The sequence below is a fragment of the Ovis canadensis genome, chromosome 21, assembly GCF_042477335.2.
Source record: "Ovis canadensis isolate MfBH-ARS-UI-01 breed Bighorn chromosome 21, ARS-UI_OviCan_v2, whole genome shotgun sequence".
Lineage (NCBI taxonomy): Eukaryota > Metazoa > Chordata > Mammalia > Artiodactyla > Bovidae > Ovis > Ovis canadensis.
The window spans coordinates 34,246,117-34,489,909 of NC_091265.1; the positions used below are offsets into that span (position 1 = coordinate 34,246,117).

The following is a 243,793-nucleotide window of genomic DNA, read 5'->3' on the forward strand; positions in this document are numbered from 1 at the left end:
CATTGCAAGGCAGATTCTTAACCTCTGAACCACCAGGGAAGTCAGTCTTATGATTTTAAATGAACCTAAGCTCCTAATGAAATCATGCATATAAGAGAAAAAAAATCATCGATGGCTGCTGAAGCTATTAGGTAAAAATTTGATGAGGAACTTGATAATGTATATACCAGGTTGGCAACTACTGAACCTTAGCATTTACTAAAAGTGGGACAGACATCTATTGCCTCCTGATAAGGTGCAATAGGAAGTATATATTACCACTTAAGAAACAATCTTGCCAAAAAAATTGAACCTGAATTTAACAAGTCTCTCACCATCATCTTGTGAGAAATATAAAGGAAAGTTGTGGTTGTGTGGTTTAGTTGCTAAGCCGTGTCCGACTCTTGCAACCCCATGGATTGTAGCCTGCCAGGTCCTTCAGTCCATGGGATTCTCCAAGCAAGAATACTGGAGTGGGTTGCCATTTCCTTCTCCAGGGGATAAAGGAAAGAGGAGCATGTTAAATGACCCCACTGATATATGAGAAATTGAATCAAGAAGATGGGAAATTCTATAAGGCAAATGATTCAATTTCTTCAAAAATTAGTTGTATAAAATAAAAAGGAGGGGAAAAATTAGAATTCAAGGAGACAGACAAATTTTGAACAAACCTAAAAATATATTTTTGAGACAATTTAGAAAACTTTACATGGATTGGATATTGATATTATTAAGGAATTATTGTGAACTTTATTATTGGTGAAAACAATATCTATCACACCCTTATTCTTTTTTCTAAAGTTTATTTTTTATTTTATTGAAGTATAGAGGATTTACAACATACTATTATGTTTTTTATGTTCTTATATTCAGAGATTGAAATATTAATGATGAAATGGCATGGTGTCTTGAATTTGCATTGAAATGCTTTCTAAAAAGTGTGTGTTGGAATAGAAGAAACAGTGACACAGAATATTAATAATTGTAGACTCTGGATGATGGCAGGCACATGGATTCATTTTTACTATTCCTTCCCTTTTTGTGTATGTTTGAAAATTTCCATTAAAAAAAGTTTTCAAGAATAAACCTAATATTCAGCAATCTTGTGGCAATGGCCCATCTACTGAGTCAAGACTATGTTACAGAAGATGCCATTGTTGGACCATTGGGAAGATCTTGGGTCTTGGAGTCAGAAAGTCCTGGGTTTGAATTCCAACTCCACTACTTACTAACCCTGTTAGGCTGGGCAAGTTACTGACTTCTCTGAACTTATTTTCTTATCTGTAAACAGGGATGATTATTACCTACTTCAGATGGCTTGCAGAATAAGTGAGATGATATACAAAGTGTCCACCACATGCCCAACATAGAATAAAGACTCTGTAAATGTTAGCCACCTTACACAATCTAGTTATTTATTTTCTTTATCTAAAAAATAAATAATACCAAAGTATATGAAGTAAAAAATGAAACTCCCCCAGTTATACTCTCGGAGGAAGGAACCACTGTTAACAGTTTGATTCTGGTATCTTTCTAGGCTTTTTCTTTACATCTATAAATATATATAGGTATATGCATCTACATAAATAAAATGTGGGTTTTTAAACAAAAGTGGAATCATATTATTTATGTATTATTTTGCAATTTGCTTTTATCACATTACAATATATAGTCTCTCTTTTTGTCAGTTCATGTGGCACTTACATGTGATTCAATCAGTAATGCCATTCATATGTCTTTACTCCCAGGTATGAACATTTCTGTGAGATAGAATGCTGTGAAATTGTTAGGAGGAAGAGGGTGTGTAGTGTGTATCTTGATGGCGGTCCATAATGGTCCTACTGCCCCTCCACAAATTACTGTCACATGAAGACCTCAGTATTATCTATTTTCTACACATTTCTAAGTTGTGTTCTGGAAGGTATATCCTTTCTTATTTCTCAGCAGGTGTGAAAGTGTTTCAGAAGATAAATGTGTTTGATTAGCAAAAATCAGCCTCATGGGAAATAGTGAGGTTCCATTCTGCTCTTTGTTCCTGTAGAGGATAATTCACTGCATGCTGTTTTCAAGGTTGAATGTAGGGGAATATTGGATAAAGTAAATGGAGTCCTACTTTGCTTCATTGAAAGCCAGTGAGGATTATTTGAGGCAGAATCTTGAAAGAAAGCAGGGAAATAAAACCTCTCAAATGAGGTCCCAGTGGCTGGCAGCCATGGAAAGATGGATGAGTAAAGAAAGGGGAAGGAAAGTCTGCCTTGATTCCCTGGGGAATTCAATATCTCACTTTTCCCTCCTGTTGCTCTAGTGACTTTTACAGAGGACAGTTCTAGATAAGGATGGTTTCAAAAAGAAAATAAATCCAAATGGAAACCAATTTGGCCTTACTTATGTCAGAGCACCTGCCATGTGGTGTACAATAGTCCCAAGCAGAGCTCCTAAGAAAGATCATTTTGTAAACCATTCTTCTGCTGTGGGAGGCCAACAATTGTCCTTTGTCCATGCAGCCCTCCCATCATCCTGCTATGGAGTTGCTGGTCCAAACCACTATAGTAAGGTTTGGGCAAGAAGAAATTATTCTATTGTTTTTGTTTTTTTTTTTTAAAGTTAGATCAGTAAGGCTGATGTCATTTACGATGGATGGCTTTGGGTCCCGGCTGTCCCAGATGTAGGAGATCATGTGCTACTCCAGTGCTGGATATATTTCCCCAGATCCATAGGCTGTATGGCCACAGAGAAAAGTGACCTATGTCAGATGAGAATCTATGTAAGTCCCCCAAATACTGACTTTCTTTTTTAGGTGAAGTAAAATGAACGTCTTGCTTAGTGTCTTCTAAAACAATACATGTAAAAACAAATAAATAGACGCCCTCGTCTTTCTTGACTGAAGAGATAGGTTTTTTTTTTTCTTAACTTATTTTTGGCTGCTCTGGGTCTTTGCTGCTGCACGTGGACTTTCTCTACTTGCAGTGAATGGGGCTACTGTAGCTGTGGTGTGTGGGCTTCTCATTGCCGTGGCTTCTCTTGTTTCAGAGCATGGGCTCTAGGTGCTCAGGCTTCAGTAGTTGTGGCATGCAGGCTCAGTAGTTTTGTGAATGGGCTTAGTTGCCCCGAGGCACGTGGGATCTTCCTAGACCAGTGATCCAACCCATGTCCCCTCCATTGGCAGGTGGATTCTCAACTGGACCACAAGGGAAGTCCCAGAGATAGATTTTAAATCCAGGTTACTAACTCAATAACGTATGGACAACATTTCATTGCATTTGATCTCCAAAACACCTTTTGCCTCTAATTCCTTTTTTAGTCGTGGATCAGTCTTTTGCTATGACAGGTTGACTACAGCAAATGGGAAATTTGCATAAAAGCCTTAATGTAATCTCATTTGTTTTTCTTTGACAGGCAACTTTAATTATTTTGACAAATATTTAATGTGCCAAGTATTGTCTCAGATGCTAAGGATAAAGCAGAACAAAACAACAAAAATCATTGCGTTTGTGGGTTTACATGCTAGTTGGGAAGTTTCATTCATTCATTCACTCATTTATTCCATAAGCATTTACTTATCTTCTCATATGACTCAGGCCTTAAACCATATACTATGCCTAAATAGGATTTTATCCTTGACCTCGAAGTCTGGTGGGAGAAATACATGTCCCCTCTCCTTCTCTGCTGCCCTCCATATATCCTTATATATAGAAAGCACAGAGGAAGGGCACCTTGTTCAGTTTGAGTGGTTTGAAGAATGTTTCTTGGGGAAACATGTAAACAAACAAGTCGAGGCTGGAAGAATGAACTGATGCGGGAGAAAGGCAATCCTGGTGGTGATGAGACAGAGCATGGCCTAGGGCCTGGGCCAGATGAGACCAATGAATGCTGTTGAATGAATGAAGGGAACTTCCTCAGGAGAACATAAACTCCAAGAGGTATGTTCTGGGAACTTCAGGTCCTTTACCATAGCTGAAGTTTAAAGTGTGTCCGGATGAGGAGCAGAAGATGGAGCTAGGGGAGAGGCTGGGTTGGGGCATGAGGTAGACCTGGCTAAGGAGCTTTATCCTAATGACAATTAGATTTGTGGATCATTTTAAATAGCAATGTGACCTGGTCTGATTGTTTTATTCTTTTCTTAATAAAAATGTATTTTAGGGACTTCCCTGGTGATCCGGTGGTTAAGACTCTGAGCTTCCAATGCAGGAGGTGCGGCTTTGAACCCTAGTCAGGGAAATAAGATCCCACATGCTGAGTAGTGTGGCCAGAAGACTTTTTTAAAACATATTTTTAAAATTCCACAAATGACAGATGTTTATTTTAGATGACTCTTCAGGGACTTTTTGTGGGAGCAATGATTTCATTGTGCTACTTTTGTAAATGGTACTTTGTCCACCTCTTTCTGCTTCACAGTGGAAGGACCTTTCTCTTTCATTGGGCCTGACATCCAGAAAGCTCTCTGTAAAGATTTGCTGTTTTTGAAATTCCATGGACCTTGGTGAGGAGCAGTCACCTTAGGTGAGGCCATGATCTGGCCCAGTTGTGTCACTCTGAGAAACTGGAGCTTTATTACCTAACTGGGAATATTTAGCAATTCCCCCTGCCATTATATACTTTTAATCTCTATTTTTTTCACCTTTTATTATGGAAAAATCCAAATATTAATGTATGTGAAAATAGAAAGGATAGTGTAATAAACTCTCAGGCACCCATGAGCCAACTTCAACAATTAACAACTGAGAGCCAATCTTGTCCCATTTATATTCTTTTCTTTTCCCAATCACTACATTATTTTGAAGGAAATCCAAGACATCAGATCTTTTTGTATGTATCCCTAAAAGATAAGAACTTGGTTAAAAACATATCCACGATTATTACAACTAACAAAGAGGTATTTTTTTTTACTGCCATCAATGTATAGTTAGAGCTCAAATTCTAGTTGTCTCATTTAAAAAAAAATTTTGCCTTATTTAAATCATGCTTTAAACAAGGTTCACATTTGTATTGGTTTGTATAAATTTCTTTTAATTAATAGGTTCCCTCTCTTTTTGTTCTTACCTTGCTTGCTATGTAACTATAGGCTCTTAACAGAATGGGTAAGTTGAAAACAGCACTTTTAGGGTGCCATTTCCTTCATGCTTACCTTCACGAAGTTTTTTTTTCTTAACGGTTGATAATTTTTAAGGTACAAAATGGTATCTCGTTATTGCACAACATTCTTTTAATTTGCAAAGCATGTCTAATGTTGCCTTGTTTTTAGCCTGTCAGCTTTATTCATTAAGCCCATTAAGACACATGGTGATCACACCATATATCAAAATAAGCTCTAGATAGAATAAAGGGTTATATATGAATAAATAAAACAATAAAAAACTAAAAGGGAATATAATATTGAACATATTCTTGGAAAGGGATGATGTTACCTAAACAGAAAAGGAATGGAAAATATGACCAAAAAAAGTATCAATAACATCAAGTATATGCTGTTAAAACTTTTTGGTCAGCAAATACAAAATGAAAAGACAAATGATTAACTTGGTGGGGGAAATAGTTGCCATCTATGAGAGATAATAGTAGCTTTAACATATAGCCTTGTGTAGATTGTCACTGGATCCAGATGGGTCCACTCACAAGATGACTGTAAGTCATTATCTTCTTTTCTAAAAAAATTTTATTGGAGTGTAGCTGATATACAACATTACATTAGTTTCATGTGTACAGTGAAGTGAATCAGCTATATGTATGCATACAGCCACTCTTTTTTAGATTCTTTTCCCATATAGGTCACTACAGGGAGTATTGAGTAGAATTCCTTGCAGTATACAGTAAGTCCTTATTAGTTATCTATTTTATGTATAGTAGTGTATATATGTCAATCTCAGTCTCCTAATTTATTCCCCCTCCCCTCCTTGGAATATTGTCACTTTGCTAATTTAACTTCTATGCAAGAGTACATCATGTGAAATGCTGGGCTGGATGTATCACAAGTTTCAATCAAGATTGCCAGGAGAAATATCAGCAGCCTCAGATATGCAGATGATACCACTCTAATGGCGTGAAATCAAAATAAGTGGTCCCATCACTTTATGGGAAATAGATGGGGAAAAAGTGGAAAGATTTTATTTTCTTGGGCTCCAAACTCTCTGTGGATGGTGACTGCAGCCATGAAATTAAAAGATGCTTGTTCCTTGGGAGGAAAGCTATGACAAACCTAGACAGTGTATTAAAAAGCAGAGATGTCATTTTGATGACAATAGCCTGTATAGTCAAAGCTATGATTTTTCTAGTAGTCATGTATGGATGTGAGAATTGGACCATAAAGAAGGCTGAGCATCAAAGAATTGATGCTTTTGAATCATGGTGCTGGAGAAGACTCTTGAGAGCCCCTTGGACTGCAAGATCAAACCAGTCAATCCTAAAGGAAATCAACTCTGAATATTCATTGGAAGGACTGATGCTGAAGCTCAAAAACTTTGGCCACCTGATGCAAAGAGTCGACTCATTGGAAAAGACCCTGATGCTGAGAAAGACTGAGGGCAAACAGAGAAGGGAGCAGCAGAGGATGAGATGGTTGGATGGCATCACCGACTCAATGGACATGAGTTTGAACAAACTCTGGGAGATAGTGAAGCACAGGGAAGCCTGGTGTGCTGCAGTCCATGGGGTCACAGAGTCAGATATGACTTAGCAACTGAAGAACAGCAACAATCCCCTCTGGTAACCATAAGTTTGTTTTCTACATCTGTGATTCTATTTCTGTTTTGTAAATAAATTCATTTGTACCATTTTTTAGATTCCACATATAATGATATCATATATCATATGATCTAGAAATTGTATTTTTTTCAAGATCTCCTGCCCTAGTTATTCACCTGAGAAGCCTAGGAATTGAGGGCAAGATTCTTAACATTTAGTCCCTCTGTTCTGTCTGTTGGTCTCACCATCCTTCTGCTCTGTTGACCTCAGGAATTCTGCTGGGCCACTGCTGACCTCCTCCCCACCACTGACGTCTGTCTTTCTTCTTCTCCTCTAACGTACAGGAAAACACTCTGTGCTGGGTCTTAGTTGTGGCATACAAACTCTTAGTTGTGGAATGTGGGATCTAGTTCCCTGACCAGGGAGTTAACCTGGGACCCCTGCATTGTAAGTGCAGAGTCTCAGCCACTAGACCACCAGGGAAGTCCCTCTACTTCTTATGACTTTCAAGTCATAAGATTTTCAAAGGGATTTCATGCAAAAAAGCTCTGGGCTCCTGATGACCCAGTTAATTTTGTTAGACCACAGACCTTCTATCCCTGAACTCACAAGCATTCTTAGGAGGAAGGAGGAAGGGCCAAAGTGCAAATCAGGCCCCTGTGGTACTAAAGCTTAACTCCCAGGATTTGTTGCATAAATTATTTCCTGGCCACAAGTAACAGAAGCAGATGTTGGCAGATTGAACAGAAAAGAGTTTTATTCAGAGGATAATGGGTAGCTCATAGAATTGGTGGGAAGACTGGAAGAAACAATTGTGAGGCTAAGATTCCAAGAGAATCCCCCCAAATTAGTAGCATAGCTAGCCTAATGAGCGGACTGAGGCCACTTCCCTGTCACCATTCAGCCACTATATGCTGCCAAGAACTCAATTTGACTGCAGGTACAGCCGTTGTTGCTAAACGGGTTTCCCAAGTGACGCAGTGGTAAAGAATATGCCTGCCAATGCAGAAGACATGGGTTCAATCCCTGGATCGAGACGATCCCCTCGAGAAGGAAATGGCAAGCCACTGCAGTATTCTTGCCTGGGAAATCCCATGGACAGAGGAGTCTGGCGGGCTACAGTCCATAGGATCGCAAAGAATTGGACTTGACTTAGGAACTGAACAACAGCTGCTGCCAAAAGCATCAGTACAACTTCTGCACCAGAACCTCAACCTTACAGACCATCCCAGTTCCCCTAAACCACTTGGCTCTGCCACCCACCCTCCACCAGAAAAAGAGTGCACTGTGCAGCCTTTCCCCTCTCACTGCCCCTTTCTTCACCAGGGTCTTACACAAATGCCTTTGATTAGAGGGAAACAAGTCACATGCCCTTGCCCTAACTGCAAAGGAGGGGGAAGGGGATTGAGTACCTTGCATTCTAACTTTGTGGAACTCAGAAAGGGAAAATTCTCCTAACATCAGAAAGCTGTTCAAAGGCATTGGGTACCCAAGAGAAAGTCGCTCAGTCATATCAAGCTCTTTGCGACCCCATGGCCTATACAGTCCATGGAATTCTCCAGGCCAGAATACTGGAATGGGTAACCTTTCCCTTCTCCAGGGGATCTTCCCAACCCAGGGATCAAACCCAGGTCTCCTGCATTGCAGGCAGATTCTTTACGAGCTGAGCCACAAGGGGAGACCTTGGATACCCAAAGACCAGGACAATTGTTTACCAGAATGAATGACTTAGGCTGGGTGTGGTAGAGGGTGGTCTCTTACAGATAGGGTGGATTTATATCTGTTAATTAAAATATGGACCAAGTTAAAATATGAAATGACATTCTTACAAGGTTATTCATAGAGGAGTTTTAAAATTTTTTATTTAGTTTTTAATTGAAGGATAATTGCTTTACAGAATTTTGTTTTTTTCTGTCAGTCCTCAACATGAATCAGCCATAGGTATACATTTATCCCCTCCCTTCAGAACCTCCCTCCCATCTTCCTCTGCATCCCACCCCTCTAGGTTGATACAGAACCCCTGTGTGAGTTTCCTGAGCGATACAGCAAATTCCTGTTGGCTATCTATTTTACAAATGGTAATGTAAGTTTCCATGTTACTCTTTCCATACATCTCACCCTCTCCTCCCCACTCCCCATGTCCATAAGTCTATTCTCTATGTCTGTTTCCCATGGAGGCATTATTTTTAATAGCAAAAGATTGGAAACGAAATGCTTTGTAATAGAGATTTGGTTGAATAAAAATCATGGTACATCAATACACACCTGAATGAAGGAGGAGAAATGATCTCTAGAATATATAGGTGAAAAAAAACAAAGTGGATAATAACACATATAGTAGCTATCTTTTCTGTACAAAGTGTGGGGATTTATATATGGCTCAATCACAGAAATTGCATTTTTGCTGATAAAATAATTAATCTTTGGCAGTTTTGCACAATTCAACATAATACAGGGCAGAGGAAACAAGCACGGAAAAGAGACTTTTCTGAATGTATTTGTTATGAACTTTTGACATTGGAATCACATAAATGTGTTTTACAAATTCAAATTTTAATTTAATTTTAAATAATTCCTAAGATCGTAAAACAGACCCAAAACAATGATCTTAACTGTATATGAAGTTAATTAAGTAGCTGCAGAGAGAAAACATTTAAAGAGATTCTAAAATATGGTACATTTGCTATACATACATAGTGGAGTACATTTTAAGGGCAAAGAGAGCTGTAAAGAAATCTAACACTTCTTTCAATAGTTATATTGCTAATCAGTTCAGTTCAGTTGCTCAGTTGTGTCTGACTCTTTGCGACCCCATGAATCACAGCACGCCAGGCCTCCCTGTCCATCACCATCTCCTGGAGTTCACTCAGATTCACGTCTATTGAGTCAGTGGTGCCATCCAGCCATCTCATCCTCTGTCGTCCCCTTCTCCTCCTGCCCCCAATCCCTCCCAGCAACAAAGTATTTTCCAATAAGTCAACTCTTCGCATGAGGTGGCCAAAGTACTGGAGTTTCAGCTTTAGCATCATTCCTTCCAAAGAAATCCCAGGGTTGATCTCCTTCAGAATGGACTGGTTGGATCTTCTTGCAGTCCAAGGGACTCTCAAGAGTCTTCTCCAACACCACAGTTAATAGAAGTCTTTTTTTAAAAATTAATTTATTTTTTAATTGAAGGATAATTGCTTTACAGAATTTTGTTGTTTTCTGCCAAACCTTAACATGAATCAGCCATAGGTATAATAGAAGTCTTTATATTAGTGTTTTAAGTAGTAAATAATTATGTTAATGTTTTTAGGAACCAAGGTTTTTAGTGTAAGAGAAGAGAAATATAAAATCAAAGGCATTACTAAAAATAAATTTGAGTATTACATTTGAATTAGACATATCAGTATTTGCTTATGATAGTTTCTACTATTTCTATACTTTTCAGAAAGGCTTAGAAGTATTAAAACTCCACAAACAATGGGCAATGTCTAGTGCCCAGATTGTGGTCCCCAAATGGCATTCCTTGTTTAAAAGAATCAGAATCTTGGATCACTGATTCCAAGTTTGGGGCAGTACATATACAAGATAAAGTTTACACATCTTCATGAGCCAAAACTATGAAGTTATCAAAGATTCTTTTTATCAAAAGGACTCAAGAGCTAACATGAAGAGGCTCCAATTGGTCAAAGATGGAATAACTGAAGTATGCAAAAAAAGTAATGATTACATTTGATTGAAATACATAGAATATGTAAAACCTAATGAGTTCATGAGTGGGTGGGGTGGTGGAGTATCTTAAATAGATTAACAAACTCTTTGGGTAACATTGGTGTAACTAGGTCATGGACGTTACCCTGAAAATTGGCAATTTAAGAGAAATAAGTAAGCATTTTCCTGCTTTTCCAATTCAGTCGGTATTTCAGGATAACCAAATAGCCCTAATTACTGAAGAAAAGTTCTTCTATACAGACTGTTCCCAGCTGATAAATGTGAAAGGATTTACAGAATTAGAAAAATCACCATTTTGTTAGCTTAATGATAGAACCGATTAAGGCAAAGATCAATAAAGGGTGAAAGCATTAGATGAAAGGCTTAAAGGGAACTTTAGTGCATTTCATGATACTGAATTCTTTTAGCTTTTTCTGGTCTGTAAATCTCTTGATCTCTCCTTCAAATCTGAATGATAGCTTTGCAGAGTATTTTTGCTTATAGGTTTCCCCCTCTCGTCACATTTTGGGGATCTTATTCTATCACGAGGACACTGGTGTTGGCAAGTGCCATGTTGGAGTCCTTCCTATAGTTTATCAGTCCCAGGACCTGGATGGGCCCACCAGTTGGTGGGCACCGGTTCTGGAATTTCCCAGGCTACGCAGCTAACCATGCAGCTGGCCTGCTGGTGGGTAGAGCTGTGTCCCTGTGTTTTGGAGCCTGAGAGATTTTGTGTGTGCCCTTTAAGAGTGGAGTTTCCATTTCCCACAGCCTTCTTACTCTCCTGAAAGTAAGCTGTGATGGCCTTCAAAGTCACATGGTCTAGGGGCCCTATCTTCTTGTTGCAGGACCCTTGGTTGGAGGCTCAGAATACTTCCTCCTTGGGAAGAAACTCTGCCATTGTAACTAACCTCCCATTTGTGGGTTATGGGTCTTGAGTATAATGCAGCTCCACCCCTCCTACCTAATTGTGGTTTCTTCTTTATATCTTTAGTTGTAGAAGATCTTTTCTGCTACTCTTCAAGTAGTTTTCATAGTTGCTCTGGGAAATAGTTGTAATTTGGGAGGAGGTGAGCTCAGGGTCTTCCTGACGTCTTGGCCCTTCCCTAGAAAAAACAGCTTATGGAGAAGTTTACAATGGAGAGATCTAGCTGACACCACCTGAATCTGCTGATCAATCTTAACTTCCCTAAGAGTGAGACCACCAGACGATATGTGCTTCTTGAGATTCCCCCATATGGAAAATAGAAACTGAATCTAACAAGCCTTTTAGAACTAACCTCCAGTTTACATGAACTACAGGTGGTAGAGCCTCAAGTTTAAGTGATACCACAAGGACATAAATGGATAAACTCAGAATATATCCATAGGATAGTCTATAGAACAATAGAACTAATTTAATCAGGAAATCCGGAGAAGGCAATGGCACCCCACTCCAGTACTCTTGCCTGGCAAATCCCATGGACGGAGGAGCCTGGTGGGCTGCTGTCTGTGGGGTCGCGAAGAGTCGGACATGAATAAGCGACTTCACTTTCACGTTTCACTTTCATGCATTGGGGAAGGAAATGGCAACCCACTCCAGTGTTCTTGCCTGGAGAATCTCAGGGATAGGGGAGCCTGGTGAGCTGCCATCTATGGGGTCGCACAGAGTCAGATACAACTGAAGCGAAATCAGGAAATCAATGGCATAAAGAAAAATTAAAAGTTGGGGCAAGGTGGGGAGAGACTGTTCTAGATTTAGAAAGACTCAAAAGATATAACCATCAAACACAAAATATAGAACTCACCTGGATCCTGATTCTAAAGAGCCAACTATAAAAAATATATATTTCTTTAGATATATAGTCTAAGAATAAGATGATATCAAAGAATTACTGCTCCTGTTAGGTGTGTTTCTGGCAGAGTGGTTTTATAAGAAAATATTCATATAATTTAGAGATGTGAAATGAAGTATCTAGAGAAGAAATAATGAGGGAAAAAGAAGAAAAAGAAGGATAGACAAGGCAAGTGTGGCAAAATCCTAATTATTGTTGAATTGGATGATGGGTATATTTTGTACTATTCTCTCCAATTTTATTTATTTGAATTTTTTTGTATTAAAAAAGATAGTGGAGGGAATTCCCTTGCTGTCCAGTGTCTAGAATCTGACACTTTCATTGCTGTAGCCTAGGGTTCAGTCCCTGGTTGGGAAACTAAGATCCTGTAAACCTCACAGCATGGCCAAAAAGAAAAAATCTTCGGGATGATAATTCAGTCTGACCCTTGAAAGTCAATGGAGCAAATAAATAGAAAAACTTGTTTGCAAAACTGCCTATCTTGCTGTTCTTTAGTTGTCAATTCACACTATTCGGTAAAAGCACACCTGATGTCCGTGATCACACCTTGGATGATGTGATCATGGTGAAAGGAAGGGCTGTTGCCGGGTGTAACAATTCTTTCTCTCTCACATCTTTTTTTTTTGCTAACACCTGAGATGGCACCTCAACACATCCAAGCAGGGTGCAGAGCAGTTTGCAATGTTCTTTTGCATCCGAAAACTGCTAATCACACTCAATGTCTTTGCTGATTCACTGAGGAATAACTTTTGACCCTGTAAGTAGATCTCAAGATTTAAACGGGGACTTTGAAGAAGTTAACAAGCATGTTGTCTGTATCCCACTTTTCCTGACAGTTCCTCAGTGCTTGCCCTGTTTGAGTAAGGGTGCTGGATAAAGGAAGAAGACTTTTTTTTTTTCCAGATGGATTATAAAAATCAAGGCCTTTCCCTAGTGGCTCAGAGGGTAGTGTCTGCCTCCAATGCAGGAGACCTGGGTTCAATCCCTGGGTCAGGAATGATCCCCTGGAGAAGGAAATGGCAAACCACTCCAGTACTCTTGCCTGGAAAATCCCATGGACACAGAAGCTTGGTAGACTACAGTCCATGGGATCACAAAGAGTCGGACATGACTGAGCAACTTCACTCACTCCTATAAAAATCAGGGAGGCAAATGCAGCCAAGTGTGTGGCCCCTCTCCATTCCAGAACCTGGAGCAGGCAGACATCACAAAATGATCACAGTTTTCTTTCTCTGGACTCTTCTTGCCATACTACTTCAGGTAGCACAATATTGATGAAATTGTTACCAAATCAAATTCAGGGCTGCTCAACTGCACTTAGTAAGGCCAATCTACTGACACCAGGTTGCCATGAAGCAAAATGTACTATTTATTGCAGGGGCCAAGCAAGGAGTCCAGGCAGTTAGTGTTTATAAAACCTGGCTTCCTCAGTAGTGTTCAGGGGAAGATTTTTAAAGACAGGATGAAGGAGGGGGAGCTATGGGGTATATGATCAGGTCCTGGGCATTCTTCTTACTGATTGGCAGTAAGGTAATTGGGAATCAACATGATCAATCTTTTGGTTCCATCCCACAAGGTCTACATGCTTGTGGACCACACACAGATAACTTCTTCCACCTGATGGGGGTTTCAGTATCTGCAAAACAGCTCTAAGGGTAGGGCTCAGAATATTACTTATAGCCCTTTAGGAAGAATTAAATGTGCTTGACTTTTTAGCCATACTTAATGGCTAATGTATTATTTTGTCTTACTTGCGGTTTTCTTTTCTTTCTGCATTTTCTCACTTCTTTGATTAAATGTATTCTTTGACACTTGGGGAAGGAGGTTAAAATTTTCCTATAGACAAGAGGCACAGAAAGGACATTGGGTGACTGGATGTCCTGTTCTGGGAAGGTCCTATAGGGTCTTACTCGGCTACAAAATGATTCCTACTCAAAAACATCTTCAGACTAGATAATAGAGTAAAGCATTTATGTAACTATTTTTTTTTTAAACTTTTACAAACAAGGAGAAAAATACCTTTAATAGGAACTCAAGGAATTTAGATTAGATTGGATTTGAGAAAGAGCCTCATGTGAGGAGACTGAAATCTGTGAATAAGTATTAGAAATATTAAGTTAATTTTCTTAAAAGGCCTTTTAAAACTGGGCAGATTCTTATTGTCTGAAATGGTCTAGGACTAAAGAGGTTGACAACCATCTTTCAGCCTGTGTTAAGGGATCTGGCGCTTCTGCCTGCTTATCCTCCTTATAATAGAATATTCTTTAAGAAAATATGTCTGTTTGCATAGGTCTGCCCCTTGTCTTCTATATGGGGTGCAGGCCCAGCCAATCACATTACTCCCCATTTCCTTGAACGCAGAAGTTAACACGTGGATGGGCACATGACTTTAGCTGGGCGCATTAAATTCTAGCTATAATTTTTCAGCGAGATGTGGCATGGCTAGTATGCGTATGACCGGCTGCCAGTAACTGGGAAATGGAGCCAACAGTGGGAGCCCTTCAGTGCCAGAGAGTGTAGCATTTTTTGTTCACAGTGGTGCTCTTGGAATTTGTGTATACCTTGCAGCCTGATGGCCCTGAGACTGTATTTGCTGTAGAGAGATACAGAGAGATTAAGAAACTCATTGGAAGTGTCTCTTTGAGAGAATAAAGCGGACGTAGTTTGTTTATTTTTGTGGCAGCCATTCAAGCATTGAAGGAGCAACTTGCTTTTGTTCTGTTTCCTGCCTTCAGACAAAACCTGTGAATAAGCAGTCTCTTGGATAAGGTATGTGTTAGGTATACTGAGGACAAACTACACGTTTAATTAGAAAACCAGGGAGCAGAAGACAGTATTTGGAGGAGGGGGCAGATTTTCTATGATCCCTAACAGGCATAGTTATCTAATAAAACTCCATGTAATCAACTCATGAAAGTAACTGTTGCTCTCCATTCCTTCTGGAAAATGTATCAGTGAAGGTATACCTGTGTGCTTCTGCGTCCAATGTTTACTGAACACTCACGAAGTTTTTAAATACAGATTAACTCGTTAAATGCTTAGAACAACACCATTTTGCAAGTGAGAATAATATGGCATAAGGAAGTTAAATAACAGCACCAACTTAGTTAGATGCTTACCAGGATTCAGTGATGTTTGCTAACAAATTGATTTTTGCCAGGCACACACGGTATAATTTAACTAAATAAAGTGTAAATCTGTGAAGTCTGAATATAAAGAGAGATTGAGCTATTATTTCTATGAAAACAAAATTGAATGTTTTGGAAAGGTTTGATAAAGGTGAATTTCAAAAAAGTTTGCTATTGTATTAGGTCTGAGCAAGACCAACCACTGTTTCCTGTGTCTATGACTTGGCCTAGTGCTGCTGTTTAGAAACCCTTGTCTCTTGTTTTTCTCCTTCAAATGCTTTCCTCCAGATTGATCTCTGAGAAGACTTCTCAGGTAGACTGAGTTTTACTAGTTCTGTGACTCAGCAGCAAGTTGCTTAATCTCTCTAAGCCTTAGAGTCTATATCTGTGAGATGGAGATAATAATATTTACCTTTCAAGATAGTTGTAGAAATTAAGCCGGTTTATCTGGCCCATAGTGAGTACTCAACAAATGGCAAATATATATATATATATATATATGGTGTGCTTGTTCTTGTGCTGCGGGCTATGGAAACAGATGGACAAGATAGTCCCTGCCTCCAGAAGACCGAGACTAGCACAGGACTGTTTGCTTTCGGCTCCACTTGCCCTGTAGTGAGTTGAAGCAGATTTTCACAAAAGTAATTGGAAACTCTTCTAGATGTTTTCAGTTGCTGACACCAACATGTCATCCAGCTTCTCAGCATTTGAATAACTCATCCTGAAGGCCTGGAATGCATCGGCACAAAGGCTTTCTTTTCTTTCTTAAAAAAAAAAAAATTTGACTGCATCTGGTTGGGTCTTAGTTGCAGTGCCCAGGCTTAGTTTTCCCAAGGCATGTGGTCTTCCTGGATCAAGGGATGCAGACCAGGCATGAACCCGTGTCCCCTGTATTGTAAGGCAGATTCTTTACCGCTGGGCCGCCAGGGAAGTCCCCAAAGGCTTTCTTATATTTTGTCACTAAATGATCTGTCCTGAAACCTAAAGAGGCCATTGAAATGGCTTCAAGAGGCACAGGTTCCAAATCATGGAGGCTACATGCAGCAGGCTCTGGAATTTCCCCAAGTTGGGTTCAAAGCATGGCTCTTTGACTTCAGGAAACTTACACAATAACTCTGAGTATCAATTTCTTTCTCAGAAAAATGGGGGTAATGATTCTCACTTTATAGAAGGCAATAGAAGCAGATGAGATGAAGTGTCAACTGTTCAGCACAGTATTGGCATATAGTCCATACCTAATAAATGTTAGCTTCTAATCAGTCAGTTCAGTCGCTCAGTCATGTCTACTCAAATGTAATCAGTTAAGTTCAGTTCAGTCGCTCAGTCGTGTCTGACTCTTTGCGACCCCATGAATCACAGCACGCCAGGCCTCCCTGTCCATCACCATCTCCCGGAGTTCACTCAGACTCACGTCCATCGAGTCTGTGATGCCATCCAGCCATCTCATCCTGGGTTGTCCCCTTCTCCTCCTGCCCCCAATCCCTCCCAGCATCAGAGTCTTTTCCAATGAGTCAACTCTTCGCATGACATAGCCAAAGTATTGGAGCTTCAGCTTTAGCATCATTCCTTCCAAAGAAATCCCAGGGTTGATCTCCTTCAGGATGGACTGGTTGGATCTCCTTGCAGTCCAAGGGACTTTCAAGAGTCTTCTCCAACACCACAGTTCAAAAGCATCAATTCTTTGGCGCTCAGCCTTCTTCATAGTCCAACTCTCACATTCATAGATGACCACTGGGAAAACCATAGCCTTGACTAGACGGACCTTAGTCGGCAAAGTAATGTCTCTGCTTTTGAATATACTATCTAGGTTGCTCATAACTTTTCTTCCAAGGAGTAAGCATCTTTTAATTTCATGGCTGCAGTCACCATCTGCAGTGATTTTGGAGCCCCCAAAAATAAAGTCTGACACTGTTTCCACTGTTTCCCCATCTATTTCCCATGAAGTGATGGGACCAGATGCCATGATCTTCGTTTTCTGAATGTTGAGCTCTAAGCCAACTTTTTCGCTCTCCTCTTTCACTTTCATCAAGAGGCTTTTTAGCTCCTCTTCACTTTCTGCCATAAGGGTGGTGTCATCTGCATATCTGAGGTTATTGATATTTCTCCTGGCAATCTTGATTCCAGCTTGTGCTTCCAGTCCAGCGTTTCTCATGCTGTACTCTGCATATAAGTTAAATAAGCAGGGTGACAATATACAGCCTTGACATACTCCTTGTCCTATTTGGAACCAGTCTGTTATTCCATGTCCAGTTCTAACTGTTGCTTTCTGACCTGCATATAAGTTTCTCAGGAGGCAGGTCAGGGGGTCTGGTATTCCCATCTCTTTCAGAATTGTCCAGAGTTTATTGTGATCCACACAGTCAAAGGCTTTGGCCTGGTCAATAAAGCAGAACTCTGGAACTCTCTTGCTTTTTCCTTGATCCAGTGGATGTTGGCAATTTGATCTCTGGTTCCTCTGCCTTTTCTAAAACCAGGTTGAACATCAGGGAGTTCACGGTTCACGTATTGCTGAAGCCTGGCTTGGAGAATTTTGAGCATTACTTTACTAGCATGTGAGATGACTGCAATTGTGTGGTAGTTTGAGCATTATTTGGCATTGCCTTTCTTTGGGATTGGAATGAAAACTGACCTTTTCCAGTCCTGTGGCCACTGCTGAGTTTTCCAAATTTGCTGGCATACTGAGTGCAGCACTTTCACAGCATCATCTTTCAGGATTTGAAATCGCTAAACTGGAATTCCATTACCTCCACTAGCTTTGTTCGTAGTGATGCTTTCTAAGGCCCACTTGACTTCACATTCCAGGATGTCTGGCCCTAGGTGAGTGATCACACCATCATGATTATCTGGGTCATGAAGATGTTTTTTGTACAGTTCTTCTGTGTATTCTATTCTGTGTATTCTCTTCTTAATATCTTCTGCTTCTGTTAGGTCCATACAATTTCTGTCCTTTATCGAGCCCATCTTTGCATGAAATGTTCCCTTGGTGTCTCTCATTTTCTTGAAGAGATCTCTAGTCTTTCCCATTCTGTTCTTTTCCTCGATTTCTTTGCATTGACCGCTGAAGAAGGCTTTCTTATCTCTTCTTGCTATTCTTTGGAACTCTGCATTCCGATGCTTATATCTTTCCTTTTCTCCTTTGCTTTTCACATCTCTTCTTTTCCCAGCTCTTTGTAAGGCCTCCCCAGACAGCCGTTCTGCTTTTTTGCATTTCTTTTCCATGGGGATAGTCTTGATCCCTGTCTCTTGTACAATGTCACGAACCTCATTCCATAGTTCATCAGGCACTCTATCTATCAGATCTAGGCCCTTAAATCTATTTAAATCTATTTCTCACTTCCACTGTATAATGGATTTGATTTAGGTCATACCTGAATGGTCTAGTGGTTTTCCCAACTTTCCTCAATTTAAGTCTGAATTTGGTAATAAGGAGTTCATGATCTGAGCCACAGTCAGCTCCTGGTCTTGTTTTTGTTGACTGTATAGAACTTCTCCATCTTTGGCTGTAGAGAATATAAAAATCTGATTTCGGTGTTGACCATCTGGTGATGTCCATGTGTAGAGTCTTCTCTTGTGTTGTTGGAAGAGGGTGTTTGCTATGACCAGTGCATTTTCTTGGCAAAACTCTATTAGTCTTTGCCCTGCTTCATTCCGCATTCCAAGGCCAAGTTTGCCTGTTATTCCAGGTGTTTCTTGACTTCCTACTTTTGCATTCCAGTCCCCTATAATGAAAAGGACATCTTTTTTGGGTGTTAGTTGTAAAAGGTCTTGTAGGTCCTCATAGAACTGTTCAACTTCAGCATCTTCAGCGTTACTGGTTGGGGCATAGACTTGGATTACTATGATATTGAATGGTTTGCCTTGGAGATGAACAGAGATCATTCTGTCATTTTTGAGGTTGCATCCAAGTACTGCACTTTGGACTCTTGTTGACCATGATGGCTACTCCATTTCTTCTGAGGGATTCCTGCCTACAGTAGTAGATATAATGGTCATGTGAGTTAAATTCACCCATTCCAGTCCATTTTAGTTCGCTGATTCCTAGAATGTTGACATTCACCCTTGCCATCTCCTGTTTGATTGCTTCCAATTTGCCTTGATTCATGGACCTGACTTTCCAGGTTCCTATGCAATATTGCTCTTTACAGCATCGTACCTTGCTTGTATCACCAGTCACATCCTCAACTGGGTATTGTTTTTGCTTTGGTTCCATCCCTTCATTCTTTCTGGAGTTATTTCTCCACTGACCTCCAGTAGCATATTGGGCACCTAATGACCTAGGGAGTTCCTCTTTTGGTATCCTATCATTTTGCCTTTTCATACTGTTCATGGGGTTCTCAAGGCAAGAATACTGAAGTGGCTTGCCATTCCCTTCTACAGTGGACCATATTCTGTCAGACCTCTCCACCATGACCCGCTCGTCTTGGGTTGCCCCGTGGGCATGGCTTAGTTTCATTGAGTTAGACAAGGCTGTGGTTCTAGTGTGATTAGGTTGACTAGTTTTCTGTGAGTATGGTTTCAGCATGTCTGCCCTCTGATGCCCTCTTGCAACACCTACCATCTTACTTGGGTTTCTCTTACCTTGGGCGTGGGGTATCTCTTCGCGACTGCTCCAGCAAAGCACAGCCGCTGCTCCTTACCTTGGTCAAGGGGTATCTCCTTACCGCCGCCGTTCCTGACCTTCAACGTGGGATAGCTCCTCTCGGCCCTCTAGGTGAATGTAAATAGATAGGAATGTGGTGGGCACACAGCTGGCCTATGAGCTAAGGAATTGCGCGTAAGCCTTTCTTCAACACTTTCTTCTTGCACTCATCACAAAGACTCTAGTCTGGATAGCCCATTGGTCTGACCCTGCACACAGTCTTCTCTTAGTGTTCCAGTGGAAATGACTAATACTCAAATTCTTATTCCATTATTTAACTTGCAGGATTGTCCTGAGTGAGATAATCAGCCTCTAGCAGACTCAGTTTATTTATAACATGCAGATACGACTGCCAACATTGTAAGAATTATGAAAAGAATTGAAATAATGAAAAACACGTAAGACAGTGCTGACCCTCGCAGATATTTGATGAATTGTGGCTAGAAATGTCAACCCACTGCAGTGTTCTAGCCTGGAGAATCCCAGGGACGGGGGAGCCTGGTGGGCTGCCATCTATGGGGTCGCACAGAGTCGGACATGACTGAGGCGACTTAGCAGTAGCAGCACAGTAGGAGGCCTCTATCTAAACTAGAAGTTGGTCAAGTGATCAAAAAAGTTGATTAAAGCAGGAAAGCTTTAAAAAAAATCTTTTGGCCATGCCACACATGATGTAGGATCTTAGTTCCCCAGCCTGGGATCGAAACTGTGCCTCCTGCACTGGCAGCACAGAATCGTACCCACGGGACCACCAGGGAAGTCTCGAAGGCAGGAAATCTTTAAAAAGAAAAAAAGATACAATCTTCCTTCCCTCACCATACCTTCCCAGTACCACTGAGCTCATCAGACCTGTTAACCTCATCCCTAATGGCTGCTCCCATCCCCATTCCTGGCCTGTATGATAGACATGAGTCACCTACCTATAAAGTCCACAAATTCTGCTCCATACATAAAGTTTGGTTTGCAGCCTTGCAGATTTTTCTGCTCAGAGACCAGATAAATGACCGCAGGCCAGAGTAGCATGAGAAGAGAGTGGGGGTGGCATTCACCACAGATCACAGAAGGGGAAGATGTGGCAAAGTCTGAAATGGGGGGGAGGTAGAGATGGGAAGCCATGAAGCGGAAACTGCTTCAGTGACCAGCTGTCCCTCATGCTGCTCTCTGGAGTGAACCCTGCACAGCCTGCAGAATTAGGCTGCCCCTGAACATCTGATTTGGAATGAGTTCTTTTGCCCTGGAGGTCTTGGCAAGCTCTCCTTTCCCATCTGACCTTTCACGTATTACAGCATTGAATCTTGTCAGCCTCAGAACACAAGGAGAGGAGATGTGGCTTCCTGGAGGAGTTATAATGTCCTGAAGGGAAATCCTTACCCCCTTGTCAAAGTGGGACGGGACAGAACCAGTTTGACCAGGACTCTGTGTTGGAATGATGGTGGAATATCCTTCCCCCTTTTTATGTATATTGCAAATTGCAAACGGTATGGATTTAGGGCTCTGTGTTTCTAAGTCAAATTGGAAGCTACTCTGATTCTGAACTGGGAGTTATATAGTGCAATGCAAAATTCACCTACCAAAGATGACACTCATATTATAATCAACACTTCGGTTTTAGTTGTTCTTACAACTTATAATTAGATCTTGTTGTCAGGGGGAAAGAAAAATTTGAAGAAAGCAGCTGTGTTTTGGTGTTATTCAGGTCTGTGGCTGACCCAGTTTTTATTAAAAATGTGGGACTGGTATTTGTCACATCTTTGTGCCTTGCTCACACTCTTGTAAGATGAGCGTTGAGAAGTGTTTTCTGATCTGTGAGCATATGGAGGAGGAAGGGCATTGTTGCTGAAAGCATTGATCAGCTCTCAAGCAAAATTCCAGAGGCATAGCTGTTCCTGAGATTTACCTTCACATCCTGAAAGGAAGATGGTAAAATAGACCTCTATAAATAGATGAGTTTTAGAGGCAAATAAGAGAGGATGTTCTTTATGCTGTGTTCTCAATGTTTTCGCCGCCATTACCCTCATGATAGAAATGAGCTATAGAGCCAAAACAATCATCAATCCTCCCATCCCATCCCTGGGTACAGAGAATCTGGTTGCCAGGATATTACTCCAAAGCTTGCAAAGAAGTTGATGGTTTATTCTAAAGAAAGAGAGTGAATTAGGACTATTCTCTGGTGTTTGGATTTTAGACTCTCCAAGTATAGTGGCTGATTTTCTACCTGCTCTTTTTGAAACAAAGCTTTCAGCCTCCCAACCACCCTCCCACACAGAAGTCACAGGCAACTCTCCTCTCTCCTCATTCTCAAGCACGTATAGACAATCAAAGATGACTAGGACAAGATAAACTAACAGATAAAATAATAATACTGTAGGAAGCAGAGATAACTCACGAGAACAAACCAAAATAAGAAATAAACATTTAAAAGAATAATCTAATTAGTATCCTCATAAAAGATGGTACATCCACAAAATAAGAACAGATTGCTATGAAAAAGGAAAATATCAGAGTGCAAAATTGAGGCTTTCCTAAAGTTGACAGTAATCCTGACAATTTGTAGGACCTTACAGATAATGATATGTGAAACAGAAAGAAACTTTTTCTAAACTATCAGCTACAGAGAGTGAATTTTGATCACCATAAAGACAAGACTGACTTATCTTTCTATTCTCTCTATTGAAAATGATATTATAAGATAATTTTCCTATGAAGAGGTTGTCGAGAAATAGTTGTATGCATAAAAGTATGAAGAAGTGTGTCAGCATTTAACATCTGTGACTTGTAATTTTTTTCCCACTCTAAATAAAAATTTTCTGTCAGATATAATTTTATATTCACAATAAAATATTCTTAAAGAGGCCTTCCCTTCCCCTCACCACCAATTGTCTAACTTTCAGGGCCCACAAAGCCTGGATGTGCCCCTGGCAGTGACCTACATTGCCTGCAGATAGAACAGAGAAGATGCCAAACAAACTGCAGAAGGGCATATACCACAAGATTTCAATTCAAATACCTTTCAAATACACAGCTCTCATGGTGGCTGTGTTCAGTTGCTCAGTCGTGTCTGACTCTTTGCAACCCCATGGACTGTAGCCCACAAGGCTCCTCTGTCCATGGAATTTTCCAGGCAAGAATTTTGGAGTCAGTTGCCATTTCCTACTCCAGCGGATCTTCCTGACCCAAAGGTCGAACTTGCATCTCTTGCGTCTCCTGCATTGGCAGGTAGATTCCTTACCACTTTGACACCTAGGAAGCCCAGAGCTCTCACTATTGATTATAGCTACACATACAGGTTGTAAAAGTGTGAAAATATAGACTAGGAGATACACATCCAATTTGTGAGAATAGTTGAAGTATGGAGTGCTCTATTTTTTACTTATTTTCTGAAGCAAAAATGAAAAAAATGTTAGCATGTACTTACTTTGAATGGGGGGCATATGGATATTATTTCATTCTCAGTGATTTTATCTTCTCCATAAATTGTACAGTAGTCAGATTCCCTCAGAACTTGGAAGGCATTGTTGATAGTCTTCTGGTATTCAGGTCATCCTTTGCAGGTGACCTGATTTTCCCTTCTTTTTCTTTGTGGTTCTACTATTTCAGAACAATCTGTCTGAGCATGGACTTTGAGTCCCTCCTTATACTAGACTTTCATGCACTTTCCAACTTGAAGACTCATGTCCTTCAGCTCCAAATATTTCATTACTGTTAGTTCTCTGTCAATTTTGTCCTTGCCATTTCTGCTGTCTTTCTTGATCTCTTGTTAGTCAAATGTTAAACTTTGTATTTTTGTCTTACATTTTATGCAGATTCCACCCCCCATCTTATGGGAGGTTTGTTTTTCACCTTACAACACTTTTGTTAAAAATTTTGGCACTTATATTTTTGTTTTCCGACATTATTTTCCTTTTTCAAACTTCCTGTTTTTATTTTGTAGATGCTCTGTCTTCTGTGAGGATACTAATTAAATTGTTTGAATTATAACAGTTGTTTCTATTTTGCATTATTTTGTGGGTGTGGTAGTTTAAACACACATACTAACATGGGTTTTTCTTTAGAGTCAAAGTATAGTTAGAGAGCCTACCCATTATAAAGTTGTTTGAATTTTACCATATAGATACAGAAACACTTCAGGATTCTAAAATATATTTTCAAAACTTGGTTGAGAAACCTGAACACAAACAAAATGAAGAAAGTTTATTCAAAAAATTGATGAAACTTTAATATGTTATTTCCCCCTAATGTATCATTTTAAACTGAAATTTGAAAAGATATTTTTAAAGGTTTTAATTAAAAAATGAGAAATGAGTCCTAATTTGGATGTGTATATAATTTCATACAGATTATGGTATAATAGGGAGAAGGCAATGGCAACCCACTCCAGTACTTTTGTCTGGAAAATCCCATGGATGGAGGAGCCTGGTAGGCTGCACTCCATGGGGTCGCTAGGAGTTGGACAGGACCTAGCGACTTCTCTTTCACTTTTCACTTTCTTGCATTGGAGAAGGAAATGGCAACCCACTCCAGTGTTCTTGCCTGGAGAGTCCCAGGGACAGGGGTGCCTGGTGGGCTGCCATCTCTGGGGCTGCACAGAGTTGGACACGACTAAAGCGACTTAGCAGCAGCAGCAGCATAGTATAATAAATATATACTTGGTCTTTGTCATCAGTTCCTGACACGGATTTCCTAAAAACCATCAGAATTTCCTGAGTGATAGGATTATCTTTTGTTGTTCATTGGAGCCCCTTTCAACCACATTGAGTTTATACTAAAGAGATGACTCAAAATGGGCTCTCTCAGTGACTTTGGAATAGAGGCTGGTCAGCAAAAGAACAATCAATTTTATTTCCCCTTTCATCCCCAGTCCCTGACTTCCTGGAAAGTGATAGGGACCAGAGATTGGGTTGTAAAACTCTTGAACCACAAGACTAAGAGAACGTCTGAGGTGGTGAATATATCCTTGTTTTCAAGAATGGCAAAGCCTGACTCCCTGGGAGCAGAGGTTCCTAGGTACCAGACTTCAATCTATGTACCTCCTCATCTGGCTGTTCATTTGTATCCTTTATAAAAGAGTGTAAGAGTAAGCTACCCCATGCCCGTGGTCAGGGGCGGTGGCAGAGAGGAGCAACCCCACATCCAAGGAGCGGTGGCTGTGCAGGCCCAAGAGGGCTGAAAGGAGCTACTCCATGTTCAAGGTCAGGAGAGGGGCCCATGAGGAGATACACCTTGTCCAAAGTAAGAGAAACCCAAGTAAGATGGTAGGTGTTGTGAGAGGGCATCAGAGGGCAGTTACACTGAAACCATAACCGCAGAAAACTAGCCACTCTGATCACATGGACCACAGCCTTGTCTAACTCAATGAAACCAAGCCATGCCTTCTGGGGCCACCCAAGATGGGCAGGTCATTGTGGAGAGGTCTGACAGAATGTGGTCCACTGAAGAAGGGAATGGCAAACCACTTCAGTATTCTTGCCTTGAGAACACCAATTAATAGTATGAAAAGACAAAATGATAGGATACTGAAAGAGGAACTCCCCAGGTCAGTAGGTACAATATGCTACTGGAGATTAGTGGAGAAATAACTCCAGAAATAATGAAGGGATGGAACCAAAGCAAAAACAATACCCAGTTGTGGATGTGACTGGGGATACAAGCAAGGTAAGATGCTGTAAAGAGCAATATTGCATAGGAACCTGGAATGTTAGATCCATGAATCAAGGCAAATTGGAAATGGTCAGACAGGAGATGGCAAGAGTGAATGTCAACATTCTAGGAATCAGCGAACTAAAATGGACTGGAATGGGTGAATTTAAATCAGATGTCCATTATATCTACTACTGCAGGCAGGAATCCTTAGAAGAAATGGAGTAGCCATCATAGTCAACAAAAGAGTCTGAAGTGCAGTACTTGGATGCAATCTCAAAAACGACAGAACGATTTCTGCTCATTTCCAAGGCAAACCATTCAATATCATAGTAATCCAAGCCTATGCCCCAACCAGTAATGCTGAAGACGCTGAAGTTGAACAGTTCTATGAAGACCTACAAGACCTTTTAGAACTAACAGCCAAAAAGATGTCCTTTTCATTATAGGGGACTAGAATGCAAAAGTAGGAAGTCAAGAAACACCTGGAATAACAGGCAAATTTGGCCTTGGAGTGCGGAATGAAGCAGGGCAAAGGCTAATAGAGTTTTGCCAAGAAAATGCACTGGTCATAGCAAACACCCTCTTCCAACAACACAAGAGAAGACTCTACACATGGACATCACCAGATGGTCAACACCGAAATCAGACTGATTATATTCTTTGCAGCCAAAGATGGAGAAGCTCTATACAGTCAGCAAAAACAAGACCAGGAGCTGACTGTGGCTCAGAACTCCTTATTGCCAAATTCAGACTTAAATTAAAGAGAGTGGGGAAACCACTAGACCATCCAGATATGACCTAAATCAAATTCCTTATGATTATACAGTGGAAGTGAGAAATAGATTTAAGGGCCTAGATCTGATAGATAGAGTGCCTGATGAACTATGGATGGAGGTTCGTGACATTGTACAGGAGACAGCGATCAAGACCATCCCCATGGGAAAAAAATACAAAAAAGCAGAACGGCTGTCTGGGGAGGCCTTAAAATAGCTGTGAAAAGAAGAGAAGCAAAAAGCAAAGGAGAAAAAGAAAGATATAAGCATCTGAATGCAGAGTTCCAAAGAATAGCAAGGAGAGATAAGAAAGCCTTCTTCAGCGATCAATGCAAAGAAATAGAGAAACAGAACAGAATGGGAAAGACCAGAGATCTCTTCAAGAAAATTAGACATACCAAGAGAACATTTCATGCAAAGATGGGCTCGATAAAGGACAGAAATGGTATGGACCTAACAGAAACAGAAGATATTAAGAAGAGGTGGCAAGAATACACAGAAGAACTACAAAAAAGATCTTTATGACCAAGATAATCACGATAGTGTGATCACTCACCTAGAGCCAGACATCCTGGAATGTGAAGTCAAGTGGGCCATACGAATTATGCTAGTGGAGGTGATGGAATTCCAGTTTAGCGATTTCAAATCCTGAAAGATGATGCTGTGAAAGTGCTGCCCTCAATATGCCAGCAAATTTGGAAAACTCAGCAGCGGCCACAGGACTGAAAAAGGTCACTTTTCATTCCAATCCCAAAGAAAGGCAATGCCAAAGAATAGTCAAACTACTGCACAATTGCACTCATCTCTCACGCTAGCAAAGTAATGCTCAAAATTCTCCAAGCCAGGCTTCAGCAATACATGAGCCATGAACTTCCTGAGGTTCAAGCTGGTTTCAGAAAAGGCAGAGGAACCAGAGATCAAATTGCCAACATCCGCTGGATTGTGGAAAAAGCAAAAGAGTTCCAGAAAAACATCTATTTCTGCTTTATTAACCAGGCCAAAGCCTTTGACTGTGTGGGTCACAATCAACTGTGGAAAATTCTTCAAGAGATGGGAATACAAGACCACCTGACCTGCCTCCTGAGAAACCTATATGCAGGTCAGGAAGCAGCAGTTAGAACTGGACATGGAACAACAGACTGGTTCCAAATAAGAAAAAGAGTACGTCAAGGCTGTATATTGTCACCCTGCTTATTTAACTTATATGCAGAGTACATCATGAGAAACGCTGGGCTGGAAGAAACACAAGCTGGAATCAAGATTGCCAGGAGAAATATCAATAACCTCAGAGATGCAGATGACACCACCCTTATGGCAGAAAGTGAAGAGGAACTCAAAAGCCTCTTAATGAAAGTGAAAGAGGAGAGCGAACAAGTTGTCTTAAAGCTCAACATTCAGAAAACGAAGATCATGGAATCTGGTCCCATCACTTCATGGGAAATAGATGGGGAAACAGTGGAAACAGTGTTAGACTTTATTTTGGGGGTGCTCCAAGATCACTGCAGATGGTGATTGTAGCCATGAAATTAAAAGACGCTTGCTCCTTGGAAGGAAAGTTATGACCAACCTAGACAGCATATTCAAAAGCAGAGACATTACTTTGTCAACAAAGATCCATCTAGTCAAGGCTATGGTTTTTCCAGTGGTCATGTATGGATGTGAGAGTTGGACTGTGAAGAAAGCTGAGCACTGAAGAATTGATGCTTTTGAACTGTGGTGCTGGAGAAGACTCTTCAGACTCCATTGGACTGCAAGGAGATCCAACCAGTCCATTCTAAAGGAGATCAGTCCTGAGTGCTCATTGGAAGGAGTGATGTTGAAGCTGCAACTCCGATACTTTGGCCACCTCATGAGAAGAGTTTACTCACTGGAAAAGACTCTGATGCTGGTAGGGACTGGGGGCAGGAGGAGAAGGGGACAACAAAGGATGAGATGGCTGGATGGCATCACTGACTTAATGAATATGAGTTTGAGTGAACTCTGGGAGTTGGTGATGGACAGGGAGGCGAGGCATGCTGCAATTCATGGGGTCACAAAGAGTTAGACACGAGTGAGCAACTGAACTGAACTGAAGAGTAAGTTTAGCACTTTTCTGAGATATGTAAGTCATTCTGGTGAATTATCAAAACTGAGCAAGTGTTTTATGGGAACCTCTGAATTTATAATCTGCTGGGGAAAAGTGTAGATAACCTGGGTATACTATTGGAAGCCAGAAGACAAGAAAACTTATTGATGTGGTCTCATAGTCAGTTCTGGAGGCACAGAGCAGAGAGGAAAAGTATGGAAAGAAGATCTGGAGTACTAACAAGAAATTTGGCACACCCCTTGTTCTGGGAGTTATGCTCTTTCATGCAATAACCTTGTCTATCTTATACTTCATTGTGCCCTAGTGCCTAGAACAAACCTGATGCATAGTAGTAATAGCTAACATTCACTGGCTGTTTATCATATCTTGGGTACTTCTATTGGCCTTTCAGTTTAGTTCAGTAGCTCAGTTGCGTCTGACTCTTTGCAACCCCATGGACTACAGCATGCCAGGCTTCCCTGTCCATCACCGATTCCCGGAGTTTACTCAAACTCACGTCCATTGAGTCAGTGATGCCACCCAACCATCTCATCCTCTGTTGTTCCCTTCTCCTCCTGCCTTCAATCTTTCCCAGCATCAGGGCCTTTTCCAATGAGTCAGCTCTTCACATCAAGTGGCCAAAGTATGGGAGTTTCAGCTTCAGCATCAGTCCTTCCAGTGAATATTCAGGACTGATTTCCTTTAGGATGGACTGGTTGGATCTTCTTGCAGTCCAAGGGACTCTCAAGAGTCTTCTCCAATACCACATTTCAAAAGCATCAATTCTTCAGTGCTGAGCTTTCTTTATAGTCCAACTCTCACATCCATACATGACTACTGGAAAAACCACAGCTTTGACTAGATGGACCTTTGTTGACAAAGTGATGTCTCTGCTTTTTAATATGCTGTCTAGGTTGGTCATAACTTTTCTTCCAAGGAGCAAGCATCCTTTAATTTCATGGCTGCAGTAACCATCTGCAGTGATTTTAGACTTTACATGTATTAAATTGTTTGGTCTTCATGTCAACTGTATTAAGTATTACCATTAGGTATTATCATCCCCAGTTTCTTGATGATGAAACAGGCAGAGAAGGCTAGATTTTACAGATCTGGACTCCAACCTTGGTCACTTGCCTTCGTGACCGTCAACCTCAAAACAAAAAACAAAAAACAAAAAACAAACTTTTTCAGCTTTATTGAGGTGTAGTTGACATATAACATTGTGTAAATTTAAGGTGTAAAAACATGTTGACTTGATACATTTATAAATTGCAAAATGATTACCATCATAGTATTAGTTACCACCTTCATCCACTGATATCGTTACTATTTGTTTTTGTAGTAAGAACATTTGAGATACACTCTGTATCAAGTATGTGATACAGCATTATTAGCTATAATCACAATACTGCACATTAGATCCCCAAACTTGTTAATATTATCACTAAAAGTTTGTACCTTTGAACAATATTTCCCCTGTACTTCCACCTGCAACTCCTGGTAACAACCACTCTACTCTCCATGACGCTCACCCTGAATCACCATATTATAGTGCTCAACAGAGTTATTCTCTTCTTATGCAACATCACTTCTTATATCCAGTACCTACCCATCTGTTTTCTTTCCTCAAACTATGACTTTCTCTTAAAAACATGGTCTTTCAGAGAGTTAACACTCTGCCAATTATTTCTAGCATATAGTGCATCTTCAAATTGAAAAAGAGGACTGTTAAGTTCTGGATTTGGGGTAAGAAAATAAATCCACAGGAGTGACCAGTTATTACAATAGAGTGAGTTTTCTCAGATTTTCTAGGATAGATATATTTTGACTGCTTGACAGATTGTATTATCAACCTGCCACAATAACGTTTGTGTATCTGGTGAAATCTTGGAGAAGCAATAGGGAAAATTAGTTCATGATTTTACTTGATAGGAGGCCACACAAAGAAAATAATAATAGACATCATTTAGTTTAGTTTGGGTGTATGATTATCTCATTTAATTAAAAAAATTCTTATTGGAGTATAGTTGCTTTTTAATGTTGTATTAATTTCTGCTGTGCAGCAAAGTGAATCAGTTACATGTACACATACATCCCCTCCCTTTAGGATTTCCTTCCCGTTTAGGTCACCCCAGAACACTGAGTAGAGTTCCCTGTGTTGTACAATAATAAAGTTCATATATGTCAATCCCAATCTCCTTATCTCATTTAATTTAAAAAATTTTAGTTTTAACCTTGACCAACACCTCTTCTTACTCCTCACTCTAAGCCATGGCCACCATCACTCTATACTCTGTTTCTATGAGTTTGACCTTTTTTTTTTTTTTTAAGATTCCACATATAAGTGAGATCATGTAATATTTGTCTTTCAATCTGACTTATTTCACTTAGAGTAATACCATCAAGGTCCCTCTATGTTGCAAGTAGAAGGATTTCCTTCTTTTTACAGCTGAATTAAAAACTCTCGGTCTCTCTCTCTCTCTCTCTCTCTCTCTCTCTCTCTCTATATATATATATATATATATATATATATATATATATATATATATATATATAATATATCACATTTTCTGCATCCATTCGTCTATTGACAGACACTCAGGTTTTTCCACATCTTGGCTATTGTAAATAATGTTGCAAAGAACATTAGGATGCGAATATCTCTTCAGGATAGTGATTTCATTTCTTTGGGATATATCACCAAAAGTAGAAGTGCTGAATGATATAATAGTTCTATTTTTAAGTTTTTGAAGAACCTCCGTGTTGTTTTTCATAGTGAGTGTACCAATTTACATTTCCACTGAATTTAAGGTTCCCTTTTCCACAATGCTCTCTATCATTGTTGTTTCTTGTCTTTTTGATAATAACCATTCTAAGAGGTGTAAGGTGATATCTCATTGTAGTTTTGATTTGCATTTCCCTGATGATTAGTGTGTTGAGCATATTTTCATATACCTGTTGGACGTCTCTGCATCTTCTTTGGAAAAATGTTCATATTTCTGCCCACTTAAAAATCAAATTATTAGTCTTTTTTACTGTTAAGGTGTGTAAGTTTTGGATAGATAGCCCCTTATCTGATATGTGTTTGGCAAATATTTTCTCCCATGCCACTGGTTGCCTTTCCATTTTGTTGATCATTTCTTTTTGCTGTAGAAGCTTTTTTTAGTTTTATGTAGTCCCACTTTGTTTTTGTCAACTGCTTTGGTGTCACTCCAAAAAATTGTTGCAAAATCAAGGCCAGTTAGCTTAGCCCACATGTTCGTTTTTTTCTAGGAGTTTCATGATTTAAGGCCTCACATTTAACTTTTTAAACTGTTTCTAGTTGATTTTTGTGAATGGTTCAAAGATAGGGTCCAATTTCATTCTTTTACATGTGAACATCCAGTTTTCCATTTATCGAAAAAAGCTATCCTTTTCCTGTTGAGTGTTCTTGACTCTCTTGTTAAATATTAGTTGACCAAATATGCATGGGTTTATTTCTGTGCTCTTGATTCTGTGACTGTTTTTATGCATTTACTCCTTAAGGTATCTTTCTGTGGTAGCTGGCATTTACTGCATTTAAATGCAAGGAAACTGAGACAGGAATGTTCTGTTCTAGGTCACACAGCTGGAATGTACTCAAGTCATTTTGATTCCAAAGTTTGTGTCTTCAACTGTATTATATTACCTCCTGGTATAGTGTGTGGAAATTGTTCCTAAGCCTCAATAAACTTCCCTGTTTTTCTTGTTCCCACATGTAAGAATACAGGCATAAGTATAATTAGATTCATAGTTATTATTTCCATGTACTTTCATATAATTTTGTATTATAAACAATACCTTGTAAATTAATAATAACCCTGTAATTTAATTGTGTTTATATTGAGAGTGTATTGCAAGTTGTTTAAACAGCACCATTTCAGAGGCAACCACACATATCACCACAGAAGGGTGAGTGCAAAAATGAAATTTAGAGAGATAACATTTACACCAGCTTCAGCCGTATGGGTATTGGATGAGTCATGATTGAACCATGATTATATATATATCTTAAAGTCTAGTTATTAGAAAATTATAGCACAAAAATGCTGCTGGTGCAAATATGTGTCACTGCATGTTCTGTAACACTTAGCAACCTTAACAAACAAAAAAGGGGGAGGTAACAGCAATTTTAAATTAAAGAGAAAGAATATCAGCAATTGAAATATCACAACAAACCAAAGATAATACTACTGATTTAATACTCTGATCACAGGGAGTCTATTCCCCAAATTAAGAGTCTTCCAGCTATCTGAGTGAGAAAATAATAAGCAGCAGGATGCAAACTGTGGCTACGAAGATTGGCCTCTGACTTCTTATGGAATCTTGAATTTAGACTCTTTAATAAATTCTAGTAGCAGCCCAATTTCAGTTTAAACATATCACATTTTATTAATGGATAATTCACTTAGGTAACTAATGAAAATGAAAGTTCATAAAATTATGAATTTAGGCATCATTTTGAGGCCCCTCAGTATGTTTTAAATCCATCAGTAGATGCCAACTCATTTTTAAAGAATCTAGGGGAAAAAAGCATAAAGAATTAGGATCAGAAAAGACTGGTTTTAAAAGGCTGATCTTTCCAAGTGTGAGACCTTGAGCAAGAATCTTAGCTGGACTGTTTCAGAGTCTGTGAATCACTCTGTGGTGTGCTCACAACTGACTCATGTCACTGCTGGAAAGCTGATGGTTTAATTTCCAAAATTTTTTGGAGGTCAGTTGTTAAACCATTAATTGTTTGATATCTGGCACAATGGGAGTATTATACTACAAAAATCAGCAAACACTATAGATCAGGAATTTTTTTCAGATGGCTTAAATTTTTATTGTAGTATAATTGGTATACAATATATAAGTTTCAGACGTACAATGTTATAATTTAATGTTTATATACATTAAAAAGTGATCACCACAATAACTCCAGTTACCATCTGTCACCATACAGTTTACCCCCGCAACCATTTTTCCAATTTCTCAACCCCCAACACCGCTGTTAACCACAATCTGTTCTCTGTATCTATGAGGAGTTTTTGTTGTTGTTGTTGTTTGTACATTTTGGTCTTTAGATTTAACATAAGAATAGAATCATATAGTATTTGTCTTTCTCTGCCTGGCTTACCTTCAAGGTCCATCCATATTGTCAAAAATGGCAAGATTTCATTATTTGTTATGGCTGAGTAGTATTATATATATATATTTGTGTGTGTGCGTTAGTTGCTCAGTTGTGTCCGACTCTTTGCAACCCCATGGTCTGTAGGGTGCCAGGCTCCACTTGGTCCATGGAATTCTCCAGGCAAGAACACTGGAGTGGGGTTGCTATTTCCTTCTCCATGTATATAAATACACCATCAACAATGCACAAGTATTCCCTTTTCTCCACGTCCTCTTACCACTTGTTATTTCCTGTCTTTTTGATAACAGCCGTTCTAAGAAGTATGAGGTGATATCTCATTGTGGTTTTGATTTACATTTCCCTGTTAATTAGTGGTGTTGAACACCTTTCTGTGTGCCTGTTGGCCCTCTGTCTGTTTTTTCTGTAAGAGTGTCTATTTAGATCTCCAGTCAGGAAGTTTTTACCCCTAGAAAACTGGTTTTCCAGCAAAACATTGTTTCATTCTTCCCTCCTCTCCAAAATATTACTAAATTCTGCTAGAAGGGAATAATGATTCCTCTCTAAGAATTAAATTGTTTTGATACTGAGCCAAAGCTACATAATCAATAAACATCCATTTTGTAGAGTGGCTACTCGGCACGATCCTGTTTAATTCCTTTAGAGGTAGATGTTACACTTTTGGAAATACCTGAGAACAAATTACTGATGCTCAAAATATTACAAATGACTCTCATAGATATTATATTGAGTGGAAGAAGCCAGATATAAAATAATATATACTATATTATTTAATTTATATGAAATTTAAGAATTGATTGAAGTTCAAGAACTGATAGAAGATTATAGAAGCCAGAAGAATGCTCATCTCCAGTGGGAAGAAGAGTGGTGACTGAGAAGGGATGCGAAGGAAGCATCTGAGTGCTGGAGTGTCCCTACTGTGATCCAGATGGGGGTTACACAGATGCAAAAATTCATCACATAATACACTTAAGATCGTTGCACCTTATAATAAAAAGTACTTTTTACTCAATAAAAATTTAACAAAAAGTAAATTCTTAAAGAGATGGAAATGCCAGATCACCTTACCTGCCTCCTGTGAAACCTGTATGCAGGTCAAGCAGCAACAGTTAAAACCAGACGTTGAACAACAGACTGGTTCCAAATTGGGAAAGGAGTACGTCAAGGCTATATATTGTCACCCTGTTTATTTAACTTATATGCAGAGTACGTCATGCGAAATGCCAGGCTGGATGAAGCACAAGCTATAATCTAGATTGCTGGGAGAAATATCAATAACCTCAGATACGCAGATGACACCACCCTGATGGCAGAAAGCGAAGAAGAACTAAAGAGCCTACTGATGAAAGTGAAAGAGGAGAGTGAAAAAGTTGACTTAAAACTCAACATTCAAAAAACTAAGATCACAGCATCCAGTCCCATCACTTCATGGCAAATAGATGGGGAAACAATGGAAACAGTGAGAGACTTTATTTTCTTGGGCTCCAAAATCACTGCAGATGGTGACTGCAGCCATGAAATTAAAAGATGCTTGCCCCTTGGAAGAGATTCTGTGACCAACCTAGATAGCATATTAAAAAGCAGAGACATCACTTTGCTGACAAATGTCCATCTAGTCAAAGCTATTTTTTTTCCAGTAGTCATGTGTGGATGGAGAGTTGGACTATAAAGAAAGCTGAGCGCCTGAGAATGGATGCTTTTGAATTGTGGTGTTGGAGAAGACTCTTGAGAATGCCTTGGACTGCAAGGAGATCCAATCAGTCTATCCTAAAGGAAATCAGTCCTGAATATTCATTGGAAGGACTGATGCTGAAGCCAAAGCTCCAATACTTTGGCCACCTGATGTGAAAAACTGACTCCTTAGAAAAGATCCTGATGCTGAGAAAGATTGAAGGCAGGAGAAGGGGGCAACAGAGGATGAGATGTTTGGATGGCATCACTGACTGGATGGACATGAGTTTGAGCAAGCTCTAGGAGGTGGTGATGGACAGGGAAGCCTGGTGGGCAGCAGTCCATGGGGTGGCAAAGAGTCGGACACCACTGAGTGACTGAACTGAACAGAACTGATACTGTACCAAAAGTAAAAGAAAAAGAAGTATCTGAGAAAGTATGTCTTATAAACTAGGAAGCAGTGCAAATTCTCCTCTATCTTAAAAATCTGAGATGCCTTTGGCAACCCTCTTCTCCTAGATTCTCCCTCTCTGGCTACTCCTCCGTCTATCTAGGGTACCACTAGTTTCTTTCTGCCTGTCTTGTTAGTGTTGTGTCCCCAGAGTTCTGTCCTTGTACTTCTCCTCACTTTACATTCTATTGATAATCTCTGTAGCTCCAACTCCCAACACAATTTCCTAACCTCTAGATCACACCCTTTTCTCCTCTAAACCCATATTCATTCCTTCAGCAACTACAAACTGGTTTATCTTACTGGGTGTTTTCTTATGCCAAGTACTGTTCTTGGCACTAGCCCATGTTAATTAACGAAACAGACAGAGATCTTTGCCTTCATGGAGCTTACCTGCCCAGATCTCTCTCCCTGGGCATACAAAGATTCAGGATGTCGCAAATGATCTCATCATCTTCACCCCTAGATTCTCCCTAAATTGTTTTTACCACGCATCCCCCATCTCCATGATTCCATTGTCATCTTCTCAGAAACTTGAGAGTCATCCCTGACCCCTTTTCAGTAAATCACGATAGGCTGGCTACTCTGTGACCTGCGTATTTCTTAGAACCTTCCATTTGTCTGTATTTGCACTGGAGAAGGCAATGGCACTCCACTCCAGTACTCCTGCCTGGAAAATCCCATGGACGGAGGAGCCTGGTAGGCTGCAATCCATGGGGTCGCTGAGGGTAGGACATGACTGAGCGACTTCACTTTCACTTTTCACTTTCATGCATTAGAGAAGGAAATGGCAACTCACTCCAGTGTTCTTGCCTGGAGAATCCCAGGGATGGGGGAGCCTGATGGGCTGCCGTCTGTGGGGTTGCACAGAGTTGGACACGACTGAAGCGGCTTAGCAGCAGCAGCCCTGTTCTCATTCTTGTTCGTTTGGCTTACTAACTGGCCTCTGCCTCCAGTTTCTTTCCTGCCTATCACTCTCCATATAGCTGCTAGAATGACTATAAAATGCGAATCAGAACAAGTTGCATTCTGCCTGAACCTGTCCAGTGGCCCTGCCAGATGAAAGTCTAAATTCCTTACCTTGTTTGCATGTTTGCTGCTGTCAAATTATGAGTGTGGCTGCTTAAATCTGGGTTCACATGCCTGGTTATCAGCATAACCTTGGGTAAAACTGTTTTGTCCTTTCTGTGCCTTACTTTTTCATCTATAAAATGGCAATGATAATAGTACCGACTTCAAGAGTTGTCATGGGAATTAGATTTATTATTGCACACAAGGCACTAAGAGTAGTGCCTTGTTGTTGTTCAGTTGCTCAGTCGTGTCTGACTCTTTGCAATCCCATAGATTCCAGCCCACCAGGCTTCCTTGTCCTCTACCATCTCCTGGAGCTTGCTCAAACTGATGTCCGTTGAGTTGGTGATGCCATCCAACCATCTCATCCTCTGTCATTTCCTTCTCCTCCTGCCTTCAATCTTTCCCAGCATCAGGGTCTTTTCCAATGAGTCAGCTTTTCGCATGAGGTGGCCAGAGTATTGGAGTTTCAGCTTCAGCATCAGTCCTTCCAATGAATACTCAGGATTGATTTCCCTTAGGATTGACTGGTTTGATCTCCTTGCAGCCCAAGGGACTCTCAAGAGTCTTCTCTAACACAGTTCAAAAGAATCAGTTTGTTGGCATTCTGTCTTCTTTATGATCCAACTCTCACATGTGTACATGACCATTGGAAAAGCCATACCTTTGACTATACAGACTTTTGTTGGCAAAATAATGTCTCTGCTTTTAAATATGCTGTCTAGGTTGGTCATAGAATCTCTTCCAAGGAGCAAGCGTCTTTTAATTTCATGGCTGCAGTCACCATCTGCAGTGATTTTGGAGCCCAAGAAAATAAAGTCACTATTTCTATTGCTTCCCCATCTATTTGCCATGAAGTGATGGGACTGGATGCCGTGATCTTAGTTTCTTGAATGTTGAGCTTTAAGTCAACTTTTTCACTCTCCTCTTTCACCTTCATCAAGACGCTCCTTAGTTCCTCTTCATTTTATGCCATAATTGTGGTGTCATCTGCATATCTGAGGTTATTGATATTTTTCCCGACAACCTAGATTATAGCTTGTGCTTCATCCAGTCTGGCATTTCGCATGACGTACTCTGCATATAAGTTAAATAAACAGGGTGACAATATATTGCCTTGACATATTCCTTTCCCAATTTGGAACCAATCTCTCATTCCATGTCCGGTTCTAACTGTTGCTTCTTGACCTGCATACAGGTTTCACGGGAGGCAGGTAAGTTGATCTGGCATTTCCATCTCTTTAAGAATTTACCACAGTTTGTTGTGATCCACACAGTCAAAGGCTTTAGCATAGTCATTGAAGCAGAAGTAGATGTTTTTCTGGAATTTGCTTGCTTTTTCTATGATCCAGTTGGATGTTGGTAATTTGATCTCTGGTTCTGCCTTTTCCAAACCCAACTTGAACATCTGGAAGTTCTCTGTTCGTGTACTGTTGATGCCTCGCTTGGAGAATTTTGAGCATTACTTTGCTAGCACGTGAAATGTGTGCAATTGTGTGGTAGTTTGAACATTCTTTAGCATTGCACTTTTTTTGGAATTGGAATGAAAAGATCAGTTTTCATTCCAGAATGAAGGAAAAGTGCCTGGTCGTCAGAATATACACAAGAAGTGCTTTTTTTTTTTTTGTAAAAGAGGATTGCTGTAATGTTTAAATAAGTTAAAACATCTAAAAGGCTTTGCACAGTACCCAGCCTGTCTTAAATGCTCTGTAACATCCATGGTTCATATAGTCAAAACTATAGTTTTTCCTGTAGTCAGGTACAGATGTTACAGTTGGACCATAAAGAAGGCTGAGCATCAAAGAATTGGTGCTTTCAAATTGTAGTGCTGAAGACTCTTGAGCATCATTTGGACAGCAAGGAGATCAAACCATTCAACCCTGAATATTTATCGGAAGGACTGAGGCCGAAGCTGAAGTTCTAGTACTTTGGCCACCTGATGTGAAGAACCGACTCATTGGAAAAGACCCTGATGCTGAGAAAGATTGAGGGAGAAAGAAGTGGAGGGTGGCAGAGGATGAGATGGTTAGATAGCATCACCAACCCAATGGGCATGAATCTGAGCACACTTCAGGAGATAGTGGAGGACAGAGGACTTTGACATGCCACAGTCCATGGGACTACAGAGTTGAACACAACTTAGTAGCTGAACAACAGCAACAACAAACATCAGTGTTGTTGCCTCTCTAGCCTTACTTCTTGTCCCTCTTCCATACTAACCTGACTCAGCCCAGAGGGACTGGCTGTGGTTCTTTCACACCTCCAAGCCATGATTCCTCCCTTTTCCTGTCTTTTTCCTGGATGTCTCCCATCAACCCTTCAAGTCACTGCTCAGGCACCAGCGCTTGATTGCTCCAGCCCAAGCTGGATCAGTGGCTCCTCCTCTGTTACTTCCCTCTAAGAACCTGTGCTTGCTTCCATCACAGAACTTAGTAATTGTTTATTTAAAATGTACCATGATTCATCCATCAACAGATGACTGGATAAGCAAAGTGTGGTATATATGTATAAATGGGATATTTATTATTCAATCTTAAGAATGAATGAAGTACATCATGGATGAATGTCAAAAACACTATGTTAGTTAAAATAAGCCAAGATTAGAACAATTAGGCTAGAATTGCTCTAAATCCTGCCTTTGCCAGGCTGTATGACCTGGTGTAAGGTATATAACTTCTCCAAGTTTTAGTTTCTTCATATACAAAGATAGGTAGATTTTCTTTATAGATGTTGTTTGAAGTAATGTGTGTAGAATACTTGACACATAACTGGATAATGGTAAGCACTGTGTTTTCTCTTATTATTGTTTGGTTGTGACCTCTTTGGGCATAGGGTTTGCATCCTGTCATAGCTGTGTCCCAGGTTCAGTGATATGCTTTCAGATTCCACATTGCAACCAACCTTGAAGAACCTATTGCAGAAGATTGAGTATAGAAATAGATAAAATAATCCAGCTGTGTTTTATTGAATTAGATAGTGACAAGATTTAAAAAGAAAATAGGCAATGCTGCTCTTCTTCCTAGATTTTTTTTTAGTAAATATACTTTCCATAAAATATTTTATGTTAATGTATTAATAAAAAATCAATAACATTATTTTATTTTAAATATTTATTTATTTTTATTAATCACTGGAGGATGATTGCTTTGTAATGTTGTGTTGGTTTCTGCCATACAACAACATGAGTCATCCATTAGGATACACATGTTCCTCCCTTCAGAACCTCCCTCCCTCTGCTCCCCGCCACATCTCACCCCTCTAGGTCATCACAGGGCTCCAGGCTGAGCTCCCTGTGTCATAGAGCAACTTCCCGCTAGTTATCTGTTTTGTACATGGTAACGTATATATTTCAATGCTACTCTCAATTCTTCCTGTTCTCTCCTTCCTCCACTATTGGCTGTGCTGGGTCTTAGTTGGGGCTTTCAGGGTCTTCCATCTTTGCTGTGAGGGCATGTAGGATCTTCACTTGCAACATGGGAACTCAGCTGTGGCATGTGAACTCTTAGTTGCAGCATGCGCGAGCAGGGATTGAACCCAGGCCCTGTGCATTGGGAGCACAGAATCTTAGCCACTGGACCACCAAGGAAGTCCCACTAATGCTATTTTAAAATAAGTAAATAAGTATTTAAAATGTTCCATTTTAATTTCTAATATGGTAAATGTTGATAGATAGAACCTTTTAAACCATGTTCTTTGGGATCCTCAGTAATTAAGAGCATAAAGGAGTCCTGAGACCAGAAAGATCAAGAACCATTGTTCTGCCTTGCAGCTGAATCCCTGCCGTCCCACCCAGGACAGCTGGCCTCCAGTGTGGGCCTTAACACTTCACAGGATGGGGAGGTCATCACCTCCTGGAACAGCTGGCTTTATCTTTGGTCTACTCTGGCTCTGAGAAAGTTGTGGCAAGGAATCAAAAATCCTTGTTTTGGAGGCCCCATTGACAGGTCTTAGACTCACCTCTTATTTTCACACTTTGCAGTTTGGAACCCTCTTCCAAGTCTGGAAGACTGTGATCAATTCCCCTTTGTGGTAGCCCCAGAGGGAATTATCCTGTTCTTCTGGTGACTAACGTGCATATGTATTTTTCTGAGTCAGCTAGTGATTTGCAGGAAGCATTGCCAACCCAGAGAGCTCACAGCTGCTTTTCCAGGAGCCAGATTATCTCCAGTCCCACACTGGATTTGAGAAATTCATTTTGTTTTTATTTTTGCCAATAAATTAAAAATTTCCATTATAAACCACACATGCTTAAGGAAAATAAAGAGAAGTAGGGAAGAAAGAGACTTAAAAATGAAAATAGGGTCATGATTAGCCTTGACTTTCTTGTCTTGGCATCTGGCTCCTTTTCAGGCTTACCCTGAATGACATTCTTTTCAAACAATTTCTACAAGCAGTTATGTGAACTATGCCTCCAGAGGTCTCTCGGGTTGACAGGCTGCCTGCTGCCTGGTCAGTCCCCAGCCCTTTAAGAACAGCTGAGAAGGGGAACTCAGAGGAAACAGGAAGCTGTCAAGGAACGTGATTCTTGTGCTATCTGGAGGCACTTAGGCCAGATCTCTCCAGGCTACATGGGGTCAGAAGGGATAGCTGCTGTTTCACAGAAGCAACTAGTAATTTTTTCCTGCATTTTGGGGGGATAAAAATGAAGTTCTTATAAAAATTCTACTTCTAGGAATCTATCCTAAGAAAATCATGAGAGATGTAGATGGCATTAGGTATCTATCATTACTCATAAAACTTAAATTTGGAAATAAGCTTAATGTTCTACTATACAGGTTTAGTTTAAAAACTATCTCTAAGGGAACAGGGTTATATGGGAACAGGGGTTCACAACTTTGCTGTGAACCTAAAACTACTCTAAAAAATGAAAATCTTAAAAAAAAACACCTGTCTATATGCTTGTATATTCTTTGTCAGTTAGTAATAAACGACATTTACAAAAATCTTTTGAATGATGTGGGAAAATTCTCAACACAGAGTGTTAGTTGCTTACTATATGACTAAGGTAGTTTTTATATAAATATTTGTTGAATGAAAATAACAGATAAGAAATTGTATATACAGTACTGCTGCTGCTGCTAAGTCGCTTCAGTCGTGTCCAACTCTGTGTGACCCTATAGACGGCAGCCCATCAGGCTCCTCCATCCCTGGGATTCTCCAGGCAAGAACACTGGAGTGGGTTGCCATTTCCTTCTCCAATGCATGAAAGTGAAAAGTGAAAGTGAAGTCGCTCAGTCGTGCCTGACTCTTAGCAACCCCATGGATTGCAGACTTCCAGGCTCCTCTGTCCATGGGATTTTCCAGGCAAGAGTACTGGAGTGGGATGCCATTTCATTCTCCGATATACAGTACAGTCTTGACTATATAAATATTTTAGTTACAAAGTGAAAAAAAAAATTATCTTAATGGTTGGCACCAACATATCTCATACAGAGTAAACTGTGAAAATTCTGAAATGCCCTTCGGGTACAGGTGTCAGCATATACCCAGTTTAGACATGGGGGAGCTGCTTTGCATGAAACAAAGAAAGTAATATGGTTTATTGCTTATAAAAAGGAAGGGGATGAAAGAAGGTGTTGGTCAATGCTCTTGCAATTGTAATGACAGAAATTTAACCCAGCCTGCCCTAAGGGGAAAACCCTGATATCTAGTTAGACATGGCTGGATTTAGGGACCAAGCTTTGTCATTCATATTTGTGAATGAGCTCTTGATTTTCTTTTCCTTAGTCTTGATTCACCCTCTAGCAGGCTCTTTACATGTGGTGGCAAAAATGGACACTGGTGAAGTTAGACTGACTTTTCTACCAGCTCAGTGACCCCAGGGATGAGTCCTTCACTCACAGAAGTTTCCACAAGCTTATACCTGAATGGCAGTCTGGCCGTGGATATGGGATGTGCCAATTATCTGTGTTTAGTGACTTGTTTGGATCACTGGAGTAGGATGGGGGTCAGCCCTGCTCAAGCCATTTAGAAGTTCCAGAAAATAATTTGCACAATTCCTGGCATGCAGCTTCTAAAACCCTTGCAATTTCCTGAGTGATTAAAGTGTCTCTATTATTCATGAGTCCCTTGGATCACTGCTGAGTTTATGTTAATGAGGGGACTCCTGGTGGGACCTTCCAGTAGCTTCAGAATAGAGACTGGTCACCAGAAAGACCAACCACTGGTTAGAAGGTTGGGACTTTGAGCCAGCCCAACATCCAGGGAGGGAGAAGGATTGGAGATTGAGTTCAAGCATGTGGCCCATGATTTAACCAGTGAAAATCCCATAAAACTTTGGACAGCAAAGCTCAGTGGATGCTTCTGATTGATGAACTCATGTTGGGAAGATGAGGTACCCTCATCCTATGAGGAGAGATCACACAGAAGCTGTGTGTTCAGGACCCTTCCAGACCTTTCCCTATGTGTCTCTTTATTTGGCTGATCTGATTTGAATCTTTCATAATAAAACTCTAACTGTAAGTATAGTGCTATCCTCAGTTTTGTGTCATTTTACTGAATTATAGAACCTGAGGGACATTTAGGAACCATCTGGATTTGTAGCCAAGTTGGTCAGAAGTATGGGTGGGCTGGGACCTCATTTGTTCCTGGTGTCTGAAGGGGAGGGGGTCTTGTTGGGGACTGTGTGCTGTGGAGTCTGACAATAACTTTGGGTACTTAGTGTCAGAACTGAATTGCAGCACGACAGATGATGTCACAACAACTGAAACAGAATAGGATTGAGTCTGGATCCGTGCCCTGCAGAACAGAGGAAGAGGTGTGGAGCCAGGAGCCCGGAGGCCAGGTGGTTATGGTAACAGACCACTGGGAAGAAACTGAAATCTTGAAGAGGGCTTTGGAATTTCACAAGATAGGTTGTTGAAATAGGGACTTCTCTCCTTGAGAGGAGTCCAAGCCAATTTTATCTCAGCCTTTCAGAAAAGGCAGTCTCTAGTTGAGTTGAGTTACATACATTCATCTTTGCTATTTGAATCTGTTTTTACTTTTATGAACTGATTACAAGTAGTTTTTCCAACTGAACAGACTTCTTTCACTCACTTATGGACAGAGCTTGCTTATCTTGCACATGTGTATTCAAAGGCCTTCCAATTACTTTCAGAACCAGATGTAGAAGTGGAGAATGGAAGTGTTGGCTGACATAGGAAGGTAGATTTGCAAGGTGAGTGCAAGAAAAAGTCAAGGGGACAAGATATATCAACCAGAATGTGTCTGTTCTGTCTGTGGAAGCCTCAAAATGCCAGAAGATTCAGTAGTGTGGTGGGGGGCTGCTGCTGCTGCTGCTAAGTCGCTTCAGTCGTGTCCGACTTTGTGCGACCCCAGAGATGGCAGCCCACCAGGCTCCCCCGTCCCTGGGATTCTCCAGGCAAGAACACTGGAGTGGGTTGCCGTTTCCTTCTCCAATGCATGAAAGTGAAAAGTGAAAGTGAAGTCGCTCAGTTGTGTCCGACCCTCAGCTACCCCATATCAACTCTATGTTTGAGGGAGCAGCATGAGCTCAGGACCATATCAGCTCACATAAATTAACATTCCCACTGGGACTAGCTTTGATGAATACTTCTGGTTCATAAGTCTATGTTTGAGTTGTCCCATAGAGCAGCTCCTCCACAAAAACATGTAAAGCACATTATTGTATTTTCCTCACAAATAAGTACTGAGAGTGGTTGAGCTCTTATTCCCTTTTTCTTTTTGTTTTAAACCAGTTAATAATAAAATAAACTTCAGTTTAGTTTAAATAAACATATTTAATATTTTATTATATTTATTATTATATTTTATTTATATAGTGATATTGATATAATATATGCAATAAATATGATACATAACAACATATTTTATAATTTTGTTCATGAATAGTTTTTTCTTTAAATGTATTTAAAGTATACAATTTGATAAGTGTTGGCATATAGGTATATTTGTGAAGTCATTGTCAGTCAGGATCATAACCATATCCATCACCCCCCAAAATACCCTTTGTGATTACTACCTCCTGCTCTTTCTCCCAAATCTAGAAAACACCTGATCTCCTTTTTGCTACTATAGATTAGTTCACATTTCCTGTAATTTTTTATCAATGAAATCATATGCTGTATATTCTTTTTTGTCTGGCTTCTTTTACTCAGCATAATTTGTTGAGATTCATAAGTTGTTATTCCTTTTTATGTCTGAGTAGTATTCCATTGTAAGGATATACCTCAGTTTGTTTATCTATTCACTTGTTGATGAACTTTGGTACAATTTGGTAAGTTTTGACATACATATACACACACAGAGTCATTCCTCCAACCAATATACCCATCACTGTCAAAAGTTTATCTCCAATGTGTGGTTATTACATATAAAACTACTATGAGTATTCATATATGAAACTTGCTATGGCTATAGCTTTTACGTTTTCTCTTTAGAAAATATCTAGGGTTAAAATTACTAGATCATTTAGTAGGTATATATTAACTTTTTAAGACATTGCCAAATTGTTTTTTTAAGAAATGATTTCCCAATCTTGTATACATTACCACTCTTTCTAATTCTTGCCCAACACATGGTTTGGTAAGTCCTTTTAATATTTTACATTGTGAAAAGTAAACAGTAGTATTTCATCACAGTTTTAACTTGCATTTCCATAATGGCTAATGATATTGAGCAACTTTTCATATATTGTTAACATTTTGATGCGTTTCCTTCCTGTCTTCTCTCTGTTCTTTTTATTAATCCTTTACTACATGGAGAGAAATGCTTTCACAAATTTTTGTTCATTGTTGAAATTTCATATTGGTGGTCAATATTTCTGTTATAATTAATGTAATAACTATGGTGTTTTTCTAATGGAAAAGTAGCTTCAAGCTTGATATAACATTGATACTGAATTCCAACCTTTAGATAGCTCTAAACTGTATCATTTTATGAATAAAAAATGAAAAGTTCTGAAGCAACTGAAAATTTAGTAGCAGTTGTAGTCTTGATATTAACTATTATTTTGTTTGCAGCTCTAAAATTCAGTGTGAGCTGGTAGTTGCTGTTGCAATGAGTTTGGGAACTGCTTTGCTCCAAATCAGAGTGATTTTTGTAAAAGCAAAAACATTTCAGCTCAACATGGTGGCTTCTGAGAATAAACTGAGCAGAGAACATCAACAAAGGGAATCTTATTTTAGTCTCAGAAATGCTGAATGTTTATCTTTAAATGAAATATTTTCTTTGTATTAGGGGGCTTCCAAAAATTGCATTTTGCAAGTTTGGTCTTGGAGTACAAAATAAAGCAGTGCAAAGGCTAACAGAGTTATGTCAAGAGTACACTTTGGTCATAGCAAACACCCTCTTCCAACAACATAAGAGACAACTCTACGTATGGACATCACAATGGTGGTCAATACCAAAATCAGACTGATTATATTCTTTGCAGCTGAAGATGGAGAAGCTCTGTGAGTGAATGAGTGAGTGATAGTTGCTCAGTTGTGTCCGACTCTTTGCGACCCCATGGACTGCCGCACACCAGGCTCCTCTGTCTGTGGAATTCTCCAAGCAAGAATACTGGAGTGGGTTGCCATTTCCTTCTCCAGAAGCTCTATACAGTCAGCAAACACAAGACCAGGAGCTGACTGTGGCTCAGATCATGAATTCCTTATTGCAAAATTCAGACTTAAATTGAAGAAAGTAGGGAAAACCACTAGATCATTCAGGTATGACCTCAATCAAATCCCTTACCATTATACAGTGGAATTGACAAATAGATTCAAGGGATTAGATTTGATAAACAGAGTGCCTGAAGAACTATGGATGGAAGTTCGTGACGTTGTTCAGGAGGCAGTGATCAAGACCATTCCCAAGAAAAAGAAATACAAAAAGGCAAAATGGTTGTATGAGGAGGCTTTACAAATAGCTAAGAAAAGAAGAGAAAGTGAAAGCGAAAGTTGCTCAGTCATGTCTGACTCTCTATGCAACCCCATGGTCTATACAGTCCCTGGAATTCTCCAGGCCAGAATACTGGAGTGGGTAGCCTTTCCCTTCTCCTGGGGAATCTTACCAACCTAGGGATCAAGCCCAGGTTTCCCAAATTGCAGGTGGATTGTTTACCAGCTGAGCTACAAAGAAGACCAAGAATACTGGAGTGGGCAGCCTATCCCTTTTCCAGCAGATCTTTCTGACCCAGGAATCGAACTGAAGTATCCTGCATTGCAGGCAGATTCTTTACCAACTGAGCTATCAAGGAAAAGGAAAGATACCCATCTGAATGCAGAGTTCCAAAGAATAGCAAGGAGAAATAAGAAACCCTTCCTCAGTGATCTGTGCAAAGAAATAGAGGAAAACAATAGAATGAGAAAGACTAGAGATCTCGTCAAGAAAATTAAAGATACCAAGGGAACATTTCATGCAATGATGGTCACAATAAAGGACAGAAATTGTACGGACCTAATAGAAGCAGAAGATATTAAGAAGAGGTGGCAAGAATACACAGAAAAACTATACAAAAAAGATCTTAACAACCCAGATAACCATGATAGTGTGATCCCTCAGCTAGACCCAGACAGCCTGGAGTGCAAAGTCAAGTGGGCCATAAGAAGCATTACTACGAACAAAGCTACTGGAGGTGATTGAATTCCAGTTGAGCTATTTCCAATCCTAAAAGATGATGATGTGAAAGTGCTGCACTCAATATGCCAGTAAATTTGGAAAACTCAGCAGTGGCCACAGGACTGGAGAAGTCAGTTTTCATTGCACTGCCAAAGAATGTTCACACTACCACACAATTGCATACATTTCACATGCTAGCAAGGCAATGCTCAAAATGCTCAAAGGAGGAACTGAAGAGCCTCTTGATGAGAGTGAAAGAGGAGAGTGAAAACAGCTGTTTTAAAACTCAACATTCAAAAAACTAAAATTATTGCATCTGGTCCCATCACTTCATGGCAAATAGATGGGGAAACAGTGGAAACGGTGACAGACTTTTATTTTCTTGGGCTCTAAAATTACTGCAGATGGTGACTGCAGCCATGAAATTAAAAGATGCTTGCTCCTTGGAAGAGATGCTATGACCAACCTAGACAACACATTAAAAAGCAGAGACATTACTTTGCTGACAAAAGTCTGTCTAGCCAAAGCTATGGTTTTTCCAGTAGTCATGTATGGATATGAGAGTTGGGCCATAAAGAAGGTTGAGTGCTGAAGAACTGATGCTTTTGAACTGTGATATTGGAGAAGACTATTGAGAGTCCCTCAGACTGCACAGAGATCAAATCAGTCAATCCTAAAAGAAATCAATCTGGAATATTCATTGGAAGGACTGATGCTGAACCTGAAGCTCCAATACTTTTATCACCTGATGTGAAGAGTTGACTCATTGGAAATGAGTCCTAATGCTGGGAAAGATTGAAGGCAGGAGGAGAAGGGGATGACAGAAGATCCGATGGTTGGATGGCATCACTGACTGGATGGACATGAGTTTGAGCAAGCTCCGGGAGATGCTGAAGGACAGGGAAGCCTGGTTTATGCAGTCCATGAGGTCGCAAAGAATTGACACAACTGAGGGACTGAACAACAACAACAATTAAGTTGCATTTATAGTCACCCTAGAGCTTACATTCAGTGTATAGAAGCTGATCTAATCTTCCCATTCCAGATGAAGAAACTGAGGCCCTGGGAAGTAAAGAGATTTTTCCCAAGGGCACCTGGTGCAGTAGTGGCAGTGAGCACAGCTTAGTCAAGGTGGGCAATGGCCTCTATCCTGTTTCTTCTCTGAATGGGATCAGTTGTGAGTAAATCACAAGATCACAGAAAGTGAGTGTTGCAAGGAGAATTAGAGACCATCTAGTCTACTCCTCTTGTTGTCAAGTGAGAAAACTGAGGCTTTTGGCAAGGGGAACAGCGTATCCAAGGCCATGCATAGCGATTTTATCATGTAACTGAGACTGAAAGTTGGTCCCTGGATGCTTAATTTACAGGATGGCTAAGCTGGTCTGTTGCCTCTCCAGTGAATGAGAGGCCAAGTCCAGGACTTTGCTCAAAGCTTTGATGGGATTTGGAAAATTTCCTTGTGGAAGCACTCAACGCAAGCATTTGAGTTGTCTTTGTAGCCCCAGTAATAAGGTGATTGCATCATCCATATTCTCTTTACCAATGACCCTTCCATGGCAATGTAGCTGAGGCTGAGACCACAGGGCCAAAAAGCTAAGGACGGTCTCCATAGCAGATGAATAGTCATGTGTCTCTTTCCATCCATCATTCATTCAGCTGTCCATTCCTCTATTCCTTCATCCATCCATACACTATTCCACAAAACCTGTAATCGCCATTATACCTGCCTTTGAGGAGCTCCCTGACTCTTGGGACAGTGAGACATGTAAAAACTAATTAAGATACATAATGTAATAAAGAGGTAACTTAAGGTCTGTTGGAAAACTTGAGAGGTATCACCTAATCTATCTAGGGTAGAGAAAAGCAGGGAGGATAGAAAAGGCTTCCCACTGTTGTGATCATGTGTTGACTCTAGAAAGATGAGCAGGAGATATTCAGATGGAAAACAAAAAGGAGGGAATGCATTCCAGGATGAGGGAACAACCTGAGGAAAGATACCTCTAAAATTTTATGAAAAATAGGACTATTTATTTTTAAAGTATTTGTATTTGTTTATACATATGCATATACAAAAGAGTTATATATTAAAATGTTAGTAATACTTATTTATGGTGGGTTATAGGTGACCTTCCCTGGTGGTGCAGAGGTTAAAGCATCTGCCTGCAATGTGGGAGACCTGGGTTCGATCCCTGGGTTGGGAAGATCCCCTGGAGAAGGAAATGGCAACCCACTCCAGTATTCTTGCCTGGAGAATCCCATGGACGAAGGATCTTGGTGGGCTACAGTCCACTGGTTGCAAAGAGTTGGACACGACTGAGCGACTTCACTTTCACTTTCATAGGTGAACTTATAGGATTTCATTTTTTATTTTCATCCTTTTTTATCTTTTTTTCAGTAGTGAATGAGTGTCACTTGTGAAATAAAATAGTAATAAAAGTTAAAAAACAGTTTAAACCTTTTTCAGAGGAGCTTTGTTATTGAAAGTCTTACTTTCTTATTGAAAGTCCTAAAGATAGTCATGAAGGTTTTTTGTCAGGAAAGACTTACTGCCAAGTTTGAAAATTTTTATTTCATATAAGGCTTTCAGAAAAGATTTTATAGTAGATTTCTATGTATACACAAAGATTTCCTACAATTTGAAGAGGCAGAAAAACTCAAATAAGAATGTTGAAACACAGCTATTCCTTCAAACATTTATTTAACAAATATACATCATGTATCCCTTTTAAGGTCTACAGAGAATTCAGGCAAAGAGATCCCTTCAAGGACAGGTCATACAGATGAACATGAGCGTAAGACAAGGCAGAGAAGGCCAAGGGCTGGGAGAGAGGTTGGCTGTGGCACTCTGGGAGTGATGAGAGTCAGAGAATGAGCAACCGTGGACTTTCATGGATCACCACAGCTATTCCCACCAGCACTATCTAAAATGATAACAAATACCTACAACATTCAAAGTGAATTGCAGCCCGTTAGTGGGTCATTTGCACTCATCTCACACGTGAGCAGGAGAAGGCAATGGCATCCCACTCTTGCCTGGAAAATCCCATGGACGGAGGAGCCTGGTAGGCTGCAGTCCATGGGGTAGCTAAGAGTCGGGCACGACTGAGCGACTTCACTTTCACTTGTCACTTTCATGTATTGGAGAAGGAAATGGCAACCCACTCCAGCATTCTTGCCTGGAGAATCCCAGGGACAGAGGAACCTAGTGGGCTGCTGTCTCTGGGGTCACACAGAGTCGGACACGACTGAAGTGACTTAGCAGCAGCAGCAGCACATGCTAGCAAAGTAATGCTCAAAATTCGCCAAGCCAGGCTTCAGCAATATGTGAACCGTGAACTTCCAGATGTTCAAGTTGGTTTTAGAAAAGGCAGAGGAACCAGAGATCAAATTGCCAGCATCTGCTGGATCATGGAAAAAGCAAAAAAGTTCCAGAAAAACATCTATTTCTGCTTTATTGACCATGCCAAAGCCTTTGACTGTGTGGATCACAATAAACTCTGGACAATTCTGAAAGAGATAGGAATACCAGACCATCTGACCTGTCTCTTGAGAAACTTATATGCAGGTCAGAAAGCAACAGTTAGAACTGGACCTGGAACAACAGACTGGTTCCAAATAGGAAAAGGAGTATGTCAAGGCTGTATATGGTCACCCTGCTTATTTAACTTATATGCAGAGTACATCATGAGAAACGCTGGGCTGGAAGGACAAGCTGGAATCAAGATTGCTGGAAGAAATATCAATAACCTCAGATATGCAGATGACACCACCCATACGGCAGAAAGTGAAGAGGAACTAAAAAGCCTCTTGATGAAGGTGAAAGAGGAGAGTGAAAAAGTTGGCATAAAGCTCAACATTCAGAAAACGAAGATCATGGCATCCGGTCCCATCACTTCATGGGAAATAGATGGGGAAACAGTGGAAACAGTGTTAGACTTTATTTTTTTGGGCCCCAAAATCACTGCAGATGGTGACTGCAGTCATGAAATTAAAAGACGCTTGTCCTTGGAAGGAAAGTTATGACCAATCTAGATAGCATATTAAAAAGCAGAGACATTATTTTGCCAACAAAGGTCCGTCTAGTCAAGGCTGTGGTTTTTCCAGTGGTCATGTATGGAAGTGAGAGTTGGACTGTGAAGAAAGCTGAGCGCCGAAGAATTGATGCTTTTGAACTGTGGTGTTGGAGAAGACTCTTGAGAGTCCCTTGGACTGCAAGGAGATCCACCCAGTCCATTCTGAAGGAGATCAGTCCTCAGTGTTCATTGGAAGGACTGATACTGAAGCTATGGACTGTAGCCTGTCCAGGTTCCTCTGTCCACGGGATTATCCTGGCAAGAATACTAGAGTGGGTTGCCATTTCCTCCTCCAGGAAACCTTCCAGACTCAGGGATTGAACTTGTGTCTCCTGGGCCTCCTGCATTGGAAGGTGAATTCTTTACTGCTTGAGCCATCTAGGAAGCCCTGGTTTCAGGTATGTAACACAGTTATTTAGTATTTGATATATGTTGTGAAATACATCAGGTTAATTTCCACCCCCATACATAGTTACACACTTTTTTATCTTGTATTGAGGACTTCTAAGATTTACTCTCTTAGCAACTTTCAAATATACAATACAGTGTTATTAACCACATTTGTCATGCTGTATTTACATCCCCATGATTTATGTTATAATTTGAAGTTTGTAGCTTTTAACCCCTTTCACCTATTTTAATACCTCCTACTCCTCACATCTGTTTTCTTTTTTAAATAAACTTTTTCTTTTGGAATAACTTCAGATCTACGGATAAATTGCAAAGATACTTCAGAAAGTTTTTGCATATTTTTACCCAGCTTTCCCTAATATGTTAACACCTTTCATAACCATGGTACATTTATCAAAACTAAGAGATTAACATTGGTCCAATATTATTAATGAAACTATAGATTTTATTTGGCTTCCATGTGTTCTTTCACTGATGTTTATTTCTGTTTTAGCATCCAACCCTGGATTATATTTGGGAGTCGAGTAAAAAGTGAAATTGTATAAACAATACAAAATATCAGGGTACGTTGCTCAGATTAAGAATAAGTATTGTTGTGTGGAACTTGTTTCTATTACATATACTATGGGTTGCAGTTTTATTGAAAGTGGCTGTTGAAAAAAGTAAGAGACATAGTGCTAAAAGACGCCAAATAATTAAGCATTCTTGTCATTACAGAGATTAACATTCTAGTTAAAAGTAAAACAAAACATCTGAATACAATAACATGAACACTGGTGCAAAGTCAGAAAATGCAAAGTAACACAGGACTGTAGAACTAAGAGAGGACAGAGCAGAGTAGAGCGATCCTTTCATTCTGCCTACACTGATGTACTGAACAGCCTTCTCCTTTGGAATAGAATGTAACTGGCCCCGTACATGTTGTTGAGTTGGATGGTGTTCTTGGATCAAGCAGGTGAATGGGATGCATCATAGGAACACACTATAAACAGTAGCTAAACCTAGTACCACTCTCCCCAGGCCCTTCTCTTAGGCCTGGCTTTGTCCTTAGTGAATTAACTAATGGTTATAAAAGCAGTTGGTAAAATGCAGTTGATATACTTACTTTGAATAAGTCACTATCTCTTCTGGGCCTCAGCTTCCTCATCTGTACGATGGGGACATGACTCTTGCCCTGGCTCCCTCTCAGGGCTGTTGGGAGAATCAAGTGAGAAGAAAAGTGTTTTATAAATTAGTAAGTAGTTATATAGATCTATATAAAAATTATGATTTCTGATATGAATTTTTATTTGTATTATTCTTTTTTGTATGGTAAACATTTTGAGAACAAGGATCATTTTACATATCTTCATAACTGTAGGTCCTATAACCATGCCTAGGCCCTTATGGCAGACTCATCTTTATGCAGACATAAGGACCTCAGCACATCTTCCCCTCTATGGACTTGCAGATGTTCATGCAGTTCCCAAAAGTGTACCTCCCCCATCTTGTTCCTCCACCTAGCAGGGCAGAGTCAAGCTAGATTAGCTCTTACTGATGCTGCACATTTGGATCTCAGCATGGACCTACCTACTTACTGGAGAACTACCCAGTTTCGGTTTTTCTTATTTCTGGGAAGTAATGTAAATGTCCATTGATAGATGAATGGATAAAGAGGATGCCGTGTATACATACAATGAAATGTGAGTCAGCCATAAAAAGAATGAACTCTTGCCATTGGCAGCAACAGGAGTGGCCCTGCTGCTGCTGCTGCTGCTAAGTCGCTTCAGTCGTGTCCAACTCTGTGCGACCCCATCCTAGGGGGTCTTAAACTAAGTGAAATAAGTCAGAGAGAAGAAGACAAATACCATTTAATCTCACATGTGGAGTCTCAAAAAAGAAAAGCAAAACAAAACAGATTTACAGATCATTTTGTAATGCATTTGACTGTCAGATTACTATGTAGTATACCTGAAACTAACAGGATATTATGTCAAGTATATGCCAATAAAAAAATATGAAAATAGTTTAATTTTTCAAAAAGGTTTCTAAGATACATACATACACCCCATCCATATATATGAAAAATACTGAAAATCTCACCCAATAAAGGCAAATCTTACCTATAATTGCATTTAAAAAATTATATGGAGTAAAATGTGTAAAAGTCCAGTTCCTTTACCTCTCCCCTTTCAATTCCCAAGAGTAAGCACTGTTAGCAATTTTTCCCTATATTTATACTGACATTTACCTCCGTTTTGAAAAACAAAAAATAAGATCATATTATACAAAGTTCTCTCAACTTGTTTTTTTGCACTCAGCATCAATAAAGGGCATCTTTTTTAGCATAGTATATAGTTGTTGCTGTTGCTAAGTCACTTCAGTCATGTCTGACTCTGTGCGGCCCCAAGATGGCAGCCCACCAGGTTCCCCTGTCCCTGGGATCCTCCAGGCAAGAACACTGGAGGGGGTTGCCATTTCCTTCTCCAATGCATGAAAGTGAAAAGTGAAAGGAAAGTCCCTCAGTCGTGTTTGACTCTTCATGACCCCATGGACTGCAGCCCACCAGGCTCCTCCGTCAGTGGGATTAGAGAGCCATCTAATTTTAATGTTGTATAGTATTCTGCTGTGTGGATATATCATTCAATTATTTAATTAGTCACCTATTGATGGGTATTAGGTTGTTTCCAGATTTATGTAGCCACAGTACTGTAATAAGTGTTCTTGAACTTTATGTATTTATGCTATTTTTTTTTTCTTGGTAGATTGGACTCCTACAAGAGTGCTGTTTTTTTTTTTTTTTGAAGATAAAAGATACATGTTTCAAAAAAAAAAGATACATGTTTCTAATATTATTAGATGTTGTCAAAGTACTTTCCAATAAGTTTTTGTCAGTTTACACTTCCACCAATAGTGTACAAGTGTCCACATGATTGGCATTATCAATCTTTGCAGTGACTTTTTTTTGGCCAAGCCACACCAGATCTCAGCTCCCTGACCAGGGACTGAACCCAAGCCATGGCAGTGAAAACCCAGAATCCTAACCACCAGGCTACCAGGGAACTCACTTAGTATTTTTTTAATCAATATTCTTTTTTTTTTTTAGCTTTGTCTTTTATAGTGGAGTATAATTGGTTAATAATTTGTATTAGTTTCAGGTGTACAGCAAAGTGATTCAGTTATAGTATATATGTATCTATTCTTTTACTTTTTTACTTAAAATTTTTATTTATTTATGGCTCTGCTGGGTCTTTGCTGCTGCCTGAGGGCCTTCTCTCTCTGTTACTGTGAGTGGGGACTACTCTAGTTGCGCTGAGCAGGCTTCTCATTGCGGTGACTTCTCTCTAGGGTGTTGGGCTTCAGTAGCTGCAGCACACAGGAGCATGGGACTGGTAATGGTGGCTCATGGGCTTGGCTGCCCCCTGGTATGTGGGATCTTCCTGGATCAGGAATCGGACTGTGTCCCCTGCGTTGGCAGGTGGACTCTCAACCACTGAACCACCAGGGAAGTCTCACTTGTGTCTATTCTTGAGGAAAAGAGTTGGAGAGGGGAAGGGATAGTTAGGGAGTTTGGAATTAACATGTACATTTTGCTGTATTTAAAATGGTCTGTTGCTCTGTGACAACCTACAGGAGGGGGATGGGGAGGGAGGTTCCAGAGGGAGGGGACATATGTATACCTATGGCTGATTCCTGTTGATATATGGCAGAAAACAACAGAATATTGTAAAGCAATTATCCTCCAACTAAAAATAAATAAATCCAGGAGCCACAACTACTGAGCCCGCGTGCTGAGCGTGTGGTCCGCGACGAGAGAAGCCAATGTGAAGAGCAGCCTGTGCACCACAACTAGACAGCAGCCCCTGCTCTCTGCAACTAGAGAAAAGCCCGCATAGCAACGAAGACCCAGCACAGCCAAAAGACAGATAGATAAGTAAGTCATAAAAGGGATACCCAACAAGGACCTACTGTGTAGCACAGGGAGCTCTGCTCAATATTATAAATGGGAGAAGAATGAATCAATATTCTTAATCCTATCAGACTGAATGTGGCAGAAATGATTGATTGGCTCACTCAACATCCCATATAACTGCTTTCTGGTATGTCTTCCTGAATCGGACACTGAAAACACAAATCATATTTCCCAGACTGTTTCCAGCTAAGACCACAAATCAGATATACTTTGGTAAGACCTGAGTTTGGAACTGAGTTAAGTAGGGAGAGAGGCAGAGCATAAGGTAACCATTTGTGCTGAGATGAAGTGCAGGAGATGGCATGGCTCTGGAGTTAGCAGCTCTAAGAGAGGCTTTCTGATTGTGGGAGGGCTACAGCTCCCTGGGTGGCTCCCACCAGTAGGACCTGGGAGTCACTCCTGAAAGCTCGGCCTGGAGTCTTTAGCATTCCCAGTGATTCTTCAGATGATTTCATACCCTGAAATAAATATTCTTATGCTTTCTTTTTATCCATTATCTACAGTAGATCCTATATATTTTTTCCTATTATATTCAGTTATGTGACACTGTCAAATTATTAAACTCTTGGGACCCAGCCTCCTTTTTTATATATGTAAAAAAGAGATAGATAATAATGCCTATCTATGGGAATGTTGTGAGGGTTAAAAGTCAGTAAGTGACTAAGTTACTCTGGGTTCACCAAGACTTGTAGATAGTGGGTCTGTTTTCTCTTCCTTCTGTTTAGACTTACTCATGTTGTAAAAGCCAGCTCAAATGCCATCTCTTACTACCCCTGGGGAGGCAAAATTATTGTTGTCTTCTCCAGGCTTTCACTACATTTAACTAATTCCTTTACATGTCATAACATGTTTTACTATGACTTATTCATATATGTGTTTGTCTCTTCAAGTAGCTTTTTGAGCTCTTTGAGGGCAGGGATGCTCATGATCTAGCTTTTTGTTTTCAGGCCCTGACACAGAGCAGGGAATGAGTGAACTGTGTTGGTTGAATGAATTAACCCTAGCCTTGCCTCACTGACCTTCTCAGTATCCCACCCCTTGTTGCAACCATCAACTCTTAATGACCCCGTTGGTATCTTAGACTAGGATCACTTGGCTACAAGGAACTGGAAGCCTTTTAAATGAGCCCAAGCAAAGATGGGTATATGGGTAAGCTTTAGGTGCAGGAAACAAAAATCAACATAGCTATTGTAAGTAGAAAATTATGTAAGGAAAAATGAGGTACTTATAAAAGTTGTTGTAAATTAGGAGGAGTAAGTTGTAGGCTGGACCTTCAGGAATAATTCTCAGAATAACACTGCCAAACTGACTTGCCAGTGGAGCTGCCACTTTTTGTATAATTAGGGAGCAAGGGGATCAGGAGCCCACCAATGGAGCTACAGATTTTCAATAATATACAACATAGCTGCAACTGAGGGATCGGGATGCTATCGCTGCTACTGTGACAATAACTACCTCTAGATAATCACAAAGTTAGTGATTAGCCACTGAGATACTGTTACAGAAAAACCCAGTCTCTATAACTGTTCTTTCCAGCAGCTGTAGCCAAAGCATCAGGAAGATGATCTGCCTCACTTCTGCCTTCTCAAATTTTCATGAGTGCCTTTAACCTGTGGACATTTCTTTCCTGCCCCTCCTGTATTAGTTTTCTCTTGCTCAGTAAATTATCACAAACTTTGTGGCTTATAACAACACATATTTATCATCTTAGTTTCTGTGGGTCAGAAGTCTGTGGATGACTTAGGTAGGTCCTTTCCTCAGGGTCTCTCAGAAAGCTATAATCATGGTGTTGGCAGTTTGCATTATCATCAGAGGCTTCCAAGCTCCCTCAAGTTGTTGGCAGAATTAATTTCCTTGTGGCTATAGAATTCCTGGTGGCATGTTTTTTAAACAACAGAAGGAGAGTGAGAATGAGTCTGCCTGGAATCAGATATCCTGAGAGCACCTGGGGATAGTGACTCTATAGAAATGAGCTCAGTTAGTGCTTAGCTCTTGACTTCTAAATTCTATTCTTAATGAAAAGAGTAAGAACTCTTTGGAGACATGACTTGTTTGAGGACTGGTTCAAAGAAAGTACAAGAGCCTAGAACATCTTGGGGCAAAAAGCAAGGAAGTGCTCAGAGAATGATAGAGACATGTCAAAAGGATGAGTGGTATAACCATTTTGGAAAACAGTTTAGTGATTCTTATTAAGTATGCATTTAACCCTACAACCCACCCATTTCACATCCAAGAGAACTGAAAATATATATCCCTATAAAGACTTGTACATGAACGATCACAGTGGCTTTATTCATAACAGCCAAAATCTTACAATGACAATCAATAGTTAAATGGATAAACTAGTGGTAGTATTGGGTTGGCCAAAAAGTTCATGTGGGTTTTGGGGGGATGTTACAGAAAATCCAAATGAGCTTTTTGGCAACCCAATACATCCATACAATGGAATACTACTCAGCAATAAAAAGGAAGTACTGACTTACGCATGAACAACATGGATGATCTCAAAATATTATGCTGAATGAAAGAAACTAGACACAAAGGAGTACCTATTTACTGAAATTTTATTTACATGAAATGTTAGAAAGGCAAAATTAAGTTACAGTGATAGTAAGCAGACTATCGGTTGCCATGGTGGGGGAAAAGTAAGGGATTGACAGTAAAGGGGCACAAGGGAACTTTCTGGGTCAGGATGGGTGTAGAAGTGGTTACAAGGGATATACACGTGTCATAAATCATCAAGCTAAACACTTAGAACAGGTGTATTTTTACTATATGTAATGTATTCCCTGATAGCTCACTTGGTAAAGAATCCAATGCAGGAGACCCTGGTTCAATTCCTGGGTTGGGAAGATCTGGTGGAGAAGGGATAGGCTACCCACTCCAGTATTCTTGGGCTTCCCTGGTGACTAAGCTGGTAAAGAATCCGCCTGCAAGGAGGGAGACCTGGGTTCAATCCCTGGGTTGGGAAGATCCCCTGGAGAAGGGAAAGGCTACTCACTCCAGTACTCTGTCCTGGAGAATTCCATGGACTATACAGTCCAAGGAGTCTACAAAGAGTTGGATATGACTGAGCGACTTTCACTTTCACTTTTATACCTCAATAAAGTTGATTTTAAAACTTGGGCAGAAGATCTGGACACTTCAAAAAACAGGATATCCAAATGACCAACAAACTTCTGAACAAGTTCTCAGCCTCATTAGTAATCATAGGAATGCAGATAAACATAATAACCTGAAATCACTACATGCCCCCTGAATAATTAAAATAATAAAGACATAATACCAAGTATTGGTGGGGATGTGAAACAGCTGGAACTCTCATACACTGCTGGTGGGTGTGTAAATTGGTTCAACTATTTTGGAAGATAGGTTTGGCATTATCTTCTAAACTGGTTTTATAATGTGAACCTTTAAAAGAAACCCACTTAGTCTGTGGCAGATGTCTCACACTTGTCACATTCCTTTAACCCACATCTGATTTCAGCTGAAAACTGGAAAACAGTTCCAGCTCTCCTCATGGTGCTAGTGCGTCACCTCACATCTTTCCTTATTTTGCCTCAGGACCTTCTCTGATACCTGTAGACCTACAAGCAAAGTCACAAGGCCTTTGGGAGTCAGCTTCTCTGGGGATAATGTCATTCAATGAGGGATGGAAGCCAGTGGATAAAAGCTCTTATCTTTCAGTGGTTCTAATCTGAGAGACATTCTGTATGTTTCTCTGAGGTTATGGTGGAAGTGAGACTCTCCATAACACACTCTCCATTGGCTTTCCCTTCCCTGGTGGCTCAGAGGGTAAAGCGTCTGCCTGCAGTGCGGGAGACCTGGGTTCAATCCCTGAGTCGGGAAGATCCCCTGGAGAAGGAAATGGCAACCCACTCCAGTACTCTTGCCTGGAAAATTCCATGGACAGAGGAGCCTGGTAGGATATGGTCCATGGGGTTTCGAAGAGTCGGACACGACTGAGTGACTTCACTTTCCCTTTGTCTCATTTCTGTTTTCTAGCATCACCTCCTAAATAAACTGAACCCAAATATTTATCTCAGGCTCTGTTTTTTTTTTTTTTTTTTTTAATCTAAACTTAGGTAGTTGATACCAGAAGTGACCTCAGGGTGAACACCCTCAGGATAGTTTCTGGAACTGAATCACTCACTGATCAGATGACAACAAGGACTCTGTTGATGATAAGTTGAGCAATGATAGCCCCTGATATGTTGTGCTGTCACAATGACTAAGCTCTTAACCAGTTGGAGACTAGAAGTACAAGTGGAAGGAGTATGTCAGAATATGTAGTAGCTTTAGCATAGGGATTCTCAGCTATTAAAAAATTTTTTTTCTTCCCTAAGGAGAAAAATTAATTTGAAGAATTCTTGGTGGGAGGTAGGCAAAAGAGGTGATGGTGATCAAAAGATACAGACTTCTAGTTGTTCAGTCGCTAAATTGTGTTTGACTCTTTGTGACTCCATGGACTGCAGCAGACCAGGCTTCCCTGTCCTCTGCCCTTGCCAGGTGGCTCAGTGGTAAAGAATCCACCTGCCAATGCAGGAGACACAGGAGTTTCAGGTTTGATCCCTGCGTCGGAAGATCCCTTGGAGTAGGAAATGGCAACACACTCTTGTATTCTTGCCTAGAAAATTCCATGAACAGAGGAGCCTGGTGGGCTGCAGTCCATGGGATTACAAAAAGTTAGACACGACTAACTTTTGGTCCAACTCTCACATCCATACATGACTACTTGAAAAAAACATAGCTTTGACTATATGGTCCTTTGTCAGCAAAGTGATGTCTCTGCTTTTTAATAAACTGTCTAGTTTGAAAAGGCAAAAAGACTTCTAGTTACAAGACAAATAAGTCTAGGGAATGTAATGTATAGTATGATGGCTATAGTTAAGCATACTGTTTTGTATATATGAAAGTGGCTGAGAGTAGGTCTTAAAAGTTCTCATCATAAGAGACAAAAATTATAACTATATATGGTGATGGATGTTAACTGAACTTATGGTGGCAATTATTTCATAACATATACATGTATCAAATCATTATGCTGCATACCTAAAATGCTGAAACTCCAGTACTTTGGCCACCTCATGCGAAGAGTTGACTCATTGGAAAAGACTCTGATGCTGGGAGGGATTGGGGGCAGGAGGAGAAGGGGACGACAGAGGATGAGATGGCTGGATGGCATCACTGACTGGATGGACATGAGTCTGAGTGAACTCTGGGAGTTGGTGATGGACAGGGAGGCCTGGCGTGCTGCGATTCATAGGGTCTCAAAGAACTGGATATGACTGAGCGACTGAACTGAACTGAATACCTAAAATGAATATAATGTTGTATATCAACCATAACCCAATAAATTATCTCTAGCTAAGGAAATGAAATACTAAAAACCAAGATTTTATCAAATAGGGTTGAACTTTGGAGGATACAAACCATTATAAAATCTTAGGTGTTTTTTTGCCCACATAAGAACAAGTTTTTACTTCCTTGGGGAAGATATCATCAACATTAAGATTGTGTGCCCTAGAACTTGAATGATATTATAATTCGTGGAATTGGCTGGATTTTTTTAGATAGCATAAAAGACAATTTCAGATTCAGGTCATCCACCTATCAACTCAGGGCATGTATGAGATCCAGAAAACCTCCATGAAAGAGTTTTTAAAAATCCTTTTTTCCTGCAGCTAGAGAGGACAGTATGCTGAAAATCAGGCCTGGAATGTAATAGTTGGTGTGTCAGAGACCCCTTGACTGTTAGTTCCCATAGGTAGGGGGTGGAACCCTGAGGCCTGAGACATTTGGGAGGATGCAGCTGAGAATCTTGCACCTCTGACAAGGAGTCCCTCTCACTTGTTAGCATAGAGCAGCCACCCTTAATTTGAGACTCGTAGTTTCCCATTGCTGCTGTAAGAAACTATCACAATTGTAGTGGCTTCACACAACAAGCATTCATTATTTCATAGTTCTGTGGTCCAGAAGTCCAAAATAAGTGTCACTGGGCTAAAATCAAGGTGTTGGCAGGGCTCTGTTAGTTTCTGGAGGCTCCACGGAATAATCTGTTTTCTTGCCTTTTCTAGTTTTTGGAGTTGTTTTTATTCCTTAGCTGGTAGCTCTCTTCCTGTCTTCAAAAGGTGAGTGGAGTGCTCCTCATACTGAATCACATCTCACATCTGGCCTCTTATGTAGTCTAATCTACTGCTTCCTCACTCTTCTGCCTATTTTTCCCATTTTTATGGATCCTTGTGATTACACTAAATCGACCTGGACATTCCAGAATAACCTCATCTCAAGACCTTTATTTAATCACACATGCAAAATCCCTTTTGTGAAAGGAAGCAACATATTCATAGGTTCTGGGGATTAGGATGTGAACATTTTTAGGGAGCCATTTTGTGGTGTTGGAGAAGACTCTTGAGAGTCCCTTGGACTGCAAGGAGATCCAACCAGTCCATTCTGAAGGAGATCAGCCCTGGGATTTCTTTGGAAGGAATGATGCTAAAGCTGAAGCTCCAGTACTTTGGCCACCTCATGCGAAGAGTTGACTCATTGGAAAAGACTCTGATGCTGGGAGGGATTGAGGGCAGGAGGAGAAGGGGACGACCGAGGATGAGATGGGTGGATGGCATCACGGACTCGATGGACGTGAGTCTGAGTGAACTCCGGGAGATGGTGATGGACAGGGAGGCCTGGCGTGCTGCGATTCATGGGGTTGCAAATAGTCGGACACGACTGAGCGACTGAACTGAACTGAACTGATTATTCTGCCCACCATTGAGACTATCCAAAAATAGTTTAGAATTAATTTACTGGGTTATGATCTTGGGTTAAGTTACTTAACCCCTCTGCACCTCGGTTTCCTCACCAATAAAATGGGGGGGGGGGGGTGGAGGATAACAGTAGACTATCTCAGAGGGTTGTTAGAGGTTTAAAAGAGATGGTGCTTAGAACAGTTACCTGGCACATGGTAAGTACTATGTGATCATTTATTAAGTACATTTTCATAACATATTATGTGTCAGGCATATTCTAGATACTGGGGATATGGATAGTATGGGTAGGAATATAACTCGCTCTAAAGGAGCTCAGGGAGTCACATACACAAATACAGTTACTACACTGTCTGTTACATGCCATAAACGGCATGAAGTACTATAAGATGACAGCATTGTGAAGGCTCAGAGAAACTTAAGAAATATTAATTGAAAGAACAAAGGAACAGGACGTTTGAACTGGGCTTTGTAGAATGAATAGGCTTTGGCCAGTGAGATAAAAGAGAAGGGCTATAGACATGAAGAAATGTAAGTTCAAAGAACATTAAGTAGCATTTCAGTGTGGCTGGAACAAAGTATATACCATGTGAGATGAAGCTAGACAAGCTGGTGTAAGCACCAAGGTTGTACAGTGCTAAATTAAGGAGTTTAGATTTTATCCTGAAAGCAACAAAACCCTTTCAGAGTATTTAAACAGGGGAAGGCATCAGATTTGTGTTTTTAAAAGGACACTCTGGTTTGGGAGAGAATGGATACATGTATACATATGGGTGAGTCCCTTTGCTGTTCACCTGTAAGTATCACAACACTGCTAATTTGCTATACCCCAAGACAAAAAAAAAAAAGAAAAAAAGAAAAAAAAAAGAATAATCTGGTCATTAAGAATGGATTGAATCTGGAGACTCTGAAAGCTGCTCCAGTTGTCTAGGTGATGGTGATGAGTGAACAGAAGGGCAAGAACTTGAGAAATATGTAGGATACTCTACAAAGACGGTGACCAATCTGATGAGTGCTCAGCGAGGAAGAATGGGGGCTAAGTTCAGGTTTCTGGGTCAGTGAACTGCTGAATGACGGTCCATTCTCTATGATCAAGAAGTAATGTGAGTCACAATTTTGAGGGGAAATGGTGGTAGGAATAGCCAGCATTCCAAACGACTTAATACGTGTTAAACTGCACTTAACTATTATTACAGAAAGGATACAGGTACTACTTACAGAGAAACTATGGCTTAGAAATGTTAAGTCGTATCACTAACATTTGTATAGCTGAAATTTGAAACAAAGCAATCTGATTCCAAACCCTTCCTCGCTAATGTTGAACGTTTCAGTTTTGGTCGTATGGAATCTGACTTACAGAGCGGGTATGCAAACACTACACTGGAAAACGGAGGAGGCACTGGGAAACAGAATCCGAGCTCAGGCAAAAGGTTTGCGTTGAATGTAGCCTCCTTTATAGGGAAAAACTAGGAAAAGAAGCCCATTCTTTTTCTGTCAGTAACAACAATTGAAACCTCCATTACCATTTCTTTGCCTCCTTCCCACCGCGCCCCTCCCCCGCCCCAAATCCAGTATAATAAACGTCTGGCTCTGAGGTCATAGGAGATAGGGAAGTTTCCAAATTCAGCGCTTGGCATCGAGCTAGCGGATGCGGAGAGGACCATAAGATAGGGGGTGAGCCGTATTCTTTGACCATGACTATACCACTAACAACCCTGAAACCAGCCCAAAGCCTTCTGCCTCGAAGGAGCCCGAAGCAGTAGACCTTGCGCAGTCAGAGGAGAGAGGCGAGCGCAATGACGTCACGGGCAGCCGGGTGCCTTCCCCAGTCTCTGGCGTCATGCGCCGATGACGTCATTCCAGGAGTGGCCCTTCCCCGCCCCCACGCCTGGCTGGGCCTCGCTCACGTGGGTCCGTCCTGTCCTCCCCGCCCCCTCCCACCTGCCGGAGGTGGGGCGGGCCGGGGCTCCGCCGGCGCCTGTGCCTCAAGGGGAGGGGCGGGGGCCGGTGGGCGAGGCGGTCCGCCCGGCCAGCGGCGTACAATAGCTCGGCTGAGGTGGGGGAGGCGGCTCAGCGGCCGCTGCAGCTGGAGTCCAAGGTGTGGGCAGCACCGTAGACGGCCCCTCACGGTTTCGCCCCCACACCCCTTTCCCTCTCTGCTCGTCTGTAGCGTCTTCCTCATCGACTCTGCCGTCCTGCCCCAGACGCTTTTTTCCCTCAGACTTTTTACCCCCTCTTTCACGGAGCCCCGCGCTCTCGAGAGCCCCTCAAAGAACTCTCTGTCTCTCCACCTCCTCCCCCAGAGGCCACCCGAGCTCCTCATATCTCCGAGCAAGCGCCCCCCGCAGCCGCGTCGCCTAGGTCCCTCCGCCTCCCCGACTCCAGCCACGGTCGCTGACCCCGTCCCCCCCACCCTCGCCCTGTCCTGAGGGGACTTCCCGGCACGAGCGGGTCGGGAGGCGCCGGGCGAGCGGCGGCGGCGGCGGCGGGCGGGAGAAAGTGAAGCGGCCCCTTGCGCACACTCGAGCGCTCACTCCGCGGCTCGGCCGCGGACACCGGGGTGGAGAAGGAGGAGGAGCCGAGTCGAGCCGAACAAGCGCGGACGGTGAGAGCCGACCTCCCGCCCTGTACCCCTGGCGTCGCGGGCTGCCGGGCTGCGGCGCCGGGCTGGGGGAGGCGCGGGGTGGGGGTTCCGGGACCCATTCATTCCCCGCCGCGGCCGGGCGGATGCGGGCGCCAGGTGAGGGAAGGCGGGCGCGTCTCTTTCGAGGCTGGCCATTTCTGTCGGACCAACAAAGGCCCCCTGTGTAGTAACCTGCGTGGCCGCGGGTCTCTGACGCCTGGGGACCCAGAGAGCCAGGGCAAGTCAGCGGAGGGGAGACCTCGCAGGTCCGGCGCCGGGAGCGACTGCCTCCTGAACTTTGTGGTCCTCGGATCCTAACTCTGGACCGCGTAGGGGGACCTAGCAAGGCGGCGACAGGTTCATTGTGCACAAGAAAAGTCACCTTTGTCCTGGCCGTGGGGATCACCTATAGAGTTGAACTCCTTGAAAAATACGAGTGGACAGTGCTTGACTTATGCCGCCCCTCCCCCACATCGGCAATACTCTAAACCTGTGGCGTTAAAACACGGGGAGACGAGATTTGGAGTTATTTTATGTTTCTTATTCCACTTCAAAAGACGTGATTATTATAACCTTTACTGTCTTGAATATTTTCACAGCAAACATTGCTGGGAGTGTTTTGGAAGAATACTTGAGAAGTTTTGCGTGTTGAGAGCAAAGTGCTTTTTGTTTGTTTAGCCCTTTGGATAACTATCTTGCGCTTTTCCTCCCAGGACTGTGAAAGGTGATGAGAAGGGTTAGTAGTTTGGTTACCAATAAAAATTTGAAGTCACTAGTCTAACCTTTAAGAGTTGTTCCTAGAAAAATCTTTAATCTTGCCTACTGTGTCTTTGTGCCCTGTCTAAACTTTGTCAGGGGAAAAGAGGAGTCGACAGTACACAAATACCTCCTTAGTCTTACCTTATGACTTCTACTTCCTGTGTGACCTTGAGCAGGTCACTTCCAGTTTTAAAGGCCCAGGAGTTTGCTTGTTTGCTTTTGTGCTACTTAGTTTTCAAGACTTTACTGAAGCACCCACTCCCCACCCCCCCAACTCTGGCCAAACCTCCCATGAAGTCTTTGCTGGCACCCACCCCCATAATCCTTTCAGGCAAAACTTTTTCACTGAGTCCCTCAGAGGTTTGGTAGGATTTATGATACAGCACTTGTTAACACTTTGTTGTTGTTACTATTTGGAAAATCCTGAATCAGGTGCATATGAAATCCACCTCATCTTAACTAGAAACTCTACTTCTCAAAAAAGAGGGTGAGATGTATGGAGAGAGTAACATGGAAATTTACAATACCATGTGTATTGTAACTGAACAAGGGAAACTGGAACAGAGAACTGAAACAGGGGCTCTGTGACAGTCTAGAAGGGTGGGATGGGGAGGGAGATGGAGGGAGGTCCAGGAGGGAGGGGGCATGGGTGTACCTCTGGCTGATTCTTGTTGATGTATGAGAGAAAACCACAAAATTCTGTAAAGCAATTATCCTTCAATTATAATAAATAAAGTGGCAAAAAGAAAAAAAGGATTTTTGAATGATAGATCATGAAACATTCCATGAAGCTTATCCAGTTAACTTATGGGTCTGTCTCGTAAATTTGCTTATTCAGTCATTCATTTACCCAGTATTACTGGAGTCTGGAGAGCTACTGTGTTTCAGGTCTCCTGCTAGGGCTGTGGGGATTCAGAAACTGTTAAGACATTCCCTGTCTGTCAAAGAGCTCAAAGTCTAGTGGGTGAGGTAGGCTTGTAAACAATGAAGGCCTTCCCTAGTCTCTACAACAGCTGTACAGGGAGTAGTGTGCAATAATTGAGGCTGCTGGACCTGTTTTACAAGTCTTGTCCTGGTCAAAGTGAGTCCCGAAAGGAAGGTAGTGACCTGCCTCTCTTCTGTGAGATAGCACTTGACAAAGAGCTTTTTTGAACGTATATTCAATTCAGTATACATTTACTAAGCACATGGTATGAAGCCCTGTGTTAAATTTGGAGGAAGGACTGCTTTCTAAAAGGAGGTGGTTGTTCAGTCACTAATGTGTCTGACTCTTCGCAACTCCCAGGGACTGCAGCAAGCTAGGCTAGGTTCCTCTGTTCTCTACTGTATCCCGGAGTTGGCTCAAATTCATGTCCATTGAGTCAGTGATGCTATCTAACCATCTCATCCTCTGTGGTCCCCTTCTCTTTTTGCCTTCAGTTATTTTCAGCATCAAGGTCTTTTCCAGTGAGTTGGCTCTTCACATCAGGTAGTCCAAGTGTTTCTAAAAGGAAGGCACTATATATCCAGCCCCACTCCTGACTAGTCATTGCCTAAAGATAAAATTTTAAACTTTTTGATACGAATAAGAAGCTCTCAGAAATTAGAGTACTGCCTGCCTTTGCAGCCTCACTTTCTACAACTTCCTTGCCACCCTCTTCTCATCTCTTGCTTTTGCATGTGCTGTTCTGTCTAAAATGCCATCCTGCACCTGCCTATGGAGAAGCACTTATACTTCTGGGAGAAAAATGAAAGTGTCCCTTAGTTTTTCCTCCTATTACCTCCGTATAATGAGTTGCTTTTCTGTTCCCGGGCTTCTATAGAGACCACTCTTATAGATCTCTATAGCACTTTGTTGCAAATTTTTTTGAATTTATCACATTGTTGCAAATATTAACCTGTGAATTTTTTGAGGGCAAGATCTCTTTAGTCTTAGTGCCTTGCAAAGTTTCTGGCACTGAATAAGAGTTTGAAATGAATGTATGAGTGAAGAAAGCAAATCAAGGCCCTTGAGTTTGAGATTACCTAATTCTTTGGGGTAGAATAATTTTAGCTCCAAGTGTAGTCCCTGTACCAGGATCATCAATAGAATCTGAGAATTTGTTGGACTTGCAAATTACTTGTCCCATTCCAGACATACAGATGAAAAACTCTGGGGTTGGGAACCCCAGATATTTAACAATCCTCCACGTGATTGTGATACTCGCTAAAGTTTGAGAACCACTGTGTTAAATGATCTGCCTTTAATAAGACCATTACCTTGCCACCTCCCTCCCTGCTTCCTTTCTCCCTGCCTCTTTCTTCCATAGCACAAAGTGCCCGACCTTCCATTCCATTTCCTTCCATTCTGTTCCATTCCATCCCATCTGTTCCATTCTGTTCAGTTTCATCCCATTCCATCCTATTCTATTCCATTCCATTTCATATCATCTGTTTTTCTCACTTAACTGAAAGCTTCCTGAAAGCAGAGAATTTTGTTTTATTTACTTCTGTAATCCCAGGGGCTAAACTAGTGACTGCATATAGCAGCCATTCAAATATTTGTTGAATGAATAATATAAAAATGATTTAACTCTATTTACTGCCAGCTGCTACATTGGGGTTTATTGAAGAACAGTTTTCAGTAGGAAGAGGAACCTCACTCCAGTATGCAAATCCAAATGGATTCCAACATTTTGGGGGATTTAGTTTATCAATAGATTGAGCTCCCCCCGCCCCCCCGCCCCTTTTACTTCTGTCTTTCTCCGTCAGAATCTGCATGATTTTTTCTTCTTTTGTTCTTTTTTTTTCAGGATCTGAAAACTGCAGCTGAAATACCCTAGGCCAGGATTGCACTTAGTTTTGCAAGTTTAAGTAAGCACCCTAACTTTTGAACCTTTTAACTTGAAACTGTCTCTTCCGGATCTCCTGTGGTTTTTGTCTTTCTCTAGTGATAACTTAAAGCCATACAAGGACCTGTTTGACTCCACACAAAGGTTTCTCTTCCTTGTGAAGCTCTTAAAGTGTTTTGTTTCTTTCACTTTCTTATTAGCCCTAAGATACCATATCCAGTTTTCTCTTTTTCTAACTTCCCTCTGGGAGATTGGCTTCATTTATAAACAGTTGTTGAGTCTTTCTCTACCATGTGCTGGGTCCCATGGTGGGACAGATGTACGGAGGATGTGGTTCAAGTCCTTAAGGAATTAAAGATATTACAACATTATATAATAAGTATGGAAATGAAGGAGTTAAATGGAGGGATAAAGTGATGTATACTCGTAAAGGTGGGAGAAAGCTGTCTTTCTAAATTATAAGTTGATCAAACAAGCATCATTTTGATAAGTAGACCTTAAACATTTTTTAGTTAAGAGGTTGGCAGTTTTATTGGGGGAAACTAAAACAAAAATCAAGGTAGAATCAGCAATTGCTAATTTGAGATACTTCTCAATTCTATTGTTGCTGGTTTTAATGAAATTTCCTTCCCCCCTTTTTGTTTTTCTAAATCATGACTAGGAAGTCGGGGAATAAAACTTTTTTAATAATAAAGAGAAAAGTTTATCAAAAAGAACGTGCTGTTTCATTTTAATTCCTAAGGACTAATGTTATTATTTTGGGTGGGTGGTTAATGAAACCCAAAGAAAGTCAGGAGACCTTAATTTAGTCTTGATATTACTGCATGACTTTACGGAAATTATTTTATCTCTGTGCCTTTGGTTGTAACTTTAAAATCAGGATAGTAACAGTTGCTATGACTGGCTTACAGGTTTATGAAGCAACTAAAAAAATATTGAATATAAAAACACTTTTGAAAAGTATAATTTGTTACCTAAGTTGTTAGGTTGTGGTAAACTTATTAACAGCAGTTTACATTATTGAACAACAAGCAGGGATCCCCAACCCAGGGGTCTATATCTGGGATCTAATGTCTGATGATCTGAGGTGGAGCTTAGGTAATAATAATAATAGAAATAGGGTCCACAATAAATGTAATGCACTTGAATCATCCTGAACAACCCCCTTCTGTGGAAAAATTGTCTTCCATGAAACCAGTCCTTGGTGCCAAAAAAGGTTACAGACCACACTGTACCAGATACCATGCGAGATATTTTTTCCAGTCTTCAAAATGAACCTGTAAGATGATTGCTAGTATCTCCATTTCAATGATAAAGAGGCTAGGCTTAGACTGGTGAAGGGATCTTGTTCAAGGTTTTGCTGAAAGTGACAGACCTCAGTTCCAGTCCATATCCATCTGATACAAGCAATTATGTGTTGTGTTCGTTATTCCAGCTGCTTTAATTTTTCTGTATGGCAGAGTTTAGAAATGTTTTGTAAGTTTATTGCTGTGAAAGTTAAGTTTTTTCATTTAGCTTTCTTTCTTTGTACATAGAACGACGGGTGAAGAAACATTTACTTGCGTTTATGTTTATCATGATTAGGTAAAAGAATAACATCCTTCCCTGGTACTTTTTATTCAGCTTCACAACAGCCATCTATGAGACAGATATTTATTTTATAAGTTAGTATCATAGAGATGTTGTCTTACTCAAAGGCATATCATTAGGAAATGACTAAATATTGATTTAAAACTATGTTTTAAAAATCTAAGTGGGTTACTTTATAACCCACTAAGTGGGCCACTATATCATAAAAGGCAATAACCTTTTAAACTCTATGAGGCTAAACTTTGGGGCACTAGAAATGTCCTTTTAGATTGCTCTCTAAACTCTCTAACCTCTTCTCACTAAGAAAATCCTGACTGAAGTCCATGGTTTGAACCACAAAAAAATAATTGCTGATAAAACTCTGCCATATGGTCATGATATTGCAGACTTACAGGATAACACTTTTTCATTGAAGTTGAGAGAGAAGACTTTATCTGTATTCTGAGTCACTTGTGCCTGAATATTTGTTTTTCCTTTGCCAATGTAAATTTATTAACATAGTGCAATACATTTCTCTGCTTTAGTGTTAAGCTTTATCTCTTACAAATAACTTCCTCCACTCTCTCATCTAGTCTTTGAGATGGGAGAAATCTGTGTGTCAGGATCCTCTAGATTATCCCCTCTCTAGGAGTAGTGTAGTAATAAGTCAAAAAAGAACCAGAGCTTCATTGATCCCTCATAAATAGGATTTTATTCGGTATTGATTAATTCTCTAAAATTGATCTAAGTCTTATTAAAGAACTCCATTATGTTTTGGCTCTTATTCATGGAGATGGTGTGTGGTAATTTGCTTGCAGCATTGGGAAATTCATTCTTGTTTATGGGGCTTTCTTCCTCCACTTTTCCACTTCCAGTCCTCTGCAATGTCCCTTTCCCTTTCACTTTGTGTAAGTACTGAAGCTGACAAGAGCATTCTTCTCCTTTATAGAATCTGCCTTTTGAATCTTTGGAGATGATAAATGACAGTATATGTGTAGCTTCTACCTTTGTCTGCCTGCCTGTATTTTCATGGTTTAGGTTTTCTTATTTTCTCTCTCTCTGATTTGCACAAAGGGATTGATGGCTTCCTCATCAAAACTCTTGTCTCATAGTACTTTGTATATTATGGCAATATTATTGTAGTTTTTCTGGGGAAGGAGAAGATGTAGAAAGAAAAGTTAGACAAAGACCTACTTGGACACTTATTTAGGCCTCTATTTCTTCATTTGGAAAATAAAAATAATACCTAACTTACGGGGTTGTTGTGAAGATTAAATGAATAATATGTGAAAATGAATTGTAAGATGTTAAGTTATATAGATGTTAGGTACAACTGTTGTAATTTTGTGACTACTATTTATGTCTATTATGTATAGCAATGGTTTTTAGTTTTGGCGATGTGCTTGAACTACTTGTGAAGATGTGAAAAAAAAAAATACAGTTGCTTGGACTGTATCTCAGGTCTACTTAAGCAAAGTCTTATGGAATCCTTATTCTTGAAAAGTTACAGATGATTCTGATATGCAGCCAAGTTTGAAAGTACTGCCTTATAATATTTTGCATAAATGTCTTTTGTACTTCTGCTGCTAAGTCACTTCAGTCATGTCCGACTCTGCAAAACCCCAAAGACGGCAGCCCACCAGGCTCCTCTGTCTGCAGGATTCTCTAGGCAAAAATACTGGAGTGGGTTCCCATTTCCTTCTCCAGTTGTCATCTAAAGTCCATTTATTTGCTAAACACATGTTATTCATCAGGCATTGTCACGGGCTCTGAAGAAAAAGATTGTAACCTGGTGCCTACCTTTAAATTTATAGTTGAGAACCAAACATGACTGTAGACAATTGTATTATATTGAGAAAAAAATGACACATGGATATGTATACTGGTGGTATGTGAAGACAGGAAAGGCATCTACTTCACCTGAAGTAGGGATGGCTTGGCAAGCCTTCTCAATGGAAGTGGAACCTAAATTGGATTTGGAGAGAGAAGCAGGAGTTAACCAAGGCAGCGGGGGAGAGGTAGAAAGAGAAGGGAAAGGAGAACCTTCCTGAAAGAGAGCAGTATGAAGATTAGAAGGCTTGAGAGCATAATTTGGGGAACCCTGAGTAATGTAGTACACTTAGAGGATGGGGTGCAGAGTGGGGAGTGGTAAGAAAGGACAGGAAGGCAAGGCCCAGATGATGAACGACCTTTTGGATAGTGTACAAAGTACTTTTACTAATGTTATCTCACTTTATTCTTTCAACAGCTCCTTGGGTTAGCTTAAACAGGTATTATTTCATGTCCATTTTATAGAAATGAAAACAGGTTAATTGAAACACCTGCGGCTATACAGCACAGCTGTGGTTTGAGGACTGGTCCTTCTGACTCGAGCGCATATTTTTCCCAATACACTTTTCCCAATAAGACTAGCTGTCTTATACTTTTATGGGAGATCAAGTGAGCTCCGTAGATAAGTGAATAGCAATTTGTAAGCTGTAAAGTGCTTGACTCATGTTGGCTATTAGTCCGGAGTTTGGACTAAGTGACCTATTCAAGTGCTTTTAGCTCTTAAGATTCTGTGGGCATTTTCTGGGATTTTCCTTTATCATGAGAAAAAAAAAAATATATATATATATATATATATATTTTTTTTTTTTCCACCAGGAGTTGGTAACTAGGGTCCAGCAAGCTAAAATAGTATCAGATAGTTACTCTTCCAATTTGATTGTCTTTACTCAGATCCCCTTGTTTTTAAGATACATTTATGTTTCTTTTATTATGAAAGTAATACATGATTCTTGCAGAAAATATGGAGAATACAGAAGAATAAAAGATAAAGACAACAACAAATGTCAGAGTTTTATTGTACAAGATAATCAGTGTAGCATTTCATCTACTCCCTTCTGATCTTTTTAAAAAAAGTGAGTTTGGGATGGTGAACTCCCTGTTTCTCAGCCACCTTCTACCCCTAGTCTCATCGTATACTGAGGATAAATGACATCAGAAACAAATCATCACCCTCAGCCTTGTTATAACTGACCTTTTACTGGGGATAGTGCTAAGTACTTTACATTTGATTTTTCATTTACTCCTCAGAATAATCCTACAAGAGTGATACTGTTCTATACTCATTTTACAGATGAGGAAATTTAGAAGCAGAGAGATCAAGGTGGGATTTGAAGACATGTTTATAATTACTACTGTGTAACTATGGCAAGTCACTTAACCACCCTGAGCCTCTGTTTTCCTTAGCTGTGATATAGATGTATTTGATGTCAGCTTCTTAGTTCAATTATTTTATGACTAGTAGTTTTTTTTTTTAAAATTTGTTTGTTGTTTGCTTTTACCTTCTTTCCTCCTTTTCCCCCCCGCCCTCACTTTTACTACTTAGTAACATAGTCCCTGACCCCCATAGTCTATTAGTAATAGTGTTTCAGTGTGGAAACAATTCTCCATGGGCTAGCAGAGCAAAATTTTAATTTCCAGGCTGTGGCATGGGTAGAAAGGGACTTGGTATAGTTGGGAGGACTCTTAGTTCCCCTATAACAGTTTCTTATATTTAAAATTATTTTCCCATCTGGAGTTATCTGGCCAGTTCAGATTCTGGGATTTTTATTTGGTATCTGGGTAGATTTTGCTTGATCAGTTCAAGACGTTATCTATATGTAATCTGCAAAATAACTGAAAACAAAACAAGAAAGTGGGTGAGCAAAGGGTAAAATTTCATTATGATAGACCTTTGAAAGTCCAAGTTTCCTAAGTGGCCTAGAGACAGTTAGTATATATTTAGGTTTGTGTGTGTGTGCTTAGTTGCTCAGTCATGTCCAACTGTTCGCAACCCCATGGACTATAGCCTGCTAGGCTCCTCTGTCCATGGAATTTTTCAGGCAAGAATACCTGAGTGGGTTGCCATTTCCTACTCCAGGGGATCTTCCGAACCCAGGGATTGAAGCCACGTCTCCTGTGTCTCCTGCATTGGCAGGAGGATTCTTTACCACTGAACTATCTGGGAAGCATTCATACTCTTATGTGTTATTCTGTGGCATTATTTGATTAATATCTGTCTACTAGACCCTACTCTCCAGAGAATCATTTTTCTGAAGAGAAAGAATTCTAACATAGTACCTATTTCCTTAAAAAGTATCTTTTTTTTTTTTTTTTGCTGTCTGTTGTAGATGCAGTTCCTAATATATAGTAGCTATTCTGTAAATGTTTTTAACTGAATGAGTAAGAGTAGAGCCAGCATTCAAACTGAGGTGCATAGACTCTTTAATCACGTTTAGCAAATATGCAAGAATCCTTTCATTGTCCGGTGTTGGGAGAGGCCAGGAGAGAGGAAACCTCACTATGTTAAATATTTAGCTGCCCAGTACAAACACCTTTGACCTGAGTCAAAGTTAAAGGTATGCCCTGATGCTCAGTAAGGATGTGGAAAATTCTTAAGGGAATCTCCAGCTACTTTGCCATTCTGGGTCTTTCTTCCTTTTATTTGAGTTAAGGAATTATGTTACCGAAAAATGGTATTGGATTAAGGCCCTTTTAGGCGTATTTGCGTTCCAGAATATTCTTTGTTTTCTTTTTTAGTGTTATCCCAGGCAGTGGTTTTGTATCAGTTTCTTTATAGTGCCAAGTAATCCTAATAAGGCTTAACATATACATTACTTTCATCAATTAAAAATAACAGAGCCCCATTTAACCAACTTTTGTAAGACTGTTAATAAATTTAAAATTCAGATACAATTCCATCAGTCAAATAAATGAACTCTTCTGTTTTCTTTTTTCTTGTATGTAAACATACTTACTTACATAATTATAATCAAAATATAAACCTACATTTGTTGTTTGCCTTTTTTTCTTGACTTATAGTAAACATTCCCCCATGTTACTCCTTAGTATCCATTATAAAATTTAAGGTGATATTTCATAATTTGCCTAAAACCATTGTGTTGGTCAGTGTTGTACCTGAGAAACAGAACTGGTAGAATTCCTTAGCATGGAAACCCCAGTTCTGCTCTTAAGGCCTTTCAATTGACTGCGTGAAGCCCACCTATATTATGAAGAATAATCTCCTTTATTTAAAGTCAGCTGAATGTAGACGTTTACTGTATCTATAAAATACCTATTAAATACTTTACAGCAGCACCTAGATTAGTGTTTAATTGAATTACTGGATACTGTAAGCTAGTTAAGTTGACACATAAAACTAACCATCAAAATCATTTAGTTTTCTCCTTGTTATAAATTACACTAATTTTATCGATAACATTACATATAGCTTTCTACTTTCAGAGTTTATTTCTTTAGAATAAATTCTGATCAGTGGAATTGTTGAATCAGTGATATGTATACCTAATAAGCTCTTGATAGCATTTAATATTTGGAAACTAAAAATACCACCAGTTTTTCTTTTATTGATTTCTTCAGAAGTTGGTCTGTTCAACTGACTTATTACCCATTTCCAAAAGCCTGTTTTCCCCCTCGCGTTTTCTAAATCTGGAAATAGCCACTTTTCTTCAGGGTTATCTTCAGTTCTCCCTTCAGTTTCTACCTGTCACTTTCTCTTTGTGCTTTCATTTCTCCCCCCTCCCCCCCCCCAACTTTGTCTCATTTATCACAAAACAGAATAAATTAAAAAAGAATAGATAAAATAGAAGCTTTATATTCCTACTTCTGAATTTGAGAATCTACTTGAACTTGAACCCATTCCTTTTTTTATGAAGGAAGTGATTCTCTTTCAAGGAGAGGCCTGATCCTTTGTATGCTTTTAGATTCCTGGGGTCCTGTCTTAGAAATCTCACTTCACTATCTTCTTACATTTTGCTTTTTAGAGTTACCATAAGCAGTATTCAAATGCTTTATTTAAAGGAAAACAGTTTTCTTCTCTACCACACAGTAGTGCTCCTGAGATCCCATGTCAGCCTTCAAGCTAAGCACTATCTTTGCGCTCTTTCAAAGGTAGTCTTCTTTATATAGCTGTTTACAACTTCTGCTTCTAATTCCTTACCTCCTATTTACTTGGCAGCCTACTCCACTCTCTTTCTGTCCCCACCACCTTATCATAATTGCTTGTGCTAAAGTCCATAATGACCCGTATGGTGCCAAATTTACTTAAGAAAGAAAAAAGCAAATCACTCCAAAATCATAGCCACACATATACCACCTCCCTTCCCATAATCCTTTAATGTCGTCAAAATGTTCTGTTGTGGTGCAGAAGTCAGTTTTTTTCCTTTAGTAGTTTGAAACAAAGGCTACACAGAGAGATTGGCTGATATTTCATTTATGTCTTCTTTGATTTCTAAATTCCCTCTCAGTCTCTCCGCCCCCATCCTTTCAGATTATTTGTTGAAGAAACCAATTGTCCTATTGAGTTTCTCACTCTGCATTTTGCATCACCCTGTTACAGTTTAAGAAGTTCCTTGGTCCTATATATTACTTATAAGTTAGAATCTAGAGGCTTGATAAAATTCAGGTTTTTTTGTTTTGTTTTGCATGACCATTTTATATATGTTAATGTGTTCTTTCATCAAGAGGCTCATAGTGCCTGCATAGCCCTCTTTTGTGTTGTTAGCAGCCATGGAATTTCCTTTTTATTCTTGTCTTTCTGGACCTCTCCATATATTTATTTTATTGATTACTCCCACTTTAAAAATATTCTTTTCCCTTCTGTGATATCACTTTCCTTGTTTGTCTCCTACCTCTGACCATTCCTCCATTTATTTTGTTGCCTTTTTCTACAATGTTGACTTTAAATGTTGCAATTCCTCAAGGGAGAGATCCTTTTCTCTTACACTGTGCTCTTTCTACTTGATTTCATTCATTGTCCTACCTTTGAATACTGTATGTATGAGCACAGCTTCCCTATTTCCCCAGATACTTCTAGCTTAAACTTTTCTCCTTAACTCTAGATCCTTATATTCAATTGCCTGCTTGATATTTATACTTTGGAGTCTTATAACATCTACTACTTACTATGCTCTAAACTACATTCTTGGTCATTTTTCATAAACCTGGTCCTCTTCCAGTTATCACTGTCTTACTAAGTGAGATTTTTGATTTTTGGTTGCTCAAACCTGAAATTTAAGATTCAACTCTGACACCAACCTTCTCTCCTTTCCTTCATATGGAAAACTGTACTCCCAACCTTGTTAATTTTACTTCTGTATATTTCTTGAATTCATCTACCTCTCTCCATTTCTGCTGTCACCTCCCTAATCCAGACTACTATCCTCTCTACCTTGGACTATCTTTTAACTGAGTTATGTGCTTGAAACGTGTAAAAGCTTTTTATTTTATTTAGGAAAAAATATAAATTATTTTCTTTTGGGCCACATTGCATTTCTTGTGGGATCTTAGTTTCCCCACCAAGGATTGAATCTGGGCCCTGGTGAAAGCAGTGAAAGTGCCGAGTCTTAACCACTGGACCGCCAGGGAATTCCCAAATATCAAATCTTAAACATGATTTTAAGGTTTTGAGTGACTTGGCCTTGTTTTTTGTTTGTCTAACTTCATCTTGTGCAACTCTCCACCTCAGTGGTTATGATTCAGAGATATTGGCATCCCCCTAAAGTTTGAGAAAGTCTCTCTTGCTTCAGGGCCTTCACACCTGTTCTCCCCTGGTATGCTTCCCCTAACCGCTGTTTCTGGTTTCCTTCAGAAGTCTAGCTTCTTTCTCCCACCTCTTTTTCTTCTTTAAGAAAATTGAGTATTTTCTTCTTTTTAAATATTGGTTATCTACTGTGAACCAGGACCTATTTGATCTAAAGATCGCCTTCATTATCCTCTTACTGTATTTTGTCTTTTTCTGTAATAGCTTTAATATATTTGCTTATTTTTGGCTGTACTAGGTCTTCATTGCTGCATGTGGGCTTTCTCTATTTGTGCCGAGTGGGGGCTCCTCTCAGGTTGCAGTGTTTGGGCTTCTCATTGCAGTAGCTTCTTTTGTTGCAGAGCACAGGCTCTAGGGTGTGCAGGCTTCGGTAGTTGTGGCCCAGGGGCTTAGTTGCCCTGTAGCATGTGGAATCTTGCGACACCAGGAATCGAACCAATGTCCCCTGCTGTGGCAGGCAAATTCTTAACCACTGGACCACCAGGGCAGCCCCTGTAATGGCTTTTATAATGACCTGTAATTCTGTCCTTACTGACTGTTTTATGTCGAGCCTTTCAGCTCCTTGGGGTCAAAGATCATATCTCTTTTGTTCACCTTTGTTCCCCATAACCTTAATGTGGTGCCAGAATATAGTGAGTGTTGTAATATTTGCTAAATGAATGAGCTCACATTATCAAGGATTATCAAGCCTTGTCAGTTTTATCCCTGAAGTTTTTTCCAAATTTGTTTTTATCTTTCTATCTTCTGTGCTCTGGTTTAGACCATAATAGTCTTTTCTCTAGGTTTGTAATTAGCTCTTAACTAGTGTCCTGGCGACCAGTCTTTCTGTCCTCTTATTCACCCATTAGTCTGTCTGAAATAATTTTCCTGATCCTGTTAACTATTCTTCTCAAAACCGATCAGTGTGTCCCCATTGCTGGTGGAATAATATGCTAATTAGTTTGTTACTCAGGGAACTTTGCAATATGATCCCATCTACTTCTTCAGCCTCATCTGACTTGACCCTAATCCATCCCTAAAAGACTGAATTTTATTCACTTTCATATATCACTTTGTTCCTTCAGCCTGGAATTCCTTTTTTCTTTATGCTATTAAAGCTCTTTGCTCTTTAAGATTCAACTTAAATCAACTGAGCTGTCATTTTTTCCCTGTAGGCTTTTAGCCCTCATATACCCATTCATGACTATAAATTCCCTGATGGTATGCTATAGACTGAATGTTTATGTCTCCCCCAGATTCATGTTAAATCCAAATACCAAATGTGATATTTGGAGGTGGGACCTTTAAGAGGAGTTGAGGTCTTGAGGACACAATAGGATTAGTGTCCTTATTCTCCCCTTCTGCTATGTGAGAGAGAATGACTATCTATGAATCACATAAAGAGTTCTTACCACTGAATCTTCTGGTCCTTCGAACTTCTCAGTCTCCAGAACTGTGAGAAATAAATTTCTGTTGTTTGTAAACCACATAATCTATGGTATTCTGCTATTGTTATTTAGTTGCTAAGTCATGTCCAGTTCTCTTATGACCCCATGGACTGTAGTCCTCCAGGCTTATCTGTCCATGGGATTTCCCAGGCAAGAATACTGGAGTGGGTTGCCATTTCTTTCTCCAGGGCATCTTCTTGACCCAGGGATCAAAGTCGGATCTTCTGCATTGCAGGTGGATTCTTCGCCACCAAGCCACCCATGGTATTCTGTTGTTCAGTCACTTAGTTGTGTCCAACTCTGCAGCCCCATGAACTGCAGCATGCCAGGTTTCCCTGTCCTTCACTATCTCCTGGAGTTTGCTCAAACTCATGTCCATTGAGTCAGTGATGTCATCCAATCATCTTTCCCAGCATCAGGTACTCTGTTATAGCAGCCCAAAAGGTCTAAGACAGGTAATACTTTGTTTTGTTCCTTGCTGTATACTCAGTATCTTAAACAGTGTCCGGGATGTAGTAGGCTCTCAATAAACTTCTCAATAAACTTACTGAATTTTTGAATAAAATAATTTATCCACTGTCAACAAATATTAAACTTTTTTGAATTTTCATAGCACTCATTCTATCCTTTGGACTATGATTACATGTATGGATGGTCATTTGTTATCCATGGCAACCAATCACTTATAAAATCAGTCCCCACTCAAATATCCCCTTCCTAGCTCACACCTGGGCTTTGTTCTCCTCACCCTCTTTGTCAGTAGTTACATTTCTAATGGTAGTATAATTAACATCTAAGAGTGTGATGCAGGTATGTTCTAAAACAAAAGCTGAAATTTCTGCAAAACATGAAGAATTTTATGAATTTGAAATAAAGTTATGCTGGAGAATGGCTTGAACCACACACAGCCATGTCATTGACAAATGAGAATTAGGTAAAGTTAGACCAGTTTAAAATTGAAGGAAAAACTAGTGTGAATAAAGACATAATCGCAGACTCAGAGGAGAATGATTTGAGTAACAAAGGATTCAGAGAGACCCTTGGGAAAAATTGGTGAAGCTCTTGAATATTTTTACAAAATTGATCCTCTCATCAGTGTGTTCTGAAAGCCAAATGTGAAATGACCCAGTGAGTGATCTTTGGTTTAAGAATTACCTTGGTGGTGATTACAGGTTAAATTTTATTAAATTACAGATTACAAAATTTTGTTTTATACTTATCTTGATAAAAGCCTCATCTACTTTTTATCTTTTTATTTACTAGGAAATTTTTGTCTCTCATCAGTTAACTTAATTGGCAGTTTTAGGTATTAGCTATCCTCAGATAACAGGAATTCCTTTGTATGTTTTTGTTCCTGTTGGGTTTAGTTCCCTGATGTTGGGGACTGTGCATTATTCATTATATTCCTTTGGGGCCTAGCTCAGAGTCTGGTATATAGGAGCTACCTAATAAAGCAAAGTGCTAGGAAGAAGTGAACAGTAATAGAAGAGATTTGGAAAAGCACTTTGAAAAGATGCTGTTTGGGGAGGAGAACTAAGATCCCACAAGCCGCATGGTGTGGCTGAAGATGGGGAAAAGGGTACTGTTTGGTGCAGAGTTTACATGGCAAGTAAATGAGTAGAGTTTGACTGCTGTGCTTTGTTATGTCCTAATGGAGAACCTCCTCTCTTATTATTCCTTGCTAGCTCCTGCCTCACATGTACTTTAATATTCAAAGTCTGTTCTCTGCCTCAATAGCTCTTGTTATCATTGTAATTTTTCCTGGAGATTGAGATGGAAATGAGGAGGGCTGCAGCCTGGGCATCCACATTCATGAGAACTTAGAAATGCAGAGGGACCAAATGCCATGCCTGACCTAGATGGATCCAGGTCAGCCAATCATTGCTTTCCTGCCTTTCCCTTTGTTCTGTGTGCCGCCAGGCTTCTATCCTGCAGGAGGTTTATGCTACAGCTGTTTGTGCCAATTAATACAATGCTAATATACCCCTTAATGAAAGCATGGAAACACAGGGTCCCAGCCCATGGCTAATAGTGTCAGCTTTCAAAGTACCTTTTCACTAGGCACCTAGAAACCTTTTGACATTGTTTTTGAAACCATAGAAACAGATGCTGAAAGTGACCCTTGCTTAGGGAATCCCTTCATGTTATGGGATAAGGAAAAAGAAAACCTGAGAGATGGTCAATCTTGTGCCACAGTAACAGTTCCATGCCCCCATTTTAACAATTCTCTTATCTCATGTAAAGATAATTTTGTCCTCTATATTGTGTAGCAGCTAAAAACCCTTGCTACAGACCTAACCATGAATCCTGTGGCCCTACCAATTCTGGACTCTGTGATCTGGGCATAGTTACTTAACCTCTGTAGTTTTAGTTTCCTTATCCTTAAAATGGTACTAACAGTAGTACTTGCTTCATAGGTTTGTTACCAGGATTACAAGACATAATAATTGTAATGCACTTAACAGATTCTGGCACTTAATAATTGTTCTGTAAATGCTGACTGCCATTATTATTGCAGAGGAGGGGAGTGAAAATGAGCCTAATGACCAGGGCTTTAATTTATAGCCCTGTCCTCGAAACCTTTGTTCCCAGTTCTCCTTCAGTTAGAATTTAAGCCTTATAAAAGCAAGGACCTTGTCTACTTGCTTCTCTGTATCCTCAAGTACCTAAAATAATTTTTAGCATATAGTAGTTGCTTAGTAAATATTTGGTGAGTTAATGAATTCTTTTAGGAAATTTTTCTCTGAATATTTTTAGATATGTTTTTTATATATCTGTACATCTACTTTTAGATATTCCAGTGACTGGAATCTTTTTTATTTACAGTTTATGTGAATTTGCACTTGTCTTTTTAGTTTTTGTGTTGTGTCCTGGATCTTCTCAGATGTCTTTGTTTCCCCCTACGCTATAAATCTTTAAGAGTGGAAGACTGTGATCTCTGCTTTGGGGAGTTAGCTCCTATAGCCCCTAATATTGGAGAAGGCAATGGCACCCCACTCCAGTACTCTTGCCTGGAAAATCCCATGGATGGAGGAGCCGGATAGGCTGCAGTCCATGGGGTTGCTAAGAGTCGGACATGGCTGAGTGACTTCACTTTCACTTTTCACTTTCCACTTTCATGCATTGGAAAAGGAAATGGCAACCCACTCCAGTACTCTTGCCTGGAGAATCCCAGGGACGGGGGAGCCTGGTGGGCTGCCGTCTATGGGATCGCACAGAGTTGGACACGACTGAAGCGACTTAGCAGCAGTAGCAGCAGCACCTCCTAATATAATAGTTTTTTGTGCATAGTTATTATGCTTTGTAATTACTGACAAGTGACTCTAAAAATCACTTATATCCATATTAATTTTCAAGCAACCTCAGTATGTGGGACAGCATCACTCCCAGCTCTAGCAAGTTGTGAATTTGTAGGGTCAGTCCTTGGTTGCAAGAGATACTTTATTGCCTTTGTGAATGTTACTCTATGCTTGAAACACTCTCTCCTTCACCTTGCCCCTTCTCTGCCAGATGTCATACTGCTCTTTCTTCAGGGCTGTTTCCTCTGTCAGGTTGGTTTTCTTCCTTTCTTCTGTAGTTAATTCCTTGTTATGTAAATCTCTTCATGGAGGAAGTGGGCAACTTTTGCAAATGGGATGATTGTGTAGGAGGACCTTATACACTGAGGGAAGATTTGATGCAAAGACAAGGAAGGAAACGGTCAGCTGTGGGAATATGACGGTAAATATTATATGTTATCTTTAGTGTAGGGCAGTTTATTGGTCAGGTTCTTATTGATGGGGGCAAGTAACAGAATATACTCTAACAAGTTCAAGGAAAATGGATTTATTAATGGGTACCAGCGAGATTAATGAGTCTTTGGGAGAATGGAAGAAATGAACCCAGGCTGAACTTCCAGGAATAAACTTTCTAAACTGCACCAGAGAACAGAGCTCTTAAGGATGCCACTGTCTTTGCAGCTTTAGAATGCAGAATCAGGAGGCTGTTGCTGCACCTGCTAGATCTAGAACTATGCTGTCTTGGTTGCAGTTTGTTTCAGCAAAAGGGATGTCCTATGCCCAGTCTCTCTCCATTCATCTAATATTGTTCCAAATCATTATCTAGTGTGAGAGCATCTGATTAGCAGAAACAAAAATGACTTGTAGAGGGGAGTCTGGGAGTACTTATTATTTGTCAGATAAAAGTTAGCTGGATTGATAGTTAATAAATATTAAGTGCTTTCGGAGATAAGAAGTGGGATTCTGAGTGTTATGGAATATAATAGAATGGAAGTAAAGAGTGAAAAAAAAGGGAATCTGGGAAATAAAGGGTTTGTTTTTTTCAATCTCTGTAGTACTCAAAGCTTGAAAGGGGTTAGAATAGGTGTTGAGCAAACTGATTTACATATTCTGCTGTAGAGAGTATTCAAGTGGGTTGTACCCTCTTCCAGTTGTTGTTGTTTAGTCACTAAGTCATGTCTGACTGAGTACCAGATTCTGTATCATTTGGAATTCTGTAAGCAGCAATTCCACTCAAATTTGGCATAAATCATAGTGAAATTTATGTCAATTTACAATTGTAACAAGATAAAAGTAAAAGCTTGTGTTACTTTTATCACCAAGTTGCCTTCCATCATGGTGGTAAATTGATGGAAACGGAGGAGCTAAATTTCTTTGTTAACCAGTGGATGAGAGAGATACATAGACAGAAGGGTCAGGGGAAAGGGAGGGAGACAGGGAGAGAGGCAGAAAGAGGCAGAGAGACAGACAGACACTGACCTCATCTCCCAAAATGGACAAAATTTCTTCTCTTTAGTCCAGTTGGACCACCTTAGACCACGTATCCATCCTTGAACAGAGATTCCAGGGATGTGCCAGATGCCAGTTGGTTAAGCCTACGTTCTTGGACTATTCATTGGCAAGAAGAATGGAATTAATGTGTTTGGTTTGGATGTAGAGTGAAGACCTACGCCTGGATCTGGTTTTGGGGCCAGCTTTCCCTTCAGACAGTGGTTTTCAAAAAATGGTCACAAGGAAGAAGGAAAGAAAGAAAGAAAGAAAGAAAGAAAAGTCGCTCAGTTGTGTCCAACTCTTTGCGACCCCATGGACTGTAGCCTACTAGGGTCCTCTGTCCATGGGATTTTCCAGGCAAGAATACTGGAGTGGGTTGCCAGTTCCTTCTGCAGGAGATCTTCCTGACCCAGGGATTGAACCCAGGTTTCCTGCATTGTGGGCAGACGCTTTACCATCTGAGCCACCAGGGAAGCCCATAGTCACTTGGGAGCTTGTTAAAAATGCAAATTCTCAGGGCACGTATCAAAAACTCTGGGTCTAAGAATGTGTGTTTTAACAAGCTCTCCAGGTGATTTTGACTCTGGCAATATACTAAAATTTGAGAACTGCCTTAGTTACATTGGTTACTGAGGAGTGAATACCTGAGAAAAATCAGGGCTCTAATAAGAGAGAGGAAAAGGGGAATGGATGCTGAGCAGCCAGTAGCATCCATTTCAGACCTGTAAAGGTGAGTAGGGATCAATCAGTTCATGATGAATCTTGAACACTTGCCTCTCAAGGCTGTTGTGAGATTTCAGACTAGATAAGGGATGTGTGAGGGACCAGTGAAGGAGATAGATTGTAATAGAGATGCAGTAGAAAGTACATTGAACTTGGAGTCAGAGATTAGGCTCTCATCCTGGTCAGTTTTACCTCTCTGAGCTTCAAATTCCTTTTCTGTAAAATAGGGACTATATAACTACTGAAGTGTTGGGAGAATTAAATGAACAAAGGAATGCAGAAGTGCTTAGTTCATCATTTAGCATATTAATAAGTAAATATTAACTGAAAATAATGATGCTTGGCTAAAGCAGGATGATTTTTATTCTGAGGTCAAGGAGATGTGTGCTCCCTTAGGATTGCCTTTCCTCCTGAGACAGTTCCCTTATTCTCAGTGATTGTTTTAGATCTAATCGTATTCAGATCATATTCATATTCAGGTCAGCTCTAGTTTAGCTGCATGAGCAATGGTTTTCTGCCTCTGCAGTCTTATCCTGAGGGAATTATGTGAATTATTTACTTCAGCTGTCACAGGACTATAGAGGTTTCTTTTTTCTTTTATAACTACCATGTATTGGAGGTCATGTGACCATACATATTTTATGTTCTGCCTTGGCATTTCTTTTTATTTTCTTCTCTGAGGTCTTTTTAATTTGTAAAACTATGCCCTCTTCCTCTTTTGTTTTTTATACATTTCACGTTTTCTAAATATAAAATATTTATAAATTATATTAGATTACAGTGGGAAAGGCGTTTAGGATTGGCTTGGACTCTCTTCCTTACTTTACATATAAAGAAACTAAGACAGGAAAGTGGTTTATCCAGTAATTTATCTTGGGTCCTGCTCCTTAGCCTATTCTGTTTTCTTGGCAAGGAGGAATTACATCTGGGGTTACATTTCATTTTTTGTTCTGTGATATTAATTAGTCAAAAGTCACTTGTAGGTGCATCCCTGGTGGCTCAGTGGTAGAGAATCAGCCTGCCAATGCAGGAGACATGGGTTTGGTCCCTGGTCTGGAAAGCTCCTACATGATACAGAGCAACTAAGCCTGTGCGCCGCAACTATTGAGCCTGTGCTCTAGAGCCAGGAACTGCAACTACTGAGCCCACGCACCCTAGAGCCCGAGCTCTGCAACCAGAGGAGCCACTGCCACGAGAAGCCCGAGTCCTGCAACTAGAGGAAAGCCGCCGGAGCGATGACGACCCAGCGCGGCCCAAAATAAATAAGAAAAAAGCCACTTGTGAATTGTTTTTATCTGATAGTCTACTGTAAACGAAGCAGAACTGATGTCCCAACCTAGGAAGATTACCAAGTGAATAGAAGTGTTGTGAATCCAGCAGTGGGAGGAAGGGCCCTGACATACACACATTCTTCCCTCCTAGACACATTTGACATGTTATCAGATGTGCCACTTATTGGAGATGCCAGCATTGTGTTATTAGGTGGCTTGTGGCCTTTTCTATGTTTACGTCTGGAGTATCTGAGGAAGGAAGGAATGAAATTGAATGGATAATTTCTACTCTGTGGCATAGAGTAGAAATTACCTTATCTGTACTATAAATAACAGTTAATTTTTTTTTTCTTTTAAAGAGTTACTGTTGGGTGGCAAGGAAACCAGAGGAACCGCGTTTCATAGTTTTGTTGGTAGTAATTAAAGTCTATATTTCCAGCTGAAGGGGAGCCTAATGATTATCCAATCTAATACCCTTATTTTATGAATGAGAAAACTAAGGCCAAAAGAAGACAAATTACTCAGTATTATACAATAAGCAAGTTCCAGAGTTAGGACCACATCTCAGCCCTTCTGACTCTGTTAAATATATTTCTGCTACACTGTTCTGCAAGGCAGTGAGTATTAGAGGAAACTTGGAGTAGTGAGAAGAGCACAGATTTGAGGGCAAAAGATCTAAGTAAAATCCACGACTCTGCCACTTACTGGCTTGTTTCTGAGAAAAGTAATACCACTTCTGTAAGTACCAGTTTCTTCCTTTGTAAAACAGGATAATGCTGATACTTTCTTACCTGCTTCATAGGGTTATTACTAGAATAACACGTAAGATGCACTGGAAAAAAGGGATCTTAAGACAGATGTGGCCAATTTGCTTATGGATTTCAGCTGTATCACCTATAAACAGTGATTTTTTGGCAAGTCACTTAATTGCTGTGAACACAGTTTTTCCTTTGTAACACTGGAACAATAGTATTTCTATTGCAGAGTTGTTTTGAGGGCTTTAGTGTATGTAAAACATTCAGAATGGTGCCTGGCACATAATAGATGTTCAGTGAGTGAGTGAGCTCTTCTCAGATGACTTAGTTCTGCCTTCTCAGAACTGTTCCTCTAAAGGCTTAATATGGATATAGCAGAACTTATTCTGTGGCTTTGAAACTATTTTGTAGAGTCTGAATCAGGAACTATAGGTGGGGTAGGGTATGGGCTTTGCTGTTAGTCAGGTTTCCATTCTAAACTGCAGTGGTCTGTAGTCAGACTTTTCAACCCAGGGAAGAGCCTCTGGAGATGGCAGGCATGGGAGCATCAGGTTTCCATTCTAAACTGCAGTGGTCTATAGTCAGACTTTTCAACCCAGGGAAGAGCATCTGGAGATGGCAGGCATGGTGAACTGTTTGAAGAAGAGGTGGAAGAAGCTTGGTGACTGGGAAACTTGGGAGGAAGAATGGAAATGGGACAAATATTGCTCTTCTTGGTCACTACTGCCTGCAGTCCACAGAATATCAGTATGTCAGTACCTCAATTAAAAGTGAAAACTTTTTTTTCATTATGATCTAAGTTTCTGACACTGTAAGTACCTCAAACTTCTGGGACAATATCTAAATCCTCTGTTACTCCAAACACCTGACTTAAAGAGTAGATATGCAATATACTTTTTATTGAAAGAATGAATATCTGAAATGGAGAAGTGCTGTGACCCGTAGGGGTCCATAAATCCCTGGTGGCCACTAATCTCTCACCAGCTCTACCTGGCAGAGATACTTGTATTTAACCAGGTGTTTCTAGTTTTTAACCCTAGCAATTTGAAGGATTTCAGGTCTTGGGATTTTTAAGTTTTGCTCTACTGCTGACTTCCCTTTGCAGTCTTTGTTAGGCCAGACAACTATTTTCTTCAACCCTAGTCTTTCTGTGGCACCTACCAGGTTCCTCTTTCTGGTTTTTAATGCTGGGATGGGGTTTGTGGTTATAATGCATGGGAGCTGGGGCACTTGAGATCTTCATGGTCAGGGAAACTGTATTTCCTCAGACATTCCAGGATTATGGGAAAGTGTAATGCTGAGGAGTTCTCTCCCCCTCCCCTCACAAAAAGGATATTCTCATATAAGTCATTAATTAATTAATGCATACTAAACGTATATACTGGAGACCAGGCATTCTTTTGGGTGCTTTAAATACATCATCTTGCCAAATGCTAATGAGTAACTCTTTGAGGTAAGCTGATAATATTGCCCTCAGTTACACAGATAAGAAATAAGGAATTTAGATAAAGGAAATGACTTCCCTTAGCTAGCAAAAGGTAGACCTAAGATTTGTATCCATGTCTTTATGACTCAAAGATAATCACTGATTGCTGTGTCTGTCTTCTTCACTAAATGGGAGCTTCCCTGGTGGCTCAGACGGTAAAGCGTCTGCCTGCAATGCGGGAGACTGGGGTTCGATTCCTGGGTCGGGAAGATCCCCTGGAGAAGGAAATGGCAATCCACTCCAGCACTCTTGCCTGGAAAATCCCATGGACAGAGGAGCCTGATAGGCTACAGTCAGTGGGGTTGCAAAGAGTTGGACACGACTGAGCGACTTCATTTTCACTTTCACTTTCTTGAAAGCCAGGGTCTTAATCTGATTCAAATCTGTGTTTCCTATTCTCAGCACAGGAATCGAAACAGAATAGATTTTACTGAACATTTTCTACCCTGGAAAGTCATCAGTTCAGTTGCTCAGTCATGTCTGACTCTTTGCGACCCCATGAACTGCAGCATGCCAGGCCTCCCTGTCCATCACCAGCTCCTGGAGTTTACCCAAACTCATGTCCATTGAGTCGGTGATGCTATCTAACCATCTCATGCTCTGTTGTCTCCTTCTCCTCTTGCCTTCAGTCTTATCCAACATCAGGGTCTTTTCAAATGAGTCAGCTCTTCCCATCAGGTGGCCAAAGTATTGGAGTTTCAGCTTCAACATCAGTCCTTCCAGTGAATACCCAGGACTGATTTTCTTTAGGATGGACTGGTTGGATCTCGTTTCAGTCCAAGGGACTCTAAAGAGTCTTCTCCAACACCACAGTTCAAAAGCATCAATTCTTCTGCACTCAGCTTTCTTTATAGTCCAACTTTCACATCCATACATGACCACTGGAAAAACCATAGCCTTGACTAGACAGACCTTTGTTGGCAAAGTAATGTCTCTGCTTTTGAATATGCTGTCTAGGTTGGTAATAACTTTCCTTCCAGGGAGCAAGCATCTTTTAATTTCATGGCTGCAGTCACCATCTGCAGTGATTTTGGAGCTCCAAAAAATAAAGTCAGCCACTCTTTCCACTGTTTCCCCATCTATATGCCATGAAGTGATGTGACCAGATGCCATGATCTGGAAAGTCATAGATTCAGACATTAGAGCAATCAGGATGAGGTATTAAGAAACTATCTTCTAGTCTATCTTATTTGCCTGGAGATAACCCAGTCCTCAAGGTGAATTTTTTGTAACCTGTGGGATCAAAAAGGAAAGCATTATATACTCTAGAAATCCATAAGAGTAATGCAAACTTTATAATGCTCTAAAGAACTTAGTGTCTCATTGGGAAAATAACACATCCTTTACTGTTCTGTCTTGAGATAAGTAAAAGAGCCTGCCTGAAGTGTAAGGTGTATGCTAAATTGTTTTCAGGCCAAGCTCTCTTTGCCTGTACAGTGAGGTATGGGACTGGATGACCTCTGTGGCTCCCACAGCTCAGACATTTAGATAATGGTCTTAGCAGCTGTTCTACTGCTGCTTCCTCCATTAATGTGATAACAGATCATTGGATGCACTGGATAAGCCTCTCATGTTCTGTCGTCTCACTGTCCCTCTAAGTCTTCTGCCTAGTTTCCCTTAAAGTCTATTGCCTGCTTTAGCTTTCTTTTTTAGACTGTTACTCTGCAGGCTTGTGTTCCCTTTTGAGGCTGAACTGAGTTGTGTAAAGCTTCAGGAAGTGGCAGCAGCACCTTCCTCAAACCTGGTTGCACCAAACACCCATCAAGTCTTGTCTTGTCCTCAAAGAGGAAGAAGCAGCCTGGGTTCCTTAGCCAGTAGATATCAGTTTCTACCTTGAGCTCTCTGTGTTATTTTCACCCCTTAAAGAAAGGCCATTTCTTTTTAAATTCCAAATGCCTCACTTTTTATATTATTAATATTCCTAGGCCATTTTCATTTCCGTTCTCTGGTGAATACTTTCCTCAAGAGTTTCTCAAATGACTACCTCTCTTTGCCTCTCATACCACTTTTCTCTCGACAAAATATTCCTGTGGGTTGGCCCTTCTTTATGCTAATCTTCTGGTCCTGTGTAACCCATTCATTTCTGCTCTCCTCTGAGTTTTCTCACTGTTGCTTAAATAAGCCGTGTGTTCTCTGTCATGTTTCCCTAGCTTGTTTTTCATGGTTTCTTTTGTTTAAGATGTTTTCCTTTGCTTACTGTTCTTTCACTCAACAATCTTCAAGGCCCATTTCAGATATCTCTGTCTCTGGTACCTTCCCTGATACTCTCCTCCTGTTCCAGAGAGAATTAATATCCCCCCCTTTTTAGTGTTTATGTGATAACTTTGTTCCAATGACTGTAAAAAGCATTTACTGTTTTGTATTGTACCTATTTGCATTATATTGTATTGGAATTATTTGTTCACCTGTCCTGTTTCACCCTAAACACTTCTTCAAAGCAATCAGCCCTTTGAATGTGGAAAGTACCTGGTATTTACCAGGTGGTCAATAAAAAAAGAAACTAACATTTATCGAGTGACTTATTGTTGTGCAAGCTGTCTTATATACATAATCTCTATCCTTATACTAGGTCTCTCATGTAGGTATTATGTCCATTTTACATATGAAGAAATTGAGACCCAGAGAGATTGGATTCCGAAGACTAGGATTCAAACCTGTGTGCTGACTCCAAAGCTTGAGCTGTATTTAGAACTATTCTGACTCCTAATTCAGCATTCTTTCTGTGCATATCAAAAAAACACAAATTGAATATGTAGACGTTTAATGCATTGATGGATGAGAGTTCAAATGGGAGTAGGGTTCGAATAGCTGTGGCACTCAATGTTATTGCTGTGTATTAAGAAATGGCCTAAGACTCATTAATGCCTTAATTGGCTCTGTAGGCAATACTATAACTAGGCATTTAAAAATAAATCTGTTTTAGCTGGTTGGCAGATGTAACAACACCTACCTTTGGGCATGTTCTGTTCTAAAAAGGGATGAAAAGCTGCCTCTCTCACACTTTCATAGGCAAGGGGGATGAGCTCAGCTTTGACCTGAAACAGTGTTAGTGCTTTTGAAATCTTTCATTTTCAAGCTTTGTCATATTTTTGTCAGGTGCTGGTAACCTACATCTTCTGCACTGTAGAATCAGACAGTTGGAGCATGAATTGGGATATGGGTTCTTACCCCAGCTGTTTGAAAAGCCTAAGCTCTAACCAGGGAGAGCCTAAACACAAAGTATTTTTTGTAGTTGGTAAAGGAAGACAAAAGGTAGACCTTGGGAAACACCTCTGTCGTCTTCTTTTGTGACATGGGCTATTGAAGTCTGACTAATAGCAAATGAGTTACAGAAAGGTAAAAAAATTAAGACTGGGTTTCAAGCTCTTGTTAGCTCACTGTGAGTTTGAGCAAGTAATTTCTACTTCCTAGGCCTATTCCTTTATGTGTTCTAACCCAGTGATTCTTTCTGGGGAATGTGATCCTGCTGCCCAAGTACCACATATCTCTGTGGCCTAGGGACCATGCAAGGTTTTGGGTTACAGCTTTTTTGCCCTTCTTTTTTGATTACGAATACCCCATTCACTATGGATAGTCTAAAATTTTGTTGAAATATCTCCTCTTCTGACGTCCCCCTCACCCATTCTCTTTGTTTAGGTTTATTCCCCCCGCCCTTTAAAAAAAAATACCTTTACTGTCATTTTAGTGTGATTTTGGGGAAGAACACAGGTAAATGTATTTTTAATCTGCCAAATTTAACTAGAAGCAAACTTTAAAAGAAGTTAAAGAAACAGAAAGTAAAGTTGCATTTATATAATGGAGTTGTGAAAACTTCACCATGAAAATTAATGAGAGGATAAATCTTCTGTCCTAGGTTCAAATCTTGGCTTTGCCATCTACTGGGTATATGGCCTTGGACAAATTACCTCCCTATGTCTCATTTTTGAGATTATTATCATTTTTTTTTAAGTGAAAAGATCTATCAGAAGTTATACTGAGCTAGGAATCAAAATATGATTTTTCTTGTAGCAGACCATGAGACCGTGACCAAATCCTTACCCCTTTTTGGGCCTTAGATTCTCTCTCTGTAGAATGAGGAGATTGACTGCATGTCCTCTGAGTTCTTTTTTCCCTTACTGTTTTAAGGAGTCTGGGATTCTCCTGATTCTTGAAGAGCACTGATCCTTTAATGCTAACTTCCAGTCCCTTTGTACCCTCATTAAGGCCTACATCTTGGGAAAACAGGATTGGTTGTTCTAAAGTCTGTCTGTACCTGCCTACCATACTGACCAGAGCTTGATACTTGAAAAAGAAAAAGAAGGATCACAGTGTACAGATCCATGGCTCTTAGACAACACACAGTAAACAGGCAGCTAGTTGAAAATATTTCAGTTTTTCCCCCTTTTCTTTCTGGTATTAGGACAAGCCAGGGTAATGAGGTCTTAGCATGAGAAAGAGCAGGTTAAAGCTTTTTAAAAAACTTTATTTTGTTTTTTAGTTTTAATTGGAGGACAGTTGCTTTACAGTGAGGTTTTTGCAGCCATAGATTATTGTGTGTCTGCTTTTAGAGGAGAGAGAGGCACTAGAATTGCTGTAACATTCAATGATGAATGTATAATAGAGATGTACAAAGCATTATTTAAGGGAGAAGGAAGAAGGGAGAAGAGACAATAAAGACTCCATAGAGGAGGAGACACTTGAGTGAGAATGAACAAGAGTTTATCAATTTTAAAATATATTGATGTCTTTTAGTGCTTCTTTGCCTTGTCTCTGGATTTTGCACAACCTAGAAGACTCCTCCTTTGGGAATTCACTGGAGCCTATTGGGAACAGAGAAGTTCTTTGGAAATCTGAGTTAGTGTTTTTCTGGTGCTGGCTTAGACTTTTCTTTAACTAGTGGTGACATGGGACAGCAGGATACTTGGCCACACTGTTGTTCTTGGTCTGTTTGAGGTTTGGGTCTGCTAATTCATTTATGTCAGTTAAGCAGAAAGCTGTGTTTGCCGCTTTGAGAGCTACCAAAGTGAATTTCTGAGAGCTGTTTGGAGTCTCCACTTCCTGTCATCACAGGCAGTTGTGGGGTCTTTAGGACCTAATCTATTAGGGTACCTCAGTGATTAATTCTCTTAATGTATCTCACCAGTATATTTTTGCTTTTGGACTAAAAATTGATTCTGTTTTGACTTTGCTACTTTTTTTTCTCAACCTTTGGTGTATTTACAGCCTAATGGTGGGTGGGGGTGGGAAGGAGCCCTGTAAATCAGTAACAAATACAATGGACAAGAGAGAAATGATATTGTATACTTTGAAGAAGATATTACTTCACGATTGCACTAGATGGTCTATAAGCTCTCTCCCAGTCCCAAATAGTACATGGTTCTTTGATTTTGTGAAATTTTTATTTATGAGTACTAGAGAGAATGTGGTATTATCTATATAATAGATACATAAAAATCTCATAAAATTTTTTTGATTTTAAAATAGCTAATTCCAGTGTGACAAAATGATAGAAGTAGGAAAAGTGATTTCCTGGTTATCAAATTCTGAGACAACCAGCAGTGGTGGTTGAGCATTTTCCAGAAAGTAATCAAGTGAGAAAATGTTTCCTGAATACCTTTTCGAAGGTCAGTTTTTCCCTGAAAGTGGTAGATAATACAAAAGATATATGAAATGTTGTTCCTCTCCTTGAGAGGCTTTGATTTCATTAGGAATATAGGATGCATATGCTAAAAAAATTAAATAGTCCCAGCTAATAAACTGGGTACAAACTTTGAGAATTTAGTGAAAGGTAGATGATTAGTTCCCTAGGGCTGCTATAATAAAGTACCACAAACTCGCTGGCTTAGAACAACAGAAAATTACAACCTTACAGTTTTGGAAACCAGAAATCTGAAATCAGAGGTGAGGGCAGGGCTACGCTCCCCTTGAATGTGCAAGAAGAGCAGGATCTGTTCTAGGCTGCTCCCTAGCTTCCGGAAGTCTCAGGCATTCCTTGGCTTGTAGCTGAACATCTTCTCCCTGTGTCTCTTCAGTCTTTTCTCAAAGTGTATCTGTCTGTTGTGTCAAAACTTCCCCTTCTTATAAGGACACAAGTTGTATTAGGTTAGAGCTGACCTTCATGATCTCATTTTAGTTTGATTGCCTCTGTAAAGACCCTATTTCCCACATTCTGATGTACCACAGGTTAGGACTTTAACACATCTTTTTTTTTTTTTTTTGGCAGATACCATTTAAACCCATAACAATGGGGTTTATGGTTAAGGAAAGAACTTGGTCAGGTAAGATTTGAATTAGCAGAGAGAAGTAGAAATGTTATGAGGCAAGTCTTTGCACTATCCAAACAACCCTAATTAGAGAACGCTCCAGGAAATTCATCTTAGTGGAACCAAGTAGTTCTGAGATCCCCAAGCAGGGACATTTGGAGACAAAAGATTACTTGAATTTTTTTCAGTTGTCTTATTCACAGCATACTATTGTGGGCAGCTTTTCTTTTTCTATAAGCAATTTTATTGCTGCATACCACATAACCAGTCTTGACCGTTAGGATGCTGATTGAATGGCCCATAAAAAATTTTCTAGGTAACAGAAATTAAGTTATTTTAACTTAGATGTCATTTATAATAATAGAAAATATTTTGCTTTGTAAATGTAATGAATTTACAAAAAAGTAGATAACTTCACTCAAAGAATTTCACATTAGAAACTGAGGGTGGATCATGACATTTCTTAACCTGTGGCTCTAGGGGTTAGGGCAGTAGTTCTCAAGTGTGGGTACTTCTAGAAGGCTTAAAAGCATATTGATGCTCAGATCCTTCTTCCTCTCCCAATATATATATTTTTGCAGGTGTAGGGGGTGTAGAAGTAGTTATGGGGTTCAGGAATTAGTGTTTTTAAAAAGCATTCCAGGTTTGCATATCTGGTTGTAGCTCACTGGATTGGGGGAATAAGAAGTAAATTGGATTCTTGTCTTTGCTGTGACTTCTGTGCATTCCCTAAAACCTTTGCATCTCAGGTACTTCTGAGAATAAGAAATCTAGATATGTATCTCTGGCATGTACCGGCTGTCTAGTAGCCACAGGCGAATTACTGGAATTCTTTTTGAGTCTCAGTTTTCTCATTTATAGAATAGAGATTTTAAAGAAAATTATTTATTTTGCTGGGCCTTCATTGCTGCGTGGGCTTTTCTCTACTTGTGGGTAGCAGGGACTACTCTCTAGTTGCTGTGCAGGCTTTCCATTGTGGTGGCTTCCCTTGTTGTGGAGCACAGGCTCTAGGGTGCCTGGGTGTCAGTAGTTGCAGCGCTTGGCCTCTAGAAGTGAAGTGAAGTGAAGTTGCTCAGTTGTGTCCAACTCTTTGTGACTCCGTGGACTGTAGCCTACCAGGCTCCTCTGTCCATGGGATTCTCCAGGCAAGAATACTGGAGTGGGTTGCCTTCTCTAGGGGATCTTCCTGACCCAGGGATCGAACCTGGGTCTCCTGCATTGCAGGCAGATGCTTTAACCCTTGAGCCACCAGGGCTCTAGAGTACAGCCTTAATAGTTGCCCTGCAAGGGCTTGGTTGCTCCAAGGCATATGGGATCATCCTGGATCAGGGATCGAACCCTTGTCTCTGGGATTGGCAGGTGGATTCTTTATCAATGAGCCAACAAAGAAGCCTTAGAATGAAGATTATTAAACTACCTTCCAGGGTTGCTGTGGCAGTCAAATATTTCTAGGTACTCAGAATGGTTTGTAGAATCCAAAGTACTCTGTAAATGTGAGGGTTTAGAAAATTTTCAATGGCTGATAACTTGCCCAAGGTGTTGAAATTGCTTGGTGCCCTAGACAGGACTAGATTCCACATTTCCTGAACCTTTCAATTTTCTCATTAACTTGGAAGGTGATTTTTTTCTTCCTGTCTCTTTAATTTATTTAGCTCTTTTGTTAAGTGGGGCCTGTATGCCTTCTGTATTGGATATTTTCAGTTTCCTTGTTGTAGTGAACAGCATATTGGTTTAGTGGAAAGAACATGGTCTTTGGAGTTGTGTGGATATGAAGTTCAATTCTGCCTATCTTACTAACCAAATCAGTTTAACCTCTTTTAGGTTTCAGTTTCTCTATAGGTTAAATACAGCATTAAATGAGAAAATGATGTGATAACACTTAGCACTATGCTTGACTGGTAATTTTTTCTTGTTATTATGAGCAGCAGTGATAGAGGAGGATACTTTTATTTATTTATTTTTAAAATTAATTAATTTATTTTTAAACTACAATTTTATTTTTTTATTTTTATTTTTTTTAATTTTAAAATCTTTAATTCTTACATGCATTCGCAGTTGGATAAGTGGCAGAGAAGTGGCCTTTCCATTTGACTACACTGAGCAGCGTCATCTCCTTTTGGTTACTGTTGGAAGTGGGCTTTGTTGGGTTATCTTCTAGTCTTTGTAACAACTTTAATTTGTATAGTTCCAACTATTTTAAAGATACTTTTACAAATTATTCTCATTTAATCCTCACAGTACTCTGCAAGGAAAATGTCCGTATATATTCACAGAAATCTCAGCTGAGAGAAATTAAGTGACTTGGTCACCCTATGAATAAGCCATGGATACAGTTATTGTTTAAGGGGAAGCTCCAACCCTTGAGGCCTTGGGTTTTGTTTTAGCTGGACTTTTGGTTTCATAACAGGGGCTTTCTGATGTAAACCCAGGAAACCTTAGTTTTGTGGTTGCATTAGTTATCTATTGCTCTCTAAATAAATTACCTCTGAAAATCAACAGCCTTAAAAAATAAACATTTATTATCTCACACAGTCTCTAAGGGTGAGGAATCTTAGAGTGACTAGGCTGAGTGGTTCTGGCTCAGTGTCTCTAATGAGGTTACAGTCAAGCTGTTGCCCAGGACTGCAATTATCTGGAGGCTCAACTGAACCTAGAGAATCCTTTAACATGCTCACTCATCTGGTTGTTGGCCAGCCTCAGTTTCTTGCTGGCTGTTAACAGGCTGACATCTTCAATTCCTTGCCACATGGCCTCTCCATAGGGCAGCTTACAGCCCTTGAGTTAGCCTCCCCACAGTGAGTGATCGGAGGGAGGAGAGAGCCACCAGAACAGAAGGTACAATGTCTTTTATAGTTTGATTTCAGAAATGACACACCTTAACTTCTGCTATATTCTTTTGATCATACATACTGACTCTTCTACCTAATGGGAAACGATACACAGGGTGCAAATATCAGAAGGCAGGGTATTTGTCTTGGAGGCTGGTTATCACAGTTGCAGAGAATCTTTGAAGCCTGGTTAACCATAATATACAGGTGCAGATTCTGTTCCATGTTTCATGCGTGGTAGATGCCAGGAGAATTCCCATATGTCTTTAAGGGATGGTTTCTCAAGATGCAGGGAGCAGAGAATCCTTCAGAAGCCTCCAGAGTCTTAATTATCTACTCTCAGTCTAAGTTGGTAACATAATTATGCCTATTTTTACAGATAGACACTTTACTGAGGGGTTGAGAACATGAGAGGCTTTCTTTGTCGTTGGGTTCTGTGTGGTGAAATTTTCCTTGGAAGTCTGAGCATTATGATTATTTTACCCTTAGAGAAATTTTGCAGAGGGAACTATACAGGTCAGTTCACTTAGTGCTTTTAAAAATACTTTCATATTGATTTGCATGTGATTATTCCAAGGGAGTAGTGTGATGATAAGGGAAATCGGCTGCCCTATAAGTCAGCACCTCTGATTTTTGAGTTCCACTGTTGGCACTGACTGTGTGATCTTGATAAAGACATGTTCTCTCTGAACCCTAGTTTTCTTAAGCATGGAGGTGTTACACTAGAGTCTCAGGGTTTTGAAGTGCAGCCCCACAGAATATGGGGGTGAGAATGGGAAGTGGAAAAGAGGCTGAGGAAGTGGAACTTCCCCATCTCCTTTTCAGGCAGTGCAGCACTACATTTTTATCTGTTTAAGTATTGGTGTTTCTGTAAGATTTGATTGGAAGAAAGGTTGAAAGCCTTCAGAAAAAGTTGGGACCTGAGTGGATTGAGTGATCTTAAAAGACTTCTTTGGGTAAAGAAAGGGGATGGTTTTTCTGATGCCATTGGATAAGCAGTTGTCTCGGGGTGCTGGAGTACCCTCCTTTCTACATTTCTACAATGAAACAGCGGACCTGGAGAAGGAGGGAAGGGGAATGGAAAAGAAAACTCCTTGGGTAATTTTTCCCCTCCAGGATCTGCTAATCTTTCTGTTGTTGTGTAAGGAGAGAACTGTAGAATTTTAAGACTGAATGTTCCCTTTTAGGACATCTAACACAACCTTTACTCCACGTTTAACTTTCTTCTGCAAAGTTCCTGTCAAGCGTCTCTCCAGTATCTGCTTGCATACTTCCATGATGGAGACCTCTCTATCGCTGGAGGCAGATCTTTTCATGGTTTGACACGTTGACTCTTAAAACTAAAATCTGCTGCTCTGTGGGCTTCTAATCACTGGCCTCTCACATGAGGAAGTTTAGGCTCAGGCAGATGAAATGGTATGTCAGGCCATTGTGTGTACATCTTCCCTTCCGCCTCCACCAAGGGGATCAGACAAGAAAGAGACCTATTAGCGTGTTATTGGAGCCCAGATTCATCCTTGTGTCTTTGTAGGTGAGTGGTTTTTATTAAAACTATTTTTTCTTTTTCATGAATTTGCTGAGTTTATTAGGACTAGAATAATTAGAATGTATTAGTCTTCAAATTTACTAGTGTGTGTGTGCATGTGTGTGTGTGTGCCAAGTTGCTTCAGTCGTGTCTGACTCTTTGCGACCCTGTGGACTGTCGACCACCAGGCTCCTCTGTCCATGGGATTCTCCAGGCAAGAATAGTGGAGTGGGTTGCCATGCCCTCCTCCAGATCTTTCCCACCTGGGGATTGAACCCACATCTGTTATGTCTCCTGCATTGGCAGGCAGGTTCTTCACCACTAGTGCCACCTGGGAAGCCCCCAAATATATTAGTACTAGAAAGAAACTTGGTGATCATATGGTCTGTTTTGATTATCATTTTATAGATTAACAACTGAATTCCAGAGAGGAAAACACATCTGCTTAAAGTAATATACAGAAATTCTTATGACAGAACTGAGATTAGGACCTTGGTGTCCTTATCAGGAGCACCTAGTCCTGGATGTCTTTTCATAGACACTCTTATAGAGAAGTTGTACCAAATGCTGGAACTTTTCTTTTTTTTTTTTTTAGTGCCATATGGCTGTGTCCCTTGAGATTTCTATGAGGAGAGACATAGAATCAGTTAAAAATTACATAGATTTTCATCTAAAAATACCATGCTGTTTTTCTACATCACAAGACAAGGTAGATGAATTCCATTCACAAATATTTATAGAGCACCTATAGAAGCTCATTTGCTACATTCTTGAAAATGTCTATGTCAGGTCACAATTCAGAATCTTCATTTTGTGAAGCTTCCAAACTCTTCCCTTCCTCCCCTGACCTCTGTGCTTCGTGGAAATGTTTTTTACAATAGAACTTTTCATGCTGCGTGGGCAGTGTGGTGTGGTGAAAAGAATATGATTGTTGGATTCAAACCAACAGACCTGGGTTGGATCTTGGCTCTAGTAATTCATGTAAAGTGCTTATCAGCATGCTAGACACATAATAAGAGTTCCTGAAATGTTGGCTACTGTTATTGTAATTATTTTTTATCGTTACCCATGTCTTATTTCTCCCTTTAACCTGGGGGCTCTGAAGGGAATTTTTTTTTTTTTTTAAGCTGTACGTCATAACCCATGAGTTGTGAATTTAACATAGTACTCTGGACCAGCATTTTTAAAAAGTGAAAAAACAAAATGTCAAGTATAATATACCAGAGAAAATGTCAGGATATATTATATATTCAAAGAACATGGATTGTCTTTTGAAACTTTTGTCTCAGTTTTATATTTATAGGTGTGTGTATGTGTGTGTGTACTGGTCTCCATCTGAATTGTAGTATTGTAGGTTGTAGTCAAAACAGTTTGATAAATTCTGCTTTATTGAAGAGACTGCTATTTATATCTTTTATTCATAAGGCCTAGCACAGGGTGTGGAACACATCTGATGTGCATGAAATTAAGAAAAGGCAGTCTGAAATTAATTGCTTAATATGCAATACAGACAGTAAATGAGATATAGGATCAAAGAAAGGGGAAATTGTCTTGAGAAACAACTTAGTAAAATAGTTGTGAGCTTAGATTTTTTGTGTCTGAAAGATCTAGGAGTAAATTGCAGCTCTGCTACTCATTGGCCAAGGCAATAGGCAAGTTAACCTCTGCTGGCCTCATTTTCTTCATCTCTAAAATGGAGATAAATAATTACCTCAGGTTGTGAGGATTAAATAAGATAAAGTTGCTACAGTGGCTGACACATAATGAACACTTGCTTAATATTTTCGTGAATGAAAGTGGTCATGGGAGACTTTTTTGAGGCGGCAGGCACTTGTCCTTGAAGTACTGATAAGAATTAGACATGGGAAATGTTTGAAAAGTCCTGCATGTAGACTCTGTTAAAGGTATGTATTACATGTTTTACTCTGTTAAAGGCCTCAGTATTTTTCTCTTACGTGTCCTTTTCCCATGTTTTCTTCACCAAGATACCCACAATCTTTTTTTTCTCTTCAAAACCACTTCCTGCGAAGAAAGTCCAATGTAAGCTGTAACAACTTGCCTTTGGCCCCTCCCTGAGACCGGTTCATTCCCATAGACAGGGAAAAGGAGATTAACCCAAGTTGTCTGACCCAAGTTATACTTTTAGGCAGAACATCTGCCTAACCTCGGGAGACAGTAATAACCCAAGGAGTTTCAGCTTGGCCTCTGCAAGAAGGGACCCAGGGCAGGTAAATGGGAATAAATCTTGGTTTCTTGTCCAAAGCCTAGCCTGAAGTTCTAGAGGCAGGTCCTTGCGAAGGTAGGCAATGGAAGGGTGGGGAGAAAGGTCTGCTCTTCTCAGACTTCTGATGATGCTAGGAAAGAAACAGATCTTGTTTTCAAACCTGAGGATGAGGGAGGGAGAGTTGAAGAGGGGAGAGGGCTAGAGAGAGTGGGGAAGAGAAAAAGGAAGTGCTTGTTAGGTATCTGAATTAGCTGTGGAAGGAGCACCAGTATGCACTCCAGTGCTGGCTTTCCTACTGAGTTTCTGTTCTTTTGTAAACTGCTTGCCTGTTTTAGCTCTGTAAGGAGCTCTCTAAAGTCTGTTTCAGGTCTAAAACTTTTCTATCTATTTAATAGCATCTAGAAGAAAAATTCAGATAAAATACTCTAGGAGTCTGGAGGAGAGAGAGAACTTCTGTTTGATTTGTTTGGTCTGTATTGGAATTTCTCAGTGTTGAGACTAATGATATTTTAGATCATACATTTTTATGTTGGGGGCTCAGGCCTATATATTATAGGATGTTTAGCTGCATCCTTGTCCTCTACCCCATAGTATCTACCCCCACTCCAGTTGTGATAATTAGGAATGTCTCTGCTGCTGCTGCTGCTGCTGCTAAGTCACTTTAGTCGTGTCTGACTATATGCGACCCCGTAGACGGCAGCCCACCAGGCTCCCCTATCCCTGGGATTCTCCAGGCAAGAACACTGGAGTGGGCTGCCATTTCCTTCTCTAATGCGTGAGAGTGAAAAGTGAAAGTGAAGTCGCTCCATCATGTCCGACTCTTCGCGACCCCATGGACTTCAGCCTACCAGGCTCCTCTGTCCATGGGATTTTCCAGGCCAGAGTACTGGAGTAGGGTGCCATTGCCTTCTCTGAGGAATGTCTCTAGACATTGCCAGATATCCCCTAGGGAATAAGATCGCCCCCTGATTGAAAACCAGTGGTCTGTATACATACAAATTGTGGGGACAGCTAAAAGTTAAAATTAATGATGATGATGTTGTTGTTCTTTGTCACTAAGTTGTATCCAACTCTTTGTGACCCCATGGACTGCACCTTGCCAGGCTCCCTTGTCCTTCACTACTTCTTGGAGTTTGCTGAAATTCATGTGCATTGAGTCAGTGATGCTGTCTAACCATCTCATCTTCTGCCGCTGTCTTCTTTTGCCCTCGGTCTTTCCCAGCATCAGGATCTTTTCCAGTGAGTCAGTTCTTTGCATCAGGTGGCCAAAGTATTGGAGCATTAGCTTCAGCATCTGTCCTTCCAATGAATATTCAGGGTTGATTTCCTTTAGGATTGACTGGTTTGATCTTGAAATTGAGGGAGTCTCAAGAGTCTTCTCTAGCACCACAATTCGAAAGCATCAGTTCTTCAGTGCTCAGCCTTCTTTATGGCCCACCTCTTACATCCATATGTGACTACTGGGAAAACCATAGCTTTGACTATATGGGCCTTTAAGATGAATTTGATGATGATGATGATGATGATAAAAAAAATCTCATGGCAAGTACTATGTGCCAGACACTATTCTAAGGCTTTAAATATATTAACCCACTTAATCTCCATAATAATCCTATGAGTTAGGTACTGTTATTGTCCCTGTTTTACAAATGAATAAACTGAGGGAATAAGGTTAAGTGAATTAATAACTGCTAATATTTTTTATGAAATGCTGTGTCAAGGACTCCACTAAGCACCTTATCTATGTTATCTCATTTAATCCTCACAATCACTCTGTGAGCTGAGTACAGGTGTTATTGCAATTTTACAAATGGGAAAGCTGCACTATCTAATCCGGTACTGAGCACTGCAACACACGGGAATAGATTGGTTCCAGAGTACTTTTTTCTATTTTATCTTCAGAATAGTATTGTGAAGTAGATAGAATTATCTCCATGTTATAGTTGTAGACACTGAAGTTAAGAGAAAGGGGAAGAAACTGGTGAATGGAGCTGGCATTTATTTTGTGTATATATATATATTTTTTTGTGGTTGACCATGATGCTTCTAGCCACACAAATCAGCAGGCAGTTAAGTGAAAACATGCAGCCAAGGAATACCGAGCCCCTATTTATGATGGAGAGCTGAGAGCCACTCCTGATTTGTAATCTAAAGTTTGTTGGTGAGGTTTTCGTCTGCTCTCCTAGGCACTTCCTGATTGACACTGGCTGTGTATCACAAGTTGTAATTATGTTAAAATTGACTTGCTTATTTCTTTTTTAATATCTGAGTTCTGTAGCATTCTATCCTGTAAACTCCTAAATACAGACTTACTTGTAAACAGACTGTTCACCACACTATCTCAGCACAGTGCCTTGTGTGTAGTAGTTACTTTGTGAACTTTCTGAATCAGTAGGCACAGGGGAAGGGAATAAAGTCAGAGAGAATGATTTATTCAAGGTCAAACAGCAATTTGGTAGCAGTTTGGGGACTAGATCTTATTTTTCCTATCTTTAGAACAGGAATTCTTTGTAAAACATTGTACTGCCTGCCATGTACCTGTCGTACAGTTGAGATTATATGGACTTACTTTGTGGCCTTAGGCAAATCCATTGATTTTCCCTTCTATAAACAAAAGTATTAAACAGCTGCTCATTTCTCCTTTCCATCTTTGGTTGCCCACCAGTAGTATCCTGGTGTGGCCTGCAACCACAGGATAAGTGTCTACTGAGAACCAGGGACACTCCATTCTCCTTGCCAACCAGATAGAAATCATGTTACCTCTCCTGAACAGTGACTTCATAGTTCAGTGATGATGTGGTGGTGAGGGTATAAGGGTTGAAACAAAGTAGGTTTTGGCTCTAGGGGAAGAAGGCAGTTAGGTATCTACTTACATCTCTTCTTTTTTCAGTATCGCAACTAAGTTTCTATGTTCATAACTTTAGAGTTTTCTTACTTTTCATTGTACATTTTGTGGTCTGCTCATTTTCTCTTTAGCTTGTAGGAAAAAACCACAAAGCTACCTAAATTAGTTGAGAAAAATGTTCTCTCTATTTCAACTGTTTTGGTCAGTAAAACCAGTGACAAGAAATGTCTATCAAGAGAAAATAACTGTCTTAGGAAATTAGCTGTATGCAGGGCACTTTTCATGTCTGTTTTCTTGCTTCATTTTCCAGTCATTTTGCAAAGGTAGTGATTACTATTATTACCTTAGTTTTACAAATAAAGTAAGGTTCAGGGAGAAGTCATGGTTGATGCAAGTAGAGAGTAGTAGAACTGGGATTTGAACCTAGGTCTGACTCTTAAGATTGGGTGGCGATGAGTGCTCATGTCACTCCATCATAATGTGTTTGTGTTTATCAGCTTTACTGAGACATGATTCACATACCAAAACATTCACTTACTTAAAGTGTACAGTTGAATTTTTTTTTTTTTTTTTAGTATATTCACAGAGTTGTATAGCCATCATCACATACTTCAGTTTTAGAACATTTTGTCCTCCTAAAAGAAACCCTGTATCCATTAGTAGACATTCACCATTCTCCCCCATCCTCATCACTCTGGCCCTGGGCACTTATTAATCTACTTTTTGTTTCTTTAGATTTGATTTGCCTATTTTGGACATTTCATATGAATAGAATCATACAATATGTGGCCTTTTGTACCCTGTTTCTTTCGCTTAGTGTGTTTTCAAGCTTCATCCATGTTGTAACTTGTATCATTTCTTTTTATTGCTGAATAGTATTTGGTGACTTTTTTTTGCTGAATAATGTTTCATTGTATGGATATATCATGTTTTATTAATCTTTTTATCAGTTGATGGGCATTTGGATTGTTTCCACTTTTCTGCTGTTATGAATAATGCTGCTCTGAACTTTTTTGTGTGTGGATGTATATTTTTATTGATCTTAGGTATATATCTAGCAGTGGAATTGTTAGATCATACACTAACCCTATGTTTAACTCATTGAGGAACAGCCTGACTTTCTCCTAAAGGAACTACAGCATTTTATATTCCCATAGCATTGTATGAGGGTTCTAATTTCTCCACATGCTTATAGACACTTACTATTCTCTCTCTCTCTCTTTTTTTAAAATTATCTGTTGGGTATGAAATGGTATCTGTTTTGTGATTTTGATTTGAATTTCCTTAATGACTAATGATGTTGAGCAACTTCTCATGTGCTTATTGACTACTTGTATATCTTTAGATGGGACAGGTGTCTATTTAGATCATTTGTCCATTTTAAAATTGGGTTGTACTCTTACTGTTTTTGTTAAATTCTTTATTTATTCTGGTTACAAGTCCCTCATCAGATACATGGTTTACAAATGTTTTTTCCTATCCCATGGATTGTCTCTTCACTTTCTTGATGCTATTTCTTATAGCACAAAATTTTAAATTTTTATTTAGTTCAATTTATTTAGTTTTTTTTTTTTTTTTTTTGCTTTTGGTACCATATCTAAAAAAACTATTATCTAGTCCAGGATCATGAATATTTACAGCTATGTTTGCTGCTAAAGATTTTGTAGTTTTAGCTTTAATATTTAGAGCTGGGATCCATTTTTAATTACTTGGATATGATGTAGAGGTTCAACTTCATGTCCTGTTGTCCTGGTACCACTTGTTGAAGAATATTCTTTACCCATTGAATTTGTCTTGGCATTTTTGTCATAATCATTTTACTCTTTACCTAAGCATTAATTCTGGAACTCTCAATTCTGTTTTGTTGATCTGTGTATGTTTATCTTTATGCCATTACCACATTGCAGCTTGGTAGTAGGTTTTGAAATTGGGGAGTGTGACTCCTCCACTTCTTTTCTTATTTTTCAAGGTGTACAGATTTTTTACTTCATTCTTTTTGATGCTGTTATAAATGAAATTTTTAAAAATTTCAATGTTTGGCTTATTGAAATTATCTTTATCATACAATTATCTATATAACTGTATAGAAATACATTGCATTTCTATACAATTATATATAATAGATGTATATTATATAGCTATGTAATTGATTTTCATATTGATATTATATCCTGAAACCTAGTCAAACTTGTTTATAATTCTCATACTTTTGTGTGTATGTGTGTTTGTATGTGTATATGTGTGTGCCTGTGTGGGTTCCTCAGAATTTTCTGTGCTGAAGATCATATCATCCCAAATAGAAAACATTTTACTTCTTCCTTTCCAATATGGATGCTTTTACTTCTTTGTCTTGCCTCATTGCTCTGGCTGGAACCATCAGTTCAGTCAGTTCAGTTTAGTCGCTTAGTTGTGTCCGACTCTTTGTGACCCCATGGACTGCAGCACGTCAGGCTTCCCTGTCCATCACCAATTCCCGGAGCTTGCTCAAACTCGTGTCCATTGAGTTGGTGATACCATCCTACCGCCTCTTCTGATGTCATCCCCTTCTCCTCCTGCCTTCAATCTTTCCCAGCATCAGGGTGTTTTCCAGTGAGTCAGTTCTTAGCGTCAGGTGGCCAAGATACTGGAGCTTCAGCTTCAGCATCAGTCTTTCCAATGAATATTCAGGATTGATTTTCTTTAGAATTGACTGGTTTGATCTCCTTGCAGTCCAAGGGACTCTCAAGAATCTTCTCCAACACCACAGTTCAAAAACATCAATTCTTTGGCGCTGAGCTTTCTTTGTATTCCAACTCTCACATCTATACATGACTACTGGAAAAACCATAGCTTTGACCAGATGGACCTTTGTCGGCAAAGTAACGTTTCTGCTTTTTAATATGCTGTCTAGGTTGGTCATAGTTTTTCTTCCAAGGAGCAAGCATCCTTTAATTTCATGACTGCAGTCACCATCTGCAGTGATTTTGGAGCCCAAGAAAATAAAGTCTCTCACTGTTTCCATTGTTTCCCCATCTATTTGCCATGAAGTGATGAGACTGGATGCCCTGATCTTCATTTTTTGAATATTGAGTTTTAAGCCAACTTTTTATATCTCCTCTCTTACTTTCATCAAGAGGCTCTTTAGTTCTTTGCTTTCTTCCATAAGCGTGGTGTCATCTGTGTATCTGAGGTTATTGATATTTCTTCCAGCAGTCTTGATTCCAGCTTGTACTTCATCCAGCCCGGCATTTCACATGATGTATTCTGTGTATAAGTTAAATAAACAGGGTGACAATAAACAGACTTGTACTCCTTTACCAATTTGAAACCAGTCCATTGTTCCATGTCCAGTTCTAACTATGGCTTCTTGACCTGCATACAGATTTCTCAGGAGGCAGGGCAGGTGGTCTAGTATTCCCATCTCTTTAAGAATTTTCCGCAGTTTGTTGTGATCTACATAGTGAAGGGCTTTGGTGTAGTCAGTAAAGCAGAAGTAGATGTTTTTCTGAAATTCTGTTGCTTTTTCTGTGATCCAAAGGATGTTGGCAGTTTGATCTCTGGTCCCTCTGGCTTTTCTAAATCCAGCTTGAACATCTAGATGTTCATGGTTCATGTACTGTTGAAGCCTGGGTTGGAGAATTTTGAGCATTATTTTGCTAGTGTGTGAGATGAGTGCAATTGTGTGGTAGTTTGAACATTCTTTGGCATTGCCTTTCTTTGGGATTGGAATAAAAACTGACCTTTTCCAGTCCTATGGTCTCTACTGAGTTTTCCAAATTTGCTGGCATATTGAGGGCAGCACTTTCACAGCATCATCTTTTAGGATTGGAAATAATAGCTCAACTGGGATTCCAACACCTCCACTAGCTTTGTTCGTAGGGATGCTTCCTAAGGCCTACTTAACTTCACCTTCCAGAATGTCTGGCTCTAGGTGAGTGATCACACCATCATGGTTATCTGGGTCATGAAGATCTTTTTTGTATAGTTCTTCTGTGTGTTCTTGTCACCTCTTCTTAATTACTTCTGCTGTTGTTAGGTCCATACCATTTCTGTCCTTTCTTGTGCCCATCTTTGCATGAAATTTTCCCTTGGTATCTTTAATTTTCTTGAAGAGATCTCTAGTCTTTCTCAGTCTATTGTTTTCCTGTATTTCTTCGCAGTGATTATTGCGGAAGGGTTTCTTATCTCTCCTTGCTATTCTTTGGAACTCTGCATTCAGATGGATATATCTTTCCTTTTCTCCTTTGCCTTTTGCTTCTCTTTTTTTCTGAGCTATTTGTAAGGCCTCCTCAGACAACCGTTTTGTCCTTTTGCATTTCTTTTTCTGAGGAATGGTCTCGATCACTACTCCTGTACAATGTCACTAACCTCCACCCATAGTTCTTCAGGCACTCTGTCTATCAGATCTAATCCCTTGAATCTATTTGTCACTTCCACTATATAATCATAAGGGATTTGATTTAGGTCATTCCTGAATTGTCCAGTGGTTTTCCCTACTTTCTTCAATTTAAGTCTGAATTTTAAAGGCAAATTTTTATGAACAAAGCTAGTGGAGGTGATGGAATCCCAGTTGAGCTATTTCAAATCCTAAAGGATGATGCTGTTAAGTGCTGCACTCAATGCAATGTTAAATAAAAGTGGCAAGAGCAGATGTCCTTGTTTTGTTTCTGATCTTAGGGAGAAAGCATTCAGTTTTTTACCAGTTATGTATGATATTAGCTGTGGGTTTTTCATGCATACCTTTTATCAGATATAAGGAAATTTCCATCTCTTCTTGATTTCTTGAGTGTTTTTATCATGAAAGGGTGTTGAGTTTTGTCAGATGCTTTTTCTTTATCAATAAGATGATTTTAATAGTTTTGTCATTTATTTTATTAATATGGTATATTGATTGATTGAAATTTGGACATTAAACAAACCTTGCTACCTAGGATCATACTGTGTTTTATGACAAGGACTTATTGGGCACCAACTACTTCCCAAGCCTATAGAAATACATGGATTACTAAGATGTTGGAGCCATCCACTATATTTGAGGAGACAGAAAAACACACAGGCTTAAAGTTGAGAATGCAAGAGTGAGATAAAGACAGTACCTTGTGTTGATATGTGATAAAGTGAAAGTGAAGTTGCTCAGTCGTGTCCTACTCTTTGCAGCCTCATGGGCTGTAGCCTACCAGGCTTCTCTCTGTCCATGGGGTTTTCCAGGCAAGAGTTCTGGAGTGTTTTGCCATTTTCTTCTCCAGGGGAATCTTCCCATCCCAGGGATTGAGCCCAGGTCTCCCGCATTGTAGGCAGACGCTTTACCATCTGAGCCACCAGGGAAGATCCCAGAAGAATATAAAATAAAGTAGCTTGAAAGTGAAAATGAAGTCACTCAATTGTGTCTGACTCTTTGTGTCCCCATGGACTGTAGCCTACCAGGCTCCTCTGTTCATGGGATTTTCCAGGCAAGAGTACTGGAGTGGGCTCCCATTTCCTTCTCCATGATATGTGATAAGTACTTACCAAATGAACTCCATGGTGACCTTATTTTCAGGCCAGTGATTATAGGGTTGGTTTTTTCTTTTTGGCCTCACTGCATGGCTTGTGGAATCTTTGTTCCCCAACTAGGGATTGAAACTGGGTCCTTGGCATTGGAAGCACAGAATCCTAACTACTGGATCACCAGGGAATTCCTGAGGGTTGGCATATTGTAACTTTTTTTGAGATACATCCTTTTCCTTCTTCAGGTCTGAGCTTTATCACCTGTACATGGGTAAGTTGGACTTGGTGGTATTTAAGATCCCTTTTAGTTTTAGCATAGTGTGAAATTACTTGCTTTTTATAGGGCTTCCTTCACTTAAGTCTGTCTGAAGAGTTTGTTTTTTTGATGTTTCAAGTGGCTAAGTAGTTAGGTGACTATTCTAGTTCTGAATGGTAAAAAGATTCTTTACTCCTTGTTAGTTGGCCTTAATCACACTCGCATCTCGGAGAGGTTATTTCCTTTCATATTTCAAATTCTGGTGAAAAGGGATGACCCTTGTGAAAGGCTGTGTTCCTAGGTAACATGTAAGTTTTATGAGAGGGAAAGTATGCTCCTGGGAGTATGTTTCAGGGCTCAGCTGTGTGTGTAAGTTAAACATTGGGCACATCAATGTGTTCTATTTAGGTTTCAGTTTCTCATCTGTCAAATTGGAAAGAGAATATCACTTATTGTGTAATCTCACAGACATCATACTAGTTGTAAATGCTATCCTAGATGCATATAGAATTGTGTATAAATGTGAGTTATTTGCAGAAGTTCAGTTGCAAATAATGTAAATAATGTATGAAATAATGTGAATATAAACAAGAATGCAGATGATTCTCAGTTGCAAATGATAATGCAAATAATAGCAAAACATTATAAAAATGTAGCAAAATATGCCTAAATAATAGACACATTTTAAACCCCTACTGTTCATGGCCCTTTTGATATGTGCTTTAAGCCTTATCTCTCTTAACACTTCACAAAAACATTATTTCTCCAACACTTCACAAAAACTTTATCTCATTTGGTAGGTGTGGAAATTCCAGTTGAGAAGGATTAAATAATCAGCCCAAAGTGGCAAAGTATGGAATTGAAACTAGACCTAACTCTACATTTCATGGCTATCTCATTACTGTTGATGTTGAGTTTGCTAATTTGGTCAAGATGGTGTCTGCCAGGCTTCTCCACTGTGAAGTTATAATTAATAAATATTTTATATGAAGGTACTATGAAACTATATGAGTATATTTTTCTTTGCCAAACAATATATTTAATTATTTTAATCTGTTTGGACTCATAACTTCCTACTTTATTCAGTGGGTAACAATGTATTGCTGTATCATTATTCTGATGCTCAAATTCTGCCTGATTTGGCCAGTAGGAACATCATTTAGGTTTACTTCTATCTACTTCTGACATGTCCTGTTTTGACCACTCCCTTTGTTTCTGATCCAACAAGATATTCTAGACTCATTTGTGCTCTCTATGCACCAGCCCTGTTGTAGTCCGTTTCATCAAGGAGCCATAGTTTGTTTTATTGTTAAGTAGTGTTTAGAAGCCAGGGTCTGGCTGCTGGTATGCTTATTGTTATTGGGTTGGTGCTGCTCCCAGTCCCTGTCTGTGGACACAATGAGGAAATGAGATTCCAGTTCCCTATGACAGACTCTTCACACTGTGTGGGTGCCCTGCTCATTCTGTATAAGTTCCAACACGCTAAACCAGGCTGCTTCACCGCTGGACTCCTTCACTTCTTTCCTCTGGACTCTGACACACTGTATCAGGCGCCCATGCCCACGCCCAGTATGCATGCCCTCCTTGCTGCACTCAGTCTACCACCCTGTGCCGTGTGCAGATGCCCTTCTCTCCTCCTTGAGCTCCGATTCTCCTTACTAGTCTTCCTCTCCCTTCTCCACTGCCCATTGTAGGCCCTTTTCACTCTGCTAAGACTCTGGTCACAGTGTGGGGTTGCCCTCATCATTTCTTAACTAGGCTGTCGTAACACAGTAGATTCCTAACAGTCTTACTGCTGCTATCTTCCCTTACCTTACATACTTCTGCTAGAGTGATATTTCTAAAAAATGTCAAATGCCACAGCTCTGCTTAATAATAGTTCCCTTTGCTTGTAGAATAAATTTCAAGTTCCTTAGGCTGATATTAAAGACTTCCTAAGATCTGACCCAAATGTACCTTTCCTGCCTCATTTCTTATTAATTCTTCTGTGTACACTGCACTCCAGTCATGGTCCCTGGCCATTCCTTAGATAAACCTCAGTACAGTTACTCTTTCATTTTGCCTTTGCCTTCTCTATCTGGTCTGCTGCTGCAGCTGCTACTAAGTTGCTTCAGTCGTGTCCAACTCTGTGCCACCCCATACACAGCAGCCCGCCAGGCTCCCCCGTCCCAGGGATTCTCCAGGCAAGAACACTGGAGTGGGTTGCCATTTCCTTCTCCAATGCATGAAAGTGAAAAGTGAAAGTGAAGTTGCTCAGTCATGTCCAACTCTTAGTGACCGCATGGACTGCAGCCTACCAGGCTCCTCCGTCCATGGGATTTTCCAGGCAAGAGTACTGAAGTGGGGTGCCATTGCCTTCTCCGCTATCTGGTCTAGCCAACTCCTTTTTTCACTATTTGACAAAATCCCTTGGGGTCCTATTTCAGAGATCTGGTGTGGCATGTCAGAGTCTGACTACAGTGTGGAAGGGATTTCCAAGGGGAGGGATTACCTGGTGAAGCCTCTCTGACCTTCATAGTAAAAATTAATCCCTTTTGTTCTTCTGATGTAGTGCTTCACTTGTTCTTTCTATTTTCATGATTAACTTTTATCTGTTATCTGGTTCATTGGCTGGTCCTTGAAAGCACCTGATGGAACTTGTTGAAGTAATGAATTCTGAGTTGTGAGCCTTAAAAAAAAATTTTTTTTATTGAAGTATAGTTGATTTACAACATTGTAAATCAAATTTTCTGTTTGAAAGCAAGTCACTCAGTTATACATATATGTATATATTCTTTTTCATATTCTTTTCCAGTATGGTTTATCATAGGGTGTTGACTATAGCTTCTTGTTCTGTACAGTGGGATCTTGTTGTTTAGCCATGCTGTAATAGTAGCTTTCATCTGCTGATCCCAGACTCCCACTGCTTCCCTCTGCCTCCCCCCAGCATCCACAAGTCTGTTCGCTATACTTGTGAGTCTGTTTTTCTTTTGTACATATGTTTGTATTGTATTTTAGATTCCACACATAAGTGATATCCTGTGGTGATTGTTTTTCTCTTTCTGACTTCACTTAGCATGATAATCTCTAGGTCCGTCCACGTTGCTGAAAATGGCATGATTTCCTTCTAATGGCTGAGTAATATTTCATTGTAGACACCCACACATACACACCCGTCACATTTTCTTTATCCATTCATCTGTCAGGGTACATTTAGATTGTCTCCATGTTTGACTATTATAAATAATGGTGCTGTACATATAGGGGTGCATGTATCTTTTTAAATTATAGTTTTGTCTGGTTATATTTCCAGGAGTGGGATTGCTGGATCATATGGCAGCAGTGAATCTGTTGTTTTTATTTAAAATCTGTTTATAGACATTGTGAGGTCCGGAAGGCTGGCTAAAGGAAGGAGTTTGGACAGTGGCATAGCTGGGTCAGATACCTGCCGTATACCAGGGGTCTTTCTGATAAAAATTATGTATTTATACTATTTTCCTCTTTTGTTAATTCAAAATATATTCTTTAAAATGATTTTTTTTAATGCTGTCATTCCAAGTAAAAGAATTTGCTGGCTATACATATATGGGTATTTAAAACTGCAAGTAATAGCAGCTACTTCACAACCAAAAAATCTCTACCCTAAACTGTATGAAGGACAATATAATGACACTCTGTGTCTACTGACAGCCTGTTTGCCATTCAGTCTGTCTGCAGAGAGGCATTTAGGAGGAAGTATCAGCAAAGGAGAGTTTTAGACTTTTCAATGACTTGGCTTTTCTTTTCTGTTCTAAGTTTTAATTGTCTCATTTCAAAGCCTAGGCTCTTTCCATGCTTCATAATCATAGCAATGAATGGTAAAAATAAATATTTTTATTTATTTTTATTTATTTATTTTATGAACCAACTAATTGGTTCATAGATGGTCAATTTTATACACAGACTAAACAGTGCAGCATTTTGCCAAAAATAAGTGTAGCTGCATAAACATTGTGTATCAGCAGCAGTTCTTTGTAATTGGGTTCAGTGGTGTATTTTGTGCTACCTGGAATTACAGTTTTTAATCTGTCAGTAAATAAAATGTGCTTTACCTTCCAAAAAATAGATAGTTCACTTTTGAGATTTTCAGTCTAAAATAATCTCAAAATTGATGTCAGAACATTTTCTAATACTACACATATTCAATATTTAGCTCATCCTACTGAGGTGTGGCACCACAGAAATTGCTATCAAGCTGTACTTACAAGGCTAACTTAGTTTGATTTGGCCTGAGAGATGGTGAAATGTTCTCAACTCAAGATTTTCACTGTTCTGTCTGTCTAGAGGTAACGGAGATTAAAGAAACATAAAAGCTTTTATTCTGTAGTGTTGGGGAAGTGGAATGGGAAGATCTTTAGGATGTGATGGACTGATATTTACTAATATTTAGTAGGTTTGTAGTCTTTGTCAAGTGTTAAGCTCTCTGTGCCTTATTTTTCTGATCTATAAGATGAGGATGGTAAAGCCAGGTTTTTAGAGCTGTTATAATAAATATGTCTCTTCTAGGGTAGACTGATTTTGACTTTGTCAGTGACAAGTGGGATCTAGTCATCAATCTGAGAATTGTCTCTGGCCAAGTGTATCATTTCACACTTCCCAAGTCACTTTTACTCATATTATCTTATATAATCTTCACAGTGTGTTCTGAGAGAAAAGACTGTGCGGTTGTTTCCATTTGAAAAAAATGAGGAAACTGATGCTCAGAGAAATTAAGTAGATTGTCTGGGGACCACGATTTCCAAGTCCCAGTTTAGGACATCTTCTTTTGTGCATTGACTGGTCCTTAGAAAGGGCAGTGTGGTGAAAGAGGCCTGAATTGAAAGTCAAGAACATCCTGATTATAGTCTTAGCTAGGAGGATTTGGGGAAGTCATCTCAATTTCTGCCTTAGGGAGACAAAAATGCTGACTGTTGTGCTTAATTCACTTTGATTTGTTTATTCAACAGACAATTATCAAACATTTACCATGCTTTACACTGTGGTATGCCTGGTTCCTTCCCTTAGGCTCCTTACACTTCACTATGGATAGTACACTGTCTGTATGAATAAGAGCTATAACAAGTGTGTGTGTGTGTGTGTGTGTGTGTGTGTGTTTGGTGGCATTGAGGGGTGGCCCTGGTGGTGGTTAGCAGTGCAGTTAGCAGTGCAGGAGAGATGGCTTTGGGACTGGGCTTTGCTTGTGAGGAGAAATCTCTCAGGGTTGTGTGCAAGAATTAAATTGGATGATCGGTATGATTGTGCTTTGTTGATTGTAGAGAACTGCATAAATATTAGAAATTGTCATATCTTATAGAACAGAGAGGGACTCCCCAACCCCTGGGCCACAGATTGGTGCCAGTCTGTGGGCTATTAGGAACCAGGACACATAGCAGGAAGTGAGTGGCATGTGAATGAGCAAAGCTTCATCTGTATTTACAGTCGTTCCCCATTGCTCACATTACTGCTGAGCTTCCCCTTCTGTCAGATCGGGCATTAGATTCTCATAGGAGCCCAGACCATACCGCCGGGGTCCAGCCCCTGCAGAATCCAGGAAAACCCGAAGGAGAAACGGCATCGGCGATTGCGATTGATTTAGATAGAGATAGATAAGAATGTTGTAGATAAGAAAATAGAGGAGAGAAAGAGGCTGATATTCCTTGGTTTACATAGAGAACCAATAAAACTTCAAGACAAGAAGTTTTCCCTGTTCACGGAGGCCACAGGTGCCCTCCCAGTGTCCTGAGGGAGTGAAGACGCAGAACGTCTTCCTGTTCAGGTCTTAGAAACCCGGGCAGATAAGTGAACGCAGGGAGCCCCCATGCTCCAAGGGATCAGCCTGAAAAAGAGAGGGAGAGGGAGAGAGAGAGAGAGAGAGAAAGATAGAAGAAAAAACACGGGGTGACCAAGCTTCTGCGAGGCCCAAAAGCTTTATTTTTCAAAAGGTACTTTTATACCTTGCCTTATACATAGAGGGAAATGAAAGATGCAAGGTCATACAGAGTCAGCCCAAACATTCCAGCAGTTTTGCCTTTATCAAAACCAGGATTTTTCTGCATACCTTTTCCACAAAAGATGTTGTGTACAGTATCTTCTGGCCTTGGAGGCCTGTGAACATTTTATGACCCTCTTTTGATAAAGGCTACTCAACCAGAAAACTTATTTTCCCTCAAAGAGTTTTTTCTTTATATTTCTAATCTATGTCAGCCTCAGAAAATGCCAAACAGAGTTACGTTTTTCACAGAGCAAAGGTGCAGTGAGTTACAAGAAAGAACCAATTAGCTCAAAAGTCTGATATGGTTAAATTCAAGGCTACACTTGTTTTTCTACCATTCTCACTATGTTAACTAATGCATTCCCAGGTGCACAGTGGATAAGAGATATGGGAACTTAGCAACAAGCATTGGCCCAATAATGAAATCCTACATCAGCACTAGCACTACTCTAATAACTTTTAACTCTATCAAAGGCTCTATGTTTTAGGCTTTCTGTGCCTCTCACAGCTGGGAGGCTGTAAATAATTGTATGCATAGCTGTAAGAATCTGGATATACCTGCTGAGCAAGCTAGAATGCTAACAGAAGGGGTTTGATTTGAAATATTCCTCTCATGTCCAAGAGACTTATTAGCTATAGCCCTAATTTGATTTTCTCCAGAGAAAAGTGGACAGGGTTAGCCCCCTGTTAATGTCAGAGGAGTTGGTGAAAGTCATGAAACAGTAAAACAGACAGATTCTGGTTTTGGGGTAGATGCTCGAGAAAGCCTAGGGAGCCCCTTGAGTTCTGAAACCTTGCTTAACAGTTCTCTTCCACATGACCTTTGTCATGGGTGGGATCTCCCATGGTGGCCTCCAGCACCGTACTATACTTGAAGCATCCTGAAACCATATCCTCCCTTTCCCCACCCCCCATCTGTGGAAAAATTCTCTTCCACAAAAGTGGTCACTAGTGCCAAAAGGACTTTCCTGGTGGCTCAGATGGTAAAGAATCTGCCTGCAATGTGGGAGAAAGATCCCCTGGAGGATTCCCTGTGTTGGGAAGATCCCCTGGAGGAGGACATGGCAACCCACTCCAGTATTCTTGACTGGAGAATCCCCATGGACAGAGGAGTCTGGCGGGCTACAGTCCATGGGGTCACAAAGAGTCGGATATGACTGAACAGCTAAGCACAGCACACAGTGCCAAAAAGGTGAAAGACGGCTGTTACAGAGGGTATTTCTTTTCTAAAGCCTTGACTGACCAACACTATGGTTGGAGTCTAAGCTTAATTAAGAAGAAAATTTTCAGTGGCAAGAAGGATTGGGAGGTCACTAAAGAAAAATCCATGTTTTAAAGTGTTTGGAGTCTAGGAGTCCTTCAGTTGGAACATACCATTATCTTTTGCTTTGAACTGCTTTGGGGTTATAAAGAACTTATTTATAATCATCTTTTTAAAGAAGCACTTGTGCTCCTGCAGCATTTTAAATATTTAGGAGAGATATTTAAGGCAGCCTTGGAAACAAGAATATATCCTGGGATATAAGAGGAGTCAGAGCAAGACAAAGAGAAATTGGATGGCTGTGCCAGAAGATACATTATATTTTTACTTTTTAGTTTTGCTTGGATTTAGTTGATATAATTGTTGAGAACCTTTTATGTATGAAGCTTTAAGTACTGAGGGAACAGAAATGAGTGAATGAAGCATTTCCTTACCAATGAGACTTATATTCTGGCTGGATATACACAATGCCTGTGGTAAATAAGTGAGAGGAGTTTCCATAAAGTGCTCTAATGTCCTAAAGGAGGAGGACCTACTGAAACTTTTGGGCAGGACTGCCTCAGAGAGGGCCAGTTAGAGGACACCTGAAGATTAAGAGTTTTCCAGGAAACAAAGGGAGATAAGGCCATTCCAGTCAGAAATAACAGCATGAACAAAAGCATAAAGGCTTAGGGTACTATCTGGAACTTAAAGCATTCAGTAAATACACATAAATCCGAGACTGTGGATTCAAGATGGTGGAGTAGAAGGACATGTGCTTATCTCTTACTACGAGAGCAGAAGAGAATCACAACTAGCTGTTGAACACTAGAACCCACCAAAAAAAGATACCTCACATCCAAAGTCAAAGAAGAAGCTGCAGCAAGACGGTAGGAGGGGCGCAATCATGATAAAATCAAATCGCATACTGCCGGGTGGGTAACCCACAAACTGAAGAACAGTAATACCAAAGAAGTTCTCCCACTGTTGTGAATATTCTGAACCCCATGTCAGGCTTCTCAGCCTGGGGATCTGACAAAGGGCCTGGGAATCCCTAGGGTATCCTGCCTAGAAAGTCAGCAGGATTTGATTACAGGACTTCCACAGGACTGGGGGAAGCAGAGACTCCATTCTTGGAGGGCACAAACAAATCTTGTGCATGCCAAGAACCAGAGGAAAGGAGCAGTGATCCCACAGGAGACTGAACCAAAACTACCTGCTGCTGTTGGAGGGTCTCCTGTGGAGGCGTGGCTTGGCGGGGGCTCACCACAGGGTTAGGGCTTCAGCCTATCAGTTTTGGAGGTGGGGGAGGGAGCACAATTCAGTCATAATAATATATTAACAAACACTTTTAGTAAATTGGGATAAGTGGGCAGATTGCTCTGAGGACCATAAGTAGAGTGACTAACTGTTTGAGGGATTCTGGAAAACCTTTCTAGAGGTGGGGACAATTTGAACAGAGTTCAAAAGGATAAGCCAGAGGGCGAAATAATGGGAGAGTACTTTGTTACTGCATCCTCCCTGCTGAGAGGTTGATTGGAGGTATTAATACCTTAAATGTTATCCATTTCATTCTTGGGTACCTCTGATTATTATAATGTTCTTATACTGATACAAAATAGACTCTCTACTTGGTAGAGAAGACAAGGTAATTTTTATGACAAATGACAAGATAATCACTCTTGGGCAATCACTTCTTTAGGCCAATCCTAAGATTACATCCACATTTCTTTTCTGGCCTTCATTGTTCTTTCTAGTTTCTTCCTGACTGGTCTCTCCAGTTTCATTTATTCATTCAGTCATTACTTATTCAGTCATTACTATTCCTTGCATCCTACTGTGTGCAAGGAATAGTTATTAGGTCTGAAGATAAAAGTTTTTGCTTGTGGGGCATTTATTCTATTGGTGGGAGTCAACCAATAAGCAAATAAATATGTCAGTTGATGTTAAGTGCTGTGCATACAAATAAAGAGGGGTAAGAGGGAATAAAGAGTGCAGAGATGGAGTGAAGAGAGGTTTTTGTTGTTTTATAAAGAATAGTCAGGGAAGACCTCTGATGAAGTGATATTTGAGTAGAGACTTGAAGGGGCTGAGAAAACAAGTCATATGGATATCCGGGGAGAAATATTTTTAGGCAGGTGACCAAAGGTACCAAGATCCAAAGGTGGGAGTGTATTATCCTGTTGGTAGAAGCCATTATACCTGGAGCAGAGTGAGTGAAGGAGGGGGAAGGAGACCAGGTCAGAGATACAGCAGAGTAAGATGAGGGGTGGAGGAGGAGGATAGAAGTAGGATCATGTATGGCCTTGTAGGTCTTCATAAGGACTTTAGCTTTTACACTGAATGATTCGGGAAGCCACTGGAAGATTTTGAGCAGAAGAGAGTGATGTGGTCTGAGACATTGTAAAAGGATCATTTGGAAGGCAAGAGTGGATCTGTTAAGAGTCTACTGCAATACTCTAAGCCAGAGTTTCTCCACAGTGGCACTATTAACATTTTGGGTCAGATAATTTTTTGTTATGAGGGGCTTTCCTATGCATTATAGTGTAATTAGTAGCATTCTTAACCTCTACCCATTACATGCCAGTAGTACCTCCCCAGTTGTTTCAGCACAAATTTCTGTAGACATGGCCAAATTTCTCCTTTGGAGAAAAATTTCTCCTCCTAGCCTTGAAATACTGAGTACCACTATCTCTGAGTCAGGAAGATCCTCTGGAATAGGAAATGGAACCCCATTCCAGTATTCTAGCCTGGAAAATTCTATTGGCAGAGGAGCCAGCTACAGTCCATGGGACTACAAAGAGTTGGTTGTGACTGAGCATCTGAGCACACACACATACATGCTTATACACTATTCTAGGTAAAAGTTGCTGATGGTGTGGACCAAGGTGGTAACAGTGAAGTAAAGGTGATGAGAAGTGATTGAATTATAGATCTATATTGAAGGTAGAGTTGTTGGAATTTGCTGGTGGCCTTGATGTGAAGGTGATAGGAAAAGTGGAGTCAAAGATGAATCAGATTTTTTGGCTTGAGTCACTGGAAGAGTAGAATTACCATTTATTGAAAGGGGGACAAGTGAAGAAACAACAGATTTTTGGATCTTTTAAGTCTGACTGTCAGTGACACATTTGTCTTCTGTTGTCTTTATAAATGCTCTGTCTTTGAAGGTAGAAAATAGGTCTTCTCATGTTTTCATCCTTTGTGACTGCACAAAATATAGCATATAGAATAGATTCAGAAAATGATGAATGAATAATGAGATTATTTACTATTTCCTTGAATGTCTAGATTATTTACTGTTCCTAAATAGAGCTCATGTTTTTTCATTCTTTGGGCCTTTGCTTTTGTGGTTCCCTCAAGATGACTCTCTATCCTTACCCCTATTCTCAGTACCTTTATCTGTGAAGATTCTACTCCTAAAACCCAGCCCAGATACTCTCTCCTTTACAAAACTTCGAGCTCTACAGATGTAATTGATGTCTTCCTTCTCTGTACTTTTTTGCCTTGTTTGAACTTCAAGTACATTTTGATTTAGTTAGTTGCTTTGGAACTGACTGCCACCGAATAGATTTTTGCCTTTCCCTGCTCTTTCCATCCCTCCATTGCTTATTTCTTTTCTTGAAATATTTTGGTAAGCTATTATTGTTTGCTTATTTATTTTATACTCTGCCTCACTTCATGGTCCTTAATAGACAGTTGACTCTGTCATCTAAATACAAGAAAGCATGGTATATTAGTTGACTCTTTTAAGAGAACCAAAATCATCATCATTGACTGGCATCCTCTTATGTTTAGCTGGTAATATCAGAGGTTGGAGGAGGTCTGGGAGGAGGTCGCCATTAACTCCACCATAGAGCTGCCAGAACTTACACAGGACTGGGGAAACAGACTCTTGGAGGGCACAAACAAAACCTGGTATGCACCAGGACCTAGGAGAAAGGAGCAGTAATCCCACAAAAGACTGACCCAGACTTGTCCCCCAGTGTCCAGGAGTCTCCAACAAGGTGTGGGTTGGCGGTGGCCTGCTGCAGGGTTAGAGGCATTGAGTGCAGCAGGGCATGCATGGGACCTTTTTAAGGAGGTTGCCATTATTTTCATTACCTCCATCATAGTTTGGCCTCAGATCAAATAATAGGGAGGTAACACAGCCCTGCCCATCAATGGAAAATTAAAGTTTTACTGAGCATGGGCCCACCCATCAGAACAAGACCCAGTTTTCCCCTCAGTCTGTCTCTCCTATCAGGAAGCTTCCATTAGCCTCTTATCCTTATCCCTCAGAGGGCAGACAGAATGAAAACCACAATCACAGAAAACTAACCAAACTGATCACATGGATCACAGCCTTGTCTAACTCAATGAAACTATGAGCCATGCCGTGTAGGGCCACCCAAGACGGACAGGTCATGATGGAGAGTTCTGACAAAATGTGGTCCATGGGAGAAGGGAATGGCAAACCACTTCAGTATTGTTGCCTTGAGAACCCCATGAACCATATGAAAAGGCAACAAGATAGGACACTGAAAGATGAACTCCCCAGGTCGGTAGGTGCCCAATATGCTACTGGAGAAGACAGGAGAAATAACTCCAGAAAGAATGAGGAGATGGAGCCAAAGCAAAAATAACACCCAGTTGTGGATGTGACTGGTGATGGAAGTAAAGTCTGATGCTGTAAAGAGCAATATTGCATAGGAACCTGGAATGTTAGGCCCATGAATCAAGGCAAATTGGAAGTGGCCAAACAGGAGATGGCAAGACTGAACATTGACATTTTAGGAATCAGTGAACTAAAATGGACTGGAATGGGTGAATTTAACTCAGATGACCATTATATCTACTACTGTGGGCAAGAATCCCTTAGAATACATGGAGTAGCCCTTGTAGTCAACAAAAGAGTCCAAAATGCAGTCAGTACTTGGATGCAATCTTATAAACGACAGAATGACCTCTGTTTCCAAAGCAAACCATTCAGTGTCACAGCAATCTAAGTCTATGCCCCGACCAGTAATACTGAAGAAGCTGAACGGGTCTATGAAGACCTACATGACCTTCTAGAACTAACAACACCCTCAAAAGATGTCCTTTTCAATATAGGGGACTGGAATGCAAAGGTAAGAAATCAAGAGATACCTAAAGCAACAGGCAAATTTGGCTGTGGGATACAAAACAAAGCAGGTCAAAGGCTAACAGAGTTTTGCCGAGAACGCACTGGTCATAGCAAACACCCGCTTTCAACAACACAAGAGAAGACTCTACACATGGACATCACCAGATGGTCAACACCAAAATCAGGTTGATTATATTCTTTGCAGCCAAAGATGGAGAAACTGTATACAGTCAACAAAAACAAGACGAGGAGCTGACTGTGGCTCAGATCATGAACTCCTTATTGCCAAATTCAGAGTTAAATTGAAGAAAGTAGGGAAAACCACTAGACCATTCAGATGTGACCTAAATCAAATCCCTTCTGATTATACAATGAAAGTGAGAAGTAGATTTAAGGGCCTAGATCTGATAGATAGAGTGCCTGATGAACTATGGATGGAGGTTTGTGACATTGTACAGGAGGCAGTGATCAAGAGCGTTCCCAAGAAAAAGAAATGCCAAAAGGGAAAATGGCTGTCTGAGGAAGCCTGACAAATAGTTGAGAAAAGAAGAGAAGGAAAAGGCAACAGAGAAAAGGAAACATATACCCATTTGAATGCAGAGTTCCAAAGAATAACAAGGAGAGATAAGAAAGCCTTCCTTAGTGATTAATGCAAAGAAATAGAGGAAAACAATAGAATGGGAAAGACTGGAGATCTCTCCAAGAAAATTAGATATACCAAGGGAACATTTCATGCAAAGATGGGCACAAGAAATGACAGAAATGGTATGGACCTAACTGAAGCAGAAGATATTAAGAAAATGTGGCAAGAATATACAGAAGAACTATACAAAAAAGATCTTCATGACCCAGATAACCATGATGGTGTGATCACTCACCTAGAGCCAGACATCCTGGAATGTGAAGTCAAGTGGGCCTTAGGAAGCATCCCTATGAACAAAGCTAGTGGAGGTGATGGAATTCCAGTTGAGCTCTTTTAAATCCTGAAAGATGATGCTGTGAAAGTGTTGCACTCAATATGCCAGCAAATTGGGAAAACTCAGCAGTGGCCACAGGACTGGAAAAGGTCAGTTTTCATTCCAATCCCAAAGAAAGGCAATGCCAAAGAGTGTTCAAACGACTGCACAGTTGCACTCATCTCACATGCTAGCAAAGTAATGCTCAAAATTCTCCAAGCCAGGCTTCAACAGTACATCAACTATGAACGTCCAGATGTTCAAGCTGGATTTAGAAAAGCCAGAGGAACCAGAGATCAAATTACTAATATCTATTGGATCATCGAAAAAGCAAGAGAATTCCAGAAAAACATCTACTTCTGCTTTAGTGACTATGCCAAAGCCTTTGACTGTGTAGATGACAACAGACTGTGGAAAATTTTTCAAGAGATGGGAATACTAGATTACCTTTCCTGCCTCCTGAGAAATCTGTATGCAGGTCAAGAAGCCACAGTTAGAACTGGACATGGAACAGCAGACTGGTTCCAAATTGGAAAAGGAGTACATTGAGGCTGTATATTGTCACCCTGCTTATTTAACTGAGATGCAGAGTACATCATGTGAAATGCCAGGCTGGATGAAGCACAAGCTGTTATCAAGATTGCCAGGAGAAATACCAATAACCTCAGATACACAGATGACACCACCCTTATGGAAGAAAGCAAAGAAGAACTAAAGAGCCTCTTGATGAAAGTGAAAGAGGAGAATGAAAAACTTGACTTAAAACTCAACATTCAAAAAATGAAGATCATGGTATTCAGTCTCATTACTTCATGTCAAATAGATGGGAAACAATGGAAACAGTGAGAGACTTTATTTTTGGGGGCTCCAAAATTACTGCAGATGGTGACTGCAGCCATGAAATTAAAAGATGCTTGTTCCTTGGAAGGAACGTTATTACCAACCTAGATAGCATATTAAAAAGCAGAGACATTACTTTGCCAATAAAAGTCCATCTAGTCAAAGCTGTGTTTTTTCCAATAGTCATTTATGGATGTAAGAGTTGGACTATAAAGAAAGCTGAGTGCCGAAGAATTGGTGCTTTTGAACTGTGGTGTTGGAGAAGACTCTTGAGAGTCCCTTGGACTGCAAGGAGATCCAACTAGTCCATCCTAAAGGAAATCAGTCCTGAATATTTATCGGAAGGACTGATGCTGAAGCTGAAACTCCAATACTGTGGCCACCTGATGTGAAGAACTGAGTCATTGGGAAAGACCCCGATGCTAGGAAAGATTGAAGGCAGGAGGAGAAGGGGATGACAGAGGATGAGTTGGTTGGATGACATCACCAAGTCAATGGATTTGTGTTTGAATAAACTCTGGGAATTGATGATGGACAGGGAAGCCTGGCATGCTGCAGTCCGTGGGGTGGCAAAAAGTCAGACATGACAGCACCTGAACTGAACCAAACATTGCTTGCATCTAAATGACCTGAAAGGTCCTGATTAGGCTAAGATGACTTCATAAACAAAACATCACTGGTCAAGGTCTTTGGATTGAAAGAATAATTTGTGATTTTTTTTTTACTTTGTAAAAACAAGAGACTGTATAAATGCAAGGAGTAATTGGACTTAAAAGAAGTCAACTGCCATCTTCTGTAAACTTGGGCATGTTATTATATATCTTAGATTTAATTTCTTTCTTTGACTATATAGTTTAGTCTTTTAAAGTCCCTTCTACTTCATCTGATTCTGCTTTTTCATGTATTTAGCCAATAGTTTCTTTCTTGGTTATAATCTATTAGCCTTTAGTAATAAATAAAATGCTGGCTTCTGATTAATATACCTAAATTTCACGTGTCTTTCATTTCATCAGAGGTACCAAGCTTAGCTAAGCTTCCTGTAGCTCACCTCTGAAAGAGACAGCATGTGAATTGGCTGGTCTGCCTTCTGTCACCAAAACAGCATCTGGTTTTTGAGAACTGAGGTCTAAAAACAGAAGGTGCCTGAATCTGCTCTTTCTTGCTGAAGACATCAGTGATCCTCCCTTATACTGTATGATTCATGTTTTGTAGTTTCTTCCACCATATCCTATTTATTTTGTTTATTCAGCTTTCTAGTGCAATACCTTTTACATTTTTCTGTATGCTAGCCTCCCTTCTTAGTTATGATTCTTGGAGTCATAGGCCATTTCTAGGTCATATTTAATCCTGATGACCAAGTCCAGGCAAGACCATATGGTATGTGTTTGTTAAATGTTTGAAGAGATAGAGTACTTATTAAATTTGCAGGTGATAAAGAAAAGCTACTGTGCTAGATGGCATGAGAGAGAGGAGAGTGAATGAGAGAGCAAGGGAGCTTGACAAGGTGGATTGAAGCCAAAAAGATGAAATTTAAGGAAGATGACAGTGAAGTTCTACATTTTAAGTTTCAAAGAAATGGCGACATATGGGGACCCTAGAGGAGACCTAGCATGATGCTATACTTAAGAAAATTGTGGTTTTGGCTGCCTAAGCCCAATGTCAGCCAAAGGTACTACTGTGACTTTAAAGCTAGTGCAGCTTCAGACAGAATTATTGGAAGTATTAAGTATAGTTAATGGAGGTGATAGTCCAGCTACAGTCTATAGAGGATGGACTGTACTTAGACTGTCATATTCCCCATGGGGAACCAAGCAATAAGAGGTTTATTGCAGACAGAACTGTATTTAGTGGAAAGTGCCCTAAAGCATCGCTACTCAAAGTGGAGTTTGAACTCTTCACAGTCTGGAATGAGGTAAGCATAGAAATTGAGAATGTATAGGAAATGGCAACCCACTCCAGTGTTCTTGCCTGGAGAATCCCAGGGACGGGGGAGCCTCGGGGGCTGCCGTCTATGGGGTCGCACAGAGTCGGACGCGACTGAAGTGACTTAGCAGCAGCAGCAGCAGCAGAAACTTGTACAACAGTTTGACAGAGTAATTTTATGCCTAATGAATCTAATAAAAAGATAATGAAGTTTATCTTATATGTCTTCTTTTGTTTGATACTTTCCCTTTATTTTTTATTTTAATAGATTTTATTTTTAGAGCTGTTTTAGGCTTGTAGAAAAATTGACGAAAAAGTGCAAAGACCATACTCCACATCTGTCCCACTGCTCCCAGCACTTCCTCTGGAAGTGCTTAACATCTTGCATTAGTAGGTACAATTGATGAATTAGTATTGGTATATTATTATTAACTAAAGCCTATAGTTTATATTAGGGTTCACTCTTTGTGTTGTACAGTTTTGTGGATTTTGACAAATACATAGTATCAGGTATCTACTATTATAGTATCACACAGGATAGTTTTCCTATGTAAAAAATGTCCTGTGTTTCACTTACTCATCCTTGCCATGACTTTCTTCGTGTGTGGCAACCACTGATCTTTTTGTTGCATCTCTAGTTTTTCCTTTTCCTGAATATTCTATAATTGGAGTCAGCCTTTTCAGACTAATGTTTTTCGTTTAGCAGTATATATTTGGGGTTTTCTAAGTCTTTTAATGGGCTTTCCTGGTGGCTGAACTGGTAAAGATCTTTTAATGTTTTAATAGTTCATTTCTGTTTATTGCTGAATTTAATACACATTCTATGGATGTTTGTCTATCCATTCATCTATTTGAAGCATATCTTGGTTACTTCTGAATTTTGACAATTATAAATAAGGCTGCAATAAATATTTGTGGATAGATTTTTCAACTCATTTAGATAAATATCTAGGAGTGCAATTGTTAGATTGTTTGGTAAGCCTGTATTTAGCTTTATAACTGCCAAACTGTTTCTCAAAGTGGCTGTACTATTTTACATTCCCTTAGCAGTGAATGAGAATTCTTGTCGCTCCATATCCTCAGCAATATTTGGTGGTGTCACTGTTTTGGGTTTTAGCCATTTTAATAGATATCTAGTGGTGTTTTAATTTGCAAGTCCTTAATGACACATGGCAGATGATCTTTTCATGTGTTTATTTGCCATCTCTATATCTTCTTTGATGAGGTGTCTGTTTAGATTTTTTGTCCATTTTTTGGTTGGGTTGTGTGTTTTCTTATTGTTGAGTTTTAAGAGTTCTTTGTATATTTGGAATATAAATCCTTTATCATATGTGTATTTTGCAATGTTTTCCCAAGTCTATGGCTTGTCATTTCATTTTCTTAAAGGGTCTTTGCAGAACAAAAGTTTTAATTTTTAAATAAGCCCAAGTTTTCAGCTTTTTCTTTTATGGATTGTGATTTTGTTGTATAAAAAGCCATCACCCTGTCTGAAGTCATCTAGATTTTTCTCTGTGTTATCTTCTAGACTTTTTTTTTTTATAGTTTTGCATTTTACATTTAGGTCTGTGATACATTTTGAGTTAATTTCTGTGAAAAGTGTAAAGTCTGTGTCTAAATTCTTTTGCAGGTGGAGGTCAAGTTGTTCTCACACCATTTATTGAAAAGACTGTTTTCTCCATTGAATTTCCTCTGCTCATTTGTCAAGTATCAGTTGACTGTATTTGTGTGTATATATTTAGGGTCTCTATTCTGTTCCATTGATATATTTGTCTATTCTTTCACCAGTAACATGCTGCCTTTATCTCTGTAGCTGTAGTATTAGTCCTCTGATAGATACCTATATATAGCTAGAGTTACATTCATAAGATATGTTGCCTAGGCTATATCCCAGACCACTTTAGTAAACCTCTGTGCTAGGACTTAAGTATATATACTTAAACCTTCCCAGATAATTTTGATACATAGGGAGAGTTAAAAACCAGCATACCAAAATGATAAACTCCTTGAAGGTGTGGTCGTCTTTGATGATATGTGTGTCTCTGGTGGCTTGTACAATTTGCTTAAATAGTTGTTGAATGAGCAGATGATTAAAAGAACTGAATGTGTTTATTTTGGAGAAGAGAAAAAGTGCATGGCCTTGATACATCATCATATACACATATCTGAAAGCATTTAATATGACTTGGCACTGAAGGATGCTTTCTGAGTGCTCTTGGAGGTAGAATTAGAAGTTTACAGAGAGACACTTGGCTGAATATTAGTTAGGAAGCACTGTCTCATAGTGCTCATTGCTCCTGAGCTTTCTGTTCTTTCACATTTCAGCAGAGCCCATATATAAGAGCAGATGCTTGGGAAATTAGGTAAGGTCAGATGTTATGCTTACTGATGATTACTTTGAAAACTATGTTCAAGACTGAGAACTCTTTTCGGTTCTCCTCTCATTCATAAATTGAAGGACATGTGTATGGGAGTTAAAAGAATATTCTAAAACTACTTTGAATCTGAGTTCTCATAGTGCAGCAGACCCCTCTAGTCTGTATTATTGATTGATTATCTCCATGCTGGAAGAAATTTTCAAGAAATTCCATCTCCTCCACTAAAATTGAGATTTTGGTAGTTGTAATAGCACAGGAGGTCTGGGAAGGGTGAAAGATACCTAACAGAAGAGCTCTTTTCTGTGCTCCTGGAGTTCTTCCCCTGTATCCTCTTGTAAGCAGATTATTGGCATATTGAATGGACGTGTAGACATCTCTCAGGGAAAATGGGTAAATTCCATAAAATTTCCCTCTAGTACACTTAAATTCTGATCAGACATAATACTGGTTATCTGCTCTTTGCCAGGCTGTAGGAAGAGGGATATGGCAGTTGCTATAAAGATAATGGACATGGCAGAGAGAAATAAAACATAGGCTTGGGAGTCAAACCAAAGTTGGAATGAGTCAGTCCTTTGGGTGTGTGGTCTTGGGGAAGTCACTGCTGTCTTTCACTCATCACATCCTGTCTTTTACCAACTTGTGCTGCTGCTTCCAAGCCATATATCTCTAGTATATGTTTATTTCTCCTTATCTCTTCTCCAGTATATTAGTCTAAATCATTACCTTTTTCTTTTGGCTAAAGTTCTGAAAGAATTTACTGACTTCTCATTTTCATAACTGTCTCCTCTGTTTTCCATTCAACAGTTGGTGATTTTTAAAAAATATAGATTAGACCTTGTCATTATGCTTGAAACTTTCCAAATCTTTCCCATTGCTAAAACCTACAACAAAACCCAAACTCCTAGTTATGACCCCCAAGAGGTCCTACATTCTCTTGACTCCTGATATCTCTCAAGAGCAGTTTATAGAGGTAATTGACAAGGTAAATTACCCTTAGGAAGCACTTGGAAATGTGTGAAAGTTTTTTTTTTTTAATGTTTCAATTTTGGGGAGTCAATTTAGAGGGTCTGGGCCAGTGTTGGTAAATATTCTGTAATGTGTTGTTCTGCTCCGGGCCCTTTACAATGCCTGATTCACAGTATGTGTTTAAGAAATACTTATTGTACAAAACCATATTTTCTTGGAACTCATGGTGTTTTGGTTTTGGTGAGGAGGGGCTACTCTCTAGTTGCAGTGATGGCTTCTCTTGTTGTGGAGCCCAGGCTCTAGGGTGCATGGACTTTAGTAGTTGCTGTGCGTGGGCTCAGGAGTTGCAGCTTATAGGCTCTAGAACAGAAGCTTAATGGTTGTGACACCCTGGCTTAGTTGCTCTGTGGCATGTGAGATCCTCCCAGACCGGAGACTGAACCCATGTCTCTTGCACTGGCAAGCAGACTTCACCACTGAGCCACCAGGGAAGCCCAGAACTCAGTTTTGACACATGTGAATTGGTGGGGTTTCCCTGATGGCTCGGTGGGGAAGAATCTGCCTGCCAGTGCAGGAGAGGTGGGTTGGATCCCTGGGTTGGGAAGATTCTGCTAGAGAAGGAAATGGCAACCCAGTGCAGTATTCTTGCCTGGGAAATCCCATGGACCAAGGAGCCTGCAGGGCTATAGTTCATAGGGTTGCAAAAGAGTTGGACCCGACTTAGCAACTAAACAACAAACAACTACATCCTAAGGTTGTGGTGAGATAGCCATAACATTTTGTGAGGTACCTGGTACAGAATAGCACTTAATAAATGGTAGCTGCTACAGAGATTTCTTTGCTTAGAAGCAGCTATAAGCACCCGCCCAGTGTTTTCCCTGAGGCATTCGAATTAGAACCTGACACCTTTGTTTGGGGCGTGGGTGGGTTAGTTTCTTTGCTTGAAGCCTAATAGAGAATGATAGGTTTGATTTGACTTGTCCTGGGTCCAGACCCAGCTGGAGAAGCAAAGGCACAGAAGAGCTCTGGTTCTCTTTCTTGACTCGGGCCCACCTAGGAAGCTCACACAGTCCCGGGAAAGCCTGGATTCACTGAGAAGTACCCCCTGCTGAAGACTAGGTGGAGGAGAATAGCGGAGGGGATGGGAAGGGAGTAGTCTCTCCGCTTTCCCTCAGAGCTTCTTTACTGAAAGGAGAAGCGGGTTTTCTCCCGCCTCCTTCCCTCCCTTGTTTCCCCGCCCCTTCTGCTTCGCCAACCCGGGAGCGGAGCCTCTGCTGCGCCCTGTGAGGGCGGGAGTGTGCTGCACCCCGGAGCCAGAGCTCCGGCGGCTGAGCTGCTGCGAGCCGGGCCCTAGCCAAGTATAGCTGCCCGGGTGGAGCCTGGGTGTCGCGCGGCCGACCAGGCGTGGGAGAGGTGCGGCTCTGCGACAGAAACCGCAGGCAGAGATGCCGGGGCCGGCTCCCCCGACCAGGTAATGCTGGCCCACCCTAGGGCATGCTTAGCTGGGCGGTGCTGGGGAGGGGGGACGGCTCTGCTGGTTTCCGGGGAGTGGTGACGCGGGTCCGGAGACCCTAAGTAATAGAACGGGTTTATGGTGGAATGCTCAGATGAGCCCACCCAGGGCTAGGCCAGGGCTGGAACCAGAGCCCTGGGTAGGGAAGGCTCTGAAGGGGAAGCTGGTTTTGGGGAACTTGCTCTGCCTGAGGATCCTTGCTCCTTTGCAAGCACCCTTCTGCTTGGCGGCTGGGGTGATGCTTCCGCCTGCTTTGGATTAGCTGCTGTCCTGCCGGACCGAGGGGGCTTTTCTCTCTGGTGCTGAGGAGGGGCACTGTATTATAAATGACTTGTTAAGAGGTGGAGTGAACTGAGAGATGAGAGACCTGGGGTGAAGGGGAATTAGTCCTGTTTAGGCAGCCTTTAAGGACTTCTCTGGTGGCTCAGATGGTAAAGCATCAGCCTACAATCCAGGAGACCCGAGTTTGTGGGCCTCAGTTTCCTTATCTGTGCAGCGAAGGGCTTGACATTTTGTTTGTGACTGGCATTTTCAGACTGCCAAACTGCCTTTTGGGCAGGCAAGTTGGTAAAAGCCCTAGAGTAGACGGCAGAAATGTCCCCCTCAACACTGTAGAAGATAGGCAATCTTGGGAAACACATCTTGGTACCTTTTCTTCCATCCAGTCTTTTGAATGGCATCTTACTGGGCTGCTCAGGACTCTGTGACTTCATGGACAAGGCAGAGGTTAAGAATGGTGATTTTTAAAGTATTGAGTGTAGGTATATTGGTCGTAGGGAGACAGAGCTGGGAAGAAGCAGGTCAAGGTATATGAATAGTTTTTTTCCAAATTGGCCAATTCTTTGATACTTGGGCATAAAGCTGCTTTAAACGTAGCTGTCTTCTCTGGAACTTCCTCCTTAGAATGTCGAGCTAATGACAGACCTTGAGATTGTGTAATGTCTTAATCATGATCATCTGGCACCAAGAAACACATGTCAGGCTGATACTAACCTGCCTTGATGATTTTGGACTGCCTTCTTCCCTCAGTTTTTCTATGACTCTACCACCTTATCTTCTCACCACTTGCCTTTCTACTTCCTACTCCTGATCATTTTTCCTGTCCTGTGCCCTACCCATTTTTTCTCCCATTCCCATTTTCTTTTTCCTGCTCGCCTTTCCTCTCGTACTTTCCCTTTTTAGTTCTTTCCCCTCCATAGCCAGTTTTTCTCTTGCGTCCTTCTCTTCTTGGTTAGGCTTTCTTCTCTTTTCCTTTCGGTCCAGCTTTCTCATTCTTGGCAGGTTACTGGTTTGCAGGGACTTTTGCTATGGTGTTAGTGAAATCCAAACACTATTCCCTCCCTTACTTTTGCCTTTCACCACGAATCTATCTTCCCCAAGCTCCAGTCTCTCCTTACTGCCTCTTTGCCTTGCTTTGGGCCCAACAGTAAGTAGTCTTTCTTGGATTTGTCCCCCACCTCATTTCCCAGAGGCAGAATGAGTAAGCCAGATGGGACGGGGAGGACTTAGGAACTGGGGTGGGAGAAGGGCAAGAGTTTTCTGGAGGCTCTAACTTTGTTTAGTGAGATGAGCAACTAAAGTGAAGTTGCTCAGTCATGTCCCACTCTTTGTGACTCCATGGACTGTAGCCTACCAGGCTCCTCCGTCCATGGGATTTTCCAGGCAAGAGTACTGGAGTGGGTTGCTATTTCCTTCTCTAGGGGATCTTCCTGACCCAGGGATCGAACTCCCAGTCTCCCTCATTGTAGGCAGATGCTTTACCATCTGAGCCACCAGGGAAATGGTGAGCAACTAGGAGACACACAAAGACTCTTTGGCAGCTTAGAAGCTTTGCTGACCTGAAGGAAGCGAGGCAGACCTGTGAACCTAGGGAAGAAGAGGAGCATAGCAGGAGTGGGTTGGAGGGAGAGAAGGAGGAATCCTGAGGGAGAAGAACAGTGGTCTTTTGAAGAAGAGAGTGGCCTGGATAAGGTAGGGGTTGTTTAGGGCTAGAGATTGCTGTATTGGGAAACACTGTAGTCTGGGAAAGAGGATCATATACATTAATTTTCTTTCTCTCTGAAAACTAGCTTTTTGGGCTTATTTGTTTTCTCCTCAGTAAACTTTTTTTCAGGAGTGTCCTCAGTCTGGGACAGTGAGAGGGAAAGCAGAGATAACAAGGCAAGATTGCTATTATACATATACTTACTGTCTAGACAGTGTGCTTATGTACAAAAAGCTTTGAATATGATATCTGTTCATCCTTAAACCTTCTCTGAACCATCTATGTTAGTTTTGGTACCAGGTGTTGGGGATGCAAAAATGGAAATTGAACTAAGTTGCTGACTTCCAGTGCAAGTCTAAGAGGGGGTATCTGAAACCTCATGTGATAATGATATGTGATGTAAGAGAAACACAAGGAACTATAATAATGCAGAGGAGGGGACTTTTGATTCAGTAAGTGGCAGAGCTAGACCCTAAACTCAGGTCTTCTCTAAAGGTGATACCTGTGCTTTTATACCACATTATCTTCTGACTCTGTGTGTACATACAGTGTACAGAGGGTTTTCTTATGTTTTCCTTTCTGCCTATCTGTGAGGCTAGACTCTAGGTGCTGCTGATATGAAAAAAGAACAGACTCCTGTGATAGGTCACTGTGCCATGGCCAAACGCTCATTATTTTGGAAGAGAAATACACTTTTTCCTTGTTAACTTCTCCTGCCTCTGGGCTACTTGGGGGACTTGATGCTGAGCTCCCTGTATGAGTCATTTGTACTCCCCTCCCCTTCTGCACCCCTCCAATTTCTTAATTCAATTTCTGGCAGACTGTAGAGCCGAGAGACCAAATGGAGCTAGGTGAAGCATTTTATTTCCATTGGCCTCTGTAAAATAGGTATTTAATAACTCATAGGGTTGGTAAGGATCAAATGAAATAATAAATGTGTGAAAAGACTTTGTAAACTGTGAAGTGCTGCATAGATGTTACTGTGATTGTTCCTAAGTGTATTTTCAGCCATGAAAAATGCTCAGATGTTGCAGCCTGGAGAAAATGCCAAGGGTTGTTCACTGACTAGTTTAAAACTGAGCCTCAATCCTTAATAATGAAAGAAAGGGGCTAGGAAGAGGATGCTTTGCTTTAGAGACTGGTAATTGAGCCCTGTACTGAAAACTGAGGTTGAGAGGTTTAGTGTTTTCTTTGTGTGCGTGTGTGCTAAGTTGCTTCAGTCGTGTCTGACTCTTTGTAACCCTGGAGACGGTAGCTGGCCAGGCTCCTCTGTCCATGGGATTCTCCAGGCAGAAATACTGGAGTGGGGTGCCAGGTCTTCCACCAGGGGATCCTCTTGATTCAAGGATTGAAGCCACGTCTCTTATGTCTCCTGCGTTGGCAGGCAGGTCCTTTATCGCTAGCACCACCTGAGAAACACAGTGTTTTCTTTAAGGTCAAACAAATGGTAGGTGGCAAGCATGAGAAGTATTTTTAGTGATACCTTGTGCTATAGCAAAAAAACAAAACAAAAGAAGGAAGGGGGAAAGGGATTGAAACTAAACTGACCTCAGTTCACCTAAGTAGTTGGTTTTTAATCTTTCTAGTATTCATATATAAAATAGAAGATATTTTTAAATATCTTGAGTTATAAAGTTTAAAATAATTATATATAAAAAAGGAAAGTATATAGTAGGTACTTTATAGCTATACTTACTTTTATCCTGCAGAAATACCTTTGAAGTTACCTTCTTAAGAAAGTCTTCCCTGACTCCTAGGCTGTTAAGAGCTTCTATTTTTATTTTTTTTCATTGAAGTGTGGTTGATTTACAATGTTGTGTTAGTTTCAGGTGTACAGTGAAGTGATGTAATTATATATATATATATTTCAGCTTCTTTTCCCTTATCAGTATTACAAAATATTGAGTATAGTTCTAACAGCCCCTTGTTTGGATTCATGTGCATCCTCTTGTCACTCATAGTGGCACTTACCATGTTGTACTGTCATTGGGGTTTATGTATCTGTCTCTCCTGTTAGCATGTGAATTATTACTAGACAGAGAAGGTCTAGTAAATCTTGGTGTTTACTGTTATTAAGCCCTGTTTAATTTCTATGTATACATTGATAAATACGACAGAGTTGCTCCTTTGTGAAGCTTACTGTTTAGTGAGAGAGATGTATAATAAGTAAGCAAATATAATTAAGATTTATGATAGATGTTGTAAAAACCCAGAATTCCATTTGTTGAAATTAGCTTTAGGGTACTTATGAAGAAAGCTGAGTGCTGAAGAATTGATGCTTTTGAACTGTGGTGTTGGAGAAGACTCTTGAGAGTCCCTTAGACTGCAAGGAGATCCAACCAGTCCATCCTAAAGGAAATCAGTCCTGGATGTTCATTGGAAGGACTGATGCTAAAGCTGAAACTCCAGTACTTTGGCCACCTGATGTGAAGAGTTGACTCACTGGAAAAGACTGTGATGCTGGGAGGGATTGGGGGCAGGAGGAGAAGGGGATGACAGAGGATGAGATGGCTGGATGGCATCACCGACTCAATGAAGGTGAGTTTAATTGAACTCTGGGAGATGGTGATGGACAAGAGGCCTGGCATGCTGTGATTCATGGGGTCGCAAAGAGTTGGACATGACTGAGCGACTGAACTGAACTGAGACATGCAGGCAAAATATTTAAAAGAGTGGCGCCCAACTCTTGGGCCCAAGTTAGTAACTGTGCCACACAGCGGGAGGCAAGCAAGTGAGACTTCGTCTGCCCCTCTCCATCACTTACATTGCCTGAATCATCACTTGCATTAGCACCTGAACTGAACCTCCCCATCCCCGCTCTGCACCCCCACCCTGTCTGTGGAAAAATAGTCTTCTGTGAAACCCGTCTCTGGCACCAAAAAGGTTGGAGACTGCTGATCTAACAGATAGTTATTGGTCTGAAAAAGCTTTGGGACTAAAGATAAAAACTTGGGTTTCATCAACATATAGATGATATGTTAAGTCATGGGAATGGATGAACATCTAGGACAGAGTGTAGTGTGAGGAAAGGAGCTTCTTAGCCTGGGACATGTGTAGGATAGCTAGTGAAGGAAGAGTCTACAAAGGAGATAGGAATGGACAGAAATATAGAGGGAAAGTTAGGTGAACGTGCTTTCCCAGAAGCCAAAAAAGTAGAGCATTTGAAAGAGAAGGGAGGTCAGTTACACTGAATACTGCTGGGAGGTTGAGCAAGATGAGGACAGAGTACCGACCGTTTGATTGGCAACGTGGAGATGATTGACAAGGAGGCTTGACAAGACTACTTTTGGCCGAATAGTAGGGTGTTAGTTGACAAACAGAAGGGGAGGAAGTGGAGATAGTATAAGTAGACAGTTCTTTTGAGAAGCTCTGTTATGAAGGGGAACAAAGAAATAAATAGTGTTTGGAGGAGTATGTGAATGTTAAGGGATGTGTGTGTGTGTGTGTGTGTCTTTGAATAGGAGATGCATAGCATGTTTATATTCATCCAGTATTCTAGCTCAGGCCAAAAGTTTAGAGATCTTGGTTTTTCCTTTTTTTCTTACACTGTATATTTAGTCTCTAAATAAGTCATTTGGCTCTACCTTCAAAGTACTCTCTGCCTACTGTGATCCATTTAAGCCACCATCAGTTCTCATATGAATTATTGTGATAACTTAATTGTTTCTCTGCTTTTCCTTTGCTCCTCTGCAGTCAGTACTCTGCAGCCATAGTGGTTTATTCAAAACATAAATCAATTCTTGAGTGTCTTCTCACACTTGCTACAAAATCCGAATTTATTGTGGCCTGTAAGGTCCAGCATATTCTGACCTCTGGCTACATCTCTACTCTTAAACTGTTAACCACATTTCTCCTTGTTCACTCAACTTCTGTATTGCTGGCCTTTTTGCTATTCTGTATGCCCCAAATTTTCTTATCTAGGACATTTGTGCTTACTGCTCTCTTTGCTTAAAATGCTTCCATATATTACTGTGATTTGCTGTTGCATTTCATCCATGTCTTGTGTCTTTTCCTCAGAGAATCCTGTCCTGATCATTATTGTATGTACCACCCCCATCGCTGTCCGTTTATATTCACGTGAACTACTGTTTAATTTTCATTATGGACTTGACATTGTATATTTATTTATTTATTTCTTCGCTTCTCTTACTAATCAATTCATAAAGTCCACGGACACAGTGACTTTGTTCTATTCAGCTAGATTAGAATTGGTACATTATAGATGCTAAATGAGTATTAATATTTGCTGAATGACTGAATATGTTTGTGTGTGTGAGAGAGAGAGGGAGATTAATGTAGCTGCTGAAGGAGAAGAACATTCCAGGTGAGAGGGAGTACAAGTGAAGGAGTAGAGGGAGAAGAGAGAAGGGGAGGATAACTTCTGATAAGAGAAGAGACACCTCCTTCATTGTATGGTACAGTGGGTGGTACCGGTGCAGGGAAACATACAGATTTAGGAGTAAGAAGATAGAGTTCTCCTGAGCAGATTTCGGTTTTCTCATTGAAAGTTGGATCATTGCCTGAGGGAAGGGGTGGATGAGCATCCCAACTGATTTAGCAGCAGCAGCAGCAATCTTAAGTAGGAAGAGCATCATAATTTTCAAGCTAAAGCAGTCAACCAGGTAGTGTTCTCTAGGATACTCAGCTGTTTTAGTATAGAGGCAGTTTGGAGAGAGTTTAGCTCAACTGTCCTGAAGTTGGGATTTTGCCACTTGAATTTTAAAAAGGAAGAGGAGGCAAGGGGGTAGATTGTTCTTGTTTTTTGATCAGGGTGGTTTAGTATATACATGTGCAGAGAAATTCTATTATAAGCCATCTTATTATCCTACAAATTTTACTGAGAGTCAGTTATCCAGTGTCCACAGTTAATATCTTAAGTCTCATTTTACTGATCTTTACCCTGGATTAATGGGATAATATAACTGTTGATACCACTGTGCACTTCTGGCAAATTGTAATGTATTTATGAGATGAAAATTCTAATTCTCCTTACTTTTTTATTTTTTATTGTGGTAAATGCACATAATATAAAGTTTACCATCTTAATAACTTTAAAGTGTACCATTCAGTGGTGTAAAAATACATTATTGTACAACCATCACCACCATGGAACTTTCCTGGTAGCTCAGCCAGTAAAGAATCTGCCTGCAATTCAGGAGACCCAGGTTTGATTCCTGGGTCAGGAAGATGCCCTGGACAAGGGATAGACTACCCATTCCAGTATTCTTGGGTTTCCCTGGTAGCTCAGACTATAAAGAATCCGGCTGCAATGAGGGAGACCTGGGTTTGATCCCTGGGTTGGAAAGGTTCCCTGGAGGAGGGCATGGCAACCCACTCCAGTATCCTTGCCTGGAGAATCCCCATGGACTGAGGAATCCTGGTGGGCTACAGTCCATGAGGTTGAAAAGAGTCAGACACAACTGAGTGACTAAGCACAGCACAGCACAGCGTCACTACCATCCATCCCCGTAGCTCTTTTTATCTTGTAAGACTGAAACTCTATCCTGTTAAACAACAACTTCTCATTCTTTCCTTTCCCCAGTCCCTAGTCAACACCATTATACTTTCTGTCTTTATAATTTTGAGTACTCTAAGTACCTCATGTAAATGGAATTATACAATATTTGTCTTTTTGTGATTGACTTATTTTATTGAGCATAAAATCCTCGAGGTTCATCAATGTTGTAGCATGTTGTAGAATTTCCTTCATTTTCTGAATAATATTCCATTCCATACCACATTTTTCTTATCCATTATCTGTCGCTGAACACTTGAGTTGCTTCCACATTTTAACTATTGTAAATAATTCTATTATGAACATGAGTGTACACATAGCTTTTCCAGACTTAGCTTTCAATATTTTTGGATATATACCCAAGAATTAAAATTGCTGAATCATATGGTAATTCTATAATATTTTAATTTTTTTAGGAACTGTTTACTATTTTCCATAGTGGCTATACCATCTTATATTTCTACCAGCAATGCATAAAGGTTCCAGTTTCTCCACATCCTCATCAACACTTGTTATTTTCTGTTTTGTTTTGTTTTTTTGATAGTAGCCATCCTAATGGATGTAAGGTGGTATCTCATTGTGGTTTTGGCTTGCATTTGCCTAAATATTAGTGATATTAAGCACCTTTTTATGTGCTTATTGGCTTATGTGCATTTATCTTCTTTGGAGAAATGTCTGTCCAAATCCTTAGCCCATATTTGAATTGGGTTGTTCATGTTTTTGTTTTTGAGTTTTAGAGAGTTGATGTTTTTTGATGTTTAAGTGATTTATGTTTAGAGAAAAAAGGAAGTGATGGCAGTAGGGACTAACTGATAGTGGATTGAAGCTCAAAATAAAGTCTAGGAATGCTTTTGGAAGTTCTTGAACAGGTGAGCTACATGAATAGGAGGTTTTGTTTGGATGATTCACTCTAGATATCAGTCAGTGAACATTTTGGGGTAAAGTCTAGGGTGTGATCATGAGAATAATGGTTAACTTGGGCTGTGTGCATGGTAAGTCGCTTCAGTTGTGTCTGACTCTTTATGACCCTGTGGACTGTAGGCCTCCAGGCTCCCTCTCCATGGGATTCTCCAAGCAAGGATACTGGAGTGGGTTGCCATCCTCTGCTCCAGGGGATCTTCCTGACCCAGGGATTGAACCCACGTCTCTTCTGTCTCCTGCATTGGAGATGCAGGTCAGGGATTGTCCAAGATGATAGAAGAGGATTATAAGACCTTTGATGTTGATTTCTGCAAGTCATCTGCAGGGGTGATAGGAGTGAGGAAGATGTGTGGTATTATTGGTAGGGTGAGGGGCGGGTGAAGGTATAGGTCAGCGTAAGTTAAATCTTTGACTCCGTATCTCTCTGCTTTTTCATTTTGCTTTACAGGTACAATTTTTTCCACGTTTTCCAGATACAGCTCTTTGTTCATTCTGTCTTAAGTTATAATTAGTGGAAAAAGTATTTTTAAGAGAATCTGAATAATCAGCCTAGTCATGTCCTTTGCACTGTTTCATTGAATGATCTTAGGTAAGTTGCATACCCCATGGGTTTCATAATAGAACTATAAAATAAAAATTTTAAATTAGCTGACTTTATAAGATACTTCCAGCCCCTGTGTTTTTCTTCTCTAAACCAGGCTACCTTAGTCAGTGAACCATTACTAGTTACCTAATTGTGCCAGGTCTGTGCTGTCTTGGGGACATAGACATTAATCGTACTTAGTTTTGTTCCAGGGCTTGTTCATGGACTGGTGAGATTAATATCATGAAATATGGAACCTGCTGCACAGAATTATGTATAAAATGCTATCAAATTTGGGGCAAGGTAGAAATAGGAGGGCTGTGTGAAGGTTTCGTAGAGGAAGTAAGTCAAGCTGGGTGTTGAAGAATGAGTAGGAATTTTCTTGGCAGACAAGTTGGGACATTTTAGGCAGAGAGAACAGTGTGGGCAAAGGCAAGAGCATGAAATCACATTGGGCTGGAATGAGAAGTTTAGCCATAAAAGAGATGAAACTGGTTCGGTAATTGGAGATAAAAGGTATTTATTGAATATCTATTTTGTGTCAGACAGCATGCTGGGGACTTTATATATGCTTTTAAATTCTCATAATGAGTCTGTGATAAAGACAATCTTACTTGTATTTTACCGAAGAGGAAACTGGGGGTCAGAAATTAAAGTAGTTTTTCTATGCCCAGAACCAGCTTCCAGTTTTCCTCCCTCCCTGCTATCTCAGCACTTGCTTTCTTGTTGCTAAACCAGTGCAAGTGACTGGAGGCTGCATAGCGGGAATGTCTTTGACTTGTCAGAAGGACATCCCTCAGCAAATTCAAGACTGCAACATTCCAGGCTCCTGCCAAAGAAAACCTCCTGGCACGATATAATTAAAGATCAGATTCTCATAACCAGGTGTCAAGGGCATGCACTCCCCAGTCTTGGGTGGAGTGCTGGTCAAGCAAGTCTCAGCAGCTCTAAGTTATTGGAACTGAAAAATGTGATTAATATATGAGATAGGTTTTATTTCTTTTTTCCTTTCCCATCTTCATTTAAATAATGGCCTGAGGTATTATTAGAGGTTATGTAGTCCATTCCTTTGCCTCTTGAGTGAACAGTAAGGTATGGTACCGTGGAAAGAGAGGTGACTCTATAGTCACACAGATTTCATTTCAGGTCCCTGGCTCTGTTGCCCACTAGCTGTGTGACCCTGGGTGACTGGCAGCATCTCTGAGATTTTTCTTCTGAGTTATTCACTATTTTATCCCCCAGCACCTAACACAGCTTGATGAATAAATGTTTGCATGACTGAATGAGGAAAAGAATACCAACCAGATTCCAAGTTTTCTTGTAAATTCCACTAATGTTAGTAATTAAAATATCAGACCTAAGTGATGTCTGAAACCCTGTTTGTAAAGACAGTTAGTCCAGGAGCTTCTATGGGGATACTTTTAAAGAATTTTGGCAACTTTGTTTAGGCATTTAGAGGCCTCTCCTAAGCTCCAAGTCCCATTGTGTGAGCTCAAGGCACCACAGAGTCCTCAGTACAGACAAATAGCAGCTGGTCCCCTCCTCCAGACCATATCTCCTTTCTCATTGTCATCTCTCAGTCTTTTCTTAATCAACCATGTCATCTTTTATTTTTAACATGGAGCTTCATTGTACATATCTAGAACTGCTTAGAAGGGACCGTTTTTCTGACTATAGCTGTATGCGTTACAGAAAATAAAAGGCCCTCTCTGCTGTATCCTATTTTTTTCACTTTCATGTTACATTCTACAACGCCATACTCTCACACTTATGTTATTCCTATGGTCTGGAGTGTACTTGCCATCATTGTTCTCTATCAAAATCATTCTATTTATTTATTGTCTGTTTTCCTTGGTCAAGGTAATATTTCAGTGTCTGGGCCTATCCCAGACCAATTAAAATCAGAGTTCAAGCAGTGGTATCCACCCCTCCCTCCCTTTTTAAGGAAAATCTGAAACATGCAGCAAAGTTGAAAGAATTTTATAGTGAATGCCTATATAATCACCATATAGATTCTTATGTCATTAATATTTTCATGTTAACTTGCTTTATCACTTCCATTATATATTAACATGTATATTATATCACATCCCTATGGTCAGCCATTAATGTATCTTATTTTTAAAAAATGCATTTCAAAGTAAATTGCGGGCATTAGCATACTTCCTCTCTTAAGTGCTTCATCTGGTATTTTAAAAAGCCCCAAGCGAATTCTTATAGTCTAGAGTCAAAGACTACTATCTGACCCATTTATTCTTTAAGCCCCTACTCTTTTTTTTTTGGTTGTGCTGCATAGCATGCAAGATCGTAGTTCCCTGACCAGGGTTCTAACCTGGGCTCCCTGCAGTGGAAGCACAGGGTCCTAACCACTGGACCACCAGGGAATTTCCCTAAGCCCCTACTCGTTTATATAATCTCTATATCCCTGGTTTCTGGCATAGAACCTTATAAGTAAGTATGCATTAAAAATTATTTGTTTGAATTATACTTGAATGAAGAACCTACAGCTGCAGTAAAAGGTGTACTTAACTTTCACTTGACTTATTTGAGGAACAGGAAATTATTTTATCTTTTTTGTTGCTTACCTCATGGCAGACATTTAGTAAATATCAATCCCAAGTCCAGCCTAAATGTGTTTATATATTTCTATATTTGCCACTGGCTAGATTTGACTGATCTAAATGTAAATCAGAAGTAGCATAGTTCAGGTCAGTGAAGGTACAGAGGGGCTAGAATTACCTCAAGTATAGTTGGAAAATTCTTTGGCAGCGTGTCTGAAGACTTGGGTTCCAGTCCTCACCTTTAAATTTCTGTGTAGTCTTAGGCAATTTCTCTGCGCTTTTTGGACTTCTGTATTCTTACCTGTTGTGTAAGGGGATCAGATTAGATGACCTTTAAGATTTTTTCTGGCTTTGATGTTATGGGTATCTTAAAATCTTTGATTATCTTGACTGTGTATTATACTAGTGGCTGTGGAATCCAGATGTGATAAAGTAGAAAGAAGTGGTTGTTGGTGAGCACGTTTGTCTGAATCCCTTTCTGGTTTTATTTAGTATGTAAATGTCTGTCTAGTCAAGGCTATAGTTTTTCCAGTAGTCATGTATGGATGTGAGAGTTGGACTGTGAAGAAAGCTGAGCACTGAAGAATTGACACTTTTGAATTGTGGTGTTGGAGAAGACTCTTGAGAGTCCCTTGAACTGCAAGGAGATCCAACCAGTCCATTCTAAAGGAGATCAGTCCTGGGTGTTCTTTGGAAGGACTGATGCTAAAGCTGAAACTCCAGTACTTTGGCTACCTCATGCGAAGAGTTGACTCATTGGAAAAGACTGTGATGCTGGGAGGGATTGAGGGCAGGAGGAGAAGGGGATGACAGAAAGATGGCTGGATGGCATCACCGACTTGATGAACTTGAGTCTGAGTGAACTCTGGGAGTTGGTGATGGACAGGGAGGCCTGGCATGCTGCGATTCATGGGGTCGCAAAGAGTCAGACACGATTGAGCGACTGAACTGACTGAAAGTATACTTGCACATAGTGGCTACTTGAAAAGTGTTTTCTTTCCCTTTTGTCTACTTCAGCACTATATCTTCATGCTTTTTATAGCATGCTTGATTGAGCTTCCCAGGTCTTGCAGTGGTAAAGAATCTGCCTGCCAATGCAAGAGATGCAGGAGATGCAGGTTCGATCCCTGGGATGGGAAGATCCCCTGGAGTAGAAGATGACAACCCACTTCAGTATTCTTGCCTGGGAAATTCCATGGGCAGCAGAGCCTGGTGGGCTACAGTCCCTGGGGTCATAAAGTCAGACACAACTGAGCATGCATGAATATGTTTTTATATGCTTTTTACAGAAAAACAGACATAAATCATTCCTTCTCCTTGGTTGCCTCTTGACCCATATCTGTCGTGAGACTGCTCAAGGGAAACAACAGTTTGCAGCTCATAGGTATAGAGACTTCTGTTAGAACTATAGCTAGTGAAAAGCAGAGCCAGGACTTAAATTTCATCTGATTTTAACTCCAGTCATCTTTTTACTCTATCACCCTGCCAGTGGCCCTTTTGAAACCTTACAGTGAACCTGCATTTATTATAGAGTCATTCAGTTGATTAATAATTAATACTTCAGTATAATTATTTGCTTATAAATTATTAGACTCTCAGGCTCTGGAGCATTGGTAAAACATGGTCGTTCTTTCTCTCTGTCTGTCATCTATGATAGATAAGTGATGCTATCTGAACTCTCATTCTTAATGTTGGCCTTGGGCTTAGCTTTATCTTGCAGCTTGTCAGAAGGCATTGGTTTGTCATCTTCCCAAATCTTTGACCTGCAGAGATTGCTAGAAGATTTATGATATATTTGGTCATGATATTCAAGAGTCAAGTGTAATTCTTTTTCTCTCAGGATTGAAATTTTGGACTTGTTTTCCTATAAACAAAGTTTACGATAGTGTAGGTTATGATTACTATGCTAGGTTCTGATGGTCTGATTATTAAAATGTTCTGATTATTGTGCTAGGTATAGATGAACAAAATGACCTGTGAATGGATCTATGAAGTGTAAAGAGAGTAAAGACTTGTGGAGAAGCCACAGGAAAGGACTGTTTGGAGGGCTTCAGAGAAACTGAAAAGTAGTACAGAAATACTTAGTCCAAGTAAGTGCAAAGGGAAGGTTCAAAAAAGCACAAACTTGTGTTCTGTGAGTGTTGTTGAAAGTACTGGCAATGTTTAGCATTGAGAAAATAGATTTTGGGGGAGTCTTGAGAGATGATTTCAGGTACCTAAATTTCTGTCTGAGTAAGAGGCAGTAGGCCTTTCTGACTTGCCCTGAGATAGGATTTAGGAATAATAGGTGCAAGTAGTGTTTATTTGTTCATTTGTTATTATTTTATTTGGTCACTTGTTTGTTCATTTGTTCACCAAGTCTTTACTGATTACCTGTTCTGTGCCTGGACTGGTATTGGGGATTGTGAAATGACTGAAGTTTGTTCTTGAGTTTATAATCTTAAGTCTGTCAGAGATGAGAATTGTAGGGAGAGGTGAATGTATAAACAAATAATTGCAATTCAGTGTGAGAAGATAAAAACTTAATATAAGTGAAAACTCTCTAAATGAGATCACTGATGATAGAATAGGCTGACTTGTGAGACTATAGATTTCTTATCACTGGAGGTTTTCAAGTATGGGCTAGATGACATGGGCTAAAATACTGTACAAAGGATTCAAAGGTTGTATTCCAACAATAGATTTTAGGTTTTAATAATTGAGAATACTTTGGAAAGTAGAGATCTACCACCAGGAGTTTTCCAAACACAGTCACTTTACTTCACTTCAGTCGCTCAGTCGTGTTTGACTCTTTGCGACCCCATGAGCTGCAGCATGCCAGGCCTCCCTGTCCATCACCAGTTCCTGGAGTCCACCCAAACCCATGTCCATTGAGTTGATGATGCCATCCAACCATCACATCCTCTGTCATGCTCTTCTCCTCCTGCCCTCAATCTTTCCCAGCATCAGGGTCTTTTCAAATGAGTCAGCTCTTCGCATCAGGTGGCTAAAGTATTGGAGTTTCAGCTTCAGCAAACACAGCGGAAGAACTGAAAAATGAAGAATAGCGTTATCAGAAAGACTGAAGCCTTTCTTGGCATTTTCCTGGGCTGTGATCCGGAAAAAGAGTTATATTCAATGAAGCTTTTGGCTGAAGGACTTAAGAGGCAAAGAAGGGCCTGCTGAGGGTATCAGGTGGCTGCAGGGAGTGTAATTTTGGAACTGGCAGTCTGGAGTGGGAAGGTACACTTGAGAACTGAGCCGGTAGAAATTCTCTTTGGAGGAGCTGAGGGACTTGCATTGGAGTTTGGGAGGGAAAATGAAGGCAGATCTGCAAAATAAAACTGGAAGAAATGGGTAAAAAGTGCACCACCCAGAGAGTTGCTCTTGATTAACAAGATTGTCCTTGCTACTTGATTTCTTTTGTTCAAAAAGAGAAGTAAGGAGCAGTTAGTTTGTCAGAGGTAGGTCAGGATGAATTATATAAATAGACGAAGTTTGAATTTGGCCTTAAAAGATGAGTAAAGTTTTCCATCAGTCAGAAGAGAGAGAAATCATTGATAAGAAGCATTAGGTGGTGGGAAGTGGGATGGGGCAAGAGGAGGGTAAGAGACTACTTGACAAATTCAAGAGAACAGAGATTTCTGAAGTGTAATTTGACTGTAAGCTGTGTTCAGGTATGGTGGCTTAGTTTGTGAGGCAGTTCATTATCAGACTGTGAAGGACCTGAAAATGTCATCTGTACTGAACTCCTTAAGGCAAGGTATGTATCACTGTCAAACTTTTGATTAATAAAAATATTTATTGAATCCACTGTAAGTCAGATATTATACTAGACTCTTCTGGATTACAAAGGTGACAAAATTGTGCCTGACCTCTGGGTATCATTCTGGCTCCTGGTGAAGATAATTATAATAGTAAAAATAAATATGATAACCTGGAAATATACCTATTGCCTTGGGAGTCCAGAGGAGGGGACCTTAACTTCTTGAAGATGAGAACATTTCAAAAGGGCCTCTTAGAAGAAATAGCAGTTGAAGGATGAGTGAATTTGAGGATAGGAAAGTTGGCATTCTAAGCAGAGGGAACAGCATGTGCAAAGGAATGAAAGTGTGAAAGCTGCAGTATATTTAAAGAAGTTAGGGAAGTAGGATATGGCTAGAATGTAAGGGGAATTAGAGGGAGGGGTGGTGGTGGGGAATGAAGCTGATGGGTAGAACTGGTAAATAATGGAAGGGCCTTCAAAAGCAAGCTAAGGAACTTTAGCTTTTATTTCGGAATGTTACTGAAGAGTTTTGAGTAGAGTGTGAGTGTTTTAAGGTCATTGATGACATGTGGAGAAAGGATTGGGGAAAAAATGGATGTGAGGGATCATTTAGCTCTGCATTTATTAGAAAATGTTAAAAAGACTACTATAGATTTGTCCATTTGTTGTTGTTGTTCAGTCGCTAAGTTGTGTCCGATCTTTGTGACCCCATGGAGTGCAGCACACCAGGATTCCCTGTCCTTCACTGTCTCCTGAAGTTTGCTCAGGTTTGTGTCCATCGAGTTGGTTATCTAACCATTTCATCCTTTATCGCCCCCTTCTCCTCCTGCCCTTAATCTTTCCCAGCATCAGGGTCTTTTCCAGTGAGTTGGCTCTTCTCATCAGGTGGCCAGAGTATTGGAGATTCAGCTTCTGCATCAGTCCTTCTGATAAATATTCAGGGTTGATTTCCTCCAGGATTGACTGGTTTGATCTCTTTGCAGTCCAAAGTACTCTCAAGAGTCTTCTCCAGTACCACAATTCATCAATTTTGTCCATAGTATTAAAGTAATTGACTTCTAAAGCAGTGGTATTCAATTCTGGCAGTTACTGGGATCACTAAGTTTAAAAATTATAAAATTTTGGCCTTAATTATGGCCAGCCATACTAAATCAGAATTTATGGGGGTCAAACAAATACATTTGTATTTCTGAAAAGTTCTTGGTGATTATTATGCTTTTTTTTTTTTTAATTAGAAACTGTAGTTTCTAAAGCACTGTTGTATTTGACTCCAAGGAGCATACATTCTAAATAGTCATGGTTAAAGATATAATTTCCATTGTAGTATGGAAGAATAATGAAAAACTTTATTAACTCTGGATATATTTATATCTATTGTCAAGCCTGTTTGTTTAAGGTAATAACATCTATCTTCATTAAAACTATTGATCCTATGTGATGGGGATTTTTCCCGCTTTCTTTTAGATTTTATTCCTTCTATTTCTCAGAAGCATTAGAAATTGCCTGTAAATTCAGGGCTGTATAGGATAAGATGGTTATGCGTTGATCATCATATATTTAGAACAAGGTCAAATTTTAGTGGAAGGAGATCCTGGAGAGATGATGATAAAGGTCACAGGTCAGCAAACTTTTCCTGTAAAGGACCAAATAGCACATATTTTAGATTTGTGAACAACCTAAATATTTTAGGTCTGTTACAGCTACTCACCTTTGCCATTGGAACATGAAAGAAGCCATAGAAAATACGTAAATGAATGTATGGGACAGTGTTTCAGTAAGACCATTTACAAAGCCAGCAGTATTACTGACCTTTGATATAGTGATACAGTTCCTACCAGAGAAGGAATGATTTTTCTAAGACAACGAAATTAAGACTTGGCAGAGAACTCACTATGTGGAATGCTGTTGGCACTTTTATTTAATCTTCATGTGAATGTATAAATGGAAACCAAGTGATTAAGGAATTTCTCTAAAGCCTGTACATAGCACATGGATTCATACTCAGTTTAGCTAGGCCACATTTTTGTCTTTTAAGCCACATTATTGTGGTTTTTTTGTACTTTTGAATGCCTTAGATAGGAGAATGAAGAGAAAAGCAAGAACCTTGTGAATTTTCAGCAGTGCTTAGGACTGAGTACGTATTCCATCTTTGAATATGGTGAACTAAATAAGACAGCAGTAGTCATGGAATGTAGTAGAAGGGCTTGAGGTGAGTCCTGGAGGAAGGGTTGTAAATTTGCATTTTTCTAAAATTTCTAAAATGTATTTCCATTTGCTCAAAAATAATTAAGAGGTATGTTCTTTCTGATTCCAGTAGCTGCTGCTGGTGGTGACGATGTCAAATAACGGCCTAGACATTCAAGACAAACCTCCAGCCCCTCCGATGAGAAATACCAGCACTATGATTGGAGCTGGCAGCAAAGACGCTGGAACCCTAAACCACGGTTCCAAACCTCTGCCACCAAACCCAGAGGAGAAGAAAAAAAAGGACCGATTTTACCGAGCCATCTTACCTGGAGATAAAAGTACAGTATTTCATTTCTTTCTCATCATTTGTATACTTAAATTTTTTTTTGTAACCTGAATAAAATATTTGTTGCTTCTTTCACTGAATGTTCTTTTAATCCCCTTTTTTTCTCATTAAATAGTTTCTTTGTCTTTTTTCCTGAAATGACTAAAGTCGAATAGAAAATAGACCCATTCTTATACTCTATTAATTATATCTGAGCAAAACTTGAGGAAAATAATTATGCTATTGATATATTAGATCTTAGTCAATCTGAATTTGCTTACTTTTTAAGTTTATAACTGTTTATGACCTCACAAAATATAAGAAATATTGAAATGTCTTCATTTGGAAATTTTTTCTCCCCAGACTAGTTTCATTTGGAAGGTCTTCTTCCCAGATTTTTTGATTGCCCTTTCTTTAGTCATATGTCCTAGACTTAAACCCAGATTTAAGGATTAAACATCAGTAAGAAAGATAAGTAATAGCTGAGATAAAAAATGTAGGACTTAGCATGACTTCACTAAGAAGAAGTAATGCTAGGGAATTCCCTGATTCCTTGGCAGTCCAGTGGTTAAGGCTTGACACTTTCAGTTAAGGCTTGACACTTTCATTGGAGGCCTGGGTTCAATCCCAGGTAGGGAAAATAAGTTCCCTCAAACCAGGTAGTGCAGCCAGGGCTCATTTCCTCTTCATGAATAAATCTTTTAGAATAATCAGGACTTTAACAGTGTATCTAATGAAGTCACTGATATCCTATGAATAAGATAGTGAAATAGAGGGTTGGATGTCCACGTGAATAAATGACTTTGGTTTGACTACCCAAATATTTAAGTGGCTGCTGAAATGAAGTTCTCAGCCATGTTTGTAGGGCTTTGTTTTTATGGCATGCTGAAAAAATTGCCCTTTTGTCTGCAAATAGTTATCATGAACTTCTCACTTAGGTAGCCCTGGTTCAAATCCTGGATTTATCACTTAATAGCTCTCTAACCTTAAGTATATTAGTTAACTCCTTTGACTTTTAGTTTCCTGTGTCTAGGAAAGGTTGGGATTTAACATTTTTGTGCTTCTTCAAGAAAGTGAAAAGATAACCCACAGAGTGGGAGAAAAATTCCCAAATCATATATCTGATAAGGAACTTATATAAAAAATACATAAAGAGTTACCCGTATGAGCTAGAAATGAAAAATTATGTCAACACAAAAACTTGTACATGAATGTTTATAGCGGCATTATTAATAATAGCCAAAAAGCGGGAGCAGCTCAAATATTCATTGAGGATGAATGGGTAAATAAAATGTTATATATCTATACAAAGAAATAATATTTGGTAACAAAGAAATGAAGCCCTGATTCATACTACAAGATGGGTGAACCTTGAAAACTGGTGAAAGAAACCAGTCCCAAAGGACCACATATTATATAATTCTGTTTATATGAATTATTCAGGCAAACTCATAGATAAAAAGTAAAAGAGTGTTGCCTAGGGTTGTAGGAGTCAGTGAATGGGATTAGGGAATGATGGCTAAGAGGTGTGGAGTTTCTTTTTTACTTTTTATTGGTGTATAGTTGCTTTACAATGTTGTGTTAGTTTCTGTTGTACACAAAGTGAATCAGCTAAAGATGCACATATATGCCCTCTTTCTTGATTTCCTTCTCATATGGCCACCACAGAGCAGTGAGTAGAGTTCTCTGTGCCATACAGTAGTTTCTCAGGGATTTCCTTTTGGGTAATGAGAATGTTCTAAAATTGATTGTGGGGATGGTTCTCCAGCTCTGCAAACATATTGACCGATTGAATTTTACACTCTGAGTGAATTTTATAGTATGTGAATATTATCTCAGTAAAACTCTGTTTGAAAAAGAAACAGCTGATGGAGCCATTTAGACATCATTGGAAACTGAGGGGATGACCTTATGTATTGAATGGGGAGGTAGAGATCTAGATATTGTTATAGCCTTGGTTCTGTCATAAATTGGCTGCCTGGTTTGGGTCAGGTATTGTCTGTGAACTTAAGTACCTTCATCTAAAATATTACAGCCACACAGATATGGGGACCACACTAGTGATACCGTAGCAGGGAGAAGGAAGAGGGAAGAGGGTTGTTATGGGATTATATGAAATCATGTATGTGAAACATTTGAAAATCATAAAGTACTATAGAATTTAAATAATCTTTCATTCAATAAAAAGTAATCAAAAAATAAAAAATCAGTCAAGTTGAAATACAGTCTCTTACAGTTTTGAAATCCTGTAATTATATAAATGAGGTATAAATATGAAGTTAGATCAGGTTGTATATTATGGGAAACAAAACTAGGCCATTGTGAAGTATTTTGATCAGCAATAAAGCTGTAGATGCAGAGGTTCTTCTAGAAATCCTTGTTGAGTAACCCTAGGCCAAGTCTGGTCTGAAAATAAAACTCGTAGCTCAAGATCAAAGCATATAAGTTTTCCAGAAGTTCAAAGCATAGAGGCAGAAAGCATATAGTTATGAGAAGTTCTTGTGAAATGATATAGTGGCCTCTTTTTCACTCCCTAGTTTTGGATTTTCTATACATACCCTGAACACATAGATTTTACTCCTTTGCGTTAATACTTTGCTGTGCTCTGCTTAGTCACTCAGTCATGTTCAACTCTTTGTGACCCTTTGGACTGTAGCCCACGAGGCTCCTCTGTCCATCGGGATTCTCCAGGCCAGAATACTGGAGTGGGCTGTCATGCCCTCCTCCAAGGGATCTTCCCAGCCCAGGGATCGAACCCAGGTCCCTTGCATTACAGGCAGATTCTTTACCATCTGAGCCACCGGGAAGCCCTATTAGATGGCTGTAATTAATGCATACATCAAAATGAAATAAATGAATTTTTTTTTCTTTGTTTGGAAATTTTATTCAGCTTGATTTCATTCAACCAATAGGCATTTGTTGACCTGCTCTTTGTGCTTAACTTAATCCTAGAAGGATCCATAGCAGTGTTGGCAGTCTTTGCAGTAGTATGCTTTTCATAAATTATTTGAAACTTTATACCTGTTACACAGAGTAATGAGCTATAATTGAATTTAGAGAACCTGAATTGAGTCCTACCTCTAACATTTATTAAATCTGTGATTTTTTTTTAAGTCCTTTTACCTGTTTATTTTAATCCCTGTATCCTTAACTGTAATGTGGGAATAATTATAATTCCCAGTCATCCCATATTATGAGTAGGCTATTGTCATTTCATGGATGTAAAAGCATTTTTTAAACTGTAAAACACTACAGAAATATGATTTTTTTAAAAGGGAAACCTCATTTCCTGTTTGATCTGGTATCTATAACAACTCATTTTCAGTTGGAGAGGCTAAAGCTTAGAGAAAAGTAAATTGATCAAAGTCTTACAGCTGGAAGGTGGAAGGAATGAGTGTGAAACTAAATCTTTGTAAAGTATCTACCACGTCACAGAATACTATCTGTTAACTGTTCCCAACCCAGATTACACATCTGACTCATTCATGGTTCTTTTTTGAAATACTGATGCTTGGGTCCTACCCATACTTTTGGAGCCAAAATTTCCATAGAGGAGCCTGGCAGGCTATAGTCCATAGGGTTGCAAAAAGTTGGACACAACTGAAGCGACTGAGCAGGCACACAGTCTTGGGGTCTAACGGGATTTGGAAAAGAGAAAGAAGAGTTCTCGGTGGGCTGCCTTAGTGGTTGAGACTTGAGCTGGCAATGGGTAAAATGTCTATAGTCATTACCTAATGCTGACCTCCAACATAGCTTTAGTGTGTGCCTGGAGGGATGCATAAATGATTGTGAGAAGCTGTAATTGAGGGCCTGTGATAGGTGGTGCTGAGTTGTAGAATTCCATGTGGGAAAGTCTGGTTCCTGTGGTTAGGATCTGGAGCCTTTGGTTTATTCTAAGAAGTTCTTCAGCATTTAGTTTGGAATTTTTTTCTGGCTGCATTTTCACAACCAAAGTGGAATTCTCCAAGCTTGGGAAGAGTTTAGCTAAGTTAATTTTAAAACTGGACTACATCAGTGTTTATCTCTCCAAGTTTGGAGTGTTTTACTGCCTTGAGCTCAGATTGGCTCAGCTGAACCCAAGAGAGGGGCTTCTTAAAAATAAATCTTAAAAAAAAAAAGTCAATGCTTTGTACTGGAACTTGGATAGCTGTACTGCAACTTGGGATTTTGCAGTGTCAGCCTTATTTCCCATGCTACCGGGAAGTCAAATGGAATTAGCCAAAGATAGGCTTAATATTAATATTAGGATGGATGGGGTTGCAGACTTATTTTTCCACTTTATTTCTTTAAGTCTGTAATCTCTGGTTTCATGAAATCAGGTGATTCTTTTTCCTCAGTCACAATTTCTCTGTCTTAATGAGTGGGTGGGTAAATCCTACTCTGACACTTTCCTTTATTAATAATAATTCATGTTTGTAAAGCTCTTTAGCTTTTATAAAGCACATGCATTCTCTTTATCTTAGTTGATCCTTAAAATAATAATAGTAATAAATGTAGAAATAACAAAGAGTACTAATACAATAGTAATAAGCATAACATTTGTTGTTATTCAGTCGGTCAGTTGTGTCTGACTCTTTGCGACCCCACGGATTACAGCACACCAGGCTCCTCTGTCCTCTACTGTCTTCCAGAGTGTGCTCAGATTCATGTCCATTAAGTTGGTGATGCTATCTAACATCTCATCTTCTGCTGCCCTCTTCTTTTGCCTTCAATCTTTTCCATCATTGGGATCTTTTCCATTGAGTCAGCTCTTTGCATCAGGTGACCAAAGTATTGGAGCTTCAGTATCAGTCCATTCAATGAATATTTGGGGTTGATTTCCTTTAGGATTGATTGGTTTGATCTCCTTGCTGTCCAGGGGACTCTCAAGAGTCTTTTCCAGCACTGCAATTTTAGACCATCAGTTCTTTGGCTCACTTATTATATTAGGAGCTTTGATGGTTGGAAATATACCAGTTTTTCATGGAGATAAGTGTTACACTTCGTAGACAGCAAACTGAGGTAGTTCAATTTAAATAACTTAACCAAGGTCTAGTTAGGAGTGGCTGATGTGAGATTGTAGCTCTTCTCTATGATTCCAGGGACCTTTCCACTCTACAGCTGTGATAACTTTTGTGCTCAGAGAGTCGACTTGCCCAAGTTCATATGACATATAGTTGCATGGAGTTTGGCATTTGACATATTGTCTCGACTTCTGGACTGGCTCTTTAGTTGTTCTAAGTCCTCAGACACCAATGTACTGTTTGAAGGCTCCCATCCTATAGATGTTTAGACTAATGCCTTTGGTAGAACTGATTTGGTTAGTTCTTTTAACTCATTTTAAAACAAATTTGCATTTAATGACATCCATTCATATTAACTTAGTCTGCAATATAGGGAAGGCACAGTGCATGTAGAAGAAGCTATGTTGGAGTTTGGGCCCTTGAGGTTATTACCATTGACCATCCCTGACTTTGTGACCTTTGGCTCTACCTTTCTTCCTCTCGATTATCTAACCTGTGAATGTGAAATCGCTCAGTCGTGTCTGACTTTTTGTGACCCAATGGACTGTGGCCTACCAGGCTCCTCCATCCATGGAATTTTCCAGGCAAATGTGCTGAAGTGGGTTGTCATTTCCTTCTCCAGCGGATCTTCCTGACCCAGGGATCAAACCTGGGTCTCCTGCATTGCAGGTAGGCACTTTGTCATCTGAGCCACGTGGGAAATCAACCTGTAGTACGGGTACATAATAATATTTATCCCTTAGAGTTGTTGAATGGATTATTATTATTTTTAAAATATTTATTTATTTATTTGTCTGCATTGGATCTTAGTTGTGGCATGTAGGATCTAGTTCCCTGACCAGGGATGGGACCCGGGGCCTCTGCATTGGGAGCAGAGAGTCTTAGACACTGGACCACCAGGGAAGTCCCTGATTGGGTTATTAATACTAAAGATTCAAACTGAAGCTTTATTAACAGTTGGTAGTAATTTTGTGGCTATTATTGCTTGCTGTCATGGTTTTCTGTTGAAATCTGTGATTAACACCTAAAAGTTGTTTGAGATGTACAAAATAACAACTCTTAATGAGGTTCCTCCAAGAATGAATTGAAGAGTGGTCCTGGAAAATACCTTTCTCTTTTTGTATGTAGGCTATATTTCCAGTTGGTTTAGACAGGGCTGTTGGAGGGGGCCACATTAAAAAATTTTGTGTACTAGGACTAAGCAGACCCAAGGAAAGGTTTCCCAAGAAGTTCTCAAGAGTTCTCTGTAATGTCAGAAGCAGAACTCTAAGCTCTGGACATGGGCCTAGATCTCTGGAACAAGTACTCAATATTTGAAGCTGAGGCCAAAATGATAAGCCTCTTGAAACTAATCTCAGATATTCTTTATATGTTCAAGTGTTAAGTGATTTCATTTCCCAGGGGTTCTTTTCTATAGACTATTCATCGTGTGAACCACTCTCTTTGTTTCCATTACCAAGGTTCCTTTTGACATTCTCTGCCTGTGATGGATATATTATATGGCATATTAATAACATATCATAGAAATAGTATATAAAAATATTAGATCTGGAAAACCTAAGTAAAACATAAAAATAATGTAAAAGTGTTCTTCCCTACAATCTTTTAACTGACTAGATCAGGAGAAATTTAGGAACAGAAAGCAATTCTAAAGCCTTGCAACCTGTCCAGTGCATTCTAGCTATGAGTAAGACAGATGGACTTATGTCATAAATGAATGCTTAATTTGGGCCATAGCAAGCCCTTCCCTTTCACAAAGCATCTGCTTCTGGAAGGAAAATTGCCAAATGTAAAAATAGCTTAAACCCTAGCAGTTGGAATGTAGACAAATGGTTCTCTTAAGATACTAAGGGAAGAACCCGTGGAATCAGACCTGGGTTCAAATTCATCTCTTACTAGCTGTATAAGCTTGAGCAAATTATTTAACTGCTTTTAAGTTTCCTCATCTGTAAAATGACAGTAGTAATAATATATCCCATAGGATTATGACAATTAAGGAAAATCTTCTAGTATCTTATATGTGGTTAACTCTTTAATGTTATTTCTCCTCTTCATAAGAGAGGAAGTTTTCTTGATGCAGCTTGAAATTGTTTAGAGGGGGTAAAGTAGTAGAAAAGGGCCTTGGCTCTGAAGCCACATTTTTTAAAATTTAAATTACTTCCATAACTGTAGACAAGTCCGTATTTCAATTTCATAGTCTCCAAGTAAAAATTGATTCTCAGGATTGTGGTGATTATATGAGATGATATATATAAAGTACCTATTAAAACTGTGGGATACTGTGTCAGGAAGAGATGTAGTTACAGGGCTTTGAGCGTGCTGATCTTTCTGTTTTCATAGACATTTGGAATGTAGGAGCTGGAAGGGCACTTAAGATCATCTAGTTTATTGTCTACATTTTTCAGATGAGAAAGATGACAACCTGGACTACGTGATGTAGTAGAGGCAAAACTGGCCTGGATTTTTTAGACCTTTTTGTCCTCTCCTTCCCTAGCTCCCACCTCGGCCAAAAGCTGCCTTTCTTTAGGGTTGTATTGGGTCTATTGGAGGCATTAGGACTTCATAATATCTTTTGGCCAGTGTGTTGAGCTACCACAGAACAGCATTTTAAAACAGGATTGTGTACTTCAGGTCAGAGCTGGTCAAAATGAAACATATAATCCTGCCCTGGAGAGAATTTGCATGTCTTAGGCAGATTCCTTAGATTCCTTGCCAGGTTGAGTTAGGTGTCTGATCATTTGTTCCTTTCTTCACTTAGTGTCTGAGCACCTGTTTTATGCCTGGCTTTTAGCTGATGGGGATTCATGATAAGTTGGACATGATCCCTGCACTTAGAACTGAGTCTGCTTAGAAAAATAAACTCTGAAAGTAGGCAATAACTATCATGGATGTGGGAACAGAGGGGAAGGTGAACACCCCAGTGCAGAGATGAGAAAAGACTTCACAGAAGAGATGACCTTTAAGCTGAGACCTGACAAGGATAAAGGAAAGGGTTTGTGTGGTGGTGTGGCAAGGGAAGGGAAAAGGAAAGACAGGATTTAAAGGCAAAGAGAGTGATTAGAGAAAAAGTGAAGAGGTGTGGAAGAGCACATTATGTGCTAATGGTGGACCATTACTACTGGTATTTGGTGTAGACTGTATGAAACCTAAGTACAAGCATGCCTTGGAGATGCTGTGGGTTTAGTTCTGACTACCCCAGTAGAGTGAGCATCACGTGAATTTTTCTGATTTCCAAGTGAATATAAAAGTTATGTTTACACTATACTGTGGTGTATTAAGTAGATATCTATTTTAAAATAAACAGGGTTGCTGCTGCTGCTGCTAAGTCACTTCAGTCATGTCCAACTCTGTGTGACCCCAGAGACGGCAGCCCACCAGGGTCCCTCATCCCTGGGATTCTCCAGGCAAGAACACTGGAGTGGGTTGCCATTTCCTTCTCCAATACATGAAAGTGAAAAGTGAAAGTGAAGTTGCTCAGTCGTGTCCGACTCTTTGTGACCCCATGGACTGCAGCCTACCAGGCTCTTCTGTCCATGGGGTTTGCCAGGCAAGAGTACTGGAGTGGGGTGCCATTGCCTTCTCCAAATAAACAGTGTACATACCTTAATTGAAAAATACTTTAATCACTAAAATATGTTAACCATCATCTGGTAATGCAAAGTTGCCACAAATTGTCAGTTTGTGAAGTATAGTAACTCCAAGCATAGTAAAAGAAGGTTTTCCTGTAGTGGGAGATAAAGTAGAGGATATAAGTCTGTAGAGCAGAGTTCTCAAAATCTTTATTTAAAAGTTTATTTTTTATAGAAGTTTTAGTTTCACAGCAATATTGAGTGGAAAGTACACAGATTTCCTGTAAACACTCTGCCCCCACATATGCACATCTAACCTCACTACTAACATCTCGTCCTTGAGTGGTACATTTGTTACAATAGATGAACCTACATCAGCACATCATATTCACTTTACATCCATATTTTACATTAGACTTCACTGTTGGTATTGTGAATGTGAGTTGAATAAATATATATATGCATATGTATCAGTTCAGTTCAGTTCAGTCGCTCAGTCGTGTCCAACTCTTTGCAACCCCATGAATCACAGCACGCCAGGCCTCCATGTCCATCACCAATTCCTGGAGTTCACTCGGATTCACGTCCATCGAGTCCGTGATGCCATCCAGCCGTCTCATCCTCTGTCGTCTCCTTCTCCTCCTGCCCCCAATCCCTCCCAGCATCAAAGTCTTTTCCAATGAGTCAACTCTTTGCATGAGGTGGCCTACACACTCACAAATATCCACTATTATGCTGCTGCTGCTGCTGCTAGGTCGCTTCGGTTGTATCCGACTCTGTGCGACCCCACGGACGGCTTCCTACTAGGCTCCTCTGTCCCTGGGATTCTCCAGGCAAGAACATTGGAGTGGGTTGCCATTTCCTTCTCCAATGCGTGAAAGTGAAGTCGCTCAGTTGTGTGTGAATCTTAGCAATCCCATGGACTGCAGCCTACCAGGCTCCTCCATCCATGGGATTTTCCAAGCAAGAGTACTGGAGTGGGGTGCCATTGCCTTCTCCGTATCCACTATTATAGATCATGCAAAATATTTTCATCACCCTAAAATTTCTCTGTGCTCTGGTTATTCATCCTTCTTCCACTCTCATCTCTGGCGACCACTGATCTTTATACTGTCTCCATAGTTTTGCCTTTTCAGATGTCAGATAGTTGGAATCATGTAGTATGTAGTCTTTTCAGATTGGTTTCTTTCACCTAGTAGTGTGTATTTAAGGTTCCTCATTATCTTTTCATGGCTTGATAGCTCATTTCTTCTTAGTGCTGAAAAATATTCCATTTTCTGGATGTGTCACAGTTTATCCATTCACCTACTGAAGGACATCTTGGTTGTTTCCAAGTTTTGGCAATTATGAATAAAGCTGCTGCAGACATCCATGTGCAAGTTTTTGTGTGAATAAGTTATCATTTCCTTTGGGTAAATAATGGAGGAGCACGAATGCTGGATTAAGAATATGTTTAATTTTTTGAAAAACTGCCAACCTTTCTTCCAAAGTGACTGAACCATTTTGCATTCCCAGTTCTAATGAATGAAAATTCTTGTTATTCCATATTCTTGTTAACATTTGTTGTTGTCAGTTTTGGATTTTGGCATTCTAGTAGGTGTGTAGGGGTTTTTATTGTTTTAATTTCAGTTCCCTAATGAAATATGATGCTGAGTATCTTTTCTGTCTGTATATCTTCTTTGGTGAGGTGTCTCTTCATGTCTTTTGCCTATGTCCTTAATCGGTTTGTTTTCTTATTATTGAATTGTGTGTGTGTGTGAAATTATAGTTTTTATTGGGTTGGCCAAAAATTCATTTGCATTTTTCTGTAAGATGGTGAGGAAAGCCTGAATGAAAATTTTTTCCAACTCAGTATTTTATTAAAAAGTTTTTTTTTGAGGTTGGTTAACAATGCTGTGCTAGTTTTAGGTATATAGCAAAGTGAATCTGACTTGCATATACCCACTCTTTTTTGAATTCTTTTCCCATGTGGGCCATTATTGATTATTGAGTAGGTGCTATACTGTAGGTCCTCATTATCTATTTTATATATAGTAGGAGTGACAGAATACAAAGGCTTTGGGGCTGGAAGCCTGAAGACCTCAATCTGAAGGCCCCAGATCTGCTGCTAACTTGCTCTGTACCTTGGAAAGGCTGCTTAACTTCTTGAAACTTCTGGTTTCTTCTGTCAGATGGGCACTAGTATCACTATCCTACTTGTTACACAGTTGCATTGAGGCTCCAATGGACTAGGCCTAGCTAATACCAAGACCGGAAATTCTTTTTAGTTGGGAGAGGGCTATATTAATTTGCTAGTGCTGCTGCAACAAATTACCCCAAACAAGGAGCTTAAACAAGAAATTTATTGTTTCAGTTTTGGAGGCTGGAAGTCTAAGATGAAGGTGTTTGTAGGGTTGGTTCCTTCTGAGAGCTGTGAGGAAAAATTTGTTGGGCTTGAAGAAGTACTGCTCTGATCTCTGCATTTATCTCCTCCTGTGTGCATTTGTCTCCAAATATCGCCTTTTTATAAGGACATGGTCAGGATTAGGGATTGAACCTACTTCAGTATGAACTAATCATATTTTAAATAATTATATCTGCAATGGTTCTGTTTGCAAATAAGATCATACTATGAGGTACTGGGAGTTAGAATATATGAATTTGGGGGGAACACAAGAGTATGACAAGGGCACAATAACTCTGTAAATATTGAAGCTTTTTGTGCCAGATCAGCAGAACACCTGCTTGATGCAGCACCCTTGATGATTACGAATATTTGGACTTAATGATTCTTTGAGGCCCTGGCCTAGGGAGGCAGCATAGAATAGTGGTTTAGAACTTAGGGTCTGGGCCAGACTGCCTGGATCTGAGTCTGACTGCTGCTGTTACTAACCATTTGATCTTGGGCAAATAACTTACTCTCTATGCTTCAGCATCTTTATCTGTAAAGTAAGGATGATAGTACCTAACTAATAAGTTTGCTGTGAGGCCACAGTGAATATTAATACATATGAAGAACTTGAATTAATACATAAGATACAGAGATATATTTTACAGTGCAGGGCATATAGCCAATATTTTATAACAACTTTAAATGGAGGATAGTTTATAGCAATATTGAATTACAGTGTTGGTCACCTGAAACTAATATTGTAAGTCAATTATAATAGAGAAAAGTAACTTGAGTCATTGCACTTAATTAATTATTAGATACTCATTTTAAGAAGCAATTTCTAAATCTAAAATTCCATAATGTGGAGAACCCTAAAGTGATCCGTAATCAAGAATCAAAAGGTAGAAGCAGGTTCTAGAAGCTCATAGAATGTAAGATGTCTGGGTTGGAAGGCTCTTTAGAGACCATTTACTTGAGTCTTCTCATTTTGCAGATGGGGAAACCAGGGTTCAGAAAAAGGAAGTTACTTGCCCTGGATCAACAGACTCATTAGTGGTAAAACCAGGACATTCTGATAAATGTTCTTTCTGCTCCTGCCTTACTTTAGTTCAATGAAAAATTAAACCTTTAATCATGAATTGAGCATCTGCTTCAATCTAGGTCTGGTTTTGGGCTTTGTAAATACACAGGTGAATTTGTATCATAGTCCTTGGCCTTTAAAAGAGCTTAGAGCTCAACAAAAGAGCTAAATAAATAAAGATATTTATAAATAAATAAAGAGCTAAATAAATAAATAAAGTCATATCCTTGTTTTTATCTCCTTTTTCCTGTTTCTCTTGCAGCAAATAAAAAGAAGGAGAAGGAACGGCCAGAGATTTCTCTTCCTTCAGATTTTGAGCACACGATTCACGTTGGTTTTGATGCTGTCACAGGCGAGTTTACAGTAAGTTTTGGGTCACAGAAAGATGTTTGGTCTTTGCACCTGCTTGATGCAGCACCCTTGATGATTACAAATATTTGGACTTAATGATTCTTTGAGGCCCTAGCCTAGGGAGGCAGCATAGAATAGTGGTTTAGAACTTAGGGCCTGGATTTGAGTCTGACTGCTGCTGTTACTAACCATTTGATCTTGGGTGAATAACAGTCTCTATGCTTCAGCATCTTTATCTGTAAAGTAAGGATGATAGTACCTAACTGATAAGTTTGCTGTGAGGCAAACTTGAATATTAATGAATATTAATACATATGAAGAACTTGAATTAATACATAAGATACAGAGATATATTTTCAGAGTTCTGGCTATGCACTGTTAGATTTAATCTTTTCCAGACTTCCTGATGCCTCTATCTTTGCCTGAGACCCTTATTACTATCTTCTCATGTTCTTGAGAGGGACTGTTTGTGCACCTCCAGAATTGTACCAGAGAAGCCTCTGCATCTCCGTTCCTTAAATAGACCTTGGCTAAGTGGCCTTTTGGCAGGGACTCTGTGCTGGGCATTGATGATCCAGAAACAAATCAGACAAGGTTCATGCTTTAAAGGAGTAATAGCCTGGTGAGGAGCAAACATCTCAAGAAGTTAACTGATACAGTAAGATGTCTTGTAAGAGAGGCCTGTGAGAAGCTCTGAGGGCAGAGAAGGGAATGACTAAACTCATCTTTAGCTGCTATCAGTTTTCAAAGTTAGTTCTTTTAAAAAAATTTTAAAAAATTGTTTTTATTTTATATTGGAGTTTTGCTCCTTAGAAGGAAAGCTGTGACAAACCTAGATAGCATATTAAAAAGCAGAGACATTACTTTGCCAACAAAGGTCTGTGTAGTCAAAGCTATGCTTTTTCCAGTAGTCATGTATAGATGTGAGAGCTGGACTGTAAACAATGCTGAACACCGAAGAATTGATGCTCTTGAATTGTGGTTTTGGAGAAGATTCTTGAGAGTCCCTTGGACTGCAGGGAGATCAAACCAGTCAATCCCAAAGGAAATCAATCCTGAATATTCATTGGAAGGACTGATGCTGAAGCACCAATACTTTGGCCACCTGATGCGAAGGACTGACTCATTAGAAAATATGCTGATGCTGGGAAAGATTGAAGGCAGGAGGAAAAGGGGATGACAGATGATGAGATGGTTGGATGGCATCACCAACTGGATGGACATGAGTTTGAGCAAGCTCCGGGAATTGATGATGGACAGGGAAGCCTGGTGTGATACAGTCCATGGGGTTGCAAAGAGTCAGACATGACTGAGCGACTGAAATGACTGATAGCCAGTTAACAATGTTGTGAATTTCTGGTGGACAGCAGGGGTACTGAGTCATACATATACAGGTATCCATTCTCCCCCAAACTCCTTTTCCATCCAGACTGCCACGTAATGTTGAGCAGACCTCCCTGTGCTATACAGTAGGACCTTGTTGGTTATCTGTTTTAAATATAGCAGTGTGTAGGTGGTGATCCCAAACTCCCTAACTATCCCTAACCCCCCTATCCTTTCCCTCGGTAACCATAAGTTTGTTCTCTAAGGTTGTGGGGCTGTTTCTGTTTTGTAAGTAGGTTTAATTGTATTGTTTCTTTTCAGGTTCTGCATATAAGGGGTATCATATGATATTTCTCTGAGTTACTTCACTCAGTATAACAATCTGTAGGTCCATCCATGTTGCTGCAAATGACATTCTTTCATTCTTTCTTATGGCCGAGTAATATTCCATTGTCTGTCTATACCACATTTTCTTTATCCATTCCTCTGTCAGACATTTAGGTTGCTTCTGTTGGCTATTTCTTGACTATTGTAAACAGTGCAACAGTGAACATTGGGATACACGTATCCTTTCAGATCATATTTTTCTTTGGATATATGCCCAGGAGTGGGGTTGCAGGGTCATATGGTAGCTCTATTTTTAGTTTTTTAAACTAAACCTCAATACTGCTCTCCTTAGTGGCTGTACCAATTTACATTCTCACCAACAGTGTAGGAGGGTTCCCTTCTCTCCACACCATCTCCAGCATTTATTGTTTGGGGATTTTTTGATGATGGCCATTCTGACTGGTGTGAGGTAATATTCATTGTGGTTTTGATTTGCATTCTCTAATATTAGTGATGCCGAATTTCCACTACTACTGCATTACTATTGATTTCCCCTTTTACAATTGTTAAAATTTACCTTATATATTGAGGTGCTCCTATGTTGGGTGCATATATGTTTACAGTTTTTATATCTTCTTGTATTGATCCCTTGATCATTATGTAGTGTCCTTCTTTGTCTCTTATAGCAGTCTTTGTTTTAAAGTCTGTTCTGTCTGGTGTGAGTATTGCTACTCTAGTTTTCTTTTAATTTTGATTTCCATGGAATACCTTCTTCCAACCCCTCACTTGCAGTCTGTATGTATCCCTAGGTCTAAAGTGAGTCTCTTGTAGACAGCATATATATGAGTCTTGTTTTTGTATCCACCCAGCTGGTCTTTGTGTTTTGGTTGGCACATATAATCTATTTGCATTTAAGGTAATTATCAATATGTATATTTCTTTTGCCATTTTGTTAATTATTCTGAGTTTGTTTTCATAGGTCTTTTTTCTTCCCTTCCTCCTCTGTTCTCTTGTGGTTTGATTACCATCTTTAGTGTTGTGTTTGAGTTGCTCTTTCTTATGTGTATCTATGGAATCTACCTGCAATGCAGAAGACCCTGGTTGAAGCCCTGGCTTAGGAAGATCTGGAGAAGGAAATGGCAATCCACTCCAGTATTCTTGCTTGGAGAATCCCATGGACATAGGAACCTGGCAGGTTATAGTCCTTGTCATTGCAAAGAGTCAGATATGACTGAGTGACTAACACACAATGTAGTTTTTGGGTTTGCTGCACCCATGAGGTTTTGATATAACAATACATACACACACACACACACACACACACACACAAGTTTTCTTCTTTAAAGTTGCTAAAAGATCCCCTGGAGAAGGAAATGGCAATCCACTCCAGTATCCTTGCCTGGAAAATCTCATGGACAGAGGAACCTGGTGGACTGCAGTCCATGGGGTCGCAAAGTGTCGGGCACGACTGAGTGACTCACACACACAGTCTCTTTCCCACCCAGAGGAGTTCCTTTAGCATTTGTTGCAAAGCAGGTCTGCTGATGCTGAATTCTCTTAGTTTTTGCTTGTCTTTAAATCTTTTGATTTCCATGTCAAATCTAAATGAGAGCCTCACTGGGTATAGTATTCTTGATTTTGCTCTGGTGGGCAGGGACTTTAATCCACTTGTCTGCTGATGAGTGGAACTGTGTTCCCTCCCTGTTTGTTGTTTGGCCTGAGGTGACCCAACCCTGGAGGCTAAAGGCTCTATGATAGGGCTGATGGCACCCTCCAGGAGCGCTCATGCCAATGGGTAGTGCTGCTGGCAGTGCCCTTGCCACCCAGAGCTGCAGCCGTGAGCTGCAGCCACCCCTTGCCTCTTCAGGAGACTCTGCAGCACTAGCAGATAGGTTTGGTTCATTATCCTATGGGGTCTCTGCTCCTTTTCCCTGGGTCCTGTTGGGCTCAACATTTTGTGTGTGCTGTCCAAAAGTGGAGTGTGTTTCCCCTAGTCCTGCGGAAATTCTGTAGTCAAATCTCACTGGCTTTCAAAGTTAGATTCTCTGGGGATTCCTAGTGCCATTGCCAGACTCCTAGTCTGGGAAGCCTGACATAGGGCTCAGAACCTTCACAACAGTGGCAGAACTTCTGTGTAGGTCTCCCACCTGGCAGATATTGGATTTGGTTTTACAGTGATTGTGCCTGTCCTACGGTCTCATTGCGGCTACACCTTTGTCTTTGGATTTTTTTTTTTTTTTTTTTTATGGTGGGTTCCAGCAAACTAGCTAACTGTTCAGCAGTTAGTTGTGAGTTTTGGAGGAGGAGGTGAACACATGTCCTTTGCTTCCCCATCTTGAACCAATCTTCCACTCCACAGTGAGTTCTGAATTTGCTTCAGGGTCCCTGTGACTGTTCCTTGCTGACAGCCTTGCATATCTCTCTTATAGGGGATGCCAGAGCAATGGGCCCGCTTGCTTCAGACATCAAATATCACTAAGTCGGAGCAGAAGAAAAACCCTCAGGCTGTTCTGGATGTGTTGGAATTTTATAACTCAAAGAAGACCTCCAACAGCCAGAAGTATATGAGCTTTACAGGTATGGAGATTGTGTCTAGGACAGTCTAGGGGGGAAAAAATGTTTTTATATTGGATGCCCATTGATGTGAAGGAAGAACATTATGGGAAGAGTAGAGATGGCACTTTTACTAAGATGGAATTTTGAAATTTGAGAGCTACAATATTGGGTTTTTGCATTGAACTTGAGTCTTTACTCTAAAACTCCATGTTTCTAAAAAATACTGTCATATTATGTATAAAAACATAGAGTTTGTGCTTGAAAATCTGGATTCTGATACTGACTAGGTTTTAGTAATTACTTCATTTCTTTGAGCTTCAAAATGGGGATATTATTTCCTATCTCAAGAGGTTGTAATGAGAATAAATGAGCTCATTGATGTGAAAATTCTTTGTAGGTTATAAAACAGCACCATGGAAATGTAGCCATTGTTATCATTGTTTTCAATATCAGTAAGTTATGTGATAACACATTTAAGTAGGCAAGCCCAATTTCTTCCTCAAAAAACTAATTTTTATCAGTCAAATGAAAAAAGGCCAAATAATAATAAATGTTTTTTAGATGTATTCGTTGTCTCTGTATAAAAGGCTGTGTTTTTCAGAATGTTTTTCATACCAGAATTGGGATTAGAATCCGGGTCTCCTAATTCCTGGACTAGGAATTACCACTTGCTTCTAGTAACTCTTACTCGAAACACCTCCTTCCATGGCAGAGAGATTTTTCTTTTCTTAAGCAAGCCCTAAGAAGGCCTACATTTCTGGAAACTTGCCCTTTATATAGCATCTTAGAATTTTAGGGCAAGTAGTATCTTTAGTATATACCACTTCCAGTTTCCTCTTGTTTTGCAAACATTAGTGCCCCAAATGCCTTTCTATTGTGCCTAAATTAGTAGTCTCCTAACCACTATTCTTAATTCTGAGTTCAGTGCTTAATGCTGGTGTTACTGTTGTCTCTTTTAAAGGTCAGTGTTGTTGGGGATAATGAGAACCAGGATGAACTAACTGATTTTGAAGGATGCTTTTCCCAGCAAGTATCTGGCTTGTAGCAAAGGGCACAGATGGTGAGGATGACAAACTGCAGCTTTGCTCATTCTGCATAGTGGTGCCCAGCAGAGCATTATACATGTCCCTAGCATATTCCCTTCCTGATATCTGTCCCCTCTGGATCTATCTCACTTCTTCCATTGAGGGAGTGAGTTATTCCAAAGCAGTATTGGGTTTGAGGGATCATGGGTTGGAAAGTTTTCTAGGTTAGAGTTTGTGTTTTTAAGAGTTTGTCATGGAGATGTCAGATTAGGAGCTGGTTTTGAAAGCCTCAGTGGCAGAGTCTTTGAAATAATCTCTTTTTATGTGTATGTGTGTAGATATGTACAAATACTGTGTATGTTTATGGAAGCAGCTCTGTGGGTTTCTGTATGTTTGGAATATAAAAAGTCCACTTTAAGTATATATGAGTGAATATGAGCATATGATATACACATTCAGGTAATTGTGTGTATGTTCCTGCGTGTATGCATAAATGAATAACATTGAAGGATTTTTTGTTTTCTGTAAGTTGAAGACCAAAGCAGCTCCAGGCAAAACTGTTTATTTGTCACAGTTATTATTATTTTTTTAATTTTATTTTTATTTTACTTTACAATACTGTATTGGTTTTGCCATACATTGACATGAATCTACCAGTTATTTTTTTATTGAAGTATAATTGATTTACAGTGTTGTGTTAGTTACTGCTATACAGCAAAGTGATTCAGTTATATAGACACTCTATTTTAAAATATTCTTTTCCAGTATGGTTTATCATGTGATATTTTTTCCTTTAAAAAAATTTATTAAAAATTTAAATTGGAGGATAATTGCTTTACAGTATATCATAGAATATTGAATATAGTTCTCTGTATTATACAGTAGATCTCATTTTTTATGGCACAGTTATTTTAAATGTCCTATCTCTCATTTTCCTATTTCCTTTCTTCTCATACTATTCTTATATTAATTATGACAACACTACTTCAATTTATAGATGCTTGCACATAAATTATCTCATTTGATTCTCATGATGACACTGAGAGACTGGCAGCACAAGTACTGTTACCCACATTTTGCATACTCAGAGAAATTATTTAGGCTCAGGGGAAGTAAGTGATTTATTCATAAAGCCTTAACATATCAATTGAGTGATACACCAGTGATGTAAGTGTGTTTTCAACTTGGGTCTTTAAATCCTTTGCTGTCTAAAACCAAAGCGCAATTTTTCATGCCAATTTTTTTTGTTTCCTGTTTTTTTAGCACTTTATTTTCTGTACCAACTCATAGGTAATGTGATAAGCAAAATTTAGACTAGATCGACAACCTCAGTCTGGTTTTAGAAAAGGCAGAGGAACCAGAGATCAAATTGCCAACATCCACTGGATCATGGAAAAAGCAAGAGAGTTCCAGAAAAACATCTATTTCTGCTTTGTTGACTATGCCAAAGCCTCTGACTGTGTGGATCACAATAAACTGTGGAAAATTCTGAAAGAGATGGGAATACCAGACCACCTGACCTGCCTCTTGAGAAATCTGTATGTGGGTCAAGAAGCAACAGTTAGAACCGGATATGGAACAACAGACCGGTTCCAAGTAGGAAAAGGAGTACGTGAAGTCTGTATATTGTTACCGTGCTTATTTAAATTGAAGAGTACACCGTGAGAAACGCTGGGCTGGATGAAGCACAAGCTGGAATCAAGATTGCAGGGAGAAATAGCAATAACCTCAGGTATACAGATGATACCGCCCTTATGGCAGAAAGTGAAGAACTAAAAAACCTCTTGATGAAAGTGAAAGAGGAGAGTGAAAAAGTTGGCTGAAAGCTCAACATTCAGAAAACAAAGATCATGGCATCCGATCTCATCACTTCATGGCAAATAGATGGAGAAAAAGTGGAAACAGTGGCAGACTTTTATTTTTTTTAGCTCCAAAATCACTGCAGATGGTGATTGCTGCCATGGAATTAAAAGACACTTACTCCTTGGAAGAAAAGTTATGAGCAATATAGACAGCATATTAAAAACCAGAGACATTACTTTGCCAACAAAGGTCTGTCTAGTCAAGGCTATGGTTTTTTCAGTGGTCATGTATGGATGTGGGAGTTGGACTAAAAAGAAAGCTGAGCACCAAAGAATTGGTGCTTTTGAACTGTGGTGTTGGAGAGGACTCTTGAGAGTCCCTTGGACTGGAACGGGATCCACCCTGTCCATCCTAAAGGAAATAAGTCCTGAATATTCATTGGAAGGACTGATGTTGAAGTTGGAAGGACTGAATATTCATTGGAAGGACTGATGGACAGGGAGGCCTGGCGTGCTGCAGTCCATGGGGTTGCAAAAAGTCGAACACAACTGAGTGACTGAACTGAACTGAACTGACAATCTCAGGTTCTGGGTTTTAGCCCTCTTTGCCATGGATTTGTAGCATTTGATTTATGTAATCTTAAACCGGTTTCTTTTCCTCTGAACCTTAGTTTATTTATTTGTACAGTGAAGGGATTAGAAGTGCTTTCTGCTGTGTCATCCTGTGCTATAAAATTTAATTTTTATATGTAGAAATTGTACATCTCATTTAGAAGGTGCAAACTTACTCTTCTTTTATACGATTGAGATATGTTTATTACCAGAATACCCAGTCCTCACAAACAGTAGTAGTACAGAATGTTGGAGGTGGTGCAGTGAGGGCATAGTATTCTACTTGGTATGGAATATGCTTTTGGAGAAGAAAAACAAGGTAATTAGGTTTAAGCTATATCCTGATTTGATTTCTCTGGGGTACAGCTTGCCATTCAGGGGTTGCTTTAAGAACATATTATCACAGTTTGTGGGTTCATAATTTGTCATAGGATCACAGGAGCTATACCTGACACTTTCATGTATGTGAGATCTTGGACATTATCTGGGCTTGTTTCTTGGTGAGGTGGATGTAGGATTTGATATAATATTTCTTCTCCTTAATTCCATTGGTGGTGAACTGATGAAATCAATTTCTTCTTGGACTTCTAGGAATTAAAGAATAAATCCAAACATAATACTTGGTGTTTAAACTTATTTTCTTGCTGGATCTCCATTGGGTTTGTGTTTCATACTTTATCAAGTTTAAGATATCATTGATTGTGAGATGCATTGTTATTTTACATACATGAAGAAAAAAGAAGCTGCCAATTAAATCATGAAATACCTTTGACTGTAGGACACATCTTTGTTTCGGAGATGTTAATGTGAAAAAATATATATCTCAGAGTTAATAAAATTTGGTGATATTGAGGGAGTTTAGATCTAGTGTCGGAAATAAGACCATACTTTTAATTATACTTGACATGACTATGTTGTGCTAAGATGCTTAGTCATGTCTGACTCTTTACGACCCCATGGACTGTAGCCCACCAGGATCCTCTATCTATGGGGATTCTCCAGGTGAGAATATTGGAGTGGGTAGCCTATCTCTTCTCCAGAGGAACTTCTCTACCCAGGAATCAAACCAGGGTCTTCTGCATTGCAGACAGATTCTTTACCAGCTGAGATACCCAGAAAGCTCTTTTCCTAAGGCTTAGTGTTTCTTTCCTTGTGGGGAATAGACATGGATATAGAAGGATCCTTTCTAAAAGCTGAAGCTGCATGCTGGTCATGATTTGTTATAGACATCTCGGGGTGATACCAGTTATGAACTCTTTCCTTTTCTCTTAGAATGGAGGTAATTTCCTTAATCACTGAGGCTTGATAATATAGATATAGTTCTAGCATAGTATTTAGAATTAGACCAGAATTCAAATCTTGACTCCAAATAACCTGTGTGTTAAATGATTTGTAGACAAATCACTTCACTGAATGTCAGTTTCCAAATTTATAAAAGTAGACATAATAATAGTACCCAGCTGTAGCAAGGATTAGAGGTGGTAATGTGTATAAAGTATTTAGCATGGTATTGGGACTGTAGTATCAGTAACACTGTTATTCTAAGCTTGGCAAGTATTTTACTGAATAGGCTTCCTAAGTCTCAAGAAAGGATTCACTGTAATTGTTTACTGACTGAATCACTTGTCTTTTTTCTTTTGCAGATAAATCAGCTGAAGATTATAATTCTTCTAACACTTTGGTAAGCCTTTATTTCCTCTATTCTGATATGGGCAGGTATGATTTTTAGGGATCAGATCAGTATGGTAGATGCAGAGTCTGGGCTGGTGGGCACTCATCTTGGTCACTCTCCCACCCTGGGCCTCAGAGTAAAGGACTTGAACTTAATAACCAGTAGATATCCCTTCCAGCTTTCATTTATTAATGCTCTAGAAATCCTAACCCTGGAACCAGAACTGGCTGCTAGACTCAGTTTTCAGTTTTAGCTTTGAACCTTAGAAAAGCCAATTTGCCTTTCTGAGCTTCAGTTTTTTCCTCAGTAGACTGAGGACTATACACTTTGCCTTACCTGGAAATGTCCTCAAATAGCTGCATTTAAAAGAGAATTCCTTCTTTTGGGTTAATTGAGTTTATAAAACCAGGATTAGGATTAATTGCTGAAGGGAGCAGATTCTGTTAATTTAAGGTGATTCATTCTGTCCTCTGAAGTTGTAGTGAATGTCCTGTCACTTGAAGGAATATGTAGAAGTCATTGATGACCTCATGGGTCCCTCTGACCTTCACAATTTACCAATTCCTTTTTCTAAAGCAGATTATGAGATGAGGTATTGATGTATTTGAAAGGGTCTTATAATGAGTAAGCTGTGGCTTATTATACTAGATTACTGCTATTCTTTTTATCTAGTGCTGTCTCTGTGCAGAGTTGGTTATTTTATGTTGATTTACTAAACATTTGCAAAGCTGCTATTCTATGCCAGGTCTTCTGTGGAGAAGTGACAGTATAGGGATGAATCAGACATTATCAAACCCCTGATCTCCCAGTCTTGTGAGTGTCACGAAGGCACAAACACTTACAGTACAGGATGCTAAAACTTCATGAGGCCAGGAACTATGTCTCACCTGTCAGTTGCAGGTTCCTTGGCATGTGGCACATAACGATATAATACTAAATAAAATTATACTATGGCATATACCGAATAAAAGATTGGATGTTTAAGGAAAGCTTCCTGATGGTGAAGTCTGAACTGAATGAGTTAGTTTTCTTGGGGAAGAATAATAAAGAGACAAATGTATTCCAGGCAGAGGATAAATAGCATGTGGTAAGGCAAGGAGGTTCGTGAGGTTGGCTTGTACAGAGAACTGCGAGTGGTTTGTTATGATTGGAATGTGAAGTGTAGGCAGGTCAGATCATGTAAGGAATTTTAACTTTTAAAGGTAATAACAAGCTATTGAAGGATCTTAAGTGGAGGAGTCATACATTCTAACACAATACTGAGTCACAATCCAAAAACGTTGAATCATGCTTCCAGCATTGGAAATTCGTTTATTCTGAGTCATTTTATACTGTAATCAGTAATTAAAAAAAAAAGTTCACATGTCCATTGCCAGTAGCATTCTGGCTCCTTTCATATTCATGGTTCTCTTTTAATCTTTACAGGAGTTTAATGAGACAGGTTATTATCCTTATATAATAGATGATAAAACTGAAATTGAGAAGGGTTATTGGCAATATGTAACTGATTCCCAGTTTGTTTTGCTTTCCACTGATTCATTTTTCATCAAATGGAAGAGATACAGTTAAAAGGTGGTGAAGAACTTGCTGATGTTAAGATCCTTGAAAATTTCTCTCCATTATTGAGTTGTAAATTGTTGAAGAAGGGATGTTAACCAAAGCTGAACTGTACCTTGTGGCTCAAATGTCTTTATGTTTTTCAAGGCGAAATAGCAGCTATTATTTATTGAGTAGCTAAGATGTGCCAGGCACTGTATTAGTAACTTATATGGTGGTGGTTTAGTGACAGTCATTTACGACTCTCATGACCCCATGGACTGTAGCCTGCCAGGCTCCTCTGTCCATGAGATTCTCCAGGCAAGAACACTGGAATGGGTTGCCATTTCCTTCTCCAGGGGATCTTCCCAACCCAGGAATCAAACCTGGGTCTCCTGCATTGCAGGCAAATTCTTTATCGACTGGGCTATGAGGGAAGCCCAGTAACTTATCTATGTTAGCATAATTAGTCCTCACAAATTAACCTTGTGAAGAAATTATCATCCCCACTTAACAGGTAGGAAACAGACTTTCCTAGAGACTCATAATTGCTATTGTGATACAACCAGATTAGAACTAGGGTCTTCTCAGTCTCTGTCCTGGGTTTTTTTCCCCACTGTGGCAGGGAACTGAGAAAGATGTCAGAGAGGTCTTATAAAGGAGATTGCAGTAAAGCCTTCAGTCTGTTTTTCCTTAGTGAGGAGGAGGAGCCCTGGGGCTCATGCCATATGGCAGAGAGGATAACACCTGATTTGTAAAAACCTGTACTGATTTTAGTATCTACAATTAAAACCACCAGATTGTCAAGGACATTTTCTCCCCAATTCAGAACATTATCCCTGTGGCTCAGTCCTTTTTATTTCCTTACTAGTTATATGTGGGAATATGGTTTGTCCTGTGATAGCATGGCATCGTTTTCCATATTGGTTTCACACAGATCATTCCATTTGATGTTGGAAATATTTGAATGATACTGTAATCTCCATGACACAAGAAATTGGGACTCAGAGGTTACATGACATGCTTCCTATCCTTGAATGAATTAGTAGTAGAAACCAGTACAATATTAAGTTCTCCGCAACATTCATTTATACATTTAACCATTGATATTTATTTAGCACTTTCTTTGTGCCCAGGTATTGGTGATACAGAGATAAAATTTTTGCATTATCTTAGTCCTTGAGAAAAAACATAAGGATGAGGGCTGCAAGAGATGTTCATGAATAACATACAATGAGGGTCATATTTGATGGAGTGATTTATTCTGCTTGGTAGTACAGGATAGTTGGCACAAGGTTCTTGGGCCCTCACAGTTTATTCATTTAATAAACATAACCTTTAATGTTTCTTCTAGTTCTAAAATTCTTTTTATTTGTGGCTCATTGGTCTGAGATCCATCTCTCAGATTATTTAGCATTTTAGTGCCTGAGCTCTCATTTATAAAATGATCACCTACTATGTTATAGGCTCCGTGAGTGCCCAAGAGTCAAGGATGGGTAAGGTCTTTGCTCTTGATCTCCCAGCTTAGTGAGGAATCAGAACACATAAACAAGGATTAATAACACAGTGTCAGGTAAGTAACACAGTGTCAGGTAAATGTAGGCAATGATACCAGCCAGAGAAAAGGGCAATCAATGCTTTCTTGTGTGAAGTAGCATGAACAAAAGCCACATTGTTAAGGATGTGTCATGTCAGGTGAAAGAACTGGGACTCTCCGCTTGAGCTAAGGAAGTATTTTAAATAGGAAGTATTTTAAATAATGTAGTTGGATATTTATTTTAGTCTAAACTACCATCTTAGAAAGGGCTTCCCTGGTGGCCCAGTGGTAAAGAATCTGCTTGCCAGTGCAGGAGATGTGGGTTCAGTCCTTGGGTCAGCAAGATCCACTGGAGAAGGAAATGGCAACCCACTCCAGTATTCTTGCTGGGAAAATCCCATGGATAGAGGAGCCTGGCAGGCTACACTCCATGGGGTCAGAAAGAGTTGGATATGATTGAACTACTGAATAACAACCACCATTTTAGAAAGATACCTCTGGAATTTAGATCTGTGTAGTGGGATGAATTCATATCTCTATCTCTCTTGCTATGCTTAATTTCTTAAATTCAGAAAAGATACATAAAAAGTAAATTCAATACAATGCTTATTAATGAACCACTATTGGAAATTTATGGAAGATAGAAAGCAGATAAGATCAGATTGACTGGAACAGCAGAAAGTACAGCTCCTCTGTGTATGTGGAAGAGAAAAATCCTAGGAAAGTAAGAGTAGCTCCAGAGAAAATGGTGTGAGAGAATATATATAAAAAACAGGAAAGAGTCCTGGGTCATCTTCAAGAGTAAATTAATTTAAATTCTGTAATTGAAAAAGCTGGATCAGCCTCCGTGTTAAGTGAGCAAGAGGTTTCAGAAGGTTGATCCTAAGCTTAAAAGACACTTTTCTAAAGAAAGTACACTGCCTCTTTGTAAATTATCCATATCAGGAGAATGCCTGATATGGGTACAGGGGCCTGAGAGAGAAACAGCAGAACTGGAGTTAACTACAAATCTCTACAGCAGGTATAAAGTAGAGGAAAAGGAAAAGTAGTTCTGCAGTGGAAAAAAATACATTAAATTTCTGCATCCCAAGGATAAATTTCTTATGCTTTTGATAACTGGGAGAAGAGGAATCTCTACCATACATACTCTTCCGTGCTGACACACTCTGAAATGATACTTGTCAGTTACCTCATCTGTATAACTCATATATAGACTGCATCAGATTGCCCCTTCAGAGGAAGAGACAGCAGAGAAGCACACTCACATGACTACAGAGGAAGCACATGCTAGGTGTATACACTGATTAGTCTGATTTTTCACTGATAAATATGAGTGGAGAGCCTAGACACTTGATCTCTAGACACTTGAGAGGAACAAAGCATTAAAGAGAAGGACCATGATAAAGAAATAAAACTGATGCCAGAGGAAATTGATAACTCAGGAAAGAAAATTAAAAAGAATTCTAATATTGGGTTGGCCAAAAAGTTCATTTGGGCTTTTCTATAAGACGTTTTGAAAACTGGAATGAACATCTTGGCCAACCCAGTATATTCAAAGGTTTTATAGATATTGCATCTCCCAAAACACGCTACAATCAGAGCGGTGGTTCCCAGCCTTTTGGCTCCAGGGACCAGTTTTGTGGAAGACTATTTTTCCATGGATTAGGGGCTAGGGAGTGAGGACGGTTTGGGGATGATTCAAGTGTATTACATTTACTGTGCAAATGATAATCTATATTAGCAGTTACTCCCCAGCACTGGCATCACTGCCTTGACTCTACCTCCGATCAGGTATTAGATTCTCATAAGGAGCACACATCCTAGATCCCTCATGTGTGCAGTTCATAAGAGTGTTTGTGCTTCTGTGAGAATCTAGTGCCGCTGCTGATCTGACAAGAGGTGGAGCTCAGGCAGTAATGCAAACATGGAGAGCGGCTGTAAATACAGATGAAGCTTTGCTCACTGGCTGGCTTGCTTGCTTGTCTGCTGCTCACTTCTTGTGGTGTGGCCTGGTTCCTAACAAACCATTGACTGGTACTGGGCTGTGGCCCTGGTGTTGGGGACCCATGGATTAGAGCAATCAGAGGATAAAAAAATAATTCTTAGAAATTAAAAATATGATTAAAGAAATAAATTTCTAAGGATTAAAAAATGCACATAAAGGTGGATTAATGATATAAAACATAAAGACATATGGAAAATTAAAGCATAAGTGATATAGGACATTATTCAGTGAAATTCAGGAAAAACTAGAGGATTAAGACATTAGAGTAGAAAAAATGAAGGAATAATGGAAGAAAAATCTCTCAGCTAAAGAATGGTATGAGTCTTCAGATGGAAGAGCCTACCAGTTACCACGTCAGATAACTGTAAAGAGACCCAAGAATAAAGAGAAATATTTTCAAAGCTTTCAAAATAAAAACACAGCTAATGTGGCTCATTAGCAGTAGTATTCAAAGGAGCAGTATTTTCAGAGGTAAGAGGAAAATTATTTAGAACCAAGAATTCTGTACCTAATCAAACTAGCTTTCAAGCATGAGGTCAACATATAGGTATGTTTGAACATGTGATGATCTAGTTTACCACCCTTGAAAAGGCTAAACACTAAATATTAACAGTATTTACCTGTTGGGTAAATCAAATCCTTTACGATTATATAGTGAAAGTGACAAATAGATTCAAGGGATTAGATCTAATAGAGTGCCTGAAGAACTATGGATGGAGGTTCATGACATTGTACAGGAGGCAGTGATCAAGACCATCTCTAAGAAAAAGAAATGCAAAAAGGCAAAATGGTTGTCTGAAGAGGCCTTACAAATAGCTGAGAAAAGAAGAGAAGCTAAGGCAAAGGAGAAAGGGAAAGCTATACCCATTTGAATGCAGAATTCCAAAGAATAGCAAGGAGAGATAAGAAAGCCTTCTTCAGTGATCAGTGCAAAGAAATAGAGGAAAACAGTAGAATGTAAAAGACTAGAGATCTCTTCAAGAAAATTGGAGATACCAAGGGAACATATCACGCAAAGATGGGCACAATAAAGGACAGAAATGATATGGACCTAACAGAAGCAGAAGATATTAAGAAGAGGTGGCAAGAATACACAGAACTATACAAAAAAGATCTTCATGACCCAGATAATCACAATGGTATGATCACTCACACTCACCTAGAGCCAGACATGCTGGAATGCAAAGTCAAATGGGCCTTGGAAGCATCACTATGATCAAAGTTAGTGGAGGTGATACAATTCCAGTTGAGCTATTTCAAATCCTAAAAGATGATGTTGTGAAAGTGCTGCACTCAATATGCCAGCAAATTTGGAAAACTCAGCAGTGGCCATAGGACTGGGAAAGGTCAGTTTTTATTCCAATCCCAAGAAAGGCAATGCCAAAGAATGCTCAAACTACCGCACAATTGCACTCATCTCACATGCTGCTGCTGCTGCTGCTGCTAAGTCGCTTCAGTCGTGTCTGACTCTGTGCGACCCCATAGACGGCAACCTGCCAGGCTCCCCCGTCCCTGGGATTCTCCAGGCAAGAACACTGGAGCGGGTTGCCATTTCCTTCTTCAATGCATGAAAGTGAAAAGTGAAAGTGAAGTCGCTTGGTCATGTCCAACTCTTCACAACCCCATGGACTGCAGCCTACCAGGCTCCTCCGTCCGTGGGATTTTCCAGGCAAGAGTACTGGAGTGGGGTGCCATTAGTGAAGTAATACTCAAAATTCTCCAAGCCAGGCTTCAATAGTATGTGAGCTGTGAACTTCCAGATGTTCAAGCTGGATTTAGAAAAGGCAGAGGAACCAGAGATCAAATTGCCAACATCCATTGGATCATTGAAAAAGCAAGAGAATTCCAGAAAAAACATCTACTTCTGCTTTATGGACTAGACCAGAACTTTTGAATGTGTAGATCACAGGAAACTGTGGAAAATTCTTCAAGAGATGGGAATACCAAACCACCTTACCCGCCTCCTGAGAAATCGGTATGCAGGTCAAGAAGCAACAGTTATAACTGGACATGGAACTACAGACTGGTTCCAGATTGGGAAAGGAGTACATCAAGGCTATATATTGTCACCCTGCTTATTTAACTTACATGCAGAGTGCATCCTGCAAAATGCCGGGCTGGATGATGCACAAGCTGGAATCAAGATTGCCGGGAGAAATATCAATAACTTCAGATATGCAGATGACACCACCCTTATGGCAGAAAGCGAAGAACTAAAGAGCCTCTTGATGAAAGTGAAAAAGGAGAGTGAAAAAGTTGGCTTAAAGCTCAACATTCAGAAAACGAAGATCATGGTATCCAGTCCCATCACTTCATGGGAAATAGATGGGGAAACAGTGGAAACAGTGTCAGACTTTATTTTTTTGGGCTCCAAAATCACTGCAGGTGGTGACTGCAGCCATGAAACTAAAAGACGTTTACTCCTTGGAAGAAAAGTTATGACCAACCTAGAGAGCATATTCAAAAGCAGAGATATTACTTTGCCGACTAAGGTCCGTCTAGTCAAGGCTATGGTTTTTCCTGTGGTCGTGTATGGATGTGAGAGTTGGACCGTGAAGAAAGCTGAGCACCGAAGAACTGATGCGTTTGAACTGTGGTGTTGGAGAAGACTCTTGAAAGTCCCTTGGACTGCAAGGAGATCGAACCAGTCCATTCTGAAGGAGATCAGCCCTGGGATTTCTTTGGAAGGAATGATGCTAAAGCTGAAACTCCAGTACTTTGGCCACCTCATGCAAAGAGTTGACTCATTGGAAAAGACTTTGATGCTGGGAGGGATTGGAGGCAGGAGGAGAAGGGGACGACAGAGGATGAGATGGCTGGATGGCATCACTGACTGGATGGACGTGAGTCTGAGTGAACTCTGGGAGTTGGTGATGGACAGGGAGGCCTGGCGTGCTGCGATTTATGGGGTCGCAAAGAGTTAGACATGACTGAGCGACTGAACTGAAGTGAACTGAATGAAATTTTAAGAAATAGATGCCTATGTTCAATCTGCCATCTTTATCAGGCATTCCTGAGGAATTTTTATTTTAACTCCTTAAATATCTGTATTATATAAAATGTAAGATAAGAACCTGCTGGTTTTACATATAACTTAAAATTTTTACTTTTAAAAGGTAGCATTATTGACTGTTATTTATATATTGTAAAATTCATCCATACTAGTTGAATTGTACAATTCAATGATTGTATTAAATTTATAGACTTGTGCAGCTGTCTCTACAATCTATTTTTGGAATATTCCCATCACCCCAAAGAGTTCCCTAGTATTCTTTTACAGTTCATTCAAACTCCCATGCCCAGCCCTACCTAGTAAACCACTGATATTCTGTCTATATAAACTTACATTTTCCAGACATTTTATATAAATGGACTCATAGACCATGTAGTCTTCTGTGTCTAGCTTCTTTCACTTAGTATAATACCTGTGAGTTTCATCCATGTTCTAGCATGTATCAGGACATCATTCCTTTTTATAAAAGTCTGAATAATATTTTATAGTATTGATTGTTCATCAGTTGATGGGCATTTGGCTTTTTTCTTCTTTTTGATTATTATAAATAATGCTCATACTAACATTCATGTACAAACTTTGGTGTGGATCTGTGTTTTCATTTCTCTTTGGTATATACCTAGGAGTAGAATTTCTAAGCCACATGGTGACTCTATGTTTAACCATTTGAGGAACTGCTAGACTGTTTTCTACAGTGGCTGCACCTTTTTACATTCCCACCAACATTAGGATGCTTCTAATTTCTACATATCTTCTCCCACATTTGTTATTGTCTGTCCTTTGATTATAGCCATCTTAGTGGATATGAAGTGGTATCTCACTGTGGTTTTGATTTGTATTTCCTAATAATGATGTTGAGTATTGGCCATGTGCTTATTGGCCATTTGTTTATCTTCTTTGGAGAAATTTTTTGTTGTTGTTTATCTCTAATTCTACTGTGGTTAAATAAGACATTTTGTGTGTTTTCAGTCATTGAAAATTTATTGAGATATGTTTTATGGCCCAGCATATATTCTATCCTGAAGAATTATCCATAAGTGGTTAAAAGTAATGTGTGTTCTTCAGAACTTGGGTGGAATGTTTTGTATATGTCAGTTAGGGTGCATTGATTGACAGTGTTGTTAAAATCTATATCATTGCTCATTATTGAGATCTCTTTGAGGGCTGTCGAGAAACTTTAACTTTCTGCTTGTCCCTTTTGAAGCTTTTATGTATGTGCACAGAGTCAGGCATGTATAACTAGTGTGGGACCTCTCTCTAATGTCTGCTGTATCTTTGAGCAGTCTTGGCCAGAATTCATTTGCCCTATCCAGGATTGCAGTCTCAGGCTAGCAGCGGTTGACCCTCTCCTGCTGCCATCTCTGGGAGGTTACTTCCACTGATGGCCCCACTGGGCCTGGGCACTGCTTACTCCTCCAGATGAAAGTGAGACCTCTTGGACCACATAGTTGCAGCCTGCCTTCCCTGGAAGAAACCCTGCTCTAATGAAGCTAGGGTGGGATGGATGGGAGAAATCCTGGGCCAGAACATCAGAGATCGCTATGTTTTTACACAAAATTCAGCAATTTTAAAATGATAAGCACTTCTCAGTAGTATATGTAGGCACCTGGAGGTTTCGGGAACATTCCAAGCATGTTCCCTTCTCAGAGTCTTTGTATCTCTTCCATCTGCCAGGAATATTCTTCTCCCAGAGGGTCTGATGGCTTGTTTTCTCATTTTGTTCTGGCCATTAAAGAGGCCTTTCCATGACTACTTATATCTAAGGTAATAATTCCTTACTTTCAATCAATCTCTACTCTCACATGTTTCTTACTACTACCTGGCAATTTAGTGATGAATTTTAAATATATCTTCTTCTAAAATGTAAGACATAGGACCAGGCACTTTATCTACAGTGAATCAGTGGATGAGTTGGAGTCACTTTTTAAAAAGAAGTTTGTGGTTATTAGCCATAATGATAATTTAATTGATTCCTTACATCTTCTTAACTGAGTGTTTTTATACCCACATCACGTCATTTCTTTCTCCATGTGGTCCCTTAAGGTAGGCAGAGAGCTTCTTGCCATCATTTCCATTTTATGGATGAGAACTTTGGCTTAAAGTGGGATACCCTTGGCAAAGGACACAGGGATAAGAAATAAAATTCTGCGAAAGAAACCTTTATCTCTTGATTCTGATAGTCGTTAATACAACCACCCAAAGCCATCACATGTGGAAACCAGAATGTGTTGCTACGGAAGGTGATGAAATCCCCTCCTCCACAGTTTTAGGAAGCAACACACTTGGTGTTTATAGTTTACAGTGGGTAGCCCTAGGGCCCCAAGAAGATGGAGAGGCTGCTGAGTTAACTTCATTCTCATTTTGGGTTCCTAGTTAAATTTTGTTGAGTGGAATATTAGGGGGAAAACAAATTAGAGTAGAAAAGTATCAAAATATGTGCTTTCACAGGGAAGGAGCTACTATTGGATTTTAGAACTGAAAGTGACTTAAGGGCACCCCTCTAATTATACCAGTCCTCACCTCCATATTCCTCAAGTAAATGAAACTTGAAGCTGAGAGGATGGATTCACTGCCTGTAGTCACTAAAACTAGTTGCTTATAAACGCCTGTCACTGGCAGTTTTTAAGTTACGTCCTGCACTGGAGCTCCTGTTAGAATCTATGAGGATGCCAGCTTTCCTTACTTAGTATGTCAAATGTGGTAAAGGCCACTCTCCCACACATAACTCTAGTATAATATTCAGCTAAATAAGTTCCTTCACTTATCCCACGTTGTTCTGACATTCCTCTCTCCAGCGGCCTCAAATGGCAGCAGAAGGGGAATTGTCTGTCCGTCTGTCTCCTGCATCAGATGGTGAGCTACTTTTAGGACTTGGACCATCTTTTTCATCTTTGTACATTTATATCAAAAACATCCATCACAGTATCTTACTGAGCACAAAGTAGATGGTCTGAAAATATCTGAAACTGTTGAATTATATCAATATCTACTAAAAGATCTCTATTGCTTCTCTGGTCCTATACTATAATCATTTAATCTCTATCAAAAATCTCATATTTTGGAGCTATTTTATCTCTTGAACATGTTTTATAAACAGTAATGGTATGATCTTTTTGCCTGGTCTTGCCCTGAAACCTGCCAGTCTTGGCCCAGCTTTGTTATAGTTTGCGTGGGAAAATCAAGTTTGTCAGATTATAGCAGATTCAATTAGTGGTGCTGGTAAGGGTCATTCCAAGACAGGGCAGAAGCTTAAGGATATAGGTAGCATCTGATCTGGGGAAAATCTCATTGCTTCTTGTGATGTTCGGTATCTGCAGGTTGAGGTGAGCGTACCTGATAGCATAAGGGATGCAGTATATTTTGGTAAAGAAGGAAAAGGAGAGGTAAAGACCTTTCAGAACTTCTATTTACCATATCAGAAAGGACTACAGAATTATAATGATAAACTTTGTAAAATTCTGAACTCTTGATCCCTTTCCTATATATTGTACTTTATCCTCTATTCAGCACAGAGTAAAATTCATAGAGAAGAAAGAAATATGAGCTTGTCCTCAGGGTTTGGTTTGGGGTAGGCAGGTAGAGAAGCTGTCAGTTGGTTTTCCCATCCACAGTTAGGCTTTGGGTAGGAGAAGGAAGCCCTCCAGGGACTGAAGAGGGAGTGGTAGCTAAAAGAAGGGGAGATGGCTGAGTTCCTGAGGCCAGCTCCAAAGGTGGAGAGATTGGAGGCTGATGTGTGTTTCAGAAAGAGTGTCAGGAGAAGGTTTCTTCTGGGAGATAGGTGGTCCTGGTAGTTTAAGTTCCGTGTTGGCTTAACCTAACGAACCTGGCTTTTGTCACTGTGCAGAATGTGAAGGCGGTGTCTGAGACCCCTGCAGTGCCACCAGTTTCAGAAGATGAAGATGATGATGATGATGCTACCCCACCTCCAGTGATTGCTCCACGCCCAGAGCACACAAAATCTGTGAGTCTTTGTGATTTATTAGAGTTTGGAGGTGGGGAGTAAGGGATGGGTGCCAAGGTCTAGAAGTTTAATACTCTGGTAGGGGTCCTGAGATTTTGGAGGTGGTGAAATAACCAAATTACCTTGATTGAAAGGTACTTTCTGCATGATTAAAGACAGGAAGTGGTGTATTTATTTTTATCATTGGTTTGCAGATAGTCCCAAGGTGTCCTGAATAGTTGGTCTTTGTACCAACTTAGCCCTACTTTCTTTACAGACAGGAAGATATACAGAATTAGTGTTACTTAGTGCAGAAGTAACATAAATTGTTCCTGTCTCCTAGGTAGCAACAAATTAGCCTGCTATAGATCTTTCTTCTCTGTTAAAGTCCAGTGTTCAGGCTCTTAAGACATTATTGATGATACTGAAAGACTCAAGAGAATTTGTAAAAACATTAGTGTTATTAATATCCTGGACATCAGGAGTGCATTTTGATGCTGGATATTGGCAGTAATTTTTATTTAACTTCCTTTGAGGTTGTTGCATTTCATAATAGCCATGGTCCCTTTGCCCTTACTTTGCATAATCTGCATTTTACATGTTTTAGCATCACTGAGCACTGATCTATCATTAGATGATACTACTAGTGTTTCTTTGTTTGGATTTTTTATTATGACAAAAACTTCAGAATGAAAAAATGATTTAGGGCTTAAACTCTGTGGTAATACAAAAAAGATTCTCTGAACTAGAGAATTCATGGAAGTATTCAAGCAGATGTTGGTTGACTGAGTATGGGAGATGCTGTGGAGACAATTCAAGGGGATTAGATGACCTTTTAGAATTATAATTTATAAGCAGAATCTGTGGAATCACCGCTTCTATAGGTTACAAACTCACTTTAAGGAAAATGAGCTTCAGAATCAGAGTTGTCCAGAGATGTCACATTGGAAAGGTTTTTTCGATTTGCAAGCATGTTCATTTAAAAAAATTTTTCCATTAAACCATGAATTCCTTACAAGTAGAGGAAATATATCTATATATTGTGTGTGTGTGTTTGCAGTGCTTAACATAGTTTTTAAAAGGTTTTAGAAAGGCAGTATTGAATGAACTGATAAATTTGATCTTCATAGCATTCCCCCCAAAAAGATACTGTTAATTCCTAATATATAGAAGAAGAAGAAGATTTGGAGAGGTAAATTGATCTATCCAAAGTCTCTAAGCAAAATAGCCAGAACTGAAAGCAGGTAATTTACCCCAGGTCCAGGTTATATTCCAGCATAGTACACTGGCCTTTTTTATATGAGCAGACCTGTGTTGGGAGCCAGAAAAAGAGAATGTTAGAGAAGGAAAAGGCAGGGTTCTTCCCCTCAAGGAGCCATGTCAGAACTAAAGGTGAAGGACAAGGCATGAAATTCATGTTTAGGTGCCAGGGATATAGTTTGTCTACATGTGCAAGAATAGAAAATTAAAAAATCACTATGCAGGAGTAGTCAGTAAAGAAACAATAGTGTCTGCTCTCAATGTTTCAACTTATTGCTATTTCCACTAGCAATAAGTTAGTGGAAAGTTCTCTGCCATTTCTGCCTATTATAACCATGCCCATCCTTCAAAATCCGGCTGAAGAACCCCATTTATTTGTTTAGTGATTCATGAAACTTTTACCTGAATGCTTACTTTTTGTTAGATGACTGGTTAGATATAGAAGTGCAGTGATGAACGACTCGGATTCTCTGTCTTCATAGAGCTTTTAGACTAACCCAAAAATTGTTGTGATGTTTTTATGAAAAAAGTGATAAATGCCTTGAAGCATCTCTTGGGGCGGACGGTAGAACATGTGATCACTTCTTCTGAACCTCAGTAGTGTATAGATTGTTCTTTTTTTCTGATATTTGTCTTTTTCTGCCTTGTAGTTAGGACTTTCTCCAAGACTTCCTTCACAGAAGTAGTGGATGGGGCAGCATTTTGTACAGCAAGGCAAAGAACAGATTCTCAGTAAATGCTAATTAAGGAAATGAATGAATAGGCAGTATAATAATATTAGCTGAAATTTGAAAGCTTAATATCTCCTGAATGTGATGCTGCTTATTTCACATGTTAATTAATTTATGGTTTATTAGCAACTCTATGGAGAAGGCAATGGCACCCCACTCTAGTACTCTTGCCTGGAAAATCCCACGGACAGAGGAGCCTGGTGGGCTGCAGTCCATGGGGTTGCTAAGAGTTGGACACGACTGAGCGACTTCATTTTCACTTTTCACTTTCATGCATTGGAGAAGGAAATGGCAACCCACTCCGGTCCTGGAAAATCCCAGGGATGGGGGAGCCTGGTGGGCTGCCATCAATGGGGTCGCACAGAGTCGGACACGACTGAAGTAACTTAGCAGTAGCAGCAGCAGCAGCAACTACTCTATAAGATATAAAGTATCACTAGCATCACTATTTTACAGACAAGGAAACTAAAGCATAGAAAAGTTAAGTAGTCTGCCCAAAGTCATACAAATGGTAAGAATAAGATTTGGAATTTAAGTCCGGGCAGGCAGGTTCCAGAGTCTATAATCTAAATAACTCTATCTTATGGCCTCTTAAAGAAGAACAATTGCAGTTTTTTACTCTGTGAGTGTTCAGGATTTAAAGAGGGAGTAACTCAAATGAAGGTAATGCTCAGTGAAAAGTACTGTAGGAATACAGGATATTCATTTCAGCTTGGGAAAGAACAGAATTTTGCAGATGAAGGGGATTCCCATCTAATGATAGGATGTCCTTTGAACTCTTTATAGTGAGAGTTGTGTAGCTTATATTGATTATCTTAAGTGCTCAGACTCTCACTAACCCTTGTTGTAAAAAGTGAGAGCAAGGAAGATCATTCCATTCTCACAGCCTGGGCATAGAGGAAGAGTATCTAGGATACTCTTCATTAGCAACTCTATGGAGAAGGCAATGGCACCCCAAAGAAGTAGGAGAAGAGATGAGTTTACTGAGATTTGTTCTTTGGATGTTCTAACATAAATCTAAGAGAGGCTGGCCTCACCAAATGTTTGCACCAATAATGCAGGTATACACACGGTCTGTGATTGAACCACTTCCTATTACTCCAACTCGGGATGTGGCTACATCTCCCATTTCACCTACTGAGAATAATACCACTCCACCTGATGCTCTGACCCGGAATACTGAGAAGCAGAAGAAGAAGCCTAAGATGTCTGATGAGGAGATCTTGGAGAAATTACGTAAGCACTTTGTAGGTTTTTTAATTTCCCTCTGGTATGTGACTGGTTGAGCACAAAGAGAATTCTGTTGCTATAAAGATCTAGGTTCTCTGCTAGGTATATGTCAGTGACCGCTGTGCTTTATATCTTGCCAGACTGTGCCTCTTCTCACCCGTCCCTATACCCACCTCCTCTGTCTCACCAGCCCTGATTAGATGCTATGTTAGGATGGGAATATGATAAGAGTATGTGAATAGCCCACTTCAAAGGCTGGGAATCACTTACCACAGGCATGGCTTATGGAGATATGAAATAGCTTTTACTTACAATATAATCTGAAAGGTTGTGTTGAGAAAGACTGAGGCCATGTGTAAACCTGGTGAGGAAGAGTGCTGTGTTGATTATTGATGTTTCTGTTGGCAGAAGATGGATCTGCCATTTGGTTGTAGAAAAAGAAGGAAGGGAAACTAACATTTTGTGAGCCTGTAATATGTACCAAATGAACATTTATTCCTCATTTTAGCCCTGTGAAGACAGACATTATAATCCTTATTTTTTGCAGTTAAGTTATTTGAGGCTAGGAATGATAAATACTCTGCAAAAAGCCAAAAAGCGACAGATCTGGGATTAGCATGCAGCTTGTGCTCCTGTAATCAGAGCATGCTATTTCTTGCAGTCAGGTGGGAACTCCCGTTTTGCTTTCTTTAGTGATGAGAAATATTAGGGCAGGTTGCTTCTCTTTTTCAGTAATCTGCAGGAGAATTCATATGAGAAGAAAGGAATGGGTTGGCCTGTAGGCTTGAAAAAAAACATCTGACAAGGCTTTTGATTTATTCTTTGAACTTATCTACTTCTAAAGAGGATTTGATGTGACTGATCTGGTGAAGTCTGCCCCTTGGCATTGCTTTCTAAAGCTGAGGTTTCTGGTTCCTCAGCTTAGTGGCTTTTAATTTCATCCTGATAATTCTTATTTGACTTTTAAAAAAAATTTCATTCTCTCCAAAGTTGCCCTTGCCCAGTGTTAGCTGCTCAGTCATGTCCAACTTTTTGCAATCCCATGGACTGTAGCCCAGCAGGCTCTTCTGTCCATGAAATTCTCCAGGGAAGAGTATGGAGTGAATAGCCATTCCCTTCTCCATGGGATCTTCCTGTCCCCAGGATGCGACCTGAGTCTTCTGCATTGCAGGTAGATTTCTTTACTGTCTGAGCCACCAGGGAAGCCTCGCCCTTACCCAGAGCCCTTATGAAATGATGAAATAAGAAAAGCCACTTACCTTGGCATCTGTTTGCTCTTGTATATATTCTTTTTCTCTGAATCAGATTTTTTTTCAGAAACAGTAATACTTAGAACATAGGATTATGCAAAAACAGATTGGCCTGAGAGTTAAGGATCCTTGGGTTGAAGCCCTAGCACAGATGAGATCATTAACTTGGGTCTTGGGCAATTTTCTACTGTTTTTCCTGGCCGTCCTTTTTCTCATCTTTTAAATAGGAATGTTAATCCCTGTCTCATTTGTAGATCAAATGGGATAATGTATTTGAAAAGTATCAAATCCTAGTAATTGATATTATTGGAAAGCACTTTGGACTGGGAGACCAAACCTGAACTCCTTCTTAACTCTGACACCAGTTTGCTGTGTGACCTTGAGGGGAAGTATCTTCCCTTTGGTGGGGCTGAGTTTTACCATCTTCAGAAGACTTTTTTTTGAAACTGTGAACTTTCTCATACCTCTGTGTTTTTGCACTTGAAATACTTTTTTTTGTAACCCCTTCTTGACTTTCTCTCCCTGGCAAAATCCTTCTAACCCGGTAAAAATTAGTACAGGTTCATTTCCCTTCTGAGGCCTTTCTGGTCTATATTTTTGCTTTTTTCTGTATCACAGCAATTATTATATGTTCATGGAACTTTATACATGGTATCTGTTTCCTGTATGAGATTACAGCTTCTTGAGAGCAGAGACTGTCTTAACTGGGTCTCATCTGTTGGGTCCATTGACTGGGTCTTCATTTGTTGCACTCAACCTAGGGCTTAGTGCATAATAAATGAGCATATTAAAATTAGTAAATGTTTATTGAATTGATGAATTTAAAAATGAATGAAATAACTTTTAGCAGATTAGAAGTAGATTAGGGTACTATTAATAAAGGTGGTAAGGAGGTGAAACTTTTGGTTGAAACTTAAGAGGGAAAGCTAAGCGCCTTAGTGTGGTTTTAGGGTATTGGAGATAGTTCTTTAAACTTTGCTGGCTCAGAGTTGGGGGAACATGGAGCTTGTTTTTTATTGTTGATCTGGGAAAAACTGATTTATGTTCTCTGTTTCTTTCAAAGGGAGCATAGTGAGTGTGGGCGATCCTAAGAAGAAATACACACGGTTTGAGAAGATTGGACAAGGGTTAGTAGGCGCCTTATATTTCCTAGAAAAATGACTTAAAATGTGCTGATATATATGCTTTTGCTTTTGTTTTGCCTCTTATAAACCTTTTTCTTCATTCTCCACCTCACCCCTCGCCCATCTGAAGGTGTTTTATTAGGCTGATCTCAGGCTTCCAGGTTATGTTTTAATATGTAAGATGTGCCATTAGCTGACATTGTTGCTAAAAATATCCCTGCATTGAGAGTGCGAAAACCATTTATTTTCTTAGCACAAAAACCTTCTTCCCAAATTATAGCTCTGCTTTTCCATATTAACCTTGTTTACCTGGTGCTGAGACTTACCAGCACTAATATGAAATGAAAGAACTTTCAGACTCTTCTGCTACTATATGGGACCTGTTTTTCTAGTGGATGACAGAAATCATATCTCTTACTCTGGTTCCTTTTATGGATCATGTATTCTGACCTCAGTGTACTGATTCAGCAAATCTTAGCTGAATCTCTGTTAGATACTAGGTGCCATGAGTACAGCTATGAATCGGACTGTATCTGCTTTCAGAGAGACCCTCATATCTACAGAAGGAGATAGACAGACAAACAAAAAATTATACTGTGATAAGTCTTAAAAGTGTTTTTGAGCAAGAGAAGCCAGATATAAAAGAGCAAATACTGTGTGATTTTTTTTTTATATGGAATTAAAGAACAGGCAGAAATAATACATGCTAATGTAAGTCAGAATAATGGTTGTGTTTGGGAGGATTAGGAAGTAGCATGAGGGAACCTTGAGGGGTTGATGGTGAACATGTAGGTGTGTACATACTGAAAAATCATCAAGTTCTATACTTAAGATTTGTGCAGATTAGTTTAGGTAAGTTATGCCTTTATATAAAAAAGAAAATGAATGAGATTTCTATAGAGATACCCAATTAGCTAAAATTAAAAAGAAACTGAAAAAACTATCTGGCTTGTAGAAAGCTCTCAGTGTTACATGAATGAAAGCATTGTTGTTAATGAAGTCATTGAAGTTTTCTGTTTTTTCTTTCTTTTTAAATTTTTGATGCATCAGGGCATCAAAAATTGTGGCACTGTAGTTGTGGCACATGGGATCTTCCTTGCAGCATGTGGGATTTTTAGGTGCGGAATGGTGGCTTCTCTCGTGTTGTGTTGTGCAGTCTCCAGAGTGTGTGGGCTCTATAGTTGTGGTGCATGGGCTTTGTAGTTTTCAGTACATGGACTCTCTAGTTGAGGCATGTGGGCTTAGTTACCCTGAGACATGTGGGATCTCAATTCCCCAGCCAGGGCTCGAACCTGAATCCCCTGCATTGGAGGGTGGATTCTTAACCACTGGAATGCGAGCGAATTCCTCAGGTTTCTTTCTTATATATCTGAGAACTTCTGAAATAAGATAAAGTAATGCATAGTATACTGATGTTGTATCTGTACAGTATTCTATAGCTTGCAACTGTTATTTGCATCTGTTGTTCAATTTAATCCTCAAAGTAGCCCTGGACTTGAGTGGATCTCCTTTTTCCCTGGTCCAGTGCTTCTGCTATTAGAGATGCTTTTCTGAGTCTGACCTAGTGTAAGATAGTTAACACAATGAGAAGAGATTATTTTCCTTGCCTCTGAGTAATCTGGGATGGTATTTTCTTTAGCTAATTACATTGATATACTAAGAATGTAGAAGAAAGGTACACAGACAAGTGTGGATAAGTCAGGTCCTATCTCTGGACATCAGTTTCTTCATTTAAGGCAGAGGGATTGTGGATTCAGGGTCTTTCACCTCCCAAACTGTTGATTATATATTATATATATATGCATATGCAGATGTATGTGGCCCATAAATAGGCACTATCTGCAAAAATTTTGTCCTTGCTTATTTGCCAGATATGTTAGTGATGAGAGGATTGCAATACTTATTAAGCATCTATGCTGATGTTTCCACATTCCATTATTTTAAAACTATACATGGAGTACTTCCCTGGTGGTCCAGTTGTTAACACTTTGCCTTCCAATGGAGGGGTGCAGGTTTGATATTGCACCCCTGGTTGCAGTCAGGGAGCTAAGATCTCACATTCCTCAGGGCCAAAAAACAAAACAAAACAGAAACAATATTGTAACAAATTCAATAAAGACTTTAAAGATGGTCCACCTAAAAAAATCTTAGAAGAAACAAGATGGCAGAGTAGGTGAATGTAGATTACATCTCTCTCCATGGATATGTCAGGAATACACCTTCAGACACAGATGTGCATGCAGAATTCCAGCTGAGAGTGGACAGGAGTGCCTGACCAGTGGAAGGAATATATAGAACCATGCAAAACTCAGAAGGATGAAGCAACTAGGGGGAGAAACAGGAGTATTAGTAGGACTGGACCCTCAGCCAGTGGGGGAACTGAAGCAAGGGTCCAGTTCCCACATCGGGGCAGTTATCTGAGCCAGAGGAGAAACATTTAAGGCTGAGAGTGAAACAGCTGATCTGTGGCAGCCTAAATGAAATGAGAATCAGATAGTCCTTGCTACAGCCATACATACCCCGGACAAGAATGCAGGTCCCCTGGAAGGCGTAGTGGCTGGGAGTTGGAGTTTAGAGATTGTGGAGCAATCCCAGGGCGAGGGCTGCTGTTGACTGCAGAGAGACAAATGGAGGGGATGTGAGGGAAGAGATTGTGGTGGGAAATGCTGGTGGAGGAAAGCCAGGGAGCCATGGAAGCAAGATGATACTGCTGAGTCACGCATAGAGGGGTGGAGCCATCACCATAGCTTCTCTCTCTGCACATGCCAACATCAGCTGCTGAACAGTAGAAAGGCTGGCCCATCAAATGCCTGACACACTGAACTACAGAGTAGGACCCCACCCAGGGTACCCTTTTAAGTGCCTGATGTGCTGGTCTACAGAATAGGACCCCAGCCAGGGGGGCCCCTCTATGTGCCTGATGCACACTGAACAACAGGGTAGGATCCCCGGCAAGGGAGCCTTCTAAGTGCCTGAATGGGCGGAGTTACGGAGAAAAACTGGCCAAAGAGGTCTCCTGATAGCCAGCTATAAGAGGCTCGCAAAAAGACTCTGATAGGGCCATAACTCCTGCTGCAAAGGCAGTCCGTGTCCCCACACACTTGGCACCGCCAGGGTCCCCGTAAGCCAAGCGACTGCGTCACCTTCATGCTCAACTCTCAATGGGGCAGAGCTGCCACAGGCAAAAAATGTCTTGCATCTATGCTGGCAGGATTGCTTCGGTAGTGTTTGACTCTTTGTGACTCTGTAATCTGTGGCCTGCCAGGCTTCTCTGTTAGGGAGGGGGGTTCTTACAGGCAAGAATATTGGAGCATATTGGCCAATACTGGTTGTCATACCCTTCGAGAGCACTATATTTCCTGCTGCCCTAGCCTCCAACTCCCCTAAGTACTTGGTGCTGCCAGAACCCCTGTGATCCAAGCAGCTGCACCACCTCCACACCTGGCCCTCACAGGGGCAAACCCAAGTCCTCCAGAGCAGCCTCAGGAGCAAACCCCAGTGGACGACCCACATGTAGAGGTGGAAATAAAACCACAATTGAAACCCAGGGGCAATGTGGCTAAGGAAGAAGACCCCAAACCTTCCCACCAGCTGTTCAAGCTGTAGATTAAATACACATGGTCAACTAGGCAGACTCTGTGTCTATGGAATGTATAAAAGGACATTGAGAGCTGGTACAAAAGAAAATGCACTAGTTCTGATAGCTGTGGACATTGGAGGCAAGAACACACAGGAGTAGGACCAGATTAGAATCTGAGCTGCCCCCACAGCAGGTACAGAGACCAGTACAGTGTTGGAGGGAATCCTAGGGAGGTGAGGTAGACTGTGACTCCTAGTGAGAGAAAGGACTCTGACAGCAATGATTCAAGAAAAACATTTATTATTATTATCTTTCGACTTGTTCTGTAGATTCTTTTGGATTCCCCCCCCCCCCCCCCGTCGTTGTTGATTTTATTGGCACTATGAAATCTAATTAAGCTTTTGAGCTTCTTTTTTTTTTCCTCAGTGACATTTTTTATTGTTGTTATAAACCTCTGTCTCTACATTGGGCTTTTGCAGTTCTGTGGAGTTTTCCCTTTTTTTCTTTTTTCTTTTCTCTTTCTTTAATTTTGATTTTTTAAAAATATTATTTTTTCTACATTTATTCCTTTGTTTGCTTTTCCTACTGTTCTTTTCCCCTTGCAGTTAATCTTTAATGTATATAAATCTTCTTTATTAACCTCTATTTAACTTTACATATCAATTCTTTCCTTTCTTTCCTTTCCTCTCAATATATTTGTTAATTTTATTTTCATTGCTTTATTCCCCAATTGGCACCTTGCTTTGGTTTTGTTTTCCAGTTTGTGCTTTAGTTAGTTTTGTTCTGGTAAATGTAATTTTGGGTTTCCTTTGTTTGCCGGGTTAATTTATTGTACTTTATTTTTGTTGGACTGTTTTGATTTTGCTTATGGGTGTATATGTATATGTATATTCTGTCACTTTTTAAAAAATTCTTAAATTTTTATTGGAATATAGGTGGTTTACAATGTTGTAATTACAGTGTTCTGCTGTACAGCACAGTGAATCAGTTATACATATATTCACTTTTCTTTATGTTTCTTTTTTTAAATTGAAGGATAATTGCTTTACAGAATTTTGTGGTTTTCTGTCATACATCACCAAGAATCAGCCATAGGTATATCCATGTCCCTTCCTTCCCAGATGTCCTCCCATGTCCCTCCCCACCCCACCCTTCAGCCTGTTGCAGAACTCCTGTTTGAGTTCTCTGAGTCATACAGCAAATTCCCATTGGCTATCTGTTTTACACATGGTATTGTAAATTTCTATGTTACTCTCTCCATACATCTCCCCTTCTCCCTCCTCTCCTCCCACCTTGTCCATAGGTCTGTTCTCCATCTGTTTCTCCATTGCTACCCTGAAAATCATTCATCAGTGTTGTTGCTTCAGATTCTATATATATGTGTCAGTATGCTGACGTCTATGGGGTTGCACAGAGTCGGACACGACTAAAGCAACTTAGCAGCAGCAGCAGCATATGATATTTATATTTATCTTTCTGACTTACTTCACTATGTACTGGGCTGTAGTTTCATCCACCTCAGAACAGGTTCAAATGTGTCCCTTTTTATGGCTGAGTAATATTCCATTGTGTATATATATATATATATATATATATATATATATACCACAACTTATTTGTCCATTCACCTGTCGATGGACATCTAAGTTGCTTCCATGTTCTAGCTATTGTAAATAGAGCTGCAGTGAACAGTGGGGTACATGTGTCTTTTTCAGTTTTGATTTCCTCAGGGTATATGCCTAGGAGTGGGATTGCTGGGTCATATGGTGGTTTTATTCCTGGCTTTTAAAGGAGTCTCCATACCATCTTCCATAGTGGCTATATCAGTTTACATTCCCACCAGCAATGCAAGAGTGTTCCCTTTTCTCCATACCCTCTCCAGCATTTATTTTTTGTAGACTTTTTGATGATGGTCATTCTGACAGTCACATTTTTTATTACTGTTATAAACCTCTGCTTCTACACTGGACTTTTGCAGTTCTGTGGAATTTTCCTTTTTTTTCTCTTTTTCTTCTGATTTTTTTTCTTCTTTTCTCTTTTTTATAATTTTTAAAAAAATCTATTATATTTTTTCTATATTTATTCCTTTGTTTGCCTTTGCTACTGTTCTTTTCCCCTTGCAGTTAATCTTTGATGTATATAAATCTTCTTCATCTATCTCTATTTAACTTTGCATATCTATTATTTCTTTTTTCTTTCCTTTCCTCACAACATATTTGTTATTTTTGTTTTCATTGCTTTATTCCCCACTTGGCACTTTGCTTTAGTTTTGTTTTCCAGTTTGCACTTTAGTTAATTTTGTTCTTAACTGGTAAATATAATTTTTGATTTCCTTTGTTTTCTGGGTCAATCTACTGGACTTTATTTTTGTTGGACTGTTTTGATTTTGCTCCTGGGTATATATGTATATGTGTATATTCCATTTATTTTAATTATTATTTGCCTGATTTTGTAACTGCCATTTGTCTGGGGTTCATCTTTGATTTCTCATTTTTGGATATTTGTTTTCATCTTACTTAATGCCATAACAGACCACTTGTAGAATCTTTGTTCCTGACCAGAGATCAAGCCCTGAGCCTTTGGAGTGGGAGCACTGACTCCAAGACCCTAGACTACCAGAGAACTAACCATAGGGAGCATTAAATAGTGAGAACTCACACAAAGGAAACCACTTGAATACAAGACCTGGCATCACCCAACCACCAGTGGCACCCTGTGCAGGACGCCTCATCTAAACACAAACAAAACAAAAATACAAACCCAGTCATTAGTAGACAGGATTTACCACCTCACTCAGCCTTGCTGATCAGAGGAAAAACAAACAAAAAACTCAGCACAAATCTCACCTATACAAAGCTTACACAAACGACTGGACTAACCTTAGGAGGGCAGAAACCAAAAGGAAGAAAGAATTCAGCCTTGAAGCCTGGGAAAAGGAGACCTCAAACACAATAAGTTAAAAGAAAAATAATGAAAAGGCAGATAAATACTACACAAATGAAGGAACAAACTAGAAACACAGAAGTCCAAGTAAATGAAGAGGAAATAGGCAAACTACCTGAAAAAGAATTCAGAATAATGATAGTAAAGATGATCAGAAACTTTGAAAACAAAATGGGGAAAATGCAAGAATCAATTGACAAAGATCTAGAAGAATTAAAGAATAAACATACAGAGACAAACATAACAATTACTGAAATTAAAAATACTCTAGAATGAATCACTAGCAGAATATCTGAAGCAGAACGAATCAGTAAACTGGAAGATAAAATGGTGGAAATAACTTCTGAAGAGCAGAATAAAGTAAAAAGAATGAAAAGAACTGACGATAGTCTCAGGGATGTCTGGGACCATATCAAATGCACCAACATTCAAATTACAGGGGTCCCAAAAGAAGAAGAGAAAAAGAAAGGGTATGAGAAAATTTTTGAACCGATTATAGTTGAAAATTTCCCCAACACGGAAGAGGAAGTCGTAGTCAATCATAGTCAATCAGTCCAAGAAGAACAGAGTCCCATACAGGATAAACCCAAGGAGAAACACCCCAAGACACATACTAATCAAACTAACAAAGACTAAACACAAAGAAAGAATATTAAAAGCAGCAAGGGAGAAGCAACAAGTAACATACAAGGGAAACCCCATATGCTTAACAGCTGATCTTTCAGCAGAAACTCTGCAGACCAGAAGGGAATGCTGCTGCTGCTGCTGCTAAGTCACTTCAGTTGTGTCCAACTCTGTGTGATCCCATAGACGGCAGTCCACCAGGCTCCTCTGTCCCTGGGATTCTCCAGGCAAGAATACTGGAATGGGTTGCCATTTCCTTCTCCAGTGGATGAAAGTGAAAAGTAAAAGTGAAGTCGCTCAGTTGTGTTGGACTCTTAGCGGCCACATGGACTGTAGCCTATCAGGCTCTTCCGTCCATGGGATTCTCCAGGCAAGAGTGTTGGAGTGGCTTTCCATTTCCTTCTCCAGACGGGAATGGCAGGATATATTTAAAGTATTGAAATGGAAAAATCTACAACCAAGATTGCTATACCTGGCAAGGATCTCATTCAAAATTGATGGAGAAATAAAAAGCTTTTCAGACAAGCAGAAGTTAAGAGAATTCAGTACACCAAACCAGCTTTACAACAAATGTTAAAGGGACTTATATAGTCAAGAAATACAAGTGAAGAAAAAAGAGCTATAAAATTAACCCCAAACTATTAAGAAAATGGCAATAGGAACATATATATCAATAATTACTTTAAATGTAAATGTATTAAGTGCTCCAACCAAAAGACACAGACTGGCTGAATGGATACAAAAACAAGACCCATGTTTGTGCTATCTACAAGAAACCCACATCAGAACTAAAGACACATATATACTGAGAGTGAAAGGATGAGAAAATATACTCCATGCAAATGGGAAACAAAAGAAAGCTAGAGTAGCAATCCTCATATCAGACAAAATAGACCTTAAAATAAAGAATATTACAAGAGATAGGGAAGGACACTACATAATGATCAAGGGATCAGTCCAACACAACAATTGTAAATATCTATGCACCCAACATAGCAGCACCTCAATACATAAGACAAACACTAAAAGACATAAAAGGAAAAATTGAGAGTAACACAATAATAGTAGGAGACTTTAACATCCCACTCACACCAATGGACATATCATCAAAACAGAAAATTAATAAGGAAATACAAATCTTAAGTGATATATTAGATGAGATGAATCTCATTGATGTTTTTAGGACAGTCTATCCAAATGCAGAAGAATACACCTTCTTGTCAAGTGCACATGGAACATTCTCCAGGATAGACCTGTACACAGAAAATTATAAGACACTAATGAAAGAAATCAAAGATGACATAAACAGATGGAGAGATATTCCATTCCTGGGTAGGAAGAGTCAATATTGTGAAAATGACTATACTACCAAACACAATCTACAAATTCAATGCGATCCCTATCAAATTACCAATGGCATTTTTCACAGAACTAGAACAAAAAATTTCACAATTCATATGGAAACATGAAAGACCCTAAATAGCCAAAGCAGTCTGGAGAAAGAAAACTGGAGCTGGAGGACTCGACCTTCCTGACTTCAGATTATACTACAAAGCTACAGTCATCAAGACAGTATGGTACTGGCACAAAAACAGAAATAAAGACCAGTGGAACAAGGTAGAAAGCCTAGAAATAAACCCATGCACCAATGGGTACCTTATTTTTGACAAAGAAGGTAAGAATATGCAATGGGGCAAAGACAGCCTCTTCAGTAAATGGTGCTGGGAAAACTGGACAGCTACATTTAAAAGAATGAAATTAGAGCACTTCCTAACACTGTATAAAAAGATAAACTAAAAATGGATTAAAGACCTAAATGTAAGACCAGAAACTATAAAACTCTTAGAGGAAAACATGGGCAGAACACTCAGTACATAAATCTAAGCAAGATCCTCTATGACCTGCCTCATAGAGTAATGGAAATAAAAACAAAAGTTAACAAGTGGGACTTGATTAAACTTAAAAGCTTCTGCATAGAAAAGGAAACTATAAGCAAGGTGAAAAGACAACCTTCAGAATGGGAGAAAATAATAGCAAATGAAACAAGTGACAAAGGATTAATTTCCAAAATGTACAAGCAGCTCATACAACTCAATGCCAGAAAAAGCAAACAACCCAATCAAAAAGTGGGAAAAAGACCTAAACAGACATTTCTCCAAAGAAGACACACAGATGGCTAACAACACATAAAAAGGTGTTCAACATTGCTCATTATTAGAGAAATGGAAATCAAAACCACAATGAGATATCACCTCATACTGGTCAGAATGACCATCATCAAAAAGTCTTCAAACAATAAATGCTGGAGAGAGCATGGAGAAAAGGTAATGCTCTCACTCTGTTGGTGGGATTGTAAATTGATACAGCTACTATGGAAGATGGTATGGATATTCCTTAAAAAACTAGGAATAAAACCACCATATGATCCAGCAATCCCACTCTTAGGCATGTACCCTGAGGAAAGTAAAGTTGAAAAAGACACATGTATCCCATTGTTCATTACAGCACTATTTACAATAGCTAGAACATGATAGCAACCTAGATGTCCATCAATAGATGTATGGATAAAGAAGCTGTGGTACATATATACAATGGAATATTACTGAGCCATAAAAAGGAACACATTTGAATCAGTTCTGATGAGGTGGATGAACCTAGAAACTATTATACAGAGTGAAGTGAGTCAGAAAGAGAAAGACAAATGTCATATTCTAACACATATAGGAGAATGGTACTGAATCACTTATTTAAAGGGCAGCAGTAGAGAAACAGACATAGGGAATAGACTTATGGACATGGGGAGAGGGGAGGAGAGGGTGAGATGTATGGAAAAAGTAACATGGAAACTTAACGTTACCATATGTAAAATAGATAGCCAGTGGGAATTTGCTATATGGCTCAGAAAACTCAAACTGGGGCTCTGTATCAAGCTAGAGGGGTGGGATGGGGAGGGAGGTGGGAGGGAGATTCAAAAGGGAGGGAATAAATGTATACCTATGGCTGATTCATGTTGAGGTTTGACAGAAAACAACAAAATTCTGTAAAGCAATTAACCTTCAATAAAAAAAAAATCTTAAAAAAACTATACATATTACATATATATGATAAATTGGCACTATTATAATTTTTTCATGTTTTTTTTCTTCCCTTTAAGAGTGAAGAATTTTGTTTTACTTGGAATTCATGTGTCTCATTATATGTCTGTTGGAGGTAGAAACAATTAAGTACTACCCAGTGGGCCTGAGTAGCTTTCCTCTATACTTATGGAGAAGAAGTCTGAAAATGTCCAGTCCTGTGAGGCCTGGGCATTTTGCCCTTTAAGAATGGCACATCTGGTGGGATAAGGGGGAATGGAGACAGGAATATAGACATCAATTTTACGACAGAAGATGGCTAGAGGTAGGATGATTAGTAATGAGGAAGTAACTGCTAATGTAGAGAATCCAGTCCTTATTTGATTGTCCATATCTTTGATCTCAACTTCCTGACATGTAGCTACAATAAAATCCTAACCAAAGAGTTGTGGTTTGGAAGATGATGACTGTAATTTCTGGCTTCCAGGCAAACTTAAAAGTGACTTATCTCCCTGAATTGACATGACTTCTCTGGGAAGCATAATCACAGGGCTTGCCAAGAATACATTTTTGCACTGCATAGGATTTTAATTTTCTTCCAATTGCATCGTGTAAATCTGACACATTGTCATGTAAGGTTACAAATATTGTTGCATACCACTCACAGATATACAGAGTTCATGGTTATAAGCATAAAGTGAGATTTTTAGTCCTTTAGAATGGACATGTTCACTTTCGTAGCATTATTCCAGTATTTCTCTGCTTTCTTCCTCTGTCCCTACTTTATTTCCTCACTTCCTGATGGCCACTCGAGCCTATATTCTCTTTGCTGCTACATACTGCCTTTCATGAGAGTAGAAGAGACAACGGGGAGGATCATTTTTTGCTACTATTTTTATTAACACTTGCATTGCTAGATTGTGTGTGGAGAGCTTCATTTGACAAATGTCACCTCATCTAACACCTGGTTTTTTTTTCTTTCCCACACCTGTTCAGTGCTTCGGGCACTGTGTATACTGCAATGGATGTAGCCACAGGACAGGAGGTAAGTATCCACCACCAACTACTACTCCTTCAGTTTTACTGTTTCTTACTCTTTTTTGTTAAGTTTTAGCCCTTCTTAGCTCAACAAGGACTCTTCTAGTTTCTTACAATTGTAGACTAGAATTCTTTCAACGTGGTGAAACTTACAGGTTTTGGAAAGTTACTGTGGCTGCAGTGTGAAGAGATTGGAAGAGATAAGAGTGGAGCAGGTGACTCAGCAGGTTATTGGGTAATTCCATGTGAGAGATGATGTCTGGACTAAGGTGGCAGCACATTATAAATGGGGAAAAGTGATGTATTTGAGAGGTACTTAAGTAGATTTGAGGGCTTCCCTGGTGGCTCAGATGGTAAAGCATCTGCCTGCAATGCGGGAGACCCGGGTTTGATTCCTGGGTCGGGAAGATCCCCTGGAGAAGGAAATGGCAATCCACTCCAGCACTCTTGCCTGGAAAATCCCATGGACGGAGGAGTCTGATAGGCTACAGTCCATGGGGTCGTAAGGAGTCGGACACAACTGAGCGACTTCACTTAAGTAGATTTGAGGGACTTCCCTGGTGGCTCAGACGGTGAAATGTCTGCCTACAATGTGAGAGACCTGGGTTCGATCCCTGGGTTGGGAAGATACTCTGGGGAAGGAAATGGCAGCCCACTCCAGTAGTCTTGCCTGGAAATCCCGTGGATGGAGGAGCCTGGTAGTCTACAATCCATGTCTCAAAGAGTCGGACAGGACTGAGTGACTAAAGTTTCACTTTAAGTAGATTTGACAGAATTTGGTGAAGGTGAGGATGACTCACAAGAGAGTGATGTGTGTATGTGTGTGTGTGTATTCTTAGTTGTGTCTGCTCTTTGTGGCCCTATGGAATATAGCCCACCAGGTTACTCTGTCCATAGAATTTTTCAGGCAAGAATACTGGAGTGGGTGGCATTCCTTTCTCCATGGTGTCTTCCCCACCCGAGGACCAAACCTGCATCTCTTGTGTTTCCTGTGTTGGCAGGTGGATTCTTTACCACTAGCACCACCTGGGAAGCCCAAGTGAGTGATCAGAGGAAATATAGATTTGAAGAAGTTAGATACTGCCTAAGAGACCTTGTGAAACTGCCTGGTGGACAGTTATTTTTACAAATTTGGTGTTTAGGAGAGAATTCTGATACAGAAGAGATTTAAAACCTTGTCTCTTGTCTCTAATCTAGTGGGTCTTCCATTACTCTGTGCCTAGGATTCTGGTAGACATTGAAGTTCTCATTTGGAGGCACCTCTTTGTCTCATGTTTCATAAGCTGGGAAATCTCTAATCTTATTGCTAAGGCCTGATGACCCAAGATCTTATCTTCAGCAGAAGGAAGCCAGGAAGGGAATCTAGAATGCTTAAAGTTTTCTTTGCATTTTACTCTTTGGTTGCAGAGCAGGACTGTTGGCAGGTGGGTTGTGGATGGGAGTTACCTGGGAAAGGTCTTAGTTCAAAGACTAATGGGGCTCAGAACTTGAGAGGCACCTCTTGTTCCAATGAAAATAAAGTTGGCCTCCTCTGAGGGAGGCTACTAGGACCTGCTTGTGTATGTTTCTTGGTTGAAACCCCATGATGTACTGGAGAAGTCACATAACTCACTATGCTCTTGTCAGGCTTTTACAAGTGTCTGAGGCAAATATTGAGGCTCCACTGAGGGTAAGTCAACTTCAAAAAAAATTATGTTGAAGATTTATTCATTGTTCTTTGATGTGAGAACCAGATAACTAGATGTTTACCTTTAGTGGATAGTGACAGTCTCTCAGTTGTGTCTGACACTTTGCTACTCCATGGACTATACAGTCCATGGAATTCTCCAGGCCAGGAGACTGGAGTGGGTAGCCTTTCCCGTCTCCAGGGGATCTTCCCAACCCAGGGAAAGAACCCAGGTCTCCTGCAGTGCAGGCGGCTTCTTTACCAGCTGAGCCACAAGGGAAGCCCAGATGTTTACCTTTACTTACTTACAAAAGCTTGGAAAAGTCGTTTGACCTCTGGAGCTTGAATTTTATTTCTTTATAAAATATGCATGATAACGTACACCTCACAAGACTGTTGAGTAAAGCAATGCATGTGAAAAATATATCATAAACTAAGAATTACATATATATTAACTTTTATCTGCACATATTTATTTCACACAGTGTTTACTGATCATTTACTTTATACTACACTTACACTAAGAACTATGAAAGATTCAGACATTAAAAACACACACACGCACACACATATATATATATATATATATATATATGTAAGTGTAAGAAACCATACTTTCTGTTGTGTACATATAAAACTCTTACAGTGCTGACAGAAACCTGTGTTGAAATAACAGTAAGGAAGGAAGGAAGGATGGTATCATTTTGCTGATTTAAAATATGCTATATTGGAGGCAGAGATAGAAAAGAGGAGGTTATACGAATACTAAAAAGAACCCTACACAGTAGGCAGTATTATTTCCTTTTTACTGATGAGGAATTTGAGGCTGGGAGTTAAAGTAATTTTTGCGGGGTTGTACTGCCAGCAGTTAGCAAGGACTGGGTTAGAATCTTTTGATTCAAAAATCTTAACTTGTGTTTTCTTGACTGCTAGGCTGCAGCAAGGTTTGGCACCATGGCCTTTTGTCATATTTTGACCTCTGGAGCCTCACAACCCTTGATGGGAGACAGCCTGGTGCTGGCTGGTTCATTGAAGGTCTGGAGTTGCATGTGTGAGAAGCTGGTCACGGGAAACAAACTTGATGTCATGTGCTTGCTTTGTGGTTACAAAACTATGAATGGAAGCAAGTCCATTAGGGCAGCTAGTGCAGTGTAGCCAGGAAGGCCTCATTTTCTCCCCCAGGGAGTATAAATCTTTAGTGGAGCTGGCGGGATGCTCTGTCTTTGTGAGTGACTGCATATTGAGAGTTATCCGATGGGAAAAGAGAGCTATTGCCTGTCACATAGAGGAAGATTAGCGTGTTAGTGGTGGAAGTCTTCTAGTTACACATCCGACAATTAATTTTCAAGCCTATTTTTAGAGGGAATGTGTATAATAGAGAAAATAGACTGGAAGATGCTTTGAAGTTATATAAGCCTGAAGGCATTGAATATGACCTTGGGCAACTTCCTTGTAAGTCTTAGTCTTTATTTTCTTATCTGAAAATGCAGAGGATGATTTTCACTTGACAGGGTTGTTTTACAGAGACGTTGTCAGTTGAGCACCTAACACTGTGGTGGGAGAGTGGTTGGTTTTTGCTGTCATTCCTGCTGATTATGTTGTCATTCTTGCTGCTCTGTGCCAAGTACTCATCAAATGCAGTTATGACAGTGATTAGCATTTTCACTGTTGTATTACTGTATTATTTAAATTTCTTATGTATGAGTAACACATTGGCCACTGTTTCTTTTAGTCCCCAAAAGAATCCTATGAGGAGGGAAATCAGGGTGGGGATTATTATCCTTAATATTGATAAAGAGATGGAGGCTCAGGGAGCTTGTGATTGGTCAAGGCTGGGAAGTGACAGAATCAGCCCCAGAGCTTAGGCCCTCAGAGTTCAAGTCCAGCTCTTTTTCTGTTATGGGAGTGCTGTCTGCTGGCTTGAGTTAAGAGGGATCTGATCAGGTGAAGGGTGTTTAGCCTAGCTCACGTTTAGTCAGTAGCTGTTGGAAAGGACTGTCCCCTCCTTTGTCATCCATGGCCTGCTTCTCTTCTCCTTTGCTGCTGCCAGCAATGACCTCTGTGAAGTTCACAAGCTCTGTCTCATCCTCCAGGGTGGCACAGGGTCCAGATCTTAATATGTGTTATAAGGGCTTACAGTCTTAATGTGATGGGCCTTTAGATCAATGTTTTCCTCTTCAGATGTTAGAAAAAGCTAATCATCAGGTGTTACGGAAAACTGTAGCCAGACCAGACGCCTTCCCTGATAGGAGACCCTGCTGCTGCTGCTGCTGCTGCTGTTGCTGCTAAGTCACTTCAGTCGTGTCCGACTCTGTGATGCCGTAGACGGCAGCCCACCAGGCTCCCCTGTCCCTGGGATTCTCCAGGCAAGAACGCTGGAGTGGGTTGCCATTTCCTTCTCCAGTGCATGAAAATGAAAAGTGAAAATGAAGTCGCTCAGTTGTGTCCGACCCTCAGTGACCCCATGGACTGCAGCCTTCCAGGCTCCTCCGTCCATGGGATTTTCCAGCAATTTTTTCTCACTTAGAGTAGGGAGTGGAGGTGGTCAAAATGTTTCAAAAAAAAAAAGTTTCTTTTCTTACTGATAAATGACTCTTGGCAGAAGACTGTCCATACTTGATTTGAAGAAATAATAGAGTGTGGCGTTTTCCCATAAAAGTTGAATTATTCATCCTCTACTTTTCTGGATGATTCTAGAATGACTAGTTGTAGTTGTTCTGTTAAATGTTCATGTTCTTCGATGATGTTTCTAGGAAATAAACACTTAAATAATTTAAAGTCTAGTCCTGTGGGATGAAGTAGCCTATTGCTGATGCTCTTTGTGGTTTAAAAACAAAGTATTTATCAACCCACTGAATTCTGTCTTTTCCTATTCATTGCCAAAAAGATTTGCTGAACACACACTGTATCAGGCGCTATGCTTGGCACCAGGGATTCGGAGCTTTCAAACAAGCTCTCAAATGTCTCGAGATACACACCTTAGCTAATCATCATACAATTCAGTATGTGGTGAGTTCCACAAGACGTGTGTAAATACGGTCTTATAGGGCTTTAAAGAAGGCAAAAAACCTCTCTGGTTTGGAGAAGGAAATTTCTTTTGGTCTGATACAAAGTATAAGAAGGTTTTGAACAAGTGAAAACAGTGTAAGATGTTCCAAATGGAGAGAGGCTCAGATATGAGCATACATCTTTCATTGTAGCATATGAAAGAATATAGTGAGAAGTAAGATAGAGGTCAGATCAGAAGGACTTTGAATGTTGGGCCAAGGAACATCTCTAGGAACAGGAACCTTTTTAATTTTGAATCTGGGAGAGTGTTATCAAATGTGTACAGTGGGGAAGATTAATCTGGCTCTGTGTGCAAAATAAATGGGAATTGCTTTTGAGATTCTAGTCCTGACTCTGCTACTGAATTGTTGTGCTTGCAAGTCACATATCCTCTCTGAATTACAATTTCCTCATCTGTCAAACATGGTCGGTAGTAATATTTAAGTTATAACATGTCTCAGAGAATTAAATGAAATACATTTGAGAATATTCTATGTAGTACCTGACACACTGCAAAAATGGATGCAAAAGTGTCTTGGAAACTAACATATTCCTTAAGTTGGTATTATGTGAAAATTTGTTTATTTCTATAGACAAAAAGCCTATCAAGATCTTTTTCATACATAAACGTTAAGGATCCCCCTTTTCTATTCTCTCTTAACCTGGTCAACTCTGATTTACTTTTCCACAGTTTGAAAAGGCATCTCCCCTTTATGAAGCCTCTACATTGATTGTGTGAAAGAGTCCTTGCCAGTTTTATGTTTCTATAACATTTTGTGTGGGCTTTGTTAAAGCACACCTCTTTTATATTGTGAGTTTTAAAAGTGTTTTTTCTAATATAAGTATTTTGTAGCAAGTTTGATCTTCAAACTTTGGTTCACATTAGAATTACTTGGAAAGTGAAAGTGAAGTCGTTTAGTCGTGTCCAACTCTTTGCTACCCCATGGACTGTAGCCTACGAGGCTCCTCTATCCATGGGATTTTCCAGGCAAGAGTGCTGGAGTGGATTGCCATTTCCTTCTCCAGGGGATCTTCCCGACCCGGAATCGAACCTGGGTCTCCTGCATTGCAGGCAGACGCTTTACTGTCTGAGTTACCAGGGAACCCCCAAATTACTTGGAGGGCTTGTTAAAATACAGGGTTTTTGAGGAAAAGGAAGTCCCTATTTATCAGTACTTGAGCTTGGATTAAGTAGAGATCTAAGAAGGTAGAGAGATGAATGGAAAGATCAATTTTTAAATTCTTTTACTTCCTCATTTAAATTCCTCATAACCATGTCTTATCCTCACCTCCAGTGACACCAATACCAATGCCAAGTAATAAATGATCTTTATACTTAGCAAGTGAACTTTTCCATTAAATAGAAAATTTGTGCAAACTATGCAACCCCACCCCCCACCCCCCGCCCAAAAAAACCCCACAGAGTTACAGATTCAGTAGGTTTGGTTGGGGCCTGAAAATTTTCATTTCCAGCACATTCCCAGATGATGTTGCTAGACTTTGCATTGAGTACCATTGGTCTCCAGTGATAAACTGTGAGTTCCTCAAGGGCTCAGAGCATATTTTATTCATCTCTGTCTCCTAAGTGTTTATGTCTGGTACTTAGTAGGTGCTCAGTAAATTTGGAGTGACTCTGGTTATACACTGGTATACTTTGATTTCAGGTGGCCATTAAGCAGATGAACCTTCAGCAGCAGCCGAAGAAAGAGCTGATTATTAATGAGATCCTGGTCATGAGGGAAAACAAGAACCCAAATATTGTGAACTACTTGGACAGGTATGGAGTGGTAGTCCTGTCAGAGAAATAAGGCCTTTGGGACTGATGGATGGTAGTGCTATTAGAGAAGGCAACACCAATACTCAGAACTGTTTCCATTCAAGAATCTTTTAAGGTGCTCAGCTCTGTGCCTCTGAGCCTGCATGTTGCTGGACATCTCTAACTGGCGCACAGTCTTCTGGGTTAGGCTGAACCCTACCACCCTATGGCTTCTCCCAGCTGGTCCTGCCCCTGGGAATGCCTTCAGCCCGTCTGCCTGAGTCAGATGCAAAGGTCTTTAAATCATTCTGCATCTCAAATCTTTTCCTGATCCTGCTTACCCTGCTGAATAACTTGTAGTTTGCATTATCTTAAAATGTGACATTCAGTAGTTTTGTTTGAGATTTGAGCCTTGAGATTTGAGCTGTATGGAGACAGTGCAACCCCTCCTTTGTTCTAAACTCTATGGAACTTGATTTTATTCTTTTTGTTGTTGTTGTTCATTAAAAAAAAAAATTTTTTTAAGTGTTCTGTTTTCATTGTTGACCCCTAGTAAGTATGTAGACAGTTCAAATCTCTGATCCTTTTTTTTTTTTTTTCTTAACAAGAGCTTGCCTTAAACTGGTAACATAGATTTTTGGTTAACTTCATTAAATTCCATTTTGATTCTTTTAACCTATCTTTCCAGCCTGTAGAGCTTGCCTTAAACTGGTAACATAGATTTTTGGTTATCTTCATTAAATTCCATTTTGATTCTTTTAACCTATCTTTCCAGCCTGTAGAGCTTGCCTTAAACTGGTAACATAGATTTTTGGTTATCTTCATTAAATTCCATTTTGATTCTTTTAACCTATCTTTCCAGCCTGTAGAGCTTGCCTTAAACTGGTAACATAGATTTTTGGTTATCTTCATTAAATTCCATTTTGATTCTTTTAACCTATCTTTCCAGCCTGTAAGAATTCTGCTCTTTAAGGTAATAATAAGAGTTTTAGCTAATATTTGTGTTATGCTTTTCTTTGTACTAAGCACTTTTGTGAATAGCAGTATCTCATTATGAGGTAGGGTTTATTGTCTGTATTTTACAGATGAAGAAACTGAGATTCATAGAAGTTAATAACTTGTCCAAGACCAGTAAGCCAGTAAGTAGCAAATGAGGGTTTTGGATTTGAATATTCCTAGCATCAACGTCCATGCCCTTTCCATCATATTATGTTCTTTTCTACCATATCTGAACAAAAGAAATTGCTTCTTGCCTGGGTTTCAGACGCATCAGAGCTGAAGGTGACATTGGACCAAGTCTTAGACTCTGAGTAATTTTTCTTACTATTTATCATGCATTGCCAACTTGTTTTCATTGCTGCCAAATTGTGCCAGATTTCTTGTTCTGAATCTAAAAGTGGTAAGCGTTCATTTCTTTAAAGAGGCAAGGAGGTGGACTTTGGCCTTCTCTGTTTTGGAGATGATAGTCTCTCCATGATGTAGGTCATGACTGGCTCTGAAGAATCCTCTGAAGTTATTCATCCTCCCATCTCTTTTAAGAACTTATTATATGGAGAATAAAGCATGGATAAGCCTCTGAAGGTTATAAGAATACTACATTTTGGCTCAGGATAAGGAAAAATGAAAGCTGTCTTAAGGGTATGGCCTATCTCATAAAATAGTGAGTTCCTCATTAGTGGAGGTAAGTAAACAACAAAATGCATGTGCTTGAATGAATCTGTATTCTGGGAATGGGATTAGAAGGTTTATAAATTGTTTGTTTATCATGCCTTTGCCAGTGTTTCCAGAGGCTTGTTATTCTGTAATCAGAAATAAGTTAGGCTCAGTCCCTGTCATCAGTTGTAGTCTGGTATACGAAAACATACCTAGGAATTCTTTCTGGAGGAGAAGAGTGGGTACTCTTAAGCTGAACATTCAGTGAAGGTGCTACATTTGAGAGTCTGTGGTTTTTGTGAGTTCCCAGAGGAGGACTCCATTCATATTTTTTCTTCTCTAAATACGGGATGCTCTGAAGCTTTTTTAATGGTACCTTGGCACAGTGTATAGCTGCATAGTAATTGAGACAACATGAATCTGGTCTTGAGAACATTATGTGAGGCCCAGCTAAAGGGACTCTGCTTTGTCAGTGTCCACATAATCTTTTGTACACTTGTGTTTTCCCCCAAGTCAGTCCAAGTTGACAGATGTTTTTTTGATATGCTGGGGGATGGTCTATAAATGCACATTCTTTGTCAGGGATGAAATAGGGTTATGGCAGTGGAGGGCTTTTTAACCCAGGCCTGAATTCTCTTTTGGTCCAAGTCCCCACAGTCTTCTCCTAAGAGATTGTTGAAGGAGAAATTAATCTGTTACATTTATTCTTCATGGACATTAAGAAACTTCAAGACTTTGATGTACAGAGAATGCATATTATAGAAAAAGGACTGAATTGATTAATAGGCAAGAGAATATGATTTAAATCTTATCCTTTACTTGAGACTGTTTATTTTTTCCAGTAGCCTCCCATCTGCCCAGCAGTAGTCCCAATATGGGGATGAAGATGATATGACATACCACACAGCTCAAGCCAATTCAGTCTGCCTCCTTTGTCTAAAGCTAGCGCAAGAGTTTATAGAGCTCTAGACTATCTTTGTTGTTTATTTGTCTTATTTTGTAGCAGAGAAAACTGACAGGCTAAGTGATTTTTTTACTTATCATATAACAGAGCTGAGTGATCCAGTCCCTGAGTGAAACTTTCAGTTTTAGCCCTTCTCAGCCCCACAGTCTGTCTAGTGATACAGTACTAAATTGGAAACACTTGGCTTCCAGAAGAAGCTTTGGTTCTGTAATCCTTACTGAATTTATTCCTTTCTTATAATCAGAGATGTTCAAAACGGAGATCATTGTCAGCAGAATGGCTGTGTGTATAAAACTCTACAGCTTTTTAATGGTTTTTATAACTATTACTTTATTTAACATTTGCAGTTATCTTTTATTTTACTCATTGATTTATTCAGTAAATAATGATATCTACTGTGCCACTCTCTCTGGGGATGAAATCTTGCACATGACCTGGTACTGATCTCATGGATCTCAAATCTAGTAGAACTCTCAAGGATGTTTAGTGACTTCCCTAATATTGATAACATGGACTCCAAATCCCGTCTTCATCAGATGTTTGGGTACTCTCTGCTTTCAGGCTTCTAGAGGTGTGGGAACCATGCCTGATTTTAAGAAATACTGCTTTGTGTTGTGATGAAATGAAATTTTATTGCATCTTCAACCTAGTGATTTTAGTTCTACCTTTTGGGGCTTCACAGGACAGTCTGCCTTGTTTTCTCCAGTCGAATCCTTAAGAGATATCAAGCTAGTGAAACGGTCCCATAGATTCTGCTTTTCTTCAGAAAAAAGGACCCTAGACCCTTTCAGAATTGAGGGAAATGCAGAGTCACTCTGTGTATATGCTTGTCCTTTGAAAGCCACTGCTATGGCTCAGTGTACCCTATTCCTACTCACCTTTTACCTTTACCCCTGCAGTTACCTTGTGGGAGATGAGCTGTGGGTTGTCATGGAATATTTGGCTGGAGGTTCTTTGACAGACGTGGTAACGGAAACTTGCATGGACGAAGGTCAGATTGCAGCTGTGTGCCGTGAGGTAAGGTCAACAGCCAATTAGAGTTGAGCAGGAAATGGCTTCTATATCTATGTATCTCAGGGTTCTGCATCTGATGGGATCTCAGCCTGGGCACTGTAGAAGTGGGAGAAATTAGTTGTATTCTCCCATCATCCTTTTATGATACCTGTTTTGAGATTTTTATCATCATTCTTTTTTCTTTAAAGGTAACTATATTCTAAAAGAAAGTTCATATATACACACACACACACACATATATATAATCATGTATTATTTCAGCCTCTTAGAAATAGCTTCTGTGAGCATTTATTTTCCTTTATCTCTTTAATATGGGTGTAATTTTAGTCATATTTTTTTATTCTGCTTTCCTGCTTTATTCATGTGTTATAAAGGAAATAAAGCAGAGTAAAGAGATAGTGACAGAAGAGATACTATTTCAGATAGTCAGGGAAGGTTTTGCCATATATTTGAGTAAAGATCTGAATGATATGAGAGAGTAAGCCAAGCAGAAATCTAGCGTAAAATACTTTCAGGCAAAAGGAATAGGAAACAAAGTTTAAATCAGTATTCTTCTCTCTCCTCGTTGCTGTCAAACATCTAAAGTCTGTAAAATGCTTGTATAAGGAGGGAGAATAAAAACCTTGGCAAGGCCTACATGGGAAGCAGTGTCCTTAGGGGATGGCCACATCTTCATTAGAGCAAGAGGATGAAGGGAGTATTTGGAGAAGTTGAGTGTATTGGATGCTTTGCTGATAAAAGCCTGAAACTTTCTCATAGCCTTATAGTATAAAAGTTTGGAAATTAGGGAAAGAGAGCATGATTAAGTGGTTAGAAGATTAGACTCAGAGTTTTATGGGGATGAGTATGCCTAGGGTTTGATGATAGAGGAATTAGAATCATACAGGTGAAATTACATAGTTTTGTAATAATATTAGGAAAAATAAAGTCATGTGAAATCACTACTGTCCTAGAAAATATTATCATCTTTTCATTAAAAACCCTGGGATCTAGAACACATACATAGGTAGGTTAATGGAATTAACACAGGCCTGGGATCTGAGGAGATCTGAGTTATTTTCTTTACTGTACCACTGAGGTGGTGTTCAAATTTGTTTCATTATTCTCCCTCCCCCACCAGGAAACTTTCAAGACATTTTTTCCTAATCACATTTCCCCCATGAAATTTAATATCATAGATAAACTATGTATCTGTATTCTCGGGACCTTTGGAAATGCAGAGTTACTGTAATAACTAAGATGTTATTCATTTCAGTCATCCGAAGAACTGACTTTTACTGATTGAGATACATGCAAATGTGTGTTTGGGGAAATCAATATGTCTCAAGTGATTTATCTTAGGAATTGCAGCATTCATACTGTGTATACCTTAGGGGTACCATGTGGATCAAAAAGCATTTGGAAAAACATTTAAATGTTATGCAAATACATGGCATTACTATTATCCATAAGTTCTCATAGAGATAATTCACCTTTCTAAAAATACCATTGTTGAGATATAATTCACATACCATATTATTCACCCATTTAAAGTACATAATTTAAAAGATATTAGTATATTTAGTTTATACAGCTATCACCATAATCAGTTTTAGAACATTTGCATCACCCTAAAAAGAAACAAAGAATGTTCAAACTACCACACAATTGTACTCATCTCACACGCTAGCAAAGTAAAGCTCAACATTCTCTAAGCGAGGCTTCAACAGTATTCAAGCTGGATTTAGAAAAGGCAGAGGGAGGTGGGAGGGGGGTTCATGTGTGGGATCACATGTACACCCGTGGTGGATTCATGTCAATATATGGCAAAACCAACACAGTATTGTAAAGTAAAATAAAGTAAAAATAAAAACTAAAAAAAAAAAAAGAAAAAAGAAAAGGCAGAGGAACCAGAGATCAAATTGCCAACATTTGTTGGATCATTGAAAAAGCAAGAGAGTTCCAGAAAAACATCTACTTCTGCTTTAATAACTATGCCAAAGCCTTTGACTGTGTGGATCACAGCAAACTGTGGAAAATTCTTCAAGAGATGGGAATACCAGACCACCTGACCTGCCTCCTGAGAAATCTGTGTACAGGTCAAGAAGCAACAGTTATAACCGGACATGGAACAACAGACTGGTTCCAAATTGGGAAAGGAGTACGTCAAGGCTGTATATTGTCACCCTCTTATTTAACTTATATGCAGAGTACCTCATGCAAAATGCCGGGCTAGATGAAGCACAAGCTGGAATCAAGATTGCTGGGAGAAATATCAATCACCTCAGAAATGGAGATGATACCACCCTTATGGCAGAAAGTGAAGAACTAAAGAGCCTCTTGATGAAAGTGAAAGAGGAGGGTGAAAAAGTTGGTTTAAAACTCAACATTTAGAAAACTAACATCATGGCATCTGGTTCCATCACTTTATGGCAAATAGATGGGGAAATAACGGACTATTTTTTTGGTCTCCAAAACCACTGCAAATGGTGACTTCAGCCATGAAATTAAAAGACACTTGCTCCTTGAAAGAAAAGTTATTACCAACGTAGACAGCATATTAAAATAAAAGCTGAGACATCACTTTGCCGACAAAAGTTCCATCTAGTCAAAGCTATGGTTTTTCCACCAGTCAAGTACAGATGTGAGAGTTGGACTATAAAGAAAGCTGAGTGCTGAAGAATTGATGCTTTTGAACTGTGGCATTGGAAAAGACTCTTGAAAGTCCCTTGGACTACAAGGAGATCCAACAAGTCCATCCTAAAGGAAATCAGTCCTGAATACTCATTGAAAGGACTGATGCTGAAGCTGAAACTCCAATACTTTGTCCACCTGATGTGAAGAACTGACTCCTTGGAAAAGACCCTGATGCTGGGAAAGATTGAAGGCAGGAGAAGGAAACGACAGAGGATGAGATGGTTGGATGGCATCACCGACTTGATGGACATGAGTTTGAGCAAGCTCTGGGAGTTGGTGATGGACAGGGAAGCCTGGCGTGCTGCAGTCCATGGGGTTGCAAAGAGTCAGACACAAGTGAGCAACTGAACTGAACTGAAAAAGAAACTCCATACCTATTAGCAGTCACCCCACCCTGCTGCCCCCGCCCAGCCTGTTTCCCATCCCTTCCAGCCCTATGCAGCCACTAGTCTATTTTGTGTCTCTGTTGATTTGCTTATTCCAGGTATTTCATATAAAGGTGATGTGTTCTGATTGGCTCATTTTGCTTAGTGTAATATTTTGAAGGCTCATCTGTTCTATAGCATATGTCCTTTTATTAACAAGTAAGATTCTGTTTATTTGCCTGTCCATCAGCTGATGGACATTTGGGTAATTTCTACTTTTTGACTCTTATGGATAGTGTTGTGAACATTCATGGATAAGTTGTTGGTTGAATATGTTTTTACTTCTCTTGGGTATGTGCCTAGGAGCGGATCTTCTGGTCATGTAGAGACTTTATGTTTAATATTTTGAGGACTGGCCAAAATGTTTACCACAGTGGCTGTACCATTTTATATTCCTACCAGCAATGCATGATGGTTTCAATTTCTAGAAATCATCCTTTCTGTTTATAATTTTTGACATCCAGAGGCCAAAGTCTCCAGCCTCCTTAGGAAAACAGGTCTTACTTTTCCAGGGAAAAGCCGCTTCTGGATATTGGTTTGTTTTTAATGTAGCCATTGATGTATTCTTAGAAAGTAAAGTATTAAGCTGAGAATATTTCAGTACTGTCGTCTAATTGGTTTGCATCTTTTTCATGTTTTTTAATTGGTGGAAGCCTCTAAATTTTAGCTTTGGGTTATGAACTTCCTAATAGATTTAGTAGTAACCTTTATAGCATCTTTTCTGACCCTCACCTTTTACAGATGGGAAGACAGTAGCCCAGAGGGAATAAGAGATTTGTCTAAAATAATTTTATTGGTCAGAACCAGGCATTTTTATTATTCTTTTCAGTCTCTATATTATTCATTCTGCCTATTGAGTCTGTGTGTTTTCCAAGGTTCTTTTCTTTCTTCTTTCTTTACTGTAGCATTTGCCAATTTCAACCATTACCATAACTTGAAAGACTTGTAAACGTTTATTTCAAGTCCAGCTTCTCTACAGCACTCAAGATTCACACCTGCAGTTGCCTGCTGGACATTTGTCTGCAGATGTTTATGGGAATGTAAAAAGCAGAATACAGCAAACAGTACAAACTACCTCACCAAAATAAGATTATCTTCCTAAATTCACGGCTTCTAGTATCTTTCCATTTGTTTAGTTTCCCAAATGTGACTGTTATTTGTCATTTTCCTGTAGTTTTTTCTTTACAAATTCCTTTCCATTCTTCCTCAGTATTTTTTTTTGCCTTGGGTTCTTTGTCAAGGTGCTAACGTTCTGTAAACAATTCTAAAATACTTTGGAGGAATTCCTGTACCTAAAACTGTTATAAGCTATGTTATAATACACTGTGGTCAAGTATCTTATAAGAAAAGTATGAGGCAACACCAAATATTAAAAAAAAAAAAGTATGTTTAGTAATGAGACAAGAGACTGGATTTTAGACCTGCCTCTTCCATTTATTTGGAGTAAGTTCTTTTACTCACTGGGGTCTCACTTTTGTTATCATAAAATGAGGAGGTTGGATTAGTGATTTTCTGTAAGTCTTCATAATTATTTGTCCTTTCTCTCTCCTTTTGCCCACATCACTTCAACAGTGCCTGCAAGCTTTGGAGTTTCTGCATTCAAACCAAGTTATTCATAGAGACATCAAGAGTGACAACATCCTGTTGGGAATGGATGGCTCTGTCAAGCTAAGTGAGTAGGAGTGATAATCACTTCTCTTCTCTCTGAGACCCTGTCTCCTCTGGGATGGTAATCCTATGAGAGTAGCTACAAGACTCACCAAAGAATCTATTTCCTTGGATATGCCGGCACTTTATGTTACTCAGCACTATATAGGATGACATTCCCCCCCCCCCACTCATTTATACATTAAATGAAAAACATTTATTGTGATGGGCAACAAGGATACTTTTGCCTATATTTAAGTAGTTCTCAACCTACTGTGGGAAACATAAAATACATAATTAGAAAAGAGAGTTTAGTGTAATAACTTTCATTCAGTCATTCATTTAGCAAACTTTTATAAAATGTCTGTTTATGTGGTTGGCCATCTGAGAATGAAAAATGTGAGTAAGAACACACAGTTCTTATTGAAGGCCTCGTAATTAAGTGAACATATAATAGCAATATAATATAACTGCAGGCAGAACATTCTGTTCAGAAGTGTAAGGACCAAGAATCCAGAGAAAGAGATTGTGTCACAGGTGGATGGGCAGCTTATGGGAGGACTGTTTGCAGTCTCTACCCTGGGGCACAAGAGGAGGAACTTATTAAAGCAGGGTCATGCCTCAGTTCAGTTCAGTCGCTCAGTCGTGTCCAACTTATTGCGACCCTATGGACTGCAGCACACCAGGCCTCCCTGTCTATCACCAACTCTGGAACTTGCTCAAACTCATGTCCATCAAGTCAGTGATGCCATCCAACCATCTCATCCTCTGTCGTTTCCTTCTCCTGCCTTCAATCTTTCCCAGCATCAGGGTCTTTTCCAAGGAGTCAGTTCTTCACATCAGTTGGACAAAGTATTGGAGTTTCAGCTTCAGCATCAGTCCTTTCAATGAGTATTCAGGACTGATTTCCTTTAGGATGGACTTGTTGGATCTCCTTGTAGTCCAAGGGACTTTCAAGAGTCTTCTCCAACACCATAGTTCAGAAACATCAATTCTTCAGCACTCAGCTTTCTTTATAGTCCAACTCTCACATCCGTACTTGACTGGTGGAAAAACCATAGCTTTGACTAGATGGAACTTTTGTCGGCAAAGTAATGTCTCAGCTTTTATTATAATATGTTATCTAGGTTGGTAATAACTTTTCTTTCAAGGAGCAAGTGTTTTTTAATTTCATGGCTGAAGTTACCATCTGCAGTGATTTTGGAGCCCCCCAAAATATTACTGTTTCCCCATCTATTTGCCATGAAGTGATGGAACCAGATGCCATGATGTTAGTTTTCTGAATGTTGAGTTTTAAGCCAACTTTTTCACTCTCCTCTTTCACTTTCATCAAGAGGCTCTTTAGTTTTTCTTTGCTTTCTGCTATAAGGGTAGTGTCATCTGTGTATCAGAGGTGATTGATATTTGTCCCGGCAATCTTGATTCCAGCTTGTGCTTCATCTAGCCCGGCATTTTGCATGATGTACTCTGCATATAAATTAAATAAATAGAGTGACAATATACAGCCTTGACATATTCCTTTTCCTATTTGGAACCAGTCTGTTCTTCCATGTGCAGTTCTAACTGTTGCATATAGATGTCCAAGAGGTAGGTTCGGTGGTCTAGTATTCCCATCTCTTTCAGAATTTTCCACAGTTTGTTGTGATCCACATACTCAGAGTCTTTGGTGTAGTCAGTAAAGCAGAAGTAGATGTTTTTCTGGAACTCTCTTGCTTTTTCGATGATCTAATGGATGTTGCCAGTTTGATCTCTGATTCCTCTGCCTTTTCTAAAACCAGCTTGAACATCTGGAAGTTCACAGTTCATGCATGTTGAAGCCTGGCTTGGAGAATTTTGAGCATTACTTTACTAGCATATGAGATGAGTGCAACTGTGCATTAGTTTGAACATTCTTTGGCATTGCCTTTCTTTGGGATTGGAATGAAAACTGACCTTTTCCAGTGCCGTGGCCACTGCTGAGTTTTCCTAATATGCGGGCATGTTGAGTGCAGCACTTTCACAGCATCATCTTTCAGGATTTGAAACAGCTCAACTGGAATTCCATCATCTCCACTAACTTTGTTCGTAATGATGCTTCCTAAGGCTCACTTGACCTCACATTCCAGGATGTCTGGCTCTAGGTCAGTGGTCATACCATCATGATTATCTGGGTCATGGAGATCTTTTTTGTATAGTTCTTGTGTATATTCTTGCTACCTCTTCTTAATATCTTCTGCTTCTCTCATTTACTGTGCCCATCTTTGCATGAAACGTTACCTTAGTATATCTAATTTTCTTGAAGAGATCGTTAGTCTTTCCCATTCTGTTGTTTTCCTTTATTTCTTTGCACTGATATCTGAGGAAGGCTTTCTTCTCCTTGTTATTCTTTGGAACTCTTCATTCAAATGGGTATATCTTTCATTTTCTCATTTGCTTTTTACTTCTCTTCTTTTCACAACTATTTGTAAGGCCTTCTCAGGCAGCCATTTTGCTTTTTTGCATTTCTTTTTCTTGGGGATGGTCTTGATTCCTGTCTTCTGTACAATGTCACAAACATCCTTCCATAGTTCTTCAGGCACTCTATCAGATCTAATCCCTTGGGTCTATTTGTCACTTCCACTGTATAATCATAAGGGATTTGATTTAGGTCATACCTGAATGGTCTTGTGGTTTTCCCTACTTTCTTCAATTTAAGTCTGAGTTTGGCAATAAGGAGTTCATGATCTGAGCACAGTCAGCTCCTGGTCTTGTTTTTGCTGACTGTATAGAGCTTCTCCTTCTTTGGCTGCAAAGAATATAATCAATCTGATTTTGGTATTGACCATCTGGTAATGTCCATGTGTAGAGTCTTCTCTTGTGCTGTTGGAAGAGGGTGTTGCTATGACCAGTGAATTCTCTTGGCAAAATTCTATTAGCCTTTGCCCTGCTTCATTCTGTACTCCAAGGCCAAATTTGCCTGTTACTCCAGGTGTTTCTTGACTTCCTACTTTTGCATTCCAGTCCCCTATAATGAAAAGGACATCTTTTTTGGGTGTTAGTTCTAGAAGGTCTTGTAGGTCTTCATAGAACCATTCAACTTCAGCTTCTTCAGCCTTACTGGTTGGGGCATAGGCTTGGATTACCGTGATATTGAATGGTTTGCCTTGGAAACAAACAGAGATCAATCTGTCGTTTTTGAGATTGCACCTAAATACTGTATTTCGGAGTCTTTTGTTGACTGTGATGGTGACCCCATTTTTCCTATGGGATTCTTGCCCACAACAATAGATAAAATGGTCATCTGAGTTAAATTCACCCATTCCTGTCCATTTTAGTTTGATGACTACTAAAATGCCTATGTTCACTCTTGCCATCTCCTGTTTGACCACTTCCAATTTGCCTTAATTCATGGACATAACATTCCAGGTTCCTATGTAATAGTGCTGTTTACTGCATTGGACTTTGCTTCTATTACTAGTCACATCCACAGGTGGGTGTTGTTTTTGCTTTGGCTCCGTCTTTTCATTCTTTCTGGAATTGTTTCTCCACTGATCTTCAGTAGCATATGGGACACCTACAGACCTGGGGAGTTCGTCTTTCAGTATCCTATCTTTTTGGCTTTTCATATTGTTCATGGGGTTCTCAAAGCAAGAAGACTCAAGTGGTTTGCCATTCCCTTCTCTAGTGGACCACATTTTTTCATGCCTAGTTGTAGATGATTAGGGTTTCATGCCTGAGAAATTAAATAAGGACCTAGTAACCAGATACTGGTATATGGGGATGGTTTTCAGGAAGAAAGCAGAATTTGGGTAGGTAATAAATGTCAAAATGGGCAGCTTAGCCTTTAATGCTAATGTTTATGGTTTGAGGAGGAGTAGGAAGGCAGAAATGATGTTTCATGTTCCTCCTTAAAGTCTGACCAGGGCACAGCCTAGGAGCTGGATATGAAGGTGGCAGTTATGTGACTCCAGCTTTGGAGAGACAAGGGATGTAGTGGTTAGGACACTGGCAGAGCTTGATACCTTGGGGTAGGCACACAGTATTTACAGAAGAAACACTCTGCATATGAACCGTTTCTGTCTTTTCTTTTTCAGCTGATTTTGGATTTTGTGCTCAGATCACCCCAGAGCAGAGCAAACGCAGCACCATGGTGGGAACACCATACTGGATGGCACCAGAGGTTGTGACCCGGAAAGCCTATGGGCCTAAGGTTGACATTTGGTCCTTGGGCATCATGGCCATTGAAATGATTGAAGGAGAGCCCCCATACCTCAACGAAAACCCTCTGAGAGTGAGTGTTACTAGTCCCATATCAAGATGTTTGGGCTGTTGGATTTCTCTTTTCTGGATCAAACTAGGCAGTGATAAAGTATACATGCTTAAAGAAAATGTAAATTAGCAGTCATTCATTCATATATTCAGTGATTATTTGAGTTCTAATGGGCAAGAAACTGTTGTGATAATAATAAAACAAATTAATATATAGTAACAGAAGATAAGAGCTGTGAAAGAAATAGTAAGGGGCTTAAGAGAGTAAGAGGAGGAAGGACAGAGAAGTATGCTGTTTTATTCTAGGTGGAGAATGAATTCCTCTCTTATAAGTTATCTGAGGAGACATCTGAAGAAAAAAAAGGAATGAAAAAGTAAAAAGAAAACTGAAAAAAGGAATGAGTTTTGAGATTAATCTGAAGTAAGAATTTTCAAGTTATCAAGTGTATAAAGAACTTGTTTAGAGAACATACTTGATACATCCTTGGGAAAACCAAGGAGACTAATGTCCCTGAAGTGAGTGAGCAGAGTGGACAAGGTTCTGACCATGTTAAGTTAAAATGTTTATTAGACATCTTAAATGGAGGTATTGAGTAGAATTGGGCATAAGAGTTCAGAGTTCAAGAGTGAGCATTCAGGACTCGAAATACAAATTTATTAGTAGGTATTATATGGTTGGTTTATTTAAAAATCAGAGGCAGATGATAATGAGATCACTCACTTAGGGAAAGAGGTAGTACTGAGACCTGGGATACTCTCATATTTACAAATTAGAGGAACCAGCAAAGTTGATCAATGGGCAGCCTTCCTGGTAGAAGGAGAACTGAGAGATGTGTCCTGGAGGCCAAGAGGACAAGTGTTTCGAGAAGGAGGATGGACCAGTGTGTCAAATGTGACTAAGTTGCATTTAAGCCAATGCGAAGTAATGATCATTAGATTTGCCCGTGTGAAGGTTGTTGATGACTTTGACAGTCAGTTTCACTGGAGTGATGGGAACGAAAGCCTGATTAGAGTAAATCCACCAGAGTGAAGAAATGACATGTATAAGCAGTTACTTTTCATCGTTTTCTTTCAGAGGAATTTTGCAGTTATGCTAACAGAGAAGTGAGTGGAGCCATATCTTGAAGTAGAGACTAGGGGGGTTTTCTTTTTTTGTTTTTTATTTTGAAGATGATATTATCATAGCATGTTTTTGTGCTGATGAGAATTATCTAGTAGAGAGGAAAATGGTCATGTACAAGAGGGATGTGACGTCTGTAGGAGAGATAGTGATATCGTTAAGTAGATCGGGGGGTTGGATGAAGTACTGAAGTAAAGATCATCAAATTAGAACTTGGACAGTTTGTTATTATAATAGGAGAGGGAAAGCAGTGTAAGTGAATACAGATACAAGTAGGTTGATAATTTTGATCATGGGCAAATGTGAGAGTTATTCTGATTGTTTTTATTTTGTTATTTATTCCAACCTCTCACTCAGTGCAAGAATTCCCAGAGTTTTGTCGCTAATCAACAGTCATGTAGTTTTAGCCAGTTACTTCTTGGATAGCCCTGATTATTGAAAAGTGTTTTAGTGTACCAAACTGAAACTACCTTCCATAGTTTCTTTCCTTGCCTCCCAGTATTGCCCTGTGGATCCACATGCCACTCATCTTCCTCCACCTTAGAGTGGCCTTGAAAATGATGATGATTAGTAGTAACAGAAATGAGACTGGGATCAAAGTCAGAGGACATAAGCTTGTGTAAACAGCACGATCCCAAGCATATCTCTTTATGTTTTAGGACTTTATCTGTGAAATGGGGATGATAATTCTTGCTCTGCCTATTACCCAGAGTTATTGTGGTCATTAAATGAGATAGTGTTTGTGTAAACACTTATGAAATAAAGTTCAGATTGCTTTAAAAGGTTTAGTATGATGTTTTTCTTTATCTTTCCCAGGATATGGCTTCATATTAGAGAACCAAGATGGCAACAGTGAAACAGATTGCTCCTTTACAGACTAGTTCCTTTATATATTCTTTTCCTGCTAGAAGAGATCAGTTTTTAGATGACTGAGATGATGGCACCAGGAATAATAAATTTCCTTCAATAAATGGGCAGGTGTTTAACTCATTAGGCTAAATGTATAGTAAACCATTTAGATTTAAATCAATAATAATAAATCCTTGGATCTGTAACACACTTCATAAGCTTATGAAATGCTTTCAATATGTTATCTTGTTTTATTTTACAGACATGTGAGATAGGCACTGTTATCATCCCTGTTTTACAGACGAGGAAGTTAGAAATTCACTGGAAATTTGGCTCTTAAGTCATATTCTCTCCATTATACCAAAGCTGCCTCTTTGTCTTCTGAAGGCAGAAAGCAGCCGACCATATTTCTTCGGGGCCTGTCTGGGAACCAGGAAAGAATCCCAGGTAGAGCCCAGGGCAATTCTGTTTGTATTTCCAGGCCTTGTACCTCATTGCCACAAATGGGACCCCAGAGCTTCAGAACCCAGAGAAGCTGTCAGCTATCTTCCGAGACTTTCTGAACCGCTGTCTTGAGATGGATGTGGAGAAGAGAGGTTCGGCTAAAGAACTGCTGCAGGTAACTGTCCCTATGTAGGGAGGCACCTAATTCAGAGAATCACATAATGAAGGCTTTTTTGCTGCATTTTTGTATGGCTGTTATAGAACTAGGCTTTTTTCCTAGCACGTCCCACACTCCTATTTCCCTCATCTTGTTCATCCCTGGACCTTTGCTGATGTTACTCCCTTGGGCTCTTCCTCAGCCTATTAAAACTCTGTACTTTTCTAGGCTGTATCTTACAGAGTTATTTTCTGAGCTCTTATTGAACTTTGCCTATATCTTCCTTTGGTGCTTGTTATGTTCTGCCTGATTTAGTCTAGCAGAGTTTGAGTCTTGATGAGAAGAAATTTTTTGACATGCAAATCTTATACAAGGTATATTTTACTGGGATAAACTCAAAAGATAGATTTTTAGGAAAGGATATCAGAAGACATTCATTTAGAGGATAGTTAGTGCAACATTTCAAGTCTTCCCAGTTTCTTCATGGAAACCCTTGCAGATGGTGGGAATGATAGTCTGCTTGTTTGTTCATTTATTTCAATTTTTTGGCCATGCCACATGGCATGAGGGACCTTAGTTCCCTGACCAGGGATCAAACCTGTGCCCTCCTGCAGTGGAAGCTTGGAGTCTTAACCATTGGATCACCAGGAAGGTCCCTATAGTCTGCTTGTTTGGAGTGAGATCCTGACAGGCTGTGGGGAACCTGAAGTTGGGGGTTTACCAAGCCTTATATATTCCACCAGCTTAATCCTGAAGTTATAGCATGATTATTTCATATGGTTTCAAAATTTGCTTTTAGTTGACCACATTATCTATATTTAGCATTTATGTTTCAGTTACAATTTCTCATTACTAGTGTTATTTTACTACATTGCCAACTGGTGATTTAATAAGTGTGACATGCAACCTACTGACGATGAGAAATGTGTAGATTTGCACAGTCAGTCAGTATACAAAAGTCATAAAACTTTTGTATTTTGAGGACTAACACAGGGCAGGGCAGGGCAGGATGTACCATACTGCATCAAATTAAAGCTAACTATGAACAATTCTGTCTTCCTTACTGTTAGTAGATCATAACTTCTATGTTATTAATCCTTGGTTTCCTCTTACCTGGGACCTGAATCAAAATAGGTATTCAGTGGGAGAAAACATTTGCAAATGATATCACTGATAAAGCATTAATATCCAAAATATATAACCAGCTCATACAATTCAGGAAAAAAAAACCCTACAAACAACCCAGTTAAAAAGTGGGCAGAAGACCTGAATAGACATTTTTCCAAAGAGAAAATGCAGATGGTCAGCAGGCACATGAAAAGATGCTCAGTATCACTAAGTATCAGGGAAATGCAAATCAAAGCCACAGCGAGAAATCACCTCACAGCTGTCAGAATAGCTGTCATCAAAAAGAATCCAAATAACAAAAGTTGACAAGGATGTGGAGAAAAGGGAACCCTCCTACACACTTGATGGGGATATAAATTGGTACAGCCAATATGGAAAACAATATGGAGGTTTCTCAAGAAACTAAAAATAGAACTATGATATGACCCTGTGGTTCTAGTCCTGGGTATATATATGAAAGAAACAAAAACTAATACGAAAAGATACGTGCAACTCAGTGTTCATAGCAACATTATTTATAATTGCCAAGATATCTAAGTGACCTCAGTGTCCATCAGGAGATGAATGGATGAAGAAGATGTGGATGAATACTGAAAGTGAAGTCGCTCAGTCATGTCCGACTCTTTGCGACCCCTTGGACTGTAGCCTACCAGGATCCTCAGTCCATGGGATTTTCCAGGCAAGAATACTGGAGTGGGTTGCCATTTCCTTCTCCAGGGGTGGATGAATACTGCTCAACCATAAAAAAGAATGAAATCTTGCCATTTGGAACAACATGGATGGACTGGGAGGATATTATGCTAAGTGAAATAAGTCAGACAGAAAAATAAATATTGTATGACATCACTTATATGTGGAATCTAAAAAGTAAAATAAACTAGTGAATATATAAAAAAGAAACAGATTCACAGATATAGAGAATAAATTAGTGGTTACCAGTGGAGAGAGGGAAAGTGGGGGAGGGACATTATATGGGTAGGGTATTAAGAGACACAAATTATTACATGTAAAACAAGCTGCAAGGATATATTGTATAACCCAGGAGATATAGCCAATATTTTATAATAATTATAAATGGAATGTAACCTATAAAAATTGTGAATCACTATATTTTATACCTGTGATTTATGCAGTGGGCTTCCCTAGTGGCTCAATGGTAAAGAATCCTCCTGCCAATGCGGTAGATGCAGGTTCGATCCCTGGGTTGGGAAGATTCCCTGGAGAAGGAAATAGGAAGCCACTCCAGTATTCTTGCCTGGGAGATCCCATGGACAAAGGAGCCTAGCGGGCTACAGTCTACAGAGTTGCAAAAGAATCGGACATGGCTTAGTGATTAAACAACAACAACTTGTTGTTTAATCTTTAAACTAACATTGTATATCAACTATACTTCAATTAAAAAATAGGTATTCAGAAGATGTTTGTTGAATTGAATGGAATTGCTTAAACCTTCATTGAAATGTTACCTTCTGTAGATATTTAGCATCTCTTTGTAATCAGAGTTACTGACTACAGAGCATTGATATATTAGATATGAGATCTGGGTTCTACCAAACCCATTAGTTTCTAGCATCCTTTGGGACAAAACCTTATAACAGGCAGGTTAGGAGCCTTTTCCTTTCATATGAAGTTTTTTCTGGAAACACCAAGCTTTGGGAAATGTGCAAATAGTCTAAGCCTCAAGATGATATTGTTAACTAGGTATTAAAACATAGTTACGGAAAGATTAATGTCCTCTCAAGTTTTTTTCCTGGTATAATAATACATGACAAATAATAAATGCATTGTGATGAATCTTTACCACATTCTAGGCACTAAGGATTTTACATATTTTTTAACCTATTCTTTTTTAATAAACCTGTGATTTATAGATTTTTGTATTCCCATTTTTACAGGTGAGGAAACTGAGATTTCAAGTGTTCAATAACTTTGCATGATTAAAAAGTAACTGAGAAGTAGTGGACCCAGGATTTAAATCTGTGTGTATTTGGCTCTCAAGTGTGTATATTCTTGGCCACTGCCTGGTTCCAAGTGTTAAGCTGGAAAGACCTTAGGGCTTATCTTGTCTGATTTGTTCATTTCACAGAGAAGAAAACTGAGGCCTCCTAATTGGGTGTTGGATCATGCTGCATTCTCAACTCAGGGGAGTTGTATAAACATGCAGTCTGAGAACACTGACTCTTTAACTTGTTACTGTACATTGTAAATATTCTAAACAATGACTTTCAGAATCTCAGATCATGAAAGCTTCCCATCTGTTTCTCCTGTGAGAACGATATATATGGATAGAAATACATAGGGGCTTTAGTTGGAATTCATATCTTCGTAATTTAGCCAAGACCTTTTATTCCTTTTGTAGTAATAGTTTCTTATTCTCAGTACCTCTTTGAATCCCATCTCTGTTCAAAAAAAATTTGAAGCACTTCTAGCAAAGAATATTTGTAGATATTTCTATATTTAGAAATATAGAAATTTTAAAATTTAATGTGTGTATACACATATACAATATGATTAATAAAAGAGACTTAGGATGGCCAGAAGAATCAAACATACTAATCATTTGTGTTAAATAATTTTGTTTAAACATCAAATTTGGTTCTTAGTGTCCTGGTAGTGAAAACAGAAAGAAAATACGTTAGTTCCTATGTTTCTTATCCAAGGGGAAAAACAGCCTATACCCTCAAGACACAAAGCCTTTTCACTAGTAAATGAAGAAAAGTCATTTTTAGCTGTGAGTTCAGAGTTCTGTGATGATCGTTTTCCGTAATGTTTTTTTTTACTGAAAACATAAAAGTAATTTGCAAATGGTGTTTTTTCCACAATGGTCTTTAATGGTTGTGGGTATGGCCCACAGTATAGCCCAGTGAAAGTTTTTTGGAAAAGGACCAAGTCCTTCCTGGGTTAATTAACCTTACTAAACTCAAGGATAGAACAACAAATTCCCAAATCAGTTCTTCTGAAATGCAGAATTGGAGTGTACCATTGGGTCATGATCAGTTAAGGAAATCATACAGTACAAACTCTTCTTATGTATGTGTTCTTTCATGCAGCATGTCTTCTGTGGGATTCATCCTATTATCAGTGTATCAATTACTTATTCCTTTTCATTGCTCTGTAATTTTTGTATAGTATTCTATGAGTATAATGTTACTCACTCTTTCAGTCTCTTGGACATTTAGGTTCTTTCATTTATGACTGTCATAAGTAAAACTGCAGTGAGCATTTATGTGTGTGTCTTCTGGTGAATTAAAAAACTTACTTCTCTTGAAATATATCTAGAAGTGGAATTGGTGGGATATAAGATAGACATGTGTTTAGCTGTAGGTAGATATTGCCAAACAGTTCTTCAAAATGATATGTTATCTTTGAAAGATGTCCTTCAATTTGAAGTTGATGATATGCACAGTATACAAACATGGATGCCCTGAAAATCTTGTAACGGTTGCTAAAGCAGAATGGTAAATTGTCATGAGTCTTTTGTTCTTTTTCTCCTTTCTAGCATCAATTTCTGAAGATTGCCAAGCCTCTCTCCAGCCTCACTCCACTGATTGCTGCTGCAAAGGAGGCAACCAAGAACAATCACTAAAACCACAGCACCCCAGCCTCATTGTGCCAAGCCTTCTGTGAAATAAATGCTCATTTCAGAAATTCCAACCCCTGTTGCTCTTCCTTGCCTTCTCCTCCCATTTCCTGGTCTAGTGCTCTCAAGACTGATCCTTGAAAACCATGTGTCCAGCATTGAAGAGAACTGCAATTGACTAATTGGATGACGGCCATTTTAAAATAAGGAATTTGCTCCCAACCTGTGGATGTGAGGGTGATTTATGATCAAGGACTTACATGAATAAATCCTTGGACTCCTATTTCTGCCCTACCCCTCACCAGCCAATCAGTTCTTGACTATATAGAATTTTGACTTTATAACATTATCAACTTGTGATCAGTTGAGATATTTTTCAGTGCTTGCTTTTCTGTTATCAGACTGTCCAAACACATTATTGTACTTGAAAATTAGAACAGCCCAAGGAATGCCATGGGGGTAATATTCAGCCAGGACATGAATGGCTCTTCTTTCTGGACCATGACTTTGGCACAGCTGATCCTGATATGGGTGGGAGAGCTACCATGTTTTTCTTTGTATATGCTTCAAGCATCTTTTTGGGAGGATCTAGATCCAGTCGTGTTCCCATGCTATTTCTTGTGAAATGATCTTGGCTATGTAGTAGCTTTTGACTCCCTAAATTCCCCTAGGCTGCTGCCCCCATTCTGCCCTTGTTTAGAACATTGAGAAGTTTCTTAGAGCACATGCTGGGTGAGAGTAGTGTGAGAAGTTTCAAGGGAAAAAAAAAAGCTGCTTTTAGAACAAAGCTGGGCATTAGCACCTGTCCAGCTATACCTATGTGATGTTTGAAGAACTCAGCATGTTTTTCCATCTGCAACAAGGAGCTAAAAGAGTAACTCATCTTCTGATTGCCCTGATCTCTGGGTCAAAGAGAAAGAACTCCAACTCTGAGACTACATGTTAGTTTTGGATAGATTTGTTGGCCTGAGATGATAGTCTGCCAGCTGTGAGGGAACCCTGTTTTTACATTGCATGGCCAAGCTCTCTGCAAATGGAAATGCTTGCACTGGGTGTTGGGGATGTTTGCTACCTCCTGCTATCTTTGTGGTTTTGGTCCTCCCATTATGGTAGGACCCCTGGCCAGCATTGTGGCTTGTCATGTTAGCCCCAATGGCTACCTTGTCATGCTCTGAGGTACCACTGCCTCTGCAGTTTTATTTCCTTCAATAAAAGGAGATGAAAATATTCTATTTGATGTATGCCTTTTTTTCGCTTTTCCCTTCCCTTCTTTTCTAATTTTTTATTTTGATTTTTTCTAAGTTAAGAAAAAAATATATATATTATAAAAATATTCTTTCTTCTAGAATCATTTGAGATTAAGTTGCAGATAAGATGCTGCTTTACCACTATATATTTACTTTATTGTGTATTCTTTATTCTTAACACTTTTGCAGAGGTGAAGACCCATGAAAGCCAGTGGTGTAGTTTGAAGACCAGACAGTCAAAGAGCAGTGGTGTAGATTCTAGTGGAAGTCTAGGGGATTCCCTGGTGATTTAATGGTTAGGGTTATGCCCTTCCACTGCAGGGGGCATGGGTTTGATCCCTGGTCAGGGAACTAAGATCCTGCATGCTGTGCTGCTGCTGTTGCTGCTAAGTCGCTTCAGTTGTGTCCGACTCTGTGCGACTCCCATAGACTGCAGCCCACCAAGCTCCCCTGTCCCTGGGATTTGGAGTGGGTGGCATGGCCAAAAAAAGCAGGTCTGCACTGCTATATTTAAAATGGATAAGCAATAAGGCCCTATTGTATACCACAGGGAACTCTGCTTAGTGTTATGTGGCAGTTTGAATGGAAGGGGAGTTTGGAAGAGAACGGATATATGTTTATATTTTTGACTGAGTCCCTTTGCTGGAGAAGATCGATGTCCTACTGGCACAGTCAGAGAATAGCCTTTCTCCGCATTTTTGTTCGTTCAGACTGTCAGCTTATTGAATGATGTCCACCCACCTTGAGGAGGCACATCTCCTTTGTTCAGTCCATCAATTCAAATGCTAAACTCTTCTGGATACACCCTCAAAGGCACACCCAGAAATAACATTTAATGAGATATGGGGCTCCTGATGACCCAGTCAGGTTGACAGAATTAACCATCACACTCTCCATTCCCACCTCCAGATGAAGGTGATAACTCCAGGGAGGACTGGTCAGCTGACAACTCTTAAAATGCTATGTGATTATGGCTTTTAGATCAGGGGGTCAAAAGTGATGATTAGTGAGACCTGATACTGTCTTATGAAGAAAAATGCAGAGCAACAGGAGATCCTCCTGTAGTTACTGAAAGGACAAGTATGATTGGATTGCTTCTGTGTAAGACAGAAGGAATACTAGATAATGTTCCACAAGAAATGATGAAGATCCAAAGATTGTACTTCCTCACTCTTAGACTGCAGTGGTAAACTGGTTAGTCTAATGAGGGCTGAAAATTGTTTGTTAATTGCCTCTCTGGAATTTTAGAGTTGATTAGTTGGGTCATGTCTGACTCTCTGCAACACAATCGACTGCAGCATGCCAGACTTCCCAGTCCTTCACCATCTCCTGGAGCTTGCTCAAACTCATGTCCATTGAGTCAGTGATGCCATCCAACCATCTCACCCTCTGTCGTCCCCTTCTCCTGCCCTCAGTCTTCGTGTCAGGTAGGCAAAGTATTGGAGCTTCAGCTTCAGCATCAGTCCTTCCAGTGAATATTCAGGATTGATTTCCTTTAGGATGGACTGGTTTGATCTCCTTGGAGTCCAAGGGACTCTCAAGAGTCTTCTCCAACACTACAGTTCAAAAACATCAATTCTCTGGCGCTCAGCCTTCCTTATGGTCCAGCTTTCACATCTGTACATGACTATTGGAAAAACCATACCTTTGACCAGACAGACCTTTGTTGGCAAAGTAATGTCTCTGCTTTTTAATATGCTGTCTAGGTTTTCATAGCTTTTCTTTCAAGGGCAAGTGTCTTTTAATTTCGTGGCTGAAGTGTCCATCTGCAGTGTTTTTGGAGCCCAAGAAAATCAAGTCTGTCACTGTTTCTATTGTTTCCTCCTCTGTTTGTCATGAAGTGATGGGACCAGATGCCATGATCCTACTTTTTTGAATATTGAGTTTTAAGCCAGCTTTTCACTCTCCTCTTTCACCTTAATCAAGAAGCTCTTAAGTTTCTCTTTGCTTTTTGCCGTAAGGGTGGTATCATCTGCATATCTGTGGTTATCAATATTTCTTCCAGCAATCTTGATTCCAGCTTATGCTTCATCCAGCCTGCTATTTTTCATGATATACTCTGTATTTAAGTTAAATAAGCAGGGTGACAATATATAGCCTTGATGTACTCCTTTCCCAATTTGGAATCAGTCCATTGTTCCATATCTGGTTCTAACTCTTGCTTCTTAACCTGCATAATCAGGAGGCAGGTAAGGTGGTCTGGTATTCGCATCTATTTAAGAATTTTCCACAGTGTGTGGCAGAAGTCCTCTTGGAGGAGGTTGCCATTAGCCCCACCATAGAGCCTCTGAGCAGACAACCCCAAACTGGAGAACACTTATACTAAAGAAGTTCCTGCACTGTTGCAAAAGTTCTAGGGCCCACAGTAGATTTCCCAACCTGGAGATCTGGCAAAGGAATTGAGAACCTCAGGGAATTTGACATAGCCATCAGTTCAGTTCAGTTCAGTTCAGTTGCTCAGTCGTGTTCGACTGTTTGCGACCCCATGAATCGCAGCACTCCAGGTCTCCCTGTCCATCACCAACTCCCAGAGTTCACTCAGATTCACAGAATATGACAAAAACTGGTTAGAACCAAGATGGCAGAAGATTCGACTTCCAGTAGACCTTGAGCCTCATTATATGTTCATTATAATGCATTAGCATATTCTAAGTGACACATCCACCAGTGCCATGATGGTTCTGAGACCAACTATAAAAGGCCAAAAGTGGATGATGGCCCAATCCTGCAACTCTCCACCCTCTCCCTGAAATAGTTGGAATAATCTTCCCACTCATTAACCTATGAAATTACCCAGCCCGTAACTAACTACAGCATATTTCAGGGCCTCTCATATTCTGAGATGGCCCACACTCTTGTCTGTGGAGTGTATTTACCCCAAGGCTGTTCTTGATTTTTGAGATGAACCACATTCTGTCTATGGAATGTGTATCTCTCTAAGTAAATCCATTTCATATCTATGGCTTTGTCTCTCACTAATTTCTTTCTGTGATGAGTCATAAAGAACCTGAGCTTCATTGAGTCCTGAGATGAGTTGTGTGATCTCAGTTAAAAGACCATGGGTTCAAGTCCCAATGTGGCTTTTGGCTGGGTTTGAGTCCCATCATGTCGGTTCAACTACCATCTCAGGGGCAGTGTTTCACAAGCAACTACCATCTCAGGGGCAGTGTTTCACAAGCATTAGCTCTGCTATGAACTTTCCAACAACTTAAGCATTAGAGTGATGACTGTCTATGTATTCAGGCAGGACCCCATTGAGCCCTGCTGGACACAAGAGTGATTCTGTATTCCTAGTTTCTTATTTGCAGGATCTAGGCTTCAGCCTTCTAGACATTCCTGAGTTCCAAAGAGTAGATTCAAGCAGTTTCTAGCCAGCAAAGTAAGGAAATGCAGAAACAAAGGAAGAACAATCAAGAAGCTGTAGTGCAGCCGTTAAAAACAGGATCCTGGTTCCTTCTCAAAGGATATACATTAAGTGTCTTTGACTACTTCTGTAGGAACTAAAGCCCCCACACAGGTGGAGGATGGCAACTTTAGACTGAACGCAAGATTCCAGGAATACTGACCTGTTCTTCACCACCGACCAATCAGAAGGAGTCATACACCCTGCAACCGTCATCCCAAATTTTGGCCTGTAAAAACTTTTCCCTAAGAAGCATTGGAGAGTTGGGGTTTCTGAACATGAGCCACCTATTCTCCTTGCTTTGCCCTGCAGTAAGCCTTTCTCTGCTCCAAACTCTGATGTTTGGGTTTGTTTGGACTTACTGTGCATCTGTGCCTGTGTGGTCAGTCACTCAGTCATGCCTGACTCTTTGAGATCCTGTGGACTGTAGCCTGGTCGGCTCCTCTGTCCATGGAATTTTCCTGCCAAGAGTACTGGAGTGGGTTGCTATTTCCTCCTCCGGGAGATCCCCTCACCCAGGGGTCCAATTTGCATCTCCTGCATTGGCAGGTGGATTCTTTACCCCTAAGCCACACAAACTTTTGTTCAGTATCATTTACTATAGGGATATCTAGACATCCACCCACATAGTGAATATTCTTCATGTCCATGCAACTTAACAGCAAGTTTCCTTACATTTCATTGCCTTCAGAGTGTGGAACCAGAACTCTGAAACTGTCTACTCAGATAATCACTACTTGTCTAATTCTTTATGGGTACTGAACACATCTGTCCCCTATATGTTAGTTTTCTATTGCTGCGTGACAAATTATCACAAACATCATGGCTTAAAACAACAGAAACTGTCACAGTTTCTATAGGTCATGATAAAGGAGCATGGTGGAGCATGATGTGGTTATGTTACCAAATCAAGTCAGACTGCTCTTTGCTCAAAAATCAATAATTGAGAGAGAGAGAGACAAATGTTAGAAAGGAGTTGCTTTTAAACAGAATGTCAACAATCTGGGAAGATGGTGGATTTGTTGTCTCCTGAAGACCATCTCCAGTGATTCTGCTCCTCCCTGGAAGTTTTTAAAGGGAAAAAGGGAAGTAATCTCAGTTAATCATTGAAATGATGGGAGTTAGAGTTGTCACCATCCCCCACTATACAGGCTCATGTGCAGGCTTGCCACCTTCTTGTGATTTTTTTTTTTAGATGCTATTTTGTTCACACAGTTTATTCACAAAATTACTGAAGGGGAAGAGATCTGATCATTGGTTAATTCATTTCTACTTCTTTGATCTACAGAAAGAGCCAGCAGATTAGGCAAGATATTGTGTGATCAAAAGATTTGAAAGGTATGCCAGGGCCAGAGATAAATAGAGCATGAGGGTGCCTGGTTAAGGTTAGTGACAAAAGGGTGCACCCTGCAGTGAGCTCTTTCCTGCCAAAAGCCGCTTATAAATCCCCACTTGTTAGAACATCATTCCATTTCTATGGGATTATGGGCAAAGGTTGGTCTTCTATAATTCTATCATGTTGACATAGGGCACCATATTCTTGAGTGGAAAATACTGACATGGGTCTGTACCATCTCTTTGCTGACGATTATAGTTGCCCATTTACATATAAAGGCAGAACAAACTATAATTATTTTGATGTCCACAAATATATAGATTATTATGAACTATAGTGTTAATCCCATTCTCTTAAGGCCAGTTCTTGGAATTGTGCTAGCCATAGATTCAGTATTACTCAGTATGGAGCAGTTCATAGCATGGTTGCAATTCAGTCATCCTACAGTTGTTTTCCCCTCTGATGTCAATTACAGTATCTATAGAACAACTCAACAAGCATCAGACATGAATCTGTGATTCTGTTGTCCTAATCATTAGCTGCTTGAGCCTTCTCATTTGTGACTCAGGAAGGCCTGGAAGACTTCAGCTTTTCTATAAAGAAAAGGCAGGAGATTTGGAAGGGGCCTTTGTACTGGGGTGAGGCAGGTGGCACAGGGTTCTGCTTGGTTCCGGCTGGATTTTTGCTCAAGCTCCCATCAGGCTGAAAATCCAGGTGTTAGTCAGGGTTGTAGTTCATGTGGGGATTGGAGTCATCTTCTAGTCTCTCTGGTTATTGGTTGAATTAATTTACTTGTAGGACTGGGGTCCTCTTTCTCTTACTGTCAGCAGAGGACTGAGCTCCTAGAGGCTGCCTGAAGCTTCTTGCCACATGGATCCCACAGGCAATTCACAAAAGGAATGTTTGGTTTCTGCTAGACCAGCCAGAACATAGCTCTTTGATTTCCACTTTTCTCTTGCAATGCCAGAGAAAATGGCTTTTAAAGGGCTTATATGAATAGGCCAATCTCACTTAGACAATCACACTGTCTTAAAGTCAAGTGATTTGGGAACTTAATTACATCTGTAAGACCCCTTCACCATAGGACCTTAGATATATCCAACTAAGAAGGCCTTCTTTAAAGAACAGAACAAAGAAGTAGAGGAAAACAATAGAACTGAAGAGACCAGGTATCTTATCAAGAAAACTGGAGATACCAATATAATATTTCATCCTAGGATGGACATGATAAAGGGCAGAAATGGTAAGGACCTAATAGGCAGAAGAGATTAAGAGGTGGCAAGAATACACAGAAGACCTATACAAAAAAGTTCTTAAGGATTGGAATAACCACTCACATAGAGCCAGACATCATGGAGTGTGAAGTCAAGAGGGCCTTAGGAAGCATCACTATGAACAAAGCTAGTGGAGGTGATGGGATACCAGTTGAGCTATTTAAAATCTTAAAAGATGATGCTGTTAAAGTGCTGCACTCAACATGTCAGCAAATTTGGAAAACTCAGCAATGGCCACAAGAAAGGTCAATTTTCATTCCAATCCCAAAGAAGGGCAGTCCAAAGAAAGGTGTTCAAACTACCAGACAGTTGTGCTCATTTCACATGCTAGTAGGGTCATGCTCAAATTCCTTCAAGCTAGGCTACAGCAGTACGTGAACCAAGAACTTCCAGATGTACAAGCTGGATTTAGAAAAGGCATAGAAATCAGAGCTCAAATTGTCAACATTTGTTGGATCACAGAGAAAGCAAGGGAATTCCCCCAAAAAATCTACTTATGCTTTATTGACTATGCCAAAGCCTTTGACTGTGTGGATCACAACAAATTGTGGACAATTAAACAGATGGGAATACCAGACCACCTTACCTATTTCCTGAGAAACCTGATGCGAGTCAAGAAGCAGTAGTTAAAGCTGAACATGAAACAATGACTGGTTCAAAATTGGGAAAGGACTACGACAAGGCTGTATATCGTTACCCTATTTATTTAACTCCCTTGCAGAGTACATTGAGAGAAGTAATTCTTCAGTTCAGTTCAGTTGCTCAGTCATGTCTGACTCTTTGTGACCCAATGGAGTGCAGCACGCCAGGCTTCTCTGTCCATCACCAACTCCTGGAGCTCAAACTCATGTCCATCGAGACGGTCATGCCATCCAACCATCTTACCCTCTGTCATCCCCTTCTCCTCCTGCCTGCAATTTTTCCCAGCATCAGGGTCTTTTCAGATGAGTCAGTTCTTTGCATGAGGTGGCCAAAGTATTGGAGTTTCAGCTTCAGCATCAGTCCTTCCAATGAATATGCAGGACTGATTTTCTTTAGGATTGACTGGTTGGATCTCCTTGCCGTCCAAAGGACTCTCAAGAGTCTTCTCCAGTACCACAGTTCAAAAGCATCAATTCTTAGGCATTCAACTTTCTTTATAGTCCAACTCTCACATCTATACATGACTACTGGAAAAGCAATAGCTTTGACTAGATGGACCTTTGTTGGCAAAGTAATGCCTCTGCTTTTTAATATACTGTCTAGGTTTGTCATAGCTTTTCTTCCAAGGAGCAAGCATCTTTTAATTTCATGGTATCTACAGAGACTTTGGAGCCCAAGAAAATTAAGTCTGTCACTGTTTCTAATTCTTGGATAGGTTGATAAGAAGTCTGGGGTCCCTGAAGAGGAGAAAGGAGTATGGGCCTCTTGAGGAGGAGAAAGGGACAAACTTTTTTTCTATATTGCTTTGTCTTAGTCACATAAGATTTGTCTTAAGCTCTGAGTTGTTATGACAACAATCTTTAACACTAACTTTTTTCAAACCCAGAGCTAATGATTACACAACAAAACAACTCATCTTGCTCAAGGGTATGTTTTTCCTTAAGCTCTGTACTAATGATTATATGACAACAATGTATCTTGCTCCAGGACATGTTTTTTCTTAACAGGAACCTTCTTACTAATCTTGTTATCTTAAGACATATGACTGAGTCTGGTAAAAGTATGTAAGGCCTTGATAAGACTAGCAAGGGGGCCACTCTCCTTTCCCCTTCTGATGTCTATGTCAGAAGCTTTTTCTGTCCTTTTTCACCACAATAAAACTTCTGCCACACAAAAGCTCTTAGTGATCAAGCCTGGTCTCTGATCCCAAAGCTAAATCTTCGGAGATCACCAATCAAACATCATTCACCATAAGCTATCAACATCATGCGAAATGTTGGGCTGGATGAATTACAGTCTGATTATCAAGATTGCTGAGAGAACTATCCTCATATGCAGATGATACCACCTCAGATATGCAGGGGATACCACCCTAATGGCAGAAAGTAAAGAGGAATTAAAGAGCCTGTTGATGAAGGTGAAAGAGGAGAGTGAAAAACTGGCTTAAAACTCAGCATTCAAAGAAGTGAGATCATGGCATCTGGTCCCATCACTTCATGGCAAATAGAAGGGGAAAAAGTGGAAGCAATGACAGAGTTTATTTTCTTGGGCTCCAAAATCACTGTGGATTGAAATTAATGAAAGCAATGAAATTAAAAACTGCTTGCTCCTTGGAAGAGATGCTATGACAAACCTAGACAGCATATTAAAAAGCAGAGGCATGTGGACTGAAATTAATGAAAGCAATGAAATTAAAAACTGCTTGCTCCTTGGAAGAGATGCTATGACAAACCTAGACAGCATATTAAAAAGCAGAGGCATCACTTTGCCGACATAGGTGTGTATAGTCAAAGCTACGGTTTTTCCAGTAGTCATGTATGGATGTGAGATCTGGACCATAAAGAAGGCTGAGTGATGAAGAATTGATGCTTTTGACTTGTGGTGTTGGAGAAGACTCTTGAGAGTCCCTTGGACAGAAAGGAGATCAAACCATTCAATCCTAAAGGAAATCAATCCTGAATATTCATTGGAAGGATTGATTCTGAAGCTGAAGCTCCAAATATTGGCCACCTGATGTGAAGAGCCAACTCATTGAACAAGACACTGATTCTGGGAAAGGTTGCAGGCAAAAGAGAAGAGGGTGGTAGAGGATGAGATGGTTAGATAGTATCACTGACTCATTGGACATGAATTTCACTGAACTCCAGGATATAAGAGAAGGACAGGGAAGCCTGGCCTGCTGCAGTCCATGGGGTTGGAAAGTGTTGGACTCAACTTAGTAACAGAACAACAACAACACAGTACTTAGATTTCTGCATGACTGAACAACTGAGAAAAGGTACACGTATGCCAAAGGCAGGGAATCTTGGGAGGCTGTCAGTTTGTTCAGGCTGCTTAACAAAATACCATGGATTGGGCAGCTTATAAACAACAGAAATTTATTTCTCACTGTCCTGGAGGCTGGGACCTCGAAGATCATGGTGTCAGTATGATCAGGTCCTTTATTTTCTTGGGCTCCAAAATCACTGTGGACGGTGACCGAAGCCATGAAATTAAAAGATGCTTGCATAATCTTTCCATTGTTTCCTTCCATGCATCTCTTATTTATAGTGGCCTCTTTGTTAATCTGTCACAATGCTGGATCAGTTACTAGATGCAGTAAGGAGAGCTTGAAGCATTCCAGTGTTTCCTAACACTTATGTACACCCAGTTTCCTATCCTACTCCATTGGATTACTACCCACTACCTGCCTAGGAAATTCACTGTGAACAATGGACTGCTATGTCCCATGTTTACTTGTTTCCCCACTTCCTGGGCTGACAAGATTCTTGAACAATAGGGAGGGAAAGACTAGAACAATGGAATGGGAAAAATAATACAATGGGTAAGACTAGAGATCTCTTCAAGAAAATTGGAGATACTAAGGGAATATTTCATGCAAAGATGGGCACAATAAAGGACAGAAATGGTATAGACCTAACAGAAGCAGAATATGTTAAGAAGAGGTGGCAAGAATACACAGAAGAACTATACAAAAAAGATCTTCATGACCCAGATAACCACAGTGGTTTAATCACTCACCTAGAGCCAGACATCCTGGAATGTGAAGTCAAGTGGGCCTTAGGAAGCATCACTATGAATAAAGCTAGTGGAGGTGATGGAATTCCAGTTGAGCTATTTCCAATCCTAAAAGGTGATGCTGTGAAAGTACTGCACTCACTATGCCAGCAAATTTGGAAAACTCAGCAGTGGCCGCAGGACTGGAAAAGGTCAGTTTTCATTCCAATCCCAAAGAAAGGCAATGCCAAAGAATGCTCAAACTACTGCACAATTGCACTCATCTCACATGCTAGCAAAGTAATGTTCAACATTCTCCAAGCGAGGCTTCAACAGTATGTGAACTGAGAACTTCCAGATGTTCCAGCCAGATTTAGAAAAGGCAGAGGAACCAGAGATCAAATTGCCAACATCCACTGGATCATCAAAAAAGCAAGAGTTCCAGATTTACTTCTGCTTTATTGACTATGCCAAGGTCTTTGACTGTGTGGATCACAACAAACTTCAGAAAATTCTTAAAGAGATGGGACTATCAGATCATCTTACCTTCCTCCTGAGAAATCTGTATGTGGTTCAAGAAGCAACAGTTAGAACTGGACATGGAACAATGGACTGGCTCCAAATTGAGAAAGGAGTACGTCAAGGCTGTGTATTGTCACTCTGCTTATTTAACTGATATGCAGAGTACATGATGTGAAGTGCAGGACTTGATGAAGAACAAGCTGGAATCAATCAGTATTGCCAGGAGAAATATCAATAACCTCAGATATGCAGATGACAGACACTAGCCTTATGGAGTGTCTAAGAGGAGCTAAAGAGCCTCTTGATGAAAGTGAAAGTGGAGAGTGAAAAAGCTGGCTTAAAACTCAACATTCAAAAAACTAAGATCGTGGCATCTGGTCCCATCACTCTATGGCAAATAGAGGAGGGAACAATGGAAATAGTGACAGACTTTCTTTCTTTGGGCTCCAAAATCACTGCAGATGGTGACTGCAGCCATGAAATTAAAAGATGCTTACTCCTTGGAAGAAAAGCTATGACCAATTTAGACAGCATGTTAAAAAGCAGAGACATTACATTGCTGATAATGGTCCATCTAGTCAGGGCTATGGTTTTTCTAGTAGTCATGTATCGATGTGAGAGTTGAACCATAAAGAAGGCTAAGTGCCAAAGAATTGATGCTTTTGAACTGTGGTGTTGGAGAAGACTCTTGAGAATCCCTTGGACTGAAAGGAGATCAAACCAGTTATTCCTAAAGGAAATCAGTCCTGAGTATTCATTGGAAGGACCGATGCTGAAGCTGAAACTCCAATACTTTGTCCACCTGATGGGAAGAGCAGACTCATTGGAAAAGACCCTGCTGCTGGGAAAGGCTGAAGGCAGGAGGACAAAGATGAGAGACGACAGAGGATGAGATGGTTGGATGGCATCACCGACTCGATAGACATGAGTTTGAGCAAGCTCCGGGAGTTGGTGATGGACAGGGAGGCCTGGTGTGCTGCAGTCCATGGGGTGGCAGAGAGTTGGACATGACTGAGAGACTGAACTGAACTGAAGTGAACCACCTCCTGGGATAACAGGATTGTTGGTGACTGGAGACTTGGGAGTAATTCTACAAGTCTTGGTTAGTCTTTATTCAGGTCCTGTAAGTATGAATCACACACCCACACCCCACCATACCCCAGCCCAGACTGTTTTCCAGTGTGATCAAATGGCTGTCGCCTGTTTCCCTTCATGGAACATAACCCGGAACTTGAGGTGATAACTGAGCTGTTTCATGTTTTCTGTGATTTTTGGCCCATAGCTACCACCTGACTCAGATGTAAAGGGAAAATTTCCCAGTTGGCTTTGGGGTGGGGGAGGACACTACATAGGCTTACCTCTGGGTGGGGGTAATTGAGGCTGAAGACGATAGGAAATCTGCCAGTTATTCATGGCTAAATAGCTTATGACTAGCTTCCCAGGTAGTGCTATTGGTAAAGAACCTGCCTGCCAATGCAGGAGGCATAAGAGACATGGGTTCGGTCCCTGGGTCAGGAAGATACCCTTGAGAAGGAAATGGCAACCAATTCCAGTATTCTTGCCTGGAAAATTCCATGGACAGAGGAGCCTGACAGGCTGAAGTCCATGCGGTCACAAAGAGTTGGACATGACTGAGAGACTGAAGACACCAATAGCTTATGAGACTGCTCTAGCTACTGAGTGGATTAGCCTGAATTCCTTAGCCAGGATGATTTTATTTTTATTTATTATTGTTGTTATTGTTATTTTAACCAGAGTACAGTTAAGTCACAGAACTGATCTTCACAATCTTATAGCCAAAGGACTGTCTGTGTCCTAATCAACACAATGTATTTTTATGAATCATGATTAGGGGCAAGTAGGATAATCCATATTGTGCATGTGGGGGAAGGCAGTATAGTTATCTGTCGTACCCCATTCAGAACTCTGGGACCTCATTTCTTGTCTGAGTCTAAGCTCTCTAAGGCCCTGGTTCAGGAAAGGACTATTCATGGCTTTCCTTATTCCAAAGGTTTTCAAACTGTGGTTCCTGCACCAGCAATGTTAACATCACCAGAGAACTCTTCTGAAATGCAAATTCTCATTGATCTCTGTGGATCTGCAGTCTGCAGATGAGCCCTCAAGGTGGCTCCAACGGTTCAACTTTGATAACGCTGCCCTAGAAACTATACTAACTATTCTCCAGTGTTGCCTATAGCTTGAAATGGTATATATTACTAATGGAATGGGGTATGATGCATACAGGCCACACCAAGATTGGAGGTGGAGAACAACAGTGGTTGAGAAATAAGGGCTAACCTGCCTAAGATTCTTTGCAGCCTTCCCTGGTGGCTCAGCTGGTAAAGAATCTGCCTGCAATGTGGGAGATCTGGGTTTGATCACTGGGTTGGGAAGATCCCCTGGAGAAGGGAAAGGCTACCCACTCCAGTATTCTGGCCTGGAGAATTCCATGGACTGTGGTTGCAAAGAGTCAGACACGACTGAGTGACTTTCACTTTGCAGGCTGGCCTCCCAGAAAAGGAGTTAGTTTTTTTTTTTTTTTTAAGGAGTTAGCTTTTGAGCCATGGAAACTAGCTACATTTGAATGCGTAAGGAAATCAATTGTACTAGAATGCTGTCTACCATATCAAGACATGGCCTTTACTCCTTACTTTGTCAGGAAATAGCCTGTGCGCTCCTGCCTAATGTATGATAAAGTGGTGAACAGGGCTAGGAGCCATGGTTCTGCCATGTCACACCATCTATTGAATCACAGCCTTGTCAGGCAGCCACTCTGTAGTTTGTAAATCTCTTTCTTTGTGAAGAAACAACCTTCCTTACTGGCAGTATGTAAGGAGGGAGTTGATTCAGAGACACTGTATAGCCACATTCATGCCAGTACCAGGGTCACTTTTATTCCTGTGTGCTGACTCCAAATGCAGTGAGCAACAGGGGCTTCTAAACCTGTTGTTGGTTTCTTTCTATAAATCCTATTCTAGAGGCCTGGTGTATATACTATCTGATCATCTGGGTTTGTTTGCTCTATGTTATTCAGTTGTATGAATTTGTGGACATTATTTATTCATTCTTCTGTTGAGCATTTGAGTTATTTGGTAATTGGGGCTATGACAATGTAATGTTGCTGTGAACTTTACTGTGAATGTTGCTGTGAACATTCTTGTATGTTTATCCTGCTCATAAGCACACATTTATCTAGAAGATACCCTAGGTGTGGAATTATTAGATCACAGGGCACATACCTCTTCAACATTTTAAGATAATGCCTAAGAGTTTTCCAAGGAAGTTGTACCAATTTAGTCTCCCACCAGTGTGGGACTCCATACAAATTGCTCAACCTTGTACTCACATTTGATACTGTCAGACCATTTCATTGTAACCAATCTGGTGCGTCTGTTGTAGTATTTCATAATGCTTTTACTCTTTTGTGACGTGCCTTTTCAAATCCTTTCCTCATTTTTCTCCACTTTGTCATTTAAAAATATTTTATGTGTTGAAATTCTTTGCATATTCTGGGTAATTATTGTTTTTATATTTGTGTTATAAAATACTTTGTTTCTTGCCTTTAAAATTTAACTTCATTTTGAGATAATTATAGAGTCACATGAAATGTAAGAAACAATACAGAGGTATTCCACATACTTTTTATCCAGTGTCCTCCCTGGTAATACCTTGCAAAACTATCGGACAGTGTAACAATCAGAATATTGACATTGATATAATAAAAATGCAAACATTTCTACTACCGCATATTATTTATAGCCACGCCTACTTCACTCCTATCTCATACATCTTTATTATAATTTCCTTCTTTCTGCTAGCTTTGGATTTATTTTGCACTTCTTTTTCTGATTTCTTGTGATGAGAGCTTAGGTTACTGATCCGCAACTTCCTGTTTTCTAATTTATGCATTTAGTGCAATAAATATCCCTCTCAGCACAGCCTTAGGTATGTCCCACAATTTTTTTGTGTTGTACCTTCACTTTCACTCAGTTCAGTGTGTTTTAAAAATTTATCTTGAGGCTTACTCTATGACCCATTGATTATTTAGAAGTGTGTGGTTTAGTTTCCAAATATTTGTAGATTTTTGTGTTATCTTTCTGTTATGATTTCCAGTTTGATTCCAGTGTATGAGACAATATGCTGTGAATGACTTAAGACCTTTTAAATTTGTTGAGGTTTGTTTTAAAGCACAGAATATGGCCAATGTTTTATATGTGCTATACACACTTGAAAAGAATGCATATGCTGATACTGTTGAGTGGAATATTCTATAAACATCAATTAGATCTTGTTTGTTTATGTTGTTGTTGAATTCTAAATATTTGCTGCTTCTCAGTCTAATTGTCCTATCCATTATGATTTGGGTATTAAAGACTTGAACTGTTATTGTGGATCTGTCCATTTCTCCTTTCAGTTCTACCAATTTTTCATTAACATGTTTTTCAATTCTGTTGTCTGCTGCAAATACACATTTAGAATTGCTATATCTTCTTTGTGGATTATTGACCCTTGTATCACTATATAATGTCCTTCTATTTCTAGTAATAATCTTTGTTCTGAAATATAATTTATCTGATATGAATGTAGCTTCTTCTGATTTCCTTTGATACATGATAAAAGTTACATGATAAAACTTTTCCCATTCATTTACTTTAATCCAGCCTGTATTGTTATATATGAAGTGAGTATCTTGAAGACAGCATATAGTTGGCTCATAAATCCTATTCTTCACCTTATACAAGGGACATCATACAAAAATCAGGTCTATGAAATGAGTACAATGGTATTTAAGTCTCCAAGGACATAAAATGATGTATGCAAAGCTTTTAACACAATCCCTGATACATAGCAAATGCAGTCCTATTTTATAATGCTTGGAATTATGTGGGTTGTCAGGAGACTTGGAAGAAAAGCTATGACAAACCTAGACAAAGTATTAAAAAGCGGAGACATCACTTTGCCAACAAAGGTCTGTATAGTCAAAGCTGTGGTTTTTCCAGTAGTCACATACAGATATGTGAGTTGGACCATAAAGAAGGCTGAGTGCCGAAGAATTGATACTTTCAAACTGTGGTGCTGGAGAAGACTCTTGAGAGTCCCTTGGACTGCAAGGAGATTAAACCAGTCAATCCTAGAGGGCGGTCCCAAGATGGTGGAGGAATAGGATGGGGAGACCACTTTCTCCCCTACAAATTCATCAAAAGATCATTTGAATTTTGAGCGAATACCACAAAACAACTTCTGAACACTGGCAGAGGACACCAGCCATCTAGAAAGGCAGCTCATTCTCTTCAAAAGGAGGTAGGACAAAATATAAAAGACAGAAAGAGAGGCAAAAGATCTAGGGATGGAGACGCGTCCTGGGGAGGGAGTTGTGAAGCAAGAGAAATTTCCACACAGTAGGAAACCCTCTCACAGGCAGGTCTGTGGGGAGTTTTGGAATCTCAGAGGGCAACATAACCAGGAGAAAAAAAACAAACAAACAAAATACCACAGAATAAGCGCCTAACTGCAACTGCCAGTGGAGAAAGAAGCCAGATGCTTGCGAAGGCCACTAGCGAGCAGGGGCTGGCTGGGCAGGGAGGCATGGGCTGCGCCATAGGTCCTTAGGGTAAGGACAGGGCCTGAATGCCCTGAGGACAATCTGAGGGAGCCAATGTGAGATAGAAATCCAAACTGTGGGATTGCCAGAGAGAAAAAAAAGAACTTTTCTGTACAAGGGTCTAACGTGCAGCCCGGCCTGCTACTGAACAAAGAATTGAGCAAATATCGAAGGAGAGCTAGCTGGCTACTTACAGGCCCCTCCCCCGCCAGAGGCAGAGAGGCAGGCGTGCCACAGTCAGAGTCAGAAGGCAAGGGGCTGCCTCAATCTTGGGCCCAGAGACAGCATCTTCCACCAAACTGTGAGCAAGCTCCCAGTTGCTAACCACGTCTTCCTGGAATCCTGGATGGTTGACATCAGCCAGGAGGGTCGCAGCCTGAGATCAGCTCCCCAGAGGAGACACATGCGGCACACCTGAGATGGTGCTCTTGCGGTGCCCCTGGGAAACTGAGCGAGTGGCTGGAAACGGGGAGGTGATTAAGATGCACAGCCCACCTGGGACAGTGCACTTGCCGGACACCTGGTTGCCTGAGCTGCTTGGACCTGGGAAGGGCACAAAATGCACGCCTAACCGGGTCTGTGTCCTTGCGGAGTACCCGAGAACCTGAGAGGCTTAGACCTGGAAAGTGCATGAAACACAGGGCCCACTTGGGTCAGTGCCCTTGCAGGGTACCCTGGAGCTTGAGCAGTGTAAACCTGGGAGCAAATGCTGCCTTGGGCTGTGGCAAACCCAGTGTGGTCCATACACCGTGAGCGCTCTCCACACATGCCAGTGATACTTGTTTGCAGTGTCCCTCCTTCCCCACAACACAACTGAACAAGTGAGCCTAAATAAAAGTGACCACCTTCGCCCCCTTGTGTCAGGAAGGAAGTGAGACACTGAAGAGACTTGGCAAACAGAGGAAGCCAAAATAAACAAGGAAGGGGGAACCGCTCTGGAGGTGACAGATGCGACAGATTGAAACCCTGTAGTTAACCCTGCACATTGGAGGGGCCTGTGGACCTTGAGAACAAGTGCAAGCTGGAACAAGGAACTGTCTGAGATTGAATTGACCCCACACTGCCCACAACAGCTACAGAGAAATTCCTAGATATATTTTTACTAGTATCACTTTTAAATTAAATTCTTTACTACTCCTTTAATTTTCATCTTTATAACCTACTATTACCTTGGGAAAAAGATCCTATTTTTAAAGCAAATTTCATATATATATATTTAATTTTTGTATTTTTTATATTGTATTTTTGAGAGCCTAACCTCTGTTCTAGATTTTTAATCTTTGCTTTTTGGTATTTGTTATCAATTTTGTACCTTTAAGAATCTAATCTTCAGTATCCATTTTCACTTAGGGATGTGATTGCTGGCTTGATTGCTGTCTCCCCTTTTGACTGTCCCTTTTCTTCTCTG

General features: G+C 39.9%; 1 protein-coding gene and 1 non-coding gene across 33 annotated transcripts; one reads left to right on the forward strand and one right to left on the reverse strand.

The window, feature by feature from the left end:
- Positions 1 to 64,439: 64,439 nt before the first annotated feature.
- PAK1 (p21 (RAC1) activated kinase 1) lies at positions 64,440 to 225,436 on the forward strand. Of its 32 annotated transcripts, none has more exons than XM_069564947.1 (18): positions 98,272 to 98,919; positions 134,829 to 135,132; positions 139,479 to 139,619; positions 146,599 to 146,686; positions 148,234 to 148,444; positions 160,718 to 160,818; positions 164,886 to 165,033; positions 170,095 to 170,132; positions 182,059 to 182,175; positions 185,207 to 185,381; positions 187,689 to 187,752; positions 198,967 to 199,015; positions 205,387 to 205,499; positions 208,995 to 209,112; positions 213,783 to 213,882; positions 217,910 to 218,106; positions 220,535 to 220,672; positions 225,282 to 225,436. In XM_069564947.1, exons 5-18 carry the CDS (start codon positions 148,255 to 148,257, stop codon positions 225,366 to 225,368), a joined length of 1,635 nt encoding a protein of 544 aa, XP_069421048.1. In that variant the 5' UTR covers positions 98,272 to 98,919; positions 134,829 to 135,132; positions 139,479 to 139,619; positions 146,599 to 146,686; positions 148,234 to 148,254; the 3' UTR covers positions 225,369 to 225,436. The 32 variants fall into 32 exon arrangements, with proteins under 32 accessions (XP_069421028.1, XP_069421033.1, XP_070145545.1 ...); XM_069564945.1 differs by lacking the exon at positions 98,272 to 98,919 and adding an exon at positions 130,374 to 130,568; XM_069564922.1 differs by lacking the exon at positions 98,272 to 98,919 and adding an exon at positions 130,381 to 130,568 and having other exon boundaries at positions 148,237 to 148,444.
- TRNAG-UCC (transfer RNA glycine (anticodon UCC)) lies at positions 141,925 to 141,997 on the reverse strand. Its single transcript has one exon. It is a non-coding gene; the product is annotated as a tRNA-Gly (tRNA).
- Positions 225,437 to 243,793: the final 18,357 nt, after the last annotated feature.

Bases quoted from the DNA above. Each gene is read 5' to 3' on its own strand.
- PAK1 (XM_069564923.1), top strand. From the start codon at position 146,630: ATGGAGTGCAGCACACCAGGATTCCCTGTCCTTCACTGTCTCCTGAAG. The intron at 165,034-170,094 runs GTATGGAGATTG...TTTCTTTTGCAG, and splicing joins GAAGTATATGAGCTTTACAG to ATAAATCAGCTGAAGATTAT. The intron at 185,382-187,688 runs GTAAGCACTTTG...TTTCTTTCAAAG, and splicing joins GGAGATCTTGGAGAAATTAC to GGAGCATAGTGAGTGTGGGC.